Source organism: Sphaerodactylus townsendi, linkage group LG06 (assembly GCF_021028975.2).
Source record: "Sphaerodactylus townsendi isolate TG3544 linkage group LG06, MPM_Stown_v2.3, whole genome shotgun sequence".
Classification (NCBI taxonomy): Eukaryota; Metazoa; Chordata; class Lepidosauria; order Squamata; family Sphaerodactylidae; genus Sphaerodactylus; species Sphaerodactylus townsendi.
The window spans coordinates 28362216-28650573 of NC_059430.1; the positions used below are offsets into that span (position 1 = coordinate 28362216).

General features: G+C 43.1%; 1 protein-coding gene across 5 annotated transcripts; it reads left to right on the top strand.

The window, feature by feature from the left end:
* Positions 1–23454: 23454 nt before the first annotated feature.
* CHRM2 (cholinergic receptor muscarinic 2) lies at positions 23455–232572 on the top strand. 5 transcript variants are annotated; one of them, XM_048500882.1, is made up of 4 exons: positions 23455–23674; positions 39835–39977; positions 89157–89301; positions 227155–232572. In XM_048500882.1, the coding sequence occupies exon 4, from the start codon at positions 227195–227197 to the stop codon at positions 228599–228601; it is 1407 nt and encodes a 468-aa protein (XP_048356839.1). In that variant the 5' UTR covers positions 23455–23674; positions 39835–39977; positions 89157–89301; positions 227155–227194; the 3' UTR covers positions 228602–232572. The 5 variants fall into 5 exon arrangements, with proteins under 5 accessions (XP_048356839.1, XP_048356838.1, XP_048356841.1 ...); XM_048500881.1 differs by lacking the exon at positions 23455–23674 and adding an exon at positions 38934–39050; XM_048500884.1 differs by lacking the exon at positions 23455–23674 and adding an exon at positions 38944–39050 and having other exon boundaries at positions 39844–39977.
* Positions 232573–288358: the final 55786 nt, after the last annotated feature.

Genomic DNA, 288358 nt, shown 5'->3' on the forward strand with positions numbered 1-288358 from the left:
CAGCGGGCTCTCCTCTTCCCCACCCCCTGCCATAACTGACTGACCTTTCCAATCTCTACTCCTACCTTTGCCAGACTGGACCTCCTTTTGCCAGCTCCAACCTCGCCTTTCTTGCTTGCTGTCATTTACTGCTGCCTGGCTGGTCCCTGGGTTTTCACACCAGTTGCGACTGTTTCCCCAAAATGCTTCTACCCTGGCTTTATTTTTTTAGGCATGCTTGAACATGCACAGAGGTCATTATCACTGTGGAGAGAGTTACTCCAAGATCAAGGCGTTTTATTCACTTTTTTCTGAAAAGATGGAGGTTCTCTTAAATTTGCCAAACCCTAAATCATATCTCTGGTTTGCCTGTGATCAAGGATCCTAATTCTACAATAATTTCAGCCAGTAGCACTGTTTCCCCTATCTTAGCCCAGGTAAATTGAGATACATAAAAGAGCATGCTAACCCTCCAGCTTATTACTTGAGTTTCTTATTCACGCAATTGGATACATCTTTGACTATTAGAGGGTTCTTTGACTGTAGTGACATTATCAGCACCAGTGTAGCAAGGGGGCACAAGGGGGCTAGAACCCTGGGAGCCACATCCCAGGGGAAGCACTACCATGCTGCCCTTGCAACTGTGCCAGCCAGTGGGCTAGCCCCACCTCCAAACTCCACATGGAGTTCAAGTCCTGTGACAGCAACCCCTTCCCAATCTCCAGGTTTAAAATATCAACTCAGAAGGTTCTTTATTATCGTCTGTCTCAACAAAATTGCAACAGAAAACTCTAAATTAAAAGAAAATGCTAAATACTAAGAGATAAAACTGCAAAGGGTAGGAGAAATTTAAAACTTATCTTTAAAAGGTGGAGGAGCTCAACGAAGAGCGACCGCTCGGCATCAACTCCACTCCGGAAGTCACTTCTGAGATTCAAGGTCCAATCTCCTTGTGGAGTTCAGAGCTGGCCCCAGCTGGCTCCAAGCCTCACTGAGGTCAGCAGCAAATGGAGCATGGAAGGCTGACCAGCTCTAGTTTTATAGTGTTGATTCTACCTTCGAGCCCCACCTGACTGTAAAATGACCACTTTGAACTCCATGTGGAGTTTAGCAGCAGGGCTGGTCAGGCGGGAGCATCAGGGGGTGGGAATGGTCAATCAGATGCGAATATCTTTTTTGTGCCCACTGTCATTGGGGGAATGTTAGACCCATGCTGGGTTTGATTTCATTTTTCATGTGTATGCTTTATGGCAGCTCAGCTGGTTTTCAGTCACTAGCCAGTTTATAAAGTCATCTTACAGATTCAGCAGTGAGTGAGGATCACAGGCAAAGCTGGAAACATTTTGAACTTGTCTTGGATTTTCCAGATATTTGATTTTAACAACCTGTTGCTTCTTTTGAGCACTCAAGTGCCTGTTTGCTTGTGCTGCTCTTACCATGCTGTAGTCTTTCCCCACATAATAATTGCCAGATTTCCTTTTCCACATTCTTACATGCCATACATTTCAGATACAATTATGCAGGGAGGGGGGGGCTTTGTTAAGACAACAGCATAAAAGTGGTTACATCTCTGAATAGAGAGAAAATCAGCCAACGAGGAGTTCTGATGGATCAGAGCAGTTTGAGAGAAGAGTCCCCAGGACATTTGATTAGAAGTGCCTGGCTAGAAACTGACGGGGACTGCTTTTGCACCGCTGCTGTGTTTTTTATTTGTTGTATGTTTGTTGCTTGTAACTGTGTGAAAACAACTTGAAAAATTACCTGCAACCCCTTCTCTTTTCTCCTGGAGCTATTTCTGATTGCACGTCACAAGCTTTTTCCCCCCAAATATATTAGTCTAATATAAATAAGAAGCCGAAGTGTCTGTCATCGCTGAAGACTTGGCTATAATATATAAAGCATGAGAATATGCCCAGGTTGAGGAACAGATTAATTGGTGTGAAGGATACCTGTATTTAATATGTACAAAGCAAAGGCGGGGGGGGGGGGGCGGATCTGACAAGATTGGAACAGAGGCCCAGGCTATGCTTCTTCCTGAATTATCCATATTCTTGGTTCTACATTTCTGCATGAGGCTTTGCTATAGAACAGGGGTCGGCAACCTTTACCACCCAAAGAGCCATTTGGACCCATTTTCCACAGCCCCAAAGATCTACTGAGCTGGAGAGGTGGCTCCACACGGAGCCGCCTCTGGTTTGACCCTCCACTCACCTTTCCTTCCAGCGCTGGAAGGCAGAGGCGCCGGGCAGGGAAACCCCCTTTGCCCAATGGAGCAGGCAGCCGCCTGCTCCTTGAGACAGAGGGAGGATGGTGGCTGAAGGGATGGCAGAGGGGGGAGGATGGCTGCTCTGGAGGGACATGCCCGAGCTACCCTCCAACCTCCAGGGGTTGGAATGCAGCATGGACACATGTCCCTCCACCCCTCCAGAGCAGCTCTGGAAGGAGAGGTGAGTGGAGGGGACACGAAAAGCAGCGCCCTCACACATGGAGTTGCCTCTGGTTCGACCCCTCTACTCACCTTTCTTTCCAGTGCTGCTCTGGAGGGCTGGAAGGACATGGCCATGCTGCCCTCCAACCTTCAGGCCACACGGAGCCATAGTATAAGGCTGAAAGAGCCACATGCGGCTCCAGAGCCGTGGGTTGCAGACCCCTGCTATAGAAGCAATATCCAGTGCTGAAATGAATAATTATTGACAATCTATAGTGTATGTAAACGTGCTGTAAAGTTCTGTCAAGTCACAGATGACTTATGGAAACCAAAGAGGGTTTTCAAGGCAAGAGACATTCAGAGGTGGTTAGCTTCAGAGGTGCTTAGCTTCTGAGATCTGATGAGAACAGGCTAGCCTGGGCCATCCAGATCAGGGCTTACCTATGCAATAGCTTTTCATAAATGTTTGAGGCCACACAAGTTGATAGGTGGCTGATGGCAGCGCTATAACTTACAAACCAGGTAAAATGTCAGACTAGGATCTGGGAAGACCATGATCAAATTCTTTCTTAATGGGGACCTAAGAAACTTACAAGTTTATTCTCCCCTCCAGTTTTTAACCTCACACCAATGCCATGATATAGGTTAGGCTGAGACGGAATAACAGGCCCTACGGTCTTCCATGGTACCCAGCAAGCTTCCATGATCCAGTGGGGATTCAAACCTCGACCCTCATCCAACACTCATTCTTCCCAGCCAAACCTACCTCACAGGGTGCTTGTTGCAGGGATAAAGCGGGGGAAGGGAGAGTGATGCTGTAAACCACTGTGGGTTCCTATTGGGGAGAAAAGCAAGGTCTCGATAAATAAAAATAAAATAAAATGCAACTGTGAAAGCAATTACAAATGCATTTGCAAATGTGATTGCAAATTGAACAGCAATGTAATTGTAAATGAACTCAACCCAGACACATGCAAAGGTACCTCACCCCCCTGTGAGGTGGGAACAGCAGTGGCGTAGGAGGTTAAGAGCTCGTGTATCTAATCTGGAGGAACCGGGTTTGATTCCCAGCTCTGCCGCCTGAGCTGTGGAGGCTTATCTGGGGAATTCAGATTAGCCTGTGCACTCCCACACACGCCAGCTGGGTGACCTTGGGCAAGTCATAGCTTCTCAGAGCTCTCTCAGCCCCACCCACCTCACAGGGTGTTTGTTGTGAGGGGGGAAGGGCAAGGAGATTGTAAGCCCCTTTGAGTCTCCTGCAGGAGAGAAAGGGGGGATATAAATCAAAGCACTCTTACTCCTCCTCCTCCTCCTCCTCCTCCTCCTCCTCCTCCTCCTTCTTCTTCTTCTTCTTCTTCTTCTTCTTACCACACAATAACTCCATACTATATCATGGACAAAAACACATCTTACCGTGAAATGCCTTTGAAGAAATTTGCAGCCATAGATGCAGGCAAAACGTTAGGGGAATGAGAACTAGCAGACCATGGCCACACAGTCTAAAAAAATCCACAACAGCCCGTTGATTCCAGCTGTGAAAGCTTTTGACAATACAAAAATAAATAAATACCCAATGTATTCCTGGTAAGACTAAAAATGGAGGTGGATGGAAGAATCAGCAGAGCTTATTCCTTTCCCCTAATTTTCCAGTCCATCAGTTCTCCACAACAAAGCAGCCAAGCTAACATAAAAATGTATCATTGCTGTCTTGGGGGGAAGGGGCTTAGTTTTTATACAGGCTCCAATCTTCAACCAATTGACAAATTCCCTGAAGCTTTCGTTGGTTAGTGAGGGCACATTTTAATCAGTAGGGCAGTGAGCTAAGATGGCATAGCTTGCCTTTCTCTTCTTTATTATTTGTGTCTCTATCCTGGTGTGTTTCTGCAACAGCTTCCCTCATTTCTTAGAACCCAAAGGTAATAGGAAGGCAGGAAACGTGGTGTCCAGTTTGGGAAATGGGTCAGCAACATAGATTAAAAAATAAAATACAGACTATAAAAGCCAGCTCTAAGGATTCCTTCTAACAGTGATGGGTAGTTTTTGGTTCATTCATAATAAACATTTTTGTACTTCCTTTTGAATTTCAAAGGGCACTTCTACTGAGGCTAGGATAATATTCAGATTTATTGAAACATAATTGATCAGTTGCAAAGCAGATTAACAAGCTTCATCCAGTTAATGGATTTTTTTTAAAAAAAATTCTTGAATGCACTGCAATATGACATCTAGATGGAATGCAGATATGTTTGTATATGACTGTATCCAAATGCTTTCTGTGGGGTGTTTTACTGATTTACTGAACACATGTATCTCTATGCTTTGGCAAAACATCACACAAAAAAGAATATGGGAACAGCTATCAGCCTCATCCAATGGGAGGAGGACAAAAGGGCATTAAAGAGTGGGATGGCCTTGCTCCGGTGCATTTGCCCTCCTTGGGACACTTACTGCAGTGGAGGTGGCAGATACAGTGGTGGCCATCTATTCCTCAGTCCAGGGTGTGGTGAGGCCCTTCCAGTGTCCCAATTGGATGCCAGCATGGGAGGAGGGCAGGCTGGGGAGTTCCCAAGGGGTGGAGCTGATATTCGCTCACTCCCAGGGCCAAGGGCCAGGAGACAGTGCCCCAGCCCTTGGACTTACCCCACCAGATTTTACCCATTCTGATGTTGTAATTCTTGCAAAAATTCAAGTGAATCATCTTGGCCACTGAGTTGTGCCTTTGTTTGTACTCAGTCTGAGTGATCTTTTGGCAGCCGCTGGGTATGTGATCTACCGTTTCATTGGCTTCTTTGCACAATCAACACTTTGCATTATTGTTATTTCATTTGTATGTCACCTTCCCCTTTGCAGGCTTAGGGCAGCTTCCAACATATAGTAACTAAAATCAGAAGTTTCTGCCTAAGCCATAAGCCTGGTGGAGCAGCTCCATCTTACAGGCCCTGAGGAACTGCATCAAGTTCCACAGGGCCTGGGTTTCACCAGACAAGAGTGTTCCACTGGACCTTTTTTGGGTTATGGACCACCAGCAGATTATTGTTTGCAAACTGGTAATAGAGAGGAGGTGGACAAATGAAAACAAACAGGAGGATATGAAAGAGCTTTGGAAATAAAACAGATGTTGGGACACTGAAAAATCAAAGCATTTCAAAGCATTCCTATCTGAGAAATGTCTGACCCTGCAATCCTTGACAGCTGGTTTGGGGAATATATTCTTAGTAAGTTAGTAGTTTGCTATGGGATATTACTTTTACTGCTTCTGTACTTTTAAAATCTGAATGGAGCTAAATGTGTTACATGCCTTGATGTTAGATCTGTAGACCTGAAGATTCTATGGATGAATAAATGTTCCTTATTTCATCCTAAAATCTTGGTTAATATCAAAGGTTTTAGTTCTCTGTGTATTTGCATGTGCAGTTTAATCATGTAATTATATGTACAGTATATCATATTTTTCCATACAATGAGTTGGGTTCAAATGCTATTCTCTGCTGACAGTGAATTAGCCTTTGGTGCAGTGATCCATAATCTTTAATCTTTGCCACCCACTAAGAAGCAATATTATGAGTGAATAAAGCCACAAATAAAAGGTAAGGATAGAAAAACAGAACTCCAGGCATGCCAGTTTCATGTAGATGGGTACCTGTATGATATGTGTAAATGATGTACATGTTTCAGGTTTACATTTAATGGGATTCTTCTACCTAAATGCCATCAACCAATTTTCTTAATAGATTTGATTCGTATTTGCTGTGTGCCACTTTTTAAGGGCTTGGGTTTGAATATCAAAATCCAGGATTTTATCCCCAGGGCAGAGTAAGCACTATAAATTATTCTTCTCTGCTGACTATCAGAAACAGTTACAAGTAGGGAAAAGAAGCTGCCACAAATCCCAAATGTCTCATATTTGTATGTGTAAGTAAAATGCCATCAAATCACAGCCAAGTTATGGTGACCCCGTAGGGTTTTCAAGGTACGAAACTAACAGAGAGGGTGTGAAGGATACCCCTTATTAAAAATATACAATGCAAAAAGAAAAGTCTGACAAGAGTAGAACAGAGGCCCAGGCTATTCTTCTTCCTAAATGATCCATATTTTTGGTTCTACATTTCTGCAGGAGGCTTTGCTATAGAAGCAACATCCAGTGCTGAAATGAGAAAAAAATCATTGACAGTCCATAGTTTAATCTTTATCTATAAAATGTGTGTGAAAAGTACAGATGACTTAGGGCGACCCAGTAGGGTTTTCAAGAGAAGAGATTTTCAGAGGTGGCTTGCCATTGCTTTCCTCTACATAGCAACCCTGGTATTCCTTGGTGGACTTCAATCCAAATACTAGTCAGGGTTAACCCTGTTTAGTGTAAGGGTCCGTTACTCCAGTCCTCAACAATATTCAGGAAGGTTTCAAGAGCTTTGTTGGAACTGTGTCATCCCAGGCTCAGATAGCCAAAACTGGAGGTTTGGCTCTCTGATTCCTGACATACACCTTACAGTTTAGTTCAGCCCATGAACTCCCCATCCTCGCATTCCCAAATTATCAGCATGTGAAAGGACAGTGGGAACAATGGCATTGTTTGGGATAGACAGCTCACTCCAGGAAGGCTGATAAGGAGGAGTGGCTACACTCTATTGAGCTAGTTACTTTGCAAGCAGGGGGAGACCTCCATAGCTTTGAGCGATGATAATGGCTGGGCCATCTGCAGCTGGGGTGTGGACATGCAAACTGCCTGGCCCAGAATGGTGCAGGCCTGACATTTAGCTTCTGAGATCTCATGAGATCAAACTAGCCTGGGCCATCCAAGTCAGAGTTCTTGAATTAGCCACTCCCCATTCTAAGTGCACCCTCATATTTGTGAATTGCTCCATGAAAGTTATATGTTCCCCATGAAGAATCACTGCTTTGGTAGAAGTGGTGCATTCCACCAATGGAAAGCTCTTTGCATTAAAGGAAGGCTTCACCATCAATGGAAAGGAACCTTTAGCTGCAATCCATTTAACCATCTTTACAATGACAAAGATGATTGATTCCAAAATTGTGCTGAAAATGCATACATTTAAAGTCAGTGTGGAAAGATAAAACATGGTTTGGTTTTTAAAAAAAATTAAGTTTGCTGAAGGAAGAAGCAAAATCAACAAGGATTTGTGAGTCAGAACAGCAGGGATGAGACATTCAAAATTATCCCATGTGAATTCAGTGCTCTTCATGAACATGGTAACCCACATGTTGAAAGGCAAAAAGTCCACGTCTTTCTTCCTTGGGCAACTTAGTTCAAAACCCTCTCCTACAATCTGGAGTCACAACTGCTGCTCATCAGTCTCTTCAACGGACTCCCCTCCTTTGTACAGCAATTCAGTTGATGCATTGCTGGAGGGTGGTTCTGAATTTGGATAGCATTTGGAGACAGTTTTGTTGACTAATACCTGAAAGGTTGCATATATCTTATGCCTGAAGGGTTACTTACTTCAGCAATGTACTTTTAATGCCATCTAATTGCACAAAATTGTGGGTAGTGAGACGGAGGTGGGAGGAAATCGATGGTGAATCTCCAGTTGGTGGAGGTATTTCAGCTCTTCTACAAAGACAGGGAATTCGTTTTCAGTTATCCGCTGGATATTCTAAAATCGTGCTGTGTGGTTTCCGGGCTGTATGGCCATGTTCTAGCAGCATTCTCTCCTGACGTTTCGCCTGCATCTGTGGCTGGCATCTTCAGAGGATCTGATGTTGGGAAAAGCAAGTGGAGTATATATATCTGTTGGAGTGTCCAGGGTGGGTGAAGAAACATTGTCTGTGAGTAACAAAGAAGGCAACCAGGTCAATAGTTGAGGACATCTAAATAGAAGTATGAGTAACAATGAAGACTATTTCAGCCAGAAAAATCATCAATAGCAGAACACATGTTAAACCAACCTGGACAGAATATTATTTGAAAAAGCAGAAATTCTGGACCACTCTGAAATCCACTACGTCAGACTACACAGAGAAGCCATTGAAATCCATAAGCACATGGACAATTTTAACAGAAAGGAAGAAACTATAAAAATGAACAGAACTTGGCTGCCAGTGTTGAAAAATACTAGAGTCAAGACAGTGTCTAACCAGCTCCACACAAACACAGGATGACTATAGACAAAGGAAACAAAGGCCAGGATACTTCTATTCAGATGCTCCCACCAGTGACCTTGCTATCTCCATTGTTACTCCCATGCTATAGACTTCATTGTTACTCATACTTCTATTCAGATGCCCTCAACTATTGACCTGGTTGCCTTCTTTGTTACTCACAGACAATGTTTCTTCACCCACCCTGGACACTCCAACAGGTATATATACTCCACTTGCTTTCCCAACATCAGATCCTCTGAAGATGCCAGCCACAGATGCAGGCGAAACGTCAGGAGAGAATGCTGCTAGAACATGGCCATGCAGCCCGGAAACCACACAGCACCCAAGTGATTCCGGCCGTGAAAGCCTTCGACAATATATTCTAAAATCATTTCTAAAATCATCATATTTATTAGGGGTGTGCCCCATTTTATTTTAGGTATTTTTCAGATTTTCTCCAGAAATGCTGAAAAAAGCCAAACACCTATACTAGTAACTGGATATTTTCAGAATGGGGTTTTTTTTTTGCTTTTTAAATATTTACAAACATTAAAGTCTGGAAAAGTGGAAATACTTGTGGGACTCTCTAGTGTGGTTGTTTTTCAAAGTAAAGGTACCAAAGGTGCCCCATCTATCAACTGGTGGAAAACTGGGCACCTATAGAATTAGACCTCCCCCACCCCAAGTCCCACAAAGATCTTCCATTGAATGCAATAGGAGCAAAACAGTTTCCTAGGCCTCCATCTTCCCATTGTTTCCAATGGAGGAGAAAACAACCTTTATTCCTCCCGTGGAAAAGCAAGAGGCATGTCTGTGAAGAACCACAGATCAATGCCTAAGAACCAACATAAGCCCGATACAACCATACCAGGACCCAATCCAGTGGAACCACAAATCAATGCTTTATGAAGCCTGACAGAACACAATGAGAAAAAAAGCAGAAATACAACCCAAGAAAATCAAAACACTTTTGCCAGCCCAGACAAAGCTGCAAGCCAATCCATTGTGCAGATGCCCAGGAAAACCCAGGCATGCTAGCAACAAAGGTACTTTCATTTTATCCAGAAAGGAGAGCCTCAGAAAATGAGAAGAAGTGACTCTGTGTGCACCCTGATTCTCCTCTCTCTGCAGTCTTGCACACCATCACCGTTTCAAAGGTTAAACCTTTGGTGCTGCCACTGCCTTTTATCACTGGCCATCATTTCCCAACCTCCAACCCCTGCAAAGAAAGAGGAAGAAACACATCTTGTGGCATTCCTCTGGGTTCTGCCAAGTCTATGTTGGCACATTGTTTTCTATCCTACTGCATTCTTTTCATCTCTGACAAGGTGAAGAACAGTGTTGGTGCAGCTGCATTATTCTCAGCATGCAATTTTGGTTTGAGGTGGCTGGCCAAGGAAAAAAAACAAAGGAAAGACAGGCAACAAGGGCTTTGCATATCACAACAATTTTGCCATTAAAGCTTATCTGAATCTGCACATTATAACAGCTCATCACAACTGAGAAGCAAGCCCCAGAAAATGAAGGGAAAAGGGGAAGGAAGAATCAATGCAAACCCCACCCCCCACCCCTGGAAAGATTCCCCTCCCCAACCGTGAAACCCAGAGAAAGAAACCCAAAGAAAACATCCTGGAACAGAGGCGAAGAAACACACACACACTAAACCATAGGAAATACTTTTTTAAAAAAAAACCAGAGCCTCCCACACAAGGACAAAAAGAAAATACAAAAACAACAGCAACAACTACTACTACCACTACTGGAACGCAGCCATTCTTTTAATATCCTGGGATGTAATTCATCAGGCCCTTGAAATTTGAATTGATTGCCTTGTACTACCTGTTTATTTATTCTATGCTAAATTTCCCCTACTGCTTCTTCTGTTCCATTTCCCCCTGGCTGAGCACTGTTTTCATTTTGGGAGAAGACCAAGAGAGTGAAGGTGTTGAGTAGTTCGGTCTTTCCTCCATCCCCTGGTAGCATTTTGCCATCCTCTCCTTTCAGTGGCCCCACCATATCCTTTTTCATTCTTTGGCTACAGCCATAACAACAAAAGTATTTTAAATTGTGTTTAACTTCTCTAGCAAGTCTAAGCTTGTTCTGCACTTTAGTTTTTCTGACTTTCTCCCTGCACATCCTTGATATTTGTTTTAATTCCTCTTTGTTTGAATTTGTTCCTACTAGATGCCTCCCTCCTCTGCTGTTGCCCTGGAAACCAGCTAATGGGCACAAAAAGGGCAACAGGAGATTGTTTCTTCCTGAGCAATCCAGCAAAGGACAGCACTTTGGCCAGCCAAGCAGAACCTACCTGAAAGCCCTAGCAGAGACCAGCCAAGGTAAATTTAAAGGGGACGTTAACATTTAAAATCAATCGCCAACCTTGTGAATGGACTTTTAAAATCTTTTTTAATTTTAATTTTTTTTCCTGTACCCTTTAGCTTTCTTGTGCCCTTTAGCTTTTCCTGTGGGAAAGCTAAAAAGCCAAAATATTAAAAAGCCCATCGTTTTCCAACTTTTTCACTTCATTTTAGGTTGACATATCTGAATGTATACCCCTAATTATACCTCTTTTAGAATAAATATGTAGCTAAATGAAATGTTAGTTTCCAAACTGGAAGAGAAAAAGTTAAGGCATGAAAATATAGACAAAACTTCACTTCATATGTAGCTGAAATTGAAAGCTGAAATATGTGATCTGGAGAATTATGTGATGGAGTGTTGGGGTCTTTTCCCATTTTAATCCATCCTGCATTAGATGTGAGTGTATTGCATCAAAATAGTACAACCAACGTGTATGCAATTTCGATCTTTGTGTGTAAAATGACATCAAGTTGCAGCTGGCTTATGGCAACCAGGCAGAGTTTTCAAGGCAAGAAACATTCAGAGCTGGTTCGCTGTTGCCTGCCAATGCTTCACAAAACTCTGGTAATTCTTGGAGATCTCCCAGCCAAGTAATAGCCAGGGTCAACCTTGCTTAACTTCTGAGATCTGATGAGATCAAGCTAGCTTAGGCCACGAAGTCAGGGTATGCTTATTTTTACCAATCACAACTTTTGTATACCCCAAGACATTAAATTAAAAATGGATTGTGTTCTGTCCCCCCAAGTAACTCTGTTGGAGGTGCCCTATTCTCAGATGGGACAGAAAGGTTGAGACACAAGCCAGTCTTAACAGTTCTAATAATGGCTTTATTAGCAGAGAAAAACAAGACTTTAACTCCTCCCTGGCTCTAACTAGTGGGAGTACTTGCTTGTCTTCAGGATGATAGGAGCTGCAGACTGTGTCCTTTTGTGGCTGCTTTCAGATCACTGTCTCTTGCTTCCTCACAGCTTTGCTCTAGCTGTTCATTAACTTGGCTTGCTCTCTTTAGACCACCATATGAACATATGGACTCCTCTGTAGACCCCCATATGAACAGATGAACGTCACGAATATTAAGGGACCCCAGCTTCCCTCAGCACTTCTTTGAGACTAACTAACTAAAAACAGGGGATGCTGAGTAAAAAGAGGAAATTGCATACTGGGAAAAGTCTTAAAGGGACAGGGGCTAGCTAAAATACCCTCCCATGGAGGACTTAACAATAACATACTGACTGTGGGGAAACTAAATTTTAAAGGGGAAATAACAAAAGGCTCTGTGGGGGCATAACAGATTGTCTTCCCCCTACCTGTTCCTAACCTTTGACTGGATTAAATGATGGACACGGTTATTCCTTTTTGTTTCATGTTTTCATGCTCACCTCCTTTCGTTGACCTTTTTTTTTTTAGCCTCAGAGCCAAACTGGATGTGACAGAGCATCCACATATATTTATTCATCTGTCTGCCTTTATTCATGTGGAACTGATCTTGTTTCTGGATATTTTTTCTCTAGGGGTGGCAAGAGTATTCAGATCCTAATTATGCAGATTCCTGGAATTCTAATCCCTAACTGGCATTGCAATCCCAAACATAGTTACACCCTTTTAAGTTCGTTGATTCCAGTGGTCTTAGAATGTTCTAACACTGCCTAGGCTTGCAATGTGAGTTATCAACAGAAATTCATTTTGATTATTTTGAAACAAAGGATCAAACGTTGGATGAACCCATACGGATTGCATTATCCGAATATCCTTAATTTATATACCATAATAATGAACACTTTCCCAACGGGTTACAGGTAACCCTTCAACAGTTACCCTATGTCCATAGATTGTCTCCTCAGACTAGGGTTTCAATCTTCGATAATTCCAGGGGGTTAGTCATGGTAGTTTCTTGCAGTCACATGAAACAGAAGTCCAGTATTTTGTCTTGGATCTTTAGCCTATTTTCTGGTGATGCTTCTTGTTTGTTGTGAGGAGATAACGGTTTCTGTTGCAGACTGCATTCTTCTAGCTTAAACCTTCCTCTTGCACAGGAGGAATTTGCTCCATAGTGGAAGATTGGCTATGCAAAAGGGTGTGGCACAAGAGGAAATGAGGCTTCAAGTCCAGGCCTAGAATTCAACGGTTGCCCCTCATGCGTCCAGTACTTGAACAGCCTTTCTGCTTTTTCCCCAGACACAAAAGAGGCCAGGGCTCATATCATTGTCACTGGGGCTTTTCCCCTCAGTACCAGAACTCCTACTGGTTCGAGAGAATAGTCTCTGTTTACTGATGGGCCCTGGATTCCTTTCTTCTGTCAATCAGTCCCAGTCTCCCTTCTCCTTTCCAGTATTTCTCCTGTCACTCAAGTAAAGCTTTCTTTCTTTCTTTTTCTCCTCAGTTTCCTTTCCTCTGCTGTCTTGTCTCAGTTCCTCCCCTTACCACTCCACAACCATCATTTTCCCCTTGTATTATCCTATCTCCATGCTATCTAGACTCTCTCATCAGCCTGGCCCTACTCTAGTTCCTCCACCTGCAGATGAACTCTTCAGTCACTTCCTGCACAGTCCAATACAATTTGTGCATTATCTGTGAGAGGAGGGTAGTTTATAGTTACTCAAACACGAGCGAGGGAAGTTAAACTCTGCTCCCTCTCTTGCCTTACCTTGCTGCCCACTGTTGATAGATCCTGATCCAGTCTGATACCAGAAATGAAAAAGAGGGCAGTGAAGTATGTGATTTCTATCAAGGTTGGGATGACTGGGTGGATCATTTCCAAACATTCCACAAGGTTACTTTCATATCAGAATTATTTGTGTGACACCTATAGGTTCAAGTGGATTGTTTGAAGACAGTGAAAAACATATAGCAACTGTCATTTGAAAAAAATGTATTTTGAAATTAAAAACATCTTTAGTATACATTTAGGTTTCATCTCATTAGCCATTAGGTGCAGATGTTGATAAATTAATACCAGACTTGAGGCATGCATTAAACCATTTTGGAAGTTAATGTTCTCTAATTATTCCACTGTGTTTTTATTGTATATAAGGGACAGTGTTGTGTAGTAGTTAGAGAGCCAGTCTAGGATCTGGGAGACCCAGAGTCAAATTCCTATCCTGCCAGGGAAGTTTGTTGGATGACCTTGGGTCAGTCACACATACCAAGATTAACCTACTTCACAGGGTTGTTGTGGGATAAAATGGAGAGGGGGAGAACCATGTAAGCCTCCCTCTGGGGCTGAAGGCAAGGCATAAATGAAGTAGATAAATAAATAATAAATCAATGTGGAGATGGCGTCTCTTCAAGTATTGAGAAATTTTGTAGGGTTTGCTCACCGCCAACATCAGCTATTATTTGGTCTGCAGCACAGTAGGTTTCTCAAGTGCCTGTCTTCTTTGAAATAACATGTGGTTGGATGTAAACCATGTGTAAGCTTCTGTAAGCTGAATACTCTTTTTATGAGCAGGAAGGCACCACTGGACTCAAATTGCTGTTACAATCATTATCGCAGTTCTCATTTTTAGGAAAACAGAACAGGAATGTACAAGGCCTGGTTCATCTGAGCATTGTGTTCCTTCCCCCAGAGCCATTATTCTATCAGACAGTTAGCTCATCTCAGGAACTTTTATTGCTTTTCCCCCTAAGGTTGATCTGTACACGGGCCCAGTTTGCTTTCCTTCTTGTAAGGAGATAATTGCGCTAATCGTCGGTTGAAATCTGTTCTCATATTTAGTGTCTGCTTTCCGCTTTGAATATTTGGTCATCCCCCCACCCCCACCCCCCAAAAACCAGTTTCTTGCTTGATAAATGGGGCACAGTTAGTTATATTTGACAGAAGTATCCAGCAAGAAAAGGGACACAGTATCCAAAGAGATCTCTGTTTTCGTGAAATTGCTAATCAGTCCAAGCTGATGTCCTATGGATCTTATCCCAGATTGTTAATCATTATTTTTGTCTGTAAATCATGTTGTTTCCACACTGTAATCCAGATAATATTGCTCTTTTAATAACAAGGTTTCTTCTGGATTCCTTCTTAGCTTAACTTGCTAAAACAAATGCGAACTGAGAGCCCACTGGTCCAAGTATGACACTATCTGAGGATTAAAAAACGATGGGAAACAAGTTAAGCTAAGAAGGAATCTGGAAGACTTCTTTGAAAGTGAAAGAGAAACCCTTCTGACTGCTTGCTTGAAACATAGCTATCTTCGGGGAAGAGGCGGCCTACAAGTCTAAAATATAAATAAATAAATAAATAAATAAATTCTAAAGAAACTACAAAGGGAAACAACGTTCTTTTAACCATGGGACTTCGTTAGGATGAGATCATGATGAGAGCATTTTAAGATTGGATTTATGAATATTCTATTGATTGATCAGTGATCTATATTGACTACGAACCTTAAGTAAAGGTCTTTCAATCAGAATTTGAATGTTTTCACCTGAAGTAAAGAATATCTATGTCACTGTATTTAATTAGCTTTCCTGTGATACTTTGTTGTTATTTGAGCTACTCCTGGGCATCACTCGTCTAGTTTGTATAGTGATAATATTACTCTTGACATAAAGGTAAGAATATTTAAAATATTCTTTAATAATTGAATAATGCTGCTTATCCAAGTCACATGCAAGCATTTCCAGTTGGTGCAGAATTAATACAGAATGCTGAAGCTCAGCTATTATTGGGAGCTAGACAGAAAATGTATATTACTCCAGTTCTACAGTCACTCATTAGCTGCCCATCAGTCACCAGGTTTAATTCAAGGTTGTGGTTATGCTATAAAAAAACCCTTCAATATAAAACCCTTCTTGGCCTTGGATCCTCATATCTGTGGGACCACTTCTCCCCATATGTTTCCCCATTGTAACTTTGTTCAACTGAGCAGGGTTTTCAACAGGTGCTAACCAGCAAATGGGCAAAATCAACAACCACACCCCAAAATGTGTTCTTCATTGTGGCCCTAACCTTATAGATTGGCCAGCTTGGCAAGGTCAGATAGGTTTCCTCTCTCCTGGCTTTCTCCAAATTATGCAAAGCTAAATTGTTCAAGAGGGCTTTTCTCCACAGATAATAGGGGTGTTCTGCAACAAAATGACCCAAAAAGACGCTTGAAGAAAAGGTTAAGGACTGTGTATAGTGTATTGTACTGTCTGTTGTAAGAAGGATCCTATTGAACAATTTTGCATAATTTAATATGTCATTGTTCTGCTTCAATTCTGATTTCTGTATATATTTATTTATTTACATTTATTCCCCACCCTTTACTGTGGTCTCAGGGTGGGTTACAATAAAAACCACACAAAATCAAGCTGAAGTTGAGATGTGTTGGAGATGATATATGATGTATTGTTGGTTAAATATTATGATAAAGATAGAATTATTTTTTAAATCCCAAAATCTCACAACAAAGACCCATCCTAAAAACCCTAAAACAATCTAAAATCTCAAGCACCGCCACCCACACTATCACCACACAGACACAAATGAGGGAGGGGTGTCTTATTATTTGATTGCATTGACTGTTTAATCCACCTTGAGTCCTACTGAGAAAGCAGAAAATAAATAATCTAAATAGGTAAATACAATTAAAAATAATTCCTTGTTTAGGCAATGTGTACAACTTGCAAAAAAAAAACCCCATGCACAGAGGTGGGATCCAACCAGTTCTCACCACTTCTCTAGAAGTGGTTACTAATTTTTTCTGAGTGCTGAGAAGGGGTTACTAAAGCAACCTCCCTGCCCAACAGGGACTGGAGGTGCGTGTGTGCGGCGGCGCCACTGTTTGAATCCCACCACCATCGGAACCTGTTATTAAAATTTTTGGATCCCACCACTGCCCATGCACCTCTGGAGTATCCAGGAAATAGAGACCTCTGCTGTCATTGAAATCCATGACATGAAGAATTGCCACCATTATTTCCAACTTTTCTGGATTTACTTGTATTTTCATAGACCATTCAGTATATAATTCAGTGACTTCTGCTATAGGCTTTTCTGATGGGGGATCAAACTCTATCAGTGGAGTTATCCTACAGATTCATTTGTTGAAACATGTGTGTCCCAAGCTGTCACTTTTCTCTTTAAGCCTGTAATCATGGCTGTCTTGCTGAGACAAGTTTTCTGGGGGGAGGAAATAATCCTCGCATTTCATCTTTGTAATGTTTTGCACAGCTCAGCGGTCTCTGATGGCTGCTTGGATGCGCAGATGCATGCAAACCTCTGCTTAAAAATGGAAAGGCATTGTCGAAGGGGTTCCATGGCTTCTCCCTTCAATCTGTGTCTTTGTCCCTGTAACTGCATCTCTAAAGGTGTTTTCTAAGACCCGGTTGGCACATGTAGGTGAATGAAATGGCCAGGACTGCCAGCTTTTCTGTACTATTATTAAATATGAAAACAATAAAACCATATTTTAAAAGACCTGTATTGAATGTTATTGTATTATAATGGAACACTGATGTTGTACGATGCCCCGGAAGATGGGCATCTTATAAATCTAACAAAATAAATAAATCCTAATTTGGAACTGTCTCCTAAGTTACAACCTCCCCCCCCCCAACCCAAACACATAAACACAAATCCTAGTCAAATGGAAGATACACACGATTTACAGCACATGGACTCCAGCACCAGTTTAAGCTCATGCAAGGGTCAGCCAATGGGTCTCTAAAATATTTGTGTTGGTTCAAATCCAAACATGAGTTATAAAACACAGCAAACATTTGACTTCTGTGGGCACATTAGGTCTATAAAACTTTATTGCTTTATATCAGGGGTCTCCAATAAGGCACCCATTGGCACCTGTTGATGGCTAACCTGGTGCCCACCAGGTATTTTTTTTAGAGACAGGGCAGGGCCAGGTGGGTCTTTTGTTTCTGACTGGTCAATGGAGAGCTGATTGGCTGGGCAGATTTTTAAAAAGTTGTTTTGACAGCTGCTGTTACGACAGCACAAATACTTTTACTGACTTGCTGAAGATATGTTGCATATATGATACAAATATCATGTTAATTTCAAAAGGCATCCTGTTAAATAAAGCCTCTGCTTGAAATGTTGAAAAATTGTCATTAGAGTCATTCACAACCTTGCTCCTTGAGAATTTATGGTTGACTGTGCTTCTGTGGCAGCCATTTTGTGCTTGCATTCACCATTTTGTGTCAAAATTCCAAAGAACACTCACGGACTCAAAAAGTAAATGGCAGAGGTGCATAAGCAGAAGACGTTGGAAATGCCTCATTAACACCAATGAGCTGTAGTGTTTAGGGTGCAATACTAGAATTTCAGCAACTCACGGTTGAATTCTCACTCTACCAGAAAGCTTGCTGGGTGACTTTATTATTATTATTATTATTATTATTATTATTATTATTATTATTATTATCATCATCATCATCATCATCATCATCATCATCATCATCATCATCATCATCATCATCATCATCATTATTTATTCAATTTCTATACCGCCCGATCCCCAAAGGGCTCCGGGCGGTGAACAACATAATATATAAACAATAAGCAGGAGCAAATCCGGTACAATACAAACATAGGCTCCGTCAATAAAACATCTTAAAATACATAAAATACATTAGATCTGTCACTCACCCTCAGTCTAACCTACCTTACAGAGCTTTTGTAAAGATAAAATGGAGGATGAGAAAACTGTAAGCTGGGTATGAATACAATACATTAAAATAGTCAATCAATAAATACAAGTTGACCAAAGAGGAAATAACTAAAGGATCAAGGTATCAAAGCAGCTATATGCTTATGGTGACTTCTTAAAAGAGAAATGCCACCATTAGTTTTAAAGTTAAGTGATTAGCATCTATAAATATATACTGAAATGTGGGGCTACTCTGCTCCAAAATTCCACACAATTGTAATTTCCATGAAATGGCTCATTAAAAAAAAAAAAAGGTTAGTGGGGTCTAGAATTCACAAACACCCCTCCCATGAGTCAGAAGCACTCATCCATGCCAAATATTTCAATAATCATTATAATTTCTCTTTGGTTTTATACAGAAAGAGGAGGGAGGGAGTTTATGAATAGAAGTAGAAAATGGTATAATAAATACATTGCCCCTCAAGATTGATAAGGAGGTGGACAGGTAGTATCTATCTACCTTAAATGAGTACAAGTCTTCAGGGCCCGATGAATTAAATCCCAATTGATGCCCTCCCAGACACTCTGTGAATCATCTTTAAGAAATCCTGGAAGGACAAATTAGATGCCAAGGGAATGAATATGGGAAAATGTCATCCCAACCTTCAAAAGGGGAAGATAAAGATTCAGAAATCTAGAGATCAGCCTGACTGAGAAACAAGGGAAGACACAGAAAGCTCCCACAATGTCTCCTCCTCCCTCTTCTGTAAAAGATGCAAAGTAGAATTATTTCAATATAACTTTGGTGAAGTAGCTAATGAATTGACAACTGGTAGTGATGTATGTTTGCAGGAGTTGCACTTTTAATGTGATGGATATTATTTTTTGGGTTTAAGTTTAATCTGTTATTTTGTAAGCCACTTTGAGCATTGTAGAAAAGTGGAATTTAAGTATTCTCAGACAGTCTGATCCACAGGGCTCTCGTGGCCATGGATGGCACTGCTGCCATGCCATTGTACTGCCTCCAGGCAGTATTTCCAAGCAATGTGGGGAGGCATCAAAAACAAACAAAAAGTGAGCTTACGCAGCTCCCTGGAGGAGAGCTAGACAAACCTCCCTGAGAGAAAACTTCCAAACCTTTGGGGCCATGACCAAGCAGGCCCTCTCCCAGGCTGCTACACACCTAATTGCAGAAGGTAGGGACACCCAAAGCAGGGCCTCCAAAGATGACCATTTGGTCTGGCATGTTCATAAGGAAGTAGGTAGTCCTTCAGTATGTTGGTTCCAAACCATGTGTGGCTGTGAAGGTCAAGATCAGCACCTTGAAGTGTGCCTGGAAACAAACTGGAAGCTAAGTGAAATGGTCAAGACTCAAGTGATACGGTCTGTATGACCTACTCCCGTCAACATCCTGGGTGTAGCATTCTGTATCAACTGAAATTTCCAAACACTTCTGCCAGGGCCCTTCTATTTGTAGTCTAGATGAGCTACCATTCCTGTTCTGAAGTAATCTTCACTATATTTGTAATGAACTGACTGGCACCTCTGTGGTAAAACTGCAAGATTGTCAGGTCTCTCAATATTCTTAAGACTTCTCAGATATTCCTAAAAATACAATTTTGTAAATTAGCCTTTAAATTAACCCTTCAAGATGGCCTGAAGAAGGCCAAATAAGATTGGACGGGACAGAATCTTAAGTAACAACTGGGAGATTAATGTCCAGGTTTGAAATTTAAAATAAGGGAATGAAACAGTTTACAAATTCTCAGGGAGTAAAATGGGAGACAAAAACAGTTTACAGAATTTCAAGGGTCGTTCTACTTACACACGTGGCCATCCGAGAAGCGCTCCTCCCATGCTGGCAAGAATTCTGTCGGTACGTGGAGAAGCGGAGAGGCTGTCCGTGTCGCGATACAGAGCATGCAGGACCCTGACCTCTGAGAGGCCGGCACTTGACGGACAGGCAGACTCTGCATGGAGCTGCTCTTCTTCCTCCCCCTTCTCCCTTCCCAAAACATTTTACTGCTCGTTAGCATACATCCCTGCGGGCCATCCCTCAGTCCCGCCCACGCTGCCCTCCTGACCTCCAGGGGTCGGAGGACAGCGAGGAGAACTTGGGAGTGGAGAGGCATTCTAATCGTAGGAAAGAAAGAAACTGCGTGTTCCCAGTGCGGTTTGCAGCGCGCCCGCCCGGAAAAGGCAGCTTTCCCCTCAACAACAACCCTCTAAAAGGGTTGTTTGTTTGAACCCTGGCCTTGCGCCCTGGGAGGAGGCTGTGCACAGTCAGGTTAGGCGCTTTACTCTGTGTTGCAGCAAGCGCTGGCGGCCTGGGGTGCGTTTTACCGCCCCCAGGCCGTCGACCCTTTCTGTAACCGCGCGGAAAGGAGGGGGCCAAAGGGAAAGAGTTTTGGGGGGAAGGGGGGGTTGCAGAGATGTCTGTGCCTAGACCAGGCTAGCCTGATCTCATTAGATTTCAAAAGCTAAGAAGGGGTGGCTCTGGTTAGTACTTGGATGGGACACCACCAAGGAAGTCTAGGACTGCTGCACAGATAGTTCCTTGCCTTTGAAACCTTATGGGATTGTTATAAGTCAGCTGTGACTTGCCAGCACTTTCCCCCACTACTTTCATAGGTAAGAAATACCCGTTCTCATTTTGAGCAAGACAGGATAGCTAAAGCATATAAAATGATATTGAGCATGCAACCCCCAAGCATTTGGAACACCTCCTGGGATAATTCGTACATCTGATGCTGGTTTCACTGCCATTTGGCGCTGTAGGACTTTATTGAGTTTAGTTCCATATAAACCACTGTAGATAAGAAAGCACAACCTGTACTCTCCTGTTTAGTCCAAAATGCTTACCAATTGATCTGATTCTTCCTCCACTGAAAGAGAATAGAAAGGCAAATCTATAACTAGTGCTTCTAAAGTTAATATAATCCCCCACAAATAAACACAACTATCATGATTTCATAAAGAATAATACATTTTTAAATTATTATTGGTGAGGCAAGAGCATTTGTAGACTCACTTCATCAGATTCATTAATCCATTTCTTTTAGTCATTTATACCTCACATTTTTTCCACAATGGAGACCCAAAGCACTTTTGTAATACTGTTCTACCTCTTTTCTAGTTTACCACTGAGTGCGGTAGGCTAGGCTGTGAGGGAGAAGAATTGGCCTGAAGTTCTCCAGTTAGCTTCCATTGTGAGCAAAGTGGGATTCATACTTGGTGTCACAAGACCGAGACTCTAACTCCTATACCACACTGACTGAAGCTATCCTTTAACCTGCTATCCTAAACCCTGGCTCTTGCTTGTTTGTTGCCATGGCATGACCAGCCTGCTGATGTTATAAAGGGACTGAAGAATGAAAATGTTGGTGTGGGTTTTCTGGCCTATATGGCCACAGTCTGGTAGTTTTTGCCACATAGCCCAGAAAACCCACAAGAGCTGGCTGATTCTGGCGGTGAAAGTCTTCGACAATACAATGAAAATGTTTTCCAAAGCTTTTACCGAGAAAGAGTTAGCTGTATGTCAAGATCACAAACAACCAAACCCATGAGGCCTCTGTAGCTAAACAGCCTTACCTGGAAGCAAGCCACCCAGAAATCAATGACAGTTACTCGCCAGTGAACAAGAATAATGAGAAAGAGGGAGACTTGAAAATTAAATTAATAAACTTTCCCGAGAAACTCTCCCCATTAAGTCCCAAGAGAGTGACGGGAGCTGTCCAGAGTGCTGAAATCTATTCGTGGAAGTTGTTCGAGTCAATCAGGAGCTGTCCTCGTCTGTTGCGAATGTCCCCTCCTGATCTTTCGAACCTTGTCTTCACAGGGACACATTCGCTGAACCTTCTCTGCGTTATCTGACATGCGCTTTTCTCCTGTTTGCTTTTTACCGATTTAATAAATCAGATCATGATTACACTACCCACACGCGGCTTGTTGGTTTTCTCAGAGGGGCATTTGGATGTAACCCGAGTTATAACATCCACTAGAAACGATACCAAGACCCGATATTGCCCACCTCCTCGGACACATACACTGGCCACCTTTTTAACCAAGCGTATACTCGCCATGTCTTTTAGAGAGGTCACTGCCTCTTGTTAGAAGAACTTTCTACCCGGGTGGTAATAGATCCGTGGCAATTCGGATTTGCCGTGCAGGCTGACATCGTAGCCTCAGTAAATATACTTGGAAGCCTGTTCGGAAGGGGTGCGGAGGAATTGCCTTCCCTTTAAGTCCCCCTGATGGTTGCCAGTGTCTTAAAATGCCAAGTGTACCGAGCAAGCTGTGATCCTTTACTCTGCGCAGACACGGCGCTTGATCACAGAGCTATGTCGTCTCTCGATTCTTCACTCTTTCACACCCGTTGCGTTTTGCTGCGAGGAAGCCTTTCCCGCAGCTTCCCAGCCAGGCGCTTTGCTATTTATTTGCGCTCCCATTAGCCCGATCCACAGACCAATTAAAGCCGAAGCCCTCCCATTGAAAACAACGCGCAACCCGACCCGAAGGGATATTTACGCGAAAGTAAGTCGCGCTGAGTTCAGTGAGCCTTACTTTCGAGTAAGCGTGCATAAGGTTGCTGCCTTGCTCCTACTGGGACAGAACAGGTTGGCATTCAACTACTTCTGGCTGGAGCTGAGGCAATTTTGGTATAATTGTGTTCTTTGGTCACCCCCAATTCGGTTTGGTTGGGGGGTTTTTTGCTGGCGGGGGGCGGTATTTTGGGTTGGGGGGGCAGAAGGGCTTTTAATAGCACACCAGGCGCTCCTCTCCGTCCTCTTCTCAAGCTGCAACCGTTTTATCGGCTTCACCACTAACAATCTGCTTTGAGTCATTTCTGGCACTTCGGGCTGCGAGACTCGAAGGGTCTTGGAAACAGCCGTCATCGGGGGTGGAGAGGAGAAGGGGGTGTGGAAGAGAGTGTGAGGCTGGTGTACTAAATCCAGCGCTTAACGCCTTCCCCGATAGCTTTGCAGGCATACAGCGCGTCTCCTCCAGAAAGGTCTGGGCGCTGGGAGCTTTCTGCTGGGCAGAGAGCGGCCAGAAAGCTGAGGCTGCCGTGCCTGCCCGTTCCTTAACCTCGGCTGCTGATGGAGCCTGGCTGAGCCTTCGACAAAGATGATCCGGACTGGGTTTATGGCACTTTCTGAGACTCGCCGCCGGGACATCCCCATCCCGAAACAACCAGCTGGCTGCACGCCTTTACCTTATCCAGGTAGGGGACTCTCTGACTTACCTTTAAGCCACCCTCTTGGCTTAACTACTATTTTGCAAAGAATCTTTCTCTGCCTGTATCTCTCCCTCTTTCCCTCTCTCTCTCTCCATCTTCTGCGCGCTCTTGCATTCAGAATGTATATGCTAGGTGTACATTCGTCACACCATGGATGTTGTTTCAATAGTGACCCACACCTCAGCAGGACTGGTTCACACGTGGGAGAAAATTCTCCATTTCTTCTACTTTGATGACTCGGGACCGCAGCCAAAGGTTGAGCCCACTCCACTGCCAAAAGTGTGGCACCATAACAAAGTTCTAATTCTAAGGTCCAGTGTGTGCTGGTTCCTTCACAAGGGTAGGTCAACCCACTTGGTGCTGCAGACTTCAAGCCACGAACCTATCTCTTTGAGTGTGAACTGCCCCAAGAGAGGCATCCTTTTCAAACATGGAATGGAATGAGGGAATCTAAAGAGGAAAGTGACAGGTAAGGAATGAGTTGCAATGAGAGGACAGATTACTTGGAGTGAAATTGGGGTGGTTTGTGACTGTCTGCTAAAGATATTAAAATCCACTCGGGTTGGAGTTCAGCAAGGAAGTGGAATTCAGTTGTCCCCTACTAAGAGCTGAGTGCAGTAAAAGAGCAAAGAATGGGGAGGGGGGACAGCTGAAGGCCAGGATGGAAATAATTCTAGTACGGGTGCTAAAAGCATTTGCCAGAGTTAAAGGGAAGGCTGCATTGAAATGTGAGGATCCTTGTTCACTTCCGTAGCCTTTTTCCATTGCTTTGCAGTTCTGTGCTCATCTCTGAGTTACAAGCAAAAGGGGGGTGGGGGATTAGTGCAGAAAGGCAGCCCTGGAATTAAAAGCAGAAATATGTGTAAATTAGGCACAGCTAATGAGTTAAACCAACGCCAGGATTCTGCCCACTGCTGGGATTTGATGCTGGTAGTTAATTACAGTTAAATAGAATCATTTGGGAAGGCAAAAGGGCAAAGGAGTTGACATATGGCCATATGGAAGATTAACTGGTTGCCTTGAGAAGAATAATGACATAGTGTTCAGAATACTTCCTTGTCCAAGTTCAGCCATGTTCCAGAGACACCATTCTGCCCCACTGTGCATGCCTATCTGCAGTGCTTTAGGACAGAGGTCTTGAGAAAATATTTCTGCGGAGATCAGATGAGACAACTCTTATGTTAGGGAGGGGGAGAGAGAGAGAGAAAGAAATGGTATATGTCATTTCTCAACTAAGCTCCAGTCAGAAACTCTATTAAATATATTTCTCTCCTAAGGATCACGCTCATGTTCCGGTTAGATAGTCTAAATGCTGCTGCCGTGGTGGTTCTGGGTTTTTGCAGAAGTGCTTCAGGTGTTCAGATGAAGGGAACACTTCAAAGGTTTAATGGTCGTTAGAATGCCCTTGAACCAGTGACATTCCCCCATTTTTATTCTTAACTTTTTATTTTTGAAATCTCAGACCGCATTTGCAGTGGGTCGGGTGGATTCCCAAACTGTAGGAAAGTCAGCAAATAGTCCCCAATTCATAACCAGGATTTCTTACTGCAGATAGGCACAGAGTTGCCTTCTAAGCGCACTTCTGAGCATATGAAGCTGTGTTTTTTTTTCTGTCAGAATTGCACCATCATGACAGGTCCATATATGCTAGCCATGCTAATCTGAGCAGCAGCACTCCTGGTAGGATTGGGACAATCTGTTCCTAGCAGCTTTACCTTCTCAGACCCTGGGGTAATAGAGGAACCAGAGGTAGACCTGGAGTCTGTCTCCATGCCAAGCATACACTTTACCACTCAGCTGTGGCTCCTATTTTTGGAGAGCAAGCATCAATGAACTCAGTTGCATCTGGAGAAATTTGTGATAAGAAATAACTGCCCAGCAAAGATTTGGTGGTGGTGGAAGGAAGGAAAGAAAGAAAAGCAATCCTGATATTTGCTTTAACAAAAAAATCCTAGGCTAGATATTTTTTTTCTGAGCCAATGAGTGCAGTGTGTGGGCTACCACAGGGACACCTCTGCGTACCACATGGCCTCCCGGTGACAAAGCAATCACAGTCTCTCCACAACATGTAGGAGGATTTTGATGAGTCTTGCTAAATGCAGTGGCCAGGTTGGGAATACTGTGCTTGTTCATCAAGTGGATTAGGACAATCACATGATGAATCTTTTACCCCCTTTTACCCCTACTTCCCAGCAACTTTGGGAGAGGCATGAAGGCTCTATGCAGGGGACGAGGACTGTAGCTTCTTATGGGCCAGGCAGAGATGATTACCAATGGAGAAACAGAGTCCCCGTGACAACCTGTATTCGAGATCGCTCACGCATTTTCCCGAGCAGCTTCACACCTTCCCTCCCCATACACCAGGGGTCCGCAACCTGCGGCTCTCCAGATGTTCATGGACTACAATTCCCATCAGTCCTTGCCAGCATGTCCAATTGGTCATGCTGGCAGGTGCTGATGGGATTTGTAGTCCATGAACATCTGGAGAGCCGCAGGTTGCAGACCCCTGTCATACATGAACACACTTTGATAAAATATGAAATTAAAAAAACCCCTGACAGATGGAAAATTGGGAAAGCTTTTTTAAGAGGTGATTTTTAAGGAGGTTTCCACATGCCCTAGTGAAAATTAGAAGAAGAGTTTGGATTTATACCCTGCTTTTCTCTCCTGCAAGAAGTCACAAAGCAGCTTTCAACCCTTTCCTCTCCTTATAACAGACACCTCTTGAAGTGTATGGGACTGAGAGTGTTCAGAGAGAACAGTGACTAGCACAAGGCCACCCAGCAGGCTTCATGTGGAGGAGCAGGGAAACAAATCCAGTTCATCAGATAAGTGTCTCCGGGTCATATAGAGGAGTGGGAAATCAAACCTGGTTTTCGAGATTAGAGTCTGCCATGCTTAACCACTACGCTGCACTGGCTCTTTGGCTCTTTGTACCACCAATCGATATCAGCTTTTAGCTGTTGTGGCATATCTCCAAAGCATTCTGGGAGCTGTAGTTTTCGTAAGGCAATTGTGAATTCTCTGAATCCCATGACAGAATGGCAGCCCCCTAAATACTCTAGTTGAAGGAAATGAACATTAAGTTGGTTTTAAACTGGCAATCTAGATATTCCCTAGACCATCACAGCCATTGCCTTTTAGCCTGTGCCAACGGATCTTCTTATGGTTCTGAGAGCTGGTGCATGACCTCTTTTGCTCCAGTCCAGATACAGTGTAAATGAAAACATACCACAGAATAAACAGTGTAAATGAAAACATACCACAGAAACTGCCCTGCTAATCCAAGGCTCTGTCACTTTCAAATGATAGGCCCTAAAATAAATGATATTTACATTGGATTTTACTGTTCTACTCGCCGAGATTCAGATGAAAATCCGAGACAGCCTGAAACATGTTCACTTTTAAAATGGCTCTCTCCTGCATTCTCTACTGCAGTGGCAGCATTCACATCTGATACTTTCCAGTTTTTACAAAAACAAACCCTGTTCTCAGCACCGCTAGTTAGGGCATGCTTGGCTAGTACAACTTGCATCTTGGAAATTCATGCAGAAGTCCTAGTAGTCGCGGTTGATGAGTCCCAGCAATTCTGTAAGCAAGCACCTCTCCATTTATCTGAGCATTCAATTATCCAAGTGTTTTGGATGTCCCCTGGAGCATTGGGATGGATGGTGCTGTGCTATTATACTAATAATGATAACAGCGCTGAAAACAATTCCGTAATGATGATCTTCATATGAATTAATGTTACCTACGGGTCCATCCCTTGGCGTTTTGCCAAGACTGTTGCTTTACTTGAACAGCTCCTTATCGGGGAAGGCAACACACTGTCCTTTGTAGCCAGTTCTGAAAAGCTGCTTTCGGCTGGTCCCGCTTGCACAACCCACGAACCTAATCAGCCGTACACTGTGATCTGACATGATCTGACATGACGTGACTCTAAGGCTGATAGCAAAACAGAGATAATAGTGAGATCCTAGTAGACCACTAGGGATGGAGAGGTGGCTTACAAGCTGTGCAGGTCTGCAAGAGAATTTACTTCTAACTGGCTTAAGGTCACAGCTGGGCTGCCCAGTCTTAAATGAGGTTTCTTGAAAGCAGTCCCAATGAAGTCTGGGAGTTATTTAGTAAATACACACAGTCTGATATCCTATGTGCTCCTACAGAATTCAATAAGAGTAACTCCTGAGTAAGCCAGAACAAGTTCAGGCTGAAAAGGTTTCAGCCTCGCTTCCCAGTTTTAACCATGTTTTCCTCAGAAGCAAATCCTGCTTCATTCAAAGGAATTTATTTCCAATCAAGGATGCATCAGATTACAGCCGTTAATTACACTGTGCTTCATATCTGTATGCAAGTTTTGCATTCTGCATTCTTCATGTGCTGATATATTTGTACAGCTGTTAGAACATGCGGTGCGCAAGTTTCTTTCCACCCACTGGAACAGTTCCTCCCCATTTTAGCATTGTAGCAACAGCTTTGCAAAAATAGCTAAGACTTGGGGGAAGATGATTTTTTAATATATTATTTTGGTTTGCATGACACATTTAGGTAAGAATCTACTGGGAAGTTCTCCTGGGCCCCACTGAAATGAAGGGGATTTGGTTCAGTGAGGTTTTTACAGGAGAATTTCCCGATGGATCACACTCTTACAGTTCTAAAGAGAGGAGTTTGCTGAGAGCAGATGTTATACCAGATTTAAAAGACATCATTTACCCAAGAGCCACAGACTGTCAGAAAGACATATCTGCTGGAACTGCTTATGAATACAACATAATTCATAATTGCTTATGATAAAAGTACAAGAATAAAGGAGGGGGAAAGATACCCTCTAACATTCTAAGTAAAATTAAAGAAATACTATAAATGCCAAATATTTGTGGTTTTATGCCAACATTGGATGTTAAGCTACTGTGATGCTGTCTCCTTTTTAATATATCAGTCCTTGTCCAGCAATGTGTTTTAAATGTATAAAACCCTGCTGCAGACGCAGACAAAACCAACCTGTTTTCCATGATCACTTTCAATGTAGCTTAAGAATATGAGAAGTTATTTGCTGGATCAGGTGAAGGTCACCCAGCTCAGCAATCTTTGCAAAAATTCCAGCAGCCGCCAGTGGGTATTCAGTGTGGTACCAGAACTTAGGCAAGAAACCTTGCAGTTCCTTCTGCCAATCTTGGTTTTCAATTACAGCCTCACGTTGCATTCCTTAGCAGACTGAAATCCTCCTAAATCTATTGAACTGACTAGTATAACTCTGCTTCGGTTCAGTGTGGTTAAATTTGAATTGAACCAGATTTTCTGCAGCTGATAAAGGGAGTTGCTTCATCAAAAAGTCTATGCTGGGGATCATGGAACCTCCATGTGCAAAAACCATGGGGCATGGGGTGGCTTAAGATTCAGTGGGAAAATTGGCTGGGTCCAATCCATAGTGCATTGCTAGATAGTATGGGGCTTTCTGCATGAGGCTGTGCAAAGGCTTAGGCATTGCTATATTATATGTGCAAGCTGGAAGAAGTAGAATTCTTACAGGAATGTGGCATTTATGACAGTTGTTCAAGTGTCTTACCAGTTTATCTCTGCAGAACAAAGGCAGAGATCAGCAAGGTACCTGTTTAGTAGATACAAGAGAATTACAAGATGGGCATTAATAGGAGGAAATAAGGGCATTCAGTCATAAAGGGCATTCAGTTTATGAAGCCTGATCCTATGGATGCCTATTCCGAAGTTCAACTAGGATGACTACCAATTATTTATATTATAGAGCTATTTCTTCTTACAGATGAATAGAAATGGGAGCCAGTGTGGTGTAGTGGTTAATAGCGGTGGACTCTAATCTGGTAAACTGGGTTTGTTTCTTACTCCTCACATGAAGCCTGCTGAGTGACCTCACGGTTCTCTGCAAGCTCTCTTAGCCCCACCTATTTCACAAGGTGTCTGTGGTGGGCCGGGGAAAGGAAGGAAATTGTAAGCCATGTTGAGACTTGTTATGGTTGAGAAAATGGGTCTAAATCCAATCTCGTCTTCTTGTAGAAAACAACCACAATTGCAAAACGCGAGGCTGAGTACATTGCAAGGAATCTTCTCATTACGTTCTATTCATGTTTTGATGCATGAAGGGCATTGTTTTCTTGCATTGTCACAATAAGCTTCTTATTTTTGAGTGTTTCTAAGATGCAACTGAAATTGAATGGGCTTATTCTAACATAAACATGCATAGAATTGTACCGCCCCCCCCCCCCCACCTCCCAAGTTTTCAAGAATGGTTCTGAAATACAGAAACCTCCTGATAGCCAAATCAAAGGTTGATACAGATAATCATGAACAGAGTGGTAATGGACAATCTTGGGCCTCTAGTCACTTAGAAAGACACTTGTCTCTGGTTTGCTGCCAAGCTGAAAGGAAAATTTTGCCACCTGGGGCTGCCAACCATAAGAAGACCCGAGGTTGGTTTGCTCCTTTGCCTTAACAGGAGATCGATATGCAATAAGTAGTCAGCAAAGATTTCAGGGCACTGGAAGAAACATTGTCCCATTCTAGAGTGTGCACAAAAGTAGAAACCACTACCAAAGCTGGTAGCATTAACAATTCCTCCTCGGGAAGACAGTGCAACAACATTCATCCCAATCTAACCGAGGAAGAATATATTTATTGGACACATTTCTGTGTGAAGATTCCATGCTACCTCTCTTCCAGTATCCATTTTGACATTCCATGTCATCAGCCCATTCCCTACTCCTTCCATCATAAACAGCAACTACAAGATACACATTACATGTTACCCCTTGGTTTCTGTACCAAAGATCATACTCACGTTTCTGTCCAGATAGATTGCTGTGTGTCTATAAGCAAGAGTGGAGGCTATCAGGGGAAACTTGTAGCCCACATCTTCTTCTTCTTTTGCCATCAAGTCACATCTTTCTTATGGCGACTTCCGGTGGGGTTTTCACTACAAGAACATTTGGAGGCAGTTTGTCATTACCTACATCTGCGTCAGACCCCTGGTATTCCTTGGAGGTTTCCCATCCAAATACTTTCCAGGGATGACCCTGCTTAGCCTCTGAGATTTGACACGTTCAGGGTAGCTTGGGGCTATGCAGGACAGGTCAGCCTTCTTCCAGGAGCATGTAAAAGGAGAGAGGCAGGCAACTTCCCCACAGGTCTGGAGCAAATCAACGGTATGTATGAATCATCTTCTTACTGCTATGGTTGGTTGCTTCCTAAACACTTTTAAAGGACATGGGGAGAGTAAACGTGGCCTTTTCCTCTGAAAGACAAAGGACACAATCTTGCATTTATTAAAGTGTAAATCCCATTGAATGCAGTGGTGCTCAAGATATATTGAAGGCCTTTACAGTGCACTCTGACCCACTGTTATTCTCATTTTTCTCATTTATTTGTTTTGTGCGAATGGGAGGATTTGTGTCTGTCACTCATCCTCAAGGAAAAAAAAAACCCGAGGGGTGCCCACATGAGCCTATGCAGGCGATACTTCAGAATCTTCCTTGCTGTGTAGAAAATACCGATTTGTGCATGTGATTGTTGAGGTCTAATTAATTCTACAGGAATCAAAGTGTGCAATCAAACATTCGCCACACTCCATGGAGAGCACGGAAGGGTGCGCGGCTCCCCACCCATTTGAAACTCTAAGAGACGACCTTGGAGAAATCGCTTTCCAAGAAGAGAAGCGTCAGGCTCGAGCGATTTTATTTATTCCAAAGTGTCTCCCACCCTGTCCGTAAGGTTTACAGGGAACAAGAACAATTTTACATAAAGCGACGGGTGTTTTCAAAACTCTGCCCAGAGAGCCAAAATATCTGTCAGCACATTTGCCTCCCCTTTAGCTGCTTCCTTGCAAAAAAAACCCCCAATAACCGCAACCTGCCCACTGGCATATGGAGAAGAGCTACTCAGATCTGCTCCGCTTCCCTCTCACGCGTGCTATCTCTTGCTTTTGGCCAACGTAACGTTGTGCCCTGATCTAGATGTCCCAGGCTAACCCAATTTAGAAGATAAGCAGGGTCAGTCCTGGTTAATATTTGGATGGAAGACCATCAAGGCAAGGGCAGCAATGGCAAACCACCTCTAAACATGTATTGTCGAAGGCTTTCACGGCCCAGGAATCCCACTTAGGTGCTGTGTGGTTTTCTGGAACATATGGCCAAGAGTATTCTAGCAACATTCTCTCCCTGATGTTTCACCTGCATCTGTGGCTGGCATCTTCAAGAGGATCCCTCCTGCAGAGATGCCAGCCACTAGATAAACGTCGAGGTGGTAAATCAGCCAGGGAGAGAATGCTGCTAGAACACGGCCATACAGCCCAGAAACCACACAGCACCCCACCTCTAAACATCTCTTGCCTTGAAAACCCCACAGGATAGCCATGAGTCAGATGTGACTTGAGGGCCAAAAAAAAATGTAACTCTGCAATAGCTTTGCATTTCCATTTGAGGAATGCCCTCCCATTAGAGATATGGCAGGCGCTGGCACCATATGCCATTTGCTGCCTGGTTAAGTGTCATTTTTGCCTAAGCATTTGACTGATTGATGTCATCTACCCCAAACCCACTAGACTTGTTCAGAACTTGCCCTCCACCTGCACCTGGGGTGGGGGGGGAGATTAGGGAGAGGTTGTCTGTTTTTAGGAATGTTTATCTGGTTATTATGCTGTTTTATTGTAATGTTGAATAATTTTCAGATTGTTGTAACCCACGTTGGGTTGTATTTGAGGGGCAGGATAGAAATCAACTAAGTAAATAAATAAATAAATTTAAAGCAACGTCTTCTGGTGAAGCCATTTGGTTTCTGATAATGGCCATATAGCAGAGGCGGGGTAGGGCTCAACACCCTGGATGGAGCCATGGTGGAGGTATTGCCAGGCCACGGAGGGGGCGTTCTGGGGCAGGGCAGGGGCGGGTGCTGCCACATCAGGGGTGCAGCGTGCGTGTGCATGCCCTGGGCAGAGTTTCCCCTCGCTTCGCCTCTGCCATATAGACACTTCTGGGAAATCAGATGAGAAGATGAGAGCAGTGTCTTTGCTTACCCCAGCCAAGCCCCATATACTGCAGTATTCAGATCTATTCCCTCTCTTACCTCTAATGTCCCCACCCTTCAGCAGGAGAGGTAGCTGATACCCGTGCATGAAGCACTACCCTGTTTCCCCGAATATAAAACATTCCCTGAAAATAAGATGTAGTAGAGGTTTTGCTGAAGTGCGAAATATAAGGCATCCCCTGAAAGTAAGACGTAGCAAAGTTTTTGTTTGGAAGCATGCCCGACGAACAGAACACAGACAAATAAGACATCCCCTGAAAATAAGACATAGCGCATCTTTGGGAGCAAAAATTAATATAAGACACTGTCTTATTTTGGGGGAAACACGGTAGTTATCAGATTCAAAGCAACAGATAGCCCAGCAAGGCATCTGCTGCAGCTGAGTATCCCCTGGCCAGACTGCTGGCAGTCTTTGACACCCTAGGTCATTCATGATTTCGGCACATACATATAGGGCCTTTCCTCACTTACCTTAAGCCCCGCGCCACTCTCCTCAAGTAGCGCAGGGTCCCCCAGCACTCCCCACGACAGGGGCGGTGACAGCGCAGCCGCCCCGACGCTGCCACTGTCGCTCCTCCTCAGTGCGCAGCATCCCTGGCACTCTTGTAAACGGTGGCATAGGGGGGATCGTGGAGAGTGGGGAAACGCCCATAGAAACCCGGTGAAACATCAACCAGTTCATTCCAAAGGCCGGAATCCCCTGCATACTAACCTGAAAATAAATCCCATTAAGTGTAGTGGGATTTAATTCTGTGTAGGCATAGTAGACGTGCATTGGAGGCCTGCTGGCTCAGCCTCCTCTCTGCTCTGCTTGCCTGGTGTATGGGTTGGACCACATTTCTGGGCATCCATCACAGAAAGGATAACATATAGGTGTAAACAGGACCAAAAATGGCAGTTCTGTTACTATGTGTACATAGGAGTAAATGACTTCAGTGACGTTTGAAATGCACAGGAATTTGGATTTTTAAATATTGGATTTGACGGTTATGAGGGCAATCAGAGTGTGCGAAGACTGATGCGCTTTATGTCTGCTGTACATTCCTTCTAACCACAAAGCTGAACACTAGGATCCTAATGAAGCAAATAAAATGCTGCCTTCTTTTCCAGTGCTAGAGCTTTAGGAAAGAGTGCCTTAAAGTGGGAGAAACATACCTTGTAACAAACACCACACAAGTCATCCAAGATTCCCTCATGATAATGAAAGTTCTTTTACTGTTATGCGTGAAAATAATCTGTAATGATGAACATATTTATAGGGATACTGTGCATCTGCATGAACACTGCATAGCCCATATTCTGGAATCTATTCTGGAACAGGAGGATACCTCATAACGGTAGGTCCGGTACAAGTCAGGGCATTATTCTGACCTTTTAAACCAACTGCTGACATCCCTTCTGTTGTGAACAGTCAGTATTTTTCTGGTGTTCTAGGGACAGAAAATCCCCATTCTGACCCTCTCAAAAGATGCTCGTCTCCAGGACTCAGTGCCAATGCTCACAAATGCTACCAACTCTAGTTTTCTCAGCCCTGGGACTTTTTTAAGCATATATAGGATGCTCTTCTCTTTCTTCCAAGAATATTATAGTTCATCCACTGGGAACCTTTCAGTTCAGGTCTTCTGGACATGCTTATTCTCCAGTATCCCCTTTTTAGAAACGAAAGGTGTAAGATTATTCTTGCCATTGTGCTAGACAATGCTGAAGACTGGGTTCCAAGAGGACCGTGCACACCATCAAGAGTAGTGGAAAAAGCAGGTTAGACTCTAATCTGGAGGACCAGGTTTGATTTCCCACTCCTCCACATGAAACCTGTATGGGTGACCTTCGGCCAGTCACAGCTTTCTCAGAACTCTCTCAGCCCCCACCTACTTCACAAGGTGTCTGTGGAGGAGAAGGAAAAGTGATTGTAAGCCATTTTGAGACTCCTTGTGGGAGAGAAAAGTGAGGTATAAAAACCAACTCTTGTTCTTCATGGTTGAGATGCCGCTCAGTAAATAGTTTCTTTGTATTTATCTTCTTCATCCTGGTGGGAATGAAGCCTCAGCAATATCATCTCAACCTCCTGAGAGGAGCAGCAGTGGCATAGGAGGTTAAGAGCTCGTGTATCTAATCTGGAGGAACCGGGCTTGATTCCCAGCTCTGCCGCCTGAGCTGTGGAGGCTTATCTGGGGAATTCAGATTAGCCTGTGCACTCCCACACATGCCAGCTGGGTGACCTTGGGCTAGTGACAGCTTCTCGGAGCTCTCTCAGCCCCACCTACCTTACAGGGTGTTTGTTGTGAGGGGGGAAGAGCAAGGAGATTGTAAGCCCCTTTGAGTCTCCTGCAGGAGAGAAAGGGGGGATATAAATCCAAACTCTTCTTCTTCTTCTTCTGAGTAACTTGTTTGAGAAGAATCAGTGTAAGGAGAGGGCTGCTTCTTAGCCAACCAGTAGAAGACTTTCCATCTCAAAACAGGAGACTACCCAAAAACGCTTGTATAAGTCTCCTGGGATGATCTTCACAGAGAGGGATGCTTGCCTACTGGGTGGGTGGGTGGGTGGGTGAGTATGTGCGTGAGAGAGGAAGAGAGGTTTCAGCTCACACACTAGCCCACATAACAGTTGCATGCACCAGTCCTGCCTCTCCTCCAACCCAACTGGCATTTTTTCCATCAAGAAATTAGAAAAGCAGTTCTGTCCATGGGACAAGATGGTGGATGGACTGGAAACTGCCGAACAGGGGAGGTAATAGAGGTCTTATGAATAGTGGTTGATGAAGGGCTGGAAATTAGCTGGTACGGAGCTCCAATAAGAAAGCTGTCAAAGAAACCAGTATTCTCATCTTCTGCTTTGAGATCCCATCCCCACCCAAGAGAAGCAGTACCATTACCCAAGGTTTGCTGACCCTTCACATGCACAACTCAATATTTTCCTAGCAAATGGAGAAATCACCCGGCCTTTGTGGCCATCTGGGCTCTCAGCTTACACACTTCAAAAAAAACCCTCATTCTGAGCAGGAAAAATTGAGGAGCTGATTTTATTACAAACACGCAATAACGATTATAAAAAGAAATGCCGGATGTTTGTATCCAGCTCCCTCGCTGTCAAAGTAGCAAATTCCCTAAAGCCACGTAAATGCATCTTTCAGTCTAATGACTATTAATTAAAAGAGAATGGTTTACACCCAAGGAGAATTAACCGTTGTTTGCCAGAATGGATCTCCTTACCCAAACTTGTTTGTCACAGTGCCAAGAAGGGAGGTTTCATGAATATTTCAGCACAATAAACTGTTTTAAAAACCCTCCGCAGGATTGAGAGGAAATAACATTGTGTTTCCCCGCTTTCTGAGCCCAGAAAGGTGAAGCATTCATAAGCAGATCTCTGCAGGATCGGACCAAAGGTCTGTCTAGTCCAGCAGAAGGAGAAGATAACTGTCTTTTCCTGTCAATTGTTTATACGTTGTCTGTAGAAATGGAAGATTCAAGATTCCTCTCTTCAGTAATCTGGGTGATAGTGGTTGGATCGATAAGACTTAATATTTATTAACTGAGAGCTAATATTGGTGTAGTGGTTAAGAGCATCGGACTAGTCACTGGAAGACCCGGGTTCAAATCTTCATTCATGCGGTAGAACAGTGGTTCTCAACCTTCCTAATGACGCGACCCTTTAATACAGTTCCGCATGTTGTGGTGACCCCCAACCCTAACATTTATCCATTTTATAGATGGAGAACACTGATGCAGAGAGTCTTAGGTGACCCCTGTGAAAGGGTTGTTCGAACCCCAAAGGGGTCGCGACCCACAGGTTGAGAACTGCTGCTGTAGAACCTTGCTGGGTGACCTCGGTCCAGTCACACTATCGCATATCTCGTGTAACTCACAAGGTGCTTGTGATGATAAAAAAGGAGGAGAGGGGAATTGGGTCAGATACCATTGGGTTCCCATTCAGGAGAAAAGCCAGGTATTAAATGAATTAAATAAAGTTAATCTGTCAAATCCTTTTTTTAAAAAAAGTCATTGGCTCTAGGGGCCATAACATAATTATGGTTGTATAAAGAAGCATGCTGCATGGGAGTCTCTTGAATCTTTTGCCAGTCCATTGGTATAGTGGTTAAGAGTGATGGACTCTTATCTAGTGAACTGGATTTGTTTCTCCTCACCTACACATGAAGCTTGCTGGGTGACCTTGGGCTAGTCACAGTTCTCTCAGAACCCTTTCTGCTACATTACCTCACGAGGTGTCTGTTGTGGGGAGAGGAAGGAAAGGAGTTTATAAGCCCCTTTGAGTCTCCTTGAAGGTAGAGAAACGTGGGGTGTAAAAACCAAGTCTTTAGAACAAGACTTCCCTTGGCCATTGGGAAAAGGAGGGGTATGAAACTGACTGCAGATCAGAAGAATTTAGCAAGGGGGGTACTTTGATGGGGAGGGGGGGTGTTATTTTGATCAAGAGATGCAAAAGTCAAAGGGAAAGAGGTGAGACAGGGTTGGTGATTAACTTATGTTCTAAGAGGTGTAGGGGCTCTGGTATGCCTTATAGCTGAAATACAAAAACTCTTACTGAGAGATCAGTTCTCCAGAGTTCATTGGCAGGGCGTCGGTAAGTGAGCATATTATTCTGTACAGTGCCGTCAATGTTCATTCTAGATTGCTAGCCTGTTGCTGACGCCAAAGCAACCCCAAGTCTTGTGGCACTTTGAGGACTGACTGATCACGGCGCAAGAGAGTTAATTGAATCAGAGGCACCTAGTGCTTTATTGCTTACAGTTGGGCATATGTGTTCAAGGCCGTGCGGGAAAGATGAGCTTTGAAGAGGGATTTTGAAGGAAGATGAGAGAACAGCTTCAGAGATCTCCCGCTATTACGACTGATCTCCAAATGATCAAGACCTGATCTCCTGGAGAAAATGGTTGTTTGGGGGGGAGGGGTAAATTTTGTGGTATTATAAACTATTTCGGTCCTTCCCCAAACCCCACCCTCCCCAGGGCTCTAATTCCCCCTCCCCCAAAAAATTTCCCCAGAGTTGGCAATCTAGGCCTGGTGAATGTGATGAGGGCAGGAGTTAAACTGATGGTTCCACTCAAAGGATTCCAGGCAGAAACCTGACAGTAGGCCAAGCCTGGTTCACCCTTGCAGGAGAGTGAGGCGGCAGAGACCCTGAGGTGGTCAAATGGACTATACCACTTCAGATTGGAAGTGGGGTATTACATTTTAGAAGGATTCCCAGGTTAGATTAGTTGTCTGTTAAGAACCTCTCCCTGCACATAGAATACCAGCCCAGCAAGCAATTGATTAAAACTTTCTCCCTGTTTTTTTTAAACTATTATGATTTCCATGGCCTTTAAAAAAAAGCAAGAAAAACCTGGGATCTGCCCCCCGCTTTCTGAAATGGTGGAGTCCCTTCTACCTGCCTAGAGTTGCACATCCCCATTCTCACCTCCTTCTCCAGCATGAGAGAAGGTGAGTCCTCCTCCGAGTTAGGGGGAGGGCAACCTCATGAGAACCCAGTGCTGAAAGATTGGGGGTGCAGGTGGGACAAATCCTCAAGGAGAGCATAGATGCCAAGTTTGTTCTGCCTTTGGAAAAGGCTACAGAGCCAGGGAGAGGGACTGAGGATGGACATTGAAGGTGGAGAGACCAGTGGAACATTCCAGATACAAGGAGAGAACAGATAAAGACAGCCAGCAGAACAATCAAGGCATTTTATTTACCTACATTTTTGTCCCATGCAAGACTGGTCACCCAACACTAACCACCACCAGCCCTCGCTGTACAAGATGGTCATCCAACATTACCCACCACCAGCCTGGCTGAACATCTGCTGAATCCGAATAGGAGCCCAGGGCCCTGAAAAGAACCAGTGGAGGGGGGTGGGAATCGAAGGGGAACTCTGCTCATGAACTTTGCATATGATCAGAGCACTCTTTTCTCCCTTCTCGTTTGGCACGACCGCTGGGGTGAACTGCAGCTCAGAAAGCCAGTCAGAGGTGGGGACTGGAGGCGACCTATTCGGACCTGTTGTGCAAACAGGAGAGGCTAATTTGGGGGGCACGGAGGGAGGGGGGAGAAGCGCCGCCCGTCGAAGCACCAAATCAGCGAGCAGCGCGGCTGCCATTGGGCCAGAGGCGGCGGCCAAGGCCGGCAGGGGGAAAGAAAATTGCAACTCTCCCCCCGCCGTGGCGAGCTTGGGAGCGAAGGCGGCGGCGGCGGCGGCGGCGAGCAGGCGGGCGGGCGCTGCGGCTCTTCCCCACCAGTCCCGCGCAGAGAGGGGACCCGCAAGCGGAGTTGGGTGCCGGGAAGACGGGGACCGACCGGGGGCTTCGTTCCGCAGGTGCCTGGCGAGGGAAGGGGGGTCGCCTGGGAGGAGGTTGGGTCTCCTCGGGGCTGATGGATTCGCCCGCTTCAGAGGCGCCCCTTTGGGATGGTCGCAGCCTCTCGCAGTCCTCTCGTGGCTCTGCCTGCCGTGCGGATGGCCAAGCTTGTCCGCAAAGCGGTTTCAACTCGGAGTGGGCTCGCCGGGTCCGGCGGACTTCGCCGGTCCGCAGCCGGGTTCGCTCGGGAGGACTTCGAGGAGCGCGATCCACACGCTCGGGTAAAACCCCCGTTCGACTGCAAGGTGGCCCCGAGAAGCACTTGGGCTGAACTGGCTTGGCGGATCGCAGCGGCGAGTCCGTCTGAGTTTCAAATCCAAGCCGGTCTGCTTAACTGGGTGAGGGACCGGGGGCTCGAGGACGATGTCCTTGATAAACCCCGGGGAGCTGAATGGAACAGCGCTCCGCCTGCCCGCCACCAACACTTCTGGTTTTAAGCGCGGGCTCTTACATTTATTTCAGTGAATAAACTGGCTTAAGTAGGTTGCGGACCGAGCTGTCGCTAAACTGGCTTAAGTAGGTTGGGGATCGAGCTGTTTGTCCGGGGGGAGTGGGTGATCTGACGATCCTCTCCATGTTGCCTCTGATGCAAGCCCGTTGAGTACATCGGGGCTTCCTTGTAAGTGCAGAAGTCTCGGCGTGCTGGCAATCGCTCTTCTCCTGCTGTAATCCAATCCGGACTAATATGTCTTTTTCTCCTCTCCCTCCCCTGTGCCCGGCCTTGCTCCCCTCCTTTTGGGAAAGATATGGAAGAAAGATAAAGAGGCCACCACTGCATTCAGACGTTGAGCAGCAGCCGGCCACCTGTCTGGCTTTCTGTGGACTTCCCAGTTGGCTGGAACGCAAGCCAGAGAGAAGGAATGAAACTTCGGGCAGGGGGAATACAGGTAGGAGACCCTCCCCTCCACCTCTCCTTTCTTGTTTTGCTGTTTAAAGTGCTTTTTAAAGTGCTTGTTTTGCTTTTTAAATTGCCGTTAGCAGGTTGTTTTGCTCCCGCTGTCTCCGAATTCTTCAGCAGGGCAGGTTTGATTTTGGTGCATCTGACGAAGCAGGTTTGCTCTCACGTGAACAACTCCCATCGTGCCACGGCCCTTTTCGATCTTCTTGAAAAATAGAAGCAATCCCTATAGCAGGGAGACTTCTCAAGCTACAAAATATGGGACATTGCTGTAAAACTCTTTTGGTCCGGGCTTTACATACACTTTAGAGGTCTAACAATGCAGGCCGGCCAAAATATATGGCTTTGGACATTTTCAAAGGGGGAACTTGCAATGGGGTGATGGTGGAAGGGAAGGTAATTGTCAATCAGGGATGTGAGGAATAGGATGGGATGAAAGCTGGTGGAGGTAAGTAGACATACAACCACCCCTCTCGCTTCTTAAATCCCATGGATTTCAGTGGAGGAAATTTAAGTCATCCTGAACTGCATTTATTTCCAGGTTTGGAAATAAGACTTTGGGACTGCAGCCTTCAAAGTCTTTAAATATTGTAGAGTCATGGGGTTGGAAGGGACCATAAAGGCCATCTAGCCCAACCCCCTGTTCCATACAGGATCAGCCTAGAGCAGTGATGGCGAACCTTTTTGAGACCGAGTGCCCAAATTGCAACCCAAACCCGACTTATTTATCGCAAAGCGCCAACATGGCAATTTAACCTGAATGCTGAGGTTTCAGTTTAGAAAAAACTGGTTAGCTCCCTATTCCTCCGCCCCACCCGCTCGAGCAGGGGCCAGTCTGCTCAAGCCTCCAGCAAGTCCCGTGCGCACCGCTCTGTGCCTCTCTAGCATCTCTGCCTCCTCGCCCCCCCCCCCGGGCAACAGCCACCCAGAGCATAGGCACCAGGCCCGCCAGCTGAGCCCTCCCTGCTCACTGTGGTGTGCGCACATTGTGTTCAGTGGCGCAGGCCAGCCTAGATGTGTGTGTGTGGTGGGGGTGATTTTCCACCCCCCACATGACGAACTCTGTGCGCAAGTGCCCACAGAGAGGGCTCCGAGTGCCACCTCTGGCACCCGTGCCATAGGTTCGCCATCACTGGCCTAGAGCATCCCAAACTAGTGTTTGTCTAGCCGCTGCTTAAAGACTTCCGGTGAAAAGAAGAAGAGTTTAGATTTATATCCCCCCTTTCTCTCCTGCAGGAGACTCAAAGGGGCTTACAATCTCCTTGCCCTTCCCCCCTCACAACAAATACCCCATGAGGTAGGTGGGGCTGAGAGAGCTCCGGAAAGATGAGACTAGCCCAAGGTCACCCAGCTGGCATGTGTGGGAGTGCACAGGCTAATCTGAATTCCCCAGATAAGCCTCCACAGCTCAGGTGGCAGAGCCGGGAATCAAACCTGGTTCCTCCAGATTAGAATGCACCTGCTCTTATCCACTATGCCACTGCTGCTCACCACCTTCCTAGGCAGCTGATTCCACAGCTGCATGACTTTTACTGTACATTTTTGTTCCCTAATACCCAGTCAGAATCTTTCTCTCCCTAATTTAAGCCCACTATTGTGAGTCCTGTCCTCAGCTGGATGAGGGAGGATATCTATAGTATGCCTGGGATTCTGAGCAAGACCTCCTTGGGTTGACATCAGCATGTCACACTGGACTGTCAGACCAGGAACTGGGAGAAAAGGAGAAAAGAACATGCTGTCAAGTTGCAACCAACTCATGGCAACTGGGTCCGTGGCGCATTCCAGGCAAGAGAGGAGTAGAAGTGGTTTGCCGTTGCCTTCCTCTGCATAGCAACCCCAGGCTTCCATGGCCTTCATGATGTGTGGTCTCACATCAAAGCACTCCAGTCCTGCTCAGCTTCCAGGCTCTGAGGAACCTGGGCTAAACTGGGCTATTTTACAATTAGGAGATCCCCACGCTGCCGTGGAAGCTCTCTGGATCAGTGGTTCTCAACCTTCCTAATGCCGCCACCCTTTAATACAGTTCCTCATGTTGTGGTGACCCCCGTATTTGTACAGGGTGTATGTGATGGGGTTGGTGATGGTGTTTTCTGATGGTCCTAGGCGACCCCTGTGAAAGGGTCGTTCAACCCCCAAAGGGGTCCCGACCCACAGGTTGAGAACTGCTGCTCTGGATGATGTTGGGGTCAGTCATGTTGTCTCATTCTAAACTGCCCTACAGGGTCATTGTGAGGGTTACTTGGAGTAGGAGCGAACAAAGTTGTAAGCCACTTTGAGTCCTTCAAAAAAAGTGGGGTATAAATCTCTAAATAAATACAGACAACAGCAGTTCAGTGGAGCGGGCCAGGCTCATTCCCAAGCACCTCCGAAAAGAAATCTCCAAGAGCCAGGCTGGAAAATCCCTTTCCTGAAATCTTGGAGAACCTTCCTGCAGCTCTAGTCGATAGGGGTTAACCTAGATTGACTCAGAATCATAACAGCTTCGTATGCTCCTAGCAGTCGAACAGAGATATGCCAACCTGTTTATAGGACTCTTATCTGAAGCCGTCGACAGCTGCCAGGTGATGTGCCATTCCTTGTTCCCACAGAAAAGGTTATTTATAGTGGTAGTGCTTGGTGTGTTGTTTTCTACCTCCCCACCTGTGCTGGTTTTGCTGGCGATTTCTCCGTAGTCCTCCAGGTTGAATTTACCCATCTTAAAAACATTACTGCTGGCAGACAGAGGAATGGGTAGAGTGAAAGTTGGAAAGATACGATGGGGTTTAAGAGGAAATGCTTGCCTAGAGAAAAGCAAGGTGTGTGGTTTGGGGAAAGGAACAGAGGCATGGATGAGTGGGAGAAAGGGGTGGGTTTTTCTGGACTACCACACATGTTCAAACTCCTTTTTAGAATTAATACTGTCCTGTGTGAGGACTAGTGTACGTTCTGCATATGGGGCAATGTACATATGGAAAGTTGTGGCCAGTTGCAAACTATGTAGGCATGCATGCAGGAATTGCATGTGCTGACTTGCACATGGGTTGCATAGGACTTCCTTCTCTGCCATGCAGGACGTCAAACAGTTCGCTGTCTTGGATTTGCTTGGGATTGAGGAGAAAGTTACAGTCACCATCTTGCTCTCCTTGTTCACAAAAGGCACGTCATTTGTAGATGACAAGCCACAGGTCTAAATGATGGGTTGAGACACAGAGAGGGAAACATACATTTCCTGCAAAAAAGGATGCAAGCTGAGGGAACGTGAAGAGCAGCTGGGAAAGGACAAAGAGGTGGTCACACATGAAGCTGTTGTTTCTGAGTCAGACCATTGGTCCATCCAGGTCAATATTACTTGCCCGGACTGGCGCTCCTGCAATCCATCACCCTTTTACCAAATCTTTTTAATTGAACCTGGGTGCCAAAGCAAAAGTCTGTGGGTTTGGGGAAACATATTATCTGCCCCCCAACACTTCTGTGCAATTCCTTTTTTCCCCTATAGTTGGTTTTTTCCATGCAAACCATCCACCAAGGTAGAGTGCATCTTCCTGCCCATCTGCTAATGGGAGTGGGGAAGCAAAGGATTTGGTCAAAGGATCTCTGGCTTGCAAACAACCACATGGAGTGAGTCTGGAACCATGAACCTAAGGAATATAACCTTGTTGCAGTCTGATCACTTAGAGCACACCCTCAGGCCTGTAGCTGGGGGAAGGGGCATTGAAAGGCCCGGCGTCTTGTAGAAATGACACCTGCCATCTTTTCCTCCTTGATTTGAAGTCCAAATTTTGCCAAGGCAGGCAAGCTGCTTCTGTTTCTGAATCGCTGCTGTTTCAATGTGGTGAAATATTTATTAGGTTAAGCAGCCACATAAATGTTTTGCCCTTTATGTTCTGAAAAAAGGAATCCTTTCAGGGGTCTGCAACCTGCGGCTCTCCAGATCTTCATGGACTACAAATCTCATCAGCCCTGCCAGCACCCCCAACTGGCCATTCTGGCAGGGGATGATGGGAATTGTAGTCCATGAACATCTGAAGAGCTGCAGGTTGCAGACCCCTGCGTCTTAGATTTTCCCTTCTATACAGTTTAAAAAGAGTGTCGGGCAAGGGTCTGTGAAAGACTTGCCATGCCAGAGATTTTGGGATGGAGAAACCGGATGCTGATGCTGAAAGGAAGGGAAATCACATGTTGCTCTTTTAACTGTCATCGTTTGCAAGAAGAAGAAGAAGAGTTTGGATTTATATCCCCCCTTTCTCTCCTGTAGGAGACTCAAAGGGGCTTACAATCTCCTTGCCCTTCCCCCCTCACAACAAACACCCTGTGAGGTGGGTGGGCCTGAGAGAGCTCCGGGAAGCTGTGACTAGCCCAAGGTCACCCAGCTGGCATGTGTGGAGTGTACAGGCTAATCTGAATTCCCAGATAAGCCTCCACAGCTCAGGTGGCAGAACGGAGAATCAAACCCGGTTCCTCCAGATTAGATACACGAGCTCTTAACCTCCTATGCCACTGCTTGCAACCATTCATCAAAGGGCTAGTTCACATCTGTCGGTTGGTGTGGATAAATTTAATGCACAGTGGTACATGGGAAGCAGACAGGGACTTGTGCATGTGCTTACAAGGCCGCATGTGATTTGTTCCCATGCATCCCATCCCTGCTTGACTTGGAGCAGACAGATAACTTGCCTTGCATGAGGTTCGCAGGGTCATTGTTGATTTGTTGGCCCGTTGGTGAAGTTGGAGCCCCAGTCGTGCTTCTTGTCCGCCCGCATGCCTATGAGTGTATATGAAAGAGCACTAGCTCTAAATTGTGCTATGATTGTGGGCAACGATTCTGTGCTGCATTGCTGTTGTTCTTCTGTCTCTTTCATCATTGCCTCTGGTGTACCAAGAGACATCCTTGCTTATTGGGACATATGCCCTGAGCCAAGATCTGGTACAAGCTCTTTGGAACATCCCCACTCGTGACAGCCAACACTGTGCAGTGCTTAATTGGGCTAGGATTTGGAGACCCAGGTTTGAGTTCTCATCCTGACATGGAAACTTGCCGGGTGACCTTGACTCTGATACCCTTTCTTGGCTAACACACCTCGCAGGTCTGTTGTGAGGAGAAAAGGGCGAGGAATGAAAAGTGTCATAAGCCACCTTGTGTCCCATTTGGGACAAAAATAAGGCATGAATAAATGAATGAATGGATGAATGAATGGATGAACGAATGAATGAATAAACAAACAACCCACGTGAAGTCTCTGCTCCATTTTAATCCTCACCATTACCCTGGTTGGTGGGTTAGGCTAAGATTTGGGACAGACTTGACCTCAGGTCTCCCCTGCCCTAGTCTACCACGCCAGCATTCTCAAGCAGCTTCTTTTCATTGCTCTCCTTCTTAATGTTCTCCTTTTGCACCAGGAGAGATGCAAAAGGTCCCTTAAGGGAACTTCTGCCCAGGGAATTTCCCTCTGGGACAGCACACCTTTTTGCCTGTGAGCCTTCCCTGCCGGCTCTGGATATCAACCCCCCCCCCTCCTCTTTCCCCAGCAGTCCCTGCAGAAACTCCAACTTTGGGCTGATTTGCATGAAAAAAGCTCAGTTGTTCCAAATGCCAAAACCGCCCTGAGCGGAGGGATGTGTTGGAGGAAGGAGTGGCAGATTCCTAAAATAATTTTTTAAAAAATGCTCCTCGTCTCTGCAAACAAGTTTTATTTATCCGCTCGTTCGTCATCAGAAAGCTAATTTGCTCTGCGATGTTCTCCTGAAAGGGAGGTTGCTGCTGCTGGGGAGGGGGGGGGTCAGCCCTCAAATTAAAGGCAGCTGTGCACCTCCCACTCACTCGCCCGGCTTAATGGGGAATGTGGTTGCAGTAAATCAGAGATGCACTCATTGGAAGCCTAATTAATCAGCGTCCCACTGTAGCCAAACAACACTTCTTATTTTTTCCTAATGGAGTCTTCGAAAATCACCTGCAGATCCCAGTGAGGGCTAAAAGAATCGGGAAGAGGCAAATTGTACCATTGGACATGCATAATTGTTTGTCACCCTCTGGATTCCATTTTGATGCTTTCTTGTTCTCTCTCTCTCTCTCTCTCTCTCTCTCTCTTGGTTCGATGCCTCACTTTGTCGAGCTGCTGGGCTCCAGGAAAGTTTAAGAGCATGTAACACTCGTGACAGGCGCAGTTTTGGCAGGAGGCGTGCAGTCGCTTGTGGGATTTATGTGGATGCCTTCCATGGCGATAATTCCAGAGGCATAGCCATATTACGGTTCTGCCTTAAGTAAAATCACACTCTTCTAAGCCTGTTGGCTTCAATAGACTTAAGGATGTTTTAGGATTTCTCTGCCAGTCTGCTGCAGCAAAAAATGCACACGAGTCCCGTCGCACTTTAAAGGCTGTCAATTTTTATTTCAGCATGAGCTTTGTTGCTCATGCACAGAAGAACAGTACGCTTGCTTTCTCAGTTGGCAAATTTCTGCAAACTTGGTGGCAGATTCTGGGAAATGGGGAGCTGGAACAGGGAGTTAGCTCTGCGAGGATTTGACACTAGAGAGTCTGTCTTCCAAAGCCTCCATTTTCTTCTGAACTGATCTCTGCAGTCCAAAGATCAGCTACAGTTCTAGAGATGGGTTCCTACCTGGAGGTTGCCAGCCATCGCGTACAGCTATCATGCCTGCTGTGTGTGCCTGTTAGTTGTCATGGACAAACAAAAGTGGAGACGAGGCATTTGTTATGTGAATGAGCATTCGAAGCCCAGGAGGTTCTGGATTCACATCAGAAAGCTAGTGATAGCACAAATTTGGTTCGTGAAACTGCAGGCAGCCTGTACCATCCTTGTAAGTGCCAAAAAGTCCCTTTTGCAAAATAAGGAAGAACGTTAAGAAAGAGCCTGCTGGATCAGACCAGAGTCCATCTAGTCCCGCACTCTGCTACTCGCAGTGGCCCACCAGGTGCCTTTGGGAGCTCACATACAGGATGTGAAAGCAATGGCCTTCTGCTGCTGCTGCTCCCGAGCACCTTGTCTGCTAAGGCATTTGCAATCTCAGATCAAGGAGGATCAAGATTGGTAGCCATAGATCGACTTCTCCTCCATAAATCTGTCCAAGCCCTTTTTAAAGCTATCCAGGTTAGTGGCCATCACCACCTCCTGTGGCAGCATGTTCCAAACAAAGCAGAGAGGGGAGAAGGCAAACACATCTCGTATTTCTCTCTCTTTGTGGAAAAGTCCTCCATCCTGTAGGGAGAGATGGACAGCAGGGGCACACTTTGTTTCCTTTAACTACTCTTGGGATAGCTGTTCAAAAGTGCAGTCAATATTGCTGCAGCCTTTTCTGCCTTAAAGGACTGCCTGGCCTTTTCTGCCTTAAAGGTAATGAAAGCCTGATGCAAAGAATTCAGGTGCTTTGCTGTTCTCCTTCTGTAGCTGCAGGTCCTCTCATCTTCAGAGGGGAGGTCCTCTTTGTTTAATTGAACACCAGCCCTGACCTCCCACTTCATGACACAGTCCTGGCTTCCTTCTGATGACCCATCCTGATCCGCTGGCTGGCTGCCCCAAGAACTCAGCCTGCTTCTTCAGCTGCTTCTGACAACTGACGCTTTGCTTTTGGCATTCTTAATGATTCTTTGTGTAACCTCTTTGGTCTTTAATAACACTGTTAGGTTGGATTATCTGGGTTGTTTTGACAAGCCTGCATTCAAAGAGGTGACTCTGTTCAGTGGGGTTTGCCAAGCTATCAGGAAGCACTGAGTTTCACCCCAACCCCCAAGGGCCTTCGTAGCTTAAGAACAATTTTTAGCCCAGCCTTTTGCAAAACAGCACTAAATGGTGTATTGTGCTCTTTCCTCCTCCTCCTCCTCCTCCTTACACCAATCCTGTGAAGTAGTCTGAGAGAGGAAGTGGCCCTAGGGTTACCTTTCTCCAAGTGGATCTGGAGATCTCCCAGAATTGCAACCAGTCACCAGACAACATAAATCAGTTTCCCCCGAGGAAGTGGCAGCTTTGGAGGGTGGATTCTACTGCACTTATACCCTACCAAGGTCTCTTTCTTTCCCACACCCTGTCTTCCCCAGGCTGTGCCCCTCCAGATCTCCAGGAATTCTCAGTGGGAAGTTGGCAACCCTACACCCAGTTGAGCTTACATTGAAAGTGGCTAGCAGTGCAAACGCTTGTAACTTGAAATGCAAAGTAAATGCTTTAATGTAGATTCTCTGGTCTTATGTCATTTGCAAATGGTCTGGAACCCATTCAGTACCGTGAAAGTATATGTCAGTGCAACATGAGTACATCTACAAATCCTTCATATGCAGTCATACAGACATGAATCAATGTATAGGCCCTGAAGTATACATAGGTCAAAAAGAACCATGGTGCTAGTCAGCATCCAGAAAAATGCCTGACCTCATCAGAACAGTGGTAGTGGTAGATATTCAGCTCTTGCCAAGTCTCTTTCAAAGAGAGAAAGACTTTCATCCCAAACCTCAAAGGAGGTAGGGTTTCATTCAGTCATCCTGGACTGTGGTCTGCTGTAGCATCTGTAGACTGGCACAAAAGGTCCAGTTGAGCTTCGTGGCAGGGATTTGAACCCAAGCTTTTGAATCCCCAACTTAGCACTCAAAGCACAACACCACACTGACCCTCCTTCCCATTATTTCATCCCAGTGAGACTGGTGAAGGCTTGGCTTGTGGATTTCTGAAGTTAGCACCCTCTTTAGAAACTACGGCCCCTTCCGCACACGCAAAATAATGCGTTTTCAAACCACTTTCACAACTGTTTGCGAGTGGATTTTGCTATTCCGCACAGCTTCAAAGAGCACTGAAAGCAGTTTGAAAGTGCATTATTCTGCATGTGCGGAATGAGCCTACATAACTTCCTAGCTGATGTCATTTTTTAATGTTTAGATATTTATACTCAGTTTTTTGTCCTCAACAAGGACCCAAAAGAAACTTGGGACATTCCCTCCCCCTCTCCATTTTATTCTCATAACAACGATGCTGTGACGTCTGTTTGGCAAAGTCAGTGACTGGCCCAAGGTCACATAGAAAGCTTCCAGACAGCATGGGGACTTGAACCTAGGTCTCCCAGTTCCTAGCCTGACATTCTGATCACTACACCCCACTGCCTCCCTGTTTCGCTGAGAGGGGAAAATAGTTCTGCTCTTAAAAGTGTTTCTCTTGGACTAATGTGTGACTTCACGATGTTTTCAGCCTGCCACTGTTACGTCCATGATTGGTCTACGGCAGCTGGCTCTTTCTCGGCTTTGAAGATTGTTTAGATATTGCTAAGAATTTAACACTGTTTGGTTTTCGTATGCTGCTTCAAGTGCCATTTGGCAGAGAATGCAGCCTATAAATATGTACAAAAAAAATAAAGTACCCAGTCAAGTGTATGAACTAAGTTGGGAGTTCACACACTTGGCCATGAACTTTGAAAAGCCATCCCTAGAAAGAGATTATCTTCCATCCTTGTTTTCCTCGGACCCATTTGCAGTATGAGAAGCAGGGGTGTACTTGTTTCCTTTAACTACTCTTGGGAACTACTCTGTGTCTACTCTACAGGGCTGTTGGGAGATTACTGAGCAAATGAATAGGAGCACCAAAAAATAGTGTATAAATTCTATGATGACAATTTATATTCAAAATAAGATGCCTTGGATCCCACTTAGATGGAAAGATTTCAGTCAGTGGTAGCATGACTTCCTTATTTTTTGCTCCCTGAAATTCTCCCCAAATCCTACTCTTGGAGAACAGAGGACACCTATGAATAAGTGTGTGGTGTGTGTGTGTGTGTGTGTGTGTGTGTGTGTGTGTGTGTGTGTGTGTGTGTGTGTGTGTGGAAGGTGTGAATCGGAGCTCTGCTATGGGAGGGAGGAACTGGCAAACCGGTCCAGCATGAGTAGACATTATAGGCGGGATCCAGCTTTACAGGAGATGCAAAACTGTGTTCATCTTTGAATAAGTACAACTGAAACACATCCGGCTTAGTTCCAGGTAAATATATTTTCCATTAGGAAAAATCTGTCACTTAGATGGCCAGTAGAAGGATTTGTTTTTTTAAGAATCTATCTAGAGCAGTGATGGCGAACCTTTTTGAGACTGAGTGCCCAAATTGCAACCCAAAACCCACTTATTTATCACGAAGTGCCAACACGACAATTTAACCCGAATACTGAGGTATTAGTTTAGAAAAAGCGGTTGGCTCCAAGGCATGCATTACTCAGGAGTAAGGTTGGTGGTAGTTGGTGCTTTGTTTTGAAGCAACTGTACAACTCTTCCAATGGGTGAATCACGACCCTAGGAGGGTTTACTCAGAAGCAAGCCCCATTGCTAGCAACTGAGCTTACTCCCAGCTAAAGGATCACACTTTAGTTCTTTGCATGAAAATCAGTGGGGTTTAACAGCGCTTAACAGGGTTACCTACACTGCTTCCCCAAAACTAGGTCTTAGGTTTAATGCTAATAATCGAGCCCAACGGCCCAGGCCAGCCTAGATGTGTGTGCGGGGGCACTCTGTTTGCGTGTGCCCATAGAGAGGTCTCTGAGTACCACCTCTGGCACCCATGCCATAAGTTCGCCACCACTGATCTAGACCAGGGGTAGGGAACCTGCGGCTCTCCAGATGTTCAGGAACTACAATTCCCATCAGCCCCTACCAGCATGGCCAATTGGCCATGCTGACAGAGGCTGATGGGAATTGTAGTTCCTGAACATCTGGAGAGCCGCAGGTTCCCTACCCCTGATCTAGACTAATACTTGACACATTTGAGTCCCATTTGGCCATCCTGGCTACCCGATGGCATGAGGTTCCTAGTGCAGTCCATTAGAAAGTTCTAGTATATCTCCACAAAAAATGGAGGCTGCTAGGGAATCAGGTAGGTTTGAGACTGATTGTATTCCTAGGGTTTTCTGAACTGTTCAAGCCAGGTGTATCTGCCTGGCCAACAGCTCCTGCTTCACTGCAGGCAAGCTGTTGACAGATAATATGTCGGGGCCGATGTTGCGGAAGATTTCAGCTTTTAAAAAAACAGACAGTGGGACATTTGCTGCATCATATTGTGTGGTATGAAACTTAGCATTTTGAACTGCTATGGTTGAGTGTGTGGAATCTGATTTTTGGCATGATCAGGGTTGAACTTACCACTCACCAGCAGGCGAGATCTGCATAGAAAGGTGTTGTAGATAAACATAGCACCGGCCAGGTGTCAACATTAAACCTAGACAGAGGCTGCTGTTGCAGAAATGCATCTTGTCCTGGTAATGCAAGGAAATGTAGCTAGTGGTGGATTGGGGCCTCTCAATTTATGGTGTAATAAATGCTCATTTGCATCTGATTTGTGCGGGCCTCTTCTGTCAAGGTTTGGCTTCTGTTTAGGGGGATATTAGGGTTTTTATCAGTATTGGCAAAATTTGGTTGCTGGGAAAACTGCTTCTCCTGATGACTCATTCGTTATTTTCTGTGGAGAGTGAGATTGACACTGGCAGGAATGTTGTTTGTGCGTGGCATATTTAAACTCGAAGCTCCCTTCGTATCCCCCCCCCCCCCCCACACACACACACACACTCGGTCTTATTAAACTGTTACCTCCCCCCTGCACAATTCGTGCTCAGGAATGCTCACATTGCAGGAATTTAACCCCCTTCCCACTCAAACATATGCCTACACATTTCAAGTAATATCTCACCACAGTGTGAACTTTTGACTGTTACTTGTTTTTTTGCTTTTAATTGGATATTGCATATTCTCTCTCTCCTATGCTGGAGCCTTTAGCACAGATCTTGCTTTTTAAAAGTGGCATGAGAATCTTGCTGTAGTGAGGGTATGCCGCTATTGTCATTAGGAAAAGGGTTTGAGGAATAACCATGTGAAAGATTAATGTGTGCTGTGTAGTTCTGCAGGGGTCCATCTTGCGTCCACCCTGCCCCTGCTATTTAACATCTGCATGAAGAGATCATCCGGGGGATTTGGTGTGAATTGAAAGTCATCTTTATTTCTTCTTAATAGCTGAGTCAGTCTGGTCTGTAGAAATGCTGAACGTTCCTTTGTAAAAGCTCTGCCATGTATTGTGCATAAAGAAAGTAACTGGGTGGATGAATAAACTGAAGCTCAATCCCGACAAGAGTAAAGTGCTGTTAGTTGATGACAAAGCCATTGGGTAGTCAGGCTGTCGATGGGCCTTTCCCCACTCTCTTGGATCCCCCCTATGCCGCGCGCTGCTCTCAGCGCGCGGCATCCCAGGCACGCGCCCGGGCATCCCCACGACCCCGCGGGGTCATCAAAAGGCACCATTAAGAAGAGCACCTGGGATGCCGCGTGCTGAGGGGGCGCGACAGCGGCAGCGTTGGGGCGGATGTGCTGTTGCCGCCCCTGTTGTGGGGAGTGCCGGGGGACCCCGCGCTACTCTCCTCAAGTAGCGCGGGGCTTAAGGTAAGTGGGGAAAGGCCCTTGGAGAGAGTTGCTGTTTTCATGAAGGAACAGGCTTATAGGGGGTTTTTTTGGGGCAGGGGGGAGGGTGCTACTGGATCCTGGCCTACATCTGGAGGCTCTTCTGTGGGATATAGGGCTCTTCTGCACATGCAGAATAATGCACTTTCAATCCTCTTTCACAATTGTTTGCAAGTGGATTTTGCTATTTTGCACAGCAAAATCCAGCTGCAAAGTGCATGGAAAGTGGATTGAAAGTGCATTATTCTGCATGTGTGGAAGAGGCCATGGTGTCTTTTATCAGCTTCAGCTAAGGTTGCGAGCCTCCACCTGGGTCAGTGATTCCCAAATAGTGTGCCACAGCACACTAGTCTGGCTAGGTGCTCTGCGAACTGTTGTGGGTAGGTATTTTATAGGCAAGGCTGGGGAGCATGTGCGAGAGAGGCAGAGAAGCGAGATGAATGAGGGGAGGGCGCATGTGAGTGAGGGCACAAGGGGAAGGTGCACGTGAAAAGAAAACAGATGGGTGGGAGTGTGTCACCCAAAAACATACAGCTTATGTTTCACACAACTATGCTTAATTTAATAGTATTGTTAGGCTATTAATAGCTTTCTAAAATGTATTACTTTTAAATATATTTGTGCACAAAACTTTTATATATATCTGTGCACAAAATGTGCCAGAAATTTTTTTCATATGTTTTAAAGTGCTCTGCAAACCAAACAAAAAAAAAGTTTGAGAACTACTGAAGTGGAGTTTGGGCATCGCCTGGAGTTACAACCGAGCTCCAGACGCGGTGACGAAGCGAGGGGGAACTGCATCCGGGGCATGAACTGCCCATGCACCCTTCCCTCCCCCTCCCTTCCTGCCTCGCCCTGACACGGCCTGCCCCCGACACGCCCCTGACACATGACTGCGATGGCAGCGCTCAGGGCAAGCCACCCCAGATGTTCCCATTGCAGCTACACCTCTGTCCAGACTACAAAGATAATTTCCCTTGGAGAAAATGGCAGTGTTGGAAGGTGGACTCTGTGGCCTTTTCTGTGGGCCCTCCACAGTGCTAAAGTCTTCCTCACAAGCCCTGATTTCCATGACTTCACTTGTAGAGATGAGGAAGCTGGCAACTAGAAACAGGGCTTTTCAGTAGTAGAAGCTGTCTGTGGAATGCTCTTCCACTGGATATTTGCCAGATGCCTATTTCGGGCACCAGGCCAAAACACTTCTCCTTAGCCATGCTTTTAACTGAAGAGTTCACTCTTCTTCTGCTGTGTTTATTGTCTGCTTCTAGCCCAGGAGCTGTTTTGTAGACATAACTTAAGGCTTCAATGTTATTGTTATGCTCCGGTTTATTACTATTATTGATAATTTATGTTGCTGTTTTTTATTTGATTGCACTGGCTTTCAACTGGATGAGTCACCTCAAGCCAGACTCTAGAACACAGGCATTTTCTCAATAAACAAGGGACAGGGAATGATCACTTTCGTGGCTCTCGACGATTGCCTTAGTCTTTCCATTGTAGAGGCTCAGCCCTTCGAGGATGGGGCGGTATAAAAGTTTAATAAAATAAATAAATAAATGTGTTGCACATTGTGGGTCTCACTCAAAATCAGCAAACCATAAAGGAATGATAAAGGGCCTTACATGAAGGGCCAGATAGCTGCCAAAGGATACTGGTAGTAGCATAAGAATGTGAACAGCAGGGATTTCAAGGAAGATGTGGTTGGAGTTGACGTGAGACCAGGTGGGTACACCTTATGGGGAATAAGAGAAGAGGAAACTGAAGAAAAGCGAGACAGTCATGACCAGTGATAGGAATGCGAGCCTCCAGGTGGGACCTGAAGATCCCCTGGAATTACAGCTCATCTCTAGACCACAGAGATCTGTTGCCCGGAGAAAATGGATGATTTGAAGGGTGGACTCTGTGGCATTGTATCCCACAGAAGTTTCCTAACCCAGAACTTCTTGGAAGAAGGAAGGGATAAAAAGGTGCTCAACAGATATATTTTTATCCCTTCTTCCTTTAATGGAGTGCAGGACAACATTCATAATTTCCCACTCTCCTCTCCTAACATCTCTGTGAGAATGACTAGTTTAAGGGAGCTTCAAGGGAGTGGGGGAGGGGTTAGGGCTAGGCTTGCCACTACAGGGGTGGCACCCAGTGAGAGATTGCAGGGGCGCCTACCTGACTAGAATCCTGCTGACACGGCAGCATCAGTTCCAGTTCAAGCTGGAAGCGATGTTGCCGTGTTAGCATGATGCCAGCCAGGCAATGCAATGCTGCAACACCAAATCTCTTACCATTTCCCACTGCCACCCTCTCAAAAAGTGGTGAGGTCCAGGGCAGGAAATTTAATTGTTGGAAATTTAAATGTTGATCTTCCAGGTCCTAATCCATCACTCTAACCCTTACATGATGCTGACTGATAAAGAGAAAAATACTTGTGTTAGTAGTACCAGCCACTGCCCTGCTCAAGTGTTTGAAACAAATAAGGAAAAGATGCCAAACAGCCAGAATGCATGAAGAAGAATTGTCCAGAAGTGATAGCATCTAGGAGGGAACAGGTAGATGAAGGAAAACACCATTTTATTATCTTGCCAAAGATGTCAAACATCAGGAATGTTCCGAGTGCAAAAAGATATAATAAAATATTGCTATCTTTGTGCAACCCCCCTCTCCAAAGATAATTCTAACCATTATAGTTCACTGAGACCAACATAAAATGTATATCTTTGTTGTAAGCCTACACAGTCTTTGAGTCCCCAAAGCATGTTCTGCTCACCTACAGTGTGTATGGCAGAGAAGCAGGGGATTGATACATCTCATTCTTAATGTTGCCTGTTGAAGGGGAGAGCTAAAGAGGAATTGTGAAGCACCCTTACAGGCTAGGATCCCTATTGTTGTTTAGCTTGTGGGTTGTGCAAGACATGCTGTAGTGGTCAGTCTTCTGTGACTCTCATTCATAGGGTTGCCAGTTTCAGATTTGGAAATTCCAAGACATTTGTGGGGTGGAATCTGAAGAGGGCAGTGTTTGGGGAGGGGGAGGACTTCAATGGGGTAAAGTCAGAGAATCCACCCTTCAAAGCAGCCATTTTGTGCAGGAGAATGGGTTGCTGTAATTTGGAGATCAGTTGTAATTCTGGGAGATCTCCAGCTGCCACCTGGAAGCTGGCAAGCCTCCTCATTAGGGTAACCATCTCAGATAAGTTTTTCATCCCTTCAACTGGTGCAATCCTTTTATCTGAATATATGTTTATCTAATGATTTCTCCATTCCTTCTCAGAGGCAAATTACCTTCTAGTCCGTAGGAGGTCATTCAACCTCACCTTCCTTCTTCCAATTGAAAAAGACTCCTCTGGCACTCCAAATCCCTTCTTGCTCTGCCATTCCCTTTCAATGAACTCAGCCACTGGATTTCTTCTGTTTTTCTCCCCAAATTTTTTTTTTCAACCATGGTGTTGCCAATGCACATTTCCTTTCAAAAATGCCTGACAGGAACCCTCTAAAGCTGTTGGCTGAATCCCCAAACAGTTTAGCAACACTCCACTCCAGCCACCCACGGAAACGTCTTAATTGTCATTGATATGATGACCTACATATGCAATAATTCTATATGGTTGCTATAGAGATCAGTTAATGGGAAAGCTACTTCTTAGCAAATCAGATCCCCCAACCAGCCACCCAGCACACACGCACCGCCCAATAAACATAAAAGGAAAGTAGGGCTCTAGGTGGGCACTGACTGTTCATTTAAAATATTTATAACCTCCCAAACAACAGGAGTCAAGGTGAATTAAACCAAATTTAGAATATCTCAAATCAGAACAACAGACATAGCAGTCAGAACTAAAACCACTATTTCACTTCTAAACCAATGATCCTCACATATTCCCAAATGCCCACTTCAGTGACACCATCTTATATCTTTACCTGAAAGATATCAAAACGAACAAAACGAAAGCCTTTATTGGCAGTATACAAAATAATAAAAAAGTACAATAAGAGAAAAGGGGCCCATTGGCCCAAATACAATTGAAGGTACAAAAAAAAAAGGACAAAAGGCTACTATTACAAATAAACTAGTAACAGTCTTATGGTGAGACACATTAACTCAGAATACAAATAGTTTAAATTTAATGACTATCTACAATTTCAAAAAGAAAGTTAGCAACTGTCTCACAGCAAACAGTGTCAGTGCACTTCAGCAAAAAGCAGGACTGATACATGGGCAGCACCAAGTTTATGACCGTATCCACCTACCTTGGACAAAATTGGAGTGAGGTCACTAAAAAAAAGATTGAACAAGAGCGGAACCAATATGCAACCCTGCTTAACCCCTTTGGTGGTTGGTATAGTAGATGGAAGCATCCCTTCACTGGAAAGTCTAACTTCACAGGTTTTATTGGAGTACAGTTGCTTAATTAAGAACAGAAGTCTGTGATCTATTCCAAGATACACCAGTTTGTCCCATAAAAGACTTCTTGCAACTGAATCGAGTGCCTCCTTCAGATCTAAAAAGGCGACAAACAACTTGGTAGAGCGGAAGCGGGTGTATCTACTGGCAAGATGGTGCAAACCTAAAGGATGGTCCAGTCAAGGACGTAGGTAAGGGGGGTGGGTTCTCGGGTTCAGACCCCCCCATTCATGTCCGAAGCTCCGCCCACCCGTTTGTGGGTTTTTAAAACATTTTTAGTGTTTTTCGGTTTTTGGCCTGCAGGGGGCGCATTGTTTAGGCTAGCAGCACCATACTTTCAGGGATTGTTTGGGGGACGCTCCTGATGATACTACCCAGGTTTGGTGAGGTTTGGTTCAGGGGGTCCAAAGCTATGGACTGCCAAAGGGGGTGCCCCATCCTCCATTGTTTCCAATGGGAGCCAATAGAAGATGGGGGCTACACGTTTGAGGGTCCATAATTTTAAACACCCTGAACCAAACTTCACCAAACCTGGGTGGTATCATTAGGAGAGTCTCCTAAAGATACCCTAAAATTTTGGTGCTGCTAGCTTAACAATTGCACCCCTGACAGCAGGCACCCCCCAAATTCCCCCAGATTCTCCTTTTAAATCCACCCCCTTCGGCATGGATTTAAAGGGAGAATCTGAGGTCCTCAGTTTAGAAGAAGAAAAGTTTGGATTTATATCCTCCTTTTCTCTCCTGTAGGAGACTCAAAGGAGCTTACAATCTCCTTGACCTTACCCCCTCACAACAAACACCCTGTGAGGTGGGTGGGGCTGAGAGAGCTCCGGAAAGCTGTGACTAGCTGGTATGTGTGGTATGTGTGGGAGTGCACAGGCTAATCTGAATTCCCCAGATAAGCCTCCACAGCTCAAGCGGCAGAGCAGGGAATCAAACCCGGTTCCTCCAGATTAGAATGCACCTGCTCTTAACCACTACACCACATTGAAAGTGATGCTGTTTCAGGGTGGGTGATAATCCACCCAAAAACAGCATCGCTTTCAATGTTGTTTAACTGGGAACCCCAGATTCTCCCTTTAAGGTGGATTTAAAAGGAGAATTTGGCTTTCTAGTTTAAACACCATTGAAAGTGATGCTGCTTAGGGGTAGATTCCAGCATCACAGCGGCTGCCGGGGGGGGGGGGACGAGACGGGAAACTCAGATTTTGCACTGGGCTCCATTTTCCCTCTATGCCTCTGCCCAGAGGGGAGGGCAGAACGAACTGCCAGCTGCCGGCTGGGAGCCCAGCTGATGGGGGGCAGGGGAGGGCAGGGCGGGGGAGTCTGCCGTCCCCGGCCTTGGAGAGCTGCCTTTATAAGCGCTAGGCCGGGGGCGGGGCTTGGGGAGGCGTGGCCATGCCCTAGGGGCGGGTGAGGGTGTGGCCCCACCCTCGAACCCCCCTCATAAAAAATCTATACCTACATCCCTGGGTCCAGTGTGGATTTCTCTTTGGTAAAACCAATTTGCTCAGGTCCTAGAATATTAGATTGGGATACCCAGGAATTCAGTTTGTTAAGGCGATAATTGGCATAGATCTTGCCAGCCACCAATAAAAGACTGATAGGGCGGAAATTGGATGGAATGGCGAGATCGCCCTTTTACGATCGCATTCAACCAGGATTTAGGTATTAGTCCAGATTCATTCATTAAAGTGAACAGGGCTGCCAATACAGGTGCACACCAATCTGGGTTCATCTTCAGAATTTCAGGGATGAGCAAGTCAGGGGCCTTTTCTGGCTTAAGACACTTAATCCAATCGACAACCTCCTCAACTGAAACTGGGGGCCAAGTCTCACACTCTGAAGGTACGAGAGTAAAAGTAGAAACAGGTTCAAAGGGATCATAATATAAATCAGTATAATGAGCATACCATTTGGCTGGAGCAATAGCAGAAACAGAAGATAGCTGGGAGAAGGGTGAGCTTGACCCAAAGACCAAAACCATTTAGCGTTCCTAGTATTACTGGCCTACAAAAGTAGATTAATGAGATTATAAATAGTATAAAGCTCTCGTATAGGGTTGTTTATCATCATACACTCTTTATCAAACCAAGATATATGCTTTTTATAAGATGGGGAGGAGTTAGTGAGTTTTCCCAGATTGGCAGACCAAACTATTTTTGGAAGTGGCTTATGGACAGCTGTATCAGTTTTAGGAGCAGTAGAGTTAGCAGTTTCGGTTATAGTATTAGAAAACAAAACTGGCAAGTGATCACAAACAAAGTAATCAATATCAAAAGAAGTAATGTGTGATCGAAGGAACAGGGTAATCAAAACATAATCAATGACTCTAGAACCATGTGAAATCACCAGCCCTCGCGAAAGTTTTTAAACCATTTAACCAAAATTTGTATAAATGAATGGCGAACTTAATCAGGTTAATACCAGTGAAAGGAACTACTAAATCGTCAGAATATTGTAAGAAGGGAGTAAGCAGAAATAAAGTGTTATCATATAGAGTCTCTTTAGATAATATACTAAAGAAATCATTACTTGCCCTAGCATTAAAATCACCTGCAATAATTATATTTGCTGAAGGTGACTTTCGTTCTAGCTGTTTTGTGAAACAAGAAAAATTGTTCCAGGTCTGAGTTGTGGTAGTTAGTTCTTGACCTGTTGGAAAATAGACATTTACTATAAAAAACGGGGGGAACCTAGACTGCTCTTAATCACCTGAGCAATTGGAAAACAACTCTGTAAGGGCCTAGATGTAATATTACTGGACACCATGATAGCAAAACCACTCTTAGATAGACTGCTAACTTTAATGGCAGGTAAAGAGTATGAGGTATAACCACTGAGAGTTATTGGTTGGTGAAACCAGGTTTCCTGCAAAAGAATAACATTAAAATCAGTGAGGTACTGAAGGAAACAGGAGTTGTTAAGTTTGTTGGACCAGCCAGCAATGTTCTAGGTAACAAATTTCAAATTATAATCTTTCTGGCATCAATCAGGGGTGATTAAAGCTTCAATGCAGTTGTCCATAGATAAAGTCTGAATACAGCCATTGGCAGTATGACTATTATCCAGTAAATTAGATCGAGGGGAAACTAATTTATTGTTTGCCTTTGCTAAAGAGTTCTGATTAGCAAAATCATCATAACATCAAGGTGGAGGCTCGTGGATCTCAGCTTCTGTTTGTATTGGATTGAGTTGAAGTCAGAGGAGTTTGACAAAGAAAGTGAGGCAAGGCAACAATTCGCTGGCAGGCTGGGATTCAATGTAGCTGGAGGTGAGAGCGATGGACCCATGATTTGAAGAGGTTTGGATGTAGTAAATACAGCCTATCGATAACCATTTGCTGAGTATCAGAGGATAAATATTTGAATGCATCTAGCACATCTTCCTCGCAGGTGTCCATGTGAGAGAAGTCCTGAGATGGATCCAAAGGGTTAGGGAACAGCTGTTGGAAGTATATTGTATCAGGTTCTGAACTGTCAACTACAACGACCTTTATTTGGGTCAAAGTGATTTCAGGAGGATTGGTTGCCGGTAAAGCCTGAGGAGAGCTGAGCATCCTCTGGGGTCTTGGGGATGGTGAAACATTTTGAGACGTCGAGGTGACCCGAGACTGTGTTTGCGGAAAACTATCCAATAGAAGTAAAGGTTGACTTTTAAAACTTTCAGCATGCTGAGTTTGTGAAAAACCCGAATCCTCCAGCAGGGTAAAATAGATTTTGTCAGTGGGTGTTGATCAGGTACAGAAGCACTACAATGAGAAGCCCTGGGCAATAGTTTAATAAGAGGGCGAAAAAGTACATCTTTTTTAAAAAGCGTGTCGGAAACACACCAAAGGAATTTAAAAGGGATTTCTTCTTCAACATACATTTCATAGTAGTAGCATCTGGGAAAGTTAACAGCAAACTAATATAATAGGGTAGCTTGGAGGAAACTTTAACTGAAGATACCTTGTGTGTTTTTACTTTCAATATACATCTCGTGTTTGAATTAGCACAGTGTATGGAATCCCAAGATGATATGACCCCTTTAAAAGGAAAAATCACAACAGCGATTTGGTTCGTCACCAGCTACCTTACCATTTTGCTGCTTAGGCTGTGAAGCAATATTCTCAACTCTCTGGGTCTCTTTGGTAGTTTGTAAAGAAACATCTGATCTAGAATAAATTCCAGATGTATTTGGCAAAAAGATTCTTATTAATACGAAAAGGGTCAATATGAGAAAACTATCCCGTATGAGCATTCGGCTGGTCTGATGATTCCTGTGAGTGAGCTTAAAAGAACAGTTGAGAATTTAACAATTTACTTTCCACCCACTGAGCCAATTGATCCAGTCTTTCTTCAATATGTTGGAAAGACTGTGCACATCGTCCAGAAAACTCATCCAACGGTCTCATTAAAAAGCTTTCAGCAGAGTTTGTAGTGGAGGAGGTAGCCGTCCCAGATATGCAATGCTTTGATATATTTGTCTGTGGGGCAGCATCCAAGGTTGGTGCAACTGATAATTACTCCAGTTGGTCAGAAAGTAACTCCAGCTCACCTATCTCATCCAGAGGAGAAAACCTGTTATGGGCGGGGAATTCCTCTAGGAGGCAGGAGGGCGGGGAGTCTGAGAAAGTTGAATATTCTGTGAATGATCTGCAAAAAAAAGTCTTCCAATTTGAACTGCCTATATTTTGGAGTTTGACTGATGGAATCTGGAGAATTTATTCTGGCTTCTCTTTTTTTCATGCACGTGTTCATCAAACCTCTGCTCCTACCGAAAGAAGAAGAAGAGTTGGGTTTATGCCCTGCTTTTTCTCTGTTTTTAAGGAGTCTCAAAGCGGTTTACAATTGCCTTTGCTTCCTCTCCCTACAATAGACACTTGTGAGGTAGGTAGGACTGAGAGAGTGTTTGGAGAGAACTGTGACCAGTCCGAGGTCACCAACAGACTTCATGTGGAGTAGTGGGGAGACAAATCCAGGTCATGAGATTAGAGTCTGCCACTCATGAGGAGGAGTGAGGAATCAAACCCAGTTCTCCAGATTAGAGCCTGCCACTCTTAACCATCTCACCATGCAGGCCCATTTCAGATTCCATAGATGCTGTGACCAAGGTTTAACGGTGAGAATTAATGACCCAAGATCATCCACTAAGTGTTATGATTAAGTAAGGGGTTGAACCTAGATTGTCCCACTTCAAGTCCAATGTGCAAACCATAACGTCTTGCCTATATTGTGCCCCGATGGTTTGTACGTATTGAGAATCTACAGTGTTCTACTAACAGTATTACATTCTCTCCCAAACCCAAGGTACGTCACCTGTCTATCAAACATTTATCTCATCTTCTCTCCAAGGAGCTCAAGGTGGCAAAATGTAATTTTCTCTGCTTCCTACTTTATCTTCTCAGCAGCACTGAGAGGTAGGATAGGCTTAGAGACCCATGGTTATCCAGTGAGCTTGTATGAACCTTGTCTCCCTGATTTTAATTCAGTCCTCCAACCATGACACTGTTCCTTCTCTCTAAAATATCTCCTCAACTGCTTCCTGCTCCACAGTTGGAGTCCTTCAGACCCTATTTATTTATTTGTTTGTTTGTTTATAGTTCTATACACCGTCTTCCCCCAAAGGGCTCTGGGTGGTGCACAACATATAAATCGAAGTAGAGCACAGTTTAAAACATAACAAATACAACCATAATAACATATATATGGCTCTTTAGGATTAAAACAGTTAAAACCTCTATTAAAACACAGTGTTACAGTATATAATGCCTTGCGTCCGGCAGCTGAAACCCTCCCGAGAGGGGAGTGGTAGGTCCCTCAGATGTTATGAGGACCATCAGAGAGGGGAGATCCCCCAAAAGGGGAGTGGGGCGCTGCATCAGCGACCGGTCTCTCCAAAAGTTTGGTGGAACAACTCAGTCTTATAGGCTCTATTGAGGCCCAGATTAGATGATACCTGCCCAGGGTTCACCTCAGGGACAAGGTGCTATTTTAGAGCTTGGGTTTTAACTTCTCAAAAATTTGCCAATCCTTTTGGAGACATGACAGGGAGGATGGAGTGGGCTCCTGTCCCTTCGTCTCCTCACTGTTTTAAAGAAATGGCTGCTGGATTGTTCTGGTTCTGTTCACCACAGACAGCTATTATCTTGTACAGTTGCTCTGGAGTGTCTGTCGCTTTTCAGGCTCTGTGCACACATTGCAAAGCTTTGGCATTCCTTTGGGTCCATCTCTCAGCTGTCACCACCAGCTGATCTCTGTCAGTTGCAGAGCAGAGCAGAGTGGTTCGACGAGAGTTGATGTGCTGTCTTCCAGAGCTCTAGAGCTTTCCAGGGAACACTTCTCAACACAACAGTTTCTGCACAAGTGCCATGCGTTCCTGTTGTCAAGGACTAAGATTGCAGTAAAACAAAGAAGATCGTCATCACGAGACAGATCCATTCTTGTTGGAAAGCTGAGCCAAACCTGTGAAATGGAGGATCCAATGACAGCTGGTGGGTCCTTTATTGAAAGCTGGTCTCTCAAAACTTTGCCAAATCTAGTATAATGATTGCCGGGTTGGTACAGTATCAGATCTGTAGCACTATTTTTGCTTTCTACATTCATAGCCCATTTTTCCTCCAAGCCAAAGGCAGCAGATGTGGCTATATTCTCCCCATTTTATACTCACATCAGCCCTGGGCTGTGATTAAGCCGAGAGGATACAAATGTTGGATGTAGCAATGTCTAATGTGCAAAGGAACAGAGAAGAAGACCCAGAAGGGAATGGGTAGGTAGTCAGCTAGAAAGGATGTAAGGTTAGTGACCCTTCTGTCCATCTGTGTCACCTCTTGTCTGTCCTTTGACTAATATTCTTAGGTCTAATATCCTGCTTCTTCTCGGAAGTTAGTGTGAACTCCTACCCTAAATGGAGTTCCCTAATAAACGTTTCGCTTTTACCCTTTTTTAATGGAGTTCTCTTGTAAACATTTACTTTTTACCAGTTTTAATCACTGTGTTGAATGCTTCTCTGTGCAATAGAACCCAACAATGACTAGCCCAGCCTCATCAAGTCACTTTCATGGCTAAGTAGACTGGGGAGACAGAACTTCTAACAGGCCTGTAAAGATGGCGGTGCATTGCCAGGCCCCACCAGTCATTTGCCAGGGCCCTCCAATCAACTCTAAGAAGTGGTGTGAAATTTGTCACGGTTATTTCAAATGTAAATTCCCTACGTAAAAAAAAGGGAGGAGTTGAGGTAAAAAGCAGTGAATCCTGTCAGAAATCTTCCGAGGCTGAATTCACCATGCCATTGGCTAGAACAGAATCAGCAGTTAGCAGGGTTGAAAGTGTCCTGATTTTAAAAGTGGGGGTGTTGGAGTAAAGCAGAGAAAGAGAGAGAGAAGAAAATTCAAAAATGAAGGGGTAAAAATGGTGTTGGGGCATACTCAGAACAAAGCAAAGAAAAAGACAGAAAGATCTGGAGAGTGGAAGGTCAAGTCAACCTTGAGTCAGCTACTAGAAACAGATTTCTGTTGGTACTGAATTCAAGTCATGAGCAGAGCTCTGACTGTCTGCCATACTGCAGCTTACTACTCTGTGTCACAGGCTCCTACAGCCAGAGGTGGGATCCAACCAGTTCTCACCACTTCTCTAGAAGTGGTTACTAATTTTTTCTGAGTGCCGAGAAGGGGTTACAAAAGCAACCTCCCTGCCCAATAGGGACTGGAGGTGCGTGTGTGCGGTGGCGCCACTGTTTGAATCCCACCATCATCGGAACCTGTTATTAAAATTTTTGGATCCCACCACTGCCTACAGCCCTATTACCAGTGGTGGGATTCAGCAGGTTCGCACCACTTCGGCAGAACCGGTTGTTAAAATGGTGCTTGTAAGCAACCAGTTGTTAAATCATTTGAATCCCACCACTGCCACCTTTACAAAAAATGCCCTCTTGAACCAATCTGTTTTACATAGTTTGCTGAATGTGAAAAGTGTGGATGCTTTCCTAACATCTGCAAAAAAGCTATTCCACAAGATGGGCGCCACAACAGGAAATGCAGGCCTGTGGGCAGTTGTTGGTCCAGCCCATTTATTGCGTGGTACTGTTAGATGCCTTGGGCTAGTGATTTCATTCTGTGTTCAGTCTGTAAATCGTTTCAAAAAGTTTTTATAACTGTAAATTGAGTGTTGGGAATCATGTTGACATCAGTTTAATAATTTAATTTTGAAAGAAAATGGACAGGTTCATAACTAGAACCCAATGACTGCTAAATTTCAAGCACAGAATTGCTGAGATTTTTTTAGAGAAGCGAACAAATTTGTCCTCCAGACCTAGATATAGAATATCACAGCCTCAACTTGTTTACCCCCAAACAAAATAAGAACACTGAACAGAGTTTTAACTACAGACGGTATGATAGATGTTCTTTGTTCCAAAGCTCCATTTTGAGTGACAGTTTTCTGTTGCCCTTGCAGGAAATTTACAAAGAAAAGATTGTATTTACAGTTTTAAGTCTCAGTAATTGAAAGGAAGACTCTTCAATTCTGCAAACTGTGTTAAACAGTTACCGAGGAGGGCATTTTTATAAAGCTATTAAGACAGAACTGTAATCTATGTCACAGTGCGTGTGTGTGTGTAGTCTGTGTGATATATTATCTATTTGTTGTATGTTCTATCATGCTCTTGCAACATTGTTTTAGTTTTTTATAATTCCATTTTCTGTATTGCTTGGCATCGGATGTCTGATACTGTTTTGCACTTTTCTAATTATTGTAATCCTAGTCATATTGCATTGTTTTATCCTGAGTAATCCACCTGGAGTCTCAAGTAGAAAATGGGTAAATAAATAATAAAGTGTAAATAAATAATAAAATACATAAATAGTGATGGGCTGACCACCACTGTTCTTAACACCCCCTAACAGGTCTGGTTTCTATTGTCCAATTTTTAACCGTTACAGATGACTGCCTTTCCAAACTTCACACAACACAAGTGGGTGGGACACAGTGCTTTTTATCCATCTGTGCAACTCTTGTCTGGCATCTAACTGGAGCATGGGGGAAGGGTGGTCAGTTTAAATAATATGTTAAACTTGAATTGGGTTCGGGGAAACTGCAACCAAACCCATATTTGATATGTGACCTGCATTCACCTTAAAAATAGTATGTATTTGGTATGTGCGGGATGGATCAGTGCATGCGGTGGCAGTAGAAGTTTCATCATCATTGGGGAGGGGGCATTGCTCAGTGGTAGAGCTTCTGCTTGGCATGCAGGTGGTCCCAGGTTCAATCCCGGGCAACTCTGATTGAAGAATCTGGCAGCAGTTAATGTGATAAGACCAGGGGCAGAGCAAGGGGGAACTGCGCCTGGGGCACACACGTGCCGTGCGCCCCTGCTGCGGTGCTGCCCGCCTCCACCCCAGAACATCTGGAACACCCCCGCCATTGCCAGACCAGGCCCCCACTGCAGCACCGCCTGGGGGATTGTGCCCTCCCTCTGCCTGATACATTGGAGAGCCGCTGATAGACTGGGTAGACAATACTGATTTGGATAGACCCATGGTCTGATTCAGTGTAAGTTAGTTTCATGTGGGTGTCCCCTCCCTTCCATCCTGTGTGCTGTTGCTAGCAAAAAGGGCAGGCTCTTTATCTTATCCCCATTTCCACGCATCTCCTCTTTTGAGAAGGGAATTTCTTCAACAAGGTTTGGAAGAAGAGATGGCTGGCGCTGAATTAACAAGAGCATTTGGGAAGTAGAAATTCGCAGAACTTCATAAAATATTTGTAAAACATTTAAGTGCTTTGGACAATCTTCGTGCAGTGTTATTTACTTATCTTATTTGCAATACCTTGGGAGAATTCCAAACATTTCATTAACTTGGCGCAGTGCCAGATCCTCAGATATTCTCTATGCAGTTGCAATGAGATGATAGTTCTTGATTCATCTTGGAAAGGTCTTAAGTTGCTGACCCAGTAAAACACAGAGACACAAACTCGAATATATGCAACAGGGGAACTTTAAACCTTGCTGAAAATATTGCTCTTCCCTATTGCAACTGAAAATGGCAAACCATCCCAGCAGACTTTGAGAAAAAAAGGGTCAACCTTCAATTGATCCCAGATTTTAATTGGTTCTCCTGGTTTTATCATCTTTGCAATCTCTGTCTTGAATGTTTAACAGCCCAATTCAGAGACTGCAGCATCCAGGGAGGGGGCCACTACTGCACCATTCCCAGAGGGCTTCCAGGCAGTGTGGGGGGCAGGGGGGAGAAACCAGAAGACTCCCAGCCACCAGAAATTCCTTCGTTGGATAAATCTTTTCGGCGACGTAAGTCAGAGGTCTACTCTAGAGGCATTCTTGGGCTGAAAGCACAGCGGAAGCCAACAAAGGGAACCCCCGGGAATCCCCCTAGCCTGCCTCCAGCCCAGGGGCTTACCACCCAGGGGGACATATGGGGTCAAATATCCCCGAGCTGTGATTATTTATTCACATGGGGGACGCCCCTACACCCCTCCTCCTTTCCCCCGGGTCCATACACTGACTTCAGTCAAGTGAGATGTTTGGTAGTGGTGGGGGAGAACGGCCGCCCATGTGCAGGGGGAGGGAGCAGAAAACTCCAATTTTGCACCAGGCTACATTTTCCCTAGATATGCCTCTGCTCCAATCACAGTGGTGTCCACCTTTGGGGCAGCGCAGCTCTGCAGGTGGCAAGCTCTTCTGATCTGGGTGCAACAGAGCTCCACAGCACCTGCCCACCTCCCTGTTTGCCCTTCCTACTGGTGTAGGTGCCACTTATACTGGTGGCGTGGGCAAACAATCCAGCATGGCCCTGTGCTGGTTCCAGCAGCCGCTTGGCACCCAAACCAAGATTGGGCTGTTATTGCTCCTTCATTGGAAGAGTGATTAAAATGTGCATGTTTTTCCTTTGCTGTTGTTCCCTCTCATGGCATTAATTGATGTTTTTACTGTGTGTTAATTTTTTATGTGGTTGCATGTAAGCTTAGAGTGCCTTTTGGCAGATGGGCAGAATATAAAATATTGAAATAACCAATTAAACTGAAGGAGACGTCGAGAACGCCAGTGATAAAAATGAACGAAATGAAACGGCTTCTGATAGAAACATCCAAACCAAGCCAACTCCCCCTCGACAAATATATTGTATATTTGTACATCCTTGAAGGTGACAGGGCAGAAGTATTATTCTCCTTTGGAGTTTGCAGACATTCTTGTTGTCTGGCTGTGTTGCCTCTGATCTGACAGATTTGCGAAACCCGACATGAACATGTTTACCAGTGATGCTGCTAGGACGAAGATGTGTGATGCCTTTATCATATCATGTTCTCTTTGTTTGTTTGTTTGTTTAGATATGTATACACTGCCTTTTTCCCTCAGGGAGTCACAAAAGTGGCTTACAATATAATTCTCCCCTTGCCCATTTTATCTTCACAATAACAATCCTGTAAGGCAGATAGCCCAGGCTAACCTGATCCAATTAGATCCCAGAAGCTAAACAGGGTCAGTCCTAGTTAGTAACTGGATGGAAGACCACCAAGGAATTCCATTGTCCCAATGCAGAGGCCGGCAATGGCAAACCACCTCTGCTCATCTCTTGCCTTGAAAACTCTACAAGGTTGCCATAAGTTGGCTGTGACTTGACCTAAAAAAAAAGTAGGCTGAGAAAGAATGATTAGCCCAAGGTATTCTGACCATCCCAAATGCATGTTTTGTTTTCATCCTACCAGCATCTCTCCAGAAGGGAGTTTTCCCAGGGGTGGTGGTGGTAAAGGAGGTGATGGTATGACCATTCCTTTTTTTAAAAATGGATCTTTTAGATCCACCCAACTATTGCCCAATCTCGAATTTATTGTTCTGGGTAAGGTAAGGTAGCTGAGAGGGCAGTTGCTGAGCAGCTGCAGGTATTCTTCTATGATGTATCAGCCCTGGACCCATGCCAGTCTGGCTTCCATCCTGGCCACAGGACAGAGACCATGCTGGTCGCTATCACAGATGAGCTCCATTTCCAGCTAAACCAAGGTAGGTCAGCACTGCTGGTGCCTTTAGATCTCATCACAACATTTGACATAGTCGATTATGATCTTTTGACCCACCAACTTGCTGTTACTGGAATAAGGGTACAACCTTGAACTGATTGATCTCATTTCTCTGAGATTGGGGACAATGGGTAGCACTGGGAGAGGAAGGGTCCCAACTGAATCCCCTTATTGTGGGGTGCTGCAATGGGCAATCCTTTCCCTGATATTATTTAACATGTACATGCAACCCCTGGCACAGCTGGTTTGGGGATTTAGGCTGGGCTGTGATCAGTATTCTCCCGACTTCTTCTGTTGATGGAGGGCTGGCTGGCTGCCACCGTCCCCCCCCATGTCCTGGCTTGGTGTATGGAGACCATGGCAGGATCGTTGCACCAGGGCAGACTGAAACTAAATCCAGCGAAGACAGAGAACCTATGGCTGGGACATGAGACGCTAGAGTGGGGGTTCCAACTGCCAAATTTGGATGGTGAGGCTTTAACACCTGCCTTCACCACAAAGAGCCTGGGTGTGTTCCTGGAGTCATCTTTGTCAATGGAGGCTGAGGCCACACATACAGCCAGAGTGGGTTTTTTCCATCTATGCCAGGCCAGACAGTTAGTCCCCTATCTGTCCTGCACAGACCTTGCTACAATGATCCATGCAATGGTCACCTCCACTATAACTCACTCTAGCCTACCCTTGAGACTGCTCCAGAAACTACCACTGGTCCAGCAAGAATACTCACTGGGACTCCAGTAAGGGAGCATTAAAAACCTATGCTGTTCCAGCTGCATTAATTACCAGTTGAATTCCAAATTGTCTTCAAAGTTTTGGTATTAACTTCTAAGGCCTTAAGCAGTCTGGGACTGTCACACTGCATCTCTCCATATAACCCACAAAGGACCTAATGGTCCTCAGATACCAATCTGTTGGTGGTCTCCACCCCCATGGACATTCAGCTCACTTCTACCAGAACCAGAGTTTTTTCAGCTCTGGCTCTCATCCGGTGGAACTCACCCCTGGTGAACATCAAGATTTGGCAGGATTCAAATCAGTTATGCAGAGCTTGTAAGACTGAGAAGTTTCACTAGGCCTAAAACAGAAGCTGTCTATCCTATTTATGTCATAGTGAACCCCAAGAGTACACCCCTTCCTCTCTTGCCCATTGACCTCAAAATTAGGGTGAGATTTGAGTCTATATGTTAGTGATGTTGTTATATATAGCCATCTGAGAAACTATGATCCATTCTGCACAACCTAAATAAGATATCCTGGAAACACCAAAAAAGGTGTCCTGGGAAGAAACTCCAAAAAACTTTCTTCCCAAGACATCCCCAGGATGCCTTATTTTAGCTCAAGGTGTCTTTTTTGGAGAACACTTCAAAGTACATCTTTTCCCCCTAAGTCACCTGCAAGGCATCTCTTATCTGGCTGTGTGGAATGCACAGCTCAGAAGGCATCTTATTTTTCCCACCTGACCATTTTGCTCTCTGGTCAGTTTCAGTCTCAGCTTGCACCCAACATTTTGTGTGCAGCTGAAGGGATTTGCCTAGTCACCATTTGCTGAAGGTTGCCCCAAGATGTTTGCTCTGCAGGCTACGATCCTGGGCGCCTTTGGGCAGCCCAAAAAGTACATAGTTGTACTCAGCCAGTTCTGCTGATTCTGGCAATATATTAAAAAAATTTCAATGAGCTATCTCCATAGCTACACAGACAGAAATATGAGAATCTTAGCCACTCAGAAGACCCGTCTTCCTCCTATTAAGCAGTGGGTTGACCTGCCTGAGGGCTAGTCACATTTTTTCAGCCTAACTTACCTCACAATCTTCTTATGGTTGAAAGAAAATGGAGGAGTGGAGAATGATGTTCGAAGCCACTCAGGGTCCCCACTGGGGAGAAAATTGGGATATTAAAAAAAATAGGTCACCCTGAACTCTTTGGTATTTAGGAGAGGGTATGAGTTTGAGAAATCATTGGCTAATTCCTTTTGTCTGCTATACCAGCCAGTTTGGGCAGACCTCCAGGAATGTCCCAAACCTCTAGTGCTAAATATTTCAGGCTTTTTTAAAAAGCTCCCATAATTCTGTCTCTCCAGTCCCCTTGCCAAATATCACACCAGTCTTCTTATCTGTTCAGCCACTTCATTTCTAAATTCCTTCAGAATTCTTGGCAGCCATGCCCAGTGCTTGTGACATGGCTGCTTATTTAGTTTCCCAGATTTTCTTCTGTCACCTCTTCTTTGACACCTTCATAGCTATCAGGAATTTTTTTTAAAGAGGGGTATTGATATTACTGCCAAATCCTCTGTGCTGGTGCAAATAATCCATTTTTTTTCTTCATATCTGCACTCCCTTAGGAATCTTTACAGTCTCAACTTCTCCAAAAGCACCAAGGTTATTAAATGCCCGAAGGGGCATGAGCGAGCTTCCGGGCAGATATATTTTCAGCATGGGCTTAGGGCAGCTTCCAACATTCACATGAAATACAGTTTTAATCGGTTTAAAAACAAGATTTCCATCCAAACTTTAACAAACAGTTCTAAAATCAGATGGCAATAGGCATGTCAATAAAACTGGATACAATAAGGGGAAGGGATATAAGAGGGTAGAGTAAATAAAAATACAGCTAAATACAAAAGAAAAAGGATTGGGAAAAGTGAGGAGGATGGGAAGGAAGGAACAGGGAAAGAGGAGGGGTGCAGCTGATAAGAATTATAGCTGCCTCAGCCATATACCTGGTGGAACATACCCCTTGAGCTATGGGAACGCAAAGCTTTTTGATCTGTTGATCATATGCATGCTGTGGCAGGTGAGTGTGTTAAATTTACTAACTTTACTAGTTATTTGAAAAGACAGGTTCTGCCTACATATTTGTTCTGATTTCAAGGTACCATTTAACCTCTTACTTTGCTTTAGATTTGCAGAAAATAATACAAAAGTTTGGATGATTTATTTCATTTTTACTCAGAATTATCCTTCCCTCCCCGCATTACAGAGACAATGAAGGTATTTCTGTTAACTTGTGGGACAGTGTACTAGTCTGATTCACAGTAGCTTAACAGTCATGACATCTGTGAGGGTCTGAGTCAGAATTCCATTCCTCCTTAAAGCCAGGATGGAGTCAGTGGGTACCTTGCTCCACCTAAGGATGTGCTCAAAATACAGTTTTTCTTGGTTTAAGATGTCAGGCCCCATTTAAGGAATGTGAGTTGGATTTAAAAGATCAAATAAATAACAGCTTCTCCCAAGTGCTTCAAACTCAGTCTCTGCTCTCTTCTGCTCACACAACATTCCCCCTGCTTCAGGGTGGATTGATCAAAATCACTTTGTTATCATGCTGTCATAACTCTAAAAAAACCCCTTCTCTTTTAGCCATCATGTGACTGACAGGTTGCTCAAAGGGACCAAAGGACAACTTAAAGAAGATGCTGGGATTGGATTGAGGCTCAAGTTTCCATGAAGAAACTTCAGGCCAGAGAGCTTGTTGAAAAGTTGCTCCCAGGGTACAAGAGACCGTTTCAGATAGTTCATAGTAGCAAAAGACAGAAAAATTCCTGAAGCTGACAGATGTGCCCTCTGTTGAAGGAAACCAAACTTTTGATCAAACCCAATATTTATTTAAGGCCAGTATTCATTATAAGTATGTTTTTATAATAATAATAATAATAATAATAATAATAATAATAATAATGATGATGATGATGATGATGATGATGATGATGATGATGATGATGACGACGATGATGATGATGATATATTCTTATTATGGTTATGTATTTGATGTTGCCCTGACCTGGACTGCCCAGCCTAGCCTGATCTCATCAGATCTCAGAAGTAAAGCTGGGTCAGTTCTGGTTATTACTTGGAAGGGAAACCATCAAGGAATACCGGGGCTGCAATGCTGAGGAAGGCAAAGGTAAACCACCTCTGTCAGACTCTTGCCTTGAAACCCCCATAAGGGGTCACCCATAAGTCAGCTGCAGCTTGACAGCACCTTATACACACACATTTGATGCTGGCCGTTGATAGATATCTACACGTTTGATGCATATAATCCAGATAATATGTAAACACTTGGGCCTGGCAACCAAAGTTTATAGAAGTTGGTCAGATGGGCACAAAAAGTAATTAATGCCTCTTTGCAACAGGGTGTAGTTCTGCTCACTTCAAAAGAGATGGTCGTGAAACCTTTCTGAAGAAAGCATCCGCTGACTTGGTGACCAACATTTTATTAGTGGGCAAGATACGTCTCAAGTAATACCCCTTATCAGCTTTGGCTGATAGACTAGCTAGGCCCTTTTTTGAAAAGAGTGATCTGGCCAGTGTTCTGATCACATCCAAGTTAGATTGTTGTAATGTTCCCTACGTGACACTGCCTCTGAAAAGTGTTCAGAAACAGTTGGTTCAGTATGGGACAGCATGGCTACTATTGTGAGCAGTTTACAGGATCCTCTTCCCCCTGTTCTAAAAAAAAAATCTGCAGTAGCTGTTTCTGGGCAGAATTCAGTTCTGGTTCTTACTTTGTAGCCCCTAGTGGTTGGGTTCAGGGTACTTGGAGGACCATGTCCACCCTTATTGGAGCAGCAGTGGAATAGTGGTTAAGAGCAGGTGTATTCTAATCTGGAGGAACTGGGTTTGATTCCCCTCTGCTGCTTGAGCTGTGGAGGCTTATCTGGGGAATTCAGATTAGCCTATGCACTCCAACACATGCCAGCTGGATGACCTTGGGCTAGTCTCAGTTCTTTTGAGCTCACTCAGCCCCACCTACCTCACAGGGTGTTTGTCATGAGGGGGGAAGGGAAAGGAATTTGTCAGACCCTTTGAGTCTCCTTATAGGAGAGAAAGGGGGGATATAAATCTAATTCTTCTCCTTCTCCTTCTTCTCCTCCTCCTCTTCCTCCTCCTCCTCCTCCTCTGTCTTCTTCTTCTTCTTCTTCTTCTTCTTCTTCTTCTTCTTCTTCTTCTTCTTCTTCTTCTTCTTCTTCTTCTTCTTCTTCTTCTTCTTCTTCTTTTTCTTCTTCTTCTTCTTCACCACCCTGCCAGTTAAGACTCTCTTCAAAAGCCCTGCTGTCTGTGCCCTTCCTTCCAAGCTGAAATAGGTGGTCACCTTTTCAGTGGAGGTGCCTTGCCTTTGGAATGCCCTCCCCTGTGAGATTCACCTAGCGCTTACCTGGTTTTCTTTTAGGAACCAGACTAAAACATTCCTTTTTACAGAGACTTTTAATGAGTGGTGCTATTTAAAAAAACATTTTTGATCTGCTTATGCCCATTTTTTGTCTGCATCATTTTAGGCAATTCAGTATGTACTTTATGTTGTTTTGATGCCAGTTTGTGGTTTTTTGTTTTTTTAGTGGCTTGCTTTTTAGTGCCTTATTCGGCTTTGTTTTAATAGTTGTGTTTTAATTGGTTCCTTTTGTTATCTTAATGGAAAGCCCCCTCGAGCAGGTCTCTAGGTAGGTGGCATATTATTTTTTCTAAATGAATAAAGAAGATACTGTTTATTATAAGAAAATCACTGATTTTCTATTCATTTCTGGAAATTTAACAGCTCTGCTTAGTGCCTAATTTAGTCTATATTAGCTGCTGATATTTGCAGTGGTTCAAAAATAGTGTTACCACCAAATTTCCCTTAAAATATTTCTGTTGAATCTAAAGAGCTGTGCCTAGACAAAATATCAGTTGGACATTTCAGATGAAGTTAAAAGGATTTTTTTATAAGATTAACAGAATGTTTTTGTGTGTGTGGGTGAAAGAAAGAAAGGGAGAGAATCTTTGCTTAAAAAAACCTCGTAACCTGTTGCAATCAAATGTCAAGAGCCAATCTCAGGCCAAACTCAACAAAATAACCAGAGATCAACAATCAAATCTCCCATACTTGTAAAGGTAAACCTTGTTACGTGGAAAGGGCCTGAATAACATTGCTGTTGTGTAGTGATTAAGAGAGGTGGACTCTAATCTGGAGGCTCAGGTTTGATTCCATATTCTTCCATGTGGCTTTTGTCTGATGAACCAAATTTGTTTCCCCGCTCCTCCACATGAAGTCTACTGGGTGACCTTGGGTTAGTTACAGTTCTTCTGTGGAGTATAAATCCAAACTCTTCTTCTTTTTTTAACCCCCTTCCCCAATGTTCTAGTTTTAAATCAGCCCCTTCCCCCCAAACTGCTATTTGCTCTGTGGGGATGGGGAATTCAGATTATCTGCGGCCTGGATGTAGCCAGATTTTTTTAATACCCATTTTCCTACCTCATCACAGTTCCCATGCCTTTTGTCCCTGCAGGACCTATGGTCCCCATTAGTCTTTTTTGGGCTGCCAAAGAGATTCCCCCACCTTTTCCATTAGTGAAAGAGCTGCTTGAATCAAACGCACAATGGTTCTCCAGTGAAGCAAACTCTAGCTTTCCCCATAATTGGAGTATATTGATATTGGTGTTGAATCACAAAGGAACTAAATAGTTCTTTGACCTCCAAGTCCGAATGATATGTAAAGAAACAAACAAACAAAAGTTGTAAATGCATCCTGATCTTGTGCTCTGTGTTTGAGAACATTTTTTTCTGAAATGCAGTCATCTAGGTTGACTCTCATGTGACGTCTGTTATTGATCAGTCAACTGAAATGGATTGTGAATCCCTTATTATTCTTTATGAGAACTCTATCAGGACAAGGCACACAGTATATTACTCTCCTATCAACGAGACAGATACTATGGAGCTACAATTATTTCTCTGTAAAGTCTGTTCATATTAGTTTCTTTTTTTAAAAAAACACTCTGGATTCTTCCCCCCCTCCCCCCCCCAAAAAGTTTAAAGGAAATATACTGGGAATGATTCTACCGTTTGGCTTTTTATGTCCACAAGTAAGTCTTAGACTAAGGTGACCAGATGGTGCACTGCCTTCTGGGGCTTGCTGTTTCCCGCCCTGTCACAGGGCGGCAAACGGCAAGCCCCAGAAGGCAGTGTGCTCCTGCGGCCGGGCGCGTGGGAGGCTGCCGCACTGCCTTGCGCCCCAGAAGGCAGTGCGGCAGCCTCCCCAAAATCGGGACAATTTGAAGAACCCGTGGGATGCAGGACAAATTGTTTAAAGGTGGGACGGTCCCGCCAAAAGCGGGATGTCTGGTCAGCCTATCTTAGACACAATGCAGTGTGCTTCATAGGCATATTTTAGGCTTTATGCTATTGTAAGCCGCCCTAAGCCCTTTGGGGGTAGGGCATCGGTGTAAATATAAAAATAAATAAATGTTAAACGGGGGGTAAAGACACTTGTCTGTATGCCTTCATTCTGCAGCTGGACCACTTTTGGTACAGGACAGAAAATCTTGCATTGAATAAATTTATGGACGACTCAATCAATGACTATTTTCCATGTTCATTAAATGGAATTTCCATTTTCAGTGGACGTGGGCTGCTGAGCACCAGATGGTAGGCAGTTGCAGCTAGGGAAGTGTCAAGCCTGAGCTTGACGGTTGGGGGTGGCGGGCATGTGCAAGGGAATTGTGAGGCTTTCTTCTCTGCTACGTCCGGCTATCGCAGTCCCACTGTCTGTGGCCTCGGAGCCAGAAACAGCAACTGTCTATCAAGTGTGGAATGTTCCCAGCTCCTTTACGCTTTGTTGTGGGTTAAAAGGAACCATTTGGTTACAGGGGGGTGGGGAGCTTTGGGGAATATAGGCCAGTGTTTTGTGTGGATCTTCGGAATCGTCTTTGCTGAAGTTTACCTTTTGCTTCGAAATAAAGACTTTAGAGCAAATCTACAGTTTCTGTTATTTTCGGACCTGGGGTCTGACAGGAAGGCTGTTGGTTCTGTTTTTCTTGTGGGATTCTCAGAAGCCTCTCATGGGTCATGGTTAGAAACAGGATGCTGATTTCGATGGATCCTTGGTCAGATCTGGCAGCGGTCTTTTATGTACAGCAAATCTTAGATGTCATTGTTCTAGAACATAGGGTTACAAGATATGTCTAGGCAAGTGTGTGTATGTCAGAGGAACTGTTCAAAGCTGGAAAAGAGTCAGAGATGAATCACTGAAGAGGATGTTAATGAGATGCCTAGAGTAATGATTAGAAATCTGCTCCATGTTTTCTGTTTGTTGTAATATGCCAGAGTAGAGATATTCCAATCCGGGTTTTACTTGGTGCTCACCCACCAAAAGTCCCAGTATACTCAGACTGAAAACTCTGGTGGGCCATCCTATTTGTATTTATGAATGCTTCTGCTACTATAACAATACTCTGCCTTGCACTTATTTCTGCATTTTCCTGGATCTATGATAATCTTACACATACCTCTGTGTTGAGTCCTGCAATTAGCAGAAGTAGGGCAAAGTATACAACATAGACCCCTTCCTATTGATACAACCCAGAATTACATTGGCTTTCTTGGCTGCCATATCACACTGCTGACTCATGTTCAATTTGTGGTCTATTAAGACTCCCAGATCCCTTCCACATATACTATTGTCAATCCAGGTGTCGCCCATCCTATATCTGTGCTTTTTTTTCCTGCCTAAGTGTTGTATCGTACATTTATCTCTGTTGAAATTAATTTTGTTTTGGCCCAGCTCTCTAATCTGTCCAGGTAATTTTGAATTCTGACTCTGTCCTCTGGGGTATTAGCTACCACTGATGAGCACCATTTGAGTTCGGTCAGTCAACCAATTACAAATCCATCTAATAGTAGCATCATGTAGTCCACATTTCACTAGCTTACTTGTGAGAATATTATGGGGCACCTTGTCAAAAGCTTTACTAAAATCAAGGTATGCTACATCCACGGCATTCCCTTCATCTACCAAAGGGGCAGGTGGAAAGGAAGGGATCTCTTTTGACACATGAAGAAGCAGCAGGAGGGATCATGGGACACAAAATGAGGCTAGCTCAAGGGGGGAAATTATAGTTTCTGCTGGAGGAAAAGTTGATACGGTCCAGTCTGGCTGTGCTAGAACAAACTGCTCTGGCCTCCTGTGCCTTTTCATATTTGCTGTTTTCTTCAGTGCTTTTGGTCTGAACTTGGATGATAATTTTGTTGCTCTGATCCTTCCCCCCCACACACACACATTCTGCAGGACACTGTTGCTTTAATTGGTAGGGTTTCTTTCTGTTTTAAGTATGTTTTTAGCATGGTACCAGCATGGTGTAGTCAGAAGTGGCGGGCTCTGGAGAATTGGTTTGATTCTTCACTCCTCCACATGAACAGTAAACTCTGATCTGGTGAACTGGTTTGTTTCCCTGCTACTTCTCATAAAGCTTGTTTGGGTGACTTGGGCTAGTCACAGTTCTCTCAGAACTCTCTCAGTCCCATCTACCTCACAAGGTGTCTGTTGTAGGGAGAGGAAGAGAAGGCAATTGTAAACCACTTTGAGATTCCTTAAAGGTAGAGAAAAGTGGGGTATAAAAACCAACTCTTTTCCTTCTATATCTGTCTATCTGACTGCCTATCTATATAGGTTGCCAGCTCTGGATTTAGAAATTCCTGTAGATTTTGGAGATACAGTCTGGGGAGAGCAATGTTTGTGGAGATGAGAGACTTTAGCAGGATATAATGCCATAAGTTCCACCCTCCAAAGTCACCATTTTCTCCAGGGAAACTGATCTTTATCACCTGGAGAACAATTGTAAGCCCAAGAAATCTCCAGCCACTACCTGAAGGTTGGCAACTCAGACTCCGTTTTTGCTCTCAAATAAATATTTGCAAATTTGCTCAATTTGAAACCTTGATGTGGTTGCAGACTTTTGCTTTGCTTGATCCTATACCAGTGATGGCGACCCTTTGGCACTCCAGATGTTATGGACTACAATTCCCATCAGTCCCTGCCAGCATTGCCAATTGGCCATCTGGAGTGTCAAAGGTTCGCCACCACGGTCCTATACATTCTCAAGGCTTGTAACACATAGCTCAGTTTATAGATCGCTTAAATGGGAGATATGGGGTGAGGGAAATTTTGAAAACAGGTTATAGCAAGGGAATTTTTAACAAGGAGAGGTGGAAGGTTTTTGCTCTCCTTGATTTTCCTTCTGGCCATTCCCCTAGTTTTGTCCCAGAGGAATCCTTTGCAGTGCTGCATTCACTTTTATGGCTTTTAATGATGCATTCAGGGCTGCCAAAGCTGTCAGAGTGACATTAAAGGGGAGGCTACAGTCAATCTGTGTGCTATATTTAACGCAACACTGTCAGCCGGGGGCTGCCACTTGAGCCTCAGTGGCAAGACAATAAACCGAGCACCTCACTTGTGACCATTCTTCCTGTTGTCACAGACACTTAAGGGCTTTCTTCTGCATGGGGAAAGGCAGAGGGGAGAAGGAGAAAGAGGCCGGCAGCCCCAGACAGTTACCGCTTTGTGCCTGATATTAATGACAACAGGCCTGCTTGCTTGTCATTAGAGAGGAAGAACATGCAAAGGCCTTCATGTTCTGCTCTCATTAAAACAAATGTTTGATGTCTTGCAAGTAATTTCCCCAACCTTGTCCACTGGGAGCGAACGTAGAGAATTGACCAATAAAGTATTGACAAACGGAATAAAGTTTCTTGAAGAGCCCTCCCTCCCCCCTTCCTTCAATTCAAGCAACATGCACAAGGTCGGGGGAAAACTTATCTAAGAATGTTGGTTTGAAATGAGCAGCCTTGTTGGTCCTTCGAGGTTTCTTATTTAAGAGGAGCTGAGGTCGATGGGCTTGATTACAGCTCCATTTCTCAGTTTGCCAAGGTTGTTTGCAACCCATTTTGGCAGCGTTTAAAGTCCTTTGATCCTCCTCCCCTCTTTGTGATATGGGGTTTGCTAATTCCGATTTTTCAATTTTTTCAAAAGCCACCTGGCTTTTCTGTCCCTGCTGGAAAGAGCAACTTAACCACTTATTTCTCTTCCTCAAACCTAGCCTCCTGAGAACCTTTTCAGTAACATCAGATGCCCACCACTACATCCCTGCCCTAACACCCCCCACTCTTGTCCAGGCCCTCAAAAATTTTCAGGAAGACCCTTCAAATATACTACTGAAAAGTCCTGACAATCAGGCCAAGAAACATCTCATTGCCTGAGAGTGCAGGGAGAAGAGACGATTGGAAACCTTTAAGTTAAGATTTTAGGATTTGAAAGACAAAAAGTGAGAGTTTAACTTGTGAACTATGACATGCTTTCTGCAAAAAGAGGGTTATCTTATTGTGGATCATTAATTAGTGAGATTCTGAGGGGAGAAGGGAAGAAAGCTGGCAAGATTGCCTATTCCAAGCCTTAACAAAAGATCATTTGCTGATAGTTGGGGAGATTGTTCTATTGGTCTGACCTATGGTGACCAGACGTCCCTCTTTTGGCGGGACAGTCCCTCCTTAAAACAATTTGTCCTGTGTCCCATGGGTTTTTTGAACTGTCCCAGTTTTTGGAAAGCTGCCGCACTGCCTTCTGCCCACCCAGGTCTTGGCTTACAAAGGTGACAATCTGGTCACCTTAGTCTCACCTCTAGCCAAGGTATCATTGGCCTGCCTGTGTTGTGACCTGGGGAGGAGTATAGTCCTGTTTTTTTCTAAAACATATTTATTTTACTTCATTTATGCACCATCTTTCTCCTCAGCGGGGACCCAAAGTAAGTTACATTATTATCCTATCCTCCATTTTATCTTTACAACAATCCTGTGAGATATGTAAAACTGAGGGAGCTTCTGTGGCAGAGTGGGGATTCGAACCTGAGGCTCCTTCCGCACATGCAGAATAATGCACTTTCAAACTGCTTTCAGTGCTCTTTGAAGCTGTGCAGAATAGCAGAATCCACTTGCAAACAGTTGTGAAAGTGGTTTGAAAACGCATTATTCTGCGTGGGCGGAAGGGGCCATAGTCTCCTAGAACTTAGTCTTGGCACTGTAATTATCACACCATGCTGTTTCTCAAGCTTGTACCTTTTCATATGTGAAGCCCAGAGCAATTGTCTCCATCCCCATCATTAGAAAAAAATCCTGTGAAGTGGCAGAGCATGTTTTGAATGCACATAGTCACTCCCCCCTCCACAGGAAAAACAAACAGGAGTCTTGTGGCAAGTGTACTGACTCGAGGGCTGAGAAAATCCAATTTTTCTCTGTGTGGAAGGACTACTTTAAGGAAACATGTCTGGATCTCTTCCGCTCGTGCTCTGTGTTACCTTGAGAAAAGAGGCTTGTTTCATTCTCCATGGAACAACTAACTAATAATGTCTCATGCCTGGCATTAAAACCAGTTGTCTGGCAAGTCTCTTCAGCAGTGAAATGCACTTTACAACACATGTAGTTATCGTAGGGTTTACAATTTTTTTGTCATGCCTGCCTGTTTACGCTGCCAATTTGAGGTGAAGAGTGTCTTTTCTTTCACCACTTCATATGGAGAGTGGGATCGTGTATACCCAGCTATATGACTTATGTGGGAGGAACCACGTGGGTTTTTTTGGAATGGATTCATATTGGCATTTTTTTTGTCTTTTGGCAGCCACTGAGCAGTTTGTTCTCACCCTGGGTGGAAGGTCATCCAACCGGTGCGAGAGGCTTAATTAACGCCATGTAATTAAAAACAAAACAAAACAGAACAGCACAGATATACACAGTTTATGCCGCCAGGAGGCAGTTGGCTTTAAAGACCAGAAGGATTCTCCTCACTAAACGTATGATTTCTCCAAAAAATGTAGAAACGGAGCCACTGCCAAGTATATATAGCTAGTGACTGGCAGTGATGTACACTTGGTGTGTGTCTATAGAATTTTGTGCTTAAGGATCGCAAATGTTGTGACTGAAATACATGAGGCAAATCAGAAACATTTGCAGAAATGTGCTCATTACGTCAAACTGCTCCTCCAGAGAAAAGACGGTTGGTTCGTTTTTAGTTGGGAGAGCAAACAAAGAAACAGGGTGACAGAACAGGACTTTGAGACTATTGACTGGGTGGCGAGGTGAGTGATAAATATTTTAACAAATAAAAGCGTCGAAGGTTTTCTCAAGCACGAGAACTGGAAACCCACCTGAAAACGTAAAACAGAGTTTCTGCGAATTCTTGGAATAACACCAAATTGTGCTCTTTTTTTAGGCAAATCAATCATAGCAATAAATAAATAAATATGTTTCTGTGCCAGTATTCCTGATCCACTCCATTTTTCCAATTGTCAGATTAGCTGTTCTTTCCTCATCTCTAGGGATGTTAATATTTGAGATTTTCCGCTTCCAGCATCACAATCATAAGGTGAAGGATGAATGCAAATGCAGATAATCACAGTCCAAAGAACAGAGGAGCCTTGAATATACAAGATTTGGAAATCTATCCTTCAGCCAGTAACAATTAAACAGACATATAGAATGATATAATGGTTACAGGCTAGGGAGAGGGTTGCCATTTTCCAGGTGTGACCTGGAGATCACTCTGAATTACATTTGATGCTCCAGATGACAGAGATAAATTCCCTGAAGACAACGGGCACATTGGCAGTTGTACCAGATATTATATCACAGATTATGTGTGAAATTCCTCCCCAAACTACTTCTTTCCATAGGCACTCCCCACCCCATTCTCCCGGAATTTCCAAGTTGGTAATTTTTTTGACAATATGAGCACTTCATCAGTCATAAACAAAATCTTTGGAGGACATTTTGTGTAAAGACTTCAAGGCAGTGTTGGGATTCAGCAGATTCGCACCACTTTGGCAGAATCGGTTGTTAAAATGGTGCTGGTAAACAACCAGCTGTTAAATTATTTGATTCCCACCACTGCTTCAAGGCCTAAAACAAACCAGTGGCTACAACTTCTGTGGGGATTTTTCTGTATTTCAAAGCAGCCATTACTGATCTCACAGTACCATTCTCTTAATGGCTTAGGCCTTAGGATGACCACTAATGGCACTTTTCACACAAGTGGATTGAAAGTGCATTATTCTACATCTGCGAAAGTGCTCTATATTCTTCACTGGTCCACCTCAGAAGTATTCTGGCACATCTCAGAGATCTCACGATATGCCATTGCTAAGTCGTGTGAGTATTACATCAGTACCAGGATGATGTAGCTGGGAAACTGGCACAGAAATGAGTGGTTACAGGGGCTGGTTGGGATTTAGTTGGCATCTTAAGTCTCCCCAGCCTGGGTCATATACCCTGTTCCTGTTTATTACAGCAGCAGTCACCATACAAAGCCAAAATCCCCATACAACACATGCAAAAGGGAAAAAAGCTGACTCCAGTCATATTTCCAAGTCTAGATGAAGTTCAGGATGGCCACTACGAATGTAGCCAATCACAACATTGCAAGGCACTCTAAAAACCTCAGCCAAGATGCCTGTAGCTGACATGAGAAGGTTTTACTTCTCTGGTCTCAGATCATCATCTTTACAATGGTGAGTCACACCAGTCTACGCCCCTGGAAATGTATGAGCTTAGACTGGAGTAACTCTCCTTAGGAATGTATTGTTGGAACTTTGGTGATGGAAACTCTGGAAAAGTTGACCCCAAAGGGAACTCTTCACACAAATGGTTGAAAGAGAGGAGAGAGAGAGAGATGGAGCATATGTCTAACACTGTTCAGATGACACACAGATATTCCATCTCTGGACACAAACACCAGAGGGATCCTCATGTTCTCTAGCTGGGGACGCATGGACTGGGAACACTCACACAGGTAAGTGATGGAGGGAAGGCCCTGCCTGCCCCAAGAAGGGATTTTTGCAACTGACTTCCCATAGCATCCCCAGCTCCTGCTTGCATTGCCTATCATCTTTCACTTCCTCAATAGCGCCTAACAATAAATATGTAGAATACAAAAAGAGGAATCCCATCTTTCACTTCCCAGGGAGCATGGACTCAGGCTTGGTTGACTATTAGCCACTCTACTTGGAATACTGCTCCTGCTGATCAGTCACTGATGGTGCCTATTGCCTTGCAGGATCAGGGTCCCATGGGTCAGCCCCAAGTTTTTGTGCAGCCCCAGTTCTAACATAATCCTTTCCAGGTAATAGGTAAGAATTATCTGAATAGATACACTGTCCTCCACAAGGGAAGCTCTAAGGGGAACAGGGCTGTGGGAACTTTAAGAGTGTCCCATGCAGAGTTGTAGAGTTCTCTTCCTGTTTGCTTCTATCACTGGACATCAATCATTGCTGTTCTTGTATTTCATTTGGTTCTTTGCAGATGGCTTTCCAAGAGGATGGTCTGGAATGGTCATGCGGTGTGGTGCTCCTGCCTGCTGAGCCTGTCATTTCACCAACAGCTGCAATGACCAGTTATGCATCTAGCTGCTCTGCTGTGGGGTTGCCAATTTTTTTTAGCCTGGCTCCTGCACTGTTATAAGCTGTTGTCTGACCAGCACAGTTGCTCCTGACCTCTCAGGGGAAAGCAGTCATATTGTCTGTGATACTGCAGTCAGTACAGTTTTGCAAGGATCAAGATTTGGTTAGAATGAGGGTGCTGGCCATCTCATTCACCTGCTGAGCTTTCAGATATCTGTACCCGCTGGTGGTCAATAAAGGTGTGGGTTGTGTTACAGCCATGTCTGTTTCATTGGGGCTTGCCAGATATTATTGGTTTCCCTCCACTACTGACCTCAGCTGTCTTCAGCAAGAGACTCACTCTGAGGAGATGTGGGAGGGAAGTAGTGTTTTCACAGGTATAATCTTGTAAACAAGATAGGTGGGCTCTTCAGATTACATATTCCCCCATACATCTGGAGTTACAACTGATCTTCAGACTACAAGGAGCAATTGACCTGGAAGAGCTGGTGGTATGCTGCTGGCTGGTGTCAGCTATGGCATTGTCAGGCAGTCTGAGGTCAAGGCAGGTGGCAGGCATGGGTGTGGTCAGGCAGTCCAAAGTCAAGGCAGGCAGCAGACTCAGTTATGGTCAGGCAGTCCAAAGCCCAGGCAAGCACTGGTATGGTCAGGCAGTCCAGAATCAAAGCAGGCACTGGTGTTCAAGGTGGCAGGCTAGGAACAGAGGAGCCAAGCAGGGAACCAGGTGTGTGGAGCTTTCCAATAAAACATGCTTGTTATACCCAGACAGTGCCAATATCTAGGCAAGGTTTATATAAGATGCCCTTGCCAATGAAGCCAGAATCCTTCAAAGTCTCATCCCTACTCTACTGCTGATGTTTCTAGTTCACAGAGCCTTCTCCCATATGAAGCTGCAATGTGGGCACTTCTGCTTTTACTACTTAGCTGCTGCTTCTGTTTTTGCCTCCTTCTTGCAGCTGGCTCACTACTTAGCCCAGCTGGGGCTGCTGATGGCATTCCCAGCTGCACAGCATCTAGCTATACTGCTGACTCTGCTTTGACTAGCAGAGAAAGACTTGGAGCTCCTGATCCCTGGTTTCTTTAGCCTCTGTGTCTGGTTTCTCATCTCTTAGGCGGCTGGCTCATGACAGGCAGTTTCTGATGGTGTGCTCCCACCTCTTCCCAAAACACTGCCCTCCTAAAATCCCCAAATTCTACCATGATATCACTAAAAACTTCTCAAGTTAGAGTTGACAATTCTAGTCTCCTGGCTTTTTATAAGCCATGCAGCTAGCACAATAGGAGGTAAGGAAGGACAGAGTGCCAGGGTTGCTGTGAAGGATAGGAGTAGATGACTGCAGTGAATTCCAACAATAGGGAAATGTTGTCTAGAATTCTGTTGACCAAAATAATGAGCATTTGAGGAAGTCTGTCAGCAATGCAAATGATTGTGTTTGATGATGCAAAACCATAGTTGTCCTGGAGCTTCCTTCAGTGAACGCCTGGCAGCCGTCCCCATGCAAGGCTGAAACTGGAATCCTTTGGTATGCTATTCCTATGGATTTCCACTGTGTTACTCCTTTCCCAGTAGTCCAACTGCTTTGGTATCTATAGATAATGTTAATGCTAGGAAATTCCTCATATCCTATGCTGCATCTCATTTGTGTGTGTCCAGTTGGGTGTGTGGTGAGATGTGAGATATGGGTTCTGGTCTGGCCTCTTTCTTTTGTTTGGCTGGTCTTGGCCTGTTGTTGAACTGTGCATAATTCCTGGGCATAATTCAAAACCCTTCTCTGCCACAGGAGTTCTTCTCCTGAGTAACCTATTGGGGAGGTGTCAGAAATGGCTATGGTGATGGTGGGATGATGCTTCTGTTCAAGGACTGTGAGGCATTCATCCTTCAAAGCCCTGCCTCTTTCTCAAGGATTCAGTCAACCCTCAGGCAAATCCAAGTGATGCTCACCCTATCAGAGCCTACAGGACTTCTATGGATAAGCAAGTCTTGGTTTCAAAAAGGGGGACGAAAAAAATTATATCTTCAGATAGAGACTTGGAGGTTCTGCTTAAGAGCATGAGATAAGCCAGGATTTTTATTTGGCTTTTTGGGGGCGGGGGAATAGAGTGAGTAGGCTAAAAAAATGAAAGTTTGCTTTTGGTGATAAATAAGCACCCTGGAAAAAGCCAGAAACACCAAATCTCCCTAGACAGTTTCTGAGAAGCAAAGACTATGAGGTGAAAGCGGAAACCTACACTTTGAGGCAACCTAAGTCTGTAACCCAGCCCAGTAAGCCTCTTAACATGAGGAAAACTGTCCGAGAAAAGAAAGTAAGGATCTCACCTCAGGGTTGGTTACTTTGGTTGGCTTGCTCCGTTACATATGGGCAGTAGTAGCCTGTCATCAGAGGTGGTATTGACACACGCTGGTTGGTTGCTTCTGTCTCTGCCAGTCACAGGAGTGTCATCAGCATGCTGTGTCATGATTGAAGGGTTGCAGAGGAGTTGCTATGGGCTGTGGTGCAATTGCTATGTTTCCTGCACCTTGCTGAGCGGTCTTTCTTTTACATATATCTTCTGTGCTGAGAGAACACAGGATATCAGCCAGCAGGGCTGGCACCACACTGACCTCACTGATGTGCTAGAGCTGGGTTTGTAGGATGGGGTCATAAATCAGCCTTCCAGGTTGCTGTTGTGGAAGAAAAATGCAGACATTGTGTGCACAGTGAATTTTTTTTCCTTCTCCTGCAGGGTGAATGGCAACTTTAGGGAACAAGGTAATTTTGATTATACGTGCAGAATGGCTAGCATGTTGGTCAAATCTCAGAAGCTAAGCAGGGTCGGCCCTGGTTAGTATTTGAAAAGGAGATCGCCAACAGAATCCAGAGTTACTTTGCAAAAGAAGGCAGTGGCAAACCACCTCTGTTAGTCTCTTGCTTTGAAAACCCTACAGAGTTGCTATAAGTCAGTTGTACTTGACATCAAAAAAAGCAATATGTGCAGCAGAGTTATTGCTACTTTCCCAGTCAAATGAACATCCCCTGTAGTTGCGCTGAAATGTGAAAAGCAAAAATTACCGGGGCTGATTATGGATCTCACATGTTTTGATTATTATGATAACACTTAGCATATTGATCAACACTTTCAGATACATGTGGCAGAGGCAAAGTTTAACCCATAGCTGAGTATCTTACACTTGATGCCACATCAGTATACCTGTCCTAGGGCCCCAGATTCTGAATCTTTTCACAACTGCAAAAAGAAATTGCACCGGGGTGGGGGGTGGGGGTGAGGGTGGAGGGAGGAGATCAGTTTGTGGCCCTTTTTTGCCATCGTTGGCAAGAATCCGAATTGCATTGTTTTGATTGTCAGAGGAACCTGTTATGGATTTCTCACACAAATGAAAGATTCTCCAGGACCATGACAAAAATGCCTTCACAGATTATTGTGAATTAGAATCAAAACAGGGTGTTCCTTGGGGAGCCCTGGATGAATTTCTCAGAGTTGTATTAAAAAAACTAAAATGGAGATGGTGGGGGCGGGATTTAAATGGAGTCAAATAATTTATTGATTTCTAATCCAACATGATAATTCTGTTGAGCAGTCTGAAGGACTGGATTGAAATAGGTATGAGTTTCAAATCATTCAGGTGTTACTTACTGGTTAGATTTATGAATATGATTTCTGCAGCTGGTAAAGGTTAACTGTTTCCACCATTGGGAAAAAATGTCTCAGTGCATTGTTTTGCCATGACATTGCTGAACAAAAGGAAAAAAAGCAGTACTTTAAACATTGCACGGATACTATGGTTTGTAACGCTGATCTGATCGCTTAAGGAATGTGCATTGTTTTTACTGATTAGATTTATTTATTTGTAACATAAATGTTTGCCACAGAACCAATTAAAATGATGAAACTGTCTTGGTTGAACTTGCCAGAATTGGGCTGAGTGGGAAGTTAGGGATGAATATATATTTTGTTCTGTTCTTCTGTTGTTCTGCGGTTCTGCTTTGTGCTGCATTTCATGCCTTCTTATTTCTGGAGAATTTCTAAATTAAGTCCGGGACTGAAGCATGCATAGTGTGCCTGCAATTTCTGTTTTTTCAGCTCATTCACATCTTTCCCTCTTCTCTGATTGAATGAGGCAGATGTGTGTATGGCTGAAGCATTGCATAACAACAGTCCTGGGGTGATTAAATGTGTCAAGATTATTTTTTGTGTGATGTTTTACTGATCTATATATACACAAAGAGTCCTGTACATTAATAAGGCATCACAGGAAAAGATTTTGATTCATCTCTCTATATATACAGTCCTATGAAAATAGCTCTTTTGCCAGTGTTTGTCATATGCACATCAGCAATGGATGGTGAGGAATGCAAATGGGCTGAAAAAGCTGATAGTTGTGGTGGATTCCAAACACACAACTTTGCATAGCACTCAGATAACAAACAGGACAAAGGAGTATGCCTGATCCACTTCAAACAAAAGACTACACAATCTGGAACACCACAATATGGGGGGGGGGGTGAATTCAGATGAGGAAATTTTTTGAAGCATTCTGAACTACCAACAGCCCCTACCATTCCTTTGCTTCACCTGGCCTACTGCTTTTATTTTCAGTACATCTTTATTTTTGAACTTCAGTTCTGCATAACTACCATCCTAGGCCCGTTGCTGTCTGATAGAGGAATTCAGACCAATTTAGAACTTGTTACTTCTTCTTTGAAATTCCTTCTGGGGACTGTAGACAAGGCGATGAGGTGCTCCTATCTCCCTTCTCCCCCCCCCCCCCCCGGTGTTTTCAAGAGCCAGTTCTAATCATCCCTGTGTGCTGTGGTTGCTAGCAGAATTGGGTCCCTGCAGCATTCTGGGAAGGAACCAAGAAGGAAGGAAGGCACAGTCTTTTCCATTGTGTTTCTTATTACATCCATCTCTTGCCTTGGTAGACACCTATGTGTATGTGTGTGTGAGAGAAGAGGGATTTTGAGGTTCTTTGCCATTACTCTTGAACTTCATCAAAACATAGAAGGCCCATGATTGCTATAGAGAGGATTCTAAACTGGGTAGAAAAACAACATTAAATGTTTTAAGTGAATAAATATAGAATGTGTTGAGTTGTTAGATGAAAGACTGTGCCCAAATCTCTGAATTTTGAAACTATTCTCAGCAGCCCAACTTGACAAATGTATGTTTTCTTTACTACAGGTGATGGCTTCAGACAGATCGACTGTAATCAGCCAAGTGCAGGAGAGCCACATTTTCTTCATTCCTCAGGCAGGCTTAGAAGATGCCAGTGTCACCTTTGACTGTCGCTGAGGCAGCCCAGAACGCTGAACCCAAGTCTCCAAAGGTAAAAAAAAAAGAAGTTTAAGATCCCCTTTGATTCTAACTAGTCAAGCGGAAAGAATAATAATGAAACATCCACCACACAATCCTCAAATGCTTCTGCCCTTTTTCTGAGGGCACCTTCTTTTTCTCCTTTTGTTGGAATTTTTAATACGAGATAAACAAGTGGGAGATCCCAGGAGTGCCTCTTTAGCTTTTGAAACTGGTTTGCTGTAGCAGAGCCAGTGTTTTCTTTCTTTTATACCATGTTGTTTCCTGAAGCTGAGGGAGGGAAGATTCTTAGCTAAGCAGCCAAGAGAGATGGTGAGTAAGTATCAGTTGCTGATTTTGATGAACCATTTTTGTACAGGCCCATTTATTTCTGGGTTTGGCTGCTTTGCGAATTAATGAGCTTTTCTCATGCTATTGTGTCCTGCTGATGAGTATCATCCTTGTACTGAAGCACTGAAAGATTTTCTATTGTTAGTTTATCATGTAATGATTAGTTACCTTTTTGTGTGTGGTTATTCAGCCTTCAGTGAAGGTGCATCATTTATCTTAATCTTTGCTTTCAATCCCCCTCCCCATTCTGTAACTCAGCACAGCTGTCTGGGTTGACAAAATGCTTGGAGGAAAACTTCATGATGCTTTCATGGAAGACTAAAAGGTGGGAATGGAAAGCTGAAGCTCTTCATGGGATGGGGGCATGTGAGCAATGTGGAGCAGGGGGTATTCCTTCACTCTGGTTTCCCAGCTCCCCAGCATCTAGGATTTCCAGCTCCAGGGTGGAAAATACCTGGAAATTTGGGGAGGGTGGAGCTTGAGGAGGGTGGAGTTTAGGGAGAGAAAGGACTTCAATATGATAAAATGCCATAGAATTCACCTTCCAAAGTGACTCTTTTCGCCAGGTGAATTGATTTCTATCAGTTGTAATAGTGGATGATCTCCAACTGCCCCTAGAGCAGGGGTGGGCAATTATTTTTTCCATGGGGCCACATAAGAAACAGAAAATATTGTGGAGGGCTGGGCCAAAAGGCAGGGGGGTGAGGCGCTTTTGAAAGCCCCGCAGAAGGCGGCAGCCAAGGCAACCGGCTTCTGCGGAGCTTTCAAAGACACCTCGCTCCCCAGCAAGGCAGGGGGGCCAGTCAGGGTCATCCGGCGGGCCAGATGTGGCCCGTGGGCCGTATAATGCCCAGGTCTGCCCTAGAGGTTGACAACTCTATCTGCCCTCTGGCTCTGAAGACAAGACCTCCTTGGTTATATTCAGGCAGACCTTTATAAAGAAGTACCAAGGGTGGGACTTTCCCTGGCTCCCACCAATGTGTCACAAGCCCCTTCAGTGGCTGGTCTCCAGGCTAATGAGCTGTCCTCCCTCTGCCCTCTCCGGCTTGCCATTTCCTCTCCAAGTCTTTAAAACCTCTCATAGTCTATTCTTGTCAGGACTAAGGCCCATCTCATATCTTTTCCAGTTTTTTTTTGGCCTGCCTTGGGCTTCCTGGGCTTTTCAGAAGGAGATAAGTGCATCCCCCAACAGGAAGTACAGAGTACAACCTAGTAAATAATATCTCATCAAGCTTCTATTGAAAGGACAAGACATTTTTTCTTCCAGGGCTGTTTGTACCTCAGATAACTAGGCCCTAAACCTCCTTGTCTCCCTACATGTGTTTTTTTCTGAATAAAAGACAGTACCAGTGTGGAAATGTTGAGGTAAACACATTGAACTGTAACAAGCATGGTGCTTTGGTCACTCAGATTAGAGCGCAGGCCTGACTTTAGAAGTTATGTCTGATTAGGGTTGCCAGGTTCCAGGTGGGGCCTGGCATTCTACCACAATTATGACTGATCTCCAGACTACAGGGATCAGTTCCCTGCAGGAAACAGCAACTTCAGCGAGCAAACTCTGTGATATCACATCCCTACTGTGCTCCTTCCCCATACTCCACTATCTCCTAGCCATCCCCCCACCCCAAATCCCCAGGAATTTCCAAAATGGAGTTGGATAACCATATCTAAAACATGCTCAAAATTGAAATTTCATTCAGATTGTCATTACTACATGATTTACAGCCCCATTTAAAGGGCTGGATGATGCCCAGCCATGGTGCTACAGCTGTGCTGGCCCGCTACTTCTGTGGAGGCTTCCTGGCAGTGTGGGGAAGCTTGAAATGTGAGAAAACCTCCCTGCCACCAAGAAACCCCCTGGGCTTAATGGAGTTAAGTCCTAAGCTCCAGCTGCCAGCAGAATGGCAGCAATGGCTAGGAGGGATGTCCTCCCCTGGTCACACCCCCAGAACACCATTACTACGTCAGTGGTGGCCATATGATTGCAGGGATGCTGGTGCTGCATCCAGCACCTTATGCCACTGTGGGGTGACCACATCATCTGCATGCCAGCAGAATTCACCCCTCCACTGGAGCAAGTCCCCTGGGGAGAACAAATCTGCTGACCTGGCCACTTGCTGCTCCCACCAGGACTGTTAGTCTGTTACTATTGCAGAAGCTCCTTTATCCTGGCCAGAATCTAGTGGAGTCACACTGTAGCTAAATTTCATGCGAGGATGAGGCCCTGTTGTCAGACTGAATGTGGACAAGCATGGTCCAAGCAGATAAGGGGGAGATATACACTTTACCGAGGCTTGGCCCACAAGTCTGTTGTCATAATGTGGTCTGTCAGTATCAATCCAGAAATATTTGTTATTACACAATAAATTAGATGTATGAGAAAGGGATCATGGGTGTGCAAATTTGTACTGAAACAAGAGAAATTATGTCCAGCTCTTCTTTATAAAACATGCTCTCATCCACCATGGGTTGGAACGTTCAGATTTAAGTATGAGAAGACATACAAGGAGGGTATTCCTCCCAGTACTGACATTAGCATTTTTTTTTCAAATGAACATTCTATTTCTAATCGCTCTCAGTGCTTTTTAAACTGAACAATTAAAACAAACCATTGAAAAGATGTTTAAAAGGATGTGAACCGTTATTGGTTCTTACATTGGTATTAATTCTATTCTGTCTTTGCCGTTGGCCATTCATGTTTATCTTCTCCACAAGGAAGCTTTTTAAAAATAGAATCTAAAGCAAGACCGCCTCAATATCCCATTCTGATTCTCACTGGTAGCCATGACGGGTGCAACATCTCAACACTGTTCTTCAGAGAGAGAACTTCATAGGGGAAATCCAGCATGAAACTGAATCATTAACAGATTTTACACTGCCTCCTCTGCTCCTACATCAGTGGTGGTGAACCTATGGCACGGGTGCCAGAGGTGGCACTCAGAGCCCTCTCTGTGGGCACGCACAAACAGAGTGCTCCCCACACACATCTAGGCTGGCCTTGGCCACTGGGCTCGATTATTAGCATTAAACCTAAGATCTAGTTTTGGGGAAGCAGTGTAGATAACCCTGTTAAGCACTGCTAAACCCCACTGATTTTCATGCGAAGAACTAAAGTGCAATCCTTTACCTGGGAGTAAGCTCAGTTGCTGGCAATGGGGCTTGCTTCTGAGTAAACCCTCCTAGGGTCATGATTCACCCGTTGGAAGAGTTGCACAGTTGCTTCAAAGCAGAGCCACCAACTACCACCAAGCTTACTCTTGAGTAACACATGCCTCGGAGCCAACCGTTCTTTCTAAACTAAAACCTCAGTATTCAGGTTAAATTGCCATGTTGGCACTTTGCGATAAATAAGTGGGTTTTGGGTTGCAATCTGGGCACTCGGTCTCAAAAAGGTTCGCCATCACTGTCCTACATAGAAGAATTCAGTCACTCCATCTGAGGAACTGGGGATCGAATCCACAAAATTTTACACTGGGATAAAATGTTGTTTATCTTTAAGGTGCCACAAGATTCCTGTTCATTGTATTTTTTAAGGCTTTCATGGCTGGAATCAGCTGTCTGTCGTGGAGGTTTCAGGCCATGTGGCCATGGTCTGGTAGCTTTTGCTGCTAACCTTTTGCCTTCATCTATGGCTGGCATCTTTAGAGGCATGTCACCGTGAGATGAGTTTCTCTCTGTGACATGCCTCTGAAGATGCCAGCCATAGATATGGGTGAAACATTAGATGCAAAAACTGCTGAACCAAGGCCTCACGGCCTGGAAAACCCACAACAGCCACTCCTGTTTATGTTTGTTGCAAAAGCCTAGGAGGGCTATCCCTCTGGAATTACTGTGCACCATCAAGTCTTCATGTCACAAAGGAGGTTAAAGAGTAGCTGTGATTTTTTTAAAAAAAGAGTAACTTCCTATATTCTGATCTAAATCACCAGCCCGTTAGCAAATCACTCATGTCTTACTCTCTCAGTATCAGTAGGGCAGCGAAGCTGACTTTTTAGGTACTGTTCGGCCCTGAGGGTCTCAAAAATCAGAAGCTTGTTTTGCTGTAAAAGAGAGAAGAGTATTCAAACTGCCACGAAGTCAGTAAAAGGCTATTTTATGTTGCAAAGGGTGTACAAATCCAAAAAGGCATTTTGGAGTAACTGAGCAAAGGACAGTGAATTCTCATTGTAATTCTGAAAAAGCAAATATGCATATTAGCAGAATAGAACAGAAGAGACAGATTCTCAGTTGCTTTTTATAAATGAGTTTACTAACTATGAGGGAGATTACATAGAGATAAAATAAGACAGCCTTTCTTCCCTGTAACACATCTACATTTCTGTATGTTTGGTTACATCTTGCTACCTTATCTGCTGTCTTGTGCTCACGCTGGTGGTGGTGGTGTGTCTGCTCAAACAAAGAAACAGAGTTAGCTTTATAACTTCAGATGTACGTGCTCACTGACATGTAAGCAATGGCTATCTGACTAACCAATAGTTAATCAATAGATCAGGTGGCTTCAGCAAATACTTAATCAATAGATCAGGTGGCTTCAGCAAATTCTGTTCCTAATTTTCTGCACTTGTGGAGGTTGTCAGCAAATACATTCATCCACTCAAGGTGCGGACCTTTCGCCAGATGAGTCACCTTTTTTTGAGATCCGAGACCCCGGGGACAGGGAAGCGTGGCCGCTTGAGAAGCGCATACCGGAGCTTCTAGGGCTTGTTACGCTTGCCGCCTCCTCCTGTGACAGAGCCGGACAAACGGCAGAGCCCCAGAAGGCGCCATGGCGCTCCTGTGGCCAGGGGAAAAGCATCGAGGAGGGCTGCCATACTGCACCTTGCACCCCCAAGGCAGCGTGCAGGCAGCCTCCAAAAAATCCGGAGAACAATTTGGCAGAACCCGCCATGGGTGGATGTGGGACAAATTGTCCAAAGGCGTGACGGTTCTGCCAAAAGCGGGATGGCTGGTCAGCCTAACACACACACATTTTTTTTCCATTTCTGTTCCCTTGCTACTCATTTTAAGATGCATTGTTTGACTCCTCCATCCCCCACTGGAAACCCCACAGATAGAACTGAACGGTGGAACTCAATTGCTCAGGAGCAAGAGACCAGCAATAGACGTGAAGTGCTGCTTTCTTAGAAAGGAAAAAAAAAGATGGGAGTCTTGAAAGATCTAGCAAGTGATTGCAGCTTCATTACAAAGGCTGCTTTGCTGCTGAAACAGGTTATTGCCTGTCACAAGTTGTTTTTATTTTCCAGCTGCTGGCTGGTGCAGATGTTGGCCTGACAATAAAAGCAATCTAGTCTTTCTCTCTTCCCATCCCTTTTCTTTTTTGTAAATCACACAACTTTTTCCCTACTTGAGGTTTATAGACTATTATCCGATTTTCTGATAATGGATCGTTCTACAGCTCTCAGTGTCTTTATTATCCAGAACAGTAGAGGATCATGGCAGTTTTCACCTAGTTCGCCCATCGTGTAGTGGTGTCGTCATTACAAAACTTGAATGCTTCACTCTGAACTGAGTGGGCATTTTGTTACAAGCTGATCTCCAGCCCCTATCCAACTTCCTCCTTGAATTTTTAAACTGCTCACAGGTTTGAAATGAGTCCTTCTTCCAGCATAGCAGATGGTATCTGTCAACCTAACTCCCGGGCTAATTTTGAATTACAAGGGATCTTTCATCCTTAGCACAAAAGAAGCAAAATATCATGCAAAATGAACCAGATACAATCCAAATGTTATGTAAGTACTTTTAATTCAGCAATGCAACATGAAGATTTTAGGACAACAAGATTTATTCCTACATTTCACTTTCTTAAGGAGTCCTCAAAAGGATAAATTGCCCTCAAAAAGATCCTCCAAAGAAAAACAAAATTTTACACATTAAATTCTCCAGTGTTCCTCTCAATTCCATGATAACAAATTCCCCCAAATAAATCTCAATAAAAACACACCATATTTTAGATCACAAGATCTGTGGATATTTGATTTTGAGCCTGGTCTAAACTGGTCCAAATAGACACGGCCAGATAATAGTCCTTGAAGAAAAGTGTTAGTGAGACCTATCAAGTGTTCTTTAACACCCAGTGACTGACAACATGGAAGTTCAACAGATGTATAGGGAATATATTTGCTGTAGACCATATATGTGTCTCTATGAGTAGTGTGATGACATAACAAGAGGATACAAATGCATAGGTAGTGTGTGATTTCTGCCATTTGAGGTTGTACTTTAGAAAATTAAGTTAATCCACACAGCCTGTAACAGCCTTATGGACTCATTTGACTATTAAAACCCTGGGAGCCAAACTCCTCAGCAATCTTCCTTTATGTTCTCTAAATCCTCAACTTGACTTGATATACTGCAGAGTACTTTAATCATTAAATTGTCAGACCCAATATTAATACACAAGCAAGTTGAAATGTTATTCCCTTTAGAGGAGCACCTCCATATACATACATATATATATATATATATATACATATATATATATATATTATTATATATATATATATATATATATAATAATATATATATATATATATATATATATATATATATATATATATATAATAAATATATATATATATATATATATATATATATATATATATATATATATATATATATATATACATATTCTTCTCATTCCTCTCGGAAGTCATAACATATTCCCTGTTTCATCCAGTCTCTCTCTTTCTCTGTCTCTCTTTCCCTCCTGCCTCTTTTTAACCTGTTGTATTTGCCTGAAGTGTTCTCATCTGCTTTGGACCTCTGACCTTATTTGGTGCCAACAATATTCTGGGATCCCTGCCCAGAGTTACTACAAGCAGAACAAGCTTTGGCCAGGTCAAATACAGAAAAAACACTGAGAGGATGTCCCAGAATCAATAGAATCTGTCAGCATTTTTCAACTAACCAGAAAAGATTTATTTACCAAGCTGGAAAACTGAGTTTTGATTCTGTCAGCCTCTGGGTTTGTAGATTTGTTACATGTATCAGACTTGTTGAAATCTATAGGACCAACAGTGTGGATGTTGGGTGTATGCATATTTTTAGGCTGCTTTTCATCTTGGAGGGATCCAAAGTGGCTTGCAAGAAAAAAAATTACCAAATATCAAAAAATATATAAACAAATAGAAAAAAGAACAAGTTTTTAAAATCCAAATACCTTTTAATAGCATTTTAAAAAGCTTATAACACAGAACAATAAACAATAATTATACAGAACACTAAACTAATAAAACTATATAATCTAAAATGCAACATTGTCTCAGAGTGGTTTGAACTAAGAGTCTGTTTGGTTGACATGCACATTAGGCTCTTGTATTTGATTGTAAACATTGTTTCATGGCAAAACACAGGAACTGTGCTACATTTTCAGTTGCAATACAAGACTCATTTTTAATAGCATGAAGATTTGCTGTTTGTCTGCAAATCCTTCTTTATTGACCAAAAAAAAGGGTCAACAAGGAATGCCTGATTGTGCTATAAAAAGGACAATATAAAAGTATGTGACTAACAGTTTTGACCTAATTTACATTACAAGCACATGTTCTTTCCTGATAGAGAATTTTTGAACATCTCTCTAGCATAACTGTCGATGGTAAAACATTACATCTTGTAAGTGCCAGCACTCTGCAGCTGTTGGGCAGAGGTAATTGGTGTAAATACTTGGCCATTCCACCAAAGGGGAATTCCTGAGAATAGAGGACAGTAAGACTTGTTGGCATCACTAATTAGTTTCTTTGGCAGGCAGCGTAGCCAAAGATTCTAATGAGAAGCCTCAGGATTATACTTTTCTTTCTGTTTGAGTCCACCAGTCTGAAGCTTGTAGGGTAGCTAAAACTTGGTAAGTTAGACTAGTATCCTCATTTAACTAGTAGACTAGTTAAAGCAAAAGTGAACCCAGAATCTGAAAGTGACCAGCCATGCTCTGGTCTCTAGGAGATGCTGACCAGTCTTTAAACAAAGGATGACATAGGGCACACAGTGAGGTAGACCCAGGATCTTATATAGAAAGCAGGATGGACCAAGGACCCATCCATATTGGGGCACCATAAAGCTTATATCACCTTGATGCTTTAAACCCATTCTTGAGCACGATAAGAGGACCACATCATCAGCATATAATAAGAATGGGATCTGGGATTCTCCTATTCTTGGACAGTGTGAGTTCAGATCTTTCAACATGGGTGCAAGGTCATTCAGAAAAAGATTGAAAAGTATATGGGCCAAAACACAGCCTTGCTTGACATCTCTGCTGATGGATATTTTTGAGGTGAACAATCCAGACTGGGTGCATTTGATTTGGCAGTCAGTGCCCCTATATAAAAATTTAATAAGAATTAGAAGTCTGCTGTTGATGCCCATTCTAGCGAGTTTTTCCCATAGCAAGGTTCTCAAGATCAAGTCAAAGGTTCCTTTTAGATCCAGGAAGGCTGATCTGGGTCTACAAAATACTATAAATCTCTGGCTGTGAGCCAAAAGGTAAACATAAAAAAACCCAACAAAACTTTAATTCTTTCCCAATATACCTTTATATTTGTGTTCTCAGGAAGTCTTATCTGTTCTGTGCAGAATGGACCAGAGTTGTTGCATGACTATAGACTTTAACAAAAATTAATTTGAACATTTCCCCCTCCCCCCATCTCAAGAAATAAAATATAAAGTAGAATCAGATGTACAAAAGCTGCCCGGAGTCTTGTTATTTACTGAGTATCCCAATTATGCTTTTAGGAATAAATTAATTGCCAATTGCCAAAATTCATGGAATAAATCAAAATGACTTTTCTACATGGAACATGAAATATTCATAGCATAAAAATAGAAGGTAGCATTCCTGTGTTAACTAATTTCAAAAAAAAATGTACAATTCTTTGTCTGAAGATAGGAATCTAATTTTAACCACAATTATTGTTGGTACATGCACTTCTTACATTTTAACCAACCAATAATTTGCTTTTGGTGCTTTATTAAAGCAGAAAGAGAGTAAGAAGTGGGGATAAACCAGCCTAAATACAAAGCACAGAGCACATTTAGCATGACTAGGCATCCTATTCTTGACACATCCTGTCTCACATAGTTTCAATTACTGAAAGTTAATCAAACATCCAAAAAGCAATAAAATAGAGAATATTATGGGGCACACACTTCCCACAATTATATCCAAGTACTTTAATAGAACTTCTTTCAGGCATCTATTTTAGCTAATGAATTTAACTAAAGACAGTGCTTGACATGGTATTTCTTGTTTAAAACAGCTTTCCCAATAAGTTCCCATTGACTTTTAGTGTTGTAATTTTCTCTACCATTATCCTGTCCCAAAGTGTAAAAGTATACCCCAATTCTAGCACTTTCATGTTCCAGCTCTATCATTGACTTGAATAGTTGGATCTTTCCACCTCTTTGTTGTGAACTATCTCTAGCTGGCTGCTGCTAAGCACTGGAACGCTTTTCTTTACCCATATCCTTAATGTTACACATCCCCAGCAAATAATTCTGGGGAACACTTCATTTTTATTCTTAAGCATATTCTGTACCTCTATATGAATTAATGTCCAGAACCTCTTGATTCTTTTTTACAAGCCTCCACCACTGATGAAAAAAAAAGAGCCATTATCAGAATTACATCAACAAAGCCGCAGGTTTCTGTAATTTTAGCTATTTTGGGTCGTATGAATATACCACCTCCATATCTGATTTTATAAAAAATTTTCTTTTATATAATTATTTCCATGTAGAATTTTAAACCTGTGTTCCAGGTCCTTCCAATCCTCTCTAATAATATTGGGTGGCCCCAAATCCTGAGCCTCCATTTGACCATGTAGTCCTTTACCACCTCCTCTTCCAGCCTCCTAATCTGGAAGCATATACTATACATTTTTTGATTAATTGCTCATCTTTTGATTAGATTCATTTCTATTTTATCTACTTCTCCATGTATCCAGAACGCCTTCTGTTCCTTTGTGAAGATATCATAGTTGATGGTATACCCACTAACCTAGATTCCAACCTTCCTCTTTTCAGCTTCCTTCTAAGAAGCTCTTAAATTTATATTTAATTTGTTCCTCTGATCTTTTTTCAATAAATCAGAATATTTTAATCCATCCTTTTATCCAATATATTTATTCAATAGAGTTTCATGAGGGCGAAAAGCCACATGGGTGTGGAATCTAAATAAAAGTTTCCCATACTTCACAAATTCTATAGGTAGCATATCTAAAATGGGTGGTGTAAGAATTGTTTATTAACTTTTTTCTTTTGATACCATAGGTAGGCATGTAAACCAAATCTCAAATCTGCTCCTCCTACTGTTAATAAATTATTGTTGTTCAATGTGAACCATTCTTTTAACCAGACAATGCAACTTGCATCATAATAAGCTTTTATGTTTGGGGCTTAACCTCCTTACCACTCTTAGAGTCAGATAGGTTTTATAACGACCTCGGCTTTTCCAACTTCATATAGAAATTAAGCAAATCTTTTGCCAAATCTTGAATGGTTTACTGCCTTTGATTATGGGTAGGTGCTGAAACAAAATATAGTCTTGGAACTACATTCATTTTCAGTGCTGTAATCTTCCTAATAAAGTTAATTGAATTTTAGACCACTCCATCTAAATCTTTCTCTTGATCTTCTTCCATACAACCCTCATAGTTATTTTCAAAGAGATTTAGATTCGGCCGATGTTAAATTTATACCCAAGCATTTTTATTTTGAAGAGATTTTTTTCCTCCCTCATTTTCTTCCAGACATTTCTTCCTCGGCATGCATGTTTTTAACCAAAAATCTGGCCTCTGTTTGTTAACTTTCAGGCCGATATTATATTAAATTGGTCCAAAATTAATTTTATACGAGACTCCAGGCTCTTAAGTGATCTTCCAAATTAAAACAAGGTCATCCAAGAAATGCCCTAATTTTGTAACATTCTTTTTTAATTTTAACTCCTTCTATTTGGGGTCTTTCTAATTTTATCAATGAGTAATCAAAAAACTAAAAATAAACAATAACGCAAGAGAGCTGGATACCCTGGATGCAGGTACCACACACTGTATCTGACATTCACTTGTCCTCTCAGCCATTCACAATTATCCTGCATGTTGTTCCAAGTATATTTTTCTATCATCCAGTTTATGCAAAGTTTAAACCAAATTGTCGCCTCTGTAAGACTGTCTTAATTAACGCTAATCTAAAACTGTCAAATGCTTTTGTATATCGAGAAATAGAAGCGAAGTTGCTTTGTCCGATGATTTTCAAAAAATATTCACGATATTGATAATAAATCCTATTTTCATTCATATGGCGCTGGGAAGGAAACCAGATTGGTCTTGTGGTATAACCTCTGAGAACTCTCTTTAATCTATTTTACAAAACTGTAACAAAAATTTTGTAATCTGAGTTAGTAAGAGATATATCTGCAATTAGCTACATCGGGTTCTGTCTTTATCCTCCTTTGGAATATGGTGATATAGCCTCTTCCATGTGTCTGGGATTCCTTGGAATATAAAATATCATTAAACATATTAACCAAAAGTCTGTTATTTTATCACAACTTCTTATAAAACAAATTAGATATGCCATCCGACCAGGGGTTTTATTTAACTTTTAAATTTTAATTACTCCATAGATCTCCTCCCTACTACACTCCCTTCTCCTATTTAAAGTTTCCCTATGTTTTTCATCTATTGGGTCCATGGCAAATAAATCTAGTAGTTTATTATATTCTTCCTTATTGACCAACTGATCTTTCTTTTGGTATAATAAAGCATATTTACAAAATCTATCTTTAATCAATTCATTATCTGTACAATCTGATCATTTACTTTTAATTTTCGGAATACACTTTTCTCCATTTTTTTTCTTCCTTAATTCCGCTAAACCATCTATTTGGCTTTATCCCATTGTTCAAAAAATTTATTCTTTCCTGCAATCTTTTTTATATACATCTGTAGTAAGTAGAATTTCAAATTGATGTTTTAATCCCTTTTTTTGAACAGTTAATTGCGGGTGGATTGGTGGCCCTCCTGCTCGGTCATGCTTCCCTCAAAGAAACTACCGACACAATTTTAAAGTGGATAAGTAAATGGCCATAGCCAAAGAACTTTATTAACAGAAAGCATAGGAAATATAGATGGCGCAGCATGGGGGGTGATCCAAGCCTCATGGCGCAGCACAAGTGCTGACCCCAGGAGACAGTAACCGATTCCTGCAGCCTGGTGCTGGGAGGAATAAAGCAGGTGAAAGATTGGAGTGAGACAATGTCCAGTCCGGCGAAATGCACCATGGCGATGCTTTGGGAGGCCCCATCCACCTTATATGCTAAGCGGCACAAGCTTTCTCAGCTGCTGGGTGTCCCTTCCTTTGAGCGCTTGCTCCCATCCCCACCTCTTAAGGAGGCAGGTGCTGCTAGCAAAAACAGGGGAGCTCCCCCAGCTCCCCTTCCCCATCAAATCATCCCCATACGCGCAACCTTCCAGGCCCAATGGCTGGCTGACAAGAAACAACAAGTAAAACTACAAGCCCAACAAAGCCCAGGGATCGGGTGGAGTGGGAAAACCGTCTTCTTGTGGCCAGCCCCGCGCAGGCAGGGGGGCACCTTTAAAGCGGCTCTGCCCTCTTGCCCTCGCTTGACTGATCGCCAGCTCTGCGCCCTGACGCTGAAAGAGCTGCCAGTCTTCAGCGACGACCACCTCGGCTGGCCCTCCCAAATATAAGGCCAGCCAAGCGCCGCTGCCAGCCAACCACGCGATGCGCTTCGACCTGGCGCTGCTAAAGATGCCATCGAAGCTCACGACCGAGCTGGCCGCGATTACGCTGCGTGCGCCGGGCAGCAGCCTCCTCCTCCTCGGCCCCACTTCAATGATAAGCCGGCCGCGGTAAGGCGCGGCCGCGCTTTGTTACAGTGTTTTCCTAGTGAAAAAAACCACTTTAATAGCTCTTACGGCTTGTCTGATTATTTTTTCTTGGCCAGACAATCTGAATAAGGGTTGTCAGATTCATCCAACCATAGGTGGGGGCGGGGGGCGGGAAGATTTTAGCAGATTTAAAATGAGGCCTATACATATGTTGCTTCCAGAAGCTTAATAGTTTAATACGGCCAAAGACCAGTAAAACTTCCAGAAATGACATAATCATATCAACAATGATCCGGGGCGTAACTGTCTAAAATAGCACATGGAGCAAGCACAGTGGATCACCCTGCCCCAGGCACTATTCAGGCAGGTCATGAGGGGTGGCATGACTGTGCCCCCGTCTGAACTCCACATGGAGTTTAGGAGCAGGGTTGCAGTTGAACACTGAGCTGGCCCTGTGGTGTTCAGAACAGGGCAGGCCTGTTTAGTACTGGTCTTGGCTTGGACAGTCAGGTGCTCAAACCCCTGCAGTTTAAAGTTGGACCCCCCACTCTGAACAAATTCCAGAGAAGACTGAATTGCTGATTACTGACAACTACATCCAAGCAGTAGTAGAACAGGAGTGCTACTTTCATTTAGCAAATATTCTCGAAGCCAGTCTTACCTTAGTGAAACAAACACATTATCTAATTTGTTTGAACAGGCAATATCCAAAAAAAGTTCATGTCACTCCATTTCAAGTGCAGATTAAGAAGATTATTTAGATTTGTGGCAATATAATGTCAAATACCAAGAAGTCACAAGGTTGTCCCTCCTCCCCTTTGTCTTCAGCAGGGTTGAAATGGCTTTTTTTCCTGGTAATGAATCACAATATGCATTTGGCAGATCATGAGAGAGACAGCTATGGGTAATACAGCCTTAGAATGTGCTTGTACAAAATATTTTGCAGTATAATTTGGAGTAGTTTGGAAAGGCAAGTGTGCATTGGAGCTTTGGAGAGTGTGACTTGTAATATGCAAAGTGTGGTTTGAGTAGAGGTCTGATTGCTTAGGACTACCCTTGAAGTGTGTTTGGAGGCTGCAGCTAGTGCAAAATGCTGCAGTTAGACTGTTGCTTCGTGCCAGCTTTTGGGAGCATGTTACTCTGATACTGCACTAATTACATTGGCTACCAATACACTCCCGAACCCAATCCAAGGTGTTGGCTTTAAGGCCTACATGGCTCAAGGTCGGGGTGTCTGAAAGACCGTTTCTTCCCATATGTGTCTGCCCAGCAATTAGGATCACAGGGAGAGGTCCTTCTGACTGGGACAGAAACTTGATGGGGAGGTGGGTAAATGAGCGAAGGCCTTTTCAGTGGTAGCCCCTTGATTATGGAACAACCTCCCTAGAGAAGTATACCTGACCGCCTCACTTTCAATTTTTAGGAGGCACTTGAATAAGGTTTCATTTAGAGCTGCATTTTGTTAAATTTTTAACAGTCCTAAACTGTGATTTTAAACCTTGGGTTTTTTTGTTTTAATGTATTTTATTTTGTGAGTGTTTATCTATGCTGTAAGCCATCTTTAGCTCCATAATAAATGTTTTAAATAAATAAATGTTTTTAACACATATCCCTATGCAGAAAGACAAATGAGTGGGTTTTTGATAGCTAAAATCAAGGTGCAGGAAAAGAGATTCCACCTAAACATTAGGAAGAACTTTCTGACTGTCAGGGCTGTTTGACAGTGGAATTCACTGCCTCGGAGAGTGGTGGAGTCTCCTTCTTTGGAGGTTTTTAAACAGAGGCTGGATGAGCATATGTCGGAAGTGCTTTGATTGTGTGTTCCTGCATGGCAGGGGGTTGGACTTGATGGCCCTTGTGGTCTTTTCCAACTCTATGGCTCATTCCGCACTTGCAGAATAACGCACTTTCAAACTTCTTTCAGTGCTGTTTGAAGCTGTGCGGAATAGCAAAATCCACTTGCAAACCATTGTGAAAGTGGTTTGAAAACGCATTATTTTGCATGTGCGGGCCATGATTCTATGAAAACTGGGTTGCTTGAGGGTAGCACTAGTTCAAATCTCCACTATATATTTTCAAAAAAGTGATTTGAGCAAGTCTCTTCTGTAGTATCTATAATGGAAGAAAGCACATTCTTCCTTCCTGTGGATCAAATGGTGCAGCTAGAAACACCATGCTTGTCAAACAAGGGCCCGAGTCATCTTCTGGAAACATAAGATAAGCGCTATTGCCTTTATCAACATTCTCAAGCATACTGTTGAAAGGAATTACTTCTCCTCCATACTTACAGTTGGAAATACATCATTTATTTTTGATGGATTGCCAAGCGCCCATGCATTGCATATGCCACTGAGATAGATGAGTACATTTCCCCCAAAAAATGTTTATATCTAGATTAAATTTTAGGGGCAGGTGAAGGGACCTAAATAGAGAATAAATCCCTGACTGATTTATTTGGATGGATTGTGATGATATTGTGATTTTAGGGAAGTGATTTTTTAAAATAGGGATGCCATGTGAGTCAGTTAGCATTTCCTGGTGCATCAGCAGGTTTTAACAGGAATATTCAGGATGCTGCAAAACTTTGTGGTGAACTGGTTTGGCAGGAGAACATACTGTTCGACAGCTGCAATCACTTGTGAGCTAAATCTCAGGTCTGTTTGGTTCGCTGCTGTCCAAATCGAACAGCTTTGCAGCTGTGCAGTAGCTTCAGTGGTAGAGTTTTGTGTCCTTGTGGTGGGGCAATTTAGCATCTGCTCAGTAGTTGAAATTAATTCTCCCCCAAAGTCATGGATATCTGGGTCACATAATTACATTACATGAGAGGAATATTTTACTTAATATGGTACAAACATTTGCATGCATGAAATATTAATTCATACTTAAATACCACATTTGAAGACTACAAGTTTTTAAAGTGTTTATTTATATAAACATTTGGCTGACTGATGCGCTCACTTATTTACCTTTGCAATTGGCTACTGAGTAGCAGGCAGTGATGCCAGACCTATAGAAGAAGAGAAAACTAGAACTGTTGTTAAACCGTGTTGGAACTCACTAGCATGAAATGCTGATAAATGCAGTGCATGACACTGTTTGAATCCATGGTAAGGAACCTGAGGAACAGGTTAAAACTGCTTGAGGACAATTAAATGAATGTTGAAAAATTGGCTCTCTGAAACTGGCAAACATAACATGAGCTGAACTAGCAGATGAACTGACATTATGACAAGGGAGAAAAATACACATTATTAATGATGAGATCAAATTTTGAAAGCTGCCTGCTGCCATTTTAATATTTCATTTTGATTTCAATCCTCCTTTGGGAGAAACAAAACTATCTTTATTTTTTCATTAAATATCTTTATTTTTTCCCATTTTTTTAAAAAAATAGTTCTGTGTCATATTTGTAGAGACAATTATTTCCTTTCTCATACAAGCATTTTTCCTCGCCCAGTTTTTGCATGGGAGCCACATTTGCTAAATCTTCCTGCTCACTCAGTGACTGTGTAAAAATGAAAAACTGTGTGTATGTGGGTTAAGTACCATCAGGGCACTTCTGACTCATGGTGACCCTATGAATCAGAGTCCCCCAAAGTGTCCTATCATTAACAACCTTGCTTAGTCCTTGCAAACTGAGTGCCAATTCATCTCATGTTGGGTCTTCCTATTTTTCTGCTGCCTCTACAAACTTACCTAGCATTATTGTCCTTTCCAGTGACTGTGTCCTTCTCATGTGACTAAAGTACGACATTCTCAGTTTAGTCATTTTAGCTTCTAGGGAAAAACTGTTTGAGTAGAGGTCTGATTGAAAACTGTTACCTCCTTTTATTGCTGTTTTCTCTGTCACTTTCAAAGGGCATGTTCCACCCTCTTCCCTGAACACAACAATGCCTATGGACAGTATTCATATGAACTCAGCTCTCTCTGCACAGAAGCAGTGGTGGAGCTACAAGGGGATAAGGGGGTGCATGGAAAATTGCCCCCAGGCCCCTCCCCCTTTCGCCCGTGGCGCCCCCTTGTGGCGCCCCCCGCAGTGCCCCCTTACCCTGCTTTCCACACTTACCTTAGTTCCTTTCCTTTTTCAGAACTTTTTCAGGCTGCAAAAGCCTCCTGCCTGCAGCAGGTTTGCAGGTAAAACTTGCCTCCTGAGGGAAACTACAGTTCCCAGGTGGAGACTTAGGGCAAATCCTGGAAGGGTCAAATCCCCACTACCGTCTTAGCCAGGTTTCAGAACACAAACTAACCAGGTTTCAGGGATGACCTCCCCGGTCAAATCCCCACTACTGTCTTAGCCAGCTTTCAGAACACAAACGACCTCAAACCTGGTTAGTTTGTGTTCTGAAACCTGGCTAAGACGGTAGTGGGAATTCGACCGGGGAGGTCGTCCCTCAAACCTGGTTAGTTTGTGTTCTGAAACCTGGCTAAGACGGTAGTGGGGATTCGACCAAGGTCTCCTGGGAAGTATAGTTCCCATCAGGCCGTTTTTACTGAGAACAGGCCTTTTGCAGCCTGAAAAAGTTCTGAAAAAGGAAAGGAACTAAGGTAATTATGAAAAGGGGGAAGGGGGGGTGCAGTGGGGTGGCGCCATGGGGGGTGGAAAACATAGAATGCACACTGGGTACAGTTTGGCCCAGCTATGCCTCTGCATGGAAGGGGGCTGAAAAGGTGGAAAGCTCACTACAGAGGAACCCTGTTTTGGAAACAGCACTCGTGGGAGGAGAAGAGAAAGAGCTTGTGGGCTAAGGGAGTAGAAGTTGTATAGGCAACCTCTGACATGCCAACAGTAATACACCAGGCCATTTCACTGGGCATGCAGGGCCAACCCTCCTCCCAAGGCACTGGCAGCACGACTGCGGCCAGCAATGCAAAAGAAGGTGACACCCATTATCTCTTTTCAGAACTGAACAGCAACTGCCTGAGTCTAAGGCAAATCCCTGTATTCTGCTGAGGCTTGACTTGCTCCAATCATGCTGGGCCATGCACCTCCATAGTCAGTCAGTCCCCCATTTTGTTTGCTGGCATCCCAGTTGTGCTTTGAATTTTTTTCAGAACTTGGGCCGAAATAAGTTTCCCCCATAGTTTCTGCTTGAATTCTGTTTGGCACACCTCTTTCCTTGAACAGCAGGAAAACTGTTAAAATCTTTTATGGGGTAAAGTTCCTTGCTATAGGAGAGTCCTGAGGATATTAGTGGATTGACAGGACTTGGATTGACAGTACTTAGTTATACTCGAACCAACAGCCAGATTTTTGTGTGCTGTTATTACTGAACGTTCCCAAATTTTTACTAGACATAATTTAAATTTAATGGCTTAATGTTTTTAATTCCTATTTACTGTATGTCTAAATAGATCTTAATCTAATTTGTATTGTATATATTCGTTATGCCATTGAAGGTTTCATTAATTATATTAATGGTCAAGTAGAGCAGGGAATAGAAGAAAGAAAACCAGGGATGACTGCAAATGTTTCATACTTGCTGTTTCATTCCCCCCACCCCAAACCACCATTTCAGTTTTGCCTCTCCTTTGTGCAAATCCATCTAAGAGTGGCCGTTGTCGTTTTTCCAGGTGGTGTGGCCATGGTCTAGTGGTTTTAGTGCCTAATTTTTGGGCCACATCTGTGGCTATCATGCCTCTAAAGATGCTAGCCACAAGTACAGGTAAATAGTTAGGAGCTAAAACCAAAACCCACAACAGCTAGTTGATTCTAGTCTTGAAGGTCTTTGACAATACATCCTTTTACTCCATTTTTTTGTTTGCTGCACCATTCCACCATCCTTTACAATGTACACATTTTTAGTGTGATAAGGGACTAGAGGAGGGACTAGGCAACCCCTGGCTTGAGCCAATAAATCAGTACTATGCTTTATTGTACTATAAATTGTGTATCAAAACTGTGCAAAAAATAATGCACAGTGCAAACCAACAGCAATATGCAGAGAACCCAAACCATGAAAAAATACAAGCGAATGTAAAAAGACACATCATAAAGGAACATTTGCTTCTCCCTAGAGGCAAACATACAGCTGGGTACTAATTTTAATGCAGCATCAGTCTGCAAAGAGCAACACACACATTCATTTGCTGCTGGCCTCCTCCTTGCTAGCCAGATGCAAAACCCAGTCCTCTTTTATTTTTCTTGTACCAATTCGAATGGCAGCATTTCAGCCTTAGCCAAATCCTCCTTAAGTTTGAGGTAGTTGCTAGACAGTAAGCTTATTACACACCAGGCTATAAAGAGAGAGAGGGGTCAGTTTTGCATAACCAATTAACATTCTTAGTAAAAGACAAACTTTTGAAGTGTGTAATACAAAAAGCTCAAAATAGGGCCAAGGATCCATTCCCCATTACAAGATTAAGAAAGTTCTGGATGAGGTGCCAACTGTTCTGGGCCCATTCTGGAAATAGCAGAGCAGGTATGTGCAATCTACTACACTGAACCACCCTCACATGTACTGATCTTTGAAATGCTGGCATCAGGTGTGGGCAAGGTGGATTTGATTTCAATCAAAGTGATTTACATCACAATTTAAATCACTAGTCAGTAGATTTAAATCATGGGTTGTTTTTTTTACATGAAAACATTGTTGCTGGTATAACATTAGTATTTGCTACCAGATGAAAGTTTCATTTAAAAAATAACTTTTCAGATTAGTTTTATAGTTATATCAAAACTTACTGATTTGGTTTCACTGTTAGAAATACCTAGATAACTAATTATGAAATTATTGCAAGGTGAAATATCTCCAGTTCAATAGATTAATCATTCATATTTGGCCAACTTTTCTGCTGTACTTTATTGATAGAAGAGAAATAATCATTACCTTTATAACAATTTAATATTAGTTCACCAAAACAGTAACATTATAGCATATGCATTCTTGTATTTGCTTAAACAGACATGTTTATTAACTGATGTGGTTAAACGAAATATCTTTTAAAAAAACCTTAGAATTTCAACCAGGTCTACACATGAAGAACTTAAAATACTGTCTTCGGTGTCTTACATTCTTCTCCATTTTCTTGTTTGTTTATAATCTGGAAAATAAAAACAACCTTTCCTGCTTTATTGGTTCCTAAATGATTTCTCAGTTTGAATGAATGAGTCCAAAGGAAGAGAATATTTTTTTCTATGCCAGCCTAAGAAACTGCTGCAGTTAAAAGTGAAATCATTACTTCAACAGTCTTTAAACCCAAATGCTTGATAAGTGACCTCCACCTGTTCACTGGTGTGACTTTCTTTAAGATACCATTGACAAAGATATCTTTCTTGAATGGTTCCTCTTTAGCTCTGAAATGCAATATAGTTGACATCACAGCTGGTTGATTCCTGGATCCTCATGTCATAGCTAACTCCTCTTCTTCAGCAAGAGTTTGGATATTGACAATATTTGCAAGAAAATGAGCAGAAGACCATGCTTGTCCCACTCATTTTTTAATGTTTGTCATTTAATTCTGTTCTATTATCCTCACTTTTTCCTCACAACCATCATGTGAAGTAGGTTAGGCTGAGAGCATGATTGGCCCAAGATCACTCAGCAACTGTTCATGGCAGAGTTAAGATTTGAACCTGTCTTTCAAGATCCTAGTCAAAGACTCTAACCACTATATCACACTATCTCTCAGCTTTTTCAGTCACCTTTTTTTGGGACTGGAACCTTGACGCTCTACACATTCTTCAAATAGCCTGATTACCTTTCATGTGCTTAGCAAGCTTCAGTTCTCAATTTCCTCTGTCTTGTTTTGTTTCATGCCATTTAGATTATCCCTATTTTAGGATGGAGTTGAAAGAACTATTCTTGTTAAAATTTTGGACACTACATTTGTCACCTGTTTCCATCCACTGCTTTTTCATTACTGTAGTTGAATCTTACTTGCCATTTCTATGTATAAGCATGCTTATTTATTAATTTAAACATTATATCTTGCCTTTCCTTGTGGTTCAAGACAACTTACAGTAATAAAAACATGCTTCGTTAACAACCAAAATAAAATAGCAAACCCCCAATTTCTCCCACCATTAAATCATCAATACAAAAATTGGTATTCAGTCAACTCCAAAAACAATGTTGAAAATGCATATATTACTACAGGAAAAAATAGTACAAGAAAACAGATAATGCTGTGAAAATATTCAGTTTCATTTCTTACGGAGGGAAATGGAGATAGGAGAATCAAGCCAGCAAGGTTGTGAAACTAGATTTGACCCCTAGTCTTTTTTCTATCTGTCTGTCTCTTCTTTTATGGACATGGTCTATATTTTAAGCAGGGCTTACAGTCATCTTTGCTCTCCTGTTTGCTGCAAGTGACTAATGTGTATGATGAGAAGCCCTCCTCCTCTCATGTGCCAGAAGCACTGGCTTTTGATATCTGTTTACTTCTCCGTGTTGGCGATGCCAAATAAATAAGCTTCAGTAGCATGACGAACAAGACCAAGTTTACAATGAACACCATTAAAGTGGAGCAATTTTGATAGCTGACAAATGTTAACTTTACAAATGTTAACTTTAGAAATAAGTCCCATTAATTCCAGTGAGTTTTCATACCAAGTTTAGTATCAGGGTCCAAACCACATTTTTCACTCCAGTCCAAATTGCCAGAGGTCCAAATATCCTTGAGCAGACCCCTCCCACCCCAAAATACCCCTAAGACAGTCTAAGGCAAATTCCGTCACTTCTTATTTGACTTCCTCGATTTATACATTCGTCTGTACTATACTTAGAAAATGTTTCTCAGCTTGAATCATATTCTTTTTCAAGCATTCCTTCCTCATTGCTCCTCCAGGGCTTGATTTTATTTCCTTCACTGAGGGAAATGGTATAAACTAAAGCACTGTCTTATACTGACCAGGACTGGCCAAAGAGTTTTGGTGCTGTAACTGAACTATGATTCTTGTGCACGTCCCTCCCCATTCAATAATGGAGTTGTCTAGGATGAACTTTTTTTACTGCAAAAGAATCTGTAAGAATCAAGGATCATTAGTAGGGGAGTGAGGATATTGCCATATATGTCAAGTATATGTTACACAGAATAGAGGAAAACACTGTTAATAAAAATGAATATAATACTTGCGGCACCTTGAAGACTCACAAGTTTCTGTTCAAGCATTGGGTTTTGCTTAGTTTTTATTCTATAACTGGACTAATTCACAAAAAAAATGCTAGGGTGGAGGGTGAGGAACCTGTTAGACTTTCAGGTGTCACAAAACTTCTATTTTCCTGTTTTTGCAGCATTTAGCCTGACAAAGAGTTTTAGAGAACTTAAAATCTTGCAGTGGATGCAGAATAATCCAGGATCACAGGGTGTCACTCAAAGCAGCTGCTTAGATCTCCTTAGGAAGGTTTATTTTCTCCTTTGATGTTCACGAATGTCTTAGCTCCATTCTGAGGGGGACCAATCAGATTGCCCCAGGGAAGTCACAACAAGGACAAAACGTACAGCCCAATCAAATCGGGCATAACACATGTCTACAAAAAGTTACCATTCGCTTGAACATCAGCAACCCACAGCTGGGCGAGCCTTTCTTCCCTCCTTTTTGGATATGCCTCTGGAGCCAAAGCAACTGCCTGCAACAGCACCTTTGTGGTGGCCATCACAAAAGACATGACGTTATGCTGCCATTGAAGCCCCAGGGAGGGAAAGGAAAGGAGGAAGAAAAGACAGTCATGCAGGAGCACCAACCTGATTGCCTGCATGCTACAAGACACCTCACTTGGCTTCACCCAGGCAGACTTGGTTGGCAGGTGGGCACAAGCACAATGTCCACTCCTGTCCCTCAGGCTGACTCCCCTTCTATTTTCTACTCTGAGAGTCTCTCACTGATTTCAAGCAATGAGAGATCTTTTCCAGTGCCCCAAATGCCTGGGATTTAATCTAGGACCTTCCGCCCACAAGCTAGCATCCCAGAATCACAGGTGTCAATCACACCAAATTGCTACAGAAATTTATAAGTGTCATTTAATCCTAGAACTATCAAAAACTAAGATAATATCAGAGCTAATAAATGTAGGTATTAATCTTGAGGCTAGGGCATGCAGCCAAATATTTGCTTATTAATTCAAATCAATATCTAAATCTCAGTGGCCACTTCAGCTCCTAGTAACGATAGTAACACTTATTTCTCCTATCTGTTTTTTTTGTCTCAGTCTCAAACTGTTTTCCTTAGGACTACCCCATCCATGTATTAAGAATCAATAATTTTCAGGCTTTCTACTCTGGATTCCACTTTATTCTAAATGGACTACTTGGGACTGGATTCAGGGACCAGTAATGTTAGGAGGGATGTGTGTTTTCTATACATTCCATGATATTTTATGGTGGTTTCCTAGAAATGGAGAGAATGGGAAGAGGAGGAAACATTTGCATTATTCTTCCAAGTCGACTATACCCATCTCCATCTAAAGAATGTCTGTCACTGCAGGACTGGTTCACTTCCCAACCAGCCCATGGGACCAGATTGGTAGATTATGACAACATGGAAAAAAGAGACAGCATGGCTCGTATCTGTTATTGCCTCATGTCATTGCCTCCCAGTTCCAAGGTGAGATGCAGAGATGTTGCATCCACAGGCCACTGTGGCCATGGAGTGTTCACAGAGGAAAGATCCATCAATGGCTACCAGGTGTAGAACCAATATACTCAGAGGCTATAAACCTAGTCTGAATAACTGTGACACAGAGCAAAATTAAATGATAGCCTTAACCTCTTCACTTTATTTATTTGTTTGTTTGTTTATAGACCGCGCTCCCCAGTAGGCTCAGGGCAGTGTACATCATAATTTAGTATATAAAATAAAACATAAAATTCGGTCTGTAATTTAAAACAATCAATATGGCGACAGTTCCCTCCCCACAATCCCATCCACGGGGGCCTGGATGACACGAGGGTCTGATGGCTATGTTTGATCCTCCAAGGCAACTGATTTGCTATTGTGTGGAACAAGATGCCAAACTAGACAGACCACTGGTATGGTCCTGCACAGTGCTTTTTATGTACACTTAGGGCAGCAAAATACCTTGAGCTGTCCTTGAGACCTGTACCTGTTGATAAATGCTGCCAGATTGTCCTGTCTCTGGGCCCCTTCAGTGTTTTCCGTGTACCTGCACTTCGCAGCTTTCTTGCCTATTCACATAATCTTTCTCTGTATGGTTGCTTTTTCAAACCTTGTTTCCTTCTGGTTCCAGTTCTGCCTTATCTCCTGCATTTGGATGGTCATTCCCTTTCCTATTAACAGGATTTGTAGGGTTCAAAGTGCCTTGCATGCATTATTTTTCTGTAATATTTACAACAAATCTGTAACGTAGACCCACTGTTACTTCCCCCGTAATTCCAATGGCATCCAGGACTGAGAAAGTGTGGCTTGCCTAGGAATAGCTAGTAGGTGTGTCACACAACACAGGATAATAAAACCAACACTTTTACACAGAAAGTTCGGGAAGGTTACACCAAAGATTTATTTAGCCATAGAATGCACTTAAGGCCCCAATTTGTTCCAAGCCATAAAGCCTTTTTCAATAGAAAACTGTTTACTGAGTGGAGGGGCACATAAAGCATTTGTTAGATTCAAATAGCCAGTCTGAATCATAGTGGACTTGAGCCTAGGAAATTAGGGATATAAAAGAATTTTTGACGTATGCTCGGTCAACTCAAATCTTGGGATTTTGCATAGGTTCCTTTTAAGCTGACGGGTGAACTTGTGGCTGTCAAATTTACAAATGAATGTTGACAGGGGAAAAATAGAGATTAGTGAGGATACTTGGTTGTTCGAAAATTTGGGATGATGTCACACTTTTTGTTTAACACGCACACCAACAAACAGCAGGCATAAAATAGGCACAAGAAAATTACATCCTTCTAAATCCAGTGTGGTCTTAGAAGGGTGAAACTCTGCGGAGAATGGCACTGTTAATGCACTAGAATTCAACAGAACAGCCAAACTTGTTTTTAACGAGTTTGGGCAGAAAGAATTGGACTTCTTGATCATAGATGAACTTTAAAAGTATTAAGAAGGCATCTGTAAAGGAAATCTGCAGCCAAATACCGGGGATGGCATCCATGCATAACTTTACTATCTTCTTTTTCATCCATCTCTGTCGTGTGGGACTATTAGTTATCTGTCCGTCACGCTCTCTCAGAGGAACAGCAATCTAAGGCTTGTAAAATCCTTTACACACTAATATGCAGTTGGAGTTCATTAAAAAAATTGCTGTTGGTGAATGGCAGCAATATGTTGTTGGGTTGTTTTTTGCATGTTTTTATAGTTGCCATTGGCTGTGAGTGGGCAATAAAAGAATCTCCACGCTACAGAAGTAGAAAAATCCATTGTGCATGTCCAAGATAGTTTCCCATCTCCCCTGAATGAGGCAAAGATCTGTTCCAAAGTGCATATTTTTATGCAGTTATTTATTTGTGTTTTAGCACTGGTCAGTATCAAAGGATTTCTTTATTTTATTCCTCACTTAAAAAGCACAAAACAAAACATTTCAAACACCTTCTATTTCTGTATTTCCCCTCCCCCTTTCATGTTCAGCTTTTCTGAAGGTATCATTGAAAAAAGCCACGGAAATAAGGACAAACACCTCTGGCTTCCTCTTGAGAGTGGGCTGATGCTTTCCTCAACACTTTGTTTTTGCTGGAAACTTTGAACTACTTGTTTACCTCTGTGTGTCTATAATTTCAGAGATAACTATCAGTTGCCCTCAGAACTTTGTCAATGACATACTTCTATAGCAATACAACACAGCACAGGCTGTGCGCAAAGCCTCTTGAGGTGTGCCATGAAAAGTTGCCTTTTTTATCCTCATTCTTCCTGGCAATTTCAAAAGATAAATGTGATAAAATGAGTAAGATGCACAACAGCAACTTCTGATCATCCTGAAAGTTAATTTAAAATGACAAGCACAAACGCGCTGGTCTGTGCAGAGGCGAAGCTACAAGGGGACCAGGGGGTACGTGTTGCACCGGGCACACGCCTGAGGGAGGGGCGCACAAAAATTCAGGTTTGTGCTTTTTGTATATTTTTAGTGTTTTTCAGTTTTTGGCCTGCAGGAGGTGCAGTTTTTAGGCTAGCAGCACCAAAATTTCAAGGTATTTTTAGGAGACTCTCTTGATGATACCACCCCAGGTCTGGTGAGGTTTGGTTCAGGGAATCCAAAGTTATGGACTCCCGAAGGGGGTGCCCCATCCCCATTTTTTCCAATGGGACCTAATAGGAGATGGGGGCTACACCTTTGAGGGTCCATAACTTTGAACCCCCTGAACCAAACTTTACCAAACCTGGGTGGTATCATCAGGAGAGTTTCCTAAAAATATTCTGGAATTTTGGTGCTGCTAGCCTAAAAACTGCACCCCCTGCAGACCCAGAACTGAAAAAACACTAAAAAATACAAAAAGCACAAACATGGGGGGCGCGCGCAAAACTCAGATTTTGCACCAGGCTCCATTTTCCATAGCTACGCCTCTGGGTCTGTGACTCCCCACTTCTGTGAATGAATAGCATATCACCCCCACATTCGTGTTCCCATTTTGCTTCTTTCTTACATGCACTGAGTCCCCATTTATATATTTTTGTGCCCCTTTTCCATTTCTTCTGTCTTTTTCTGTAAAATACATGCATTTTATCAACATTATTTTAGCATCTGTGAATATGCATTATATAACATTTGTTGAGTGCATAAATGTCATGCAAGCGTCAAAAACAGTCATACAGTGCACATGTGAAACCCAAACAAAGTCAAGAGACAAAAGGAGCAAATCAAAAGTACTGGCAAAACTATAAAATAGGATGTATTTGGGTGAGATCAGAAGGTCCTCCGTTAAATCCGTGGCACTTCCAGCTAAAGAATCCCATAGTAAGTAAAAACAAAAATGATCACATTATCTTCTCTCCAAGTGTTAATGAACACAAAATATACAAAGTGCTCCTCAAATATGGAAATTCCATGGTTAGTTTCAGTATGTACTGTACTGTGATATAACATTCGTTTATTTATATGTGTCCCAGCTGGATGAGTGGGGAGTGGGTAAGCGCATCAGCAATGCAAAGCAGGACCAATTCCTCAAAAAGCAAACAGAGTGTTTTAGCAGCACTCTCCCTCCCTCCCTCCCCCCCCATCATCCTGCTCAGATGCAAAGCAGGGATGCTTGATCTCTGCAAACATTCCAGTCAGGATCAAAAACATTCTGTGGATGCTCGTTGTCACAATACTTTCTCCATCCTCTGTAATGCTTCTACCCCAGCTTCTAAGAGGCCATTATCAGAAACTATGGCCCTTTCCCCACTTACCTTAAGCCCCGCGCTACTCTCCTCAAGTAGCACGGGGTCCCCCGGCACTCCCCACTACAGGGGTGGCGACAACGGAGCCGTCCCGACGCTGCCGCTCTCGCGCTCCCTCAGCGCGCGGCATCCCTGGCGCTCCTCGAAACAGCGCCTTTTGATGACCCCGCGCAGAGCGTGGGGTCGTGGGGATGCCCAAGCGCGTGCCAGAGATGCTGCGTGCTGAGATTAGCACGCAGAAAAGGACAGCAAAGGTAAGTGGGGAAATGCCCTATAAGGATGCCATTTTGCCTGGGGAAAACCCACTTTTCCCACTAAGAATCCCTCACAGCTCCCATCCTCTCCTAAACAGGTTTTAGGAATCTTTTCCTCTTTGTCTGTCAGTGCCGCCTCAGTCTGATTACTGGAGGATTTTCAAACAAGGTTCACTGGGTAATGTTGGCCATAGTCAGGGCATACAGGTAGTCATCCAGTCCATTCTTCTATAAACAAATGCAAGCCTCATTCTATTAGCATAGCTTTAGAGAGTATACAGGCAACAGAACTATGGCACAAAGAAAGATTTCTGGCCTAACATGGAACATGCAATACTGGAGATCTGATGCTCTCTCTCCATGTTGGAAGATGCACATGATGCATGCATAAAGAGAATACATTATCTCCCGTCTGTCTCTCACCCCCTCTCAAGGAAAGCTCCTGTTTAGTTCTCCTTCCCATATGTTTAAAAATCTGGGCCAATCTGGGTCTTGGGTTCTGACAATCACAACCCACCACAACTTAGTAACCAATAGGAGGGCACTAGGAGATCAGAGGTCCTGACTTTAGAAACCATGCCTGTCAAGCAAGATGAGGTTCCTCAGCCTGGCAGAACACTGGTCAAACTCAGTAAATGACTGTCCCTTCCTAATATGATGATAATAACAGAAGTCAATTGCTGTGGGGAGGCTCAGCACAACAAAACTCTGTACCCCTGATGAAGCTTATGCAGTGAAATGTAGGCATCTTACCTGATAATAAAGCTGACACCTGGCATCTTTTTCCCTTTTTTCTTTTTTTGCCTTCATAAGATGAAACAGTTCCCCCTCTGCTGTCAACTATGACACCTCTTCCATCATCTTTGTTATATGTTTTAAAAATTTGTTTGTTTTTAAAAAGAGGAGTTTCAATCTTGCTTGGGGTGAGGAAAGCTCCGTGACTTGCTTTTTTCTCTCTCAGTGGGCTGCAGTGAGAAGAGGGAGGCAGGAAAGTGCCATTAACTGGTGAAAAATTTAGTCTGGATCCAACACACTGCTATTTCATAATCCTTGAGTGTTTAGGGTATTCTAAATATGTTATACTCGTGTGTGTGGGCATGGGCGTGTGCATGCAGGTATGCAAAGTGCCGTCAAGACATAGCTGATTTATGGCTACCCCAGTAAAAGACTTTTGAAGCATGTGAGAAGCTGAGGTGGTTTGCCATTGCCTTCCTCTGCAGACTCTTCCTTGGAGTTCTCCCTTCCAAATATTGAACTTACTTTGCTTCCAAGATCTAATGAGATTGGGCTGCTACACCATGCCACCTTCACTCCAGTTAAGCTGTATAAAGTCTTCTGCAGTGTTGAGCCCTCTCCCTTCCTGTTGATTTCTTTTTATTGTCCACCTTTTTAATGCCGTTACATATCTGCATACTATTTCTACCCCATTTACATGCCATTCCACTGGCATTTTTATACTGCTATTCACTCATAAGAAATTGACTTAAAATGGGCTAGTTTTCATGGGGAAAATTTGGCACAAGAAAAGACAAACTGGTGCACAAATAAAGATGCGGAGGTTTGTTTGTCCCAGGGGAAAAATGAAATCAGAATGGAGATATTCAAATCAAACCAGACAGCTTTCAAAATGTGGTGGTCTGTCAGATTTGCTATCTTTTAAAGCGTTAAGGTTGAATGCTCCTGCTTTGGGCTTTGTATTAAACACTATGAATCTCATCAGGTTTTTTTTTTAAAAAAAAACGTTACTTATAACCTGCCTTGGGGGATCTGATAGAATTAAGAAGTGGGCTGCAGTATTCACTATACTTAGCAAATAAATAGAATCTGTGCATATTGGTTTGTTAAGAGATAAGGTAATGAAAAGGACTGTAAAGCAATACAGTAGCCAGACCAAGGATCAAATTTTTCAGGGTCAACACAAAGCACATAGACCCAGAAGAAAAGAATGGAACAGGTTTTCGAGCCACCATCTGCATCGAAGGGTGTAAGACATTTCTTCACAGGGGACACAGTCAGTCAGGGCTCATAGCAGCATATGGCAGAACTGGAATGTGTTGCTGTTATCTTAATGTCACGAGAAAGATTCTATGTAGGGCAGCTGTGTGGCACACAATAAGTTCAGTGGGCCAGTCAAGCCAGAACACAAGTTTCTGCCTAAGGAGCAAAGCTAAGGTAATCTGTTGGATCAGCCACCATAGAATCTTGGTTGAATTTGTTCCGCATGCTGGAGTTACGGTTCTCAGTGCACCATCAAAACTCTGCAATGCAGCATTCCTACGTATTAGAATAGCAGTTGCTGCTAGGGAGGTGCTTGTTGTGGAGTTATGTTTGTGAGCAGCCATCAGGATAGGTTCCCCCACCCACAGTTTCTTTCAGTCGTGTCTTGCAAAGTTCTTCCCTTTAGGGGACCTTTTCTACATTGACTTGCCCTTAAGAGTCATGCCAAGAACCCCTGCAGAGAAAACGTTCTAAGGCAAGGGTGCAGTACCCCTCAAAGCACTGGGATGGGCTGGAGAGCTTGAGCATCAGCTTTGACTGACCCACAACCCCCACTCCAACATCACGTCATGCTTTCTACTGCAGATTATGTGTTGGCTGCAGATTGCCAAGGAAAATTGGTGGTAGTGACAAAATGCTTTCCACTGTTACTGATTTGATTTACCAAATATGTAGACCATTGTAATATTTAAAGGCATTCTTTGTGGGGGGCGGAAGGAGCGAATGGCGGCTGCTGGACAGGATGACTGCTGATTGGGGGAACTAGCTGGAGGCTGAGAGTGAGAGGGGGGTATCTGGAATTGATAACCTGTGTATACTAGGATAATCCTGGGTGAAAACTCTCAAATGAGCAGGTCATTATATAATTACAATTGGCCTTATTAAAAAAATAAAACAATAAAAACAAGGCAGATAAGAGCTGCTAATAGAAAAGGGAGAAAATTAGATAGGGTTTGGGGGAGAGGTGATAGCTACCGGTCTTCAAGGGATGTCCAGGGAAAGTAGCACTGAAGATGAAAACAACTAACATTTCCAGGAGCAAAGGAAAGAGACCACATACAAGTGTGTACATGTGTGCGCATGTGTGTGTGTGCATGTATCCAGAAAACATATGCAATATGAATAGCCAAAGGACCAATATGTATATCCCAAAATGGGTTCTGAGGTTGTATGACATAACCTGGCAGGAAAGCCAGAGGCAAAGAATTGATTGCTTCTCTGAATTCTAACAGAAAGATAGGAGAAGCTTGATGAATTGTCAGGACCCAAGACAATGCCTTGGGTATTCTCTTGAATACCGATTGATTGCATGGATGGGTACAGATAGGGTAAATAATGGTCTGGTCAGAGCACTGATTAAATCACCTTAGGGGACACAATAGGGAGTAGGTAGGGTGACACAATAAGGAGTAGGTAGCCCCCATTGTCCAGCCAGACATATCTTAGGACCAGGGGAAAAGTTCAGCCTGCCCAGGCTTGAAAGTTGCATCAAAGTTCTCTGAAAGGCATCCATTTTGTGTGGAGCAGTGTTTTGCTCTTGTATCAATCTTTGGTCCTCGTGCATTCATGACACCCCTTAGCAATAGGAGGGGTCTGACTGTTTGTTAGCTTATTTGATTTGCATGCAAACAGCTCAACCCAGTTGTTGAGTTTAAGGATTATTAAGATAACGGACATTTAAAAATATCATGAAAAACTTCTTTCTGGATGGTTTTCAACTGAGTCTGCCTGACAGTTTGAACATCTGCTGAATTGTCTGGACCCAGAGCATTGTTCCTGTGTGTTCTTAAATAATCTCATGGGGTCTGTACTTTATTTCGACCACATTATTGAAAGACATCGTTTTTAGCATTATTTATTTAGATGGATATTTATATCCTGAATTTCTCCCTAAAACAGCTTAACCCATCATTCTCTTCTTCTCTGTTTTATCTTCCCAACAAATCTGTGAGGTAGATCCAGGGGGTCTGCAACCTGCGGCTCTCCAGATGTTCATGGACTACAATTCCCATCAGCCCTTGCCACCATGCCCAATTGGACATGGTGACAGGGGCTGATGGGAATTGTAGTCCATGAATATCTGGAGAGCCGCAGGTTGTAGACCTCTGGATCAGGCTAACAGTGACTGGCCCAAGGTTACTAAGCCAACTTCCATGACAGAATGATGATTCAAGCCTTGGTTTCCGGATTCTAGTGTGACATACCTCACTGGCTGTCCTTCTTTCTTTCTTTCTTTCTTTCTTTCTTTCTTTCTTTCTTTCTTTCTTTCTTTCTTTCTTTCTTTCTTTCTTTCTTTCTTTACCGTTTCTTTCGTTGGATTACGTTTGATCTCGTTCGTTACGTTAAGTTAGATTTCTTTGGATTCACCAAGGCTCGATTTCTTTCGTTCTTTCGTTCTTTCTTTCTTTCCTATAAAAACAAGGAAGGGATGTTTTGCAAGTAGATCCTGCACTAAGAACCACACTATAAACAATGCCTACTGCCCCATTCTGATCAATGCCTGGGGACATCCTGTCTCCCCACCCCATCTCACCCCACTGCAACTACTGACTGTGTCACAAGTAAGAGTGGCTGTGACTGGCTACCTCTGTGTACTTTGTGTTTTCACTTTAAGAAATGAAAGGGGAGGTAGCAATCTGATCTACAGCTTGAATAACAAGATTTCTGTGGTGGGAAACTTTCTGCTGGCAGCTCCCTTACCCTAGGTGCCAGTTAGTAGGCCAGTGGGGGAAGAATAAGGTACAAATCACACAGTGATAATGTGACATCATTTCTGGGTTGACCCAAAAGTGATGTCAAACCTCTCTAGGAGTCAGCAGAAACTCTGTGGTAAAACAACAGAATTTCTGCTGAATCCTAGAGTGTTGTGACATCATTTCTAGGCTGAATCTAGAAATGATATCATGCAATCCATGTAATAGAGCCCCTCCCTGGATTCCCACCTGCCCAGTTCAGTATTCCAGTCAGGCACTGAACAAAGAGGGGAGACAAAACAATCCAAGGTTTGATGCATTAGTAAGTTATGGCAATTGAACAAGGTATAATCTTTGTGAAGTTTTTAGGATGTCTAACTTCTCCCCATATGTTTGAATTCCAATTCACTTAGTCTTGTGGAAAAGCTTATTTTTTTATTTCTGAGAGTTTTACAACACCTTGTGCTTGCACAATATGCCACAGCTTTCAGATCTCTTGTAAGTTACTGATGTGCATGTACACATTGATAAAATACTACTTGATGTCCTTGTAGGTACAGTCGTCTAAGATTCTCTTTATGTGGTGTTTCTCCTTTGCACAAAGTAGTGTATATGCACATACATAGATCACCACACAGGAAGAATTTTGATGCAAATTGCATGCAGACATATCAAAACTGGGATCTTTGTCAGGTTTTATCAATGCATATTGCACCTTAGTAATGTACACAGGTGGAAGAGATGAAAATGAACTGAAGAATGTGGCAAATTGTTAATTCTTACAAACCAGAATAAAGGAGTAGTGCCTGTCAGCAAAAAGAGAAATTCTGAAAAATAGACAAACTGAATGGAGAAAATCCACTTATTCTTGTTATGAATCTAGTGAAAGTGAGTTGTATTCTTATCTACAAGAGCTGAGCTGTTATCGTCTCTCTTCAGATTTCTCTTTGATGTGAGCTTTCAGATAGAGAGGTTCACCTAGAGTTCAGTGTTTCAGGCAGCATATGAGATGCACAGTGTACCCGGCTGCATAAGTGGTTGGCATCTTGCATAAAGGGTGAGGAGCAGATGGAGAGGGAAGAGCTACAGGCTTCATGCGAAAATGCATTTTTCACTGAAGATGCCGAAACCAAATGGATCTTCCCCCTCGAACGACACTAAACAGGCTGTACCTGTTAGAGACAGGTTCTCACAGGAGAATTTCATCCACCTCCTCACCAGATGATCGTTCTCAGAGATGCGAAGGTTCCATTGATGCCAGATAGCCACCTCATTCCACAAATTGACCACATTTGAGATGTTGTGTTATGGGAGGGGGGAATGAGGGAAATTCAGGGTGCTATTCAGGGCTCTGCCCACAAAAATTATTCATCTGAGTCACCAGAAGATGATGCCACCCAATGACAGATTGTACAGGGAAGGAAAATGCAAATGAGCTCCACCATAGATTGCAAAGCTCTGCGAGCAAGGAACATGCTACTTTTATTCTGCACGTGGTGCTTCTCTCTTCATGGACACTAAAGAAAACAGTATTTCAGTCTTTTAACAAGGATTACTGTTGGTCAGTTTTTAGTTTTTAGTAGGTCTAATTGTTTCATATTGAATTGCCTAGCCATTTCTCCAATCCACAGACCTTAAAATTCATAATAAAAAAACAAATTAATATAAACATCAGTTGAAGTGAGTGCTCTATTTAAAACAAGCAGTACATGTTTAAAGGTTCCACTTCAACTCTTTTTGGCACTTAGCTTCCAAGATCTGACAAAATCAGGCTGTACCATACCATTCCATGTCCTCCTTTGTTTTCTTAGTAATAATTTTTAAAACAAAAACAACAATAACAACAATGGGCTCTCTGAGGAGGTCATTCCAAAATATCAAAACCAGAAGGCCTTAGAGCACAGGTGTCAAACCAGAGCACAGGTGTCAAACCTTAGAGCACAGGTGTCCCATATCAAAACCAGAAGGCCTTAGAGCACAGGTGTCAAACTCGTGGCCCTCCAGATGTTATGGACTACAGTTCCCATCATCCCCTGCCAGCATGATGCTGGCAGGGGATGATGGGAAATGTAGTCCATAACATCTGGAGGGCCACGAGTTTGACACCTGTGCCTTAGAGGGTTCAGGTGGAATATCAGAAGCTCTCAGGTCTCAGATGTGTTGAGGGTTCATATGACACCCCTCAAAAACTGTTGACTTAATCTTCTTGTTTCTTGATCCTAATCTGGGGAGTCATAGAGCAGCCCGTTTGCACTTTCACAACCCACATGCCATTTTTAGTGAAGATTATACTACACTGATATTTGCTCATTGTTTTGATGGAGGATGATTAGGCTCAGTTTGGATGTCACTGGTGAGGGGAGCACATTCCAGATGTGAGAATCATTATCGCTTAGGAATGCTTACTTATCATGCAACTGTTGCTGCCAATGGGGTACTGGATATTTAAAGGCTCCAAAGTGAAGAGCTGGGTTTTGTTATTTGGCAAAAACAAATGTTTTTTTAAACTGTATGCGTCAGTGAAATTTGAGTATCAGAGGATACTTGGGTTGAAATGTCCACCTGTCTACACAGCCCAGCCTACTTTTCAAGGAGATTGTGAGGGGACATGGAGGAAGGAATCCTAGGTATACCACTCAAAGCTGGGAAACTGCATCCGTTAATCGTTAATCACAATGGCATATGTATTCTGATCTGTCCTAAGCCCTTGCTGAGATGAGGGAGACTAGTACCTGAGTAAATGCAAGCTTTCAGTCACACTTTCAGCTGTATATGCAGTAAATGTACATGAGAATTAGTCAACACACATTTGAAGAAAAATCAAGTATATGTAATACACACATTGCGCTTTCACTGTTACTTGTGAACAGGGCCTTTGTGTTCACTGTAAACTTGTAAATGGAGCTTTTGTGTTCACTATTAATTTATGAACAGGGTTGCAGGGTAGTCTGTATGAGGAAAGGTAACAATAGCTAGAGATACTATGCCTGCAAGAATGGCAAGTAGATCTGGGAAGATATTCCAAGTACAAAGATAATTAAGAGCTCTATTGCTGATTTGGAATTTGCCTCCTTCTAATCCTTTCGGGGGTGAGAGCAATTGGCAAAGGGGTTGGCTGCAGTGACTGCTTCATGTCCCAGGTCACTATGAAGGATACTTCCAAAACTGCCCTTTTGGGAAGATCAAAATATTCTACAATACTGCTGGATTAATAATCAGATGGATTCTAATCCTAATATCTGCAAACAACCAGTATTTCTTTTTCCAGTACTGCATTCTGCAGTAAATGTAGGCATCTGTTTATATTCCAAAATATTGCATTAACTCAGAAAATGAGATATATGCATATTCCCTTTTTCTTGGGGGGGGGGGGTGGCTGCTGTTGATTTCAGCTTTTTTGTGTTTATCCATTGTCATGGCTGATACTGCCAATCTATTTGTTTCTTTATGGCATTTTTTTTTAAAAAAAACTATGCATACCTCCTATGCCAATTATTTGTAACTGATGCAGAAGCAGGTGTCAATTGTAATGCATATATTGAATTTCATTAGAATGGGTTATGGGGAAAGAGCAGCAGTTTCATTCTGAGCAAGGATAACCCATATCAGCAAGTGGAATTTTTGAACTGAAATAGTGTGTTTGCCAAACTCAGTATCATCCCTACATGCACCTGGAATGCATTTTAAATAATATATTTCAGTGGCTTTTTTGGAAAGTGATAATAGCAATCAATTGGGCAGTGCTTGCCCCTTCCTTGACATGACCCATGCCTTCTTCTGTCTCTTTTAGGACTCAGCAGCTGCTGACTCCTGCAGTGGTTCAACTCAAGGTTGCCCTTAGAGAAATCATCATTTTGGGTTTTGACAGAAAGAGAGAACAAATGCTACTCAGCACAGTGCAAAGCCCTCCAAGTTACAGTGAGTTCTCATTAGTTCAATATTATTCAGGCAAGGTCATAGAATACAATAAGATATGGCTTCTCCTTCAACAGACATAAGAATCTAAAACCAAGACATAGATATTGTAAGCTTCTCGAAACAAACAAACCAAAAAAATCCTTCTCCTGTAACAGTAGATTCTTAGGGATCAAGCAGTGGTGAATCCAGCATATAAGATCCCCCTTTTCAAACTTACCTTGCTGAGTGAGGGCAATGGTAAGGATCCAGCAGCATCCAGTTAATGTCTGAAATCATGGTGAAATCTCGCTCCTATTTTTTGTGGTGTCCATGGATACTAGAATTCACAGCAGTGGTGCCATCCATTGATGCTAAGAGATCGTGATGACTTCCATTATCAGAAAATCTAAAATAGAGTGTTTTCTTTAACATTTTTTTTTCTGCATGTAGGGAAGGGGAGTTACAGTGCCCCACCAAACAGAAATGAGACCATTCAGGTAGGGCTTGACTCTGCTGATCATGTGATTTGGTCCTTAGCTGATTGCCCAGACTATTACAGAAGTATGTCTCTTTCCCAGACAGTGGTGGGAAGAGGGGATGATCCATGCCCAGTTCTGAGACTTGTTTAATGCAAATTAAACAGGGGCACAAATGAATGTTTCTGATCTGCATTCCATTTGCAAAGGAAGCACATTGGTGCCGCTCTTCACCAGCAAGGCTATCTCTTTGCTGTGTCATCCCTAGGCAGGAAATGCTCAGCAATCTTCTTCAGCTGGTGCATTTGAGGGTAATATACTATTACAGTGATAATATCTAAGTGAAAGTGACTGAATGCAACCCAAATTACCTTTCTTCTGTGATACAGTATCTCGCTGAGAATCATCACTGCAGCATATTTGAAGTACTAGCTTACAGCTCCTTGAGGGGTAGAGAAGGAAATAGGGGCGTCGGAAGGAAAATAAAATCAACGTGGAGGAAGGGAAGGGGATGTGAATTTCAGTCTTTTTTTAAAAAAATCTGCCAACTGCTATCTTATGGAAGATGCTGCCCTTCCAAATTTGTTTTTCATTGAACTTTTGATGACGTACGGAGGTTGCTTGGCTTTTGGAAATGGACAGCAGACAATAAATCCATAGCACTATTATTCAATAAATCTATCAGGTTGCTGCTGATGCCTCATGGAAAATGGTCAAAAACACTCACTTTAGGAGCAATTTAGTTGATGGATTGGACGGGGATTTATTATTTATTCTCCATTTCTCCTGCAGGTCCGATTCTCCCACTCTTGTCACTGTTCATTAGACGACTGTTCATTGGGCACTCTGCAAAATAGCTCCATTATTACAGCAAGCTGACTCACAAATAAATGCCTCTGATGACCAGATGCTGGTGGTTAATTTCAGAGCATTGATTTTTGGCCATCACAGTCTGTTTATGGACCTCCCTGAAAACATCATTCTGGCTGTTCTTGGTAGCTGGAATGCTGAGCCAGATGGATCAATGAAATGATGTTGCACATTTGAAACTGATGTTTGCCTACAAACCCAGGGCATTTTTACCTCCCCCGCCTTTCTTTCAAGGAACTCAGGATGGCATACTTGGTTTTCCTCTTATCCTCGTGCAACCCTGTGGGGTATGTTCAGCTGGGAGGTCCACGCGACTGGAGGAGGCACTGAGAGTAGAGCTCAAGCAGAGCTGTTACTAGTCATGGGGCTAGGTGAGGGTTTACAGAGCATATATACAAAGGGCATAAGGTTTAGTTCAGTCCCATGAAGCCAATTGCCTAGGGTTATCAACTCCTGGTTGGGAAATTCCTAGAAATTTGGGCTGATTCTGCATGGGTCAAAAACAGCAGTGTGAAAACGGTGTGAAAATGGTATAAAAGGGTTTATACTGTTTTCATACTGTTTTCACACTGCTGTTTTTGGCCCATGCAGAATCAGCCCTGGAGATGGAGCCTTGCGGGGAGGAGAGCGGAGGGACCTCAGCTTGGTATAATGCCATACGTGTATCCTCCAAAGCAGTCATTTCTTCCAGGAGAGCTGATCTCTGTGGTGTTGAGATCAGTTATAATTCCAGGAGATCACCTTGCCTCACCTGTAGGTGAGCAATCCTACAGTGGCGTGTTCTTTGTGAGATAAAGTCAGGATTTCCACATCTCCCAAGATGAAAGAATTTCCTTGAAGGATAGTTCATGGATTAGGTATCCCCCATATCCCCTTTAGGACTTATGCATATTTCTTATATACTAGCAATAAAGCCCATTGTGCTCTAGGAGTCGCCACCAATAAGCCTTGCACATGTTCGCGTCAGTGCAGCCTACCGCCTCCTTCTGCATGCCTGTGCAGCTCTTTAAAAAGTGACTTGTTGCCAATACACCTTGCCTTTTATATAGATATATTATTACCCAATGTATAATATTATATGTATCATATATATTATTAGACTTAAAAATAGTGGGTAGTAGAAAGGCCATCGAGACTTGGGAGTGCTTTACAGTCACAACAATAAAATACTGTTATACGACCAGCAGTTTTTCCTGCTGCTTTCTTTTCTGCTTGGGGTTTGCTTTCTGATTTGGTTTAGTTCTCTCACTTAAACTGATGTTTTATGTTGCTGGTTTTCCAGCTGTCAGTCTTGTCAACCCCCCCCCCCCCCTCAAAAGCAAGAGTTAATGAAAAAAGCAAGTAACAGTGAAACTAAAATTTGTTTTGATAGCATATGGGAAATTGCCAAAATATGCATATTACTCCCATTTTGCAGATTTTCCATTGGCTACTCATGTATTACTAGACTCAGTTTTACGGTACTGGCTATCACATACAAAGCACTTCATGGCTTTGGCCCCTCTCATTTGTGGGACCACCTCTCTCTCTGCCATGACAACTTCAGTCATCTCACCATACATGTACTTTCTCTGTTGTGGTTCCCGCCTTATAGAACGGCCAGTCTGAGGAAGTCAGGAAATCTCCCACTGTCCTGACCTTTAACAATCTATGCAAACTAAACAATTCAAGAGAGCTTTTCTGTGTAAGTAATAGGGTTGCACTCAGTGGTGGGATCCAAACATTTTAATAACAGGTTCCGATGGTGGTGGGATTCAAACAGTGGCGCCGCCACACACACGCACCTCCAGTCCCTATAGTGCAGGGAGGTTGCTTTAGTAACCCCTTCTCGGCACTCAGAAAAGATTAGTAACCATTTCTAGAGAAGTGGTGAGAACTGGTTGGATCCCACCTCTGGTTGCACTGTACAGAACGATTCACAAGCTTACTTGGATCAATGATAAGGACTGTGTTCTATACTGCTGTGTATAGTTTATTGTTAATATGATGCTGTTATGTAACTTCTGCACCATGTAATGTGACATGTTAATACTTGTGCTGTGCTTCCGTTCTTTTGGTGGTTCCAGACTTCTAAAATCCTACTGTATGGGTTACTGGATTTCTTATTTGTTGATTGTCTTGACTCATGATGTGTAATCCGCCTTGAGTCCCTGTGAGGAAGGCTGACTACAAATAACATAAATAAATAAATAAAAAGTAAAAATAAGCTTTCTATGGGAAAATCCATTCTTAGAAAGTTCAAAATAGGCATGCTCATAATCAGGATTTGATCAATCGCTGCGTGCACAACCTTGTGAGCAGCAGTGGCGTAGGAGGTTAAGAGCTCATGTATCTAATCTGGAGGAACCGGGTTTGATTCCCAGCTCTGCCGCCTGAGCTGTGGAGGCTTATCTGGGGAATTCAGATTAGCACACACGCCAGCTGGGTGTCCTTGGGCTAGTCACAGCTTCTCGGAGCTCTCTCAGCCCCACCTACCTCACAGGTGTTTGTTGTGAGGGGGGAAGGGCAAGGAGATTGTCAGCCCCTTTGAGTCTCCTGCAGGAGAGAAAGGGGGGATATAAATCCAAACTCTTCTTCTTCTTCTTCTTCTTCTTCTTCTTCTTCTTCTTCTTCTTCTTGTGCTCAGCTGTAGATACGGGGTATGCCAAAAATTGGTATTTTTCAAGTTTGGGTTTATTAGATCTGGAGAAGAACCTGAAAAAAAGCTGATACTACATACTGACTTTTTCTTTTTAAAAAATGGTTCATTAAACCCGAACCTGAAAAATATGTCTCCCTCTGGACTCTACTTGGGTCTTGGAGGCAGCAGGCAGCACAGAACTAAAACTGTGCTGCTCACTATTTCTAAGACCAAGTGCAATGTTCAGCTGCAGGCTCGACCTGGCTGGGTCCAGCTTTATAATGCTGGCTCCGTCTCCAAAGAATAAAAACAAAGTCCCTCTTACCCTCAAGGAATCCATGAACAGCAAGTCAGACTTAAATCTTCCAAGTGCAACCAGCATACTAAATACAAAAGCCCACGTTGATTAGGTGGGAATATAATTTAACAAAAAAATCCCAAAAGATTTCAAAGGCCGTTTCCGCACGAATGCAGAAGCGGCCGGGTCGGCGTACTCGACGCCGACCCGACGACGCTAGGACCGTCTGCATGGCCCTGCGCGCCTGCTCCAGCGGTGCAGGGCAGGGGGGCGTGTCCCCAGGCCTCGGCAACATGCCGGAGGCCCGGGGACAAGGTAAGTACAGGGAGGGAGGGGGGGAAGCGCCGGGAAGCCGCTGCCGTTCACACGGCAGCAGCTTCCAGCCGGTGTTTCCTCAACAAGTGCTCTTCGAAGCGCACTGGGAAAACAGCGGCGGCGGGATGGGCGGCTGGCACGAGGGCGGCACGGCTGCGACTCAGCTGCGCCCCCTGTGCGAACGGCGGCCTGGGGATGGCGTTTTTGCCGTCCCCAAGCCGCCGTTTATGGCGCATGCGGAAAGGGCCTATGTGTCTTCTTCAGGGGCATCCATTTAGAAGCTGAATGTACACAACCCTGCATTCCCTTCTGACAGTCCACTTGCAAATATTCAGATATTCTTAGTGGGGAAATGTACATGGGGGGGGGGAGGGTTCTGGATCAGGGTGGCAAGCTCCATCCTGGAACTGTGTATAGCCATAGAAATACATTTATAGAGTATATGCATGTCTACTCTTTCTATCTAATCAGAAAATGGACATTTCAGGCTTCCCAGTTAAATTAAGAGAGCTCTGCATGAAAAGAGCTCTGTACACACAACCAGAGGTGCAGTTTACCGCCATCACCTCCTTAGAATGTCTGAAAGCGGGTTGAGTTTCCAAGACTGGCATTCCCTAATAGATAGATTATGAGATGGGGACTCAACATGTTCAAATAACATAACTCCCCAACCTTTTTGAGCTTTGACAAAAAAGTGATGGGCAAAACAACAAAATGGCTGCTGTAGGAGATGCAGCGAATGACAAAACATCAGAGGAAGAGGCTACACATAACTATAATAGAAACTCTTCAACATTTCAGGCAGAGGCTCTGCATAACAGACACCGTTTAAAATGAACATACTGTTTAAAAGCATTTTCATGCTTACATAACAGCATACCTTCATCCATACAGTGAAAATCCTCATGCTGTGGTGGCAGCTGCTGCTGAAGCGAGTTTTTTATTTTTAAGACCTACACAGCCAATTAGATGCCCTGCTTGGCAAAAGCTCCACCTAGCTTTTCACATTTACACTTGGTGGGCATCAGGAACGGTGTTGATGGGTGCCATGGCGCCCATTGAGCCATTTGGGACTTTGGCCATATAACTTGGATATGATTATTTAATTGAAAGGTGTTTTGAAAAGTTTTGGGCATAGTCCATTAAATTAAATTCATACCTGCTTGGTACAGTACAGTACAGTAACCTTTATTAGGCAATAAAAGGAGATACACCGACTAAAAATAGACAAGATAAAAGAACAGGGAATGTCAAAAATGTACAAATATAATATATACAGAAAGGGAAGCCCAGAGTATTGATCAAGAGATTGGCCACCATTTTCAATAACATGGGATCCTGATTATTCAGGAGATAATTCAGTTTGGAGTTAGGAAAACAAGGGCCTGCCAAAATTGGAGCCTTAAGGAAAAATATTGGGTCTAAATTCTGTAAATTTTGGGCAGACAAACAAAATATGCTCTAGCAACTCCTCAGAAGTTAGACAATATGCACAAACGCACTTCTGATGAAGAGATTTCGTAACTCTCTCTGGAGAAAGTGTGAGAGGAAATTTGTTAGTTCTTGCTCTGATAGCCACCCATCTCAGCTTGGGGACAAATACCTGTTTGGTATTTCTCAGTGTCATTGGTGGGGCCCTCCTTTTACATGTGTTTACCAAGCTGTAGGCTTGTGTTTGGAATATTGGCAGATAAAATCCAAACCCTTGATTGGATTAAACAGCTTCTGTTCAACATGTTGGTCTTTGTGACCCAAACAATCATTTCCAGTACAAGGAATTTGAATGCCATCAAAAGGATTGTTGTAAACTCCAGAGGAAGCATCCACCAATGAATGCCTAGAAGCTCCAAACTTCAGCCCACAAACCGCCTTTGAGCAAATGTCCACAGTGATACAAGACAAAAGAAGAGAAATAGCTAAAAATATTGGATGGAAGAGCAGAAGTTCCCTCAGGAAATGAAATATTTTTAGCTTTTTCTGTACGGCATCATTGGCCTTCTTCTAAAATGCAGTGACATTCATTTAATGGGTGGATTAAGAAGCAAATTATTGCTGCTTAATCCTAGAGCAAGGAGGAAGCAAGGAGAAATGTGGGCCTCTGGGAAGAACTTCTGACAAACCATCTCTCTAGAGGTTCTTTCCAGTGAATTAAATGCAGCTCCCTTTTCTTGAAGCTGTACCTGAAAGAAGGAATTTGCTTCAGATATGCATTTGTACCATACCCCAAAGGGGGGTGGGATAGTTATTTTATGAGACAAACGTGTCCTTATTTCAGGCCAATTTCCATTCACAGAATCACTTCCGCCATAGAGAATCTGATACCAAAGACCATTGCTTAGGTCATAATACCCCACTCTGTTGCAACTGGGCATTCATAAGTGCAAACAGGTAATAGTCACATGTAGTCTTTCTGTATCCTGGTGAGATCTTCTGTTCAAGGATCAAATGCTTTATTGTATATTTTCCTACAAAGCAAGGTGGTTTAATTCCTAGTATAATCGTGCATGATACACCTCAAAATGGAAGGTATTCAACCCAGCCATTTCAAGAACAGCACCCTTTTGAATGTTTTTCTCATGAAACTGATGCCTCTCTTGCATGATCTTTATCTCTGTAATGCAGGATTCAACCACAAGGCATGCTCCTGGATTTCTAAATAAAGAGACAACTAGACATCATGTGGTCTCTATGTTGGGTAAAATTTCAGGCCCAGCCTGCAAGTTACCCATGTCACTGTAGCTGCTGCCCTTTTTATCGTTGTTCTCATTCTATTCCTGTTTCATCATGCAGTTAGAGCAGGGGTCTGCAACCTGTGGCTCTCCAGATGTTCATGGACTACAATTCCCATCAGCCCCTGCCAGTAATTGGCCATGTTGGCAGGGGCTGATGGGAATTGTAGTCCATGAACATCTGGAGAGCCACAGGTTGCTGACCCCTGAGTTAGAGGGACTGCGAGGCTCTGTACCACACCAAGGAACACCTTCTCTGATATAGCACATATATTACTGAAAAATACTACATTAAATGATGCAATTTATACACATAGCCATAGAAAAGAAATGGGAGAGGCCATAACTTGGAAAATGGAATTCCCAAAGCAGGGCACATTGACTCTTGAGTGTAGAAATATAAGAGACCAGTAGGAACTTGTATGAATCCACATGTCAGAGTATAGGCTCATAGTGGTATCTTCTAGCAATGGCCCCTGATTGTCAAGTACAGATTTTGGCAAGGTCCCATTCCTATTCTACAGTGGTTCCAAAACAGTGCTATGAACTTTCAGAAGAGATTATGCAGTTTTTCATAAATCCTGTGAGGTGCTTCTTGTTTCTAAGGGTTTTCTCAGAATTAAGAAACATTTGAGCGTGTGGGGAGGGGTTGCTGGCCAATGGTCATTTCTGCTTGTTTGCTAATCTGGTTCATTTGTTTTGCTGGTGCAAAGCCCATGTGTTTTCTTGAAATACAGGAGAGGGAAGAGGTAGAATTTTTATATAAACAAATTAGCAAGCAAAAGAAAATAGGAAGTGAAATATACTGGAAACTACCTGGCCAGTAATTGCTTTTTATGTGCTCTTTTGGGAAGCAGTAATCATCCCACTCAACTGGAGGGCTTTTGTTTGTAAACTAAGTATCTGTATGAACTGCTTTCTGTTTCATATGTACCTGAGCATATCTTTAGCAGCTGAAGGAATACGGCTGTCCCTGTATACACCTGTCCCACCTGGGACCCTGCTTGTTGGATTTCATTGGTTTGAAAGTCAGATGTCCCATCACATCATCATCTAGCTGGCTAACAGACTGGATCCAGAGAACCAAGAGCAATGTTGTGGCAACATAAACTTCATTTCCCGGGAGTGAAGAGGAACTCACTAGTACAACTCCCTTTGGAGACAGCGCTGGTTTGAGAAGTTCATGGTTCGACACCATGGATCTCCAGGTGGGTCAAGATTATAGAGAAACACCAACCTGGAGGACTCCATGCTGTTGAGCTATTCACAAGCAGCAGAAACCTGTTGAACTCTCTGCAGCTACCTACCGCCAGGCAATTTTGCTGCCGCCACCAAAGCTCTTGAGAACAAACTGTACCAAGGCCTGTTACTGAGAGCCCAGATACTGGGAAGTCAAAGGAAAAAAAGGCCTTCCTGCTTTCATCACTGAACATGGTCAAGCCTTCGCAATTGGAAGAGACCGATGAAACAAAGAAGAAGAAGATCACTGTTGCTGGGAGATTCTTTTAATGCAGGCTACTGGCTTTGAACAGGAGCAGAATTTTAGTCTCTGTGAATCAATGGCCTAGTTCACATTGGGAGGGTGGAAACCTGCATGTCGGCTGTACCATTTCAGACTGAGGTAGGAGCTCTTATAATAGAATATCCCTCTCCCCATGAAAACAAAATATTCCACACAGAGAAAAACTAGCTGGTTGGGGTGAAAATTGAATTCCTCTTCCCTCAGCATCCAATTGTGTGCGTAGAAGAAATTTTTATAATCAGGGGAGCAATTGAATTATATGATCTGTGGACTGACGTGGTATAGCCAGGTTTAAAACCCCAGAAAGTACTAGGCCAATGAATTTGTTAGTGGGATGATTCTTGCAGACAATATGATGCATTTTGATGTGTTGCCAGATTAGCTGAACTGTAGAATGTATGTTAGAATTGGAATGCATGTTGGCAGGAGAGACTCGTATAAAATCTTGTTAGAATTTGCTAATAATGTTTTGGTTCTTTTTAAAATGCTAATGCTAATGTAAACTTTTTTGTCATTCTCAATTATGTACGCTTTTGGATGTTAGCAGTTTTAGCCAGGGTCTCTGTTTATGTAAATATACAGGATTGAATTCAGTGACTGCCTAGACTAAGTGGGAATCTGTTAGTACAGAAGAATAGTCTTCTGTTGGAGCAAAATGCCTTTCTCTGAGCAAGACCCCTTGCCTATAGAAGGAGGTTATTTGATCAGAGCCTTTAAATCTGGCATTTTGATACTTCGGCTGAGCGGAATTCTGTCTAATTGCAATATTCACCTTGATAGAAATGCATCAGCTATAGCTGAACGATTATTTTTAAAAATCGTCTTGGCAAACGTTTTTGTTGTTTTGATATTATTGATCTCCTTTTGCCCCTGTGGCTGGTGTTTTTTCTCAGCCCCATTTTCCCTTTTTGCCCTTATTCTTTGCCAAATTGAAATTGACACTAGTACACCATTACCCTATTTCTACCGTTTGGTGATAATCCCAGTAAAATAGTGGAGTAGAACTAATTGGCTCAAATTAGGAATATGAAGGTTTATTTCCACCCACATCGGTAAACAGAGAAGGAAGCAGATTTATGATCACAGTGAGTAAACACCAGAAGCACAGAGAGACACCTAAATAGCCAGTCTCAGTTCAGACAGAACGCTAGCTTTTTAAGTATATGTTTTTGAAAACTGGCAGTTGAGGGGTGGCTGCTGTGAAAAAGTGCCATATTCTTTGTTTACTTGCATTGTGTACTTATTTATTCATGTATTAGTTTTATAACCCACCTTCCCCCATCAAGACAGGCTCAGAGCTGCTCATAACAGTAGTTTCATTCAATAAAACATACCATATGAATATCATTGCTGATGTGCATCTCATAATAAAATTGCTCAGTTAGGATAAACATGGAATCAGACACAACAAGCATGCCTGAGGCAGAAGATATTAGGAAAACATAAAACTTCCTTTTATTGAAGTCGTTCATATCAATTGCATTCAAAAGGAGATAGAAGCGTAACCTAAAGAATACATTTCTCTAAATCAATCGGCTAGCTGTCTATGATCTAGTGAATGCAAGTATGATCCATTTTTTAGGCAAGTCTGAACTTGTCTGATATGGTCTGTCCTTTCCTACAAAGAAGTCCTGCCTCTTGCTAGACCAGGGCAGAGTAGGGAAACCACAAAGGGATAGGATGAAAAGGAGGAGTCAGAGAATCCCTAAGATTGGACAAAGAAAAGCACCTTATTCAATGAGAAGGTAGCACACACACAAACACGCACACACACAATCTAGTTCTAATACTAAGAAAAATGTAGCACACATACATATACCTGGACCAGTATCCAGGCATGCAGAGTCCTCTTTACTGTAACACCTCTGAGGAGGCTGAGAACTGGTGCTGTGTTTTCCAGAAAGTACACTCAAAGAAAATGGACGCATCCAAACAGCTCACTGAACAATCGGCTCCCTGCTTGCAACTGGTGAACGGGCTGTAAGGTGTATCACTGGGTCCTCAAGTATCTCTAGTTAAGAAGCATGAAGCCAAACTTCAAAGCAATACAAAAGTGTTTGCCATAGATGCTGGGGATTGGTGAATTGCAATAGCGCATTTCCTATCACACTTGAAAATTATATATTTTTTCAACTTAGCTTTAGTTTTCAAACATTAAGCAAACTTGCTCTGTTAATTCTACTCCTTCTGAATGTTAATGGCAAAAGTTGTCTAGATATAATCTGTGATAAAATGTTCTCTAGATGTTTAATGTTTGTGTTTGTCATTTCAGTGATATTTAATTTATATATATATTTAATTTATATATATCATATGTGATGACTCTTTTCCCCCCATATTTTGTAGTTGACCTGCAATGATATTTAACACACAACTGTAATAATGGTACATTAGAATTAATTTGGTCCCCTGTTGCCCAGGAACAGCATTTTGGGAACCTCAGTGATCTCCAGCAGAAAGAGGGAGGAAGGAAGTTTCAATTTCATAGGAAGAAGTTGGTGGAAAGCAACCTTTGGATTCAATCCTAAGCAATGAAGTAAGATATTGTTGATACTGAACTACACAAACCTTAATCATAATAAAAGGCTAAGAGATTAAATGTCTCGGCAATGAACCCTACTCCCCCATTGGTGGGTGATATTCCATACCCTACCCAGAGCAGCAATTCCTTGGCGCTACTACTCTGTGGGGTCACAGAAGCCCCCTTGCCTCCCACCCCCTCTCCCACCAGCTCAGTCAGGCCTGCAGAACCCCCACCCCCACCTCCACCAGCCAGGCCTGGCCTGGCCTGGCCTGGCCTGGTCACTCCACCCCAACAGCCTGCTCACCCCCCTGGATGCGAAGCAGTGGCACCTCACCGCCTGCTGCTCCCCAGCCTGGCAGATGGCCTCCTGCCTCCCCCCACCCCAACCGCCTGCCACTGGGCTGCGGAGCAATGGCACCTCACTGCCTGCTGCTCCTCGGCCTGGCAGAAGGCCTCGCACTTTCCTCCCACCCCAACAATCCACCCCAGCCCTTGAAGAAGCATACACTACTCCCAGGGCACGCAAAAGCCCTCTTGCCTCCCCCACCCCTACACCACATCACCTGGCTGCGGAGCAGCAGCACCTGGGCACACGCTGCTCCCCTGCCCTACTGAAGACTTTCCACCTCCCCCCATCCTCAACAGCCTCGGCCCCCCAGCAGTGACGCTTGAGCACCCTTTGCTCTGCAGGCCAGGACAACTCCTCTGGCCTCCTTCCTACCCCCTTACCCCACCCCACCCACCCCCATTCCCCCTTTCATCACCCAAGGTTCACCATTCCACCTTCCCCCCCATACTAAGCCTTACCCTGGCACCCTCCCGTCACCCCATGCCTCACCTGCCCACCCCAATCCCCATCATTCAACCCACACTGCATGTTCCACCCAACCCTCCCCCAACCCCAAACTTTTCCATCATTTCCCAATCCTCATCTTCTGACCTACACCAAGCCATACATTTTCAAACTCTCCCATCCCCCAGTCACAGATATAAGACCAGGTAGGTTTCAAGTCCTGGGCTGGGAGCAGAGAGCACAGGGCTGCTGTGCCCCCAATACAGCACATTGCTGGGGGAGATGCTGGGAAAAATGCTATACTCCCCCATCCTTAGCTGAGGCCCATTGTGTCTGCCTGAAATGGGCTTTGCTGGTAGTAACCCCAATAAAAGTGAACAAGTAGATGCAGCTGAAAGCTCTCTTGTATGACTGAAGCACTCATGTGTTTGGATCCTTTCTAGTGCAAGCAAGAAAACTAAATGCAGATGTAAATAGCACAGGAATTTAAGGCTGAATATTTCTCATGTGTGTGGGGGCGGGGGGAGGCCTCAAAGGGCTGCAATTATAATATTGCAAAATTCAAAATACAAGGGCTTAAGCCAGGACATTCATTCCAACAGAATCCACATGTTGGTTCTCCTGTTCAGTGTAGTTCTGTAAACATGGATAAAGATTTCTGCCACTGGAGTCAGAAGGGGTGGTACAGAGACAACGCCCCCTGAGTCCAAACTCTGCCAGATACTGCAAGAGAACATAGGAGGTGACTGACCAGTCGGCTGCAAACTAAACTTGAAATATCTGTATGCATTGTACATTCAACAGCCTGCAGAAGCAGTAAGGTCATCAGCCTTTTATAACTGAAAGAAAAAATGGTGATAATGAGTGGCTTGTGGAGGGAACTAGCTGCAGACGTTGGCAACATGAATGAAGATGCTTCTCAGATGTGTTACCACTTTCAGCATCTTATTGTGGGGAGGGCAGAGTAACGATAGTTCAATACTTTCTGCAGAGTAAATGGCTTCCATAATGTGGCCAGTTTGTCAGTAACCCATGTACTTTCATATTTGAATAAGTTTCCATCGTGGTCAGTTGTTTTTTTAAGCACAGGATGCAGTGAAACAATTCTTGCATCTTTGGTCTGCCCACTCCACCCCATCCCATCCCATTAGCCTCCCCACCCCCCCAGGCAGCAGAGCAGCGGCACCTAACTGCCCGCTGTTCCCTAGTCTGGCAGAAGACCTCCCGCCTCCTCCCACCCAACAACCTGCCCCTGGGCTGTGAAGCAGTGGCCCCTTGCTGCACCAGTGGCATCTGGCAGAAGGCCTCCTGCTTCCCCCCCCCCCAACAATCCACCCCAGCCCTTGGAGCAGCGGCACCTCATACTTGCTGCTCCCAGGGCCCACAAAAGCCCTCCTGACTCCTCTGCCCCAACACCATATGCCCTGATTGTGGAGCAGTGGCACCTGGGCACCCATTGTTCCCCCACCCTATTGAAGGCCTTCCATCTCCCCTCCCACCTCAACAGTATTAGCAACTGAGCTCCCTCTGCTCTGTGGGCCAGGACAACTCCTCTGGCCTCCCCACCCCAACTGTCCCCATTCCCCCCTAACCCCACCCAAGCCTTACCTTTCTACCCTCCCCACCCCAATACTCACCTTTAAACTCTCGCACCACCCAAGCCACACCTTACAGCACTCCCAACACCCCAAGTCACACCTTCTAACCCTCCTGCCCAAAAACTTCCCATTCCACCCTTCCTCCACCTCAAGCCTCCCCTTGCCACCCTCTCCACCCCACATTCTTCCACCCTCCCCCACCCCAAGTCACATCTTCCAACCTTCCCCCACCCCAAGTTCCCTCTTCCCACCCTCCCCCTACCCAAGGCTTCCCATTCTACCTTCCCCCCCATGCTAAGCCTCACCCTGGCACCCTTCCTTCACCCCACGCCTCACCTTTTCACCCTCCCACAGTCCAATCCTCACCTTTCAACCCCCACCCCATGTCACACCTTCCCACTCTTTCCCACCCTCTCCCAATCCTCATCTTCTGACCTGCTTAAAGCCATGCATTCTCAAACTCTCTCCCCCGCGCCCCAGCCACACGTATCCAGGACCAGGTAGGTTTCAAGTCTTGTGCTGGGAGCAGGGGGCAAAGGGCCGCTATGCTCCCAATACAGCACATTGCTGGGGGAGATTCTGTGAAAAGGTGTGCTATACTCCCCCGCCCTTTGCTAGGGCCCATTGCATCTCCCTGCAATGGGCTTTGATGCTAGTAATCCCAATAAAAGTGAATAAGTAGATGCAGCTAGCTCTCTTGTATGACTGAAGCACTCATATGTTTGGATCCTTTCCAGCGCAGGCAAGAAAACTAAATGCAGATGGAAATAACAACAGCATTTAAGGCTGAACATTGTTCATGTGGGTGAGAGAAGGCCTCGAAAGGCTGAAATTATAATATTGCGCAAGCAGATTATTTCACAAAACAAATTACTTCACAAAGCAAAAATTACTGCCATTGGAGCCAGAAGGGGTGGTACAGGGACAACGCCCCCTGGGTCCAAACTCTGCCAGATTCTGGGAGGGATCATAGGAGGGGACTGACCAGTCGGCTGCAAACTAAACTTGAAATATCTGTATGCATTGTACATGCAACAGCCTGCAGAAGCACTAAGGTCATCAGGCTTTTATAACTGAAAGAAAAAAATGGTGATAATGAGTGGCTTGCGGAGGGAACTAGCTGCAGACGTTGGCAACATGAATGAAGATGCTTCTCAGGTGTGTTACCACTTCTAGCATTTTATTGTGGGGAGGGCAGAGTAACGATAGTTCAATACTTTCTGCAGAGTAAATGGCTTCCATAATGTGGCCAGTTTGTCAGTGATCCATGTGCTTTCATATTTGAATGAGTTTCCATCATGGTCAGGATGCAGTGAAACAATTCCTGCATCATAACGCGGGAACTGCCACCTTTTCGCCAGGCCCCTGAATCAGTGCTTCTAACAATCTGCCTTAATGAGTGCATAACTCTGGAGTTTACAATGTACTGCAGAACAAGCAGCAATAGAAGGCACAGTTAGAAACCAGTTGAAAAGCTGGCAACCCTGCTTGGCTTTGGTGAGTTTTAGTGAGTTTCTGAAGTTAAGAGTTGTAAAGCTGAAGGCCACATCACTGTCTTCATTTTAAATATGCTATAAAATGGGACTTTTGTGTAAGTACCTTGAACTGGCCACGGCTGCTGGTAGGAGGGGATATGTGCAATGTGTGCTTGGAGGCCTTAGAGAAGATACTCTGCCAGTTACAACTGATAAGAATGTCACAATTCAGTACTGCAACTCTTTAAAATCGCCGATTGACCCTTTTTATACCTGTAAACTATCCTGTTTCCCTGAATATAAGACATCCCCTGAAAAAAAGATGCAGTAGAGGTTTTGCTGAAGTGCGAAGTATAAGGCATCCCCCGAAAGTAAGACGTAGCAAAGTTTTTGTTTGGAAGCATGCCCGACGAACAGAACACAGAAAAATAAGAAATCCCCTGAAAATAAGACATAGCGCATCTTTGGGAGCAAAAATTAATATAAGACACTGTCTTATTTTTGGGGAAACACGGTATGTTTCAGGTTGGGAAACACCCAACATAGTAGAAAAGAACAAGAGTCCAGTAGCACCTTAAAGGTTTTTTTAAAAAAAGTTTGGCAGAATATGATCTTTCATGATTAACAGCTCATTTCTTCGGATGCATGCCCTACATGACTACCCAGCATAATCTACACCCATCATAGCTAAAGATTTGGGAAACTTTAAACTACCTTGTGAACATAGTAGCTTTGATTCTGTGAGTCAGCATGGTGTAATGGTTACCTGCAGTGGACTCTAATCTGGAGAACTGGGTTTGATTCCCCACTCTTCCTCATGAGTGGTGGACTCTAATCTGGTGGACAGGGTTTGTTCCCTCACTCCTCCACATGAGGAGTGGACTCTAGTGAACTGGGTTTGTTTCCCCACTTCTCCACCCAAAGCTTGCTGGGTGACTCTGGGCCAATCATAGTTCTCTCAGAACTCTCTCAGCTTCACCTTCCTCACAAGGTGCCTGTTGTGGGGAGGCAGAGGGAAGGAGTTTGTAAACCACTTTGAGACTCCTTAAAGGTAGAGGAAGACAACTCTTACTCTTCATCAGCTTTCAGCAGAAAGTCAAGGATCTTTCATGCATCCCCCCCTCCCCCAAGCAATTCTTCCCAACTCTGGGAAATTTATTTCCTTGGGGCAACCCATGTGGACTAGTCACCTTATTGTTTGACAGACTTCTGTGGAGAAGGGGACAAAGAATGAAGTTTCTCAGTGACAAGAGAGAGAGAGAGAGAGAGAGAGAGAGAGAGAGAGAGTGTGTATGAAATTTTGAACAGCAAATACAATCATCTATCCGGAGAGAAATGCAGTTTTAAAAAATTGGATTACAAAACACAGCTCTTGTACCAAACACCACCTAGTATCTTATTCTCTTCTAGTCTCTCCTCCCTTAAAGGAGGAATGCCCAGTCTCATAACATTGGGACTACTTTGTCTTCAACTTCACCAAGTTACATCAGGCAAGTGTGGAAAAGGTAGCACCTGCCAAAGGTCCTTCTTTTGCACAATTATTTAAAGGTACAGAAGGATTCTGAACATGGCCATCTCTGCCTTAAAAATGGATACTCCTTCTGTTTAGGGAAGAGTAAGGAAAAGCTGAAATAAATCTGAAGAAGAGCCAAAAGCAAATAGGCACATTTTTGGTTGTCATGGCAAACAGCTACTTTTTACCCAGGGCAAGTCGGGCACAACATTTAGAGCGTCGGATTTCATACTAGTGCCTTTGACTTTTTTTTTTCCTTTTCAAAGACTTTGCTTGGAGGCAAGAAAGATACTGGGGAGGGAAGTGGAAGGGGGAATTTGCCTTCCACTGCATTCAAAGGATGGGATTGCGCAATTGCTTAGAATTGCAAGCTCTTTGGCTCAATATTTTGTGAATGACGTTCGGCGTGCTGTGAAAAATCCGTGAAGGACCTGCAGCTGAGTGGCCATTTGTTTCTCTGAGCTCTTAAAATTGCCTGTAATGAACTGGGAAGGAGAGAGGGTGCTCACCACCCAGAGAGGGGCTAGAGAGTATTAGTCATTCCCGAGTGCTCCATTAGCATACTGTTGGGCTGACACTTGCAGTGGCAAGAGTCCTCTCCAAAGCAATTGAAAGTCACTGCGCAAACCTTCAAGGACTGTTCACGTGGGGGTCATTTTTAGCTTTGTGTCACATCAAAATTGCTTGTCTTTCAGGAAGGCTGAAGTAGCTGACTTGCTTGAAAAGCCAGTAATTCTGATGTGGGAGGGCAGAAGAGTTTGCACGTTTTTTTTCCTCTGTGTTAGTTATTATAATCAATGTGATTGCATAAAATTCTGCCTTTTTTCTGATGATGGACATACTGCTTAGCCAATGTGGTTGTAAAAATGCTGGTTCAGGGGACAGAGCTGTGATGGCTTTTGGTTGACCTCTGTAGATCAAGTGGGAGAGACTTGTGCCTTTTGGTGAGTCAAAGCACATGGCATTCTAGTAAAACTTCTGTGAGTCAGGGATTGGGTGGGGGTCAATAGAAACAGGTTAACCTCTCCCCCCCCCCTTGAACTTAGCATATGTGGTTTATGCAATAAAATAACGTGCCAAACCTGATAGGAAGAAAATACTTGGTCTGCAGCGGGCAGGTCAACCCAAATCTTCTCAGTGGGAGTAGACGGGTCTTCCAAGCAGCTAAGATTCTCGTATTTGTGTCTGCAGAGATACAGAGATAGGAGCTGCGTGGTGTCATGGTTAAGTGCTTGCACTGCCACTCACACGGTCAGGAGTTAGAGCCCCCTGTGGGTCAGATATCCTGGCAGCTGGCTCCTGGTCAACTCAGCCATCCATCCATTTCTTGGTCGGTAAATGAGTACCTAACTCATAGTTAGGGGGTAAAGAATAGCCGGGGAAAGCAATGGCAAACTACCCCACAAAAGAGGCTTGCCTATGAAATCACTGCTCGCAGTGGTACCCCAGGGTCGGACACGACTGAAGGGGAAACTTTACCTTTTTTAGCTACAGAGATAGCTCATTAAAATAATGACTAAAAATGAAAACTATATATTGCTGGAATCAGCAGGGCCAGCTGAGTACAACTGTGTACTTTTTAAGCTGAAAAGGTGCCCAGGATCAGAACCTGCAGAGCAAAAGTCTTGGGGCAACCTTCAGCAAATGGCGGTGGGGAGAACCCTTTAGCTGCACACAAAATATTGGGTGCAAGCTGAGGGTGAAACTGACCAGAAAGCAAAATGGCCTCCTGAGCTCGGTATTCTGCACAACCAGGCAGGAGACTTGCATGTGGCTTAGAGGCAGAGGTGGGATCTAGCAGGTTCTCACAGGTTCCCGAGAGTAGGTTACTAATTATTTGTGTGTGCCAAGAGGGGGTTACTAATTGGTGATTTTGCCACGTGATTTTTGCCTTAGTTACACCCCTACTCTCAGCAGTAGCGCGCAGAACTTGAAGCAGTTTAGCAGGAGGTGCACCGGAGTGCGTGGCAGCCTGCGCCTGCGTGCATTCCTTTCCTGCCCAAGGACCGGCGTGGTGGCTGTGTCCTTGCCACAGCCCTGCCCAGGAATGCCCCACCCCCAGAATGCCCGGCCACACCCCTGTCATGCCCCACCCAGCCCCATTGGCGCTACGCCACAGTTTGAATCCCACCACCATGGGAACCTGTTACTAAATTTTTGGATCCCACCACTGCTTAGAGGGAAAAGGTGCACTTTGAAGTGTTCTCCAAAAAATATGGCTTGAGCTAAAATGAGGCATCCTGAGGACATATTGAGAGGAAAGCTATGCGGAGTGTCTTCATGAGATGCCTTTTTAGCATCCCTGGGATGCCATATTTAGGCTGTGCAGAGCAGACCCACATTCATCTCATTTTTTAAAATGTTTATTTGTTTCTGCTTTTGTTTGTGTTTGGCCAGCTGCTAAATTGGCACTCCTGAATCTCAGAAGTGTACCTCTAGCTCCCTTCAGTCTGTGAATCCAGCAAATACAGTTTGACGGAAGATATAAAAATGATCATTATTGTGGAATCTTAACAACATACGGATCTTGGTTAGCAGGGTAATGCAACCCAGCTGGCACCTGGTGAGTTCTGATGTGAACAGTATGTGCCATGGCTGACTAATCAGGTGGCTCAGTTCAATATGCTGCCGTTCAGGGCTTCGGATATTCAGCAGACTGAGGAACGAATCCAAACAGGAACGAACCTATTTCGCACAAATGGCTGTGCTGTGATTCTAGTGCCTGCAATAAACGAGGACCCCTGTAAATTTATTTTGTTAGCAGCCTTTGTTTGAACAGTTGAGTTATAGGAAAAGACCATCTTGAAGACAGGAGCAAAGGCTGTGTGGACTAGAAAAGAGCTTTATGGTTTATAGTAGACCCTTGAAGTTGCATAGGAACCATTCCCCTGCCCTACCATCTCACACAGAATAGATATGTATGAGGAACAGAGATCTCCAGTAGGTAACTCATGACTACACTGGCTACGGAGCTTCAGCTTGTGCGCCCCCTTGAGGATGAAGGAAAAGATTGTGGACTTATATATTCTAAGCTTTCCATTTTATGTTGGGTCTTCCTCTTTTCCTGCTACCTTCAACTTTTCCCGGCATTACTGTCGTTTTCAGTTACTCTTGTCTTCTTATAATGTGTCCAAACCGTGATAGCTTCCATTTGATAATTTTAGCTTCTGCCATTACTCATTACGCAGAAGAAGCGATCAGACAATAAGCTGGTAAGCCTAGCGCTAGCACTTCATGAGCAGGGATGTATCTTTTCTACCTGATTACTACCCTATGCAGGATAGTAATTTGATTTAGCTTTGCTTATTATCAGCCCTAACTGAAGTTTTTAAATTGTGACATTTTATGGGTTTTATGTGTCCTCATGGGAGAAAGGCAGCTAACAAAAGTTTTAAATAAATAAATACACTTAGGAGCCAGCATAGAGTAGTGGTTAGGGGCAGCAGTCTCGAATCTGAATAAACATGTTTCTTTCCCCACTCCTCCACAGGAAACCTGGTAGGTGACCTGGGGCTCATCATATTTCTCTCAGAATTGTCACAGCTCTACTTACCTCACAGTGTGTCTGTTAGGGGAGAGGAAGCTCTTCTCAAAGTACAGGAAAGTTCTTCTTAAAGTACAGGAAAAGAAATTCACCTAAACTTTAGGAAAAACTTCCTGATGGATTGGGCTGTTCAACAGTGGAATACGCTGTCTCGAAGCGTGATAGAGTCTCCTTTGGTGGTCTTTAAACAGAGGCTGGATAGCCATCTGTCAAGGGTGCTTTGATTGTGTATTCCTTCATGGCATAGGATTGGACTTAATGGCCCTTGTGGTCTCTTCTAAATCTATTATTCTAAATTGTGCAGCTGCACATAGCCAAAGCTGAACAAACAAACTCCAAGACACAGCAAGTTTTCTAAAGTGGTCAGTACGTCAAGCAGCACTCCTAAGCTATAAACCTGGTCACTGACAAGAGAGGAGGCACCTTGTTTTGAAATGTACATGACTTTCCACTCCAGTGTATTCATCCAATAACCCTGTGAGTTGGTGTGATGGATTTGCACAGTAGCATAGCAAGGGGGCATGGAGCCCTGGGTGCCACTTCCATGGGGGCACAATCCAGGGCTGCGCTATCCCTCACAACTCTGTCCTGGCCCCAAACTCCCTATGAATATCAGCAAGTGAGAAAGATGCAGCAGGAAGGAATCATTGATATCAAGCACCATCCTTCAGAATACACGATTGCTGACTTACTCACCAAGCTGCTGACCAGAGGAAAGTTCGAGAACCTGCACAGAGGCTGAACCTCCATGACTTCAGTAGCAAGTGTCAGCTGTTCAGTGTTGAAAGAGTTAATCATGTTGTTTGTTAGTAAACATTTGTTAGATTATCATAGCCAACAGAGCATTGAGTATCTGGGTATCTTCATTAATGAAGTGATCCATAGATTATGTGTTTCGAAGCACATCGGCACTTTTAGAGGAAGTTGAAATCTTCATTTGTTCTCAGTCAGTGTGTTACACCTTCTTACAATGTAGATGCAGTATGTAGCTCAGCTTAAAGAGGACTGTTTTATTGTTTTTCTACCATGCTACCCTTCCCTTCTTTTTTTCTTAGTAAACTTTATTTAAGCTAACCACCAGCATCTGTGATTATTTATTTTGCTAACTTTATATTTTACACCAATAAAGATTATGATGGCCCAGAGATTCCTCTTCTCTGTGTTAACTTAGAGTTGATTTTAAAAGCATCTTTTCCCTCGCTGAGGATACTAATTTAACCTACTGAATCTTTTGGAGAAATCAATCAAGAGAACTTCTTCACTAGAGCCCACCAGCTGCACGGGACAGTGGAAGAGGGGGCTTGTGATTTATGCCAACAGGGAAAAGGAAAAGTATCCCAAAGGAAGAGTTCTGAACTGTGTGCCCGAAGCCAGCAACATGTCTACACTGGCAAGCAGCAGTACTAGCAACACAACAGACTGTAAGTCAGACTCTTCCGTCTATCCTTCAAGTTCCACAGCTAAACCAACAGAACTATTTAATGTGGCAAAACAGAGTTCTGTGTCTCTATTCAACATTTCTGTTCATTCAGCCTTTAATGGCATTAAAATCAGTATAAAGCACAAAAGTGCAAAACATGTAATCAGCTCATAGAATTGAACCAGCCACGGAACCTGTTACAATAACTTATCTGTAGCTGCTAAAAAAAAACTTGGCAACTCTTTCACAAACATCGGCCATATTGTTCTTGAGGAGAAAATGTATCCATTCAACCTCCAATATTCCTTTTTTCTTCAAGGATAGGAGAGATCAATATTTCACGCAATGCTGTGTGAGTTGGACAGACCAATAGAATATGTTGAACTGTTTCAACAGTTCCCATTGCACAGGGGCATTCTCTCTTATCTAATGGTATTCTCTGAAATCTCCTGAATAATATAACGGATGGAAGGGAATTAAAACAATCTAATGAATAAACTCTGCGATGTTTTCGATTTTTGAGGAGAGATAAATATTCAACCATTTTGCCTGGCAATAATTTAATTCCTAAGGAGACAGAGGAACAACTCGTGCCCGTTTCTCTCAACAATTCATGTTGTCCATTCTCTAGGATCCTTCTTTTTACAAGATAATAAATTTCTGGGCCAGAAGTAATAAAAAATAGGTCCAGCGATAAACCCATAGAGTTTAATTTCTTTTCCATTATACTTATCCACTTAGAGTGACATGATTCTGGCAACTTAATGTTTTCATACAGCAGGCTATGAGAATCACGCCTTAAAATGCATACTAAGGAACCAAAATTTCAAGGGCATTTGAGCCAGGCCAGTATTTCCATCTTGTGTTGTCCCATTTACATACATAGTACCGTGAATGGAACACATTTTGGTACACCCAAAATCTTCCACGAAAATCTGGACTGTGTAGATTCTAGTGGCTGCTTGACCGAGTCAGTCAATATAGAAGAAGGAGAAGAGTTGGATTTATATTCCCCCCTTTCTCTCCTGTAAGGAGACTCAAAGGGACTGACAATCTTCTTTCCCTTCCTCCCCCCTTCCCACACAACAAGGTAGGTGGGGCTGAGAGAGTTCCGAAGAACTGTGACTAGCCCAAGGTCACCAAGCTGGCGTGTGTTGAAGTGCACAGACTAATCTGAATTCCCCAGATTAGCCTCCACAGTTCAAGCGGCAGAGCGAGGAATCAAACCAGGTTCCTCCAGATTAGAGTACACCTGCTCTTAACCACGACACCACTGCTGCTTCTTACCCATATAGTAATTGGGCACATACTTTAGCATTAAAAATGTTTAATGTAGCTGGAATAAATTGTTGGCCCTTGTTATATGGTGCAGGTGCTCAAACAAATAGTTTACCCTTACAAGGCTGAATGGTTTAGGCGGCTTAAATCGCGTACATGGTAATGTGTAACCCACTGGATACCCCATCTTGAAGTGAAACAGTAGACTTAGCCTGTTCCACTTCATGATCATTTATTCACCATTTATGGTCTTGCCACGAATTGGCAAAGACTATGATTTTTGTTTTTTTCATAATTGATGGTCAGTTTATTGTTTGTACAATACTGTGCAAATCATTTCAGCAAACACTTCAGCCCAATCTGCAAAGTTGAAAGTAAGGCAGAGTCATTGGCGTATAACAACACCACTTTCAAAACCAGCCTTGGACTATGTCCTTCAACCAGGGGTGGAGCGAGGGGGAACTGCGCCCGGGGCACGTGTGTGCCCTGCGCCCCTGCCACATCCCCGTCCAACCCCGTCCAGCCCCAGAATGCCCCCAGAATGCCCCCACCATGCCCCTCCACTCCCTTGCCATGCCCCCTCAGGGGTGGACGCCCAGTGCATTGCACCACTCGGCACTACACCACTGCCATCAACTTCAAACAGAAAGGGCAACCCTCCTTCACACCTTTGTTGACTCTTATTTTGTCTGTGAGCAACGCCATTTGTGTGCACTTGACCTGGCAGCTGGTGCTAGTGTAAAGTTTCTTAAGTAGTCCCAGAAGTCTGCCCTTGATGTTTAATGCTTCTAACGTCCTCTGTACTGTCCTCTGTAATCAATGGGATCAAAGGCACCCTTCAAATCGATAAATACAACATAAAGCCTACTGTGCTTGATGGTCACATATTTGTTGATCAGATGAGTGAGGACCAGACAATGATCAAATGTTGAACAACCAGAACCAAATCCTGTTTGATCAGGCCCAGGAATTTCCTGACAGTCCACCCATATCTTTAATTTTGATAACAAAAACTTGGTGCATAATTCACTGATAACAGACAAAAAACTTATAGGTCAATAGTTAGAAGGGCACTTGGGGTCCCCTTTTTATATATGTGTCTCTTGGAAGTGCAAGAGGTTTTGAACGTTATTACAGAAGACGTGCTTTTATAAAAGCAGATTGCAAGGCAGACTTTATGATTTTGAACTCAATTAATGACACTGAATGCTTTGCAGTAAATGAATGTAAAACATCAAAAGACTTATGGGAAAAGTGGAAAAGAAATACTGTTTAAACTCTTCTAAACAAAAACAGATTTTGAGGAGGAAATTGTATACTTTTAAATTGCATGAATCTGGAAAACTGTGCGAACATCTTGATAAAATAATGAAACACATGAATCCACTTAAGGCAGCAGGAATTTCAATCGCAGATGAGGAAATTTATTCCACAATTCTGAACAGTTTGCCAAAGTTATATGCCAATCAAATGCTGTTTTAGAGGCAAGGTGAATGTTGAACACACCCTAACCTGCTTAAAGCAAGAGTTTGCAAAGAGATCGGCTAATGAGATATCTGTTGGAGTGTCTGTGTTAAAGTTAGAGCAAGAAAGTGAAGGTGCTGTGTGGTACAGTTGCCAAAAAAGGGGGCATATTGCAAAATTTTGTCGATTTAAAAGGAACTTGAGCAAACAGAAGCAAGATAATGAATCAAATTGCAGTGCTGCTTCCAGAGGCAGATTCCCTGGGGGAAAGCAAGAAGGGAAATCAGCTCCGAATGCTGCTTTTATAGTTGGAAACAAAAGCTCAAATGGAAGGAATCGTGAGGCTTTTGGATGCTGGATCTTTTTCTCATGTTTGCAACAATGTGAATTACTTTGTGGAACTGAATGAAGCGAAAGGGGAGAGCTTATTTCAAGCTGATGGCACTCCTTTGTCTGTGGAAGGAATTGATGTTATAAAACTGCATGCGCTCAACGCAGGGGGGGGGGGGCTGGTTGAGCTTCACCTAAAGGAATGCATGTATTTAGCCCAAACCAATGAGAATCTAGGAGAAAATGAGAAAAAAAATGTAGACAATGGAACTCAATTCTTGTTGGAAGAAAATGTTCGCAAAATTGTTCATTCTGAGCCAAACGTTGAGATCCTTGGAGAGAGAATTGGGGCATTTTTCTATCTGAGGAATATTGAAGAGAGCCTGTAAGACAAAGCAAATGGAATGCTCTCGCTCCAGATATGCAAAGTGTGACATGTGAGCTTGGGCCCTAGAAATCTTCAGTCTGTGCACAAGCTGCTGAAGGAATCTGGCATTGATGTGGATGAACGTTCTGAGATGAAGGATTGTTGTGAAATATGTATAAAAGCTAAAGGGACCGCACCCAATTACCAGAGGAGTAAGAATAAGGGATGTTAAAGCAAGTGCATTCTGATCTAATTGCCCATTTTAGTCTCTCAACTGGGGGAAATAAATACATTTTAACTTTTTATGGATGCCGGCAGTCGGTTTATTTGTTTATATTTTATAAAATTCAGGGATGAGGTGCTTGAAAATTTAAAGCTTATGTGGCAGCTGTGAAAAACAAGTTCTAAAAAGCTACAGAGGTTTTGTTTACAAACAATGGCCCCTTCCGCACACACAAAATAATGTGTTTTCAAACCACTTTCACAACTGTTTGCAAGTGGGTTTTGCTATTCCGCACAGCTTCAAAGAGCACTGAAAGCAGTTTGAAAGTGCATTATTCTGCATTTATAATACCCGTTTTCCTGAAAATGAGACTGGGTACTGCAGCAACAAGTTCCAAAGGGTTCCTTGAACAAGACGGAATAGAGCACTGTAAGGGTGCAGTGTATTCACCTCAGCAAGATGGTGCTATCGAGCACCCATCCAAGAAACAGCACATGGTCTGCTCTTTCAAGCTGGTTTGCCTGACCCCTGTTGGGCAGAGGTTTTAAATACAGCTATTTATCTTTATAATACCCGTTTTCCTGAAAATAAGACATCTCCTGAAAATAAGACGTAGTAGAGGTTTTGCTGAAGTGCTAAATATAAAGCATCCCCCGAAAGTAAGATGTAGCAAAGTTTTTGTTTGGAAGCGTGCCCGTCGACCAGAGCATGCAGCGGAAAAATAAGACATCCCCTGAAAAGAAGACATAGCACATCTTTGGGAGCAAAAATTAATATAAGACACTGTCTTATTTTCGGGGAAACAGGGTAGGAGCCCTTGCAAAGCTATAGGAAAACACCATTTGAACTGTGATATGGAAAAGAAACTAGGCCTAAAACATTTGAAAGCATTTAGATCTAAAGCCTATGTCCACATTCCCAAAGAGGGAAGGGGGAACCTGGACCCCAGAGCTCAGGAGGGAATTCCTGTTGACTTCATTCCAAGTGGGAAAGTTTACTGTTGACTTCATTCCAAGTGGGAAATTATGGACCCTAATATATTTTTGGTCAAAATATGCAATGTAGTACACATTGATGAAAGCAATATACTCCAAGCTAACAAGCAAGTTGAGTCCACAGTGCAGACCAGCTATGAAGCTGGAGAGGTCTCTTTTACTGACATGGCTGGATGGCTACCTGCTAGGACTGTTGTTCAGCAAAAGACCTCTCAGTCAGAAGGGAATACGGGAGAGGCTAGGCCAGAGAAAGGAGAGAGTACAGTGAGACAATCAGAAAGATAGGACAAAGGAAAATCCCCACAGAGATTTTCCTTTTATGCAAATGTATAAGTTGAACTTGAACCCTCAAGTAGGGAGGAGACAACTGAATTGCCTGCAAAAGATGGAGACAAAAACTGATTTCTCTAAAAACTTCATATTTGTTTCCAATTACTTCTCCATCAGAGCTCTTCTGAGTATAGCAGTTATCGAGGGGAATGTTTGTTTGACATGTGGATGTCCAACCAACATTCCTGAATGATGGGCCAGAACATGGAGTGGAAAGTTAACAACAGTGCTACACCATCAAGGTTTTCAACAAGAAAAGGCAAAACCCTTCTCATTCCCAAGAAAGAAAGATGACCAGTATGTGCTAACTTCTGAGGATGATTTATTGTTGTGCTGTTAAAGCAAAGAAGATGCAAAAGAAATTGCTCAAGTCTTGCGCCAAACTGTGAAAGTAAAAGTTAAACAAGTGGGAGGCAAGAATCACTATCTTGGAATACAAATGGAAAGAAGTTGTCTCTCGAACCAGAAATGTACAGTTATGGACTTTGTGGAGTTTATGGGTCTGAAGGATGCCAAAGATGTAAACACTCCTCTTGAACCAGCTTACCTCAGACTGGAGAACAGTCAACAGTACAGGAAGGCAATTGACAGACTTTTGAGTCTGAGTACAGTGACAAGACCGGATATTTCTGTAGTTTTGGGAATTTTAAGCCAAAAAATCGATTCATCCAGTCATGATTGCAAAGCTGTAAAGAGGCTCGTTAGATACCACAAGCAAACAACTGATTTGACCCTAAAGCTCTCATCTTGTGTCAACCCACAACTGATTGGATACATGGACTCTGACTGAGGTGAAAACAAAACTGATCACAAGTCAACAATCAGATACCTGTTTTTCTATGGAGACAGCCTGATCAGCTGAAGTAGTAAAAAGCAATCGTAAGCTGCCCAATCAACAACTGCAGCTAAATATATCTCTTTTGCAAATGCATGCAGTGAGCTTAAGTGGATTGTACAACTACTAATGGACTTTGACATAGACGAACCTAAGCCAATAACATCGAAGACAACCAGCCATGCATCACTTTGTCAAAGAGTGAAAGCATCCAGTCAAGAAGCAAGCATATTGTCGTCAAGTATTCTTCTGTGAAAAAGATGCAGCAGGAAGGCATCATCGATATCAAGTGCCATCCTTCAGAAGACATGGTTGCTGACATACTCACCAAGCCGCTGACCAGAGGAAAGTTCAGGACTGAACCTTCACAATTTCAATGGCTGATACTTGAGAAGGGGTGTTAGCATAGCAAGGGTCAGCTCTTCAGTCATTAAAGAGTTAATGCTGCTGCTTCTTAGTTAACATTTGCTAGATTACCATAGCCCAGGGGTAGGGAACCTGCAGCTCTCCAGATGTTCAGGAACTACAATTCCCATCAGCCTCTGTCAGCATGGCCAATTGGCCATGCTGGTAGGGGCTGATGGGAATTGTAGTTCCTGAACATCTGGAGAGCCGCAGGTTCCCTACCCCTGCCATAGCCCATAGGGCATCGAGTAACTAGGTATCTGCATTAATGAAGTGATCCATAGATGATGTGTTTTGAAGCACATAGGCACTTTGGGAGGAAGTTATAAACTTCCTTGTTCTCAGTCAGTACGTGAGTTACACTTCCTCACAATGTAGACACAGAATGTAGCTCAGCTTAAAGAGGACTGTTTAAATCTTTTTCTACCATGTTACCCTTCCCTTCTGGTGTCTTAGTAAACTTTTCTTAAGCTAACCACCAGCATCTGTGATTATTTACTGTGCTAACAATTATATATTTTTACACTAACAACTTTGCTGAGCCGGCTTCTGATACGGATCTGTGCTGCCACCACTCTGGTAACAAAGGCAGGGGACACTCAGAATCCTCCCACTGCCGGCTCTCCACCAACCAGGGGGAGGCTAACATCAGCTAGTTAAACACCACTGGCAGTTGCTGGCAGTTGCTTTAGTTGGGGGGAGACTGGCAGATTGGGAAAAGATCAGAGCTTTAGTATAGCAGGATTGGTGAAGAACATGCTGTATTGGTGGTTTCTCTAACGTTTTGGCTACATTTATATTGGTTCTGCTGGAGAAATGAATATGTTGCAAAGTTTCCAAATTGAACGTCTGTCTGAATAAAACCTGCCTACCTTGCTTACCGTTTTTTAACATTAACATTGGTGTGGAAAGTTTGTCAAGCCATCCACAATCTTGGCCATGAGGATATAAAAAGGAGAGTGGAGGGTTTTTAAAAAAACTTTCCTGGGGGACAGGTGTTTTCAGCCATGGGGCAGGCAATCCTTGTTTATCCAGAAGTGTGCAGGTCCTCTTCTGGGAAAACAGTAGGGTCCTGCTGGTGGCAGCTATCTGTATTAAAGATGTCAAGGCTAGGGCGCTTTAGCCATCCTTGAGGGAAACAGGTCCACTGCAAGGTGAAGTTGCCTTCATCTGCCATGAGCTGGTCACTACCTACAGTACACCACCATTAGGTCAGACCTAGGGAGAGTGGTTAGCCCAGTAGGTTTCATCTGATTGTGGGAATTTGAACCTGGGTTTCCAGGATCCTAGTCTTTTTGTTGTTGTCATTATTATTATTACAAACTGTTTTAATTATTTCAGCAAACTCTTTGTGAAAATAAAGATTTATAAAAGAAAACACGCACAACGTGAGTCAGCTTTTGCAAATACGTCTGTGGCAGATGGATAGCAAAGGGCCATCTGAGGTCTTGATGCAGAACGTGTCATGAGGATTGGAGCTGCTTCTCTTTGCAAGCCAAGCTTGGTCCTGCTCCAGTGCCTCCTTTTGGAGTTGTATCTGATTTTATTGCTAGTTCTCATACGGCTCCATTGTGGGATGGACTGGTTCTGTTTTTGCTTCTTAGCAAGAAACTGTTTGATCGTGAACGTCTTGTGAGAAGACATGGCGAAGCCTGGCCGACCAGTCACCACACCTGGGTTTCCAGGATCCTAGTCTGAAGGTTAACCACTATACCACCCTAGCTCTTAAAACATCTCTCCAGCTGTAACACAGCAGATTTGGTTTGTTGGGCAACAATTCTACCGCATACCCTTTCCATCGTGACTCGTCCGCCCCTGAGAATGAGGGAGGAATATCACCCCCTTCCTGTCCTGATTTTTAAAAAAACTCCTATAACCACCAGTAACTGTTCTCCTTTTGTCTCTGCATTACCCACTATGTTCCCTTCTGCCTTTTTTTTTACACATACCAGCAGTGAGATGTGGGTGTTAGTTCTGAGCTACTGTTGGTACAATAAGACCACTGAATAACTCAGAACAAAAAGAAAAACCTCATGGTGTAAATACAAGGAGGAATCAAAGGAAACCACGAATCAGCTAAATGGATAGTGCAAATAATCTAACTGCTATATGTAAGCTATGTTCAAACTATAAAGGTCTAAAGAAAAATATTGATGTGCGTGTTATGTGATAGGGCCCAGTCTTTCTCTTGGAGAATGGTTGTATTTCCTAACACTAGCTATCAGAGGTCTTTTAAGTGGAGCTACTAGGGACTAAACTTGGGACTTCATGCATGCAAGTCTCAGGATTTCACCTGAAAGCGCTACTGTTCAATATTATCGAGAGGCCAATTCTATGATGAGTTACTAGCCCATTGATTTCAATTGAGTACGGGTGAGGCTGGACTTGATGATGTCCCTGTAGCTGCCATGGGACTGCCACAGCCATTTTACACTAATGTCAAAATAGCATGAGGGCCTGATCCTGACCAGGCCCACAGCATAGCAGGCTGAGGAGCTCTCACGTCCCCCCACCCACCCGTGGCTTAACAAGTGCTGAAATACTTGCGACCACCCATGACGGTTTTGGCACTTGAAAAGAAAGGTTTGTGGAGGAAATACAGGTACCATGTCCTCCCCCCAAGCATTTTTAAAAAACAGTTTAATATGGCACTGACATCTTTGTGAGGACCATGAAGCTGCTTTCAAGTCTAGATTGGGCCTCAGTTACACAGACTGGAGTAACTGTGCATAGGATTGTACTGTAGGCCATGCTTACATTCCACTGAGCGGCTTCGAGCTCTATCCCCTTGATCATATCCAAACTCAAATTTTCCACAAAATGTTTGCCTTGATAGCGCTCATTACCAATAGAATCCACACCAAGATGCATCTGCCTGCAGTTTGCTCACATCCATCCCATGTTTGCAATTCTGCTTCTTCCCTTTGTTGCTAGTTATCATTTCGTCCTTCTTGGGCAGGCAGCTGGTCTTTTACTTAGGACATTCTGTCAAGCACTGTCTACATGGATGGCAACAAATGATTACTTCTACTATCTGAGTTGACTTCAATGGAAGTCAAGAAGAGTAGAAACTAGAAGCTGCTTAGGATTGCATTGCTAGGCTGATTACTATTCAGTTACCCAGAACTCTGTTCCATCATCTACTTACAACTCACAACACTTTCCACAATATTACAAAAAAGAGAGATCATATTCAGAGTTAAATTAACATATTGATAATGTTTATGCAAATGAAGCCAGACTTCATTAATTGCTTGTATAGTTTATTTGGAATGCAGATTTTTGGGTTTCCTTATTAGTGTCTTCTTGGCACAGAAACTGCAATCTTCTTTTAAGTGATTTTCTATATGTGTGATGCCTTACATGCATTAATACATTACCAGGGATGTACATTTGCCAATGAGCGGGCATGTTGTAAGAGGCTATATGCTTTCATAACTTCATGAAAATTACAATTTCCAGGGTCCAGATGTTTATTTGCCAATGATGGGAACGTTGTGGAGCATCATTACGAAATTTAGCATAATTTGTAGCTCTGAAACATATTTATTTATTTGTTTTAGTCTGCTTTTCCACTAAAAATTAGCTCCCAAAGCAGATGATGGAAATCAAATATATATTACAATTGGAAATCAAAATACAAAATGTTTCTAACGGGCAGGATTCACAGTTGTGTGGGATCCCAGGACAATAGAAAGTGTCCGGCTGCTTCTTGCCCTCCCATTGTTGGCCCTGCTGATAATAGGTGTAACTGGGGGTAAAGGGCCTCTCAGATGGAACTGAATCTTAACAAATAGTAATTTTGTCATTGTAAGGTGCAGTAGAAATAGATGGGATTATTTTAAGCCAATGAAGACCTGGCTTGAGATTTCTGACTACCAGCCCGAATGAAGCATCAGACCCACAACTTGTTTTTGTCCGGTCCATGAAATCTTTAATTCTTGCCTTGCCAAGTTTGAAACCTCAGGATGGTGAATGAACAGATAAATGTTTCTTGGCTTTCTTGTTGACCTTCATTGTCCTCTACTCCACAGGCACATTAGATATGTCAGACTCAGTAAAGGTGAGGATGGTGACGTGTCGCCTGAATCTTGTAGGAAGACAGAAAGGCATTTCCAGTCAGGCTTTAAAATTTGGCTGAGATTGTATGAAACGGTGTTCTTACGTCTAATATTATGTATATTCACATTCATGCCAAAGCGCAGTTTAACCGTGCTATCCTAAGTAGTTCTACCACTCAAGCCGATTTGTTCCAATTGGCTCAGAAAAGTGCAGCTCTCCTTAGGATGATTTCAAACCCAGGCACCAAATTTAAAAGGTTAGCATTTGTCAACATGTGCTGTTGATACAGCTGTCTGGTTTGATCAAATATATAAATTGTAATCTGTGGATTCAGCTCATTGGCCACTTATTTTGCTGATTCTTGCTGACAGCTTGCTTGTTATATCCCTTCAGTGGAATCGTCAGGCACAAATCCAGCGGCAAGCACATATTAATGAAGCCTTGAATTGTGTTGGAGACATTGGCTTAGGTTCTAGCACTCTGCTCGGATGATTCTGAAGCTAGTGGAAGAGCTACCTCTGGTACAGAAAGGCTCCTTAGTGTGGAGGAAGATTTCATGGTGGAATGGTAGAATACAGGCCCTTATTAGATCTCTGTGTGTAGTCCATGGATATTTAGGATTAGAGTTGCCATCTCCAGGTTAGGAAATCCCTAGAAATTGGGGGTGGAGCCTGGGGAGAGCATAATGCCATAATGTCCACCCTTCAAAGAAGTCATTTTTTTCTCTGGGGAAACTGATCTCTATAGTTTTAAGACCAGCTGTAATTTTATGAGGTCTCCTGACCCTACCTATACTGTAGGTATGCTTAAAATACCTTGACATTTATTTCTAGGGCCCCTTCCCCATATGCAGAATAATGCGCTTTCAATCCACGTCCACAATGGTTTAAAAGTGGATTTTGCTATTCTGCACCGTAAAATCCAGCTGCAAAGTGGATTGAACGTGGATTATCCTGCATGTGCGGAAGGGGCCTAAGACCAGAGGTGGGATCCAGCAGGTTCTCACGGGTCCCCGAGAGTAGGTTACCAATTATTTGTGTGTGCCGAGAGGGGGTTACTGATGGGTGATTTTGCCACGTGATTTTTGCCTTAGTCACGCCCCTCCTCTCAGCAGTCGCACGCAGGACTTGAAGCAGTCTAGCAGGAGGTGCACCGGCGTGCGTGGCAGGCTGCGCCTGCGTGCATTTGTTTCTCGCCCAAGGACTGGCGCAGCGGCTGTGTCCTTGCCACAGTCCCGCCCAGGAATGCCCCGCCCCCGAATGCCCCACCCCCATCATGCCCCGCCCCCATCGTGGGAACCTGTTACTAAAAATTTTGGATCCCACCACTGCCTAAGACTCGATTGAGATGGTGGTCCATAAAGTTTTGAGAAGCACTGTGGCGGAATGAGACTTCGAAGACGTCTGGTGAATGGTATGAACACCTGAGACAGATAGCTATTGAGGGTGAGTCTGGCTTACCTGTAATAAAAAATAAGAAAATCAACTTTGTTGTGTCACCTAGCTTTTGTAGCTCAACTCTCTACGGTAACTAATGTTTGCTTTTCTTGAAAGTGACACATCCTGATAACATTTGATATCATTTTCATGATGAGATATGAAGGGAGGCACTGGTGGGAAGACCATTTTCATGACAGGTGAGCTATTAACAAATTGCAACTGAATAGACAGGCGTTATTAATAACCCAGCTGAGCTGCCAACAGCCCAGGCCAGGAAATCCATCATGACGTTTTACGTGACAGTTTCTGTGGTGGGCAAAAGAGGAGAAAGGCTTCTTGATTTCGCTAGGCAAGTTCCGATCCATCTTCTAAGCCCCCAGAGGTTCATGGCAGTTGTCTGTTTGGAAGCCCATTGTGACTCCAGATCATTGTTCTACTGCCCCGGGGCACCTTGGTGTACAAGTGAAAAATGGTCAGCTTGGGAAAAGAAAAAGATCCTCTTTTGCTTTCATCCATCATCCATAGGTTGTCATTCTCTAATAGATTCCCTGTAAACTGTTCCAAGTTCTCCCACTTAAAAAAAAAAAAGATAGCTGCCAGTAAAAGTTTTCAAGTAAAGAAAAAAGAAACAGATTCGGCAGTGTGTTAAACTGTGGTTTTATAGGCTCACAACAAGCACCGGGCTATCTAATCAAGATTGCTAAATGTGCTACCTAAATATTTGCTTATGGCATTTGTAAGCCAGAAAGAACCTATGTATGTATGTCTTCCGGGAGCTGCTTTTATAAGCACTGAGGCCAGGGGCGGGGCTTGGGAAAGTGGGGCCATGCCCCCAGGGGCAGGGTGGGGTGAGGCCAGAGGGAACCAGAGTGTCCACTGTAGGAAATATGGGGTAAGTAGGGTTCACAGTTATGATAGTCCCAGACTGCTCAGGCCTTAAAGGTCATTGCCAAAACCTTGAACCTGAGTTGGAATTCCACTGACAACCAGTGCAGATGCCGAAGCATAGGTGTTATATGCTCCTTCATCAACATACTGGTGAGGCATCTAGAAACTGCATTCTGGACCAGTTCTAGTTCCTGAGTCAGTCTCAGGGGTAGGCCCACACATTGAGTTGCCGTAGTCTAGCCTGGAAGTGATCATTGCATGGATCATTGTGGCTAAGTTGCAGTGGGATAGGTAGGGAGCCAGCTGCCTAACCTGTTGAAGAAGATAAGAGATGATCCTTGCTGCATCACCAAATCTCAACAGTTGGAAACCCTCCACTGGACCTTCCCAACCCAGCTACAGGTCCTCCGTCTTCACTGGATTTAGCCTCAATCTGTTCTTTTCCAACCAACCAGCCATGACTTCCAGATACTGAACCAAAACTTCTGGGGTGGTGGCCAGCTGACCATCCATCAACAGAACAAGCTGAGCGTCACGCACATGCAAATAGATGTTGCTACCCAAGCCCCTAGCTACACATAACTCAGTATAGTTTGAATCTGATAAGGTCTTTGGTGTAAATATCTAAATAGTCCATGCATATTGATTTATAATCATTCTATAGAGCATGAAGTATTGTATCACTGACTTTTTCCACTGTTGTCTTGGCAAATGACCAAACCTGTAAAGACCATACCTTAGTCAAAGTTTATCAGCCATGATGACACTATCATCCTTCCTAAGATGATACCTAAGCAAAATCATTGGGGAGAAATGTTGTCCTTGCTGAAGTAATTGGAAGTGCTAATGGCTTGATCTTGACTGATTCTTGGATCACTTTCATATTGGTCTTAGGAATCTCTGGGGTGCCAAAACAGACTAAGTTCTTTCCTTCCTTTCCAGCAGACATCATAATACTCCAAAAATCCTGTTTCTTCTTATTCTTATTTGTATTGCAGCAGTGTTCCAAAAAACCCGCAATCAGAGCTCCATTGTGTTGAAAGTCTGAATAAAGAGACAAGCCATTGTAACCTCTGCCCCCACAGTTTAACTCAAGATTTGAAATCTTCAAAAAGAAATTGCTTTCTCAATAAGCATGAAGCTAGTATTAAATGTGCAGGGCTTGTGTACAATGGGCATCATATCAAACTGCTTCATTTTACAGTGACTCCGGTAATAGTTCAGGAACCAACAAGAAAACAGGAGGAATAGGTAAATTTTTCTATGGTAACAGTACAGATACTTGCTTAAATGGAGCTTTTTAAGCTATCTACCAGCTTCTTCAGATACTCATTCAGGGTCAAGTTACACCTCTAGTAGGAGACTCCTGGTCACATCTCCTGACATTGTTAGTTGTACTTGAAAGGAACGATAAATAGTTTCTTGCTATATAGGAGCAATGGCTCTGTGGGAGGCTTTTCCCCATTTCCTTTTTGTTACTATGGTGTGCTTCTACACTGTGACCTTTTTGTACAACAGAAGGAGGATCCTTGTTGCATAGGAACTGAAATGTTGGTTCTGTATGATGCTTCGTTTCATCAGTATATTTAAGAGTCAACCTGGTACCATCTGCGAATACTTTAACCCAAAGGCTGGGGTCACATTGAAAAAAGGGAGATTTTTCTCCAAACTAAGGCTCATTCCGTACATGCAGAATAATGCACTTTCAAACTGCTTTCAGTGCTCTTTGAAGCTGTGCAGAATGGCAAAATCCACTTGCAAACAGTTGTGAAGGTGGTTTGAAAATGCATTATTTTGCGTGTGCGGAAGGGGCCTATGGGAAACCCCAGGTGTGCAGAAAAATCCAACATCCAGCATGTGAGCTCCCAAAGTCACCTGGTGGGCCACTGTGAGTAGCAGAGAGCTGGACTAGATGGACTCTGGTCTGATCCAGCTGGCTTGTTCTTATGTTCTTATGTTCTTTAAAAAGTTTTAAAAACAACAAAAACAACAAAATAGAAGGTTCATATCTACCACTGTGGGCAAGAATGAGAAAAGCTGCAGGAGTCTCTTCACGCCAATCTTTCTCATACTAACCTACATCAGAAGGTTGTTGTGAGAATAAAATTTGGAAGGCGGAATAGATCTCCAGATCTCCTGTTACAGCATGAGACCTCCAGCGGGCAGCTCTCACCTCCCAGCTCCTGCTCAGTAGAGTGATAGGGAGAACATGCAGGAAAATTACCATTGTTCTGATGGCACAATAGCACTTCTGTTGCAAAGGTGTGATGCCTAATGTCAGGGGGACACTCTATGGTAGAACTGTTTCAGTGGAATACTAGAGCAATACCCCAATGCACTGACATCACTTCCAGGTTTTCACTGGAAATTACATCATTCCATTCTAGCAATAGTGATTTGCATTTCCATGCCCCGTGAGTTTGCTGCCAGTTGCCAGGAAGAACCACATGTGCCACTCTGAGCTCTTGGGGGGGAAAGTGTGATAAAAAAATTGTACTGGATAGATAATCAACTGTGTCAAAAGAAGAAGTTGGGAGTGGGAAGTAGGATCCCTTGGGCAAGGCTGGTTACCTTCAGAGAAATGGTCAGAGTTACCGGTAACTCTCTTGCCTTAGGACTGTGGACGTGATCTGAGTATCCCTCCATCATGCAGCTGGGAAGAGAACCAGACACAGACCTTCTGAGTGGTGCATGTTTTTACTCTCTTAACTTCTATCCTGTTATGTCCAAACTGTTATTCCCTCTGCCTTTCCTGACTCCAGAACCACATAAACGGAATGAAATATATGACGAGAATCATCACACTAGAGGAGGGGAACTCATTTTCTTTATAAAGTCAAGTATAAGAGTCTGTGGGAATTGGGTTTCTATAATGAAAGCAAGCCTGGGAGAGTCAATGCTTGTTTCAGTAAAGACCTGGGTCCTTTTCTCCAATAACTCCAACCAGCTGAGTTCTCAACGATTAATTGTAAAAGTTCAAAGCAAAGAAATAAAACTTAAATGCAATTGGAAGTTCTTTGTCCCCATTCCGGGAACCCATGGTCCAGAGATCCTTCTCTGACCACGTCTCAAGATGGAATTCAAAATCCTTTGTGTTCCCCCTCTCAGGAAAACTCTGTTCAGGCCACGAGGTAATTTAGGCCTTTTGAAGTTGCATAGTTTTCTGAACTCCCTCCAGGAGATCAAAAGGCAAAGATACTTTTCACAGTCATATGTGACTTCCCTCTAATGTAGTGATAGCATCATTCCATGACAGGTTTCCCTCTTTCTCCTTCAACAGAACTATTTCACAATAATTACTCACAACATTCTTCCTGGCACTCAGCCCTCCCACCCCCTTAATTCCATTTCATTTTTATTCTCTGTTGTGAGGGAGAAGAAAATCTTTGTTTCCTTAATATCACCCCATTTGAGGACCAAAGATAGCTCCCTTCCTTCAGTCTGTCCTTTATCTTTGTCCTTCCCCTTCCTTCTTAAGCCCCCTCCATTTTGTCTGCCTCTTTTGTATAAGGCACCAGGACCTGAAAGCTCTTCTCTATAGGCACCTTCATCAACACTATTTCAGCAGGCTGTGCTATTACTTTTCTTCTCAATGGTGAAATGTCTCTCAGTACGTCGCTGGCAATTGCCAGGCTGTTTTATGCTGCTTCAGTTCACAGAAAACCTATATTCAGTTATTGCCCACTGCTGCTCCTGGGGTCCCTCTTCTGCCATGGCTGTTTTTAGTAATTGTGGTTTCTGATTAGTTTCCCCAGATACACTAATCTTGGTGCCAGATCTCCTCTGGTACCTACAATGCAGGAGGGGGCGGGGGAAGCCCTAGCTCACTGCAGCATGAATTGGATATAGTTGAGGTCATGTTCGTTGGAGGAGTTACTGAAGCCAGTTTTTATCAAAATAAAGCAATGGAGAGACAGAGGGCCTTTTTCCGCACAAGCCCCTAGAAATGTTTTCAAAACCATTCATTTGTCACCCCTTCAAAAACGCTTCCTGGCCACCATGTTGTGGTCATTCCATTTTTTAAAAAACTGTTTAGATTCATGGCTACAAAGCTTCAAAATCTCATGCTGCAATTCTCTAGGAGTTGTGTCTACACAACTACATAGACATGATTCCCCCCCCCCCAATAATAATAACAATAGAAAAATGCTGGAAAAACAGCATGAGATGGCCAGCGCGAGCTCAGAAATTGGTGCCAGTGAGGAAGTCCAGGGGCTGTGGAGAGGCATGGGAAATGTTTTCAAGAGATTGCGCAGCAAGTGAAAATGTTTCCAAAAAACAATAGTTAGGGGATGGCATGCAAATAAAAGGCAGAAAATAAAACATTTTGGGCTAAAAACCATGCAGAAGTCCATGGAGGAAATATTCTTCCTCCTGCCTCAAAACGTTTTATTCTAGTTGTATGGAAAGCACCAGAGAATCTAGATTGTGAAGGCATTATGCAAGGCATTGATTGATCACAGCAAGAGGCTAGGCTAGGGGATAGGGTTAAGTGGGTCTTGTTTCCCTCTGGTGTTTCGCTGGTGAAAGCTCTGCACCTTCTTCTCAGCTGAGGAGATGGATGTAACCTTCTGGAGGGATTGTGGTTCAACCAGCTTTAGAGTCAGTGCAGTGTAGTGGTTGGACTCGGATCTGGGAGATTTAAGTTCAGATCTATACTTTTCTTTAAAGCTCACTTGATCACCTTCAGAGAGTCACACTTTCTCAGCCTAACCTATTTCACAGGGTAGTTGGCGAAGTGAGATAGAATCATTCATGCTGCTCTGGAGAGATAAAAATGGATTTGGTAGTGGCACTGAGAGAGGGCATGAAGAAGTTCTCAGGTTCAATCCCTGACCTGTGTCATGATCTTAAGGAGCAGGTGTTGGGAAATGCCTTATTCTGCTTTGCCCCTCAGAATGGGTAATTCTAAACTAGATGGCCCAGTGCTGTAGAGCAGCTTCATACATGCCCTGAAAATCATTAAAAATCAGCAGCTTGCATTGTTGTCCTAGGAATGTAGGGTTGCTCTAAAAATCACTGGAAAGATGGTACAAGTGAAACCATTGTCTTCACACCCAATGAAGACCTTGTCTTGCATGTTAATGTGGAACATGGGGTTGGAGATGTCTGTGTCTGCTACCTCATCACGATTAGATATTTACTTTTGCCTGGATTGTGGCCTGAGTGTTGCTCTTGTGAAGGTCTGTCAAACCCAGTCCAAAAGCTGGCTTGGTCCTGTCTGACCCTGTTCCCCGTATCTTCTCATTTCTTCCTTTGTCTTAAACTCTATCATGTCTGTAACTTACAAAGCTCTCTCGTTCTTCACAATCACCTAGTGGTAGCATTTCTGAAATCCAGGTGGGGCCCAGAGATCTCTCAGAATCTCCAGTGATTCTCCCAGTGATCTGTGGACAATAGGAATCAGCTTCTCTGGAGGCAATGGCTGCTTTGGAGAGGTGAACTTTATGGCCTTATCCCCACTGAGGTCCCTCCCCTCCCCAAACCCTCCCCTCCCCAGGCTCCATCCCCAGATCTCCATGAATTTCCCAGCCTGGAATTGGAAGTCCAGAGTTGGAGAGCAGTGTGGTTTAGGTTGTCAACTTCCAGGTGGCACTTGGAAGTCTCCTGGAATTATAATTGATCTCCAGCCTACTACAGTTCCCCTAGAGAAAATGGCTGCTTCAGAGGGTAAACTCTGTGGCATTATACCCCACTAAGATCCCTCCCATCCCACAACCACACTCTTCCCAGGTTCCACCCCTAAATCTCCAGTAATTTCCCAACTCTAAATTGGCAACCTTAAGTGTGGTGTAGTTGTTCAAGCAGAAGTGCTGAACTCATTTGTTATGATGGCCAAATATCACATAAATGTGACTTGGTGGGACAGGTTCCCGGGGGGGGGGGTGTGTGGCTGCCCTGACTGAATCCAGAACAGCACCAAAGGGGTGTGTGTGTGTGCCTGGACTAGTGAGCCTGCATCAGAGGGAAGTGATTGCCTTGAAAGGGCTGCCTCAGTTGGCTCATGGCCCTGATAACCCTCTCAAGGGACCACATTCAGTTTCTGGGCCACATGTTGGACAACCCTGGGTTACAGTGTCAGACTAGGCTATAGGAGCAGCAGGTTGCACCCCTGCTCTGCCATGTAAGTGTTCTGGATGACCTTGGGCCAATCACATACTCTCAGCCTAACCTACCTCACAAGGTTGTTGTTGTTAGGATAAAATGGAGAAGAGGAGATGTATGCAAGCCACTTTGGATTGCTGTGGCGGAGAAAAGTGAGGTTTAAATGGGAAGGACCATTCTAAAATATGATGGCCACTTTCAATCTGAAGTGGTGTAGTACCTGCTTTGTAGGATGGTGGTGGAGGGGGGATGGTGGGAGCAAAATGACACCCACAAATGCCACAGCATCACTTCCAACTTCATAACCTAAAGTGATTTCAATGTATTATGAGACCCTCTGGGATTCACAAAAACCTCTATGGTTACCATATGGTAATATCATTTCTGGTTTTTCTTCTGGACATGATTCTGTTGTGTTTATGGATACCATTGGGGTGAATCCTGCCCTCCCTAGTGTCCTGGAGTTTGCCACCTCTGTCCCTCCTAGGTATCATCCACGCTACCACCTGATCGCTTCTACTGCATAAGTAAACCAGGCCATAGTCAACATTTATTGTTGAAGCAGTTGGGTCATTCTACAGAGGAAACAGAATCTGATCAACAGAATTCAATGATTCCAAGCCGAACTATGCTGTACAATTGCATTCCATCAAACATTCATCAGCATCCAGCATCTTACCCTTAAATTTTCATTAGTTTTAAATGAACAGGTGGAGTGGGGGTGTAGAATCATTAGCCATTGTCTGCTCTCAGGCTCAGCTCAGAACAAACCTTTCTCTGCAAACGGTGTAGTAAAAAAAATGAATTGTTTTCAAAAAAGCGTATTTTGCCAGCTATAATCACTAGAGCAACTCTTCACAGAAAGGCTATACTGTGTCGCTGGAAGTGGGTGGTGGGGAGACCTTTCCCTGAATCCCTTCTCACTCCACACTCCATCAGCATTTTAATTTTCTTCCTCCCCCAATCACTCCTCTTCCACTTTTCATTTCTTCTTTCCCCGATCATTCCTTTCCCACTTCTTTTTTCCTTCCAAAGCTTCTTACTACCTTTTATGCTACCTGTGTTTTCAGATTATGCTATGGAATCTTACAATTTTTAATAAGGTATCTGCCAAGGTCAACCATAATGTTTGCAACACCACTGAGTATGCAGAAATGGGGACAATGAGAGAGTTCAGCAATATCTTTCCATACATCTTTCGAATACTTCCATCTGTACGCAAGACAGGCCACCGAGTCCCCTTGTAACAATTTAACGCTGGCTTACTGGGGAGCTGCCCGTTGTCTGTGTCTGCCCCCTCCCAGCCATGAACTGTTTCTATGTGGTCGCGAGCGTTAAAGTAATCTGCTTATGCTGACAGAAAATGCAATCGTGAGGAAAATTACATTCTGTGCGGTGCAATAAAGATATCGTTGCCATCATAAAGTAAATGTATTATGATTATGCTTTTGTTTATGATTTATACAGCAGGCTTGACATCTCGTTCATGTGCATTAGTTCAGTAGTTCTTGCAGAACTGGTGAAACAAACAAAACTCTTTGGGAAGGAAAATCTATAGCTAATACAGCTGAGCAAAATGTCCCCCTCTATCTTGGCACGCTTGTCTGTAAGCTGCACAGGGTAGAGATGTATGATGATGGCCTTTTTGTTTTTGAATATTGCTATTGAGAGTTTCTCTCTTTTTTAACCATGTTATTGATGTTGTTCCCAGCTCTTTTCTTTATGATATTTTTATGCCATTGAAACACCAGCCTGGTATAGTGGTTAAGAGCAGGTGCACTCTAATCTGGGGAACCGGGTTTCATTCCCTGCTCTACCACTTGAGTTGTGGAGGCTTATCTGGTGAACTAGATTAGCTTGTGCAATCCAACACATGCCAGCTGGGTGACCTTGGGCTAGTCACAGTTCTTTGGACTTCTCTCAGCCCCACCTACCTCACAGGGTGTTGTGAGGGGGGAAGGGAAAGGAGTTTGTAAGACCCTTTGAGTCTTCTTAGAGGAAAGAAAGTGGGGATATAAATACAACTCTTCTTCTTCTTCTTCTTCTTCTTCTTCTTCTTCTTCTTCTTCTTCTTCTTCATATGCATGCAATTTTTCCACCATGTATGCACAACTGATGCAAAACTGAGCATCACATTTAGCAGTGATTTTTCTGTCAAATTTCTAACACGTTAAAATGCCCAGTCCTGGATGTCTCAGGCTAACCTGATCTCGTCAGATTTCAGAAGCTAAGCAGGCTCAGCCCTGACAAGTATTTTGATGGGAGACCTTCAAGGAATACCAGGGTGACCCAGAGGGCAACAATGGCAAACCACCTCTGAATGTCTCTTGCCTTGAAAACCTTACAAGGTCGCCATAAGTCAACTTGTGACTTGTAGTGCTTATTCTGAGTCATATCAATGGCTGTCGGGGCCCTTCTGCACAGCACAGGGAGAGCGGGTTGCAGACGGGATAAAGTAACCCGGTCTCCTGTTTTCCTGTTCACATACCTCGGTGCAGGCAGCAACCAGAACCTATGGAAACAATGCCTTCGCATGGAGGAACAGGTTTTTTTTCTTCCCTATACCTCCTTCGCTGCATAGTCACATGGGTAGGCTGGCATGGACCCTCACAGCCATGCTGCCATCTCTGCAACCCTGTGTGGCTATGCAGCTGCGAGGTGGGGACCTGTCAAAAATGGGAAGCCTGGCCAAGTAAAGAGCTTTTCCGGGGCAGCAGTTAGCTCGCAAGCAGCTGCTACCCACATTAAAACAAAAGAATTGTAAAAAGTGTGATTCTTCAAAAACCTGGGGGGGGGACACACAGAGTGGACTCACATTGGGAGCAGGAGCTGTGCAAAGTCCCCCCCACAACACAGTTTTCTCCCCAGCCCCAGCCCGAATTGATTGGCCTGTGTGGAAGGGGCCTGGGGTCTCAGGCCAAGATGCATCACATCACCTACTGCTTAATCCTTTCCACCAGAGATGCCAGGAACCGAACCTGTTCTACTCCTAAACCACAGCCCCTCCCCACCTGTTTTCCTTGGTGTGTCTTAACCAATGCCAGCAGAAGCTCTCCAGGTTCTCAGACCAAGAACAGCCTTTCCCATCAGCCTTTCTTCAACTGGAATTGCCAAAGATTGAGCTCTGCACCATCTGCATTTTGGATTTGTATCAGGGACCTTATGAGTGCTCAAAGCCGGCCACCCTTACTACATAATAAGTTAGCCAGTATTAGGCAATTAGAATGGAGCAGTTTATTTCCTAGCCGAATGCTGCAGTTCAGTGTTTATATTATTTTATTATTAGATTTTTTAAAAAATAAAAAAAGTTATCTTGTGTATGAACAATTTCATCTCTAATGAAGGATGTTCTCCCCCAAACGAGATGTGATTAAGGGAAAAAGCTCTTAAGCAGTTTCTTTCTGGCTGGCAAAAGACTCCAAGATACTTCTGGAATGCAAATTGGTCAAAATTGCAGCTGCAAATATGCATTCATCCATCACAATTCTGATTTTTTTTAAAAAAAATTGCTCCTCTCCAGGGCGTGTTAAATTTATCAGAGCATGCTGAGGTTTTCTTCCTTCTTTGACTTCTAAATTTTAAATTAGTGTTCAAAATAGTTTAAAATCTGTATCTTGCTGAACTGATATAAGGGCAAAACAATTTTTTTAAGCGTCTTGGCAAAGAATGATAGAGGTCCAGAGGAATACCAGGCCTATGTAATTCTGCATACCTATCCAACAGCAAGTTTCTTTGAGGAGTCACTTTTGCAAAGTGGGTGGAAAAAATAAACTGGACTGCTCTCATTTTTTAACAACTATTCCTCTAACAGCCTTCTGAATAGCACAGTGTGGCCTAGAATCACCAGAGGTTGAAAGCTAAGCAGCGTTGACCCAGGTTAGTATTTGAATGGGAGACCACCATGGTTGGTAATTTGCTTGGGGAGGAGAAGCTGAGGGATGACATGATGAAAAGGAAAGGAGAAAAATCACATTCATGCATGTAGCCCCTTGCATTTGTGTGCCTTAAGAAAAATATGCCAGAAAATCTCAGTGGAGCTACTCAGTGGAATATTGCTAGGGGTGTTTCCAATATTCTTGAAGAAATGTTTCTTTTTATTAGTCCTAATTCTTTCCCCCAGCATTTTCAATGGATGCCCCCTGGTTTTAGTATTGTGAGAAAGAGAGAAAAATGTATCATAAGTACAAGTAGATGATGTACCCAGATCTGCCTACATCAATCCCGCTCTCACTGTGAGTCAGTTCAGGGGTCAAGATGTCACCATTATGGACCAGCGTCTTCAACTCTAGACTCAGTGGAACATTTTGCTCTTACAGGCCCTGAGGAATTGATTGATATCCTGCAAGGCCCTGATGTCCACCAGGAGCTAGTTCCACCAAATAGGAGCCAAAGCCGAGAAGGCCCTGGCTCTGGTGGAACTCAGCACAACATCCCTGGAGTTGGGGATGACCAGTACTATCAGAGGACCATAGAATGCTCTGTGGATGATATGGAGAGATGCGATCCCAAAGATACAATGGTCCCAGGCAGCTCAAAGTCTTAAAGGTTAATACCAAAATCTTAAAAACGATCCAGAATTCAACTGGTAACCAGTACAGCCAGTAGAGCATAGGTCTAATGTGCTCCCTTACTGGTCCATTCCCAGCTAATTCCGCACCCCAAAAGGGAACAGACCAGACTAATTTGGGTAACAAAACTGACCCCAGATTTTCATTGATAAAAGAGGTTTCCATTACTAGAGAGTCATATTCTCTCCTCCTCCTTCCAGTGCTCCCCTAAATGTCCTCAGAAATGCTGCTCCTGGGGGGAAGACAGAATGAGGGAGAAACAGGATGAGAGGGAAAGTCAGAGATCTCAATGAAATCAGAGAAGTACCATCCACCACTGAGCAGATGAGTTAGGGGTACCACATGTCACTTACTTTCCCAAGGAGAATGTTAACATCCCGCAAGCTGATTTGTATTCATCCGCTGATGAGCTGGACCACTGGTCTGCCATAATACGGAATCTGATGAATGAGGTCAAGTCTTCTCAGAATGCCTGACTGGGCTGGGCTGTTTGTCTCCCTGAAAGATGACAACTCCAGCAGACAGAAATTGATTGCCTACTAGACAGATACGGGGGACCTGCTTTTCCATAGAAAAGAAATGTTTCTGTTTTAGAAAGATTGAGTGGAAACCCACAGGGACTTGCAAGAGGCATCACATTTCCCCACCCCACACTATTTCCTTCAGTATGGTGTAGTGGTTAAGAGTGGTGGACTCTGATCGGGGGAACCGGGTTTGATTTCCTGCTCCTCCACATGAGCAGTGGATGCTGATCTGGTAAACTGGATTTGTTTCACCGCTCATTCAGAACTTTCTCAGAACTTTCACCGGATTTTCCCTGGAAATGGCATAAACCCATCATGCTGATCCCAATGTCCCACCAACAAACCCTTCCTGGAGCCACTTTCTCAGCCTGTTATGACAATGTAATGAAGGAGAAGAGAACCATGTATAGTGTCCTTGTCTCCTTGGAGGGAGGATGGTATACATTTGTTATTGACAGATATTTGTGGCCCAGCAGCTGAATATGTAAATTGATGCCCTTGGAAAACATTGCATTCTTAACTTTGATTTGATTTGAGGTAATAAGGAAGTTACAGTGTGATCACACGTCCACACTTGCAAGTCATTGCTGGAAGTTGTAAATCATCCTTTGAAGAGGTCATGCAGCCTGCCATGTCTTGTTACAGTACAAGCAAGAGGGTAGAAACCCCATAACTTTGCAGACTTTTCTCTGATCTGTTTACTGAAGAGGCAGCAAGCCAAATCATGGTCTATGCCGCTTGTCCTCCCCATCAATAGCTGGACAGTCTCTTAACACAGCCTGAAAGATGAGTTTATGGATGAGTTGCAAACACATCTACTCTTATTGAGGAGAAAGGATTATAATTTAATTGTTGTTCATATTAAAAAAATCTCCTTTGTGGTATTCCCTGTTAGCCAGAGGCAAGGCTTTCAGTGACTTTTGATTTGGAAAAAGGGGGTTGAATCCAGGTGCTTAGCCATTCCAGGATGAGATTTGTATGGTATTCAGATACAGAGGTCACGTTTAGGAAGTTATTAGTGTTTACTGTATTATTTCTGTTCTCAAAGGAATGGAAAAATTCTATGGTGAGAAAAAAAGAATTAGAGGGTGTATTATGTATGAAGAACATAGATAGCCTATCTACTTCTTTCACACTTCAACTATTATTTATTTTGTTTTACCTTATGTATACCTTGCTTTTCTCCCTAATGGCAATTTTACATTGTTCTCCTCTCCTCCATGTTGTCTTCAACACAACTGTGTGAGTTGGTTCAGCTGAGAGTATATGAGTGGCCTAACATCACTCAGCAACTTCCATGACAGCGTGAGGATTTGATTCTGGATCTCCCAGATCTTAGTCTAGCCATCACACCAAGGCAGCTCTTACTATATTACCCAATAATCTATTTTGGAAATGGGAAATCAAGTATTGCTGTTCCTTCTTGATACATTGGTTCCACTTCAGAAACTGGACCAGATAATTCAGAACACAAAATTCTGGAGAGAAATTTGGATGAGAAGTATTTTAGAAGCAGAGAGGAGGTGAAGGGAGTTGTAGAAGTGGTGGGTCCTTTATGCCAGCAGGTTTGCCTTCTTTGGGGCATTTACCCCAGTGCAGGGGAAAATCTGTCAGCAGATGGCCATTATGGCCCTCCATTATGGTCAGATGCAGTGCATAGTACCGTGTCAGTGCTCCTGCACCCCTGCTAGCACAGCAGGGACATTCCAGAGGTGTGGCTGGTGGTGAAGCCAACTTTCGTTAGCTTCCACCCCAGCTTTGCCTCCCAAGGTGCTGGTGCCCAGGGCATGTATTTACGCCACAACCCACTTAGACCAATGGAAGACTTTTCAGCAGTGGGAAATTTGTTTTGCATTTTGCTTCCCCACACTGCCAAAAAACCCCTCTGGAGGTGGGGGAGTAGAGTTGCACCACTGTCCCTGACCACACCAAGGGTCTGGATTGGGCTGCCCATGTGCTACATAAGTACATCCGATCTCTGAAATAAGCACTAGAAAACTGCAACGTTACTGTCAATGAATCTTTATGGTCTAGATCTTCATGATCTAGAAGTTCAGGAGAACTTCATGATCTAGAAGTTCAGGAGAACTCCTGACCATGCAAACAATTCAAATCGTGATAGGGTGAACAATTCTTGGCACACGCAGTCTGCTGCACCCTGATGTTGATATTACACTGAATGGGAAACTAGGAGCGAGGGCAACATTACTGGAGCAAATATGGGGCTTTGGATGAGGCCCCCAGTGTGTAAGACTGAACCATTCAGCAATGGGGTACTTGTGTGCAAATTGAAGGGCAGTTGGGAGGATCTAATTAGGGATGCTGTAAGTATCTGTGCTTTTCTGTTCCTGATACTGTCATCACATGTTCACGGATGTGGGCAAGTGACCCAAACCACCGGCAGGTATGAAATTAGCATTGTTGTTTCTGTGGAAAAGAAGTGACAATGGGATTTGCAAGCTGTTTTGTAATTAAATCAATTGAGCATGCAATGCACAACAATGATTCATATCTGCATTATCCCATGTAACAGATGTCTGTGCTTTTGAGTAAGAAACTTTCTGTGCATTTAAATTTATTGTGTATGCTGATAATAATACACATGTGATGTGATACGTAGATTTTTTTTCTGTATTTGTATAAGCCACATATCCATTTTTTTTTCAGGAATAGGTCAAGAATCTTGAAACCAGTGTGGAAAATTGTACAAATAAAGGATGGGGGTATTTTTTTGCAGCTTAAATTTTAATATTTTCCCTAGAATCTTGAAACATTTTAATTTTTAAGCCTCTTTTTATTTTATTTTTAACCTTGGAGAAACACTGAAAACAAGCAACTTCCAACCTGGCTCAGTCATAGAAACTCAGTATCATGTGATTCTCTATATGCATCTGTGTTGGACCTAAGGAAAATAGCATATCAAAACTCCATTCTATATAATGCTACTTCAAAGCTGGAAGCATGCAGAGGCAGGAAAAATATCCCCTGACTGTGAAAGGTTAATTCTTCACAGAACCTGTGTGTATGAGTGACATGCTGGGAGTGGATGGAGTTTAGAACTCAGTCAGAGTGCTGACACATTTATTTGGAGAGTATTCTTGGAACTGGAGGGTTCAGACATGTGTAGCATCTGTGTATAGACCTGTGTGGTTAGCAAGGAAACGTTTTTTTGGGGGGGAAAACCCTGCTGTAATCAAAGGTGGAAATAAACTTTTAGGGAAGAAGGATTCCTAGCCCAGTTTCTAAAAACAGAGCTAGTTCATCTTCTGAACTGTATATGTAGAACAGAAGAAGCTGGCTGAGTGAGAGAGGGGGTGACAGAGAGGGACCAATCTCTAGCTAGGAGGATAATTTTTTGGTGTGGGAGAAGAATTCCCATCCGTAGTTTTGAAGTAGATGTATTTCAAAAGCTCTGAAGTGATCCTACAATTTGGGGAAGTCTAAAGGAAAAGGGAGTTGGGTGAATACTCCATGTCTTCTTGGGTGCTGGAGTTTACACATGAACCTCTGAATGCAAGTCTCAAGTCAAAGCTATATAACAAATCCATCTTATTTCTAAGAATTTAGAAATCTGTAACAAACTGAAATCTTGTCAAATTCCCCTGAGAAGTTTAATAAAATCATAAAGTATTATTATGAAAAGCCTCCAGCATGATAAACTCTGAGATCAAACACAACACAGAGAAAGAGGGGCTCACCTCAGTTCCTTAAGCTGGTTCAGTTATATATTTACCTTAGTGCAGTGGTGGCGAACCTTTGGCACTCCAGATGTTATGGACTACAATTCCCATCAGCCCCTGCCAGCATGGCCAACTGGCAGGGGCTGATGGGAATTGTAGTCCATAACATCTGGAGTGCCAAAGGTTCGCCACCACGGCCTTAGTGAGATATGGGGTGGGACAGTTGAATAAACCCCCAAGAAGGTTTTATATATAACAACACTGACCAGAGAGATAATCAGAAGAAGTGAATTACAAAAAAAAAATTAAAAAATAGGGGACATTCCTGCCTACATTCCTGCCTGTGCAGCAGGCCTACCTGAAACATCAGAGCATGTGCTTCTCCACTGTAAAAATTTTGCGAACTATCGCTCGCTCTATCTGGAAGCCATCTTAAAGAAGTATCCAAGGAAATCAGATAAGGAAAAAGTTGTATGCTTGCTCAGTGACGTACACTTTCATACCACAGAGATAGGCTGATTCCGCATGGGCCAAAAACAGCAGTGTGAAAATGGTGTGAAAACTGTGTAAAAGGGTTTAAAACGGTGTAAAAGGGTTTATACTGTTTTCACACCATTTTCACACTGCTGTTTTTGGCCCATGCAGAATCAGCCTTAGTTGCTAGGTTTTTAATAAAAGCTTTTGGACTTAGAGAGAAGCCCTTTTGTAAGTCTTAGCCATTTGGGTTTTAATTCAAGTGTATACTATAATCATCTATTTTATGTCACCAAAGGCCTGTGTTATGTGTTATGCTAGGTATATTATACAAGGGAAGGAGTAAAATATAGTCACCTAGTTCTGAAAATTTCTACTGTCAATCTGATGAGATAGTATTTGCATCCTGCTGGATAGGTTACATTAGGCAGTATATGAATGAGTAATTTCTTTTTCACTTGAACCGGTGAACATGGATTGATATCCATATGGACTACCATTGGATGTGTTTCACCAAATCGGTTTCATAACTGTAATGTTTTTAATATGCCATTAAAGGCTTTTGTTTTGTTGAATTAAAGGGAAGGTGGGAGATACCCCAACATGCTGTAGCACCCGTCAACTCTGAGCCAAACAGTGTGGTGAGACTACATCAGAATTTCATCCCTGTACTTGTCTTGCAATCCAGCTGTCCGATTCACTTAAGTCCCATCACATCCCACAGCCTCCAGCAAGAACAGAACGACGCTGTTCTCTTCAAAAGCGTACCCAGCCTTTTTGAAAATTTCCCATTACTGTCCTCAAATATAAATTAGTTGAAACAGTCTTCTTGGGCTTTGGAAAAAAAATAGTTTGGGGTTTTTTTTAAAGATCAGGTTGGGTCAGCCAAGCAAATATGTAAAAAAATATATAAGAAGAATGTGGGGAGAGACTTTAATTAGCTCATCAAACACACAACCTTGCCTGCAAAAGAGGCCCATGACCTAGAACATTAAACTATTTCACGGCACAGTGCAACTCGCGTTGCTTCTCGGAGCACGGCTGGCAGGCTGCCTTGTTTCAAACACTTACAGTGTTCTTTGTTACTGGGGGGGGGGGGGAGAGTTCACCCTACCCAAAGCCAGCTTAGTCGTTTTCTTTGAAGTTGCATGAGAATGCACAGAGGACCCCTCTTCCCTAACAGGCAGCCTTCCCTGATTAGGTCATTCCCTCAGAGAGTCATGTAAATCAGATGTCATCGGGCTGTGAGTTTTTTTGCCTAATTTCCTGTCATTAGGAATATGGCTCAGATTCTGGACCCTTGTGGCATATTCTGGTGCATATTGTTTGCTGGAAGCAAATCCCACTTGGTTCAAGAGGACACGCTTGCAAATAGTAAGCCCAACAGTAAGCCATTTTGCTTATTATCCCTGCATGTGTTCAGAGAGAATCAGTCACTCACCGCACCCGTTCTGTTTCTTGTCTGTAAGAAAATACAATTCTGAAGTGCAAACAACATGCGGTCTGCAGGTTTCAAATTGTATTCCAATAAAGTCTCTCGCCAGCCGATATGGCCTATTTATTATTTATTATAGTAACCAGATAGTATTTGTGCTTGTTGAGGAAACAGACATTCCGACAAGGGAAACTTGACTTAAATCAATATTATCAATTGGTCTTTTATTTAAATTAGGGAATTAATTCAGTCATTCAAACTGCTTTGATTTACAGCAGTTCACCTGAAGTTTAGGGGTTTCTGCTGGTTTATATAAACTGAGCTCATAGCCATAAGAATACAAAAAAGAATGTCCTTCATATTGTTGAAGGCTTTCATGGCCGGGATCACTAGACTGTTGTGTGATTTCCGGGCTGTATGGCCATGTTCCAGTAGCATTCTCTCCTGATGTTTCACCTGCATCTGTGGCTGGCATCTTCAGAGGATCTGATGGAAGTGAATCAAAGCAAATGGAGTATATATACCTGCGGAACATCCGGGGTGGGAGAAAAAACTATTTGAAGAAAGGTTAGAGAACAGAGTAGGTGCGCTTTCCTGATCCACAGTTTTTCCAATCTCCTTCTGTCTTGGAACAATTTCTCCCCGTAGAGATGTTCAGTGTATTGTCGAAGGCTTTCATGGCCGGAGTCACTGGAGTGTTGTCGGATTTCCGTCTCTTGCCACTTTCTTTTCCTCCCTCTTGACTGGTGGTGCAAAAAAGCACAACAGAAGCCTGGAAGGGTTAGGAATCTCTGTGATAGATTCCAGAAAACAAAACCATACTGCCACGTGTTGTCTGCTGTCCAGAGTTATGATGCATCTAATATTGTCTTCCTCAATCATTCTGTGAGTCCTCAACCTGTTGCCTCCTACCAAATAGCAAAAAAGTTAATAACCTGCCAGAGACAGTTAGAAGAGTTGGATTTATATCCCCCTGCTTTCTCTCCTGTAGGAGACTCAAAGGGGCTGACAATCTCCTTGCCCTTCCCCCCTCACAGCAAACACCCTGTGAGGTGCGTGGGGCAGAGAGAGCTCTGAAAAGCTGTGACTAGCCCAAGGTCACCCAGCTGGCGTGTGTTGGAGTGCACAGGCTTATCTGAATTCCCCAGATAAGCCTCCACAGCTCAAGCAGCAGAGCAGGGAATCAAACCCGGATTCTCCAGATTAGAGTACACCTGCTCTTAACCACTGCGCCACTGCTGCTCCTGAATTCTTTACCTGCTTGACTTTGGAAAAGATCATCTATCAAGTTTCCCCTGTGATCTCATTCAAGGATAAACTCTTCCCATTAAAGCCCTTGTGGGACCATTAACTGTGTTACTTGAAAATAATTGAAACTCTTAGGGACTTCAGGGTGTGAAAATACATCAGTCAATCCCCAGATGACATTTTCCAGACTGGTGGTTCTCACAGACTGTCTGGTTCCATAGAATCACTACTGTATCCTGCATGACCATTTAGGCTGATGTGATAGCTGCAACTAGCAGAGCTTGTATATATTTTCCAAAGGTAAAGTGGACCTCATGCTGTCATTCATAACAACAGCTTTCTAAGCCCATTGACTTCAATGGACGTAGAAGGATATAACTCTTTTTAGGATTGCACTAATATTGGGTTGGGTCTCTGCGATCTGTCTCATTAATGGTGGTGCATTCCTTCACTGCAAAGTTGGACAACATCACCATTAGCCAATGGAATCTAACCTATTGTTACCAATCTCTCTCCTCCCTTAGTAACATTTATGTCAAGCAATTTATTCTCTGTATAAAATTCTATATGACTGAGCACCTATTACTTTCTCTTGGCTGGTGAAGAGTGGAAAGAATGAGAAAAATACCAGTATGGAAAGAACCTTAAATTTAGGGAATCTGATTTTCAGAGTCACCAGTAATTCAGCACCTGTCGTGCTCAGCAAACACAACTGCGATATGGCATGTGCTGGAAAGCAAGGATCTTTCCTTCAGAGTTTGAGAGAAATAATTACACTCTCTCTGAGAATTATGCAATGAGTCACCTCTACCTTGGACTAATTTAATTGATAATACTTTTTAGTGCTCATGACAGATGTTTTCGTATCTATTTTGTGCTGTTTCTCGTAGATAGCCTTGCTTTATACATCTTTACCATTGGCAGATTTTTTTTTATTTCAGTGGTTTACATTAAGTACCTAAATGTGCTGAAGTATGTCTTGATACAATACAGGATGTTCAAGCTGTCTTTAATAGATATGGCCTGATTTCTAAACAGTACATACCTTAAAGTTAAAGCTTCCAAATTTAAAAACTATGTTTTGAGACAGAACCTGAGAGGGGCCCAAAGCAAGGTCTAGGAGAGGATCAAATGAGAATGAATTTTTAAAAAACCTTCCTGTTTAGGTTTGAATATCCCCGTCTCGGTTTTGTTGATGCCTTCTGAGAAGCTATCCCATAAGTATACAGTTTGGTACCAAAATATCTTTCCTCATACCAAATGTTTCCCACTAAAATGAGTACACTTACCAGTCTTCTTTTTTATACATGTATCAGTTGTATGTAAGCAGTGTTAAAAATTACAAACGGTGCAGAAATAGCATTAAAATGGAATCTATGAGATGACTGCCTAAAGGAAATGAAAGATTTATCAAGGATAGCAACCAAAGTGAGGTGAACTTCAGTTGAGGGTAATGGCCATATAGAAAAAAATTTAAATTAGAAATGAAAAGAAGGGGAAGACTGAAGAGAGGAAACACGTTGAAATTAACATTCCAAGTAGGTGACCACCCTCATCTGTTCTGGTGTCACAGTTAACAACTGTAAAAATGTCTTGAGGGAAAATGTGACAAAACAAATCAAGCAGCAGTTGTATGGAGTGGGGGCAATAAAGCCCACCTGACTAATTTCCCCTCAGTCTCTAACTCTGTATAAGAGGCAGAAAATGCAAGGCCCCCCAAATTGCTGTTAAAATTTTAATGCGTCCCCCCCTGCCCAATAGGAACATATTTTAAAGAAATCCCTGATGTGAATTTTCATGAGCTTCCCCCCCCCCCCTTAATGAAAAAGAATGAGAATAGGGACGCTCAGGTCCCTAGCAAGCCTTGATCAAAAGCTGATAAAAGGACATGTCGGGATATTATAAGGGGTGAATCCCCCTCCCACTCCCCCTTCCTATCAGATCACTATATCCACCCTCTTCCACCAGCTGCCATATCTCCCCAAATCACCCATACAGAAAGTGGATATTTCTCAGTTTGCCTACATTTGAAGGATTGCAAATGAACAATAACTACAAGAGTTGTAGGCTGCAATCATTAAAAAACAAATAAAAGCAAAACACTTCCCTCGGAATACTGAACTCTGTTTGATAAAATGGGACATATTTCCATGTAGATCTACTGAAGAACTCAAGCACTGGACTCCTGTGCAATAAATGCCTTTAGATGGCAACAGCTGGAATGGACTTCTCCCCCTCTGGATTCTTTTGGAGCAGAGGCCAGCTATGTTCCAGCTTCTATTTCCTGTACTGTATCTAGCTTGGATTTTCTGTTGCCTTTACTGAACAAAGGTTGGACTAGATGACCTGTAAGGGTCATTCTGACTTTATGATTCTGTCTTCAGAAATGCTTAGAAATTGCTAGAAATGTTTGTGGCTTCTTTAAAACTTAGCAAAACAGTTTTCATTAGAATTGCATTAGAAACACAAACGTGATTGATTTCTCCTGGCAATAGGGTTGTCAGGTAATCACTAGCCACCGACTGGGGATGGGTGGTGGTGGTTAGAGATAGGAAACTCCTGGGGATTTGGGGATGGAGCTGGGGAGGAGAGTGGCCATAGAGTTCACCCACCAAAGCATCCATTTGGAATTAGAAGGTGCCCCTAATTGTTCTCCTGTGATATACCAGGATGAATTTATTCAGTTGACAAACTCAGGAAAGATTCAGAGACAAATCTTGTGCTTTCAGACAGCAATTGCTATGGCTGTGATAATTAAACTAAATCAGTGATGGCAAACCTATGGCATGGGTGCCAGAGGTGGCACTCGGAGCCCTCTCTGTGGGCACGCGAACACAGAGTTCGTCATGTGGGAGGCGGAAAATCACCCTCCCCCACACACATCTAGGCTGGCCTGGGCCACTGAGCATGACATGCACGCACCGCAGTGAGCAGGGAGGACTCGGCTGGCAGGCCTGGTGCCTGTGCTCCAGGTGGCTGCTGCCCAAGGGGGGGGGGCAGAGGAAGCAGAGATGCTAGAGAGGCACAGAGCTGTGTGCGGGGGACTTGCTGGAGGCTAGAGCAGGCTGGGCCCTGCTCGAGCGGGTAGGGCGGAGGAAGAGGGAGCCAACTGTTTTTTTTCTAAACTAAAACCTCAGCATTCAGGTTAAATTGCCGGGTTGGCACTTTGCGATAAATAAGTGGGGTTTGGGTTGCAATTTGGGCACTCGGTCTCAAAAAGGTTGGCCATCACTGAACTAAATCAACCCCCTTTTGACATTTCAGGCCAAGCCATCACAAGGCACTATAGCAAACCTGTTTTTGCTGCTAGTAAAGAATGTTAGATGCAAAGCAATTCCCAAAAGAAACTTGATTTGGAATCCCTTTTTTGTGCTCATGTCATTCATTTTCCCCCCTGCTTTATATGTAGTTGGTAACTTAAGCTGCAGGCATTTTTTAATCAACTTTAGTCAGTTGGTTCTCTGTCTAATGCAAAGAACTGCTCAAGAGAAACCATGTTAATAGGGCCAGATATTAGAACCACAGCCGTGAAAATGAAAACACTCTTTAAAAAAAAAAAGTGGGGAAAGTAAAAAAGGAACACGGAACAGAATAGGTAGAAGGACTGAAGCAAAAAGAAGTATATCGACTAGGCCTTCCTAATTTGATTTGAGCAATTCAATTAGGAGTTTGAATAGATTTAATGACTCTTTGTTTCACAACCTTCGCTCCCTCAACTGTTGGTTGTGGAGCTGACATGTGGCATTACTATCTGAGAAACTAGGAAATTTCAGCCGTCCAAAGGTCTACTTAAGTCTGAGGCATAAATATCTATGTATGTGTGGAATATCTATCTAATTTATATCTATATCTAGACTAGACATACTATACTGTATGTGAGCTATATATTGCTATATTCTTAGACTTAAACTGTGTATAACTTTTTCATCAGACCTCCACAGGGACTTGTAGCCATACTGCAATTTCAAATCCTTATGGCAACATGTGTGTAAAAAGTAGAGATGGGTCCAATTCTATTCAGGGCAGTGGCACTGGGGGACCAGATGCTCCTGCCTTCTCCCTGCACCATTTTCAGCATTGATAACAATGAAGAAGAGCTTTTTAAAAATTTAAAAATCCCACTTTTCTCTACCTTAAGGAGTCTCAAAGTGACTTTCAACCATCTTCCCTCTCTTTCCTTGTGAGGTAGGTGAGACTGAAAGAATCCTGAATGAACTGTGACTAGCCCCAGGTAACCCACAGGCTTCATGTGGAAGAGTGTGGAATCAAACCTGGTTCTCTAGATTAGACTTTGTTGTTCTTGACCACTATTCTGCACCTGACAGCCCAGGAACTTGGGGGGGGGGGGGGCTGGCATCATTCACTCTATTGAAAGTGTGCATGTACTAGGATGCTTGTACCTGCAACCTACCATCAGTGCAAATAACACCCAACCCCTCAGGCCCTGTGTCATTTTGGCTACTGAAAATGAGATATGTGGGAGTCAGGACCCATCCTCCATGTTGCTGCCCCAGTCAGAATTGCCACAGGTACTTGCAGCAGCAGTGGCCCTTTATGCACAGCAGAAATGAAATGTCCTGCAAACATTTTAGAAAGATCTGTTTTGGCTTTTGTGTTTGCTCTACGCAGAGAACACAAGCATTGCCAGCCAAAATGGCTCTTTTTCCCCACCTGCTGCCTGACAGAGCTCTTGTTAGTTTCATTGTTGTGCCTGCCATTTTGTGTACTGCTGCAGATTCTCCTGCCTCCACGATTTCATGAAGATTTCTGACAGGTTTCCTCTGTTTGCAGCTCTTCCACATGCAAATTCACAATAAAAAGTACATGAATAAAGGGGGGGGGGGTTGCCTGGTGATCCTGCACACGTGTTCTTTTTCCCTTTTTGTTTGTAGGGGAATGTCTGTGAAAGCTGAAAACTGAAATCGACCATCCACAAAGTTGGTGGACATCATTCTCAGTTAGTTCTTAGAGTTGTTAAAATGGGAGGTTAGCTTGAAATTCTTAGTTGATTGTATTGTATTTTCTCCTGTTGTGACGTTAGTAATTAGGTTGTTTTAGGTAGCAGTTTAGTATATTAGATAGTGAACTTGTTATATTATTGGTAGTTGTAGGTAGTGTTAAGTATAGGAGTGATGAGATGCTGTTTGATTATTTATTGGTTTAGTTTGTTATGCTGATACTGCAATGAACTACATAGAAGTTTAGTTTAGTCCTAGGACCGTGGTGGCGAACCTTTGGCATTCCAGATTTTGTGGACTACAATTCCCATCAGCCCCTGCCAGCATGGCCAATTGGGGCTGATGGGAATTGTAGTCCATAACATCTGGAGTGCCAAAGGTTCGCCACCACTGTCCTAGGAGTATTTTGTAATTTGACTATAATAGGGAAAGTCGCCATCTGAGGGTAATTATATTGTTAATCATGGTCACTTTTTTGTTTTTTGCTGTTTGATATTATCTTATGTTATTATGTTGTTACAATGTTATTATGATGTAATGTTGCTTTATTGTTGCTTTGAAATGTTATTATGTTGATTATGTTTTGATTATTGATTTTTTTGATATTTGAAATATTGTTTATTGTTGTTGTGGCCTGATATTTGACTACGTTGTATTGTTATATCATGATTGCTGATGTTTTGATATCATGTCATACTGCTTATTGTTGCTTGTATTATGTTTGTTGTACACCCCCCTGAGCCCTTTGGGGGAGGGCAGTATATAAATTAAATTACCATACCACACCTCAACACAAATATGCGCATATTGTAGATTCTCGTGTTGCATTGGTCGTAGCTTCGCAGACATCCCCTGAAAACAATCAAAAAGGGGAAATGATGTGTGTGGGATTGCCAGGCAAAACAAACTCTGTTCATGTACTTTTTACAGTGAAATTGCGTGCAGTTCAGCTGCGAGCACAGAAAACCTTTTTGGAAAACCTTCACAAAATGGTAGAGGCAGGAGAATCTCTGCAGCAGCACACAAAATGGTGGGTGCGGGTAGAGAAAATGAAAGAAAAAGTCCCGGGAAGGGGAAAAAATAAAACGTCTCCTGCCTGCTTTTTTTTTTTTTTTTTGCAACACTAGCAGGAGATGTCTTCAACCTGTCTTCATAAAATAAAAAAAGATCCCTAGGCATTTTCCCCACAGCCAGAATATGCCAGGGGAAAGCCGGGATCATACATACCAGGATGTTTCCATCCCGGTTCCTCCCTCCACACGGCAGCCTGTCAGCGCGTTCAGGCTGGGAAGAAGAACTCGCATATCCTCCGGTTTAGTTTCATTTTCCTTGCTGATGTTGCTGTGCATGCGCAAACTGTCCTTTTCTCTGCTGTTCTGATTGGCTGCAGCCAGTGAGGTGGGAAAAATAAACCGGTGTTTGCATGGGAGCGGGATTGGCACAGTTTTTTTAAAAGAACCCCCAATATTTTTTTTGAAAGGCGTGGGATAAGGGAAATCTCACAGGACAAGCCCAAGTTAGATCCAGAAGCCATGCAGAATTCATGCCCAAACTGGGATGGTTCACTTCCTTATCCCAGGATACGTTTGCCATGGTGAAAACGCCCTAGTTTAGCAATTTTTTTAAAAAAATGGGCTGAGAAAAATAAAAATAAAATGTTGAAGATGTTTTGGGGGAAAGAGCTGTACGAACGACTTCCCCAAAATGCTTTTTTATAAAATCCTCAAGACATTATAATTGAGCTGCATGGAAAAGGCCAGTCTGGTTTTAAAACTTTATGGAAAACTCATAAAAACAAATAATGTCTAGTGAGAGTCTTAAGCTCCTTTATCCCTTGAATTGCTGGAATTTACGTGAACTTGGTGTGGCAATTTTAGATTGTGCTCAGGTGAAAATTCAAGGCAAATATCCATGGCATTTTGCAGGAAGCAAAAGTGGTATTGAGAAGAGACTAGCAGTGTTTGGAAGGATCATGGAGAGCAACTGTCTGCATATCTATTCTTTAGGATGTGTTCAAAAATGAATATTGGGATCTGGCTGTTATGCTAGAAAAAGCATGTATAAGCAGAGCACTTTTAGAACTGCTCAAGTGTACTAAAGGCCAAACTGTTAATCCCATTTATTGAAGGACTATCACAAATGTCTTGTTGAAAGCTTTCTCAGAATCAACTGGCCATTGTGGTTTTTTTAGGCTGTGTGGCCATAATCTGGTGGTTTTAAATCCTAACATTTTGCCCGTAACGGTGGCTGGCAACTTCAGAGGCACGTCACGGTAAAATGCATTTCTCTCCATGGCACAGTGTGGACCATGACTAACTTGCTACAAAAGCATGAGAAATGGTAAAAGGCGAAGATATAAGAAAACCAAAAAGCTATATATGCCTACAGCAATTCATAGGGTCTCTGTAGCTGCTGAGGACTAGCCATAGAACTTTAGTCTAAAGTCACATAACTGTAGAGCATTTGTTGTCTGTTCCTGTGACCCATATTATCTGCATCAGTCCTATTTGGAGGTGCTCGTCTTCCTGCTCCACTTTTGTAATACGTTATTCATAATGCTTCAATAAACTGCTTAATTCATACCAGTTAAATTAATCTTCCTGCAGGCCTTACCCACTGGGGTGATAAGAATCCTAATGAATATTGCTTCCCTGGCTAGGGGAACCAGATTATCATATACATGATGCTGTAAGCCCATGGTTGGAACACTAGACATGTAATTGACTTCTAAAAGTAGCTGGCAGGGGATTGGTCCCACGGCACTATTGAAGGAGGTTTAACCGTTCTCCTGCACTGTTTCTACAATCAGATACATCGTTTGCCAGGATGCTTTAAAACAGAGTTGAAAGAAGAGAAGGCAGGTTAGGAGAACCAGTCTCAGAACTCTGGTGTTTACCAGAAAAGAGATACGGACATTGTTGAACATAGAAAAATCACCTTGCTTTGCAATTGCTTTGCAGAAAGGGGCAGAGTATGAAGTTTCAAGCTCAAAGAACATTAATATAAGTCTAAGGAGCCAACCTAAAGAAACCTAAAGAAAATAAACGGCAGTATATCTTAAAGGTTACAGAATGGTTTTCTGGGGTTAAGCAAACAATAAATTGGAACAGAAGCCAGCCACTAAACCAATTCATTTGATTCATATACATCTATATTAAACCTTTTCTTCCAGTATCTCATCTTTTCCCCAGCATCCCTGCCAAGTAGATTGCCTGGGAGATAATAATTTCCCTAGGAATACCCAGTGAGATCCATAGCTGCTTAGCACAGAATTCTCATATGCAACCATACATTCTAACCACTGCTCAGCCTGGCTTGTGACTACTAATCTGCTGTAAGACAGTGTTTGTGGTTGTACTGTTGATTTCCAGGTCAATACTCAATTGGCAAAGAAGATGTCTCCTTGCAGCGATATTGCCATATGCCTTGATCACATCTTAAAGTACATTGGCTGCAACCCAAAGCAAAATATTTCATTCTGCTCTCTAGACGGGCAGTTCTGGCATTTTCAGCCAATCCTATCCAACCTCAACCTCTATCTTGGGTGTGCTGCCAATGAACAAGAAAACTGAATCCCTTTTCCACCTTTCCAGATGGCTCATCTGCAGAACAACTGTGTCCAACAAGCTCAGTGGCTCTACCAGAGCTTGTAATTTCCAGTGTGTTAACAATCAGCACAAATGTGCCAAGTTTTGTGAGAGTGTGAAATCCTGTAACAGCTTGAAATACTGGAGAGAGAGGTTGGGGAGACACATTTATTTCTCTTTAATTTGCTTGCGAGAAGCCAACCAAATCAGCACTAGCCAAGAGCACAGTTTGTCAAACACATCTAATATGCTGGTTGTTCTCTATTCTGGAGAGTAAGAACATATTAGCCTCCATCATCCAAGCTTTTATAATCTCTGTGATCGGTTACAATGATGAGTTTTTCATGGAGCTGTCCTTGAAGGATTTAGAAGTTGCTGATTTTACTGCACTGGGGCTTGTTGATTTGTCCTGCAGGTTTGTTTTATTATGATAGTCAGGATGTTTGTAAGACGTTGTAAGTAGCGGCAGAAGTGCGGGAGAAAACTTACCAATTAATCCTCTGTCTCATGTGGATAGCAAAATGCACCATTTCTGGGGGAGTTCCTTAATTGATAGGAATCTCAGGTGACAAGTCTAAAAATCGCAAACAAAATGTATAATTTGGGACTGTGTACACACTAATACAATGTTAGTGTGAAACAGTTCTGTTCTATTCTATTTTTCTGAACTTATGACTACAGTCTTGATCAACAGTTCTATTGATCCAGAAAACACAATCCACATGTAAAAACCTCTTTTCCTATTTGCATAAACTGGATCTGGGGTACTAAAACCTACTGAACAGAATGGGGAAAATACAGCCAGTAATCCACAAATGTGTATGCATGATTTAACACCATCCCTTCCATGAACCCTTGTAAGTCTGGCACATGCTTGTATATTGCACCCAGATGTGCGGAGGTTCATCTGGTGAAAAGCCACAGGACACGTCTTGGAATTAAAATGGGCAGCAGCCCTTTTATTATTAATAAGGCAGAAGCTGGGCAAGCAAGAGGAGCCATCCGTTTAGCAGCTGGTCAGCACCCCTGGCTGACCCCGGCAACAACCCCAATCCCTATTGGGGAGGACAGAGAGGTACTGGGCCACCGGGGCGCCCACCCTTTGTGTCCCGCTAACTGCTGGGGTGCTAGGCTCGAATTGCAGAGGCCTCCATGGCATGCGCCATGAGCCTGCCCCACCACAAGCCTCTTATGGAGGCCCCCAACCGCGGGGAGGTCCATTGTGCAAGCTCGGCCTCCCCACCAGGATGGGCTCCTCTGCCCAAACCGCCAAGGCAGCGACAAATAGAGCAGCAAACCCATCCCTTTTTAAAATAGGGAGGGTGGGTAGGTCTGTTTACTCCAAGCTTCAAAAAAGGCCAGAGCAACCACGTGCTGCCTAATATACAGGGAACGTGCTCCACCCCTTCATTCGCGTGCATCACGCGATCAGGCCGGGTGTGGCATGACCGCCCAGCCGGCCCAGGGCATGCGAGCTCACTGCTCCAGAGCTCACCATGTGCCCTGTCCCCCGTCGCAATTATTGCCTAGTTAAATCTAGTTCTGTTATTTAAGTAACACTATTCGCATGTGGCACTTGTCTTTTGATGGAGCCAAGAGATGTGGGATATCTGTTGACACAGCATCAGGCTGATTTTCATGAAATGGTTGAATAAAATAATATTTTTGGGAGGTTATAATTGGTAAAGTTTGAAACAGAAGAATCATTTTTCATAATATCAACATCTTTATTGTGGCAATTCTTCCTAATAAAGATAGCTGAAGATTTTCCCAGTTCATAAAAAATTTTTGACTGCTATTCAAGCTTTTATCATTATTTTCATATAAAGAATAATTGTTATTTTGATAATTCCACTTCCAAATATTTAATCTTTTATTGAATTTTCACTTCTGATTGGAATTCTAAATCTTCTAGTTGTAGCTCAGACATATCCCATGCCAAAACTCTTGTTTAAGCCCTGATATTTCTCCAAATTCATATAATATATTGAACAAGGAAGGAGTTGAGTTTAAGGGATCTTCTATGCATACTACTAAATCATCTACAAAGGCACAAAATTTATATCCTGATTTTTCACTGTCCTATTTAATCTTCCTTATTAAACTCTCAATATTCAATATGAACAACAGTGGAGATAAAGGACAGCTTTCCTAGTTGTGATTTTCTTCACTTCACCCATTTTCTGTTTCTGGAATTCCTTATTCCTTTCTTTCTTTTATAGCATTTTCAAGCTGTTTCATGCTACTCACATTGTATATGCCATTTATGTGCATATTGAGGGAATAATGGTAAAAACTGTGCATATTGAGCCACAGAAATTCAACATGGGAAAACACAAAATATGTGAAAATAAAGACTTGTTAGCTTGATTTGTGTCGGTTGGGGAGTGAAAATGAAATGAGGAATTTGGAGTTGGCAGAGTGAGGCTGTGTACTTAAAATCATAGAATCACAGAAACTACTCCAAACCTCTGAACAAGGCAGGGAATTCACAGCTACATCCCCCACACACACACACACACACAAAATGTGGGCTGCATTCCCAGGAGATGGCAAAAAACCCTCTAGGATTCCTGGTCAATTTAGCCTACAGGAAAACTGATTCCTGACCCCAGAGTGGCAAATGGCATTACATTGGGCATGTAAGAAAGGGCCCCAAAAGACAAGCACAGATATATCCCTTCCTGCCTTCTCACTCATGATTTGCCTGAGTTCACAGAATCAGGCTTTTATTCAAATGGGCATCTAGCTTCTCTTTAAAAATCTCTCAGCCCCTTCCGCACACGCAAAATAATGCGTTTTCAAACCACTTTCAGAACTGTTTGCAAGTAGATTTTGCTATTCCGCACAACTTCAAAGAGCACTGAAAGCAGTTTGAAAGTGCATTATTCTGCATGTGCGGGATGAGCCAAGGAAAGCCCGCCATCTCCCAAGGAAGCCTGCTCCTCTGAGAAACCTCTCTCACTGTCACGAAGGTCTTCCTAATGCTGTTTTGATTTAATTTCAACCCTTCAGCACTTCTGTGGCATCCCTATGGAAGAGTCAACCATGCTGGGATATGTCAAGTTAAACTTATTAATATTTACAAAGATTTGATTATGCCTGTTTGCAGTTTTTAAAAAGATGGTTGCATTTCCATCGACATTTCCCCAGGTTGTCGTCATAAAAACATAATAAAACTGCCAAAAATGCTAGCAACATGCCTTTTACATTATCAAACAACTCTTGGATAGCTCTTTGCTGTGGATAATTTCACTTTATACATTTAAATGAAGCTGTAGATGCTTCCCAAACCATATGCAAATGCTTTCAGGGGAAGCCGCTCAGGTTCCCAAAACTATACCCTTTGCAAAGGATAACTCACCAAAGCCTATTAGGCCATACTTTTGAACAGTTAAAAGTAGTGTTCAAGTGGATCTTCCCGTGGTCCCTCTTCTCATACGGTGCTTCAGGCAAAAGAAGAGTTCCTCGGAAAGTTCATTAAGATTTCTCTGTGGCTCAAAAGCTCGTTATTCTCGCAGTACAGATCAATAAGAAATTATCAGCTGAACCATTTGGGTGGAATTAGAAATGTGCTTTTTTGCAACACAGGTTCAACACACCAAGCACCACTCGTATTGATTTAATATTTCCCACATGTAGTAACATACAATGTTCTTTTATGTCACTAGCTTATGTATTTGTGACATTTGTTCCCTGCTTCTCCCCAACATGAGGATCCAAAAGGCTGATATCTTTCTCTTCTCCTTCATTTCATGCTAACAATCGTGTGAAGTAGGACAGGCTGGAATCGGGTGCCTGGCCCAAGGTCACTCAGCAAGCTTCTATTTCAGAGTGGCCAGTGAACACGTTTCCAGTTGAAGCCCCCACCCACACACCAATATAGCCTAGTTTGAAGAAGCAGGCTTCTTTCCGCCACCACTTGTTCCTTGCCTAGGGACACGTCAATTTAGAATTAACATTGGCAAAAGAAACCATCCTTTCTAGGCAGTGACCCACATGCATGTATCCACAATCCATGACTAAGTACAGAATTGCCACTACAAGCCTGGAAAAAATGTTGAGAAACAGGATGAAAGCAGAGGTGTGACTCATTATTGTCCTATTAATAATTCAGGGCAGGGGAATTTATAAATGCAGTCATTAAAAATAATTTGGAATGTCCAATACTCAGTACTTTACAGAGTGTAAGTTACTTTATCAACTAGGGCAGTGATGGCGAACCTTTTCGAGACCAAGTACCCAAATTGCAACCCAAAACCCACTTATTTATCACAAAGGGCCAACACGGCAATGTAACCTGAATAACCCCCTCGAGCAGGGGCCAGCCTGCTGTAGCCTCCAGCAAGTCCCACATGCGCCGCTCTGGGCCTCTCTAGCATCTCTTCTGCCTCTTCCCCCCACCCCTACCTCAGGTAGCAGCCACCTGGAGCACAGGCACCAGGCCCATCAGCCGAGTCCTCCCTGCTTGCTGAGGTGAATGTGTGTGTGGGGGGGGCTATGTGTGTGTGTGGGGGGGCTATTTCCCCCCCACACACACACACACACACACATGATGAACTCTGTGCACGTGTGCCCACAGAGAGGGCTCTGAGTGCCACCTCTGGCACCCGTGCCATAGGTTCACCCCCACTGAACTAGGGCAATGGGGAGAAAGGGGAAAGAGGAAGGTTTATAGTTACCAGTCCTGACATCCAGTGAGGCCCAGTACCAACTGGGGCTACCTGCTCCAGGTTGGGAAATACCTGGAGATTTTGGAGGTGGACCTGAGAAGGGTGGGGTTTGGAGAGGGGAGGGACTATGATGTCATACTGTCCACCTTCCAGAACCACCATTTTCTCCAGGTTAATTGATCTCCATCTCTTGGAAATCAGTTGTTATGCCAGGACATCTTCAACCGCCATCTTCAGGTTGGTATCCCTAGTTCAAATGTGGCAGGGTAGCAAATGATCCAAAAAGGAAGAAGAGTTACGACATGTGTCATTTGGTGGAGGACGGAGCATTCTGTCACTCACCAAACACAAGTGATCTTAGAGTAGACTAAAAGAGCACTTTGGGTAGAAATATTAGCCATATTCACAAGTTACAATGAACACAACTATAAGCCATGTTCAGCATGCAATTGTTTTCCTTCGTGTATTTGAGGAATAATTTTCATGTTACAGTCATTGCACATACAGCTGAACATGTGACACATGTGACTCCACATTTATCTAAGTATTGGTCCCTGAGTTTTGTAAACTAAATATGCTGGCATTTTCTTACAAACAGATTTCCACACATACCAGAAACGAACCAACTCCCACTGTTACTTAGTAGGCCAGCAGGGGAAAAAAATGCTATTTCGTCGACGGTGCAAAATCGTTTTCCATGTACGTTTGGAAATGATATCCCTCTAAGGTGTTACTGGATTCAAACCTAGTTGTTCCACTAGAAACAGTGTTCCACGCTCCAAGGGCTCTTTATGGCAAAACCATAAAGTTTCTGCTGAATCCTAGAGTAGTGTGACATCACTTCCAGGTTTGCCTCAAAAATGCTGTCTTGCAACAGCCCCCCAACCAGTCCCCATCCTTTCAGTCTCCCACTGGATGACAGCTGCCTACTGAAAGTTCCCACTAGCACAGTGGTGGCGAACCTTTGGCACTCCAGATGTTATGGACTACAATTCCCATCAGCCCCTGCCAATTGGCCATGCTGACAGGGGCTGATGGGAATTGTAGTCCACAACATCTGGAGTGCCAAAGGTTTGCCACCACGGCACTAGCACATGAAGCTGAAAGCAGCCCCCTCTTGTTTATCCCAAGATTCACTTGGTATTCAGAGTTACACTGGAAGGTAACTGTTCATTATTAACACCTGGATGCCCAACAGTTAGGCACAGCAGAAAACTGCATCAGGGATTTGTCTCCAATCAATTCAGCAAGAAGTGGGGGGAAGAAGTGCTTTTTGTTTTCTTCCATCACCTCTGATACCTCTCAGATTAAGCACATAATTAAGGCATTTTCACGGTGACTAGCTTGCTGTTTCTACCCTTCATGAGTTTCAGAGTTTATTGATTTGGTTTTCTCCCCTCTATATTGGCTCCGAAGGATTACACCACTGTCGTGTTCAATGCCAGTCAATCAGCTGGGATTACACAGAAAGCACACACATACACAATTAGTTATGATACACTTAACAATTCACCACTGCTGGCTTTCAGAGAAAGAGGTGTCCCTATTCCTCCCATGAGGAAAGCCCTTTTTAAAATTATGTCTGTACATATTGGGACTGCCAGTACACACAATCATCATGTCCAACAATCATGCATATTTTGCATGCACATACAGATTCAGTTTATCTGTACCTATGTGCATGGGAAATACACATGCTGATTGGATATATTGGAAGGAATGTGTTACATGTGGATATGAAATCTGAGGATCAAACTACATGTTACACGGTCTGCACATCCAACCCATTTTAGATTATGCCATTTTAGAGCTGAATTTGACCATTTAAAAATGTTGTGACTGCACAGAATATCCCCCCTCAGAATGCCCTTTGAGTGCTAAAACAGCTACATACAGAAACCTTTTTGGCTGAGTGTTCTGTTACACAGTTGGTATATGCTTATTTGATCATTTGTTTATAAAGAATTATATAGTACAGTATATGGGCAATGTGTTTAAATATAGAAAACAAACTTACACTATGCCCATTGGCTAACCCTACTTATACATACAAAAACCACGCAAAGGAGAAAAGTGCAAGGGCTCTGTTCATATACAAAGGTGCAATAAAAACAGATACACAAGCTACAGAGACTACAAACACTGATTGCTGTTAATGTGCAACCTGTTATCGTAATGCACACTCCTTTCTTAGGAATTTAAGTCCTATATCCATCACGGTCCATGAGAATTTCTAAGTATATAACAATGATCCAGACCAGCATCAAAGTCCATGAAAATTTCTCAGTATGTGACAATAGTCCAGCCCCAAACCCTCTCTGTAGTAATGCAGGGTTTTCATTCCCTTCATCAGTGGTACTGGATGTTCCTTTTTCAGCTTGTTGGGAGTCACTTGAAGGGACCTACACCATAAATATGTAGCCTATCATGGCATTGGTTGTTATTACAACATTGTTACATTATTTGCTACTAATACAACAATTACAAAAATTACAAAATTAATCCTTCACTAAAAGAATGCTAACGTACAGCTTTCAGTTGATTATGCTGTTGGTAAGGGGACACGGCAGACATAATATCAGAAAGCTGATATCAGATTCCCCACTTCACCACGTGAGTGGCAGACGCTAATCTGGTGAGACAGGCAGTGGCGTACTGGCTTGCAACAGCCGTCCTTTACCCAGCCTCCCAAACTCCCCTCAAGCTCTCCATCCCCACGCCTCTCCATGCCATAAGTAAAATAATCAACAAACCTGTTTGAGTGGCCCCACACTTAGGCTCGTTCCACACATGCAAAATAATGCACTTTCAAACTATTGTCGAAGGCTTTCACAGCCGGAATCACTTGGGTGCGGTGTGGTTTCCGGGCTTTCAAACTTTCAAACTGCTTTCAGTGCTCTTTGAAGCTGTGCGGAATAGCAAAATCCACTTGCAAACAGTTGTGAAAAGGGTTTGAAAACGCATTATTTTGTGTGTGCGGAAGGGGCCTGAGGCTGGCTGGCAACTCACTGGAAGCAGGGATAAAGCCAGGAAGGGCACAGAAGGGTGTGGTGACTGTCCGCCGGCATGCCTGCCCCCCCCCACTGGGGTAAGCACCCCAGGAAAGGCAAATCTGCCAGCCCTGTGCTGCCTCCATGGTACTATTCAGCTGCCACATATGGATTGGGCCAGAAATGTTCCAAGTCTTTAGGGCTTCAGCTCTCTGATTTGCAGTTTAATAAAATCCTGCCTGGTTTAACTTGGCTAAATATTTGACTTGATATTGTATGTTTTTATCCTTATTATGCTTGCTCCTTGAGCAATTCATTTTCTGCTGCTTAGCTTTACTGTCTTTATACCTTTTAGAAAACCTAAACTTCCTTGGCATCTTTTTTTTTCCTTTTCCTTTTGGTCAGTAGTGGAGTCTAAACATATTTCAGATAACTCAACTAAGATACTTGTAGCATGCTGTTCTTTGAAAAGTCCAGGACAGCCTACAAAGGGTCTTGGGTGGCTACCACTGGGTAGTGGGGACTGATCAGGTCCACACCAATACAATGGCAGTGAGTGCTCCTCACCCTTTAATGGGTTATTACCCCCCGCCCCTTAACATTCCATCTTATCTTTATCAATTCACTTTCCCAAAGTATTAAAGGGTTTTTCTTCTGGCAAGGCTAAATCTTTCCTCTCTGCTGTTTTGGTGGATAGGTTCTGGGGAGTTCCCTACTCAGATAGATTATGTGCCTGTGGGTCTGGGGCAATTGAAATATTATCCCAAACTTCCTTTGTGTGTTGGCTGCCAGTGTGGTGTAGTGGTTAAGAGCAGGTGGATTCTAATCTGGAGAACAGGGTTTGATTCCCCACTTTTCCACCTGAGTGGCAGTGGCTTATCTAGTGAATCAGATATGTTTCTGCACTCTTACATTCCTGCTGGGTGACCTTGGGCCAGTCACAGTTCTTTGGAACTCTCTTAGCCCCACCTAGTTCACAAGGTGTCTGTTGTAGGAAGAGGAAGGGAAAGGAGTTTGTAAGCCACCTTGAGCTTCTTTACGGGAGAGAAAGGTGGGGTATAAATTCCTCCTCCTCCTCCTCTTCTTCTTCTTTTGAGAGATCTGTGGAAAAAAACAGTGATTTTTCAGGTATTTTACAGTACAATGCAATATTGATCCTGATATTACTTTAGCTGTGGCTAATTTTTTAGTAGCTGTGGCTTCTATGCAGAGTGTGACATTTGTAAGATTGTTCTGTGCAGGACAGCTATGTCAGTGGATTGTTAAACTTACTTATTTATTTCATTGATTTTATATGTCATGTTTCTCACATGTGTCCATTTGGAAGTCTTGTTTCCCCCCACCCTTCCCGTTCAGAACCAGGAGGAAGAATGGGGGAACAACACTGACAATTGGGTGAATCTTATACACCCATCAAAATGAGTGGAATAAACAGCATGGTAATAACCTTTCATGAAGCTGCCCTGCCAGCCAGCCTCCCCAGTGAGATGCTTTTTATTATGTTCAGCTCCAAGTGTCATTTCCCTAATGCTGCCCATACATCTTGTGCCGGGTTACAATCCTAATCTGTATTCACCTGCTCTTCCCTCCTTGGTAAAGAGGCACGGCAGTGGGCCAGCTGCTTGCAAATGAAGTGTGTCGTAAAACTGCATGGGTTCCTTTGCAGTTTTTTCCTCCTCCTGGCTTTTGTTCTGTTGTTCTCCAGGTTTGGGGTGGACAGCGGGCTGCGGCAATAATGCATCTCTCTACTGCGTTGCTTACTTAGCACCATCCGGAGTCAGCATCCCCTAGCTTGCTTTGCTAAATGTAACTGCAGGAGAGTTGCCAGTGTTTTGGTGGTCACGCTATGACCCATTGGAGAATTGTTTCTTTCAGGGGGAGGCTGGACTGTCAGCATTTTTGTGAGGGGGCCTGAGGATAAAATAATAAAGGAACAAAGGCAATTCTCCTTTTCTGAAGGAATCTGGATGCCAAATTTTTCATAGCATACCCACATTATAATGCCAGGTGAGAGCCATCATGGTTTTCAATGACAGTAAAAATAAACAGGAGTCTAGGGGCTCCTTACAGATTTACAAGACTCCAGCAAGAGGACGCGTTCTGACAAGAGTTCTTACACTGGAATAAAAATTTTACTAGTCCTAAGAATACTAATTTAGACTCCTGGTTGTTTTTGTAGCAACAGATTAACATGGTGGAATTATTCCCATGCCAGTAAAACAGAAGCAGTAATCCTTTCATGGCATTTTCTCTGGGTGAACATAAGAACATAAGAACAAGCCAGCTGGATCAGACCAGAGTCCATCTAGTCCAGCTCTCTGCTACTCCCAGTAGCCCACCAGGTGCCTTTGGGAGCTCACATGCAGGATGTGAAAGCAATGGCCTTCTGTGGCTGTTGCTCCTGATCACCTGGTCTGTTAAGGCATTTGCAATCTGAGATCAAAGAGGATCAAGATTGGTAGCCATAAAGGGTGGTGAGAAGCATCAGGGAAAAATACCCTAACTTCTCGGGTAGGATAATCTATGAACCTGTGTATTTTCTTTTGACACACAATTTCTGGACTGAATGCTTAAAAACATTCTGGATTTGTTTTCTTTCCCAGACTCTGAGGCCCAAAATGAAGAGCAGCACTAAATAGAAAAGCCCAGAACCTATCCCAAAATGAGGCATCCTCATTTTGCCCACTTTGATGTTCCTACCGTTATTCCTACTACTGCTCCATATGGTGGCAGGAGAAAAATGGTGGAGGGAGAAAAATAGCGTTCATCAATACTGTAACATCACTTCTGGCTGCATAACTGGAAGTGATGTCACCACCTTGCAGGAGACTCTAGCATTCGCCTGAAACTCTATACTGTTTCCCACAGAATTTTTTAGTATACCCTAGAGCAGGGGTCAGCAACCTTTACCACCCAAAGAGCCATTTGGACCCGTTTCCCATGGCCCCGAAGATCTACCGAGCTGGAGAGGCAGCTCCGCATGGAGCCGCTTCCAGTTAGGCCCCTCCACTCACCTTTCTTTCCAGTACTGCTCTGGAGGGACACGCCTACGCTACCCTCCGACCTCCAGGCCATGCAGAGCCACAGTGTAAGGCTGAAAGAGACGCATGCAGCTCCGGAGCCGCAGGTCTGCAACCTAGAGCATTCCACAATTCAGTGGCACCATTTCCAGTTATGCAGCCAGAAGTGATGTTGTACTGTTGACAAATGCTGTATGGATATATCCAGCCCTTCCTGGTCTCTCAGCTTGCCAGATAACAACATTACACCCTTTGGGCCCCTTTAAAAGCAAATACCATGATCCCAAACTCTATCTGGTTCTGATAGGCTCATGCAGCATTTTGCACATGGAATTCTATTAAGTGAAACAATACTCTGTACACAGAGAGGGGTTTCCATTGTAAACAGAAAATAGTTCTGTGCCTTGTGGGAGAAAAGGAAGCAATGCCACCTGTAATTGATATTAAGTCCCCTTCTCCATGCATAGTGGAGGCAGTTTAGGAATGTATGTGGGATGGAGGCAAATTATCTGAAGCTTAATCCTGCCTTGGGTTGCTAGTCCTCAGGTGGAGACTGAAAATTTTCTGGGAGCGAGATCAGTCCCTCTGAAAAAGGAAATGGTGACTTTGGAGGGTAGGCTAAATGATATTATACCCAGCTGACATCATTCCCCTCCCCAAATCCCACTCTTCCCCAGGCTCCATCCCTAAATCTCCAGAAATTTCCCAATCCAGAGTTGGCAGTCCTGTCCTGACAAGATACAAATGCTGCAGGTGAGCAGAAGGTCTGAAAACATGGCATTGTTCTCTACTGAGATCCTGCCATTTTCCAAACTTCACCCTCTTCAGGGCAGTGGCGTAGCCCCAAGGGGATATGCGATGCAGCAGGCGTGTGCCAGTGCGGGGGCGTTCCGGGGCATGGCAGGGGCATTCCAGGATGAGCGGGGGCGTGACAAGGGTGCAGGGTGCACATGTATCCTGGGCGCAGTTCCCCCTCACTCCAGCCCTGCTTCAGGGTCTGCCCTGAAAATCTCCATGAATTTCACATCCTGAAACTGACAAGCCTTGTTGTGGCAGAGACATGCATCATCCTGTAAACCCTCTTTCATAAGTCTAAGTGAGCAGCAGTGGAGTAGGAGGTTAAGAGCTCATGTATCTAATCTGGAGGAACCGGGTTTGATTCCCAGCTCTGCTGCCTGAGCTGTGGAGGCTTATCTGGGGAATTCAGATTAGCCTGTGCACTCCCACACATGCCAGCTGGGTGACCTTGAGCTAGTCACAGCTTCTCGGAGCTCTCTCAGCCCCACCCACCTCACAGGGTGATTGTTGTGAGGGGGGAAGGGCAAGGAGATTGTAAGCCCCTTTGAGTCTCCTGCAGGAGAGAAAGGGGGGATATAAATCCAAACTCTTCTTCTTCTTCTAAGTGTGTGAAGGGAGAGCCTGCCCTTGAATAGAAGGAGCGAGATCACTTGGTGGGGTGAATCCAGCCTTCCCTCAAGAAACCTTCCTTCAAAATAAGTTTCATAGGGTAGCCATGTTGGTCTCCAGTAGAACAGTTATATTCAAGTCCAGTAGCACTTTAGAGATCTCCATTTTCATTTGTGTCTGACAAAGGGAGCTTTGCCCCTCTGAAGTTTATAACCTGAAAATCTTGGTGGTCTCTAAGGTGATACTGGACTCAAATCTAATTGTTCCTCCAAATTAAGTGGCTCTTACCTTGGAACAAGAGACACTCAAGTGAGAGGAAATCTCCCTGGGCTGGAGTAAGGCTCCAAACTTTGTTCAGTGCAGTGATAGGATGATGAAAGAAGTGTTTGGATTTTTACCCTGCCTTTCCCTCCTGTAAGGAGACTCAAGGCAGCAATGGGAAGAAAAAATATTTTATTCAGTCACACTGCCCCATACCTTTTCACATAAAGTTTTCTTTCCCTTTCTTTCTCCACTGCAGACACCTTGTGAGGCAGGTGGGGCTGAGGCAGTTCTGAACCAACTATGACTAGCCAAAGGTCACCCAACAGGAATGTAGGAGTGGAGAAACAAATCTGGTTCACCTGATAAGGTCCACCTCAGCATATGTTAGAAGTTAGGATTGCAAGCTTGAACTTGGGAAATTCTTGGAGATTTAGGGACAGTTCTCAGGGAGGGTGAAAACTGAGGAGGCGCTCAGCTGGGATATCATGCCATACCCACCCAGAAATTCACAACCCTGCCAGAATTATTTCTGTTATGATTAGTTAGCAGTTATTTCTTCTTGAGAATTGCAGGGCTGTAGACACCCAGACTGATCTTGTTCTGGTCACTCACTAATACGTTTTAGTGTTCTTCAGATTCAAAATAGGGCCAGTGTTCTCTAAATAGTACAAATGCATGTATGTGTGTGTGACAGGGGGGAGAGCAATGGTGTAATGGGAAGAAAAATTATTTTATTCAGTTACACTGCCCTTAAACTTTTCACAGACATTGGAACCAAGGATCAGGCACAAAAGTGGGATATAAATGTTTTAAATGAATTAAATAAATAAATACATATTTTTACTGGGTTTTGAAATGCGGTAATGTACATGGTAATAAGAATGCAGTATATGTGGAGAACAGATAAGGAATATGATATGGTGGTACTTAACACCACTAAAGCTTCCTAGGATGTATAAATAAATACATTTTTGACTTGCATTTCTTCTTCCATCATCTGGAGCTAACCGCTTGTGTGCTATTTTTGTTCCTGATTTCTGATCAAGGCACATTTGGCTTTCAATTCTGTTGTCTCAACCCCTGTTCCCCAAATATGTTTTTAGGGTGAAGATCCTGCCTGTAACCCTCACTCATGTACACAGTTGTTTCTGTTTGCATTATGATGTTCTGGAAGGAATGCTCTTCAGTAGTTGTCATATACATAACGTATGCTTGCTATCCTTCAGAAATGGTTGTTTGTTTTATCGGCATGCAGATTTGAAGTCACCGAAACTTACATGATCAGTCAACCCTTTTCAAACAGGTGACATCCCTAATAGGTATGTTGCATACTTTTAACACAGACATCTGGTTGAGACACAATTCCAAAAAAGCATTCCAAGACACAAATTGGATTCAGTAATGAGGTAAGACACAAGTTGACCTCTTCAAATATTATCAAAGCTCCCTGTTGTCATTTAGAGCGAAAACTATTTTTTTTATTTTTTTAAAGAAAGAAATCTTTTTGTTACAGTCCTTACACTCTGAATTAAGTTATTCGTTTGACTTAGCTTATTAATAATTAGCTGCAGCAGATACCTTCAAACAGAATGTGCTGACTCTTACTTAGTGTTCAAAGTGAGTTAAAGCCCTTTGAAGCCTGTCAACTAGAAATAAGCTAAAGCCAGGTGCTAAAGGAATTTGTATAAAATATTCAAGGTATTAAGTCAGTGTGCAGAGAGGACAATGCAGACAAATACTTGGAAAATACTGAGGAAATGTTGTAGTTTACAATTATTGGGCTATAATCCAAAGGCAACTACAAATCTGTTCCCCTCTCAGGGATATGAATCCCCTCAGAAATGTTGTCCATGTTTGTAGCAACCCTTTTGGCATCAACACACCCCAATGATTAGTCTAATAAGAATCCACCCATTTATTCTGAGATTCAGTTTAGATTTAAATTTTGAGGCTGCTGAATGTGGATATTGTCTGATCCTGGGGTTGCTAACCTTTAGGTTGTGTGGCTGGAGATCTCCTTCTATTGCATCTGATCTCCAAGTGACAGGGATCAATACCAAGGATCACCCCTGCTGCTTTGGAAGGTGAACTCTATGACATTATACCTACTGGCCCCTTCCGCACATGCAGAGTAATGCACTTTCAAACCACTTTCAATGCACTTTGCAGCTGGATTTTACTGTGTGGAATAGCAAAATCCACTTTCAAACAGTTGTGAAAGTGGATTGAAAGTGCATTATTCTGCATGTGCGGAAAGGGCCAAAAAAGTCCCTCCCCTCCCAAACTCCAACCTCCTCAGGCTCCACCCTTCAAATCTCCAGGTATTACCCAACCCAGAGCTGGCCACCCTAACTGGACCTCATTTGTCTTTTAAAACCAATGGTGAAAGAACCCCAATGGGTCCTACAGCCCTACCTGACTTGGCATCATTTAGCTGAGTTCAGTGTCTTTGCAATCAAGATTTTGAAAATCGATGCAGACTAGGGCTGTCTTTAATGAAAGGGGAGCTTTTTGGCTGATATGGCTACGTCTAGAAGGATGGGGCTAGTTACAGGGCATAGGCGACAAGAGGAGTTTTCTGCAGAAGAATGGCATTTTAGAGGAGTTTCTCTAGAGCAATCATGGAAGGCAAAACCTGCCATTTTGATAATGATTCGGATAGCTCTACAAATGCAGCAGTGATTTGGATTAGGAAAGATAACAGATCCTATCAGGAGGATTGGGATAATAACTTAGAGGCCATGAGTAAAGAAACATGCTGTCAGATGATGAGCTTTCAGCAGCTGTGAGAAGAAAGCCAAGTATGAAGCAGTAGGTCCCTAATATATGGGCCTGAAGGAAAACTTCACATGGCACTCCTTTAAGTGAACAGGTAGGGAAGGAGAGAATACAGCTTCTGAGAGGAGCCAGGCACAACCAATGCTCCTATCCCTGAACCTCTGTGGTGGTATCCCATCTAAGTATCCCATCTAAGTACAAGCCAAGGTTGATCCTGTTTAACTTCTGAGGGAAAGCTTGCCTGGGAAATCCTCTTGATCTAGGAATCATACCAGTTTCATTAAGATAAGAGGAGATGCCAGTGAACATTTACCTGCCTTGAAAGCTGCATTGGGCATTTTGATGGAAAGGCAGCATAGAACAGGAAGGAAGGAAGGAAGGAAGGAAGGAAGGAAGGAAGGAAGGAAGGAAGGAAGGAAGGAAGGAAGGAAGGAAGGAAGGAAGGAAGGAAGGAAGGAAGGAGGAAGGAAGGAGGAAGGAAGGAAGGAAGGAAGGAAGGAAGGAAGGAAGGAAGGAAGGAAGGAAGGAAGGAAGGAAGGAAGGAAGGAAGGAAGGAAGGAAGGAAGGAAGGAAGGCCAAATCACCCAGATGGCACCAGAAGCCTCTGCAAAACATGTATCCCTGAAGGGCGATAGTTCTATCTCTGCTAGAACATAGTTCAGGCCTTAGGCCTGATTTAAGGTCATGCTGGCAGCATAGGAGCTTACTCATGTGAAATTGCATACGCTCTGGCTGTCATCTAAACTGGGTCCTGTTGAGTAAAGTGATCAGTACTCTCGATGGACTTTGTCCTGGGATGCCAACATTTGGACACATAGATAGATATCTATATGCATAGCTTAAATGTTTGATCCTGCCCCCCTTCTTGCACCTGAAAATATTGGAAATGACATCCTCTGGTCTGTTTTCATCACACACAGCCATGTGACTGGCTCTTCGTGGTTAACTTCCGCGCAGAGCTCCATATTGTCAAAAAATACATCATAACTCATTGTGACAGGGACAATGTGACAGCACAGAACTGGAAGGGAGCAGCACTTCTGGGATTTGTATTTTGTATATGTTGGGCTACCCCCATGGGAAAAAAACTGAGGTTCAGCTTGGATTTTGGTTCATGTTTGCCATTGCCTGGCTCTGCATCACCACTCTAGACTTCTTTGGAGGCCTCCCATCCAGTACTAATGAGGGCTGACCCTGCTTAGTTTCTGAGATCTGAGACTGGACTAACCTGGGCCATCCGGGTCAGGGTGCTTATACCATTAGGGACATTTAAAGCAAATATCCACAGGGAACAGGCATCCTAAGCCTGAACACTGGGATGAAGGAAAAGACATTCCTGTGCATTTTTTATATCCATTTTAAAGCAAAACAAACAAATACACAAAATATCAGCGCTGGCCAGTTAAGCTCTTGCCGGCTTTTGTTATTACAGCTGGAGTTTAGCTCTTGCTTATTTACAGTCTCATTGAACAAAGATACAGGGAATAAAGGGTCCCTTACTGTTCAACTCCTAAAGATAAAAGGCGGGAGGGATGCAAGGAATGAATCACCTATTCTTTAATTCCTTTGTTGGCCCCGTACCATGAGGCTCAAGCTGACATTATTGTATAGCTTGGAGACTTTGATCCAGGTTTTAGCCCAGCGCAGCTGTATTAAAGGAATCCTCTTATCTTTCCTTATGCCTCTCTCAGTGCCTGTTTTCGCCTTTATCTGTCAGAATTGTCCTAATGCATTTGAAAAAATGTTATTTCTCATGTGCTCAGAAATGCCTATTTCTGGTGGAGAATCACTGCAATTTCTAAATATAGAAGTTGGGCTTTAGGGAGGAAATGTAAAAATAAAATGGACCAATTTCTTATTTAAAAGCTTTGGTTTTCCTTGTAATGGGTGTCTGTCTAGGGGGGATGTGTATACAGTGTGTGAGGAAGGAAACCTCTTGTTAACAGAGTTCTTTTTCATTTTTCACATTATGTCGCAAGGTCCAGTCAATGATAGAAGTGTTGCAAGAAGGAAAGAGATTCAGCCTAGTGCTGAAATGAACTCTTTGGCTCATTCTGCACATGCAGAATGATGCACTTTCAAACTGCTTTCAATGCTCTTTGAAGCTGTGCAGAATAGCAAAATCTACTTGCAAACAGTTGTGAAAATGGTTTGAAAACGCATTATTCTGCGTGTGCGGAAGGGGCCTTTGATTCACCTTGGGGATTTTTTGCCAACAACAAGTAAACTTTCATTTCCATTTCACACAAAACACTGGAAAAGAATATAGGATCCTGAGTATATTCCATAGTCCAATCTGGGCCATGTACATAGAGGTCTAGCCTGGCTAGGGTTGCTGGAGACATGAGAGCCATCAAAAACCCTGTGACATCACCTCTGAGAAAACTTGGAAGTGACAACACATTTCTCTAGGAATCTCCGGAAGGCAATTCCTAGAGAGGACAATTTGTTGTTGTTTTCTCCCACTAGCAACTCCATTACCAACAGGCAATGTTCTCTGGGGGCAGAAGTTCCACCTCCAGCAGGCATATGGCAATCCTTGGTTCCTTCCATAAGTCCAAATACATCCAGCCTGCTACAGTGGAAAAAATATTTCAAATAATCAGCCATTTCTGTTGGTATGTAGGCAAAATGGTAACAAAAGAAGAATCAGTTTAGTGGTAACAAAAGAAGAATCAACCCTCAATCATTTGGTCAGATTATTTAACAACGCTGCAAATTTGAACTAGGTCATCATGACTTTCCAAATCAGTGAGACCAGGTGTAGTAAAGTGGTTAAGAGTACTGGATTAGTACCCAGGAGACCCAAGTTCAAAAACACTGTCAGGTGCACAGAGAATCTGCCCCCAACCTATTGGGTGACCTGCACAGGATGGCAGGCAGGCAGATTCTCCCTGACTATGGACAGCATGGAACTTGAAGTGAACAGGTAGAAGAGAGGGAAATAAAGTGTCTCCTACCTATTGTGTTAACACAGGAATGCCTCCGACCCAGGATTTTTTATTTTATTTTTTATTTTATTAAACTTATAGGCCACCTATCCCCGAAGGGCTTTTGCAAACGGATCACTGGTTTAGCAATTTTCGGATGTCCTGGGTTGAGGGGAATAAAATGGGACAAGCTTGTTTTGGGAACAGGACCTGTGTGAAGTCCCCCCTCCCCACAAACAGGGTTTATATAACATCCTAAACACATATTTGACCTGTGCAGAATCCACCAGTGAGATCAGGGGGGGGGGGGGATGAGAAAGAACACAGACAGCAATCCTTTCATCAGTGAATATTTTCAGCAGGATGCAAGCCAACTGCAGGAAACAGCAGAACATAAGAAGAGCCCTGCTGGACCAGAGCAGTGGTCCATCTAGGCCAACTTCCTGTCTCACACAATGGCCAACCACTTCCTCTGGAGGTCCAACAACAGGGCACTGATGCCAAGGCCTTCTCCTGATTTTGCCTCCTGGAAGTGGTATTCAGAGGTTTACTGCCTCTGAATGTGAAGGCTGAATTCCACAAGTGCATTCCACTAGAAGTAATGCTTCCTTCCAGCAAAAGGAAATTTCCCCTAATGCAGGAGGCTCTTTTGCCAGAAGAAGAGCCTCTTGCATCTCAGGAAGGCCCTTGTCTCAGCAGAAACAGTTATCTCTAGGGGAAACTGTCTGCCTGGTCCACTAATGTCAACATTAAATGTATAAACACTTGAGAGCTATGGAAATGCTGTGGTGAACAGACATGATGCCTGTGACCCACCTTCTTAGGATTGCCACGTCTGGCTTGGAAAGTTCTTGGAGGTATGGGAGCAGTGCCTACAGAAAGCAACATTTAGGAAGGGGAGGAAGCCCAGAAGGGATGGGATGCCATAGAATCTGCCTTTCAAGGCTGGGGAACTTGCTGAATTTGAATGTTCTAGATACATAAAAACAATAGAACATGTGTTTTTTTTTTCAATTTCAGTACTATAACGATATACATACCAGTTTTATCTCATCATCGCTGCATAGATTTCCAGGTCACACAGGACAGTTTCATACATCTTTGTTGCTCATGGATACCAATTCTGAGATAACATACAGAGTTGCCAGGTTTTGCATAGCAGCACTTAAAATACATTGCAGGATTAGCTGTGCTATAAATCCAGTGATTTCTCATTATACCATCCTTTCAGTCACTGTGCAAGCAGGGAAATAAAATTTGAAGAGCTTCCAAGAGCCATTGGAAAAATAGCACCAAATGACTTACAATATTGCCCCAAATGACTTACAATATTGACTTGAGTTCAGTCATTTCACTCCACATACTGTATTTGTTAGGCCCGTGGTGGCCAACCTTTGGCACTCCAGATGTTATGGACTACAATTCCCATCAGCCCCTGCCAGTTGGCCATGCTGGCAGGGGCTGATGGGAATTGTAGTCCATAACATCTGGAGTGCCAAAGGTTCGCCACCACTGCACTAAGGTAAATATATAACTGAACCAGCTTAAGGAACTGAGGTGAGCCCCTCTTTCTCTGTGTTGTGTTTGATCTCAGAGTTTATCATGCTGGAGGCTTTTCATAATAATACTTTATGATTTTATTAAACTTCTCAGGGGAATTTGACAAGATTTCAGTTTGTTACAGATTTCTAAATTCCAATTGGCCATGCTGGCAGGGGCTGATGGGAATTGTAGTCCATAACACCTGGAGTGCCAAAGGTTCGCCACCACTGTGTTAGGCTGTAGCCACTGACTGATAAATCATGTGTTGAATTACACAGATAAGTAGCCTTGCAAAATACAGCTATGGATAGACTCTTTCGCCATCTGCCAGCTTTTTCAAAGCAGGTGCTGGGAGTTTTTTTTTCCTACTAGGGAGAGGACCATAGCCCACTCATTACCCCCAAAGTCACTCATGTTCCCCACAGCTGGTGGAGACTCCAGTCCAGTGAAAACTAAAATAAGAGATTATTACCTTGTTTCTCGACTTGGCCTTCATTTGCAGCATTGGCCAGCTTTTCCCCATGTTTTGATAAGAATATAGGAAATGTGCCATGCGCTCTTCTTCTGTGCCATTTTAATGGCCGAGCTGAAAAATTCCATCCCATGAGGAGAGGCTAATGATGCTGTCATGTTTTTGCAGAGACCCCGCAGGCTTCATTGATTTTGGAGTAACAAATCTGCAAGTACATTTCCAGCATCTTTTATACACCACTGAGAGTTTAATTAGTTCTTTTTGTATTAGCCTCCACAATAACACCCACCTGGAGAATCTTCAGAAGAATGCTTTAAATCTAGATGGAAAATATCCAGGGTTTGTTTTAGCCTCTGTGAGTAAATTTGCACAACTTTTTAAACTCAATTAATAGTCCATTTCTTGTAAACTATTATCAAGATTCTCTTGCCTTGTATTGCTCTATCCCTTTGAGTGAGCCACTCAGGACTATAGAAAGGAAACTAAAACAGCTGTGTGATTTTCTTGGACTCTACCTTCCTACCCAGGGAGCTGTTGGATTTCTCATGCTTGATTTAGCCTAATTTGTATATCCTTCCTAAGCTGGATCTTTGCCTGGGCAAGAGGCAGGTCTGGCATTGTTTTGCTATCTGTATAACGTCACATAACCTGCACCCATGGGTTTCTTACCCCAGTCCTTCTGTTTGTCTGTAGTTCCATCTAATGTTCCCGTCATTGTGTTATGACTTCAGCCTTCTGTACTCTGTCCACACCACCCTGCTGACAGTTCTTAGAGATGGCAACTGCCTATTTGAACACACTGAATAACATTCCCTCGCTTGTCTGCTGTTATACTTTTCATCGATTACTGTGTTCCTCACAGTGATGTTGATTATTTCAATCTGGTGTATGTTGGGTCTCATTTTTAGGGAAAAAAAGAGCCAGCAGTCTTGACAAAATCCCTCTCTTCCTTACTGTTAACAACGTGGCAGCCAAACCTTTAACAGAAATATAACTCTGCAGCAATCCCAACAACCCTGTGGCTTTTTAATTGACTTTCGCTCGAGGCAGTTGAGGGGAAAAGAAAGGAAATGTTATGCACTGTAATCAACATCACCATTATGAAGTAATAATAATTAGGATTTATAGCTGTTTAAGACTTCAAATTATTTCATGTATATTAGGCAATGCTCAGAGAACCACAGATAGAGCTCTGGTTCTATAATGGATCTTTTCCATTTGTCTCTTTCTGCTTCAAGCTCCCTATGATTCCCCAAACTCCACGCTTGAGGGATGTGTGATCATTGAATAACACATGGGAGATGGCATAAAGGGCTTCAGCTTCAGGGCAGAATCTATGGACAGTGTGTATTTTCTTGTGGGAATCTTCCATTCACACAAGTATGTGTGTGTGTGTGTGTATGTGTATATGATCAGTTAACATTATATATGATCAGTCAACATTATTATGTCTGCAATGTAGAGGGGATGCTGATGTTGACAGATAGAAATTTGCCTAAAAGGTATGCTTAGTGATTCATGAACTGCAGGCATGTTTCGCCTGGAGAGGAAATGTCTGAGAGGTGATATGATAACCATCTTCCCCTCCCCTTCCCTCCCTTACATGCCACCCCTCCCTCCCCTCCCCCTCCCTCCGCTAGGGTGGGTGGGCCATGTCCAGATGCCAGGTCCCCTCCCCTTCCTTCCCTTGCATGCCACCCTTCCCTCCCCTCCCCTCCCTCCGCTAGGGTGGGTGGGCCATGTCCAGATGCCGGGTCCCCTTCCCTCCCCTCCCCTCCCTCCGCTAGGGTGGGTGGGCCATGTCCAGATGCCGGGTCCCCTTCCCTTCCCTCCCTTGCATGCCACCCCTCCCTCCCCTCCCCCTCCCTCTGCTAGGGTGGGTGGGCCATGTCCAGATGCCAGGTCCCCTCCCCTTCCTTCCCTTACATGCCACCCCTCCCTCCCCTCCCTGGGTGGGCCATGTCCAGATGCCAGGTCCCCTCCCCTTCCTTCCCTTGCATGCCACCCCTCCCTCCCCTCCCCCTCCCTCCGCTAGGGTGGGTGGGCCATGTCCAGATGCCAGGTCCCCTCCCCTTCCTTCCCTTGCATGCCACCCTTCCCTCCCCTCTCCCTCCCTCCGCTAGGGTGGGTGGGCCATGTCCAGATGCCGGGTCCCCTCCTCTTCCCTCCCTTGCATGCCACCCCTCCCTCCCCTCCCCCTCCCTCTGCTAGGGTGGGTGGGCCATGTCCAGATGCCGGGTCCCCTGCCCTTCCCTCCTTTGCATGCCACCCCTCCCTCCCCTCCCCCTCCCTCCGCTCCCTCCCTCCGAAGAGCAGTCATATAGAGGATGGTATGGAGTTGTTTTCTGTTGCCTCAGACCAGAACCAATGGGTTGAAATGAAATCAAAACAGTTTTCAGCTAAATATATGGAAGAACGTCCAGGTCAGATTTAAACCAGGATTTCAGGTCCTCGTTTGCACATTGATTGTGCCATATTGAACAGAGTTACACCCTTAGAAATCCATTGCAGCCAATCAACTTCCAAGGTGTAATTTTGCTTAGGCTGACATTTAGCCTATTCTGCTGTGCTGATTTTGTAAGAAAACTGAAATGCTGGAGCATCTGTCCTTGGTTCTGTTTCCCTCTTGCATGAATAATATTGTTTACAGCCTAATTATCAGGTTCTTCATTGTTTACACAGACCTTCATTTAGTGCCTTTCTTCATCAAGAGCTGCAAATGACTTTTCAGATGTGAAATGTACTATATCAATTAGATATCCAAAGGCACCACCTCATTCATTGATGAAATACGGAAGCCTAAAGGGAAGGGGAAATTTCTATTTCAGTTGCTCAACAATGGAGTCGGAGGCCCAGAGATGAATAAGAAAATAATATGAGATCCAATAATCGAGAACAATCCATTCAGCCCCAACTATATGGCAAAGTCTAAATAATGCATCTTATTTGTTTTATTTATTTATAATTAGTTTTCTGGCCACATTTCCTTGTAATGGGCTCAGAGCAACTTACAACAAGGATTTCACAGTCACAGTTCTGTCACACCTATTAAAAAATTTCCAACCCTCAAACCCTCCTCCCTTTAATAATATACATACCTGCCCTGTGTGTGGTCAAAAATATATCAAAGGGGCAGCATACTGCCTTTGTGTACTGAGATATAATATACTACTTCACAAAGAGTGGAGGATGCAGTGCTTGTTAACACCACTTAATCCAGTGGTTCTCAACCTGGGGGTCGGGACCCCTTTGGGGGGTCAAACGACCCTTTCACAGGGGTCGCTTAAGACACTCTGCATCAGTGTTCTCCATCTGTAAAATAGATAAATGTTAGGGTTGGGGGTCACCACAACATGAGGAACTGTATTAAAGGGCCGCGGCATTAGGAAGGTTGAGAACCACTGTTCTATATTCAAACCATGTGCTCTTCCAGTGGCCAATAGTAGCTGTCCTAGGTGATCAGGATAAACCAATCATCTTTATCTTATACATACATTAGGGCATGCAGTCCTTTTCAGTCTGAACAGCTGACAGTTAAATAATTCAATTACTCCTTAGTACCTGCTAGATACTCCTTGCTTACTCTGTTGCTGCCTTCTCACCTGTTACTTTGTGTTGCTCCACATGCATTGTTTAGACCGCAGAACCAAGCACCTGAAAGCTACTGTACACCAGATGGGGTGAAACAGAATAACACAGGAATATTATTTTGTACAAATAGCATCAGCTCTTGATAAGTGCTAAATATAACCTTCGCACCAAAGATAAAAATATAGCTTCCCACAAGATTTGGATATATCTGTCAATTCCCTGCTGTGCTGGATTCAACATTGACGGTGAAGGCAGCTTCGAAAACTTGTTTGCTTGCAAACCTCCCAAGAACAGTGAGTTCTTCCTTGGCTGCGTACTTCTGTCTGTACACTTGTCTCTCCCCCTCACTTAAATCTTATTCTTTCTGTTTCATTCTCAAACACAGATGGGCTATTTGAAAGCCACAATTTTGTAGTGCTCACAGAACAGAATTCTTCTTCTGATGTTTCATTGAGTATCCAGTCTCCCAAGAATGGAGCCAGCAATCAAAACACAGCTGGCCAATTTGAATTTTATGCCTACACACTCATACAATGTGGTTGGATAATTGTAATTGAGTTCTATGGGGAATGACCATACAAAAACTCTAATAATTAATCTGAGAGAGGTATATCCCATACTCCTGCTTACATTTTTTACATCTGATTGTCTAGACTCAGTCTGTCTTCCAGCCTAGTTTGGTCATGCTGGTGGCTTGCCTTCTCATGGATAAAGAATGGTGGAGTTTGCCTCTTTTGATTCTGCTACGTTTTCCAGCACTTAATAGCAATGATCTTCTGGGGGCGATGCTTAGGTATTTTAGCTCTGAACCATGCTGTGTATGCTGTGGGGTTTCTACTGGGCTGTCAGCTACATTTTGCCTGGCTTAGTAACTGCTGGATGAGGGCTAATAAACTAATCATGATAAAACTCGCACCTCATCTTTCCTGGTGAAGTAAAGTCCAAATTTTACTAGGGGAAAATGTGTACCCTTCCCTTATTAATCATCTCCTTTTCTACCCTTTCTTGCCCTTATGTCAACTTTTAGATTTTGGAAGTCTTGTGAAGCATCATCATATGCTTCAAAATACCATAGAAGAAAAGATATACTAATCATGGACAAAAAAATTCACAAGGGGAGGCCACACAGGCCTATTTTCTACAAATCTTAATTAGTATGTAGATTTGTACAAAAGCGTAAAATGCTTTTTTAAGGGGGATTAATGCTCCTACAACTAACAAATGATATCTGAGCGTATGCATGAACAAACGTAAGGAAGGAAGGCAGGCAGGCAGGCAAACAGCTCATTGGTTGGTTTGGGGAGAAGGAAATGATTGATTAGGTTGGTAAGTGTTGTGAGGGGGGGGGAGGAAAGTGGTGACAGAACAAGAAAGTGGGAAAGCGATTACCAAAAGTAGAAATGGAATCCTCTTTCCCCCACAAATCCTGATTTTCTAGGTTTCTGCTCATGTTGCCGTTAAAAGAAATTGTGATATACTACAACATAACAAGTGACAATGGCTAATTAGGAAGGAGAAATTTGAGCTGAGGTTTTGGTAGTTACTATCATGATAGCACAAATGATTGAGAGCAAATTAATGAGACCAGGTTTTGACTTCCAAATTGTCTGCAAGCAGTTTGGGAGTGACTGTTTGCAAAAGGTAAACTGCTCTGGGAGTCATGTGGGCAGGATATAAATACATATATTTTTCTTGCTTGCACCCTGTGTATGTCAGTTGGGAATTACAGAAAATATTCAAAGGGGGTTTCCCCCCCTGAAATCCCATTTTTTTCCTCATCAGAATGATAAATATTCCCCATAAAAGGTCGTATTTTCAGCAATGATGTATTCTCCACAAATTTAACAAACATGCAGTTTTCTAAGGCCGTTTCCGCACGGGCGGAATATGGCAGCCTGGGGACGGCAAAAACGCCATCCCCAGGCCACCATTCGCACAGCGGGCGCAGCTGCGTTGCAGCCGCGGTGCCCTCGCGCCGGCCGCCCGTCCGTCCCCACGCCGGCGTTTCCCCAGACTTGTTGGGGAAATGCCGGCTGGAAGCCGCTGCCGTGCGAATGGCAGTGGCTTCCTGGCGCTTTCCCCCCTCCTCCCTCCCTTACCTACCTTGTCCCTGGGCTTCCGGCGTGTTGCCGAGGCCTGGGGACACGCCGGGTCGGCCGGGCGCCGGCGCTCTGCGGTGCCCGCTGCCCGGCTCTTTCTAGGACCGTCCGTGTGGACGGTCCTAGCGTCGTCAGGTCAGCGTCAATTACGCCGACCCGGCTGCTTCCGCATTCGTGCGGAAACGGCCAAACATTGTATCTCACTCAAAAGTACAGTAGGCAGAAATGATTTCCAAACGTGTTTTAAGCACACATTTTCTTAGTCTTTTGGGAAGGTACAACTGTCATTAAACTGATCATCAAAAAATTATAGTGGGGGCAGAAGCTCCCCAGTGAACATGTTTGACATAAAAATGAAGTTTAGGGGATGTCTCCTAAGTTTTAAAGTAATATCCCTTTAAAGATTCATTTTTTCAGCTGTTCAATGAATTGATGGCTGGGTTTTTTTAAAAAAAAATTAAATAATCTGTTTTCCAGAGATGTGACCACGAACTTGTTCTCATTTAGCTATATTGTATCAGGGTTAGGATTTTTTAAAATAAAAAGTTCATATGAAGCAAAGGAGGAATTGCTGAACCTGTGGCCAAATTTAGAGTTTTCCAGAGAATATAGTTCCACTTAAATGTCCATTACTGGTTGTAGACATAGATTACTGAATGTGAGTCTATGGAGAGGTCACCCACTGTGCATGTCTTTAGTACTGATATAGATGCCAGTCTCTAGATGGGACCTGGGGATTCCCTGGAATTACAGCTCATCTCAGGACTACAGAGATCAGTTCCCCCTGGAAAAAAAATGGATGCGTTGGATCATGCTGGCAGGGGATGATGGGAACTGTAGTCCATAACATCTGGAGGGCCGCGAGTTTGACACCTGTGCGTTGGAGGGTGGAATGCATGGCATTTACCCCACTGAGGTCCTTCCCCAAACCCTGTCTTCAAATCTCCAGGAGTTTCTCAATCTGGAGCAGGCAACCTTTCCCTCACACCCCATCCCCCACCATAAGAGACCTGGCAACTCCAAGTACTCTTTGCCCCCTTGAGAAAAGCACAAGCCAAAAATTCACTGAACCAGGGGACTAGGGATTGATGAAACTCTCTGAGTACATACTAGAAAAGATTTTACTTGCACGCATTGGTTTTTGAATACTCAACAAAGTTTTTTAATGTTGGGCTCACACTTGAAGGGCCTGGGCCGGACTATTTTTCTTTATTTCACTTTTACTTGAATATATAATGGTGGCATTCCATAATGAAAGCCCAAGAGGAGAACTGTTTAGTAGATTAGTCACATTCATAAAACCCTTATTTCACACGGTTAAAAGTTACAATGATAATTCTTTACACTTTTAAAAATGCAAATGGAATGATTTCACTGTCATTTGCCTAATTTGCATTCGTAGTTAGCTTGGTCCTATCTGAGTAGCCTCACCTTTTCATCTGCATGGCCCCATCACTCACCCCTCATTTATCTGGTTTCTTGGTCACCCTTAAGTGTGACAGAATGTTGGGAACTGTTGTTTTTTTCCTAACAGGAAGCAAGAAGAGATGATAGAACCCCATTTGTAATACCTTATTTAAATTAAAAGCGCCATACCTGGAATGGAGCAATACTATGTTAAGCAAGGCGTAATCTGAGCCAAATCTTCCTAGAGTTTACTCCTGTATTCTATTTTCAGGGAAAGGCTGAATCTCAAAAATAGAGATGGCATATGGCCTAGGCTATTTTGTTCTAGATGTCAGTGCTGATCAGGACTGCGGTCTGACTGAGACTCTTGTATCTTTTAGATCTAGAGATTGCCAGCAGAATGTGCAGGCAGTAATCTACTTTGTCATTTACTTTTAATACTCACTCCCACCTTTAATTGTTCTAGCCAATTAGCAGGCACACAGCTATTATTGACATGGGTGCCACATTTTTCCCTCTTAACAAGAAAACATGTGCAGAGCCTGGCACAAGCAGATAGATAAGAAGATATTATTTGTGACTCCTCCTTAATATTTTGTGGCATTGCCAGGAGCAGCTACAAGCTACTTGGAGACAGAAAAAGTCATGCTTGATGTGAGTAATTAGTGAATAATTTAATAGTATGCAAAATAAGCTGCCCAAATTTGGCAAACTGGTATATCCTACCACAAAACAGTCTCTATAAACCTTCTGCCATCTATCTTTTATGCTTTGACCAGTTGCCAATAATGTTTAAAGGGGATTTTTTTCTTTACTTCTTTTGTTTCTGAACACATTTTTGTTCTGCTAGACTGGCAAGATTTAGTCTCAAAGCACATGAGTATTACAAAGCATAAGTTAAAATAAAATTGTAAATCAGCCTTCTGCTTGACCATCAGTACATTTAGAAATGTGAAACCAAAACTTTGTAAAACATTTGTTTTACATAAACACAACAACATACCTCTCTCAACCTCGATCTTTTGGAGCCAGTTGAAGACAGTTTCAATAATTATGGCATTAGTCTTTCTGTCTACCATCAGTTTTAAATGATTGGTTTAAGTAGTTGTTTTTGGGGGGAGTATTGCATATTTCATTATGATTTAAGTGGTCAGCTACCTTCAATTTCTGTAAAGTGGAAAGGGTACTATTAATTATTCTAAATAAATAAATAAACATTTGGAATTGGGCTGAAAAGGTCATGTGTAAATTTGGCCTTGGTTTGTATCCGCTGAGGTCTTGCTTTTGAGGTCCTTTTTCCTCGCTAACTTCAAGTAGCAATGGAAGAAAGTCCCCCGACCTGAAACTACTTCATGTTAGTATCTTTATCCAGTGCTTGAAAAGGCTCAAGAAGTATTTGCAATGGTATTGTTACCCAAATAAATATGAGAGCCTGGCTCACAATGCACAAATTTTCCTCTACACATGTAGGATCGGACTATGTTACCCAAGGAAATTATCTTGACTGAACAGTCTAGTCTACATCTGGATGCTACTTGGCACAGCACTCGTGTTAAAAGGGAAAATGAGGCAGAGACATGGGCCCCTTCTGCACATGCAAAATAATGTGTTTTCAAACCACTTTCACAACTATTTGCAAGTGGATTTTGCCATTCCGCACAGCTTCAAAGAGCATTGAAAGCAGTTTGAAAGTGCATTATTCTGCATGTGCGGAATGAGCCAGAGAGAGAACCTCAAGGAAGGAAATTTTTATGCTTCCAACAAGATGCAAAGCTTGGAAAAATGTAGTGCAAAGGAAAGCCAAACTTGAAACGACATTGCAATACAGGAATATAGCCATAGATATTCTGCCTTTCTGGTTGAAAATGGGGACAACGTGTATTTAATTTTTTTCCCCAAGCAAACTTGACTTACAGCCCAATCCAGAGCCTGAGGCAGGCGGGACCGGCGCTGCTGCAGTGGTGCTCCGCCAACTTCAGAGGGGTTTCTGGTGGTACGGGAAGAGAGAGTGAAACAAGCCCCCCACTACCAGAAAACCCTTCATTGGGCTGACTGGACTTATGCCACCATTATAACATCCTTATTCCATTTTTAGTGGTTCCCAGAAATATTTCTCTAGCTACAGCCTCTTTTAGAATACTATAGTTCCTACACTCTGTTCTATCATTACACTTTAATATGACAAGGCCCTTTAATCTCTGAACACGCCATATAGCAAATGGCATTTGCACATGAAAAAGTAACAAAAAAACCCACCTCTTAGGATTTCATCTGATCTAAAGTGTTAGAGAGTGGTTTTTCTTTTATCACGATTTCATTCTTTTTTCCCTGTTTCCATTGTACAGAAAGACACATGCTGAGAGTTACTTCTACTAAAATCATCCAAGAAAGAAAAAAAAACGTATCACATATAACTATGACTTCGCAAATGTTTTCCTTTCCTTTCGGATGTCTCATTTGAAGTCTCAGGCTCAGGGTGTGAGTGACTGAACTTAAGATGCATGGAAAAACTTGAGTTTCCACATTTCAGGCATCAGCCATGGCTTATATAATAGTTTTGCAAATGAATGAGTCCCCTCAAGTCATTGTTCATTTTCAAGTTCAGTGATTTCTGAGATCATAATAAATATCACAATATTCTTCTCTGCAGTGGTGTAAATATGGATTAAATATCAAGGGGATGTTATCTTTACCATCCATGCTTTAAAGCTGTTTACTTCATTGTGTGTGTAAAATATTGTCAGGTCACAGGTGGCTGTTGTGGGTTTTCCAGGCTGTATGGCCGTGGTTTGGTAGTTTTTGCTCCTAACATTTCACCCACATCTATGGCTGGCATCTTTAGAGGCATGTCATGGTAAGATGTATGGTGGGCTATATGTTTTGTGCACCTCACAGATGGGGGGGGGGTGTAACTGTGTGAGGCACATTTGTATGTGTCTGGGTAGAACAGTCCCCACTTGAGAAACTTTTTGATTCCCAATCATTAATGACAATATTTGGTAGAAATATCACCATTAATATCAACACCTGCTTTTATGTCAGTTGTACATGGATCACATAAAAGGCCACAAAAGAAGCCAATAAATCAGGTACTCAGGCAACAAAGATTGAGGGAAATGAAAACATTACACTATCTAAAAGAAAAAGTGTATAGATGTACAACCTTATGTATTTGGTGAAAAATTCCACTGCAAAGCTGCAATGTTGTTAAGCCTTTTAGCCAGAGATGACAGATTAGTAGTCTAGAGATTGTGTCACCCTCAGTATTAGTCTAACTAGGATGTTTTAGATATGTGAGATGGTTAAAATTCAGTTTAACTGCATCATTAGTCTTTATGATTAAAAGTAAAGCAGATAACTTCCTGAGACCATTTATGCATGCATTACTTACTTTGGCTCATTCCGCCCATGCAGAATAATGCACTTTCAAACTGCTTTCAGTGCTCTTTGAAGCTATGCAGAATAGCAAAATCTGCTTGCAAACAGTTGTGAAAGTGGTTTGAAAACGCATTATTTTGCGTGTGTGGAAGGGGCCTCTGTGACGGTTTGCTTTGCAGAAAGGTTTGCCCACAGTTTTTACACAGAGATTCTCCTTTTGCAAAGTGTTCCTAACCAAGCTGAACTGCTATTTTGCCCACCAGCCACTTCCTTGTTCTTTCCGTGCAACCTCCACTTGGAGAAATTTCCTGCTACCTTTTTTTCTTTTTTGCCATCTTTGGTCTAGTATTACTTCACTAGACCATGTCATTTTCATGTCAATTTCACAACGTCTATTGCTAAAGTGATAAACCATCAGTGTTACAGGGGGTTTTCAAAGAAAGCCCTTCTGATAATTTTGAAATGGCAACCCAAAGAGTGTGAGAAACTGCAGTTGTGTGTAAGGGAAGATGGGGATGAGTGTGAAAACCCAAAGAAAGCCTAATATACTTCACTTTCCCTGTGAAGGACGAGAAAAGTTGCACTTGAAAGTTTTTCTTTCTGGAAACCATTGGGATTCTCTGAATTGAGAGTGTGGTGAGTTCCAGAGAGGGTAAAATGTGTGTGTACATGACAGTCAAACCTGAAGGGAATGTACACTTAATGTGAAAGAGACCATGAGCTTGTAAATGGCCATCAAATAATAAGACACCGCAAGGTAAGCAGTATGTGGCAAAGAGATGGGGACCAGAAAAACTTGTAATCCAATCCTGTAGTTCTTAAAGATGAATAAAATTTCCAGGCTGTGAGCTTTGACACTCAAAAGCACACGCCCTGAAATCTTGTTGGCCCTCAAGGTGCTCCTGGACTTGAATCATGCTCTTCTACTGCAAACCAACATGTCTACAAACAACCCTGTGGGTCAATAAAGTCAATATTATATGTGGGTTCCCCACTGCAGATCTCTATTACAATTCTCACCACCACATGCAGAACCAATCAAGTTTTTGAGACACCATCCAAAGGGAGCCCCATTTATATCATGTTACCATGTCAACTTGTCACTAGGTGGGCTGTCTTCAACAACTAGTGAACTAGCCTAAAAGGCACCTCTTCTCAACAAGGAAAGGCTAGACATATCAAGTCTGCTCAGACTGTGGAGAAATTCTTTACCTTTCCAATGAGAATGGCTGAAGAGTTTGTGGATTTTTCATTTAGCAACAGCTGCTCAGCTTACTGTTCCAGTTGGATAACAGTAAGGTGAAGGATCTTAGGTTTGGCTCATTAGTAACTGCAGCTGTCAAAATTATGTAGCTGCCTATCAAATATGTTTTCCATCCTTATTTAAGGATTTCTTCTATCATGTCTATCTTGACCCCCTGAAGGAAGAATAGTAATAATCAGGGAATTGGAGCCAGGTTTCTCCAATGTGGAACCAGGGTTGCTTCCACACCAATCTTTTCCCATGTTTAAGGTCCCTGACTGGTGCAGTGTTGTTATTTAAAAAAATGTTTCCACATGGCATTGTCCTCTATTGTCCTCCAGGGCAAACAATACAATTGAAGGACTTCAGTGAAGTGTTACTCTTCTCATTTGTTGATGACTGCAAGGGGCCAGTCCCCAGCAATAATTAGCATAGAAGAAAATCTCCTGCCTTTTAGATAGAGGAGAGGTGATCTTGGAGGCTTTTGTTTTTACATTTGAAGGGTTTTTTTTATGTTGTTGAAAGTATTGTGTTATTCCTATCCAGTTTTACTTATGTTTATTTTTTTTAACAACCAAAAGAGAGTCACCCACAGCTCAGCCTGCCTTTTCAGGAGCAGGGAGGGCAAGGCATCGTTGTAGGTGTCTGAAAATACATGGAAGGGTTTTTTCAAAGTATTAAAATAGTATTGTGTTGTTTCTGTGCAGCATTGCTTTACGCATGCTCTTCAAAATAAATAAATATATATATATATATTGAGTGGGTCATGTGGGTCATGTATGAACACAGCAGGGGCAGGACTTCAGTGCACATAAGATGTAAAAGTGGAGACAGAACAGAGTACTCTGGACTGTCAGAATCTCTGTGGCAAGGGTAATTTCTCACAGAATCGCATCAGCAACCAGTCTAACTAATTACACCAGCAACCAGACTAACCAAAATCACATCAACCATCAGCGGATAATATAAAAAAAACTAATTTCCTATACTGGCAGATCACCTAAATATTCCTTCCAGCAAGCCGAGAAATTGTGTATGTATTTACCCTTATGATTTTAAATAGTTGTTTCAGCTAAAAAATGTTAGTGTGTTCAGCTGTTTAGGAAGTCTGCCATTCTGTGTCAATACTTTATACTCAAAGAAGAAATAGCTGCCAGCTTGAGTCAGCATTCCCAATGTACATCTCCCTTTCCTGCTTTCATAGCTCACCCTTTGCAGCTTCCCAGGTATCTGAAATATTAAAGATGTGATCAAATTTTTCAATTCCGCTGGGTCAAGCAGAAAATCCCCATTTCAACTGTGATTTTCCTTTGTGTGAATCAAAACCAAGTGGGTTTTTGTGTCATTATTTGTTTGCTTACAACAAATAATTCTCACACAATGTCTGCATGTTTGCATTTTTTTCAACCTTATTGGTCTGTCAGTTGCATATAAATGGGGTATGACGTGTAAATAGGAATAATGAAAATAGGAAAATAGGCAAAAATATTGCAACAGTATACAAACACACATTATGTGATATTTTCAGATTGTTATTCTCCTCCTCCAATTGGAGGTGGGGAGCCAGGACTGGATTTTTTTTCCTCTGAGGAAGAATTTCTTTGCAAATGTGTGTAGGCCTGCCACCACCCCTGAAATTTGTCAGGATTTTTTTTAAAGAAATGGCTGTCAGGTTGTGGTATCAGTCATCATTTTTTAGTAGTAGTACAGGCATCTCTAGGAATCGCTAGGAACTCTGTGGTTTCCTAGAAAGTTGTGGCATCACTTTCTGGTTTCCCCCAGATGTGACATCACCAATGGCCACCTGTCATATCCTCATACTGTTGGGTTTCTTGCTGTTTTCCAGGGCTTGCTGGCTAACCTAAGTGGGTGCCAGAAAAAAAAAACATGCCATCCACCATGCTGGGGATCACTGGTATAGATAGTCAATTCAAAGAAGAAGGAGCTCCTGAGCTCAAGCTAAACCCAGCAGTTTGAGGTTGTCAGTTCTAGCTTGGTAAATCCCTGGAAATTTGGGGATGATGCCTGGGGAGGGCAGAGTTTGGGCAGGAAAGAAAGCTCCGTAAAGATGTGATGTCAGTCTAGAGGACTTCAGTTTTTTTCTAGACTCTATGGGATATTGTAGGTCACTACTTCCGGAGTGGTCATTTCTTCCTTAGGACCTGATCTGTAACTTGAAAATCAGCTGACATTCCAGGAAAATTCCAGGCCTTCCTGGACTATTGGTTACCCTAACCTAACCCCAAACAATACGAGAGTTTTAAATGTCAAGCTGGACTGTGTTGCCCAACTAGCATGGTTACTGACTGCACAGAAAACAGAGGAGCTGTTTATAGCTTGAGGTAATACAGTTTCATTCTCCAGGTTTGTCCAATGTAAATACCTGTTATGTAAATACCAACCCATTTTGTTACACATTCCTACCATTTGTGGGTACCCCATTCCTATAAGCATAAACACCATATTGTCAGACCAGCTATGTTGAAATTACTCTTAGTGTCAGAGTTGATTTAGAGTCATTTATGTTGAAGTCATTATATTAACCAGTTATATACCATTAGAACAGCAGCAATGAAGCTGTAATTGAGCGGTGTGCAATTTCCCAGGCCCCATAGCTGGAGTGAAGGCAAAAAAATGCTGGCCCAGGCAGCTATCCATTAATGTATTGGCTCTACTGCTCTTAGAGGAGTGTTTTTATTTAGAATTATTTCTACTCTCACCAGAGGCACAATATACATTTGCTCAGCGAATGCTATACAACTGTGAATCACCATTTGCTGCTTCAGTCCCTGCACAAAAATGTCATGGCTGCTGTGCTCTCAGGATATCCTGCCAGTTGACAGTGCTTGTCAAAAATGTGAAGGGCTTTTTGCACATGTCTGGTTTACTTTGCTTTGAGTATACATTCCCTTTGAGTTTGATTCTTGTTTACACACAAATTTTCTCCTTGTCGGCAGTCACTCCACTCTCAGATCAGAGAATTTCCATGGTTTCCAAAAGCTCCCTAGGTATGATTTCCCATCCCCCCCCCCTTTTGCAGGGAAAGCAAGATTACCACACTTTATAAGTTTTCTTTGGTTTTTTTCACTCCTCTTGTCTTCCTCCAGTTACATAACAGTAGTTCTTTCCACTCTTCAGGCCACCATTTCAGGACCATCAGGAGGGCTTTTTACATTATTTTACTGGTAAAAGTCTATTGCTGGAGCAGTGAACCCAGTGAAATTGAAAAGCCTGGGTTTGTTAATAAAGCTCCTGCCAGCCTTCCTTGTCTCCCCCTTCTCCCAGTTTTCATTATTTCCTTCCTTCCTTCCTTCCTTCCTTCCTTCCTTCCTTCCTTCCTTCCTTCCTTCCTTCCTTCCTTCCTTCCTTCCTTCCTTCCTTCCTTCCTTCCTTCCTTCCTTCCTTCCTTCCTTCCTTCCTTCCTTCCTTCCTTCCTTCCTTCCTTTCTTTCTGGGCAGGCAAATGGTGGATCAGCTCAGATAAGGACACATTGCAGGAGGGTAAGCTGAGGGGGGAAAGAATGGTGAGGGGGGGGAAGAATGGTGTAAAAAGCTTTTGAACTGAAAATACAAAAAACGCAGTGTGGAAGTTCATGGGGTCACATTGTTCATCACAGGAATCATAAGCATGTTTTGTAAAAGCAGCTGGAAACACTAGGAGGCAAACCATAGCTCCTTCAGAATACCCACCAGGCTGAATCTTGTCCTGGATAGCAGCATCAATGTCATAGCGGTAAAGCCAACCCTTCTCTAAGGAGTCTACTTCCAGCTTAAGTGCCTCTTCCATTGGAGCAAGAGCCACTTAAGTTGGAGAAAGGCTCCTTATGGTCCAATCCAAATGAGGGGGGGCTGAGTCATCCAGGGGCATTCCAGAGGTGTTTCTGGAGGTGGCTTCCACCCTGGGTTTTTATTAGCCGTTGTGCTATAGCTCAGGGCTCAGACTTACGCCACCCTTTCAGGCAGCATAAGTCCATTAAGCCCTAAGGAAGAGTTTCCAGTGGGGAAGTTTTTCTGTATTTTCCACCTCCCTGCACTGCTGGAAAATCCACTGGAGGCAGCAGGGCATTGTGGGTAAGTGCCCAGGGAGGGCCATGAAAGCCTTCGACAATACATTATATGCATGCTATTTGACTTGCCTTCAAAAGACTGGGGACTTCATTTAAAAATTTAGCTTATATTAAAACTTAATAGAAGGAAATAAGATATTTATGTAGCTGTTCTGCATAATAAATATTTAACCTTTTTGATATTTAGCTCATCTTTTAATAAACTGAACAGAAGAATCTGGGGCATAACTTGTTCCTCTTGGAAGACGAGAAGACAAAACATCATATGTATTTATAGCTTGAGTGCTTCATTTAAAAAAATGAAGCTCCATTCTGTACTACCCTACTACAATTCCTTTCATACTTTCAGAAATCTGTTCCAGGATTTTCCCTTCTTCCTTTGGATACTATCATTTGTCTCATCTCTCTGTTTTTCTACCCAGTGTGGTCTAGTGGTTAAGAGCAGGTGGACTCTAACCTGCAGAACCGAATTTGATTCCCGACTCCTCCACCTGAGCAGCGAAGTCTTATCTGGTGAACTGGATTTGTTTCCCTGCTCCTCCACACGAAGCCTAGTGGGTAACCTTGGGCTAGTCACAGTTCTCTCAGAACTCTCTCAGCCCCACCTACCTCACAAGCTGTTTGTTGTGGGGAGAGGAAGGGAAGGGAGTTTGTGAGTTCTTTTCAGTCTCCTTAGGAGAGAAGTGGGTATAAACCCAAACTCTTCTTCTTCTTCCAATAAACAGTACAGTAACTAGCATGAACTGAAGGGGGACATGATACAAGCATATTAAATTATGCATAGTTTGGATAGAATCAATAGCTTTTTCTCCATCTTGCACTTAAACATAAAGAAAAAAGCCCTTCTTCAATGGTACATAATTCACTTGTGGAACTTACTACCACAGCATGCAGTGATGACCACTCTTTTCTTTGACATTCAGAGTGGTCTGTTCAAATCCCATGATGGCTCAATGAAACCTCTGAATGCCAGTTGTTGGGGACAATGCCAAGGCAAGGTTTTGCCCCTGCATCCTGCTTTTATGTCTTTGTATGTCATTGGGGGCATCTGGTTATCCATTATGGGAAACAAGATGTTGATGGAGCACTGGCCCAAGGGAACAGAGTTCTTTTTATGTTTGCTCCTGCTTTGAAAAAAAATGAATACTTGAAAAATTGATGGTTCATGTTGTAAAATACAGAATGTATGTGTCATCAAATAGTAGGAAAAGTCACACTCCTGGTATGTAGAGGAATGTCTCTTGCACTCTGTTTGTATCAAGATAGATGCACATTTTTTCTTCTTTTGTTGTGTCACATAACAGGAATGGAGAGGGAGTGAAATGTTTTAAAGAATGGATGCTTCATGGGAAATTTTAGAAAACATCCCCATTAGAAATGCTTTTTACTGCTAAAAGAGGCTGTCCTCCTTTAGTAGTGACAAGCTGACATTTATTTATTATTTGTTCATAGTCCACATTTCTTACTGTGGATTATGCAGTGTAAAATAATGCAATAAAAGAGCACGAGACATCTAACAAACAATGTAGTAGGACAGATTGTCTAGTCACAGGCCCTTTCCGCACGGGCCAATAAAAGCAGGGGAAAGGCCCAGCCCCTTTGCACGGCTGGCCATTTCGTGGACAGCCAGCGCATTGGTCAAAGTGTGCTCCTTCGCACAAAGGCACATTTTTGTTTCCTTCCCTGTCTGCATGTTTGTTCCTGCAGTGGATACAGCCCATTTTTGTTCTTGCCTGCCTTCCTGCAGTGGATACGACCCATTTTTGTTCTTGCCTGCCTTCCTGCTGGCCCATTTCCCCTGCGTGGCTCTTGTTCGAACGCACCTCACAGCTATGGCTATTCACTCGGCCACAGCTGTGAGGCATGTTAAAAAATAATTGTACATAATGTGATTCTTGAAAAACCTGGGTGGGGGGCGCACAGTGGATCTGTGTTAGGATCAAGATCCATGCGAATTTCCCTCCCAACCCAGAATTTTTACTGGTGTCATCCTGGTTTAAATAGCCCATTCAGAAAGGGCCATAGAGTTTTCAAGATAACGGTTGGTCAGAAGTGGTTTCCTATTGTCTTCTTCTGCATAGTACTAACCAGGGCTAGCCATAGTGGCACTGCTGTTGTCTACAAAAGATTCACCAGTGTCACCTTTCACTACTAGTAGCTACCATTCAAGCAGTGGTGGAATTCAAATAATTTAACAACCGGTTCCGGTGGTGGGATTTGAATAATTTGACAACTGATTCTTTACAAGCACCATTTTAACAAACGGTTCTGTCGAAGTGGTGCGAACCTGCTGAATCCCACCACTGCATTCGAGGATGCCTCTGCCCCCACCACCACTGGAACTGTCTGTTCTATTCTGTTGATGTGGCTGTTGATTCCTGAAGGGAATGGACACATCCTAATCTGGTGTCTCAGTTGTGACCGTTCTGCCTTGAGGGACATTGCTAGGAGCTCAGCCTCTTAACAGAGTCTAAATGCCTTACAGCATTGCTCCCAGCTTTGCCGACATGCTCAAACTCCCTGACCACAGTAAGGTGGGCAGGAAGACTAGGATTACAAAAATTTGAAGCCATACAAAATGGTACTAGACATGATACATTCAGGAATGCAAAAAATGGAATGATGAAGTAGAGAACAAGCAGCATGAGACACACAGCAAATAGATAATATACAGCAAATATAGTCCTGTTCCCCTTGTAAAAAATGCCTTCCTGAATGACTTTGTTAAACATTAGCCCAATTACCTTTGTAAAAATGTACCCTGAATATTTCTGTTTTATATAACTGGTAAAATTCTTCCCAATGTAGTATTTCCCTACTGGGAACAGACTTGTATGTTCATTTCTTCCTCATATTCAGCTTCTCAAAGAAACAGATTCTGTCTCTATGTAAAAAAGGGAGGAGAATAGCAACCCTACTGAGCACAACATAAGTAATATATATGCAAAGCCTACCTAATTCCATTGCATTGTATTGATTCAAGGGAATGAAGGAAAGTATAACCACAGGACAAAAAAATATGCTTGCTTGTCACTGGAACGTCAAATGCAGATTGAGGTTTAATTTTTCTTTGAATAATCAATAGATGGCTGGTTGGCCAACACAGGAAACAGGGTTTTGAAAAATGAATGGAGAAGCAAATAATGAGAGGATATACAATGCTCCCTCATCAACAATCTTGATTCAAAAGAAATTGATATAATAAGAACATGCATAACTCAGAGGTGAAGCACATGCTTTGCATGTAGATGTTCCTGTGTCCAATTCCAGATTTATCCAATTACAGGAATCTTTGATAGCAGTGCCAAGTACTTGGAGTCCTTGGAGAGCCAGCGGGCTAGGTGAAACAAAATGAAATGAAAGCCTTTAGTGGCATCATGAGAGGGCTAGATGGCCCAATGGGTTGATACAACATGAAAACCTCATAGATGGATGGATGGACGGACCGACGGACAGACAGATTCAGTTCTCAGAATGAATGTTTAGGTTTTCAGAGCACAAACATTTATTAGTAAATGATTCTTCACAATGACTGCAAATTGCCTTGCAGTATGGGATCAGGGTTGTGCCCTTGAATATATCTGGTCATGTGATATAGCCTGAAAATACCTTATTGGCATTTTCTCAGGTATAGCCTGGATTCAGATACACATTAGAGAATCCCAGTCAATATCAGTATCTTAATCCAGAATATTCCTAGAAATATTCAGGAATATTTGGGTCTAGTGTTTTAAAGCACCAAACGTAGGGGAAGATTGGCTTTATTGATTCATTTGTTTAAAACATTTTATTAGTCACTTTCAGCAGCAGGAGGGACGGGGGAGGCAGCTCCCACAAGCAATTGGAATCACCCATGTTGGTTCTATTAGGATTCTCTATATTAAAATTGTTCCTATTGAACTTAAGGCGATATTAACCCTGAGTTTTGCTTGGCTTCTTTGAGTGTTTACACTGGCTGTGTTGGGCTTGCAAACCACTCCTACGTTTGTTTGATTTGGATTCTCTGGTTTGACATTGGTGAGGTTAGTCTTGTCACATTGGCCTGTGGTTCTCCGTTTTGATGTTGGCTATATTGGGCTTGTTGGTTATCTTTGCACTGAGATGCCTTGTGCCAGTGGCTGCTTGCTGTTGAGTGTTTGACTATTGTTTGCCCTGGAGAGAGCATGAGAAATAATGGAAGATGGCTGGTGGCACTTTTTCTGGGAGCCCATAGCACTGCACTCTTGTTCCAATTCACTTCAGCATGGGGGTCTTTAGTGGGCAGGAAACACTAACTCAACTGCAATTTGGGTGTCATTTGCTCGAAAAATATCCCCTCCAGCTCCTTCCCATCCTCGAAAGATTCCTCATAGGAAATAGTGAACCTGAATAATTTCAGAATCCTGGTGCGGAAAAAGAATCTACATACCAAGCTGTTATTTGGGCCCCGAACAGCTTGGAATACCAATAATTATGCCCTCCTTGAAATCTAGATTCAAAAAATAGTGAATGATTATTTCTGGTGCACATCCCTGGTTGTGATATTAGTGTAAGTGCCGCATTATAGACACGTCAGCAAAATTCAACAGAACTAGTAATCATAGGAAGAAAACAGTGCAGACATATAGATCATTTACTTCCCTCACTTATTTCACCTAGCAGCACAATTTGGAATTTTCAAAATGGGTAGTACAACTCACCACACAGTGATTGTTGGGGCAGGACCAGTCGCAAAACGAATTTCATCTGTTGTATAAACACGTTTTTCTTGGGCCCCATTTGCCAGAACAATGAAAGTAAATGACTGACCATCTTTGTTTTCTCTCTCTTTCCTCTACAGGTTTAAGAACTATTTGTCTACCAACTTACTAGACACAAACATGAATAACTCAACGAATGTAACCTCTTTGGAGGACGTGATGGCTCTTGGAAGTCCTTATAAAACTGTTGAGGTAGTCTTCATCGTCATAGTGGCTGGATCCCTCAGCTTAGTGACCATCATTGGGAACATCCTGGTTATGGTGTCCATTAAAGTCAACCGGCACCTGCAGACAGTCAACAATTATTTTCTTTTCAGTTTGGCATGTGCTGATTTGATCATTGGTGTCTTTTCCATGAATCTGTACACTCTTTACACTGTGATTGGCTACTGGCCTTTGGGACCGGTAGTTTGTGACTTGTGGCTGGCTCTTGACTACGTAGTCAGCAATGCCTCCGTCATGAACCTTCTCATTATCAGCTTTGACAGATATTTTTGTGTCACCAAGCCTCTGTCATACCCTGTCAAGCGGACCACTAAGATGGCAGGAATGATGATTGCTGCAGCATGGGTGCTTTCTTTCATCTTGTGGGCACCTGCAATTCTCTTTTGGCAGTTCATTGTAGGGGAAAGGACTGTTCCTGATGGGGAATGCTACATCCAGTTCTTGTCCAATGCAGCTGTCACCTTTGGCACTGCCATTGCAGCTTTCTATCTACCAGTTATCATTATGACTGTTCTCTACTGGCAAATATCCCGGGCTAGTAAGAGCAGGATTAAAAAAGACAAAAAAGTGGGTGGACAAAACCAGGAACCAGTGTCTCCCAGTTTGGTCCAAAGTAAAATAGTGAAACCAAACAATAACAACATCCCACCAACTGAAGATGGGATAGAGCATAGCAAAATTCAGAACGGTAAAGCCACTGTGGAATCAGTTGTGGAAAATTGTGTTACTACAGAGGAGAAGGAGAGCTCAAATGACTCCACCTCTGTTAGTGCTGTAGCTTCCAACACGAAAGAGGATGAAGCCATCAAAGATGACACCAGGGCTTCCATCTCCCAAGCCAACTCCAAAGTGGAGAACTCCAAACTGAAGTGCATCAGGATATTCACCAAGTCCCCCAAAGATGATTGTGATAGCTCTGCCAATACCACCGTGGAACTTGTTGGAAGTGATGGCCAGAATGGAGATGAGAAGCAGAAAATTGTTGCCCGGAAGATTGTCAAGATGACTAAGCAGCCGGCCAAAAAGAAAGCACCTCCTTCCAGAGAGAAAAAAGTGACCAGAACTATCTTGGCTATTCTCCTGGCCTTCATCATTACCTGGACACCATATAATGTCATGGTACTCATCAACAGCTTCTGTGCATCGTGTATCCCCAACACAGTATGGACAATTGGTTACTGGCTGTGCTATATCAACAGCACCATCAATCCTGCTTGCTATGCGCTCTGCAATGCTACCTTTAAGAAAACCTTTAAGCACCTCCTTATGTGTCATTACAAGAACATAGGAGCCACAAGGTGAAAAAACCAAAATAAGGGGGAAGGAGGTTCCAAGTATGTTAAAACAATGCCATAGCACTTTATGCTCTAGTGTGACATCAAGAGGCATAAAGGAGATGCTGATCAAGAGTATGCACTTCATCTCCAACACCTGCACTTAACAGTTCACAAGTCATCAGGAGGCTGGAAAGGGCTGATCAGCCACTTGAAGACAGGTCCTCGAGGCAACATTCCCTGCTCTCCAAATAGTATCATTCAGAAGGGCTTTTGACTCCATTGTTCTTGGGGCACAATCCCTGGGAAGTTCTCTTGTGTAAGCGGGAAATGGGAGAGCACAAGATCATTGATCAATGAGGCTTGCACAGGAGAACTTGGCAAGCGCTGTGGCCTTAGTCAATTTTTTGGTATAACTGTGGCCAGTTTGTCTGTGTGTGTCCAGTCATTCAAATAACCTATGCGGAAAGTGTAAATGGTAGGAAAAGGAAGACACAGAGCTAGCCAGTTGGGTTGATTGTTTCTATGATTTGATGCTGAGGAGCCTACTGTTTATCTTTGCCTTGCTCGTGTCTGTTCCAATCTGCATTTAAAAAGTAGTACTGTACCTCATACTGGGCCGAAGCAGCCAAACTTTTAAGCAATTTTTTTGGGGCAAGGTGTCAACATTATCCATTTGAAATGTTTGGGACTTTATTGTGCCAGAATTTGACTGGATTGCACTCATTCATAATCAGTGATAATTTTAAGTGATTTGCCGTGGTCATCTGTTCTTCCTTTTTGTCGAGGTCAAGCTTTGCACAGCACTTATGGCCAGCTCAGTCAACTAAAGATATTGTTTGGTACACCAAAAAGGGTTATCCTTGGAACCCAGAGTTTTGGAGAAGTTAAAACTGACTTGTAACTCTTACTATACCAGTTAATAAATGTGTGTGGGGTACATATCTGCAACAGCAGTCAAAATTCTGGCATTGCATGGATATTCTAGAGCAATGATTATGCAGAAACTTATGATTAAGGTATTGCTTTGGTTATATATCCCCTGTGCTATTATATCAAGCCCTGTCATAGGGCTTTCAGGTTGCATCCTAGAAATTCCTTTTGTATGCCTGGTGGTAAATTTGGTAGCCTGAAGTCTGGGGTCCAATTCAAATGAGTCTAGTGAATATCTCTGACCACACACTCATTTTAGAATTGGACACACCTCCCGCCATGTTTGCTCTCAGCAATAAGTACATCCTGAGTGTGTCAACTTCAGATTAATAAATGGTCTCTGTTGAGTTTTATTTGTGCTAGTAATTATCCTTGTATAGATTTTCTCTTTTTGCACATGAAGAAAGACTTCTCAGTGGTGTTCTCATGTGTGATCCAAAATTTCAACCGCTTGTGACAAATGACTCTATTACGTGTCTCAGGTCTCAACTACGCATAATGCTGGAAGTCCTGTAACTGAAGTTCACAGAATTGTTTTCTTGAAAAATCAGGCATCTGGGAGAACTTGAACTAGGACCACAGTGTGAGGGCTTTAAGCCCCACACTTTGTTTTTTTGACCTGAAGCAGCCCTCAAAAGCTGCCATGTATGTGTTTTAATGGGCTAGCTCCGTAGGACTGTTTCAAGTTGCATGTTTCAAGTTTGATGGGCTAGCTCTGTAGGACTGTTTCAAGTTGCAAAAACAGCACTGGGGATAGGCTTAAATCCCTCCCCTTCCACACGCAACTGCAGCCCCAGTCTCAACCAAGCCCTTCCATGACTGATTTTTCAAGTGAAATAAAAGGTGGGGTAGAGGGAGAAAATTGAAATTTCCAGTCATAGCATTCCAAGTATCATGCGTTGTCGAGCTCTGGCTTCACATATCAACATTCAAGAATGTTTTGAATTTGAGATTTAGGGAAGCAAAATCAAACAAGCTTCTACAACCTAATCTTCACTGAGATAGTAAGCAGTCCCATTTCAAACTGGAGGAGAGGGTTCACAGAGCAGAATGCTTCATCCACCAGTTCCACTCCCAGAGAAAACAGGCAGGATGTGCTTAAGGGACAGAACCCTCTTCCTGGAGCATTCTAGCTTGTAATGTTCTAAGCTTGCAATGTTCTAGCTATATGTTTTTAACAGTGGAGGGGCATTCAATCTGGTGAGCCCCCATGTGCACTCCACTCAGGCATGGGTTTGCCCCTGTAGGGAGAAATGAGTGACTAAATTGCGCTGGACTAAGATTTGATTCAGGCCAGAGAAAATGAAGCACAGAATTCCATATATGTTGGATGCATTCAGAGATCAAATTCTGCATTAAACTAGGATGAATTAATTTCCCAAACACTCAGCAGTGGCTAAGATTTCTTACCCAGAGACTGTATTATGCCCAAAACATCATATCAAATCATTAACAGTGCAATCTTAAGCAGAGTTGCACCCTTCTATATCCATTGGTGTCAATAGACTTAGAAATTTGTAATTCTGTTTAGGATTGCACTGTCCAATTTATGGGCTTAAATTATTGCTCATTGGAATCATGGTCTATTTAATACATATAAAGTTATCCCTTCCACATCACAGGGGTTAGGGCCGTGACCCCCCTCCCCGATCTGAAAATCCACGTTAAAAAATTTGGCCCTCCCTTCATATCAGAGAAGAAGTCTCAATATTAATGGTATTAAAAATAAACTAAGCTGATATTATACAATACTACACATACTTTTTATGCATTTCTGAGTTTCTAAACTTTCTCTGTGTCATCTGCTGACCTTCACTTGTTATCTGCAGATTCCATAAAAACTCACCCCAAATTCCCATTTACTTTCTTATGCCAACCTGTGTTATATCAAAACCGCAGTGGGGAAAGTCTTGTTGTGGAAGGGATAACTGCAAATGTGTAAACTAGTCAGGGAATTCATGGGCAATGTTGCACAGATTCATTTGGTATGAATCTGGGTGTCTCCTCCAATTTATGGACTTAAATTATTGCTCATTTGAACCATTGTCTAGTATCCTTTAATGTCTATAGAATTGCTACTGATCACCTCCAAACATTTCCTGGGGATTCAAGAAGTCCCATTAAATGCAGTGGATCTTACTTCTGAGTAACCATGCCTAGGGATGATGCAATAAGAACATAATCCACAGACAATTAGATACAAGCAGAACATAAACAGAACATGGAATCAGTGCACCCTTTGTTACGCTGCACCATTTTAGAGTTTGACTGCATATCAGGAAAAAAGGCTGCATAGGATATCATTTCTTCAGACATTTAACTATTATAAAAAACAAAGAAGAATTCAACATGCTATCCCCTTCACCTGCAGTCTGCATTCTCACCAATAGATACTTCAGTTGCCTACCAATAGCAAATACTCAAGCAAATACTCTGATGATCTATAGCTGCTTTTACTCCCTTTAGAATTAATAGCACTTAAGCACTTAACTACTTAAGGGTTCGTTGATTTAAATGAAATTGAAGCATGCTTAACTTCGTCCAGATTTCAGGCTGGGGATTTTGCTCAGCCACGATCCAGAAACAACGTGCACACTTATGAAGTTCACAAAGAGTTTCAATATTTACATTCCATCCTTCTACTCCTCTTAATGTTAATTGCTATTTGGTTAAATGACCGACTCCCCCTTTTTCCCTATTGTATTACAGCAATCCTGTTGGCTTCAGTTGTATTACATGTCAGGCCTATTTGGTTTCATGTTTATTCATTCAAGTTCTAATTAGGGGCACAGTTTTGATATATACTTAGTGAGAAGGAAGTCCCATTGAACTCAGATGGTCTTGCATCTGAGAAAGCTTGACGGGCTGCAAAACTTCCTTTAAAAACCATCGTAACTTGTTCTTCCTCTTTGTTCTGGCCAATGAAAGAAAGCTAAGAAAAACTCATTTTAGTCCTTATCTTGTTTTATGGTTGATCTCTTTTCCCCTGAACTACTTTTTAAATTATTATTATTATACACATAACAACACAGCACAAGTATCTGGAATTCATCTCTGAATATCGAGTCCTTCCCAAGGACCTAGGATATTAGAGGCATTTGCGTAGAATATGTGCAGTTCCTAGAAGTGCTGCTTTCTGCAACATGTGGACTGATGTTCTGTCCAAGTTTAGGCTTTCCAGATGTTTTTCAAGATTTCTTGGAATTCCTCCTAGAGCACCGACTACTAGTGGGATTACTGTTGTTCTTTTTTGCCACAATCATTCAACTTCAATTTGTAGGTGCTTGTATTTTGTGATCTTTTCCAGCTCTTTGTCCTCTACCCTGCTGTCAACTGGCACAGCAACATCTATGATCCAAACATGTTTTTTCTCTACCACTGTTATGTCTGGGGTGTAATGTGCCAGGTGTCTGTCTGTCCGTATTCTAAAGTCCCAGAGTATTTTTGCTTCTTCATTTTCTGTGGTCTTTTCAGGCTTGTGCTCGTACCAGGTCTTGCAACAGGGCAGGCTGTGCTTTTTGCAAAGGTTCCAGTGCACCATTGCTGCTAGCCTATTGTGACGTTCGAGATAGTCAGTTTGGGCTATTTTCTTACAACAGCAGATGATGTGCTTCACGGTTTCATCACCCTCTTTGCAGAGATGGCACTTTGGGTCATTGTAGGACTTTTCAATTCGGGTCTTTATTGCATTTGTCCGTAATGCTTGCTCCTGGGCAGCAAAAATCAGGCCTTCAGTTTCCTTCTTTAGAGTTGTTTATTATTATTATTATTATTATTATTATTATTATTATTATTATTATTATTATTATTATTATTATTATTATTGTAGATTTCACAGCTGCCAGATCTTTAGCTGGTTGTTGGCCTTCATTACAATTCAAGCCTCACCCAGAGGCCTAGGAAGTTGTAATGTATCGGCATAGTATTCGTGCAGATCCCAGCAGGGCTGCCTTCTGAATTTGACAGATATTAATTTTGTCAATTCGAAGATGTTTCAAGTGCTGCCCTAGTGTTTTTGGGATGGCGCCCAGTGCGCCGATTACCACTGGGACGACCTCAGCTGGTTTGTGCCAAAGACGCTGAAGCATCATCATCATCATCATCATCATCATCATCATCATCATCATCATCATCATCATCATCATCATCATCATCATCAAATTTATAAACCACCCTCTCCCAGAGGGCTCAGGGCAGTGAACAACAAATTAAAATATAAGCCTCAAAACATAAAGTTAAAACATAATATAAATACCCCAGATATACTCTATAAAAACAGGAGCCATAAAACAACCGATGGTGTCAAACACCCTCCCCCCCCTTCATACCCATGGGTGGCCAGATGGAGAAGGCATGATGTACTCAGCCAGGCTGGCCAAATGCCTGGCGGAACAGGTCCATCTTACAGACCCTGCGAAAACTCTGCAGGTCTTGCAGGGCCCTGATCTTTCTCAGAAGCCTGTTTCACCAGGTAGGGGCCAGGACTGTAAAAGCCCTGGCCCTTGTAGAGGCCAGCCTGATTGCTTTTGGGCCAGGGATCACCAGGAGGTCCTCCTCCAAAGAACAGAGGGACCTAACGGGGCAATATGGGGAGAGACAGTCCCTCAGGTAAACAGGTCCAAGGCTGTGAATGGCCTTAAAGGCCAAGACTAACACTTTGAACATGACCCGGTACTCGATTGGCAGCCAGTGCAGATGGTACAGGACCGGAGTAATCCCTCTCTTCCCATCCCATTCTTCCCATCCATCACACACTTTTAAAAACCAGAAGGGATATAATGCTAGAGAATCCACCCTCCAAAATAGCCATTTCCCCTAAAGATTTATTGAATTCTGCAGTCTTTATAGACTATCAAGCCTGGAGACCATCTGCAATTCTAAGAACTCTCCAGACCCCACCTGGAGGTTGGCAGCCCTAGCATTTTCAGCCATAGCAATCCAAGTTATAATTGCAAAAGTGGTTTTCCAAGGACCACAGCCAAACTGATAAGATAGGGACTTCAGAAAATGAGCATTTGATTGAACGATGCTGCTAGAATCTCCTGTGGGACCAATGCTCACTGAAGCACCCATTTTGTGTTCTTTTTATTCATTCCTGTAAACCTTTGAAACCTCCTCCCGCTATTTAAAACCCAGTAGCCATTTCTGGCCATCACTGAGACCCTTGAATTCCATCCTTGGAGAATAGGAGGCAAAGTGAGGTTCTGCACTAGGAAAGTGCAAAATCACCTCCTCCTTTTAAGAAAACTTTAAGTCTTGGGACACTGTCATTGGAGACAAGCCAAACAGAGAAGTATAGATGCCCTGTGGCTCACTCTGGACAAATTGGGTGTTTGGGTGGTGGTTCTAGATTTAGGAGATCTTGCAGCTTCTTTATCTGCCCTGAGCTTGAAATGTAGGCTGAACCTATGCCTCTCATTCCCAGGCCCCCAGATTGCTGACCTTCAGTGAGCTTCACTCCTGACAATCACATGCTGAAGGACTCCTAGTAGTTGAACAGGGCTTCAAATCCAGCTCTTCCAAATCCACCACTCTATCCACATGTAGCACATCAACAGTGCACAGCTGTGGTCTTGTGCTAAGTTTCAGTGCACATTGTCAATCATGGCCAGCACCCACCATAGCAAGCAATTTTGGTTGCTGTTTGGCCCTACCCAGCATGCAGATCAGAGAGAGACTCATGGATTTCAGAGTTTAATGTAACCTTTGGGTTGGGGGTTGGTGTTGAGCTACAAATGCAGGAGAAAGTTTTTGTGTATGCCATCCATTTGACCGTTCTTAACTCTCTCATCAGGAGGACGAACTGTCAGTAGCTTCACCTCCACAATTGAAAGGTGCACTGGTTTCATCTTGCATATTCCAACTGCGTGCACGCACAATGAATGCACGCCTTACATAATTGTACAGTATTGTGCAAAATGTGTCAAGGGATGATGGCTCTGCTCTTTTGTTTGACTATTAATCTGAGCTCCAGAATGATGACTTTTATTTACCCCTTTCTGACAAGTAGAGATTCGAGTTCATCTCACATAGCTTTTGATTTCAAAAAAAGCATTTGATTCAGTTTGGGGAGGTTGGAAATGGATTAGAGCAGAACGGTTGAAATAGATCCCTCCTGGCTACTTAATTATTTTGTCTTCCAAGCAAAGATTAAGTCATTGAGACTCTCCAGGGGACTGCTCAATTTCTATGGTTTCCCTTGTTGTCTCAGGCCTCTGTGAGCTTTTGCATTCATGTCAGATCACCTTCCTTTTTGAAGTATGCTTCCATTGGACGTCAGTGTGTGGGGGTTTTTTTTAATTAGCTTTCCATTTGACATCTGACTCCTGCCTGCTTAACAGGATAACAAAGCCAATGATTTGTTCTAATTTGTCAATGCTTGTAGCTTGACTTTGCAATGAAAAAGAGGAGCAGCAGTGGCATAGTGGTTAAGAGCAGGTGCATTCTAATCTGGAGGAACCGGGTTTGATTTCCCGCTCTTCCGCCTGAGCTGTGGAGGCTTATCTGGGGAATTCAGATTAGCCTGTTCACTCCCACAAACGCCAGCTGGGTGACCTTGGGCTAGTTACAGCTTTTCGGAGCTCTCTCAGCCCCACCCATCTCACAGGGTGCTTGTTGTGAGGGCAAGGAGATTGTAAGCCCCTATGAGTCTCCTACAGGAGAGAAAGGGGGATATAAATCCAAACTCTTCTTCTTCATCATCATCATCATCATCAGAGGCAATAACGAGCCTTACCTCCTTTCCCAGAGCCACCAAAAAGAACTTGACTTGACATTCAGATGTTGAATCAGTTCTATGTTCTTTTTTGATACTTGAAAACAAGAAGAAAAAAGACGGCTACATCCCCAATCAGCTTATCTCAATTCCTCTGGTAGAATCCCCAAGATGAATAGACCCAGAGTGCTCACAAACAAGAACAGAGAGGTGGGTCATTCTTAGATCATGTTCATTGCTGGTGGTGGGAAAGATACTCCATTGGTACCTAATTTCCAGGGAAGAGTAAGATTTGAGTCCAGAAGCACCTTAAAGATCAAAAAGATTTCCTGGGTATAATCCTTTGAAAGATACAAGTGGGGATTGTATCTAAGGGAGATCTGATTCTTGTAAGCTTGTATCCGGAAATCTTCCTGCCCTGGACTCTAATCTTGCTCTTCTACTGCAGATTAACATGGCTACCCACTTAAGCTATTCTCAATAGATCATTATCTGAATTGGGACCATTCATTGGAAGATATTATCGATAACAATATGCAAGTGTTGAACGAATACTGCTTCCCACCACATACATGCTGTTAGTAAAGTTCTGTTATCTACTTTTAAAACAAAGCTATTTGCTTTTCGGACAAAGTCATGGTAATAAGGCTATCCTCAGGCACGGTGGTCACAGAAACAGTTATTGAGACATAAGGCAGCTACAGATATCACTCATAAGCAGAATGAAAGGATGACATACTAGCTGTTGTGGGTTTTCTGAACTGTGTGGCCGTGGTCTGATAGTTTTTGCTCCTGTTTCACCTGCATCTATGACTGGCATCTACAGAGGCATATCAACATTAGGCACAAAACACTTTACCGTGTGGCATAAAACACTAACCATTGCCATCGAGTGAAACACATCTTACTGAGACACACTTCTGAAGGTGCCAGCCAGATGCAGATGAAATGTTAGGAGCAAAGACTACCAGACCATGTCCCCACCGCCTGGAAAACTCACAACAGACAGTCGATTTGGGTTATGAAAGCCTTTGACGATACATTGAAGCTAAAGTAATTATGAAAAAAAAATCTGCCTGGCCTTCTCTTTATGCTAACAACTGCTTGACTTGCCAAAATCAACAGCTAAAGATTTTCACAGCATGGAGAGAGTCATGATCACCTTCTAATGTCTGCAGATGAAATAGCTGTTCGAGACACAGTTGGCGGGGGGTGATTCTAATATCATCCATCCTAGGGCTATGTTTCCTGCGTAATTTTCTTAGCCAGAATGTATGCATTTCCCCCTTTCGAAGTAAGTTTTGGCTTCAGATGTAGTGCAGGAACGCAAAAAGTAGAAGCACAAATGAGTCTTGCCCCTCTTGTCCAAATGTCCAAAGCCTTTGACATCACTTGCTACAACTCCTATTCTCAACAAAGCATTATCATCAAAGTTTTGATGGAGTTATTGAAATTGAGATTGTCCATCCCACGTCAGTGTGCCTCAGTGTCATGCAATGTGATCTTCTGCTACAGTACAATCCATCCGTAGCCTTATGATTTATTCTGCACGGCTTTGAACACGCTATGCTGGCAGGTCTACCCATTGTTCTGAAACTCACGTCGAACCCACATTTAAAGTACGATACAGGACTGCCAGCTAACTAATTGTGTTCATTTTCTTTGAAAGTTAGGAACATCACTCAGTGGTTGCTGTCCCTTGAAAACGTGTTCCCTTTCATGTTGTTGGAGGTGCCCCTGTAATAACAGTATGCTGAATGAGCCACCATAATGGAAGTTCAGGGTAGAAGATGGAATTCTTTATAGTGCATGGAAAGTACCATTCTGAATCCTGGCCTTCCAGGAAATTCTGACAGGGCTTATTCAGACAACTAGATGTTGGATGACAGGACTGTGTCATTCTTATTGCCACAGCGTTTTAGTAAGAACTGGCTCATGGCCATGTCTCAGATGCTCATGCATCTGGTTTGCAGGCAGTAGGTCCCACGTTCAGTCACCAGTATCTCCAGTTAAAAGAATCAGGCAGCAATTGATGTAAAAGATCTGAGACCCTGAGGACCTGTTGTCAGAGTAAACAATAATCAACTGTATTGACCAATAGGCTGATTTTCACAGGTCCATCTACAAGACTGCGATTTGCAAACGGTATGCCAGAGGATTGCTTGAAACTTGTCTTTAAGTGCAAAATACATTATGGCAGAGAGTTTTCTCTCCATGCCCACTACTATTTACCTTCCTGTGTCACTCTCTTTCTTGCCTGATGAGTACAGAGCCTGTGGCTGAACTATAATCTTGCTTAGGGACATATCAACCCTTGCATCCTTGAAGGGTTGTAGTAAGTTTAGTTCTGTGCTCAAACAGCTCTCTTTCTGTTCATCATTGTGCACCCAAACCTTCAATGTATAATGCAATGGCAGGATATGAGGCAGAAAAACAAAATGGTGCAGGTCTCACATATGTACATGGATTTGTTTCTCCGCTCCTACACATGAAGCTTTCTAAGTGACTTTGGGCTAGTCACAGTTTTCTCATAACTTTCTCAGCCCCACCTACTTCACAAGGTGTCTGTTGTGAAAAGAGAAAGGGAAGGAGCTTGTAAGCCAGTTGAGAAAAGTGAGATATAAATCCAGACTCCACCACCACCTCTTCCTCTTCTTCATCTTCACCATATGACAAACCTCTGCCTATACGCCTTCAATCCAACACCTTTCAGAATTATGGGCTGGATCTATTCAGCCCTCCCACTGATTAAAAATGGTGGAGGGGGTCACCTTTGACCCACAAAAGGCTGTGCTAAAAATCAGTGGATCTACATAGGAACATCTGGGTGAAGGCCATATTGCAAAAATCTGAGATTGAGTGAAAAAGTTTGCTGCATCCAACCACATCTAAAGAACTTTAAATATTTGAGTAGGACCACGGAGTAGAACTACTGGCTCACTCCATGACATTTAATAGTTTGCAACCATGTGTTTCAAGGTCCTTGTCTTAAATCATTGCCCCTTGTCCTGGTCAAGTGATGCTTTTGAGGCAAGAGCTGTTGATGGGTTTATTCTAGGAATGACCTCAAACGTTTTCATAAGACCCAAAGCCATGCAGACACAGTGGTCTCCTACATTCCCACCTGGAATGGGTGGCTGTTGCAGAAGCCTGTGTAAAGTCAGTAGGACCTCTGGGTTAATCTCCCTTGGCACACTGGGACTGGAGGGATTGCTTTTAGCCTCACTGTTGCACTGTTGCAATAAGCAAGTAGCACTCTAAATTTTTTTGAAGAAAATTTGGGCACGTACAAAGGAGGAGTTATTGGTGGGGGGGGGGCTTTTGCAGAATATCTGGCCCAGGGTCTTCCAATACCTGGAACTGGCTCTTGGCTGCATCCATATGGTTGCACCTTTTATATGTTGCAGCAACCTGCAGAAGAAAAGCTACGGACATATTTAAATTGAGCTCTGTGTCAATGTATTTAAGCAGCATGATGGTTTCATTCACTTTGAGTTGGCATTTTAACATAGGCATAGCTGAGACAGAAAATTATTACGGAGAAACATCTCTCTCCATGAGAACTGCTGTGAGCAGACAATGCGTGTGATGAACTGGCAGAATGAGGAATCTTGAAATAACTTCTGAAAGGAATGGCAAAACAGATTCCTGCTGGGTGTTCCTAAGTCATTGCATCCAACTGAAAAAGTTGCAAGGACTACAGAAACAAGAGTAGTTAGCAAACTGATGAATACATTAGCCAGTAAGATTGAGGTACGGCTCCTGTATCACTCTACTAGGAAATTTCCTGGGTAACCTGTTGTCTGGTTAGCTGTTTGCATGTAGGACCACTCGGTATGATTCATACTGAATAAAAAGGTGTCAAGAATATGATGGTATGATGTGGCATTGTGATGGGAGACTTGAACCATTGGTGAATGGTCTTCCATTACAAACATACTGAAGACTCTAGAACAACCAGCACAATTTGGCTTCCCAGTAACAACCACAACATTGGGATAACATGAACTGGACCTAATTTTACTGCCAGTCCTGAGCTTGAAGAGTGTGAGCACATCAAGTTCCTGTTGTCAGCTATGGAAAGAAACCCATTTGGAGATATCCTGTGGTGACCCTTTCCCCCTTCGTGGCTGGCAATAAGTGATTCAGGTGCTCACCATCTTCAAGGCTGTGGACCCAAGCAATCTTGCACATATTTACTCAGAAGTAAGTGCCATTATACTCAGTGAGGCTTACTCCCAGATAAATGTTTTTAGGATAGTGGCATTGGGGATATAGCCATATATGATCACAGGCAACCTTTTTTAAAAAAATGAAAGCTAATATTATTTGCAAAAAGTTTTCACCTCATATGTTTGGATGTATTCACTGTTTGAATCCTTAACTATCAGTAGGTGGAAACCAGAAGGATTGCATGGGGAAATGACCCCTTCTCTCCGTTTTCAGCCAAAGGGACAGACCACAGAGTGAAGGTAGAACTGTTTCCTGTTTGTACTCCAGTCACATCTCGAAAGATACAAAATCTCTGGGTGTTCATGTCAGCTTTCTAGGTGCACCCCAAAGATGACCATCCTGTACCAAACCACATATCAATAATAGTCAAGTGGTTAGGGCAGTGGACAAGGGGTACTAATAAACATACCACCAACAATGTCTATTTTAACTGATGGTGCCGTTTTGAAGAGGCCAGGGTTGATCCAGAGGTTAATTAATCCATCTGTAAATATCTATTGGATGTATGTTTCAACATGACCAAATCATACTTTGGCTATGTACAGATATATTACAATACCTGTAATATTGTTGAACCTGAGTTACAATGTAAATAAAACTGCAATGAATGTGTGGTTATTCTTCAAATTGTATGTATGGGGAAAGGTGCAATCCTTCCTTAGATCCTTTTTGTTGGTTTGTTTGTTTTTTAATCCTGTTGTTCATTTGCAAAGACCAGTATTCTTGTCTTAAAAATTACTGTAAGAATGAGAGAGTGTATTCCTTGTAAACGTACGTGTGGGGAGCACGTATGGCAAGATCATGAAATGAATGACGATCAATGCTCTGCAAGGCTTCCAGCAACTGGCTACATTCTTGATAATGCTGTACATTGGATCTCATTTTAAAAAAAAAGAGAAGCACAAATTTTATTGGTTGACTTCATAAAGTCAAACCACAGTAATATACATATATACATATATATTATAGATATATATTTATATAACTTGTATAGAGATACATACTATTTACACAGTATTCATAGCAAGAAAGCAAAGCATGATGGGGAGACACACCTCTGAGAAATTGTACATCATGTTGCCATTCAACCAGGGTGGATAGATGTTACGATACACAGCAGCAGCAACATTATGAGATAAATTTTCAAAAGGAAAAGGGGCTCTGTAATCCATTTTGGGCCAGGGTCCCAGTGTAAAAAAAACCTCATGTAGGACTGAATGGAAAAGAACTCAAAATATCTTGGAGACAACTAAAAAACATGCAATATACGTGTATGTAATTCTGCTGAGCTGTATTCCTAGTCTGAGCATTGCATTAAGACGCAAAGTATACTTCGACTAATAAAAATGTTTTTGTATGTGGTACCTATGCTGATTTGTGTGCCATATATTGTGTGAGAGCAAAGAGGGTGAGCTAGTTCTAATCCACTTAATTGGATGCAAGAAGCTCTGACTCCCAGGTCAGCTGACCTGGGAGAAGCGAATTAAGTTTCCCCAAATCCATCACCTAGAATTTTGTAAGAATACCAATTATTTTCCAGAAAAATACTGCATAGTCTTTACTACAATTTAATTCCACCAGGAAAGGACACCATTTTAGAGACAAAATATAACATGACACAATGTGCTATTTTTCAGTATTTACAGTAAGTATCACAGGATACCTCTTGGGATCTTTTGGCAGCTTCTTGTAGAGACAGAAGTGTAAAAATCACAGAAGCAGGTGAGAGACAACACTGATCAGGGATCCCCAACCTTTTGAGCCTGTGGGGACTTTTTGGAATTTTGAGAACAGTTAGTGGGAATTACCATAAAATGGCTGCCATGAGAGCTGGGAACAATCGCAAAATGTGGGGAGGTTCCAAGCCAAGTGTTATCCTATAATGAAGGCAGCAAATTTCTGAATTGGTGCTCCCTGGAGACACCACATTCCACACCACAGCAGAACAAATAACTTTTACATATTTCAAGAAAGACACAAAGGATTTTCAGAAAAATGTTTCCAAAGCTTCAAGGGGTGTGTGTGTCCGTGTACCATTCCGGAACACAAATATTCACACAGCTCCATTGATATTCATAGTGCTTTGCTCAGTAACAAACATTTTCTTTTAAAATCCCCTGGAGTAGGACTGGCTGCCAAATTTAATCAGCAGGGGAAAGGGGGAGTCTGGGAAAGAAGGGAGGACAGGGAACGAAAGAAAGATGAAGGTAATGAAAGAGGGAAAGGGAAATTATACATACTTGGACTCAGTTTCATTGTGGGATAAAATGCATGCTTTAAGCCAATGGTTTCACAGACAAGGTAGGAGAAATCATTTGACAGATGAGAGGTAGGTGGGCCCACACAGAGCAGGGGAAATGGTTTAGGGGTATGCATCTCTTTTTCATGCAGAAATTTCCAGGTTCAATCCCTGGTGATGTGGAAAAACCTCTACTCAGAGAGGTGCTGCCAGTCAGAGTAGATAATACTGTGGTAGACCAGTTGTCTGACTCCGTACAAAGCAGCTTCATGTGTATTCTGTTCTGAGGGGCATATTGGTTGCCAATAAGTGGCAAAGGGAGATTTGTGGTGTGGGAAAAAAACATTCAACTGGCATTTCAATCACCACTTTGGTATGTTTCCCCTTCTTCTTTCAAGCCACGTTAGCTTCAGCAATTAAGCATGTCTCTCCTGCATGCACTATTGTTTTAGTGGAGAAAACAACAACATTCCTATCAATGCTGATTTTGAATACTGTCCAGTTTTTTTCATATATAGATGAGAATCCACTTGGCTGCTAATGGAAAAGCCAGCATGTTGTGGTGGTTAAGAGTGATGGACTCTAATCTGGAGAACTGGGTTTAATTCCCCGCTTCTCCACACGAGTGGCAGACTGTTCTCTGGTGAACTGGATTTTTTCCCCTGAACCTACACATTATGCCTGCTGGGTGACCTTGGGCTAGTCACAGTTCTTTGGAACTCTCTCAGTCCCACCTACCTCACAAGGTGTGTGTTGTGGGGAGAAGGGAAAGAAGTTTGTAGTCTCCTCACTTTGAGTCTCCTCACAGGAGACAACCTTACTTAGACTTAGTTCCGCCTGGGCAACTGGGTACATTGGGCAGCAAGAGCTCTCCAATGATTTTGGCTGGCTGCGAGGAGTTCAACTTTGTCGCATGAGATGCGAGCCTTGTTTAGGTACAGGAGAGAAAGGAATCCTAACACTTCTTTTCTACGCAGGTTTTTTTTTCCTATGTAGACTCAGCTAACTTTCACCACTCAACAGGTTTGAAAGTTACCACAAAAAAAGTAGCAGTGTTCTGAGTACACAGTAATTTCACAATTCTTTCAACAGTCTTTTTAGAGTTCATTTTTTTAAAAAAAAAAATTAAAGGTCACAATAAATTGGGGAAAGGAAGATCTTTGCAAAAAGAAAGTCAGTAATTGGGGTTTAAAGCACTATTCAAATGACTCTAAAGGATATATTCAATCTGATTGGATTAACAGCCCACTCCACAAGCCACTTGCTTTAACGTTGCAGACGGGTCAACAAATTAGGTCACTTGGAAATTAGCTTAACTGGAGAAACGCAAATCCCACATTCTGAGAAACGTCTCCACACTGTAGCAATTTTAGCTCCTTTTGAACGGTCTACAGATGCAAACCATATTTGCTTTGGGTTTCTTTTGAAAGTTAGTACCGCTTGTTATATTCTGTCTTTAAAAGTCTTGAAAGTGACCTTCAGATTTTACTGGGTTAGGATGTCCCTTCAAGGTGTGCTATGTGCCCTTGTAGATATGCCCACCCCCTACAACACTGTAGTTTCCCATGCTTTCATGTTACCCACACAGGGACCCTATAAGGAAGATTAGTCTGAGAGAACAGGACTGCCAAGACCACCCAGTGGGTTTCTGGGCTGAGGAAAGATTTGAACCCAGGTTGGCCCCAGCCCAGTCTGACACTCTAACCACTACTCAACGTTCCCTCTCGAAATGATAAAGTGATGCAACTCCTTCTAGTGTTCAAGAAAAAAACAAAAGAGCTTTAGAAACTCCACAGCAGATTAGCAGGAAAAACAACATCCCCCCAGAATCCCGACCTCCAAGACCATCTCGATATTTTACCAGAGCAAGAGGGAGAATCCCGGCAGGTTCCTCGCCACTCCTGACTCTTCTAACCTGACCTGGAAAAGGCATGAGAAGTATTGCTAATGCAGCCTGACATGCCGATCGCATTAGCTCCTCTCCATCAGTCCACATTAGTATTCATGCTCACTAATATGCTCTGGAAGTCACTTTCCAATCATATTACTGCTCATAAATACTAACCTGATACGATATGAGCCATACAAAGGAGACTGCTAATCTGATTGGATTGGCTAATATGACAGAGCTCTTAAGGGGGATTTATTGGTAGCCTGGGGTTCGATACCGAGTTCCCCCTCCATCCTTCTGCATTCTGCTCCCAAAGAATAATGGATATGGAAAGATAATTTCACATTAGACTTTCCCTCCCGTTCAAGACATGGAGGCTGTAGGAGACAAACTAATCATCTTTCAATTCCTGTATCAAGCACAGAAAGGCATATCCCTGTTTGAGCCAGCATTCATCAAGGTTATCCCCAGGACCTGCTTTCCTAGGATTCATGGAGTAATGCTAAAGGAGAGGATGCCTCTGCACATGGGCAGAAAGACCTTTGTTTGGTCCCATCAATTTTTGTTCCAGTCTTGTTCTTTCTTGCCTTTATATAATTACTTTGCGCAGATCAGGCTAACTAGCAGAAAACTGAACAACGAGGCTTTCTGGAAGAGAGGTCGTGGGTTGTGGTTTGCCACTCAGTGCACTTAAGAGGAACGAATAGCAAATTCCAGTTTGTGGATGGGGAAGAATAATCTGTTGTGTGCATTTCTTGTACAGACTGTACATTTCAAGCATAACATCTTATTCCTGAAAAAGCAGAATATGTCAGGTGAGGCAAAGGCTTGCCCTTCCTGCTTTTCTTCTACTCCACACAGATGAGCAGCAGGTTGGGTAATTGGGGTCACTCAATGGTGGCCTCTTTCTTGTGTTCTCCCCACCTGATACAATCCAGCCCCCTCATCTCCATCACTTGATCCTCCAGTGCTCCACATGCATGTCTGGAGAAAATATCCTTGAGTTGCCACCTGTGCTGTGCCAGGTGGGGAGAATGCAAGATAGAGACCAAGGCTGCCAAGGGGAAGGACTGGAGAACAAAATTTGGGGGAGGGGGCAGGTAACCTTGAGGGCTGTGTGAAGCTTGAATCAGGCAGCATTCGGCATATTTTGAATACCTTTAGCACAGTTCTGCCCTGATCTGGATAGCCCAGGCTAGCCTGATCTTGTCAGATCTCCAAAGCTAAGCAGCCCTGGACCTTTATGTACAAACCTTTTAAAACATTTTGAGGCAGGAAATAAAACATTTCCTCCATGGAGTTCTGCATTGTTTTTTCCCCTTTATGTTCCAAAAACATTTTATTTCCAGCCTCAAAATGTTTTAAATAAATCCCCTTTTAAAGGATTCTAACCCTGAAATATTTTCAAAATGTTTCCACTAGCTGCGTGATCTATTTGCTACATTCTCTGTGCCATCTGTACACAGAGAATCTGGCCTCTGTGCCATCACTGAACGTTCTTCTCGGCACCATTTTATCACGTTGTTGAACTCACTCTGTCTGCCCTTGCCCATTTATTTTCATCATCTCTCTCTCTCTCTATTTTTTTTAAATGGTAAAATCTTTGCAGCATTGATTACAGAGCTATAAAGAATCGCAGCAAGAAGTGTTGAAGCACTGACGCATCACTTCGACAAATAACTTAAAAAAGGGGTGGAAAACCCTCACAGCAGCCGTGAATTGTTTCGAGGGGATGAGTGCAGACAAATATCATGGGAAAAGGGAGAATTGAAAATGTTTTACAAATATTTTAGGTGATTTGTGTGGAAAGGACCCCAGGCAGGTATTTGGATGGGAGACCGCAAATACTTCCTGTCATGTGATGCAGCTAAGCCCACCAAACGAGCCAGCACTGAAGCAAGGCAAGACCATCTAGCACACCTGATGACAACTGCCATACCTGTCAGACTGAAGTCTGCTAATAGTAGCAATATGCCCTGCTAATACAGTAATTGTCTCTAGCAGTCTACTCTTTCCCTCTTCCTTTCATTCTGGTTGTAGCAGCAGACACAGATGCCTCATCTGATATTAAAAGCCATTTTATACAACCACAGACTCTGGTTTATCACTAAGTGTACTTAAGAGGAAAGAATGACAAATTCCAGCTTATAAATGTTAAGACATGTTGTCTGTATTTGTTGTACACACCGTACATTTCAAGTGTAGAATCTTATGTCTTAAAAAGCAGGATGTGTCAGGTGAAGAAAAGACTTACAAAGATGCCAAGTTCAATCTCCCACCCTCACTACTTTTTGCATTACTGCTGTTCTATGATTCCTCAACTTAGATGAGTGCCCCTTTCCTTTATATTTGCCAGAGGTTCATCATGTGGTAGTGGCATAATCAATATATAATGTAGCTGCAACTCTTGTATGTGTAGTCACCAATCTCTAGGTGAGACCTGGAGTTAGTCCTGGGATCAGCTCCGATGGAGGAAATGGAAGCTTCAGAGAGTGGGCTCTATGACATCACATCTCTGCTGAACTAGCTCCCCGTTTTCTATGGGCACTGTGCCCAAATCTTTAGGAATTTCCCCAGCCAGAGCTGACACTACTAGCTTCAAGGGCCATCCTGAAACCAGATAACAGCCTTGAAGCTTCTAGGAAAGACTGTGGGTATCCATGATATTCACAGGAGGATTCACTGCAAAGCTCTGTCTAAATTGGTCTGAACTTTTAGGATGACAGCAGTTCTTGAGTGAGGAACGGTGGGTGTTTTTGTTAATCTTCCCAGAACCCAGATTACTTCTTCAACATTGATAAATACAGTGGTTTGAGCAGAGCTGGATTTAGACACAATCTAAGATTATGAGGGACCTCTAAATTCAAGAGGGGAAAAAATACTTCATTACCCAATTTTTAATGTGTTATTAAAACCAACCAAATTAAAAAGAAAGGTCTAAAACACAATTCACTAAATACATCAACATCAAAATATACAAGCTCAAACTAACAGCACACTGTAGACAAAAGACTGCCAGTTTTCAAACTTTTCAGACTTTTGACCATGCAATAGACAGGTCAGTTATATGTTTTTTCCAATTTTGAGCAAGCATTAATCTAGCCAGTGATACTGCATTAAGTACAAATTCATGGACTTGTTTTGGAAGGAAATCCATGCAATTCAATAAGGAATCCTTAGAAAATAATGGACACTCTTTTTTATATATGTACCTTGAGAGATCACCTTAGCAATCATATTTTAGTTTTTGGCAGTCCTTTTCTCAACCATAAGGAGTCTCAAAGTAGCTTGAGAACTCCTTCCCTTCCTCTCCCCACAGCAGACACCTTGTGAGGTAGGTGAGGGCAAGAGAGTTCTGTGACGTGCCAAAGATCACCCAGTAGGCTTCACATGGAAGAGAGGTGGGAACAAACCTGGTTCACCAGACTGAAGTCCACTGCTTGTGTGAAGAGGTATGGAATCAAGCTCAATTCTCCAGATTAGTCTGCCACTGTTAATCACTACACCATGCTGGCTCTCCTAGAACTATGCATGCCACCTGGAGTTTTTTGGAGAAAAGGTGGGACATAATTGAGAGAACCGGGTGGCTCTAAAGAATCTGACCCGTGGACTATCTGTATTTTAAATCTCCATGTGGCTTTAACTGATTATAAATAAGCAGTAACATTAGTTCTCCTTGGATTAGCCAAGACTTGGCATTATGGCATTTTCCTCATTCGAGCACAGCTTAACACCTGCAGAGGTTCAGGAAGAATTAGCAGTGTTATCAATCCAGAATCCAATCTTGCTTCATCCTCAAACAGTCCAATGGTTTCACCTGGCCAGCCTTGGCTTTAATGCTTTCAGTATTGGTCTAGGGTCAACTTTATCTAATAGATTTACTTAGTTTGGGGATGGGGGCTGAAAGTCCTATTTCCCTGTTCATTTGAAGTACCTTATAATCTTGAGCTTATCCTGCCTACTCTAAACTGGGGCTTCTAAAACCTTCCTTGCAATTTTTTTGGTGAGAAAAAGACTGAAAACAAGGCCAAAAAGTTATCTAGTCTCTCAGCTCATGTCAGTTACACCTAAGCCTGAGGACTTATAACATTTTCCCAAGTTTTATACTTTGCTTTCAATCAAACGATCTCCAGGACAGCTAAACCCGGCAGCAACACTGTAACTGTGAAATGATATATGTTCCAGACAGATTTTGCCTGCTTAACCAAATCATCCTGACATTCATCAGTGTAGCTCACTGGTTAGATCACTTCTAGGAAACTTGCCGGGTAATTTTGGCTCTGTGATTGGCTTACAGCCTAACATCTCTCATATGATTATTGTGAAGATAAAATTGAAGAGAACCATGTGGGCTACCTCTTGAGCTCTTTCGCAATTGTGTTTGATAAAATGGATGGAGATGAATTTTAACAGCCTTCTAGAATGACACAAGAAAGAAGTAGCGTGGACACTGTCCTGTTCCTTCTTGACTCATTATGAAGACCTTACTGTAATATTCAACAGTCAGTCATTATTATTCTAGTGTACCAGAATCTTGAGTAGTTCCATGCCAGATTTTAGTTATTAGGATTCAGTCAACATGCCAGTTCTAGGCAAGCTTCTAGTTTGTTCTCGGTTGGGCCTCTTTTTCCTCCTGAAGTTTCATATTCATTTATTCTGAATACAGTTATGCTATGTGGTATAAAGTTATATTATGAAGAAACCTGAAGTGTATTCTTGAGGACCTATATCTAACCCATACAACAACATCAGAATTGCCCAAAAGATCCACAATACAACAATCACCATAAAGGGCTAGAAATAAATAACACAGTCATGCAATAAACTTGCTTTTAAAATTACCTTCAGCCCCCTACAACACCTGACAATAAGGTTCCTTGGTGCCCTGTTTGGGCAGGAGATCTCCCTCCTCATAGGCCTTGTCCACCAGCACTACAGTGTCTAGCAATTCCTCAAGTGGTGTGATTTCACTTCCAGGTTCCCCAGAAATAAGGTTGCCAACCTCCAGGTGGTTGCTGGAGATCTCCCACTATTACAACTGATCTCCCGATGACAGAGAGAAGTTCACCTGGAGAAAATGACGACTTTGAAAAATGGACTCAATGAAATTAATACCCCTTTGAACATAAGAAAGAGCCTGCTGGATCAGACCAGAGTTCACCTAGTCCAGCACTCTGCTATTCGCAGTGGCCTACCAGATGCCTTTGGGAGCTCACGTGCAGGATATGAAAGCAATGGCCTTCTGCTGCTGCTGCTCCCAAGCACCTGGTCTGCTAAGGCATTGGCAATCTCAGATCAAGGAGGATCAAGATTGATAGCCATAGATCAACTTCTCCTCCATAAATCTGTCCAAGCCCTTCTTAAAGCTATCCAGGTTAGTGGCCATCACCACTTCCTGTGGCAACATATTCCAAACACCAGTCACACGTTGCATGAAGAAAAGTTTCCTTTTATTAGTCCTAATCCCGCCCCAGCATTTTAAAGTTCTAGTATTGTGAGAAAGAGAGAAAAATTTCTCTGTCAACATTTTCTATCCGATGCATAATTTTATAGACTTCAATCATATCCCCGCTCAGACGTCTCCTCTCCAAACTAAAGAGTCCCAAATGCTGCAGCCTCTCCTCATAAGGAAGGTGCTCCAGTCCCTCAATCATCCTCGTTGCCCTTCTCTGCACTTTTTCTATCTCTTCAAAAAAAATTTTGAGATGTGGCGACCAGAACTGAACACAATACTCAAAGTACGGTACAACATCTACTTTATATAAGGGCATGACAATATTTGCAGTTTTATTCTCAATTCTTTTCCTAATTATCCCCAGCATAGAGTTTGCCTTTTTCACAGCTGCCATGCATTGAGTTGACATTCCCATGGAACTATCAACTAAGACGCCCAAATCCTTTTCCTGGTCTGTGACTGATAGCACTGACCCCTGTAGCATGTATGTGATTTGGATTTATTTTTTTTACTCATTGAGATTAATACCCCTTTGAAGTCTCAACCCTTCCCAAATCCCAACCTCCACAGAATCCAACCGAAAATCTCCAGGTATTTCCCAATCTGGAGCCGGCAACCCTACCCAGAAATGATGTACTGTTGCTGTTAGCCATGTCTCTGCCCCACCTGGTCTCATACTGGATGCCAGGGCTGGCCTGGGAACCTTGCTGACAATAAAAAAACCCTCTTAAATCTATATCTATAAATGCGAAATACCACTGACTGACTCATCCACAGAACTCAAAAACTACCGAAGCCACACACATGAAATTTGGCACACCTGTTCCTTACGTACTCCAGGAGCTCACTAAGAAAGGATTTCCCAAAATATTCACTTTCAACCTATTTATTACCTATTTACTACCTATTTATTTATTACCTATTTATTACCTATTACCAATTTATTACCTATTTACTGTTTTAATTGCTCATCTCTGGCCATCTGCGTGAGCATTCTAAGGGCAAACCAGTTGCTCAGTCCACAGACATGCTGCACGAACATTCTAAGGGTGACAGTTCAACACCACCTGCTTCATGTCCTTCACCAACTGCACTCTACCACTGCCCTCCACAATGCACGTGAATCTATTTGAAAACAAACCCATCAGTCCACAGACGGGCTATGAGGAAATATGCTGTATGTCACCCCAATGTTCACAAACAGGCTGCAAAAAAGTATGTTGAATGTCACCCCGAAGTTAACAGATAGGCTGTGAAAAAGTACTCCTCCACCCACCCTCACGTTAACAACACCGCTACAGTCAAATACTATCAAAACAGATTACAAACCACACTATCACCTTGGACTACTAAACATTTGTCGGGTTTTGCATATGGACATCAGATTTATTACTGTGGAGACAAGTTTATTGCTCTTGGCCTTCGATCACCCTGTGCTTGGTGTCGTGCTCTGAAGTGGCGGGATGAGTCCCCAGGAATGTACTGCAGTGGTGGTACAGTCTAACTCCCTGCCCTTCAACCCTACCCTGAACCTCTTCACAGCCTTCTCACTCATCAGCATCCAATTGCAGAACACTTCCTTTCTGCACCCCGAAAATACAACAGTTGTTTCCACATGACGTCTTTTGGAGCCCACCAAAAGGCGCCATTTTCTCCAGAGCCAGGGATGCCACGCGCTGAGGGGGCGTGACAGCAGCAGCGTCGGGGCGGCTGCACTGTCGCTGCCCTTGTTGGGGGGAGTGCAGGGGGACCCTGCGCTACTTGAGGAAAGTAGCACAGGGCTTAAGGTAAGTGGGGAAAGGCCCACTGTTATTCAAAAGATTACTGCCACTGGAGCCTTTTCTGCACAGATCTCCTAAAACATTGGTAAAATGTTGGTAAAATATTTCCAATTCTCCCTTTTTTCACACTCACCCCCTTGAAATAATTCCTGGCTGACATTTTGTGATCCCCCCCCCCCCACTTCTTAGTTCTGTGTTGAATCAGTGCTTCAGTGTTTCACAGCATCATGCTGCTTTCTCTACTCCTTAAATGTCCGATGCCCCCCACAAAATAAAAGAACAAATAGTGAAATCCTGCAAATAGATGAGGGGGAATTGAGTGAGCTCAGAAGATGGCACCAAGGAGGAAGTTCAGGGAAGAAGAAGTGTGGTAAATGTAGTCAATAGATCATGCAGCAACTGAAGACATTTTCAAAATGTTTCAGCCAGAGAATTGCTTTAAAAGGGGATTCATTTAATACATTTTGAGGCTGGAAATAAATGCTTAAGGGTAAAAACAATGCAGAACTCCATGGAGGAGACATTTTATTTCCTACCTCAAAACATTTTAAATGAATTGTGTGGAAAAGTCCTGGGTGTGGATGTTCCTTTTAGCCATCATGGCTGTTAGCTATTACCAGCTATTAAAGGGCAAAAACAGTCTCTCTTCTATACATTTTCACTCTGCACTTTCACTTAACTAATGCTACTGAATGAGATTTAAAAGCTGAAGTGAAAGGTACTTCCACATGATCTCCCAGATTCAATTTTTAAAACTCTAAACATTCAAAGCAATAACCCACATGCCTGCGATATTTAAAAAAAAATAGCTTGCCTTTTCCCTTAAAATTACTCAAGATGCAGTTACAACTATTTTTAAAACCCATCATGTGAAACCTACATATAACACAGAGTAAAACAATTTTAGATGATCAGGTCATAGGGCAACACAAGGGAACAGATTGGAAGCTTCATTTGCTACTGATCAGCCTTGGCAAAATATGTTGAGTACAAAAACTTAGAGGCTGTTTTCTTTGAAGCCACATATTTTATCTTTCAGCATTACCATAATTTTTCAGCTTAGGTGAACGTATTGAAGAGTTGTGAGATCACGATGCAAAGAAACTCTAACTCAAGGACACATGTGGCTGCATCCTCCCCCAAATACGGACTGATCACCCACTTTCATCAATCATTTTGACACATGATTGTTGTATCATAGTCTGTTAGTGAATATACATGACTCAAAATTGCTGCTGACAAAGTTCTGTGTCGGAATATGCCAGATCTTATTTTGGACCAGAAGTGACAAATATCTCCAGAACAGAGAGGTTTGAGCAACTAATTTACAAAGAAAAAAGACACCTGCGTATGAATATTCACATAATTGTCCTTCTTTTAGTTGACAATTAGCTGATACAGGTGGGCATTTTATTACTTATTCATTGTGCTTTTACCTGACTTTCAGCCAAAACTTGAATTCCTCAGTAGCTTACAGAAATAAGAAGGCACTCCAACTGGAATTGAAGGATTGTGGGAACGGGGTCTTTAGAACTGGCCAGTTAGTGACTTTACTGCAGGGTTGTCTCTCAGGCCCTTGCCACACAGAAATTGTATAATGCGTTGCAGTTGGGATAAAGTAACCTGCATTCCTGTTTTTGCATCCGCGTGCATCTGTGCAGGCAGCACTTGGAGCACACAGAAATAATGTAGGTTGCTGTCATGCCTTCGCACGTCTATTTTTAAAAAAATTTACCTCCCACTGATGTGTAGCTACGCAGGCATGCACAAATGAACGCCCAGGACCATACTGATGTCTCACAATACCACGATATGATCCTTTGCACCTGCGTGGCTATACAGATGTAAGCCAGGATTTTTTTTAAAAAGGAATGCACAGCTGAATAAAGCGCCTCCTGCCTGGCCGTTCACTTGCAAGCGGCTGCAACCCGGGATTTTTCAAGTCTCAGGGATAGGGTGATTCTTGAAAAACCTGGCTTGGGGAAAATAACACGGGGCAATCTCATTTTAGGGGCAGGATCCATGTGAAGTCCCCCCCCCCCCCGCAAAAAAACCCCAGTTTTTTCAAACGTCCTTTACCAGTGGTGGGATTCGAATAATTTAACAACTGAATGTTTAAAAGCATCATTTTAACAACTGGTTCTGCCGAAGTGGTGCGAACCGGCTGAATCCCATCACTGTCCTTAACCCATGTTTATTGGCCTATGCGGAAAGAGGCCTCAAGCTCTCTGTGAGGTTGTCTCGTGTGAAACTTACTAAGACTGCCTGTGCCCAGTGGGGAAGATTGGGGGAGGGGCTCTGCTGAATTCCGTTTTAAAGCAGTCAGTCAGTGTAAAGGGGCCGCCACCAGCAGTAGGGTTGCCTACCTATAGGAAGAGCCTGGAGTTTTCCCAACATTCTAAACCAATCTCTAGACTATAGAGATCCATTCCCCTGGGGAAATGGCTGCTTTGGAGGATGGCATTGTGCCCTGCTAAGGTCTCTACCCAAACATCATCCTCCAAGGCTGCACCCCTAAATCTCATGGGATTTCCCAAGCCAGATTTGGCATCCTTAGCAAGAAGTGGCAGCTTTGAGCCCACTTTGTTTGATGTGAGCACTGCAGGGCTTTGCCCAGGTCCTGCTGGATCATTCCCTTCCACATCTGCATCTGATATACTGTAAGGCATAGGTGTCAAACTCGTGGCCCTCCAGATGTTTTGGACTACAGTTCCCATCATCCCCTGCCAGCATCATGCTGGCAGGGGATGATGGGAACTGTAGTCCATAACATCTGGAGGGCCGCGAGTTTGACACCTGTGCTGTAAGGATTTACTGTCCTTATTGCTTGGCTGAATAATCAAATGACAGAGCTACCCTCTGAGTGAGAGAAGTTCAATCTGGTCATCTGAGCAAGCTTTATTAATTCTCTGCAACTGCATAACTGGGGGAAAAATCCTGCAATGAAACTTTGGCAGTGGGACATAATTTCACTGCCTGACTTCAATCTGACTTCAGTGAAGATGGAGAACCTCCATCCATGTTCAAGGAGTCCAGTGTGGTCACTGCACGCTGCTGCTTTCTTCTATGAAGAGTCAATTTTGAAGCCATCATGGTTTCTGGTGTAGGAAACAACAGGAATCTATCCAGAAGGTTAACTTCATTTGTGCACTTTTCCAAATGCAACTGAAACTTCTTTGCCTGAGGCAAAGAGAAAAAGAATAGGAGTGCCCAAAGGCACCACAAACGCAAAGCATCCTTCAATTTTCCCCCATGCTTATTCTAGGTAATTAAACCATATGAATTCCAGATTGTCAGTAATCAGCACCCTGTGAGAGATTTCTCAGTCAAGTGGGTTTGGGTTTGAAATGCAGACCAACATCTCACCCAGCTATCGTGATGAGAAATGAGGAAGGGAAATCTTGCACGCTGCTCTGAGCAGCTTGCAGAAAAGGTGGACGAGAAAATAGTCAAGGGAGGCTGGCTGTCATAATTGATCTTACACTTGATGTTAACGGAAAGGAAATGCAAACCAGTGACCAGAGAAACAGACAGATCTTTCCCCCTGCCCCACCACTTTTCTTACACTGGGTAATTTATAAACTTCTATCATACCCCTGCTACAGTGAAATGTTTCATAATTAAGATGTAGAAGAAGAAGAGTTTGGATTTATATCCCCCCTTTCTCTCCTGTAGGAGACTCAAAGGGGCTGACATCCAAATACAACATTAAATATTAAAACTATAATTTTACCTGAGCAAGTGTGAAGGTGGATGGGTTGGGGGGCACTGATAGCAGCCAAGTGTCCAGGCCCTGAGCTCTGTCTTGTTGGTGTGGGATGGTAGAGTGGAGTTGCTGACCTCCAGTCCTGAAGCCTGGCAAATGAGCTGATATTTCCTGGAAGCCCTGCCTGGCACCTGCTCTGTCTTTCTTCACTTCTCAAGGAAAATGGAAACATGGCAGCTTCCTTGGCCCCAGGAAAATGGGAATGGGGTTCCTGTGGCTAGTGAAGCATGCAGTGGCCCTCCTCCTCCTTTGGGGGCCCAGTTCCTATGGCTGCTGCTCTCAACAGGACCCAGAGTCTCAGTCGAGTTCAGATCAATTCACACTCTGAGCACCCTCCCAACCTCACATCCCTCCTGCCTTCAGGTTCTGGTTCTTCCCTTGCCTCCCACCATGTGGCCGATCCATGTTCACGTCCAGCATCACCATGGTGGACTCTGAGGGGGAAGGAATAGACAGTGCCAGAGACTCATGTCGAGCAGGTTGTCCATTCCATATAGAGCTGCTTCCCACAAAAGGACTCCACTTTTGCTTGGGGGAGAAGCCCTTGGTTTCAGCACCAAGACTTACTTTCAAGCAACTGCGTGAGAAATTTCTGCGGCAGTCAATTGAACCTTAGCAAGTGTATATGGAATTAATAGCACCCCCAGGTTCCTAGCCTACAACAGTCTTGCCTGCAGGCTCTTTCGAAAAGGAGCATGAAGAATTAACTCCTTCACCAGTTCTTTGGCCTGTTTGCTTAGAGGCCATTCTTGTGCTGTCGCCCCTGCTTGCCTTCCCTGCCTCACACCCCCCAAGCTTGCAGGGGGTGCAGAAGTCTGGTTGGGTCTGCTATCCTTCTCATCATGGTTCTGGGGAAGAGGCAGTAGGAAGGTGGCTGGTAGTGGCCAGCAGAGGCGGGCAGCAGAGGTACAGGGCTGTGGGTGGCAAAGGCTCAGACGGATGAGGGTGCAGGAGCACAACAGGCAGCCCAATGCTGCTCCTTGCTCCAAGGGGGGGATGGAATGTGCACCCCCATGTAACATTTGAAAATGGTGCCTGGGTCATCTACCCCCTCTGCCCCTCCTAGGTACACCATTGATCACAAAAAGCCCGAAAAGGCATTTCTCTTGTAGTCCCAAACCTTGCAGAAACAGGTTGCCATATGACAGTACATAAGGCAGAACTGAAATGTTAGGAAGGCCTTCGGCAATCGTATCTTCCAAAGAGTTAATAAAAGCAATATTTGCTCTTTTGTTATCCCCCCTTTGCAAGAGTCCACTTGGGAGCCTCCAGGTCTTGAGAATGAACTGCCATCCTCTGTAGAGACTGTCACACAGCTATGCAGAGGACCCATCACTTCACACTGGAAAAACAATTGGTGTCACAACAGATTAACATAAATCCCCTTTCGATTTTCAGAGCAAGGAATGTCTTGATTACCATAAACCTTAACCTCATTAAAATCTCAGAAGATGGAGCAGTCTTCTGACTTTTCGAGCTCTCTCCCCACCCCTCTGCATCCCGGCTGCCCTCAACTTGCTCATCATCCGCAGAAGACATTGCCAAGGATGTGGGAGGACAACTAATTTTAACCCAAAGCAGTTTCTCAAGGGCGAAGAGCTTTATCCCACTTACTTTGTTCCAAAGTAAGTGGCAAAGACCATTTCTCCCAAACAGAATCTAATCTTCAAAGGAGATGCTGTTTGGTATAGAGAGAGAAAATCCAGAGCTGTACTAAAGATTGAAATTTGAATATAATGATATGTCCAAATTTGAATATAATGATGTGTCCAGGCAGAACAAATGGATGGAGACATTCTCAAAGAGACACACCCAAGAGCCTTTGTAAAGTTTTTTGTATGTTTAGGACAAATGGTACCAACAGGAATAGCTCAGACTAGCTTAATTTAGCCAGCTTTTGGAAGGTAAGAAGGCTAGCTATGGCTAATACTTGGATGGGAGACCACCAAGAAATTCCAGGTTGCTATGCAGAGACAGACAGTGGCAAACCACCTATAGTCATCTCTTGCCTTGAAAACCATGGGGTTGCCATGAGCTGGCTACAACTTGAAGAAGTTTAAAAAAAGATTTAGAAAGAGGACTCTCCAGTTCTCCTTTGCCTGTTTCTTTCTCCCTAAACACTTCTATTTAGCTACATTTTATGAATTCCCTCAATTTTAGAGTTGGAGGGGCCAGTGCCTAGTTTTGGTACACATGCTTTGTATGCACATGGTCTTCCATTCTTGGTATCTCCCACTAAAACAACAACCAGGAAAGGTCCCATCTCTGCCTAAAACCTTGAGATCTGCTGCCAGACAATATTGAGCAGAGGAATCACTCCATATATGTTGTCTCCAACTTTTTATTTCCTGCATTTTTATCTGACCCTTTTTCCAAGGATCTCAGAATTATGTAGGTAGTTCTTCCATTTAATCCTCTTGGCAACTCTATGAGACAGGTGAGGTTGAGTAAAAATGACCACCCCAAGATTATCCAGTGTCTTCCATGGAGAGTAGGAATTAGGACTTCAGTATCCACTGTTCTGAGCTCCATAGCACAGAAGCTCTGCTTACAACCTGAGTTTGATCCCAATGGAAGTCAATTTCAGGTATACCCTTTTCAGCAAAAAGAACTTAATAGAATTGTATCTTCATCCACCATGTGCTGGACTGTCTTTGTTTTGGAATGTTCCACTTGGGTCCTAGTGCCTACCCAAGTGAAACATTCTAAAACAAAGAGGGTCAGGCACATGGTGGATGAAGTTACAATTCTACTTAGTTCTTTGTGTTGAAAAGGGTATAGCCAGCTCAAGGTTGACTCAGCCTTCCATCCTCCTGAGGTTGGTAAAATTAGTACACAGCTTGCTGGAGGTAAAGTGTTGATGAGTGGGAAAGACAACGGCAAACCACCTTATAAACATAGTGTGTCTAGTAAACATCATGATGTGATGTCACCCCATGAATCGGTAATGATCTGGTGCTTGCACAGGGGCTGTCTTGATTTGAGAGCCAGCGTGACACAGTGGTTAAGAGCAGGTGAACTCTAATCTGAAGAACTTGGTTTGATTCCCCACTCCACATGAGCAGCAGAGTCTTATCTGGTGGACCAGATTTGTTTCCCCACTCCTGCATTCCTGCTGGGGGACCTTGGACCAGTCACAGAATTCTTCAGAACTCTCTCAGCCCCACCTACCTCACAAGATTTTTGTTGTGGGGAGAGGAAGGGAAAGGAGTTTGATCGTGAATCCAAACTCTTCTTTTTAAACTGTCTTAAAGACCATTTTTGGTCAAAGAGTGGTCTAAAAAGAACAGTAAATGAATAAAATGCATTAATGTATCCAGGTTAGGTTTTCTTTTTTAAAAAACGACGAGTGAAGATAAGTTTTCATTCTACATGGAGCTTTGCTGTCTTTACAAAAAGAAAGAAACTGAAAGCAAGAACAATTATTTTGTCAGTGAGCCATCATTTCTTTAATTAATGCTTAGTGACAAGCTGCACCCTGAGAAATGTTATGCATGCGCCCCATCATCTTTATTTTGAATTATCATTTCACAAAGAACCAAAGACATGTCCCCTTAAGAATCCTTTGGGATTCTGGTTGTCTTTAAGCAGACAATGCGAGAACAAACAGTTACCGTCAAGTTATGGGGAAATCTGTTAATGTGAAGACAGAGCTCACAGATTCTGCAACTGAATGCTGCTGAATTAATTTAGTACGGATAGAGATTTATGCATATTCAGATTGGAGCTAACTGATAGGCTTTGACTAGCTTTGCTTTGGTCCTCTCCATTAAGCAGTCATTAAGCCTTTAAAAGCTTAGCTTTCTATAATGAGCCTTTTATTAATTGACTGGCAGAGTGTTTTAGTAGATTTTTTTCCAGCTGTTTCAGCTATGTGGGTATATTATTATAAAAATAATTAGAATTTTTGCAACTTTTTATCTTTTGATCCTTACAACAGACTGGTAAGGTCAGTAAGTTTGTAGAAAGGGGGCAGAGGCATGAAAATTATTCAGGAAGGGGGGCAGGATACAGAAAAGTTTTGATATCCTTTCCCAAAATGCTAGGACTTGGAGCCGCTCCATGACAACACGCTATAGATTCAAGACAGTCAAAATGAAGGATACGAGATGAAATGGACCATTGATCAGATCTAATAAGGCTCTTCTTATGTAATTTACTCATACTGTAGAAGAAAAAAGTGAGTTGTATGAAGTTTAATGTAATTATCTCTATATATAATTTAGTAAGATCCTGCCAGGTGGAGACAACAAACTTCTAGACAATCACTGTGCACCGGTGAGGCACGCAACGGCTCCAGCATGTGCAACTTTGAGGGTGAAGCACGCAACAGTGACAGCTCCAACTGCTGAGGCATGAAACAGCTCTGACAATTCACTCCCCACTCCCAGCCAGTCATTGTGATGGAATCCCAGTGCCTAATAATTGAAAGGTGGCTACTTTTTCATTATCACTCCCTCCCTCCCTCCTTTCACCTATTCCATTGACATTTCTTTTCTGCGTTCCCCCTACCTTTCTCTCCATGGCAGCTGCTTTTTCATTCCCTCCTGCCATTCCTTCTTCTGCCCATTTGCCAAAGATATGGCCCTATGGCAATGTTTTGAGCACAGGACTCAAACCAAGCATGGAGCCTGCACACATGGGAGAAGATGAAACACAGAGCAACAAAAGAAGAAAGAGTAGGGAGAGAAGAATCCATTGTTGGGAACAGAGCAACCCCCCTGGGGATGGGAGTGTGTGTATGTGTGAGCGAGAAAAAGAAGCAGGCAGAGAGGGAGAGAGAGCAAAATATCAAACATTGACCAAGAAGGGAAGAAAGACAGGAGGGCTTTTCCCCCTCAATGGACGTGCTTAATTCACCAACAGTTGTCTAGAGCCCATTTTCTTTGTTCATAAAATGACCTTTACTGCTAGTCTACTACATTTTTATCATACCATTTCTCCAAAGATCTCAAGATGGCATATATCAGTCCCCCGCTCTTCTATTTTTACCTCCTCAACAACCATGTGCAGTAAGTTATGCCAAGAAAGAGTAGCTGGCCCAAGGACACCAAGCAAGCTTCATAGCAGAGTGGGGATATGAGCTTGGGCCTCCCACCATTACAGAAAATGAGGCTTTGGTTGGTCTAGGTTTGCCAGACCCCTGATGGGGGTGGGGGAACCCTCACTTTACCCCCCCCCCAGCACCATCCAGCAGAAATCTTACCAGGGTCAAAATGAGGCCTAGGCCCCAATGGCATGGCATGATCAGTGGTGGGATTCAACAGGTTGGCACTACTTTGGCAGAACCGGATGTTAAAATGGTGCTAGTAAACAACCAGTTGTTAAATTATTTGAATCCCATCACCAGAACTGGTTGTTAAATTATTGAATCCCACCATTGCGCTTTATGATGTCACTTCCTGAAGTGACATCATCACGTAGGTGCCGATGACGGATACCCTCTGGTATCTGAGCAAAATTTATAAAAACAGCTTCTGCCATAAAGTTTTTTATTCAAATATCAGAGTGTCTCCCTTACCATTGGTGACATGATTACATTATTTCTGATATCTGGGTGGTCAGGCCAGAAAGAAGGAAGTCCCAAGTTCAGTTGGTTTGATTGGCCTGTACACATATTGAAATGGGTCACTGTGGTGTAGTAGTTAAGAGTGGTGGTCTCTAATCTGGAGAACCCAATTTGATTTCCCACTCCTCCACAGAAGTGGCGGACTCTTACCTAGAGAACTGGATTTATTTCACTGCTCCTGCCCATGAAGCCTGCTGGGTGATCTTGGGCTAGTCACAGTTCTTGAGAGCTCTCAGCCTCACCTACCTCACAAGGTGTCTGTTGTAGGTAGAGGAAGGGAAGGAGTTCATAAGCTGTTTTGAGACTCCTTACAGGGAGGAAGATGGAGTATAAATCCAAACTCTCCTTTGTTAAAGCCAAATTAGCATTACTCTTATTCATCTGTAAATGAAGATTATCTACCAATGCTGTGTATGTCCCTGATTTGGTACTATCTCCCAAATTGAAATGAGTCAATGGCAGATATGTCATCTAGGAAAACCTGAAGTTGTTTGGCTACAACCCATTATATCACTTTTCCCCTCAAAGACATATGATTTGGCTCTGGGTTCAAAAACACCTGGGAGACTGGTGGGTGGAGCCTGAGAAGAGGGGGGTTGAGGAGGGGAGAGATTTAAATGGGATATAATGCCACAGAATCCACCTTCCAAAGCAACCATTTTCTGCAGGAGAACTGAGCTCTGTTGCCTGGAGATTAGTTGTAATAGCTTCAGCTACCACCTGGAGGTTAGCAATTCTATAATAATAATAGGCTTCTTCACCTATGGTTTACTTCCTTCAAGTGACCAATAAAACTACTACAGTATAGTTTGTAAACCATGTGAGAGGTTTTTCTAATCAACATTTCCCCAGCCAAGAGAGACAAGGATTTAATGTACAGGCAGTGCTCTTCACAACTCCAAGAACCCCAAGAACCACAACCCCAAGAACTCCAAGAATCCCTCAGATGGATCAACTTAAATCTGCCATAACAACCTGACCAGTTGGTGCTTCTATTGCCTCTAACTCTTGATCCGTATTCATACAGAAGTCCAAGTTGGATCAGCTTGGAAAGATGTTATTTGCAAAGAATTTAGCAAAAAATTTAACAGCTGGTAGCAAAATTCCACTCCTCCAAAGGAGTCAATAGTCCAGAGAAGATCATGCCAATGCCATGAAAACTAAGACAAGAAAAACGTTGTTTGCTCTCACCACCACCTCACAAACTTTCAAGTGATGATTTCTATGACATACGATAGCCTACCAGATCTGGTGTACCAACAGTGTTGCACTTCAACACTGTTAAGCCAGGGAGGGGGGACTTTATTAGAACTCCTTTTCCCCTCCTCAGGTGGCAAAACATAACCTGGGTCACCGTTGCCACCTGGGAACAGGGTGGGGAGAAAGGCAGGCTCAGCACTGGCATTGAGATCTATTTGGGAAGGGCTGTTCTGGCTGTCAGCATGAGCAAGTGATAGTGCCAGGAGGGATGGAGCTGCAACCTTATATGGCCAGGCTAGGTTGGTCCCTCGCCTCCTTTCATCCACGTTTGCAGCACTGTTATTTTGGGGGTTGAATGTTTGCATGTCTGTTGTTTCATTCTTGTACAGTCACAGTCTGGTGGATTGAGCATTGGGACTGATCCGTTCCGGGGAGGAGGAGCCTGTGTGCTGGCCCTTCCCATTTGTGCTGGCCCTTCCCATCTGTTCAAGAGGCCTTTGGGGTGGAGTGAGCCTGGGGACCAGATGCCCAGGTCGGGGCTGCTGATGGCTCACACCCCCAGCAGCAAGGAGAGTTTATCCAGAGGCCTCCCAGATGGCTCCCTCTAACTTGCTGCTCCTGGTTTTCCCCAGCATTTCAGCTTGGGGGAAGGTTATCACTGGAGGACAGCAGGCATACTGCCTAGTGATCAGATCCCTCCCCTATGCTGCACTTCTGCTCCCTGAGTATTCCAATAAATAGGTTGTGGCAAAAGTTTAGTCCACAAAAATGATTTGTTCCGTATCTTATTTCTTGGCCCTCAACCTCCCCCTCCCCTCCTAAGGCGGCTAAGGAAAATATAAGAATGAAGAGGCAAATTAAAGAAGGGATAAATTTGCCACACAAAAAATCTAAAAACCTTGTCCCTCAACTGTCTTTCAGGCAATTGATCTTCATGAATAATTTCCTGTAACACTATTTTCAATCTATCTGCTAAAATTACAGTAAAAATCTTATAGTCATTATTGAGTAGCAATATTAGTCTGTAGTTCTTTTCCAAAAAAGCATCTTGATTCTCTTTAGGTATTAATGTTATGTTATGTGGCTTCTTTTCACAACTCAGGCAACTCCTCCTCCCGGTATTTTTTTGTAAAGGAATGAACTCTGTCTTCAAAATACTTGTATAAACCTGAAATTCCATCCAGACCAGGAAACTTTCCTGCTTTAATTTTTTTATAGCCTCCACCAATTCTCTTATTTGTATAGCCTCCACCAGTTCTCTTATTGTTATCATGCCATTTAAAATACATCTCTGCTCATCTGTAATTTTAGACAGATTGCATTTTCTGAGATACTCCTGTATTTTTAAAATTGAGATTTCCTGTTCTTTGTATACATCTGCTGCAATTTTTAAAAAGAACCCTTTTGTATTGTCTGTTAAAGTATTATCCCCTTCTTGTAGTTTTAAAATCATTCTCTTTTCCTGTTCTTTTCTTAATCTATATGCCAATCACTTTCCTGGCCTATTAGCAAACTAAAAATTATTTTGCTTTGCATACTTCAACTTTGTTTCTATCTCGCTCACTATTAACATAGAATTTTTGTTGTAGCATTTTAATCTGCTATAAAATAATTTTATCTCTTGGTTTCCTTTTCAGTTGTTCCTTTCTTTTAATCTCCTCTAAAACTTTCTGCATTTTCTCTTGTCTTTTTTGTGCAGTTATATGTTGTATCAAATGCCCCCTTATAAAAGCTTTATTTGCATCCCACACCAGTCTTATATCTAATTGAGTTCAAATGTTCTCTCAGTTTCTTCTGATAATCTCAAATTACCACATCTTTTTGTAACAGTTTTTCTCAGCCTCCATTTAAACATTCCTTCTTGCATTCCAAACTCACTGCGTTGTGATCTGGAAAAGTCTTTAGTAAAATCTCTAGCTTTACCTTAGTGATCTTATAGGCCAAGTATTTTGAAGCCCAAATTATATCAGTTCTTGAAAAGAAATTATGTCTTTCCTAATACCGGGGCTTTCCCCACTGACAGAGTTGAACTGGTTTCTACCTAGGTTCGCCTCAGTGAATCCCCACTGCCACTGAGCTCAACATTGTTTTGTCTCAGCCCCCACCCCCCGCTCAGAACTGCAACATCCTTGTCGCAGTTATGAACTACACTTTTCTGCCGGAACAAAGTCGATACCGCTCCGAAGTGGGGAAGCATCAAAACGACACCTCATCCGTTCAACCAATCACGAGCTGCTTTTGTGGCATGTGCAGAACGGGAGAGTCATGGAGGGCAGAAAGCGCATGTAACTGTAAACTGTAAAAACTGTAAAAAAAAGAACGCTCCCGTTTCCCGCCGTAGCACAAGCTCCAATCACGATCGAGGAGCGAAACAGGCACCAAGATGATCCCGCCCACTTAGCTCGGTTCCAGGGGGCCAACTCAGTTGCTGTGGGGACAGCCTGGAATCGCCCTCCACTGAAGGGAACCGAGTCGACCTTAGCTCCCTTCTGTATTGGGGAAAGCCCCACCAAGTACATTATCTTGCATTCCCATTCTTGTATCTTCATATATCCACACAACCCAGATTCTTCACCAATTAAAATATTTTTGGTAGTTTGCCTTCCATATTTTTAATATTTTTTCCTGAAGTTCTGCCCATTTGTGATAATATTACACCATTTCAGTCCCCCATCACGCATGAACTTTCATTTGCAAATTCTGTTAATTTCTCTAAAGGGTGATTATAAAAATCTGTTTTATCTTCATTTGGTGCATAATCGAGCCAATTTTTTTTAGATCCCCCCCCCAAAAAAAATCTCATACTGGTACAAGTATTTCAGAAAATTTGGGAACCCTGAAAAATGTTGGGTCCAATATACCCAAACCTGAAATTTTTCTGAATTTTTTTGCACACCCTTCTGATTATCAAAAAGAATGCATGCAAGTTCTAAATATGTGCTCGTTAATAAAACATTTGTTATGTTTATTTTTGCCTGTGTTGCTGCCCACTTGAATCCTTGGATAAGATGAAAATGTAGAAAAATACATTCAGATCTACTTTGAATTCTCTTAATTATCTCTTTGAGGAAGAGCAATTTCAAAGCAAATTTACTGTAATGATAATACATCTACAATACTGCCAAAGCTGTACATTCTTTGCACCCCTCTTGCCATATTCCTGCTATGTGTGTCATATATCATGTATGTTACTTAAACTAATGCAATTTCAAGCTACAGTAAAGCTGATGGAGGAGAGAAAATTCCAAAGACAAAGACAAATGATGTTGTGATGTATTCCTTAATAACTGTATTAGATCCTGGAGCTGTTGTGGCATCTTATTATATTGTGTGACATACACCAGTCATTACAGAATTTCTGATCAAGCTTAATGAAATAAGGCTCTGAAGTGAATAAGTGAAATACAGTTCTCGAGTGAGAAGGTGGAAGGTGCAATGAAGATCACTCTTCAGGAAGTTATGGAATGCCAGCCATTTAAAGAGAGACAAAGGGGTGTTGATATGCTCATATGAAGTGCAGCAGCTGAGATGAGGATTTGGAATGGCTGGTACCAGCAGAAAATCATTGTTGGATTTTGCAAGTGCCAGCCTCGTCAGTCATGAAAGAGTTAACTTGCTGTTTGTTTGCTGTAACCAGATCAGTTAAATTACCTTGTAACAAATAGGGCATAGAGTTCAGGGTCCTTCTAGAATGTAGGTGTCTTTTGCATGATTAGCAAAATGTTGGTTTGACCATTGGGAATCAGTGAATATGTGTGTTGTGTTGCGTATGTAACCTCAGCTTGTGGGTTCTGTGGGGCAGTACTTGGAATGAGTTGCAACAACAATTTTTAAACAACAAAATGGTTTACTTTTCTTTACAATTAACACTTTTAAAACATCAACATTTAACGTTGAATTGTAACGTCCTGTTCAGGTTGCATTTCAAGTCCTTCTATTTACAGTCTACTGATATTGCCAAGTCCAAATTCTTCTTTGCAAGTTGGCTGGCTCCTGAAGACTCCTAGGGCTTGATGAACAGGTTGCAACATGATGAAGGTCTCCAGGAGAACTCTCACCCATTACAACCACAAAAGAAAACCCTGAAACAATAAACTTCAACATTTACAACATAGCAAAAACAACTACCTTCCCAGTAGTTCCCAATAATATTGCAATTACCTTAACAAGGTGTTAAGGGCTTATAGAAATCAAGGTCCGAGTCTGGTACCCTTGTCTTCTGCAAAGAGCTCTTGCAGCCTTTCTGCTGCTCTGAGTCTCCACCCCCTTACTGGGTCAACCCATTCTGGGCCAACCCATTCTGGGCATGGGGGTTACACGTACACTTTGGGTAAAAGTTATTGGTTTTTGTTATTCCAGTCACTGCCACTTCTGATCTCTCTTGTACTATTTATGATACACTACAGCTTTTCCATCAATCTGAATGGTGGGGCCATATCGAGCCCAAAATTCTTAAGCTGTGCTACTCTCTGGATTCTTTGACCATATTTTCACCCAAATAAATATTTCAACTCCTGAAAAGGAGGCTGCTGGATCAGGAGCAGCAAACTCTAATTGAAAAGGCCACAAGGTCTTGCTCCCTTCTTGCCCTGGGAATCCCCTGCTCGGGAAGCAAGGGGGCTAAATATCTTCATCAATTAATCCTGCCCAGGTCCCGTAGAGCAGTGATGCTGGCCCGCTGTAATGCTCTCCCATCAGCTGTGCTATCAGGGAGGCTTGCCAAAACTCCCTATCAGCAAAGGCTTTGTGTGTGTAATGGGGTTAAGAGCTCGTGTATCTAATCTGGAGGAACCAGGTTTTATTCCCAGCTCTGCCGCCTGAGCTGTGGAGGCTTATCTGGGGAATTCAGATTAGCCTGTACACTCCCACACACGCCAGCTGGGTGACCTTGGGCTAGTCCAGGGGTAGGGAACCTGCAGCTCTCCAGATGTTCAGGAACTACAATTCCCATCAGCCCCTACTAGCATGGCCAATTGGCCATGCTGACAGAGGCTGATGGGAATTGTAGTTCCTGAACATCTGGAGAGCCACAGGTTCCCTACCCCTGGGCTAGTCACAGCTTCTCGGAGCTCTCTCAGCCCCACCTACCTCACAGGGTGTTTGTTGTGAGGGGGGAAGGGCAAGGAGATTGTAAGCCCCTTTGAGTCTCCTGCAGGAGAGAAAGGGGGGGATATAAAACCAAACTCTTCTTCTTCTTCTTCTTCTTCTTCTCCTTCTTCCTTATGGCACCTAGAACAAAATGGCTATCTCCACTGTTAGCAAAAAAAAAAGAGCACACACCCAATTTGCAGATCATCATCTTTTTATTAGATAACACCAGAAGCAAAGTAACAGATCCAGTAGCCAAATTTCTTGACCTATATATAATCCAGAGATCCAAGGGTTAACTTGCCTAATTCCTTTCTCCCCCTTGTTTTAGCTTTCAATTTATGTACTGATATTTATTCATAATTTTATTCTCATTACCTGTTTGGTGACTTGAATTCTCTGTTGATAGAATTGTATTATTATGCCAATAAAGGTTGTCGAAGCTGAAGTTGAAGTTGACTATTTATGATGTAGTTAAAAAAAACAGCTTAGTCAGAAAAGTTGTTCATTATTTTTCTACCCATTTATTTCTTCCTGTTTAGTACTATTGAATTTAAAAAATCATTTGTAAAACCTCACTAACGGTTTGCTAGCTCTGTTTGCTTTTGTTGCATCTCTCTGCTAAATAGGAACTGTGATTATGCATATTAATATCTAAGGGCCTTGAGCAGCTCTGCTGAGAACGCTGTCAAGAACAAGCCAGTGGCAGAATTCAGCCATTCATGAGGCCTGGCTGAAGATGTGCCTTCTCCTGAAGCCGATGACTAAAGGCTGGACTCCAATAAAAGGGGAGGAGGTTCAGAGCAGCTGGATACTGATAGACCTGAATCAATGCTAAGTATCACTGCTCACAAAAAAACTGAATCTATGTTGAGAAAGATCCTTATAGACTGGAAAGAATAGGCTGTGTGCAATGTCGCTTCTTGCTAGCACTGACTTTGGAGCTCCAAGGGAGGGCAGTAGAGAGTTAGTATATTCCTAGGATGCTCCCTGGTCTTTTCTTTGCCCACTCCTGTTACTGTCCCTTTGTTCTCCAGAATGCTACTGTCCGGAGTTCCTTCCTTCTTGATTTCTCTCTCCCCCTTTGACCACCAGGAGAGCTGGAGTGTTCGATATCTAGAGATCTTTATTCTGCACTTCCTATCCAGTACGGAATTCTCTTACAACAAGGGATGTCTATTTCTTTTCTAAGTGATAAGCCTTAAACCTCAAGCAACCAAACAATAGAATTTCACTGAGCCACAGACTCGGCTCTGCTTTCAATACAATCGCTCAAAGAAATGATTGGGTAAAACTGAGGAGACACAAACTAAGACTGGAATATTTTATTCCCACCTCCTACGCATTTGACCTTTGTGAGGTGGTGACAGGAGCAGTCCTGACAGACGTGCATTTCCCCACAAGGAGGCTTTCTACCACTGTTCACTTCGATAGCTTCTGCAGGCTGCTGCTGCCTTAAAGTGGAAGGGCTGCTGAGAACCATCAATGGACCCCTGATGTCCCTGGTCCAAAATAAAGATCACTTCAAACCAAGGACTATTGGGGGGAAATCTTGAATAACAGCAGTCCAAGAACTGTTGGGTATTAATGAGAACAGCAAATAATCAGAAGCATTTTTTAAAAAACTGAATCTTCAAAGCTAAAGGGGATCCTGGTAAAAGCTTATGGATGTGCATTCATTTTCAAACCAATGGGAAAAAATGCATCGAAAATATCCCATTCACAAAAGTGTTAGGGACACAACAATGAATGGGAATGGATGAATGACATTCGCTTCTTTCATTTCCCTCCATTTAACTTCCTATTGTCATGTGCTTTGCTTTTAATTCCTTCTAAAAGTAAGTCCATTTCTCCTATCTGCCTGCAATTTGGCAAGAAGGATCCCTTGGGAGAGGCAGGCTCCATCCAAATTGGATAGAAAACAAAGATGTTGCCACCCGCAATGCGTTCTGCCGCTAATTGCTTCTCAAACGCAGGCACTGCCTGCTATATGAAAGTTGTCAAGCAGAATCGCATGAAGAGTAAAATCCCTGAGACCATCACCCAAATTGTATGGTGGGGGATATTACAGCCATGAATTGATTTCTCGCTGAACCCAGTGAAACTGAAAGTCTACCTAAAACAAACAGATTTAACCATTCATTGAATGAAAATACATAAAATATGGGGCATGAAAATAATACAAAAAAGAATAGAAAATAAACTGTACATTTCTAATCAGTGGCCCTTGCCAGCTTTTGTGAGGACAGAAAGGTTATATCAATTTTGTTAAATATATCCGTAAATCATCCAAACAGAGCTTTGAACTGTTTGGGAATTCCACTACTTTTTGGCAGACAATCCAGCCTTTTGTCTTGTGAGTAATTCAGTGATGCTCCCCTTGGGTATCCTCAAAAAGAAGGGTGCCTATTTTAGGTGGGGTATGCCCAGAGGTGGGATCCAACCAGTTCTCACCACTTCTCTAGAAGTAGTTACTAATTTTTTTCTGAGTGCCGAGAAGGGGTTAATAAAGCAACCTCCCTGCCCAATAGGGACTGGAGATGCGTGTGTGCAGCGGCGCCACTGTTTGAATCCCACCACCATCGGAACCTGTTATTAAAATTTTTAGATCCCACCACTGGGTATGCCCCAGTGGTGGGATCCAAAAATTTTAGTAACAGGTTCCCTCGCCAGCCCCCCCTCAGCAAAGGGGGCAGAGGCGTACCTAGGCAAACCTGGTGGGACTGGTGAGATAAAAGGTACTAAAGGCTGAGAATCAATTAATTGAAGGCATGACCGGCAACCTGGTACTTAAAGCCACCCTTTTGCCCTTCATGTTGCACTATATTTTGCAGCTCCAAGTTCTGTACCTGTAATAGTTGTGCCCGAGAAGGAATTTCAGCAGGTATGGATTTTTTTGTGTCTGCATGACAACCTGCACCTACTAACTTCTATACAATAAAAAGCTTTTCTGTCTTTTTCATTCCACAAATTGACATGGTTAAACGGAACTAGCTACATCATAAGCATTTTTAGACATTCTAAATGGCTAGAATGCACGCAAATTAAGGGAAGTGGTTTTGCCCCCAAACCTACAGACATTTATATTTCTTGTCTCCTTTATTATCACACCCTCTCTCCAGCGAGTTCATTGTCTTCATTTGAATCTCCACAAAACTCTGTGAAGGAGACCAGGAAGCGATTGTCTCAAGCTAAATTTTCAAGGATGAGTGAGCATCTGAACATGTATCTTCACAGCCTTAAAAAGGGCTGCCAGCACTTCCTTGACAAATGCTGGGAGATGCTGAGGTTGGTACCTGCAGAGGGCGGAGTTTAGGGAGGATGTGACATCACTTTTGAGTAATCTTGCAGAAATTCTCTTAATCTCTATAGTTAAGGCCATAGCAGGGTCATGGGGAAATTCCTAAAGCATCACCATGGGGGCCATTTCCAGCCTTTTTTTACCCTCCTCAGGGTTGAGGGATTGGGGCTGAGGGCATGGGTTTATTTGCCCCAGGCAGTCAAATGACAAACCTACACCCAAATTATTATACCACATTGGCTGGTGCAGTACTCTCATCTCAGTTATTAAACGGTTTTTTTTCCAGTCATAGAGAGATCGCTGTACATGTGCAATGTATATAAATGCATGTTCCACTGACCATGACAAGGATTGGATCAGACGCTATTTTGCCATCATAATTTTATCCCACCCCCTCTCCATTAAATATTAATTCAAACCACAAAGCAATCTATTTGTTGCTTAAAAGAAACACCCTGGAAGCTTTTAATTTTTTTTCAAAAAAATCTGTCTATCTATATTTCTCTGTTCATATGTGTGTGCGTTGCCCAGTAAGAACCTAGAACATGTGTCTGACTGAAACAGGCTCTAGTCTATGGTAGTTTCTGTTAAAAACATGTTAGTCTTTCAGATGCCAGGAGACGCCTGCTTATATCACATCAGCGGTATGGGAATGGTTACAAAACAAAGCTTTTGATTTGAGATGAAATCTCGATTTGCTGCCAGACGGAGATCATGCGCGTGGGCATTTGAGATATAAGGCAACATTTGCTGGGCACAGGCCTAACTCTAATAAATAGATGAGGGGTAAACCTATTTTTCCCTGACTGTACCATTTCAGACTGCTGGCACCCTTGGAGAAAATGAACACTTTGGAAGGTGGACTCTGTGACATTATACCCCACTGAAGTCCCTTCCCTCCACAAACTTTGCCCCCCCTCCAGCCCCCCCCCCACCAGTTCCAGATATTTTCCAACCTGGAGTTGGCAACCCTATACCTTGAAAAGTGTTTCGTCTTTCTAGAAGTGGATAACAGAGATGGTTTGCATCCCAGTACTGGCCTTGCCTTCTTTCTCCTTTTCTTCTCTTGACACCTTAGAACAGTGATGGTGAACCTATGGCATGGGTGCCAGAGGTGGCACTCGGAGCCCTCTCTGTGGGCACGCGCACACAGAGTTCGTCTTGTGGGGGATGGAAAATCACCCCCCCACACACACACACACACATCTAGGCCACTGAGCACAACGTGTGCACACCACAATGAGAAGGGATGACTCAGCTGGTGGGCCTGGTGCCTGTGCTCCGGGTGGCTGCTGCCCGAGGGGGGGCACAGAGGAGGCAGAGATGCTAGAGAGACACAGAGCAGTGCGCACAGGACTTGCTGGAGGCTAGAGCAGACTGGCCCCTGCTCGAGTGGGTGGGGCAGAGGAAGAGAGAACCAACCGTTTTTTTCTAAACTAAAACCTCAGCATTCAGGTTAAATTGCCATGTTGGCACTTTGCGATAAATAAGTGGGGTTTGGGTCTCAAAAAGGTTCGCCATCACTGCCTTAGAAGGATTCTCCAATCTATGTTGTCCTGAGAGGGGAGAAGATGTTGCGGGCCTTATCAATGTAATTGCCTGCAGGCTTGGTCCAGTGGCAGAGCCAGAGGTGGGATCCAGCAGGTTCTCACCTGTTCCCGAGAGCGGGTTACTAATTATTTGTGCGTGCCGAGAGGGGGTTACTAATTGGGTCCACTTTTCCATCTCCACGCCCTCGCCTCCCCGAAAAGCATAATGCCTTTGAACGTGAAGGTTTCATATAGCAATTGTGACTAATAATGTAACTCCCTGAACTGGGTTAATCCCTTTCAGGTACTGCAATTCATTGATTCTCAGCCTTTCGTATCTTTTATCTCACCAGTCTCTATCAAAGAACCTGTGTGTTTCACCATTGCTGTGTTCAGATTTGTGAGTTGGGGCATTTTCTATAATGTGATGATGATTTAGAAATGACCTGGTGCAAAAAAAATTGTTGGGGTCATGGTGGGGTGGCTGCCCATGGGCGGGGGGGCATCCAACTCAGGTTTTGCCCAGGGCTCAGGTTTGCCTAGGTATGCCTCTGCCCCCTTTGCTGAGGGGGGGGGGGGCTGGCGAGGGAACCTGTTACTAAAATTTTTGGATCCCACCACTGGGCAGAGCCTCACTTCCTCCCTGGGCTGCATGGATTGTGTGGCCGGTTCAGGGAGTCTCCCATTCAAGGAGTCTCCTTTTGTTGTGGCTTACCTGGCTCTTCCTCACCTGCTCTCAGAACGGGCTTTCCCTGGGGACTTGCTGTAGTTGCTCCAGCCTGAAGTGGGACTTGCACCACCCAAGAACCTCTATAAGTCCAGGTAAGTTCAGGGGTAGAGGTCCTGCACCCAGACACCTGTGTCTTGACTTCTAAATTTCTGTGCGCAGTGTTTTTGTTTGTTTTGTTTTTGACATGAAGATTTCAGTCTTGTGAACATCCCTTACTAAGTAAAGAAATAAAAAGTCCAGATGAGAAGTAGAGAAGCTATCCTCCAGGAGAGACTTAGGATCCTAGAGAATTACAGCTCATCGACAGATTACAGATATCAGTTTCCCTGGAGAAAATGGATCCTGTGGAGGGTAGAATGATTGGCATTATATCCCACTGAGGTTCCTGTCCTCCTCAGGCTCCATCCCAAATCCCCAGGAGTTTTCCAACCTGGATCTTACAAACCAAACCCCTCACACCACACTGACAGTCCTAATGAGAAGGTTTTTCACCTCATCTCCTGATGATGAAAATGAGGACTGAGAAAATGTGCAACTCCCCACCCCTCATTTTTTAAAACTTAATAATATTCCTTTAATCCCTCAAAAATGATTCAAATACTCTACTATCAGGAACATATTTTCACCTCAAATAATGCTGAAGGTAAAATGCATTGCCAACTTGAAATAGGCCTCTATATACTGAGCATGGAACCCATACCCTTCCTGAGAACGTGAGTCCCTTAGTTGAGCTGGGAACTGTGAATAACCTGAGGTAAGTGAGGTAAATAATTAATAAAAAAATTAAACCTGAGGTAAATAATTAATAATAAATAAAATGTTTTATTGATAAAGATTACAGACTGCTAAACCACGAGGATTACTGTTCCTCAGAAAACTGGCATTTTTTTCTCAAGGAGAAGCCATCTTTTCAGGATTGTGTGACACAGAATGTTAGGGTTGCTGACCCCTGAGGAGAGTCTGGAGATATCCTGAAATAACATTTTATCTCCAAATCACACAGATCAGCTTCCCTAGGAAAATGGCCACTTTGGAAAGTGGACTCTATGACATTATTCTCTCTGGAGTCCTTCTCTCCCCAAACCCCACCCTCCCAGGCTCGACTCAAAAAATTTCCAGGAATTCCCTAACGTGGAGATGACAACCCTATGAAATGGTGATGCAATTGCACATCCTCTGGGATGGGGATTTCCATGTTTCCTGCTATGTATTCTTCCTAAATTTGCTTACAGGCTATGAATGACTGTAGAATAACACCATGGCCTTTCTAGTGCTATAAATGAAAATGTGATTTCAGCAAAGTCAGTAAATACCTTCGTTCAACAAACAATGGGCTTTTGAGAATGTTGGGAAAAAATCAACATAAAAGGAACATTAGAAGATCAATTGTGCGCACAGCAGCCTGCCCTATGTTTGTGATATGATGACATGTTGGAAAACTGGAGTGACAGTTTGACAAGTTACCATGGAAGCTGCCACGCTTGAATGCACGGATGCACAAGTAAATGTGCCTGGTGTCTATTATTGGTCCGGAGGAAGAAGAAAAAGATTTACATTCAATGATAGCTACAGATTAGTTGAACAAACTGATGGACTTGGAAAACAAGATAAGGCCAGTCCAGAATCAAAATATTAATGGTTTCTGCTATAAGCAGAGTAGTCTGGTCTCCCTCTCAGTCCCAACCCATCAATACAGTGAAAGGATTTCCCCATATATCAGTGAAGTTAGAAATAATTTTCTGGAGGAGGGACTCCACTGTGAGTAGGAGAATCGCTGTAAGTAATAGAGAAATCCACACTGCTCCAGGGTAAGTTAATTCTCGCTCAAAGACAATCACATTTGAGATATTGTGAGACATGTCACAGAAACAGCTACAGGCTGGATTCACAGTAGGGCCCTTTGAGTTCAGACTGATTGTACTCAATTTCTCCGGACAATCTCCATGTCATTTGGCATGACCATGCATTGCTCAAGTTACATCCTTAAATAGCAACATCAGTTTAGATCAATGGACAGCAATTTGCTCAGCAGTATGCCAAAACCAGGAAACTTTACAGGGAACTATCATTTTCACAAGACTCACTGGCTGACACACGTCAACAAGCAAAGGCAAACTTGTAATTTTCTCCCTACAGAGCAAACAGCTCTGCGGGGCCATTTCAGGTCATGCAGACAAATATTTTCCACACGCTATAGTCATAGTATGGATCAGGGCTACAGATTAAAAAGTTCTTAGATCTGATTCTAGAACTGATTTTGGTAGATCAGTTGTCATTTCCGGATTTCTCTAAGCTTCACCTGGAGGTGGGCAACCCTATGGCCCTGCATGGCTGCCATTCAGAAAAGCAGAACTATCAAGAAACTGGTTCCATGGTGGTCTCTTTTCCCTTTCCCAAAAAGCTGGTTCAAGTTGCACCTTCCTTGTATAGGCAGCAAGCTAATTTATGCTTCCCTGAAGAGATTTATGGGTCCCACAGGCTTCTAGAACGTTCTACAGGCTTTTAGAATTTTCTATAGGAGCCAATGTCTCATGGTGATTTGCTGGATGAGCTGGTGGAAGGCTGCCATGGCCACCTCTCAGAAGACATGGAAAAGATTGCTCCCTGGCATTCTCTTTGTCCCCACCCAAATTAGCTCCTCAGCATACCTTGTAGCTGAGGAGCAAGAAGCAGGAGTTTAGATAACTAGAGTTAGATTGGCAGAGAACTTCAGCAACAATATCTTATAGGACTCTTATGAAAGCCTATGAGATGGCAGTGAACCCTGTGGGGGAAAAAAACATTATGCGATGAGTCTTGCCTCTAATAGTTTTCACCTGGCTTGATTGTTTAACATGAATCGGTTTTTAACAGCCCTGATGGAGAGGCCCCGAAATATTAGGAATTTGGATCTTAGTTGTGAGGCACTCACAAACTTTGCAGGTAAAATCTTATTGTTCCACCTGGATCTCCCTATCAATTTGGACAGCCTATAAAATGGAATAAATAAATGCATCAATAAATGATTAAAAGGATCCTAATTGTGCTGCTTGATATCTGCATACCAAAGCTAGTGGCCTTCTAACTTATGAGAACCCAGGTGTGAGCAATTAAACATTTGACGTTATGCTCTAGTCCTTGTGACCTCGAGGTATAGCAATTGGTGCCAGTTCCAGATTGTGGGCAGCCCAATCCAGAGCCCCTGGTAGTGGGACACAGCACCACTTCAACAGTTAAGGGAAGCAAAAAAAAAACCAGAAAAAGCCTCCCTGCCCCCGTAGAGCCCTCTATTGGGCTCTATGGACCTATGCTACCCAAAAGGATGGCGTAAGTTCAAGCCTCCTACCAAATGGATTGCTTGTGGAAACTCTATCTTGTCTACCCTATCTTGCAGGGCTGACTTTGTTTGGAATTCCAGTAAGGCTAGAAATTTGCTGTTTGGCTTCTGGCTGGGGGGACCCTAAAAGGGCTGGTGACAGCAATACTAAAACTTACCATCTGTGGATTCAGCCTTAGGGTGCCCTGAGTGTTGATTTGGCTTCCCTCCCATACCTGGACCCTCTTGGACTAAAGGAACTCTGCAACAGAAACTGCTAGGGAGTTCTGACTGTGTGTAGAAGTTCTTCAATCTAAAATCAGAAATAGTAAATCTGCAGAGAGACAACCCAGAGATATGGCAAGTGTTCAAAGATAGCTTTCCCCCACTGTGCTGAAAAGCACTTGCAGTATTCAGAGTAGTTCATACAACTTATCTTGTAATATTTACAATACCCCTTTTAGGTAGCACAGTATTATTTTCTTATATTGCAGTGGGTTATGACTAAGGCCACCTAATGAGTTTGCAGCACTTTGGCATATTATGCTCAAGGTATCTTCTGTGGGATGGAAGCCAATGTCTGTTGTAGCAAGATTTCTTGTATGGACGTATTTCCTCAAGCCCTGCTTTCACTTTCCATTCTCTCCTCGGCAAGCAAAACCACTTCTAGCACAATTTTAATTTGCTTTGCCACTAGAGTGGGACAGATTTGCCAGTGAGCACAGCTTTGTCCTGGACATTTCCCCTCAGCCAGCCTTCCTACTTCCTTACAACATTTCCATCCACACCTTCCCCCTTGCCTCCCATTTCATTTTGCTCCTTGAAAGAAAGACTGAATCGACATGTAATAGATGAACAGTGCAAACCAATGTAGAATTACTGCATTCTATACCGAATGATTTCATAGGGTATAGTCTGCATAGGATTGCACTGTAAAAAAAAAAAAAACTAGAGTTAATATGGTACATATTTGACTCACATTTCTAAGGGGTGGGGGGGGGGACTACAAGTTCAGGAAGCTCCAGAGAAGCTGTAGATAGGAAGAAGAAACAACCTGCGGCTTAGAATGGCTTGATATTAAAATAGAAGCCAGCACAACTACTGGAGCACAGGCATGGAATTCGTGACAGATAACTAAGCGTCAGAACTTTGATATTTTGAAACTTCAGGCATCTGTACTAGCTTAAATAAAAGATTTAACACTATCAATAGCCACAGGGTAATGGGGAGGATATGGTGGTTTTCATGAAACAGTGAAGTTGTCTCTTAAATAAGGAAGATGAGCGAGAGTAATTTTTTTCCCCAACCTTGCTTTCTCGTTGGTAGCAAAGTGGACTGCAGTGTGTGTTTTGCCTCCCTGCCATTGCCAGTTAATTTGCACATTTGGCAAAGGCACCATAAAACTAAAATATGGTATAAAGCAAGGCTAGGCAAGAAAAAAGAACAAAAAGGGGTTGATTGAGAAGCAGTGAAGTTCTCTCTGAACAGCAAAGCTGGTTTTACAGATATGGAAAGGTATGAACAGAAAGAGCAAACCTGCTAGCTGGAGGAGCTGAACCATCTTCCTTGAAAACTGAAGTACTTAGGAAGGGCAGAGCAACTCTTCTTCGGAGCAGCAATAACTTGGAAGCGTAAAGAGCAGCATTTGCCATAGCTGCACTTATGAACAACTGTGCTGAAGCAATCAAGTACAGAACTGCCCTACCTTGGCTTGCCAGGAGACAGTGGCGTAATGCCCATAGGGAAGGGGGGGGGCGTGTGATGCCCTGGGCAGAGCTGCCGCGGCAGAGGCATTGCTGGGCCATGGATGAGGTGTGGTGGGGGCATTTCGGGGCATGGGCAGGCGGGCGCCACCTTGGCAGGGGCACAGGCTGCACAGTCTGCACAAGCACAGGCTGCACAAGTTTCCCCTCACTCTGCCTCTGGCAGGAGAAAAGAGGAACTGCTCCTATAATAACCACCAAGCTCAAAGAATCAGCCAGTGTCTTTTCAGGAAGAGTTCCTTCTGTAGCAAGAAGGATTTTTTGGGCCTTGGCTCCAGACTTGGTCTCAAGAAGAACATCATAGGCCCCTTCTGCACATGCAGAATAATGCACTTTCAATCCACTTTCAATGCACTTAGCAGCTGGATTTTACTGTATGGAATAGCAAAATCCACTTTCAAACAATTGTGAAAGTGGATTGAAAGTGCATTGTTCTGCATGTGTGGAAGGGGCCACACAGTTGTGTCTGTACCTTTTGCATAGGACTGTGATGAGAACTCTGCTATAAGACAACGGTTAGTAAACCAGTGTTAATCCTTTTGGGAATGTTTTCACAAATGCTTTCTGTTGTATTTGAATAAATGGGGTTTATATTTTGAATTACCCTAGACTTTGAACCTGACCCTTGGGGACTCAAAGGTTTACATTGAAACATATTAGAAGCGCAGGAGAAAAAGGTTAAACTCCCCTACCCCGGAAACCTTCCCCTGATCTTTGAAGCAGCCATGTGAAGTAGCAAATTAATTTCTAAAAGGTTGCCAAAGATCCTAATTATAATTTCTACCCATCATGCCTGTCGTGACCCTTAATTTACAGATTAAAGTTAAAGCACTTTGTAAGATTGATTCTCTGTTGACCCTAAATAAACTTTGTAATGTTTAAACTCCAAGATCGAATCAAAAGGACCTCCGCTCCTTTGCCACTGTGTAGTTGTCTGAGATGTTCAGATATAAAAACTCTCAAGCAGACTATACAACACCAGCTCATGTGCAAGTCAAGATAAATTCAGATATAAGACGGTTGTCACCTCCAAATGAGTTGGAGGACTCTGAAAAGGCTGCACACAAATGTTGATGTCACATCAATTGTGCACGTTTAAAAACCTCCAAAGAAGGTTTTTACCTCCACCATTCTCCGGGGCAGCAAATTTCACTGTCGAACAACCCTAATAATCAGAAAATTCTTCCTAATGTTTAGGTGGAATCTCTTTTCCTGCACCTTGAATCTATTACTCTACATCCTAGTCTCTGAGGCAGCAGAAAACAAGATTGCTACCTCTTTGACATGGCATCCCTTCAGATATTTAAACATAGCTATCATGTCCTCCCTTAACCTCCACTTCTCCAGCCTAAACATTCCCAGCTCCCTAAGTTTCTCCTCATGGGGCATGGATTCCAGACCTTTTACCAGTTTGGTTGCCCTCTTCTGGACATGTTCCAGCTTGTCAATATCCTTCTTAAATTGCGGTGCTCAGAACTGAATACAGTACTGTAGGTGAGGTCTGGCCAATGCAGAGCAGAGTGGTACAACTACTTCCCTCAATCTAGACACTATACTCTTATTGATGCATCCCAGAATTGCATTGGCTTTCTTGGCTGCTGCACTACACTACTGACTCATGTTCAGTTTGTGGTCTACTAAGACTCCCAGATCCCTTTCACATGTAGTGTTGTCAAGCCAGGTGTCACCCATCCTATATCTGTGCATTTCATTTTTTCTGCCTAAGTGTACTATCTTACATTTATCTCTGTTGAAATTCATTTTGTTAGTTTTGGCCCAGCTCTCTAATCTGTCCAGATCATTTTGAATCCTGCCCCTGTCCTCTAGGGTATTAGCTACCCCTCCTAACTTGGTATCATCTGCAAATTTGATTAACATGCCCTCTATTTCATTACTGGCTTAGGTTAATTATGACTCAGGGTCCTCATTGGGCAGGGTCCTCAAAATTAACTATGTTAAACAAGTGATCCCCAGCTTGGCACCCATGAGCACTATGATGCCTGCTGACACCTTTTCTGGCACCTGCTAAATGTTTTTAGGAAGCGGGTGGGGCAAGGCAGGTGGGGTTTTACCTAGCAAAGCTTTTGATTTACTTCTGGAGATTTTATCAGTGGTTCATGACAATGGGAGAGCAAGGAAAAGACCTCTTTGTCTACTTTGTCCATGCAGTGCATATTTTCATAAAGTTATATCATGTCTCCACCTTAATTGTCTTTCTTTATAAATGGACAAGCCCGAACTTCCCTGCAAGAAAAGTCTTACAACCCTTTAATCTTTGTCTGCCCATGTCTGCAGTTTCCTAATCTGGGATATCTTTTTTATGATATGGTCACCAAAATTGTATGCACCATTCCAAATGAGGCCACACCACAAAGCTATCGAGGTGCACAACACCAAGATCTCTTTCTCCTCCTTTCACTATTGGTTCACAGCTTATCAGCATACATTTAAAAATTAGGAGTTTTTGCTCCAAAGCAGAGCAGTTTACGCTAACCTATGGCCAAATCCCCACTGGGAACTTCAATCTAGATCAAACCAAGTTTGAAAATAAACTGCACCTTTTCATCGAGGTTTCAACCTCCCCACCTCAGCATGTTTCCTGTGAAAACATGTAGGCCTATCTCAGATTCAAGAAATGTAACAATCCCCACTACCATACAATCGACTTGGTGGGTCTCTCCTGATTGGCTGTCATGCCGTGTTAGGGAGGGACCTTTTTTTCTCCTGCAAAAATGTGCTGACGTCATCATGTCATCATGTCTCCCCCACCCAAGTTTCTGGTTGGTTATTGTTCTCTCATGCTCTCACAAGAACAGCACTGCATGCACTGATTGGTTGTAAGGCATTTGCGTCACACTCCACGGTGGGGAATTTGAACCAGGATTAGACCCCCGATCCTCCCCTCCAAACTGGGTCGAAGACGTGTTTTTTAAAAAAAGTAGTACTTTCAAGCAGGTTCGGCAAAGAAACGGGATAAGGGGGAGAATGAGCACCAGAACCAGGATGAATCCTTGTTTGTCAATCAGGCAGTGGAGAGTTCTTCCTGAATCCTTGATATTTTGCATGAGTATCACGCGGTTAATTGACCGTGGGGAATCGGCCAATGATTTGTCCCAGGCACATGCAGAATAATGCACTTTCAATCCACTTTCACAATTGTTTGCAAGTGGATTTTGCTATTCCACACAGTAAAATCCAGCTGCAAAGTGCATTGAAAGCGAATTGGATGTTCATTGTTGTGCATGTGTGGAAGGGGCCACATTGTTTCCAATTCACCTACTTTGGAAAGATCCTTTGAATCCATTTCCTTTGAAACTGATATGAAACGAAAATGAAATGGTAAAAAGAAAACCCAAACCCAACCCCCCCACCCAAATAACCCAATTAAAATGAATGAGAAAAGGAAATGAAAGAGGTTTTTAAATGAAAATAGCTGGTGAAATGAAATGCTTCCTTATTCTATACTCACCCCGCATTCATTATTATAAATTGACAGCTTAAATTCTTATATTTAAAGCTTTTCAAAACCATTGAGAGATGCCACATATCTGAAACAATTGGATTCAAATCCCTAGATAAAACATTTCACAAAGTATGATGTCAAAAAGTTAATGCCAAATTTCCCTTTGAAATACACTAATGTCAAAATTGGATAATTTTCTAGAATTTGGGCATCTACAAATGCCTTCTTTGGTTCTAATTTCTTCAGTTCCATCAGAAAACATTTCAGTCTTTCCTGCACCATGTTGAATCAACTGTTTGTTAAATTAAAGCTAAAATGCAGCAAGGCTCTTTAGAAATAGCTCTCTGCATTTCTCCCCCATTAACCTCCAAATTGGGCAATTAATATTAATAATTGCAAAAAAGAATGAATATTGATTAGACTGTTATGCTGATGACTGCTGAGGAGTCCTGTACAAAAAAAATGAAATGAATCCTCAAAGATCCTACAAAAGGAAGGAGGGAGAGAGGGAAGCTACCTTAGGAGCAAACCAGTACAACTTTAGCAAAACATTAGTGGAGAAACAGAATTTCACATGTATGGAATGACCTGGGGCAATTTAGCAATGGCTAGTCAAGGCATGAGCATGATGACCTAGATTGCTTTCTCCTCTGGTGTTATTTATGCTGCTGCAAGAATTGTAGGAGGGAAAATCCATTGCTAGCACAAGGGTTGCCAACTCTGGCTCGGGAAATTCGTAGGGATAGGGGGTGGATCTAGTGAGGGATCTCAGAAGGGAATGTGATGCCATAGAGCCCACTCTCTGAAGCTGCCATTTAATACAAGGGAACTGATCTCTGAAGTCTGGAGATCAGTTCTAATAAGAGGAGGACTCCAGGATTCACTTGGATGCTGGCAACCCTACCTGGGGGCTGTCTTTCTTGATTCCCTGCCCCTGTCAGATCCCAGCAGTCCTGACCAGGAGACTGGTGAACCTGAATCAAACTGCTGCAGGTGAAGGGAGACCACAGTGCTTGGTTTGGGATGGCTCGTCAAGCAGACAAAGTGACTGCTGACACCTGGGTGGAGGGATGCTGTTGCTGCCTAGCCCAGGCAAGTCCCACAGCCATCAATGTTGCTGCCACCACCCTTGGTCGTGTGAGTTCTCCTGCCATCAGACAGCATGATGGAGGAAGGCTCCGGACCCTTTGCTACAACCACTTTGGCCTCCTAGCCCTTTGCTGGCAATCCTCAGGAGCACTGGAGGGGTTTAGTTGAGACTTATTGCATATCATTGGATATTTCAAAACAGGAAGTGATGTCATTACAGTCTGTGAATGTTTTGCTTGATGTTCAATACCTCACTGATAGTTATTGGCCCTCCTCCCTGATTGTGGTTGTTGAGGGTGTTAGTCTATTTCTATGATTTGTTGAATTGTTTAAATATTTTAGAAATACTTATATTTTAAGTGCTAGTTTTAATATCTTGATAGTTTAATGTTTTAATAAATACCACACTGGACAACCTATCTGGGTGCAAAGTTTTGTTCTATTTTGGTACTGGATGCTGTGGAGTGACTGCACAAACACCCAGAAGGTATGATAGCTGTTGTAGGACCTCAAGCACTGATCCTGATTGAGGGAATAAGGGTATTACATGATAATCCCAAAACTGTCACTGTTGAATATTATGGCATTTCAATCTGATATTTTGGAAAAGAAGGAAATATATCATATGTATGACTGATCTTGAGTTCAGGATATTTGCATTCATCTTTTGGACGTTGGTATACGGATACTCTCAGTATACAATCTTCAAAAGTCTCTTATAAACCGGGGCTGAAATGCACTGGCATAACATCTGTTGCTGGTTCTTATCTCCTAATTTACTTTTCATGGGAGCAATTTGTTCAACCCTTGGCTTTTTTAATGTATGAAAAGCCCATGCTGTTCCATGCAGTTTAATGAGAATTATGCACTGCTATAAAAGAGGTTTATTTCTTTGCAGGTGTGCGCTTAAGCACAGGCTTCTTTTAACAAAGATAGTTATCAGATGGAGTCAGCAAAAGGAACAAAGTGAAATTTTAACATGGTCTCTAGTTATAGGTCAATGAAGTGCCACAAATCATCAGGACACTGACACCTTCATGTTCAAGCTATGCTCCTTCACGCTGGGAGAGGGAAAAGTTATTACACCGCTGGACAAAGAGTATAAAAAAGTCCTTCTGGATCAGACCTTTCGTCCACCTGGTCCAACATCACTGTAACCATTTGTGGCCCTGGGAGGCCAACAAACCAGGCACAGAGTCCAGCCCCCCCTCTCTGATATTACCTTTAAACACCCTTTATTCAGAGATTTACTATTTCTAGATTTTGAGGTTCTCTTTAGTTGTATTGGCTAGTAGCTATTGATGACCCCTTTTTCTGTGTTCATGGACACAACAACAGTGAATCACACAATTTAGAGAGCAACCTTGAGCAGGCCTCCTCAGCATCTTAGTCATCTCAGTTCAGTGGGGCTTACACATAGGAAAGTGTTTTTAGGATTGCATTGCTAATCATTCACTGAGTATTTCCTTTTGGCCCTTTGTGCACTCACTATCTGCCACACTATCTCCGCATGGGAGACAGATCAAAAGTCTTAAAATTAAAAAGAGGAGGCCACACCAAGCCCCTGGAAATGCCAGGGATCAGCTCCTGCATGGGCAAGGGAAGGTGTGTCAGAGTGGAAAAGCCGAGCAGAGCAAAACACACACTGGCATGCTTTGCTTTCCCTGCTCCTGAAAACCACAGGACTTCTCTGATTTGTGCGCGGTGAGATCTGAAGAGGGGGGAAAACATGCACAATTGAGAATCTGACCCAAAGATTATGTCAAAGGTTATGTTCACTTGACCCTTTGCCCATTTTCTTTTCTCCACTGTTGACCAGTAATAGCAGAACCTGTCTTATGTTTACCATTATGTCTGTGGAAATGGCATTTGCAGAAGTGGTTGTTTTATCACTTGAAATTCTAAGTTTTCAATTCCCATTATGATGATATTTCACTAGCATGTATTGGCTGGGACTAGAACAATAATTCATTAAAAAATACAGACATATGCAACCACTTAAAACACTTCTGATTATGACTTGTCATCCCACCTCCTCCCCTGGTTAGGACCCATTTTATTAACACCATCATAAAATGCCAAAGGCCACTTCCATAGAATCAGTGCCTATGGAGTGCTAATTAAGATAAATGAGATGTTTGGTACTTGTAGATTGGTTTGAGACTCTGATCAATTTGAAAGGCAATATGGTATCAGTTTATATCTGATTCAGCTTATATCTTTCTCTAAATTTGGAAGGGACAAAAAAGATGCTCTCATCAATTTAAATGGCAGAGATGTGCAAATATGTCCATTAAGACTGCAGCTGTTAAAACATCAGGGTCTGGTCACCCAGAAGTGCCTCCTGTGCTCATTTATGATCCAGGAAAAAAGGAGGCAATGACAATATTTTTTTGTTTTGCTTTGTTTTTGTATGTTTGTTTACAAGGGTGTAAGGCAGTCCAGAGGAGTAACTTACTGTTGGGAAGCTACTCAAGAAACAGTGCATAGAATTGTGAGAGGTTTATGGCTCAGTGCTAGAGCATATGCTTGGTTGGTGCCCAAAAGGCCACAGGTTCAATCCCTGGCATCTCCAGTTAAATGCATCAGGTAGTCGGTGATGTTAAAAAAAAACCCTCTCTGAGATTATATGCAAAAAGTCTGTTTTGAGGACCTCCCAAAATTAGAGAGGTGAATCAGAACGGGGAACATGTTTTACAGTTTATGCACATGATTTAAGAATCAACAGCCTTGTTTATGAAATCATAGGGGGGAACAGAAAACAGAACTACAGGTTTTCTTGTTTCTATTGGGCATGGAATCAACATTCTTTCTTTGCCAGTCATTGAATGTACTCAATCAGTTCAGTGCATGAGGCAAGATTTGTTTGTTTGTTTTACTGGCTAGGGGAGCATTTGAAACAAGCATTTTAACATAAAATATTTCTTCAAAGCTTTCAGAACAATAAACAGACATAATACCTATTCCATCTGGTGGTGAAAAATGCTAGCAAATCGCATGGTGCCCTTGTAGGGTTTTTAAGGCAAGAGAGGAACAGAAGTGGTTTTCCATTGCCTCAGCCTGCCTTTGTGAAGCAACCATGAATGTTCTTGATGGTTACCCATCCTGAATGGTGGAGTCTGCCTCTTACAGTGGGGAATGTGGTTGGGGGGGGGGGAGGTCAGTCAGACCATGCTTAATAAGGGGCTGGATAAAATGCAATCTTTTCCACCAGAGTTTACGGAGGGGCTTCTACAAGAAACCTGCAGGAATCTGGAGTATTAATCCTTTTATTAGAGAAAGGCAAAATAATAAATGTTCAAGCACACAATTGTTGAAGCACATAGAGAACTCACACAGTTCTAGTATATAGATAGTGCTGAGGATATAGGTCTAGGTTGGAATGGAATTTTTCAGGGAATGAAAATGATAATTACTTGATCTAGAAATGGAATGATCCAATTAACAGAGTGCAATAACCTGCGTTGAGCTCCAGTAAAAGGATGGGAAAAGAAGGCAGCATTCTGGGAACCAGGCAGAAATTTGTCCAGGAACATACTGAACACCATGTGCTGGGCGAATAGGCTAGTTATAGGGGGAAATGGGCCTTCAGGTTATATACTAAGTGGCTCTAATCTAACCAGGATAGAGGAAGCTCTTGCTTTTTGAAGGAGAGACAAGAGAAGGACACTTAAGTGGTGGATACTTAGACTTAATGATTGACACTTAGGCTTACTGTTCTGAGTTCCGGGAGTGTCCAGAAGTAGTTAGATTTTAGGATGAAGCTGATTCAATAACAGCTCTGGGATGATGCTGATGCAAATGAAAGTGATCTTTGGAGGGGTTAGTCAGAAAAGTAGGAGCTGGGATTAGTGTTCAGAAGAATAACTGGCAGGAACTCTTGATGAAATCATGTTAGCACACCCTTTGTTTCATGGGGAAGGTAGACTGAGGTCGGAATGGGGATGTCTTCCCAGGCTGAAAGTATTGTCTCTTCCTAATCAATATAGGAGAAGGTGAGGCAAGGTTTTTTGCAAGTCAGTATTAGTGGAAGGCTTGTCCAGGAAGAGATGATACTCAGCCAATGCAGAGGATGGCATCCATCTTGGCACTGCATTCCTAGGCCACCCCAAGTTGGTAGGATAGGTAGAGGCGCTGCAGTGTTCAAAACAGTGCTCCCCAAACCACCATGGGTCTGTCTGGTGACACCCCATCCAAGAACTAACCCTTCTGCTTAATTTCAAAGACTTGGCAAGATCAGGCTAGAGGCTGGATCATACCTTTCATGTTATTCACTAGCTGGGTTTCTTATATTGCAATCCTAAATTCTTTATTATTGAACTACTGATTTCGAAGTCAAATTTCTGTGACTTCAAAAGGAGTAGAATGTTGTGGGCCAATTCTATGTTGAAAAGAAAAGTCTGCTGGATAAAAATAAAGGTCTGTCTAGTCCAGCATTTTGTTTCCCACAGGGTCAACCAAATGCTTCCAGGAAGCTCCTAACTGAGGCTTGAAGGCAATAGCCATTCCCCTTAGCCCAGTGTTCCAGAGGTATGCTGCCTTTAAACATGGAGTTTTCTTTAAGTCATTGTAGCTAAAAGTCCTTGATAGTAGGGCTATGTATTCTACTGAAGCCAAACAGGAAAAAAAAAATCCTGATCAGTATTTGTCAAGGGTTTTTTATCCCCTAAAGTGGCAGTTTAAAGGGATCTGAAAAAGCAGATTCCAAATCATGCCCCCCCCCCAAATTCTTTATGATTTGGGCTGCTTTGAACCCACCCCCAGCACTGCTATCTCCCAGATCTAAACTCCTCACTGAGCTGAACTCTGTGATCCACACAGGGCTGAGAGGCAGCATCAATTTCTCGAACAACCTCAAAAAGCCAATATTGGAAATCAGCCTTTTTGTGTGTGTTTTTTTTAAATTCCAGGACTATTAAACTCAAACCTAAAAAATACTGATTTTAAAAAGTGCACATCCCTACTTGATAGATTTATCCATTATAACATTTTCTTAACTGGGGTGCTGCGTGGTTTCAGATCCTCTGAAGATGCCGGCCACAGACGTAGGCGAAACGTCAGGAGAGAATACTGCTAGAACACGGCCATACAGCCCGGAAACCACACAGCACCCTTGTGATTCCAGCCATGAAAGCCTTCGACAATACATTTTCTTAACTCCTTTTCAAGGCATTGAACAAACTGACCATTGCTATATCTTCTGGCAGTAAACTCCATATGTAAATTATGCACTGTTTGAGATGCACTCATCTAACTGCCCATTCATCCTTTTATAAACCCTTTGATTTTTTTTTTGTAAAACCACATACTCCAGAACAGTGAAACATCTATGAGGGCTTAATGGGACTTAACCCACATTTTAGATGATGAAGACAACCAACAGCAAAAGTCTGTTGTCTTAGTGTACTGCTACTCAGTTCCCAGAGGAGTTTCGCTAACCTCTGGTGACAACAGAATGTTCAGATAGACAATCTGGAATGGCAGTTTTCAGACTCTACACGTGTATTTTTTTTTCTAATTTTGAAAATGTAAAACAAAATATTTTCATTGCCTATTAACTTCCCTTGCGTTTGATTCGGAAATTGAAACTGGTCCAGCATGCGGCGGCACGCCTGCTCACAGGGGGCGCCTTTCGTGATCACATCCAACCTGTGCTGCGTCAACTGCATTGGCTCCCAGTGGAATTCCGAATCATCTTCAAGGTGGGGGTTTTGACCTTTAAGGCCTTATGCAGCCTGGGACCCT